General features: G+C 44.2%; 1 pseudogene across 1 annotated transcript; it reads right to left on the reverse strand.

Annotated features, from left to right (window-relative positions):
* Positions 1-46,010: 46,010 nt before the first annotated feature.
* Positions 46,011-204,246, reverse strand: LOC144764023 (protein LEG1 homolog; annotated as a pseudogene). Its single transcript, XR_013596297.1, has 6 exons — positions 203,935-204,246; positions 187,213-187,299; positions 134,375-134,559; positions 110,370-110,488; positions 86,774-87,009; positions 46,011-46,743 (listed from the first exon to the last, which is right to left on the reverse strand). The product of XR_013596297.1 is annotated as a protein LEG1 homolog (transcript).
* Between the last annotated feature and the right edge of the window lie 84,112 nt (positions 204,247-288,358).

The raw sequence follows: 288,358 nt of genomic DNA on the forward strand, positions 1-288,358 counted from the left end.
AGTGGGATGGATGGGGGTTGGCTTGGGCACATGGTTGTCCAACACCCAGTCCGAGGGCCCTGTTAGTTCCATGAGTGAGCACCAGTAGGGTGGCCTAGTCAATATTTGGGTTGCCATCCTTTGAGGGGGATCCCATAGAGTCAGGAGAGCTGATGGGTGCAGCTGTTGTAAGTGTCCTACCAGTCCTGCTGTCTGTAGGGTGGGAGGGTGCAGAAGTCCAATGAAAAGGGTGAGAGAGAGGCAGTTGCCAGTGGGAGGATCAGTGGGTCACGGGTTGCCAGCAGTGAGGTCAGAGCTCTCCAGGACTGACCCTGGTGAGGCCACTTCTGTCCTGGGGGGTCTTCATGCACTGTCTGTTGGATAGGTGGCTGGAGGCCTGAGCCAGGAAGACTGTCACACAACACATAAGGAGGGTGTTTCCCTTTGGGGGTGAGTGTACTCCCGGAAGTCCTCGGTTGCCAAGCACAGGTCCAACATCAGGGAACAGATCCTGGATGGCAGGGCTAGGTTCAGGGTGCCTCCACGGACCTGGAGGGAGGATAAACTGCTAGCAGTGTCCCTATCATGTTGTCTTCTTGGAGTTCCACTCCAGATGGGAGGGGAATAATCCCAGGAGGGAGAGCAGGGGGAGGCAACCCGCGCCACTGACTCCTGCCTGGCCCAACGGTACAGACCCTAGGCTGGAAGACTAGTTGCAGGATACCACCCCTGTACATATGGGAGAATTGTGCATGAAACCTGTCAGAGGTGCTCTGGCAGTTCTGGAATCTGGGGGTACTCTTCCACAGAGGATGGTACAGCACCCTAGGGAGGGGGACAGGGTGTGGGACAGTCTACTCCAGTCTCCTGTCCAGCCTCAGGGTATAGACAGCGGGCTGGTGGGCCTGTGTCAGGATGCCATCAATTACCTTTTGGGAGGGAGAGTGGACAAAAGTTACCGGGCAGCTGAGGCTACCACCTCTACTCCTCAATGTCACAGAGGTTAGACAGCCCTGAGAGGCCTGAGGCTTGGCTCTCATCCCTGACAGAGTTGCCCTTGGTTGTGTAGGAGTTAGACCCCAAGGTGGACTGGGCGAATATACTGTATCAGACATGTGGGTACTCTCTTCCTACTGGGAGACATCTCTGAGCAATGTAGGGTTAGGTGCTGCACAGATGGGATCGGCAGGTGAGGAAAAGGGTTCCTCATGGGTTAGGTTAGTGCACCCTGAGAGTATGAACAGAGGGATTTAACTGAGTTCAGAACGGCATAGAACTGGAATGTGTCCCAGCTGTTGAGGGTCAGAGTCTATGATCTATCACCCAAATTTGGGAACTCAGTCAAGGTATTGATTGGTCTCCCCTGGCTTTATACCACTAGTTGTGTTGTACATAATCCTTTCTATCCCCTGACTTTTTGCCTTTTGCCTCCTATTGTCTGACCTGATTCTGTTGGCTTTAGGACTATGAGCACTTTACTGCTGCTGATCAGTGCAAAGGTGTATATGCTCACTGTGTAAATAGTGATTCTGATTGGTTATCCGTGATTGCATACTTGATTTACTAGTAAGTCCCTAGTAAACTGCACTATGCATGCCCAGGGCCTGTAAATCAAATGCTACCAGTGGATCTGTTATTAAAGACAAAGGTCCTTAGCTTTCCAGAATCAAACAAAAGAATAAAATATAGGCCATAATAGGAGACTATATTCAATCACTGCCCAGCCGGACAGGATATTTATTTTCAACAATGTAAGAAATGTAGGGCCAGATGTAGGTGGCCAATTACCGGTCGGTAACGGCCGAATTTGGCCGTTACCGACCGGTAATTGGATTTTGAGATGTAGGGCAAATAATTTTACAGAATCGGTAAATTTACCGATCGGTAAATTTACCGATTCTGTAAAATACCGAATCAGTATTTTTACCGATTCGGTAAATTTGAGATGTAGGTGGGACTCTTCTGAGTCCCACAGGCCTTACCAAATCGGTATTTTACCATCAAATCCAATTTGATGGTAAAATACCGATTCCGGTGTGCATGCACATGTGTGCATGCACACCTCTGCCATGTGACAGGCAGACCTGCCCTTGGGGCATGTATGCCTGCCACATGGCACCCAAGCCTGTTTTGGGGGGGCCAGAGGGTGTCAAAGTGACACCCCCTGCACCGTTGTGAAAATCGGTATTTACCGATTCGGTAAATACCGAATCGGTAATCCCCATTCATTCCTATGGGCTTCAAAGCCCATAGGAATGAATGGGCATTACCGGTCGGTATTTACCGATTCGGTAAATACCGAATTTTACCGATTCAGAAAAAAAACATCTGGATTTTCCTACATCTCCCCCCCTCTATTTTACCACTTCTTAAATACCGAATCGGTATGATTCGGTATTTAAGAAGTGGTAAAATAAAATTACCTACATCTGGCCCTTAGTTCCAAAATAATAACAAGGCACAGTCCTGTACCAAAATTTGAAAAGAACAAACAAAGGTTCAAACGGAAATTCAGAGGAGTTAAACAGGCAAAAAAATGAGCATATATTGGCCACTTTTCAATCAGTGTCACATTAAAGTTATGCCAAATAAGTGCCAGACACAACAGGATTCAACGTGATAGTTAGGTTGTGAAAGCACTATACATAGTCGACGTTTCGATCCCTTATGCTCAATTATACGGGACCATCATCAGGACTGACATATTTACAGCATTTGCCTGCCAGATTAAGTTATTACAATTGAACAACCGCCCTAATTTATGATTCAAGGGCCCTTAAAGGTGAGGGTGGTCGAGTGTTAGGCGCCCACCTGTGAAGACTTCTTTTGAATAATGATACAGTCTTCACATAACAATGGATATCGGGGGACCGCTTGGGATACCGGATAGTCTTCACTTTGGGCGGGGTGGCCTCACGGTGCATCAATCTGCGTTACGGGAGCCGAGGGAACGATGTCCATCTGTGGGTAGCCCACAGATGCCTCCCCGCCCAAAGGTCCCGTATAATTGAGCGTAAGGGATCGAAACGTCGACTATGTATAGTGCTTTCACAACCTAACTATCACGTTGAATCCTGTTGTGTCTGGCACTTATTTGGCATAACTTTAATGTGACATTGATTGAAAAGTGGCCAATATATGCTCATTTTTTTGCCTGTTTAACTCCTCTGAATTTCCGTTTGAACCTTTGTTTGTTCTTTTCAAATTTTGGTACAGGACTGTGCCTTGTTATTATTTTGGAACTACATTTCTTACATTGTTGAAAATAAATATCCTGTCCGGCTGGGCAGTGATTGAATATAGTCTCCTATTATGGTCTATATTTTATTCTTTTGTTTGATTCTGGAAAGCTAAGGACCTCTGTCTTCAATAGCAGTACTCACCCACGGTCCTCAGCAAACTGGTTGGGTTCCCTTGTTGTATAAAAAAAACAGTGGATCTGTAGCACATGTTGTGCCACCGACATAAGCAGCCCTGTAGACTTGTTTTAGGTCATTAGGTCTGCCATTGCAGTATCTGTAAGTGCAGTTTTTAACTGCCATGTTGCCCTGGCAAGGGCATCCACTTGCCAGGTCCTGACCTTCCCTTTTCTTACATGTAAGTCACCCCTAAGGTAGGCCTGAGGTACCACTGTTGGCAGGGTGCAGGGTGTGTAAAAGGTAGGACATGTGTTACTATGGTTTATATGTCCAGATAGTGAAATACTGCAAATTTCGTTTTAGGCCATCATTGAAGCGTCTTTGTAACATCTTACTAGTGCAGGGGTACTCATAATACGGCCCGCGGGCCAGGGGCGGCCCGGCAAGCCTTCCCTGGCGGCCCGCGGACCCCCGAGACATCATACCTGTGTTTCCCGAGTTTTTTTTAAAGTGTCTGCAGCAGCGAGAGAGACTTTGCTGCTCTGTGGGGGCTGCCGGCGGGCGATCCTAGGAATGGCCAGAGTAAAGCTGCAGGGGTCTAAGAAGAGGTGAAATACAAAGGCCTCATTAACATGCAAATGGTCTTTTAATGACCTGTGAAGTGCTCGGGTGCGGCTGTGAGTGTGTGTGTGTGCCCCGGCTGGCACACAGGCAGGGTAAGATGACAGAGGGTGACAGAGGGAGTGGAAGGGAAAGGGAGGGGGATGGAGAGTGAGTGAGAGTGAGAGGGAGTGAGAGGGAGTGAGTGAGTGAGTGAGTGGGAGGGAGGGAGGGAGGGAAGGAGTGAGAGGGAGGGAGTGAGTGAGTGAGAGGGAGGGAGTGAGAGGGAGTGAGTGAGTGATTGAGAGGGAGTGAGTGAGTGAGAGGGAGTGAGTGAGAGGGAGTGAGTGGGAGGAAGGGAGTGAGTGGGAGGGAGTGAAAGGGAGGGAGTGAGTGAGAGGGAGGGAGTGGGAGTGAGAGAGGGAGTGGGACGGAGGGAGTGAGAGGGAGGGAGAGAGTGATAGGGAAGGGAGTGAGAGTGAGAGGGAGGGAGTGAGAATGAGATTGAGAGGGAGGGAGGGAGTGAGTGAGAGTGAGAGTGACTGAGTGAGTGAGAGTGAGAGTGAGAGGGAGTGAGGGAGAGGGAGTGAGAGGGAGTGAGTGAGGGAGTGAGAGGTTGTGAGAGGGAGTGAGTGAGGGAGAGGGAGTGAGTGAGGGCGAGGGAATGAGTGACTGAGTGAGAGTGAGAGGGAGTGAGTGAGAGGGAGTGAGTGAGAGGGAGGGAGTGAGTGAGTGAGAGGGAGTGAGTGAGAGAGAATGAGTAAATGAGTGGGAGTGTGAGTGAGAGGGAGGGAGTGAGTGAGTGAGAGTGAGAGGGGGAGAGAGGGAGTGAGTGAGGGAGAGGGAGTGAGGGAGAGGGAGTGAGTGGGGGAGAGGGAGTGAGTGGGTGTGAGAGGGAGTGAGTAAATGAGTTGGAGTGAGTGAGCGAGAGGGAGTGAGTGAGTGGGAGGGAGTGAGTGAGAGGGATGGAGTGAGTGAGAGGGATGGAGTGATTGAGAGGGATGGAGTGGTGAGAGAGATGGAGTGAGTGAGAGGGATGGAGTGAGTGGGAGGGAGGGAGTGAGTGGGAGGGAGGGAGTGAGAGGGAGTGAGTGAGAGTGAGAGGGAGTGAGTGAGAGGGAGTGAGTGAGAGGGAGTGAGTGAGAGTGAGAGGGAGTGAGTGAGAGGGAGGGAGGGAGTGAGAGTGAGTGAGTGAGTGGGAGTGAGTGAGTGGGGGAGAGGGAGTGAGTGGGAGTGAGAGGGAGTGAGTAAATGAGTTGGAGTGAGTGAGCGAGAGGGAGTGAGTGAGTGGGAGGGAGTGAGTGAGAGGGATGGAGTGAGTGAGAGGGATGGAGTGAGTGAGAGTGATGGAGTGAATGAGAGGGATGGAGTGAGTGAGAGAGATGGAGTGAGTGAGAGGGATGGAGTGAGTGGGAGGGAGGGAGTGAGTGAGAGGGAGTGAGTGGGAGGGAGTGAGAGGGAGGGAGTGAGAGTGAGAGGGAGTGAGTGAGAGGGAGTGAGTGAGAGGGAGTGAGTGAGAGTGAGAGGGAGTGAGTGAGAGGGAGGGAGGGAGTTAGAGGGAGTGAGTGAGTGGGAGTGAGTGAGTGGGAGTGAGTGAGTGAGTGGGAGTGAGTGAGAGTGAGTGAGTGGGAGGGAGGGAGTGGGAGGGAGTGAGTGAGAGTGAGTGAGTGAGAGTGAGGGAGTGAGTGAGGGAGTGAGAGGGAGGGAGTGAGAGTGAGGGAGTGAGAGGGAGTGAGCGAGTGAGAATGAGTGAGGGAGTGACTGAGAGGGAGAGAGTGAGAGTGAATGAGTGAGTGGGAGTGAGTGGGAGAGGGAGGGAGAGGGAGTGAGTGAGACGGAGAGGGAGTGAGACGGACAGGGAAGGAGAGGGAGTGAGACGGAGACAGAGAGCGAGGGATAGGGAGGGATAAGGAGGGAGACGGAGAGGGAGGGAAAGTGAAGGAGAGGGAGGAAAAGGGAGGGAGATGGAAAGGGAGGGAGTCGGAGAGGGAGTGAGAGGGAGGGAAAGGGAGGGAAAGGGAGGGAGACTGATAGGGAGTGAGATGGAGGGAAAGGGAGGGGAAGGGAAGGATACTGATGGGGAATGACATGGAGGGAAAGGGAGGGAGACTGATGGGGAGTGAGATGGAGGGAAAGGGAGGGAGACTGATGGGGAGTGAGATGGAGGGAAAGGGAGGGAGACTGATGGGGCGTTAGATGGAGGGAAAGGGAGGGAAATGGAGGGAGAGGGAGGGAAAGGGAGTGAGAGGGAGGGAAAGGGAGGGAGATGTAGAGGGAGGGAGGGAGACGGAGAGGGAGTGAAAGGGAGGGAGAGGGAGTGAGAGGGAGGGAAAGGGAAGGAGACGGAAAGGGAGTGAGAGGGAGGGAGAGGTAGGGAAAGAAAGGGAAATGGAGGGAGAGGGAGGGAAAGGGAGTGAAAGGAGGTGAGACAGAGAGTGAGTGAGAGGGAGGGAAAGGGAGGGAGACGAAGAGGGAGGGAAGGAAAGGGAGGGAGACGAAGAGGGAGTGAAAGGGAGGGAGACAGAGAGGGAGTGAGAGGGAGGGAAAGGGAAGGAGATGGAGAGGGAGTGAGAGGGAGTGAGAGGGAGGGAGAGGGAGGGAAAGGAAGGGAAATGGAGGGAGAGGGAGGGAAAGGGGGTGAGACAGAGAGGGAGTGAAAGGGAGGGAGACGGAGAGGGAGTGAGAGGGAGGGAGAGGGAGGGAAAGGGAAGGAGAGGGAGAGGGAGTGAGAGGGAGGGAGAGGGAGGGAAAGGAAGGGAAATGGAGGGAGAGGGAGGGAAAGGGAGTGAAAGAGGGTGAGGCAGAGAGTGAGTGAGAGGGAGGGAAAGGAAGGGAGACGAAGAGGGAGGGAGGGAAAGGGAGGGAGACGGAGAGGGAGTGAAAGGGAGGGAGACAGAGAGGGAGTGAGAGGGAGGGAGAGGGAGGGAAAGGGAAGGAGATGGAGAGGGAGTGAGAGGGAGGGAAAGGAAGGGAAATGGAGGGAGAGGGAGGGAAAGGGAGTGAAAGGGGGTGAGACAGAGAGTGAGTGAGAGCGAGGGAAAGGGAGGGAGACGGAGAGGGAGGGAGACGCAGAGGGAGTGAGAGAGAGAGAGGGAGTGAGAGAGAGGGAGTGAGAGAGAGGGAGTGAGACAGTCAGAGTGAGACAGAGGAAGACAGGAGAGAGGGAGGGTGAGAGGGAGAGAGAGCTAGAGAGAGGGAGGGAGACCGAGAGACAAAGAGAGAGAGAGATGTGTGTATGCCGAGATGGCTCAGTGGACGAAGGCGTCCGCTGCAGGGACCTATGATCAACCTCATGGGTCAGTTTTATGTTGTTGCTCTAGCCCCTCCCCCTCCCCCACTGACCCCGCCCCCCCCCCCCACCGATGCGGCCCTCGGACACAAACCAAACTGTAAATTTGGCCCCCGAGAGAAAGTTTGTGAGTACCCATGTACTAGTGTAACCTTCAGCTAGGAACAGCTAGAGATTTAGAGTTTCGGTTCCCTTTTAGTGTATATATTTCTTAAATTATGTGTTTGAAAACAGCACATTTAGAAGGTGGGCATTTTCTCGCTTTACCAATCTGTGTGCCTCTGCCTGCTTGTTTATTCACTATCTGGTGTTAGACTGACAGGGGCTTGGTTGTGCATTCCCTCCAGATGCTTATACAAAGGGAGCTGAGGTGTTCCCTGCATATGATGATGCGTTATCCTAGTCTAGAGTGGTGCGAGGAGTGTCCCCTAACACCTAATAGATTGTGGCTGCCTTGCAGAATGCTGTCTCCACACCCTGTAGTGTGGCTGGAGCAGGAAGGACAGACCTGCTTTTTACTGAGCAAGAGAGACTTCGAAAGAGAAAGGGGGAATAAGTATTTGACCTAATCCGCTTGAACTTTAAATCACTGCTGGACTAAGAAACCTTCAAGGAAGAAGGGCGGAAAAAGCTGTCAGAAGGAATTGCCACGTTGATGTGTGCTTTGCTGTGTTGCCCTGCTGATTTTGTCTCAGGGTATAAGAGGACTGGACTTTACTTTTATCATACTGCTCTCTAAGTATCTCAAAGGGCTTGAAGTAGAGCTTGGCTCCTGTTGGAAATCTCAGGCACACGGAAGACTTCACCATCCTCTGAGTACCTGCACCTACAACTGCTTGTTTCACCTTTCACAGTAGAAAAAAGTAACACAACACCATCCATGATCCCACTACCAGCTCCGTGACCTGTTGGCAGATCAACAAGCCCTGCTGCACTTCACACAGCAGTCCTCATCTCACTGATGCCATCCAACACTGCTACCGAGCCGCTGCTTGCTCCGTGACCTATGGGCACCACAGGCAGCACCATCCTTGCTTCACATGGCTGCCTTGATCTCACACACGCTGGAAAATATGTGATGCGATTTAGCTGATGCAAGACGATGCCCTGGGAGAGGGCCATAACTATATCCAGATCTTCTTCTTTGATTGTGCCTGTGGGCATCCCCAATTCCTTATTTCCTACCCCTCTGCCCCTATGCCCCCTAGAGAACATGGACAATATGGTCAGAACTGGACTTCTCAAGAGGGACAGATGGACTTGAGGCTTCTTCCGTCGGATAGTTTTTAACAATTTTGGGGAGCTGATGTTAGTAGCTATGGAATCGGCTGAGCTGAAGTAAGCAAGTAAACAACCAGAAGGGAGGTACATAGAAGGCATCTTCAAAACCACCCTAAAGAAAAAAGCGATTAACCACAGATATCCACAGGTGTCCACGTGTCTGCTTGACCACAGATGCCACAAATGCCTGATGCCTGTTTCCCTCTTCCCTCTATCCTTCTCTCGACCTTCTCTTCCTAGAGGGTGGAGCAGAGGATCATGAGGGACACAAAGAGGGGTATATAACTTATTGGTGAAGAATGGATGTGCATACTGGGAGCAGACCCCCCCACTATCAATCAATCAATCAATCACGAGAATTTGTATAGCGCGCTATTCACCCGTAAGGGTCTCAAGGCGCTTAGGGAGGGGAGGGGGGAGTCGCTATTGCTCGAACAGCCAGGTCTTGAGTTGTTTCCTGAAGGAGAGGTGATCCAGGGTCAGCCGTAGGTGAGTGGGAAGGGAGTTCCAAGTCTTGGCTGCCAGGTAGGAGAAGGATCTTCCTCCGACGGTGGATTTCCGAATTCGTGGGACGGTGGCGAGGGCGAGGCTGGTGGATCGGAGCTGGCGGGTGGGTGTGTAGAATGTGAGGCGTCTGTTGAGGTACTTCGGGCCCGTGTCGTGGAGATCCTTGTGTGCGTGGGTGAGGGGTCTGAACGTGATCCTCTTGTTGACGGGGAGCCAGTGCAGGTCTTTCAGGTGGGCAGAGATGTGGCTGCGGCGAGGGATGTCCAGGATGAGTCGTGCTGCGGCGTTCTGAATGCGCTGGAGTCTTTTCTAGAGTTTGGCTGTGGTTCCAGCGTAGAGGGTGTTTCCGTAGTCCAGACGGCTGGTGACGAGGGCCTGGGTGACCGTCTTCCTGGTTTCTGTGGGGATCCATCGGAAGATCTTTCGGAGCATGCGCAGTGTGTTGAAGCAGGATGATGAGACTGCGTTCACTTGCTTGGTCATCGTGAGGGAGGAGCCTATGAGGCAGAAACCAAATTTGACACCACCTGGGAGGGGCTGCAGCCTTGCTCGCTCCCCCAGCACACAATGCACTGTGTCAACAGGTCCCCCTCTTGATTGCTGGCTATTTGCTGCTTGATGCTTATCGCTTAATCTTATGTGCTGCTTGTGAGCTACTTAAGTGAAGGAATGAAATAGTTTTTATAAAGCGCGCATTACCAGAGGGTGTCTTATCGCTAGGCAGATTCAGGCCAAGAGAAGGAGCCACAGGTTTAGGGAGAAATGAAAGCAAACCAGTATGACCCCACCAATTAAAGTGGAAACAGCCAAGTCTTAAGTGTTGCTTATGTATTGCTAGTGCCTCTGCTCCTGCTGCACCTTGAATGCACCTTCGAATGCACCTCACGGTATCGGTCTCAACCTCTCATTTCTCTTCCTTGTGCCAGCCCCAGTTTCACCCCAATTCCCCAGAGCAATCGAGCCAGAGCAGTCACCAATAGAGCAGGCGTGGTGCGTCCATTGGGGTGTGGGGGCGTAGCCCCCCGCCTGCAGCCCGCCCGCAGCTTCCCCGGCGTCTTTGAACTTAAGTAAACTCTCAGTTTACTTAAGTTCAAAGACGCTGAGAGAGAACTGACAATCATGTCAGTCAGCATGACGTTGGACCGCCCACCCCTTCAGAGTCTGAAGGGGTGGGCGGTCTGGCGTCATGTTGACTGACATGATTGTCAGACCAGTGGGGGGCAACAGGCAGCAGCACAACACAAGTGCGCATGAGTGGGGATGGAGGGCGAATTTTTGCACCGTGCCCACTCATGCGCACTTGTATTTTGACTTGTTTGCGCATGCCCATTAGGGCGTGCTGCAGGCGAAGAATAGCCGTGCCCTAAGGCAATCCTGGCGCTGCTGGATTGGCTGAGAGGGGCTGTAGGCGCCAACGGACCCAGGGCAGCGCAGACCTGCTCAGGACCTCACTACAGATAGGATTTTAATTTTTTTTTAATGTATTTCAATAACCCCCCCCCCCCCCGCCCGCGTGACATCCCCTCCCCGCGCGACACGCCCCCCCCGCCCCCACGACTCCCTCTCTCCCTCTCCCCACGAGCCTCAGTACAGTTCTGACGTCAGATTGGTAGGATAAATTGCTTTCACTCTGATGTTGAAATGCTCCTTTTACAAAGCTTTCCGACATGACAATACTGTATATTATCTCCTTGCCCTTCGTCCTACGTGCTCCTTTCAGATATGTAAAAACACGGGTGTAATTTCCAGGGTGAGCAAACGTGAGAGACTCCTGCGTTATAAACTAGCCGTACACACACCTTTCAACAGAGTAACAAGCAAGCCGAGCAAAAGCGGTTCCTGGCACGGTGCACGACATCCTGCTTTTTAACGCCTTATTCTGTTTAATCAGCTGCAATCAGGTTTAGTAACTGCTTTGTGTTTGCTTCTTCAACAGTCCATGTCAATTTTCAAAGAAATAATCCGATATATACATATTTCCATGTTTAACGTACCGTCTTCAGTGCCACACACAAGCCACATCCAACCAACATACAAGGTTTTTTAATGAGGACGTATATTACTAATCCGGTGTGCAAGTCAATTCATGCATAGTTCCAACAGTCAAGACTTGGGTCTGTAGACCTGAGCCATCTTTTCCATGTGTGACTCAAGAGCAGTATGCCCATAACTGCGATCACCCCCCTCAGCTTGGATGACTCACACTCGCTGATTTTGTTGAAAACCAGAAACGTTTTTAGGCTCCACTTTGAATTTTCACCAGCCTTCAAAGCCAATGGTTCCATGCCACTGCACCCCCACCCTTTGACATAGTCTATTCCTACACCAAAGATGCTGACCCCAGTGCATAAATGATCATTAAATGATATTGAATAAACCAATGCAACGTTTGATATGGATACTAACGTTGATTCCACGGTCAAACATGTACAAAACAGGAAATGGCACTGAAGAAGAGGCATGGCGATGAAGGCAGGAAAGGGCGGAAAAATGAAGGTTGAAAAAACCTGAAGACTCTAAGAAAGAGAAAGAGAATCTGCATCCTTAGGATAAGGAAAAGTAGAGAAAGGAAGAAAAAAACTCGGGGGCAGATTTACAATTACACATAATTTCCCATAATTGTGCGCCGCAGCTCCGCCACCCATGGTGCGCCGCATTTACAATGCGGCGCACCATGGGGCGCACCATGGTGCCAAAACGGCACAGATTCAAGCAGGCGCAGGGTTTTGATGCAGCATGGGCCTAAAAGTGAAGATTTCACTCAGCCACTTTTGGGAGGCGTTCCTGCGCAGGAACGCCCCTTGTGCAGGAACGCCTCCTTATGGCGCAGGGCTTTTAATACCCCGCACCATGGCGCATCTTTTGCAATGGCGGCGCAAATCAGGCGCAAGGGGCTTGTACATCTGCCCCTCAGTCTTTAGAATAAGAAATCGCTTTCTAGTACAGACACTTGAACAATATATCTGGCTTGATATACATTGCTTATGCGGCAGGTGGTATTTCTCTGCAAGGTATGTAGGAGGCGCAAAGCCAGCAGGGGGGGAACAACGCCTTTTTATGTCGGAGTCACAGCAGTGCTCTGCACTCGGCACATGAAGAGACTTTTGATTAAGTAAATAGGGCCAAGATGGCACTGCTCGTCAGCCTGAGCACAGAGGGTGTGGGGAGCAGGTCAGAACCGTTACCAGGGGTACCAGTGCAGGGAGGGGTGCAGTGACCGGCCGGAGCCCTTGCGTCATGGAAGCCTGGTCAGTGAGAGGGTACATGAAGAACCGAGATCTGCCGAACAAGAGCGCAGGAGCATCTTCCAGGTTCTACTAAAGAGGTAGTCACCTTGCAGAGGACATTTTATTCAGTCAGGCGAAGCAATTACTGTTTCATTTGCGACTGGTAGGTTTTCCTGGGTCTCCATTTAACAGGGACGTGGGGAGCCGTCAGTCGGCAAATCAGAAAACATTCAGAATCTATAAACAGATCCTGCCATTTCCACCTGTACTTTGCAATCAAATGCTACACGCGGCATGAAAAAAATCCAAAGAATCCATAATCCCTGATGAATGGGTTTTACACCAAATAAAATGTGAACAGCCTGGAGACACCAGACACTGAACAGTAGCTGCCTGCTCCGTTGGCTGGCAGGGAAATACATATATTCGCAAAATACCCACAATGTCTTTGTTAGAACAGATTCACAATTGCTTTATTAACCTTCCTGCTTTCTCAAATATGCTTGAAAATGCACCATTTACCCACTTTTTTTCCAAAATTTTCTCGAGGGAGAACCACCCCAAACCCCCATAGGTGGTTCCAACTCGCTCGCTCGCCGCAGTGCAGTACGGTCATTGTTTTACGCCCTACCACTTTCAAATGTCACCAGCCGGATGGGGCGGATGGTGCAAACACTCCACTTCCTGGTGGGGCAATGAATCCTGGAATCGCGTCCAGAATAACTCAAAATGGCTCGAAAGAGAGTGCAAACTCCAATGCACCCGGAGGACACTTCCTTGCAGCAAAGAGGGTCAAATGCACAACGTTAACTCTTGACCTCTCTCCAGAGACACAATAGCAGCAGACGGGGAGGGCAGCTCTGAGACTCACTGGGACGGGGCAGGACCAAATCAAGCAGAACAGGGCTCAGGCGTGGGAGGTATGGTGGCGGCGGCGGTGGCGGCAGCGGTACTCCCGATGCTCAAGCTGCACCAGGCTCCAGCCAGCCTCATGCCGGATGCCTCAACGCAGCCGGAAGGAGCCGCTGTTCTAACCTCCCCCGCCAGCTCACTCGTCCCATCCACACTCTTAAATCCCGCAAATGCCTGAACAGCCTCAGCCGTCTTCCAGAGGTGCTCTGCTCTATTCTGCTTTCAGCCCCACAGCGAGCCTCAGCTTCACAGTCACGCATCTGCCTCCCTGCCCCACTCTGCTCTGCCTACCACATCCATTAAAACCCTATTAAAAGTGGCGCAATAGTGTTGCAAGGGGCTTGTAAATCTGCCCCATAGAACTTGAAAAACGTCATTCTTTCAATGATTGTATATGTGCAGAAAGGGAACCCTTCATGTACATTAACAATCATTAGAGGTGGTTTTCTCTTTCTATGTGTGCATGATGAATGCTGCACGCATAGAAAGAGGAAAAGAAAACACAAATGAATGAATGAAATGAAATGAAATGAATACATTTACCCTTGTTGCTCCTCCCTACGCCTCCTCTGGGGAAGCGTAGCATTCACACGCATTTCCAAATTTACGATTCCTCGTACATCTGGAAATGAGTCTGGTTCGATGGGTGTTGCATGGGAACACCCACTGCAACACCCATGGAACACCCCTTTAACACAAAGTGCTGCGTGCAAAGGGGCCATATTTACAAGGATTGGAAAAGTCATGCAGGGTGGCTATTTCTGTCCTTGTAAATATGGAGCAGTAAAATGCTCCACCGGTACGACACAAAAAGTGACGCACCAGTGGCGCAAGGAGCTTGTAAATCTGACCCCCTGACTCCAACTAAGCATTGCATAAGATGTTATTACTTGTTAACTTCATAAACCAGTGTCTGCCCGATCCTGCCATGGACTGTACAGAGATTGGATAGTTCAACCTTACAATATTTTATATATATGTGGGACAAATCTTTGTATCTCCTACTCACACCTCAAACCTACAGCTGCTTTTTATAAATGAGTGATTATCGCAGTAGAAAGGACGCTTGAGGAGTATGACACAGTTTTCACAGTGCTGAATCTACCACATTGAAATTGAAAATTAAACTTATATAGCGCGTAACTACCCTGAGGCCTCGCAGCGCTTTCTCTGGGCAGACTTCACAGCCCTGAATAGTGACGAGGAGGCTGTCACACCTCTCTGGGCAGTCTTCACAGCCCTGCCCAGTGACGTGGAGGGTGAGGAGGCTGTCACACCTCTCTGAGCAGACTTCACAGCCCTGCCCAGTGACAAGGAGGGTGAGGAGGCTGTCACACCTCTCTGAGCAGACTTTACAGCCCTGACCAGTGACGAGGAGGGTGAGGAGGCTGTCATACCTCCCTGAGCAGACTTCACAGCCCTGCCCAGTGACGAGGAGGGTGAGGAGGCTGTCACACCTCTCTGAGCAGACTTCACAGCCCTGACCAGTGACGAGGAGGGTGAGGAGGCTGTCACACCTATCTGAGCAGACTTCACAGCCCTGACCAGTGACGAGGAGGGTGAGGACGCTGTCACACCTCTCTGGGCAGTCTTCTCAGCCCTGAATAGTGACGAGGAGGGTGAGGACGCTGTCACACCTCCCTGAGCAGACTTCACAGCCCTGACCAGTGACGAGGAGGGTGAGGACGCTGTCATACCTCCCTGAGCAGACTTCACAGCCCTGAATAGTGACGAGGAGGGTGAGGAGGCTGTCACACCTCTCTGGGAAGACTTTACAGCCCTGACCAGGGACGAGGAGGGTGAGGAGGCTGTCACACCTCTCTGGGCAGTCTTCTCAGCCCACCAGTGACGAGGAGGGTGAGGACGCTGTCACACCTCTCTGGGCAGACTTTACAGCCCTGACCAGTGACGAGGAGGGTGAGGAGGCTGTCACACCTCTCTGGGCAGTCTTCTCAGCCCTGACCAGTGACGAGGAGGGAGAGGAGACTGTCATACCTCCCTGAGCAGACTTCACAGCCCTGCCCAGTGACGAGGAGGGTGAGGAGGCTGTCACACCTCCCTGGGCAGACTTTACAGCCCTGACCAGTGACGAGGAGGGTGAGGACGCTGTCACACCTCCCTGAGCAGACTTTACAGCCCTGACCAGGGACGAGGAGGGTGAGGAGGCTGTCACACCTCTCTGGGCAGTCTTCTCAGCCCTGACCAGTGACGAGGAGGGTGAGGAGGCTGTCACACCTCTCTGGGCAGTCTTCTCAGCCCTGACCACGGAAGAGGAGGGTGAGGAGGCTGTCACACCTCCCTGAGCAGACTTTACAGCCCTGACCAGTGACGAGGAGGGAGAGGAGGCTGTCATACCTCCCTGAGCAGACTTCACAGCCCTGACCAGTGACGAGGAGGGTGAGGACGCTGTCACACCTCTCTGAGCAGACTTTACAGCCCTGACCAGTGAAGAGGAGGGTGAGGAGGCTGTCACACCTCCCTGAGCAGACTTTACAGCCCTGACCAGTGACGAGGAGGGAGAGGAGGCTGTCACACCTCTCTGGGCAGTCTTCTCAGCCCACCAGTGACGAGGAGGGTGAGGAGGCTGTCACACCTATCTGAGCAGACTTCACAGCCCTGACCAGTGACGAGGAGGGTGAGGAGGCTGTCACACCTCCCTGAGCAGACTTTACAGCCCTGACCAGTGACGAGGAGGGTGAGGAGGCTGTCACACCTCCCTGAGCAGACTTTACAGCCCTGACCAGTGACGAGGAGGGAGAGGAGGCTGTCATACCTCCCTGAGCAGACTTCACAGCCCTGACCAGTGACGAGGAGGGTGAGGGCGCTGTCACACCTCTCTGAGCAGACTTTACAGCCCTGACCAGTGAAGAGGAGGGTGAGGAGGCTGTCACACCTCCCTGAGCAGACTTTACAGCCCTGACCAGTGACGAGGAGGGAGAGGAGGCTGTCACACCTCTCTGGGCAGTCTTCTCAGCCCACCAGTGACGAGGAGGGTGAGGAGGCTGTCACACCTATCTGAGCAGACTTCACAGCCCTGACCAGTGACGAGGAGGGTGAGGAGGCTGTCACACCTATCTGAGCAGACTTCTCAGCCCTGACCAGTGACGAGGAGGGTGAGGGCGCTGTCACACCTCCCTGAGCAGACTTTACAGCCCTGACCAGTGACGAGGAGGGTGAGGAGGCTGTCACACCTCCCTGGGCAGACTTTACAGCCCTGACCAGTGACAAGGAGGGTGAGGACGCTGTCACACCTCCCTGAGCAGACTTTACAGCCCTGACCAGGGACGAGGAGGGTGAGGAGGCTGTCACACCTCTCTGGGCAGTCTTCTCAGCCCTGACCAGTGAAGAGGAGGGTGAGGAGGCTGTCACACCTCCCTGAGCAGACTTTACAGCCCTGACCAGGGACGAGGAGGGTGAGGACGCTGTCACACCTCTCTGAGCAGACTTTACAGCCCTGACCAGTGAAGAGGAGGGTGAGGAGGCTGTCACACCTCCCTGAGCAGACTTTACAGCCCTGACCAGTGACGAGGAGGGAGAGGAGGCTGTCACACCTCTCTGGGCAGTCTTCTCAGCCCACCAGTGACGAGGAGGGTGAGGAGGCTGTCACACCTCCCTGAGCAGACTTTACAGCCCTGCCCAGTGACGAGGAGGGTGAGGAGGCTGTCACACCTCCCTGAGCAGACTTTACAGCCCTGCCCAGTGATGAGGAGGGTGAGGAGGCTGTCACACCTCTCTGAGCAGACTTTACAGCCCTGACCAGTGACGAGGAGGGTGAGGACGCTGTCACACCTCCCTGAGCAGACTTCACAGCCCTGCCCAGTGACGAGGAGGGTGAGGAGGCTGTCACACCTCTCTGAGCAGACTTCACAGCCCTGACCAGTGACGAGGAGGCTGTCACACCTCCCTGGGCAGACTTCACAGCCCTGACCAGTGACGAGGAGAGTGAGGAGGCTGGCACACCTCTCTGGGCAGACTTCACAGCCCTGACCAGTGACGAGGAGGCTGTCACACCTCCCTGGGCGGACTTCACAGCACCAACCATGAGCTGTAACACCTCTATGGGCAGGCTTCACAGTGCTGTACACTTACTATGGGGCTGTAAGACGTCTCTGGGTAGTTTTCACAGCACAGACCACAAGGCTGTATCACCTCTCTGTGCAGTTTTCACAGTGCTGTACACTGAAAATGCGGCTATAAGATGTCTCTGGACAGCTTTCACAGCACCAAACACGAAGCTTTAAAAAATCTCTCGGCAATCTTTACAGTGTCGACCACATGGCTGTGTCACCTCCCTGGACAGTCTTTACAGTGCCGACCATGAGGCTCTTTGTACAAAAAAATGAGTGCCTGGGCTCGGATTTAGATAAGACTGCTCTTTATTTAAAAGCAGCCATTGAGTTTCGTTTTTTGAATTGCGAAGACTCTTGTATTTAATTCATACATTTCATTTCAGTTTTAATTCATTTACACATTCAAAGTAAGGCTGAGGTTTTCACACGCCTATAACATAAAACAGCTCCTACAAAAATCAGCATAGCAAATCATACACTCAATTATATGTGAGTACTTAAATGACAACATTTACTGACTTCTAAAAATATTGATTAAACAAAAATAGATTACAAAAATCGGTACACCAGAGTGTGTTTTCGATATAGTCCTAACTTTTTGGTGTTCAAAGCTTGTAAGACTAGTCACACTGGGCTTATTACGTTTCTGGTTCCTAAAGATTAACTTTGGTAGCCCTATATGTGAGCTTAGGTATTCAATTCCTGAGACAGCCAAGGTATAGGTTTCCTTGGAACAGCCAAACAGCCGACGCGTTTCCAAATCCTTATCTAAGTTAACCGGGTTCTTCCTCAGGGCTGAGCTGGGTACCTAAGGTGCAAAGAATAATAGGGATTTTTAGCTTCTCCTTTTCCCTGAATTACTTAAAGGTAAATTCAGCATTTTGCGTAAAAGATTACCTTAATTTTCAGAGCGATCGCTCTCTGTGGTTCTCATGCGCAAGGCGTCTTTATTTCCTTCAATTACGACGCCTAGGCAAAAAAGGGGAGAGGGCATGCTGATGTCTTTCTATTTATGTGTCAAAAACATTCTGCATTTAGAAACAGTTAAATAACACGTTGTTTTATGGGGGTGCCGGAACTTACTTGTCACTGGTTCAGTAGCTCCCTGTTGGTTACGTTTTCGGGATGTGGCTCTTTTTCTTCACAGGTGCCTATTGCTGTTTAGAATTAATTGAGATTGTAATCAACAGCTGGCTACGTTTTTAAGGCAGTTTGTCTGTAAGGTCGATGCTTACTTGTGGACGAGGAGCGAATTCTCCCTCAGTGCAAGTCCGCCTCACTGTTCTGTCTTTATTTTATCGGGCGCCTGTGAAGTAAAAGTGTGGGTTTTATTTTGGCCCTTCATTACAAAAACGGAGGTGATGCTCAGTACGGTACATTGGTTTCTTACCTCGTATTCCCCCTGACGGGTCTGCGAATAATTCTTCCGTTCTACCGCATTACCGGCTTGCTGATTTCCGCGATTCAACTGATGTTGTTCACGGTCACCCGGAAGTGTTTTGCCAATTCAGCGGGATGCTAGGGATGATGGGACTTGTAGTGTTGGGTGCATTCTGGTCGAATCTGGTAGTTGATAGTAACGACTAGATTGTGTTATTCTAGAACACAGTCATGTTTACAATAATGGATGGTACCCCTTATTATTACGAGACAGTGGTGAGGACAGGGGACTCAGTGGATAGTTCTTTGTAGTTCAGACATTTCATTCATCCCATCCACCACACAGTTGAATTTAAGGATTAAGTATGCCTCTTTTTTTAGCAGCATGGCCTCGACGTTTCCTCCGCGAGAGGGAATTTTAATTGCGGATAGCACTGTCCATTTAAAATCTTTTTCAGTGTGTTTGTACTCCATGAAGTGTTGCACCATGGGGGCAGTCAACACCTTATGTCTAATCCTTGATCGGTGTTGTGCCACTCATTGATTTACTCGTTGAGTAGTTTTCCCAATATACAATTTGGGACACGGGCACATAATAGCATATACTACGTTACAAGTTTTGCAATTGGTGAATTCTTTGTGGGACCATTTCAATGCATTAAATTGAAAGTCAACCCCTTCTATCGTGTTGGCACAAGATACACAAGAGCCACACTTGTGGTGGCCTTCAACGGGTTTGAGTTTCCACAAAGTACGTAGATCTGATTTTGCCTGGCTTATTCCCATGTCCGCTCGGACAATGTGTTGTCCTATACTTTTATTTTTTTTAAGTGCGAACAATGGTTTTGGCATTGGAACTTCTAAGTTAGAAATCAAATGCCAGTTTTTTAGGATAATTCCCTTAAATTTGTTTGTATATGGGCGGAATGTTGTTACACACACCGGCCTTTCAAGTGGCTTTTTCTATTTTTTCGTTGATAGTTCTTCTCGCGGTGTATACCAGGCGCGTTTCATTGAGTGTTTCAGCATCTTGCTTGGATAACCTCTCATTCTCAACTGGTCGCTTAATATTTGGGAGTGTGCCATAAAGTCTTCTTTCCTGGAGCAGTTTCTTCTAATTCTTAGCATTTGGCTGTAGGGGATGTTGGCTTTAAAACTTTTGGGGTGATGACTTTTATAGTGGAGGGTGGTGTTTTTGTCCGTGATTTTTCGGTGTAGGGTGGTGGTTAATTTGCTGTCTTGTGGGAACACTACTACATCTAAAAAGGTGAGACTTGTTGTGCTATACGTCAATGTGAACTTTATATCTGGATGTCTGGTGTTAAGCCACTGGTGGAATTGGACAAGCATTTCTTCAGAGCCATTCCATTGACACCAGATGTCATCAATGTAGCGATGCCATGCTGTTATGTTTTGTCTGTATGGATTATTCCGGTAAACGAAGCGCTCCTCATACAGGGCCATGAAAAGGACCGCCATTTCCGGGGCATAAGGACTCCCCATGGCGGTCCCCTTCACCTGCACGTAGAACGCGTCCATAAACCGGAAATAATTCCTTTTTAGGGCTATCTTGGCTAAGTCAAGTATGTAATCAGTGGAGACTCTTTGTGGTTTGGGTCGGGTTTCCAAAAAATATTCCATGGCTTCTAGTCCTTCCCCTTGAGGAATTTGGGTATATAGGGAAGTGACATCGAAGGATACCATGAGATTGTGACTGTCATCAAATGGGACCCCTTCGATTTTATTAATGAAGTCCGTGGTGTCTTTTAGGTATGATGTCACTTCGGGCATGAACGGTTTCAGAAAAACATCCACGTATTTTGCTAATGGTTCCAATAATGAGTCACACCCGGAGACAATAGGTCTTCCGGGTGGCTCTGTCAAGTTCTTATGTATTTTCGGCAAAAAATAAATTACAGGAATACGGGGTCTTTCGTTTAGCAAATATTGAAATTCCTTTGGTCCTAATATTCCTTTGTCAAGTCCCTCTTTCAGTTGGATCAGGATTTCTTTTTGTATTTGTGGAGTTGGATCTTCTTTTAATTCTCTGTACCACTCTGTATTTTTTATTTGACTATTAGCTTCTGAAATGTATTTCTCTCTGGCCCAAATGACCAAGGCGGCTTCACGACTATCGTATCATCGTTACTGAGGTCATTTAAAGCTGTTTGTTGTTCCCTAGTAATGTTTCTTTTCAGAAACACTTTTTGTTTGCCCAACTGTGTGATGGATGAAAGAACCGTCTGTTCAAAGGCTATTATTTCTTATGGTGTTGTGTACGTGGGAGGGATGAATGTAGATTTGTTGGAGAGGTTTGAGGGTTCCATTACTCTAGTGTCTTCTTTGTTGTGGAAGAATGCCTTCAACCTTAGTTTGCAAACACAACAGTGATGGACAGAATGTGGATCAATGTCACACATTCACCCCAGTCCAAAGATCTGGGCCCAAATCCATCGTTTTTCCACTCCACACCACCCTGGGTTAGACAATGGCGATATGCAAATCAGCGCTGACCCTGTGCCCCATGGGAACAGTCCAGTCCGAACTACAAAAGCCATGTCCTTCCCAGAACGGAATCAAGCATCCGAGGACCGGCCCGGTTTCGAGGTAACACCTCTCATCAGCCCGGCTAGCTTGACTCCAGTGGTGTGGCGTGCCTGGGACTCACGTCTGAGCATCCCCAGTACACTTAGAGCGGTAATTGCAAACACAACAGTGATGGACAGAATGTGGATCAATGTCACACATTCACCCCAGTCCAAAGATCTGGGCCCAAATCCATCGTTTTTCCACTCCACACCACCCTGGGTTAGACAATGGCGATATGCAAATCAGCGCTGACCCTGTGCCCCATGGGAACAGTCCAGTCCGAACTACAAAAGCCATGTCCTTCCCAGAACGGAATCAAGCATCCGAGGACCGACCCGGTTTCGAGGTAACACCTCTCATCAGCCCGGCTAGCTTGACTCCAGTGGTGTGGAGTGCCTGGGACTCACGTCTGAGCATCCCCAGTGCACTTAGAGCGGTAATTGCAAACACAACAGTGATGGACAGAATGTGGATCAATGTCACACATTCACCCCAGTCCAAAGATCTGGGCCCAAATCCATCATTTTTCCACTCCACACCACCCTGGGTTAGACAATGGCGATATGCAAATCAGCGCTGACCCTGTGCCCCATGGGAACAGTCCAGTCCGAACTACAAAAGCCATGTCCTTCCCAGAACGGAATCAAGCCTCCGAGGACCGGCCCGGTTTCGAGGTAACACCTCTCATCAGCCCGGCTAGCTTGACTCCAGTGGTGTGGAGTGCCTGGGACTCACGTCTGAGCATCCCCATCAACCTTAGTTTGCGGCAGAATTCCAAAGCTTCAATTTTAAGGTTCGTCAAGTCTGTATTCGTTGCTGGCACAAATTTCAAGCCTAACTCTAAAACTGATTTTTCATGTGGGGTTAATTCTTTGTTTGAAAGATTTACAATAGATGTTGGATTTAAGTCTTGTACTGAGTTCTTCGTGTTCTCATTTCCCATGGTTGCGGCTGGGGTTTGAACCTGACTCTGCCTCTGCCTTCGCCTTTCTCTAAAAAAGAGTTGCTGCGTTTTGATGGGCCCTCTCTGGGGTCCGAATCACTCGCTGACTCTGATAAGGAACTTTCTGAAAATGTTAAGAACCTGTTTTTAGACCACCCCTGATATTGGGATAGAGCTCGCCTCGATTCAATTTGTGTATAGTAATCTTCTTTTAAGTAAGGATAAACTGTCTCAATCTTGAAACACTTGACGTCTTTGTCAAATTTATTTGACCTAAAGTTTATGGTGTTGTCCCTGAAAGTTGCAATTTCTTTTTCAATTTTGTCTAGTAGCGCTTTCGCTTCAGTCACTGTGTGATTGTCTTCAATAGCTTCGATTAAGGCCTCGATTTCCTCCTGCTCTTTCTGACATAGTCTTTTGGCTGTTTCCACTGTATGGACCATGAGTTCTCTGCTACATTTGGTTGCTATGTAGCTAAAACCTTTTTTGTACACTGGGTCCTCTGTGAACACAACCGGCACGTTTTTGACTTGTAGGCCCCAGGGTATGGTGCCTGCTATAAGATGTTCGAATAAAAAATGCCCATGTAATTCTGTACGAATATGTTTTTTGTTGAGCCTTAAAAGTTTATCAGTTTCATTCTGTTCTTGTGCATTCGCACTAAGTTTGATTGAGGAAAAAGGAGATGGTCCCAAAATTAAATTTTTAATGTGGTCTTCTGTAAAGGACAGTGTTTCCTCCTCTGATATAGTTAACAGGTTATGCTCTATAACCCGTTGAGCAGTTATTGAAAACAACTTATTGGTTTGTCAGAGTTATCTTGAACCCTCGCAGGCTTAGCCTGCTCTAGTCACTTTTTAAACTAAAGGGGTTTTGTCCTACGGTCCCCGGCTGGAAAATCAATCATTGTACAAAAAAATGAGTGCCTGGGCTCGGATTTAGATAAGACTGCTCTTTATTTAAAAGCAGCCATTGAGTTTCGTTTTTTGAATTGCGAAGACTCTTGTATTTAATTCATACATTTCATTTCAGTTTTAATTCATTTACACATTCAAAGTAAGTCTGAGGTTTTCACACGCCTATAACATAAAACAGCTACTACAAAAATCAGTATAGCAAATCATACAGGTAATTATATGTGAGTACATAAATGACAACATTTACTGACTTCTAAAAATATTGATTAAACAAAAATAGATTACAAAAATCGGTACACCAGAGTGTGTTTTCGATATAGTCCTAACTTTTTGGTGTTCAAAGCTTGTAGGACTAGTCACACTGGGCTTATTACGTTTCTGGTTCCTAAAGATTAACTTTGGTAGCCCTATATGTGAGCTTAGGTATTCAATTACTGAGACAGCCAAGGTATAGGTTTCCTTGGAACAGCCAAACAGCCGACGCGTTTCCAAACGCTCTGGGTAGACTTCACAGTGCTGGGTGTAAATGGTATACACCCGTTACAACGGATCTTTTACTCCGCACTACCATTACAACGCGACCATTACTCCGCATACCATTACAACGCATTGCGCTGGGGGGCGCTCTAGGATAGGGAATAAGTATAATTTACTATCCAACACCTTCCCTAGGGTCCACGGGGACTGGAGTTAGAATAGTAAATTATACTTACCACTATCCAGCGCCCCAAGGCGCTATGCGTTGTAACGGTATGCGGAGTAAAAGTCGCGTTGTAATGGTCTGCGGAGTAAAAGTATGCGTTATAACGTCATACATCCGGTGTAAATGTTTGACATTGTTCAGCATTCCGACCATCAGTTGTTCTTTTTGCATTTATCAATCCGAGTGGGACAGATATGCCCAGACGTGAGTCCAGTGAAGGCAGGGATTAACACTAACCTTCAGAAAACATATAAAATGCATTAAATATTTAACATTTAAATCACATTTTGTTTCATTTATTATTAGCCCAGGCCTCTTGACTCATGGTGAGTGGTTTAAATGTCTCCGAACTCTGTTCATCATCTTGTTGTGTTTCTTATGTATGCCCTAAGTGGCCAGGGGTATGCCCAGACTTGGGTCCTGTGCTCATAGTGTCACTGGCTTCGAGCTTTCCTGGTTGATATAGGGTGACACTATGAAAATGGTCACAGGATGCTTGGTTCTGGCCCAGGGAGGACCAAGCCTGGCAGTTCAGACTGGACTGTTCCCATGGGGAGCATGGTCAAGACGGATTTGCAAATGGCTGAGTTTAAAATGGAATGGCATGGGTGGCAATAAACAATGGTTTTAGGCCAATATCCCTGTACTGGATGCAAATGTTTGACATTGTTAAGCATCCCCTCCATCAATTGCTCTTTTTGCATTTGCCACTCCAAGTGGGACAGGTATGCCTAGAATTGGGTCCTTTGTTCACCATGCCACTGTATTCAAGCTAGTGTGGCTGATGAGGGGGTGATACCCCAAGAAGAGTCCCAGGGAGGACCAGGCCTGGCAGCTCGGGCTGGACATTTTTCACAAGGAGACGGGTTAAGAATTATTTGCATATGCTAGGGTTTCAACTGGAATGGCATGGTGGGCAACAAAACAATGGATTTAGGCCCAGATCTCTGGAATGGAGTTGAATGGTTGACATTGTTCTGCATTCCCTCCTTCAATTGTTCTTTTAGCATGTGTTTTATTTTAGTGCATTTGTTGTTTCTTGTCATTGCGGTAGTCCTAGGTGATGAAGGCCATTCTTGCAAGTTGGCTCTCACTTTCCTTGGGACGGGTAACAGAAGTTAACATCCCCACCAGAAATATAAGATCCACAGTAAGATAGCAGATCTCTTTTTTTCGCCTGGAGATTTTGGCTGGTAAAAGCAGCGAACTATTCTCGATCGCAGATTGACCCCTAATGAGGAACTAGTATGTCCAAGCATTATTGACCCCCCAGGAAAATCTTAATTCCTTAGTGGATCCTTATTGTCCAACTCGTAACTGGGTTTGATTTTTCTAATTTCCAGAGTTACCAGTCACCTCGGTGTCTTTAAGTCAAGGGGTAGGGAAAATTGAACCTATGTACCAGGCCAGCCATAATGGGATCCTAGGATTTAGGGGAATCATTTTTAATTTTTTTTAATTAATAAATAGTATATGTGTTCATTATTTCAAAATTGAATTACTTTCTATTGGGTGAAGATATCAACAAGCAGGCATAAAATTGTTAACAGTAACTTTACACTCATAAATTAAGTCATTGGGTGCAATTCATGAGTCTACATGGAAATAGAGAATTTCATTCATGTGGAGATTTTCATGTATGTTTAGAACAACACATGAGTAGATCTGCTCATGCAATCTTACGTTTGTTAACTAGGGCTCTAAGATCATGTTCATAGAAGAGAAAGTGCTGCTGCACTCATCTGGATAATTTCTAAGCAAACTCACATTCAATTGAGGCTCTACCTCCTCTAACCAGTGAGCCACACTTCTCCAAGTGAGCCACACTTCTAGATATGTATAATATGTCTCAAAGGACTTCAAAATACTGTAATCTGATGCTAAAACTGCACAATCATCATCAATGGCACCCTTAATTAATATTAGACTCCTTCCTCTAAGCTTCAGGGAATTAGTTTATTAATGAAAAAAAAGAATATAATATATATAACCTATTTTGATTTAAAGAAATTATAAAATACATTATTCTTTTTTATTAAATATTTATGATTAAAAGATACACGTGCTATTTTTACAATATATTTCTTTAATGTTAGTTTATATTTATTTATGTTTTGAACTATTTTAATTAGTACAATTTTCCTGACTGCCTAATCAGTATGCAATTGCACATGGTGCTGCCGCATACTCTCATTCCTCCATATGAGCTTATGTTGCAGCCATAAACCGGCCATAACACAAGCTCCCATAGAGGGTTACGGCCATAAAACAAATTCCCATAGAGGGATGGAAATCTGTGTTCATCCTTGCACTCCATGACAGGCCCCTCAAGGTGCATGGATCAACAAGGGAGCATTTATAGTGCCCCCTCTGCCCCCCTCCGGAGGCAAAAAAACAGAAGAGGCCTGCTAGGTGCCCCTAAACATGCTTTCCATGTCAGAAAGGCCACCATGGAACCAGTGCATCATAATACAGAAGGCGTAAACGCCATCCATTTGGATTAAGGTCCGGTCTCCAACTGACAGACGGGCTCCTGGCACCTGTCAGAAACCAGCCGGAATGACTTGCCAGTTTCAATTCTGACCAGCTGAATTGTAATCAGCCGGTCGGAATTGAAACTGATTATCTTGGTCATAAGGCCTGAGGATTTATGACTGAGATATTAATCTGCCCTTAAGTTGTTGTAAAAGGAGCTGCTGTATTGAAATCTTTCTCTATGGACATTTGTCTTGTAAATTAATAAAATGAAATGTTTCATTCTGTCATGAAAATTATGGACAATATTCTCGAAAGTTAAAATAAGACTCACTTTTCATAAATTCTTAAATATCTTCCTCATCGACGTAAGTAGAAAACCTTTTTGGCGTGCTGTGGGAGGGAGACAACCTTTACAACGCAACTTTTACTACGCAGTGCCATTACGACGCAACTTTTACAACGCATACCATTACAACGCATTGTGCTGGGGAGCGCTCTAGGATAGGGAATAGGTTTAATTTACTATCCAACACCTTCCCTACTATCCACGGGGACTGGAGTTGGAATAGTAAATTAAACTATTCACTATCCAGCGCCCCAAAGCACTATGCGTTGTAATGGTATGCGTTGTAAAAGTTGCGTCGTAATGGCATGCGTTGTGAAAGTATGCGTTGTGATGTCATACATCCGCTGTGGGAAATATGTACTTTCAACACCAGAAGCAGTCTGTCCACAGACTCCAATGTGTTTTACAGTAGCTTGACCACTACACTCTAAGGAACAACTAGAGCGGCCATATTGCTGCACAAGGGCCTGTTGAATGTAAAGCCTTTCCAAAGGAGTATGCTAAAGTAATGAGGAAGGAAGCGTTAATGAAGATATGAAATCAAGTGGTTTAAAAAACTGTGAAGGGAAGTACATTTTTTGGGTGATTTATGGGTAAAAACAGTTAATAAAAAAGATATCTACCTAACTTCAGAACACTTGTACACTTCTGTTTACTGAATCAGGCTACCCACCCTCTCCATCACATAATAAGGCCTCAGTTTTAGTATCTTATTAAAAGTTGTTTTATATCTACCATTTATATGTATGGGAGTAGTTTTTTGGAGGTGTGGGAAGCTATTTTAATCAAAATTATTTTTCTTCAATGTGTAGGGAGACCCTCCAATTTAAAAGCAATATAGGGTCAAATATATTTATAAAGTGCACAATTGCCTAAAAGATGTGAACAGTGAATTCCCAGAAACAATAAAGATAAAAAACTGCAAGTTTTTTCAAGCTTTCCCAAAAAATATCAGCACACACTCCATGGGAGCAGCCACGTTGAGAGCGATAACATTTGGGACTGCTATAAAATGGGTTCTTGAGGACCTAAGCGTGTCAACTTGATAATAACGATGAAACCTTTCCAGAAGATGCTGCGAACCGAAGCCACGAAAGGCATGAAAAGCTAATTATTGTCCCTTATGACTTGGGAACTGGCTGCCAGACCATGCTATTCAAGAAGTGTGAAGAAGAAGAGAGCTGTGGCAGCTAAAGAGGCAGCCAGGAGGATCCAGTTTGATGATGCTGCAGATGCTTCTTCACTCCAATTGGTGATCACTAGAACAAGGGATTACAGGATTCGAAGACTGGTTGTCTGCACCATTAAAAAGCATGTGTGGAGCAGAAATGGAAGGAGTTTGCATACAAGTAACTTAAATATGACACAGGTGAACAACTGAATATTTAGAGATAAATCTGGAGCACAATCTGATGTCCTGAAGAAACCAGAGTTAGGGCCTGTCCTAATTGCGGGTACCAAAAACCTGTAGGTAGAGACAATGAAAACTGTCCTGGACTACACAATCTTCACAGACTCCAAAAAATAAATATTTAGTACAAACCATTGGAAAGTAATGTCTTTGCAGACATGTTAATTCTAGGAACTTATAGTGGTTGAGATGACAAACATTTCTATGTAGATATTCAGCAATGAGCAAAGGAAAGAGAATCATTCTAATCTGTCTCCTTTGAGAGTTTTTTTTTTTTTTTGCAAGTGTTCTCTTATGTTGTGCTGTGGGCTGTTGTCTGCTGATGGTACTGGAGAGAATTAAACCTGTGTAGCGTGCAGTGTTGAAAGACGCGTGCATTGCAGGGAGTCACTACTGATTCAGCAACAGTTGACCAGGAATGTTCTATACAGAGCATCTCATCTCAGGTGGCATCGTGGTATGGGAATCTTCAATGTCTACTACTCTCTCTCTGTTCATCAAGGAACATCTGTTCTGGCTGCCTCTTGATACCCTGTCCTTGAAACTTACTCTTCAAAAATGTGTCCTCCTCTGCTACAGCTTGAAGGAATGAAAATTGATGATGAAGGACCAAGGTTCTGTTCTGATCTGCTATGTTATGTTATGTCATTTTATGTGACAATTATGTTGTGCCATCCAACCATTTTAATAGATAGCACGCAATGCAAAACTGTTTTCACCCCTGGAGCAGACAAATAACCTATGAAGTCGCAAATTGTTCTATGTTTTATAGTATGTTTTATGGTTGATAGATTGTTGTGACCTAGTGGCTGATCTTGTTAAGGTGCATATGTAGCAGAATCATCCCAATCTATCTGTAATGATTTAGAACGACTTATGTTTTGAAAAGAATAAAGCTCATGTATTTAGTGATGCTATAAAGTATACAAAAAAGAGAGGGATGGAATGCTTGAATTAATCTCAGCCACTGCCAATTATTCTGGGCCGTATCCCACCCAGCCCATTGTTATTCTGCACCCCAATACCATCCCATTTGGACATAGTCCAAATTAGGACCAGCAGTTCTTGGGCTTAAAATGCTAATCATTTTTCATTTGCAGGTGTGATTTTTAAATATCGTAGGAAATGGTCAAATTTTGGATGGTGTACCGCAAGCGTTTTGGCCAATCTGGTATGACTGGCTATGGAACTCTATGCACTTTATCCATCTAACCAGTAGTAAAATGTCTGTGCTCCGGCTTTTCAAATGGTTGAATTGGCATTTTCCTAATTGGCATATTTAATTTACCTATAAATCCCTAGTGCATGGTAGAGGGTCTACCCATGGCATGTAAAGTAAATGCAGTTATGGGACTGCAAAGCCTATTATGCCATCCACTACTATGGTAGTGCAGATGTAGCTTCACGGTTACCATTACACCCTGACAGTAGCGGTGTAAAAACTACAATTCTACACACAAAGGTTCAATGAGAGAAGTGCTTGCAAATGGTCTAACTACTGGCAATCACTTGGTGTACACTTTCCCACCGTGGCAACCTCAGTTTGGAGCCAGCCATAATCAAATCAGTCTTAATCCTGCTCCTGTAGGGACACTCAATCCCTACCTGCGGGGCTTGATCCTCATTGAACTGGAACACGAGCCACCTATGACCCGTTCTACCAGGATTGAACCTCTCCAACGGTATAGCTTAGTTCCAGTGGCACAGTGAGCATGGAACCCCATCTGGGCACATCCTTGCCACTTTCAGCTTTATATCAAACCCACACACCATGATCAGAGAAGTTCTTGCATTAAGTGTAATCACTGGAAATTGCTGTGTAACATTCCAATCCATCATTCTTTTGTACACCATGCCAGCTCAGTCAAGACTCAGCCATATACAAATCACTCTTGATTCTGTTCCAATAGGGGCAGTCCAGCATGAACTGCCAGGCCATGTCCTCCCTGAATTGTAACACCAGCAAACTAGGACCAGGTGTGCCCTGATTGGGGATCTTCTGTTGGATGTAGCTTGTTTCCAGTGGCACATTGAGCAACAGCCCTGGGCTATGATAGGATGAATGGGTAGGTAACTTCTTGGAATGTTCTTTTATTTCATTGTTTAAGGAGAAACCAAAAACCACTCCCACTCTCAAGCTGATGCAAGCATACACGTGTCATCCCCCAATACCCTCCTTGGGGTACTTTCTGGACCTAAGGAAGAACACAATGGTAAAACTGCTGTCTGTGATCTTTGAAAAGTCATAAAAAACTAGAACTGGTTGAAAGTTGCTTTGTTAGTTGCTGTAATAAATACATACATGTGTACTGGCTGTTGCTGTGCTAGCTTTCACACAGGCTAGTATGGCACTAAATAATCACACCAACACATCCCAGTAACATAACAGTGGGATACATGGGCAAAGGGAAAAGAAACATTGGAACATAGATCTTGCATGCACTTCTTTTTTTAAACTTTTTATTACACTCCCAAGAGGAAATATGTAAGTCCAACATTATTGACACAGGGTCATTGCAATTATAAATCAGTAGTTTTGCACTTGCATCTGATGAGGTCCTCTTTGATTATGTATGCAGTACCTTCATTCGTATCTGTGTCAGTTATGTTTAGATTTGCTATTGTGGTGTAATGCATGAACATGATCTTTGTTTAGTTTAGTTATTGCACTCCTTAATGAAATGGCCAGGAGCACTGTTGGAAATGTCTCTGTCTGCAGGGTTCCCCTCAGATCGTTTGCCTTCCTCCTCCCCTTTTTGCTGAATGTATTTTAGTTGGCTTTAGAACTTTGGGCACTTTACCACTGCTTACCAGTGCTAATATGCATGAGCTCTGATTAAAACATGGTAACATTGGCGTATCCACAACTCAGATTCTCGCGCACTTTTGTTCTTAAAGAGATATACAGAGAATACACAATGGGATGTTTTGAATATATTTTTTGAACCAATGTTATGCTTGCATAGAATGCATGTGCTGTGATAATCAGTAGGCAGATGAAAGTGATTACTGGTACCAAAAGATTTTTGTTCCACCATGCTGCTAAGACAGTGTTGGTACAGTAGTGAAAAATGAATTTGGGAGTTTTTCACTACCAGGACAAGTAAAACATGAAAGTGCCTGTCCTTCTTTTTACTTAAACAGCACACTGCCACGTAGGCTACCCAGGACCAGCTTTGAATTGACACATATGTACTAAAACCTGAGTTTAAAGCTTGGCAAGGAGTTTAAATGCCAATTCGATGTAGCAGTGTATGGCAAGGAGTTTAAATGCCAAGTCGATGTGGAAGTGTACACTATACAGATAGACTCTGCAATGGATGGCCTGAGACATGTTTCAAGTGCTACTTAAGTGGGTGTCACAATCAGTATTGCTGGCCTACTAGTAGCATTTAATTTACAATCCCTGGGCACATTTATTGCAAGTTAATAATGACACATAAGTAAATTGAATATGCCAAGTGTGTATATATGCAGGCATATAAAAACAGGTAGTAATCAGGCATACTCCCACTATGCAATCCCTACACTGTGCATGTCTAGAGTGTGTATAGCTGTAGACCCAAGAATCCCCATGAGATGATCCAACCCCATAACATGGTGGGAGAGAATGTAGGACCCCGTCTTGAACACCCCTCACAAAGATACCAAACAACTGCTTGGCGAAGCCTCAGCATGCAGGAACCCCTCGTTTCAGCTGAAGTGTTTCATCTGATAACTTCTAAAAATGCTTCTTTATTTATAATAAAAGGCATCTTTGCGATGCACACACAGATTTGCATTGATGTGGATATATAGAATAACATTGGGAATTCCTTGTCATATTTATTAAACTGTATTTCATAATTGAGAGGGGATGGACCTTTTATGTTAGGTACCTATGGAATTAAAATGAAAAATTCTCTTCTTGGTAAAGAAGGACTGCTGTACTGCTACAAGTACTGGCAATCCTAAGAAGGGTTTTACTCTTTCTATGTGTGCTTCAGGATGCAGAAAAAGGAGAATAAATATTGATATTTCTCATCGCTACATCTCACCTCCAAAGGCATAAAGATTTGGCACTTCCCAAGGTTTATATGATTTTTTAAAATCTAGGGCAGCGTCAAATCCATGGGTGTTGCATGGAAACACCCATCACTAGGCCCATGGACCACCTCCTGAGAACAGAGTAAGGCAACGCTGAGATTTGCACTGCTTCTCCTTATTCAAGATCTATAATGTCATTCAAAGCCAGACAGGGTGGCTTTGTGTTGCTTCATAAATCTGTTTCAGAGCTCTGCATCATGCCTGCATCACTTTACATGGTACAAAAGTGATGCAAGCTTCTCATAAATATATATCCCCTTTGTATCTTACAATTTGTAACCAATGTACTTTGGCTGAGCATAGAAAAAGAGCATGAGGAAAGATATAAGTTATCAAATACTATTTGAATGTAGAGAGAGACCTCACGGTATGTAACACTGTTAGAAGGATCACTAATTACGCTGCCAAAAGAATTATACTGCCCCTCTCTCTGAACCTCTTATAGGCCCTGGGGAACCCTTTCTCCAGGACCAAATTTAGATTCAGGGTAGGGGTTGCGGCCCCTCCTGAGCCTCATAGAGGTCCAAGGGACATCACACATGGGACTACATTTTCAATTTTGGGGACGGGCCATTGGACCCCTTCCCAAGCCTTTGACGGGCTACGGGGGCCACATCCACCAGGGCTTGATGAGTACAGTGTACTACAGATTATACATCCCCGGCCACTAGTTTTCTCTCCCTGCTCACGTCCAAGTGGGAGCTAAGGAATGAAGCTGGTTCCTGCCTTACCCGCAATGGAGACTGATTGTGGCGCCACAAGGCTCATAGGGGCCTTGGGACTCCCACTGCTGCCCCCAATGTACCAAACAGCTGCTTGGCGAAGTGTCAGCATGCATGAACCCCTCGATTACAGCTGAAGTGTTTCATCTGATAACTTCTGAAAATGCTTTTTTATTTATAATAAAAGGCATCCTTGCGATGCCCTGTTTCTGTTACCCCAAACAAGATGCAAAAGTTATTTTGCCAATTTTCTCACTTGCCTGTTCATTTTTCATGACTAACCAATCTACATACAATACTCTACTGTAGGAAAGCAGGATCTGCTTTCATGGTTATCCCCACTTTTTGCTAGAGTCATAACTGTTTTCTGACTAGTCTGACTAGGGTCCTTCTAATTAGGTCCCCAGTCACTGTGCATCCTCCTCTCAATTGCCTATGGTGTGTAACTTGTACATTCCTATTTGGCTACTGGGGCATCCTCATGAGGTCCTAGTATATGGTAATATGGTACCCAGGGCATTGGTCCCTTAGGGTTCCCCTGTGGGCTGCAGCATCTATTATGCCACCCACTAGAGACCCTTCAAACTGTGACTACAGGTCTGCCATTGCAGTATGTGTGAGTTGGTGCGTGCACCACTCACAAAAGATATAAGCCGACCCCAATATTATTCTGCCCTCCTGCTGCGGGGTCAAGTCCGAACAGGGGAAGCTAGGACAATAGGTTTCCTGTCACAGGGAGGTGTGACCACCTCCCAGTCAGGATTTAGTGTATAAGGCCGGGGGGCGCTTGCCAGCACCACATAGTCTGCTGGCAGGGCACATTTGGTACCCTCCTTTCATACTCCAGTTCAAACCAGATCATGGAGAAATTGGCTCCCCGCTCTGGTGCGAAACTGGAAAAAGGACATGGGGGTATCCTCCCCACTGTTCTTCACCTCCTCTGGGAGGGGCTCCTGATTCGCCCCAACCCTCATCTTAGGGTACTTAAGGGCTTACATGTGGGTGGGTCCCTGGATTCATCATGGGATTCAATTCAGATTCAACACCACTTCTACTTTGACCATCTGTGCACTCTGGACTCTGCTGAACTTAGCCTTGGGCACCGAGACCACACCTGGGAAGATCCCTGCTACTGTGGCCTCCTCGTCCTGCAAGCTTACTGAAACATCCTTGCCTGTGCTCCATAAAGGTCGGTCCAAGGACTGGGAACATCAAAGACAACTGAAGAAATCTCCCTTGGGATGAAGGAGTCACTCCCCTGCATCCACAGGCACTGCAACACAGCTGACCGGTATGCCTATCCTGGTTTCCCACAGACTCAACAAGGCTCAGCAACACAGGTGGTGGTCTGGCATTCCCTCAAGACTTGAACTGTCCTCTCCTCAAAGCTTGAGGCCAGTATTCCTTGTCAGGGCTCCTACAACCGAACCCCTGTGCACCACGTTGCTGCATCGCTTCATCGCACGGTACCGCATAGGTTGGCACGACGGACTCGTGCAAACAGAGTTGATAGCATTGAAAGGTTCTGTCAATGAGTCTGTCACAGCTATAACTGACCCACGATGATGCGGTTATTTGGAACTGATGGACTTGGTCAGCTTCAACATCATGGTAGCTCGGGCAGAGCTACCGACCTGGTGCAACAGTGTCTGAAGCCCCTCATCATTTCTTTCTTCTCCTGCATCCTTGAACTTGAGAGACCTTCGTCTTCCATGCCTCCTGGCATAGACTCTGTCCCCTCTGCTTGCAGGTACTCTTTGACTCAAACTCGCTTCTGGGTTCCAACCAACTCTTTTGTCCATCTGTGGCAAGACTGCAACTGTGACGTACCCACTGATCTGTATTTGAGTATGTGGTTGTGTATCCTCTTTGCACATTACTGTTGTGGGATTCCTGGACTATCTCCTGGGGTGGTTCCTTGGGTCCTTGACTGTCTGACGTTTCCTGGGTCCAGTCTCAACTTAGGACTTGGGTTGTATCCTCTTTGATATATGGTCTGGTCTCCCTTTTGGGACCACTGTGTATTGGTGGTATTGACTGTTCTATGACCAAAGTATTTTGTGCATTGTGTATATTTCCGGGTGGGAGATATCGTAAAGTGTTAGTGAGTGATTGCAATAAATATCAATTTTTATAAATATACTGTGTGGTCCTTTTTCAGTGAGCCTATACTATGGAATTAGATACAGGCAATCCAAGCTGCTGTCACTCCTCCTAGACTAAGCCTCAAGGTTGCTCTCCACAGCTGCTACTTAGAGAACTTTCTATGGTTATCTAAGCCACTAAAATTATCATAAGGGTCACCTGGATGAATGCAGGGTACTATACTTACATAGGTGAACACCATATACTAATCCAGCATCTCACATCTACTCAGAGACATGTTTCCCTACTTAACTTGATGTTGTACTGGTCTCCTCAACTCAAACTATTGAGGGCACAAGTTACACCATACCAAGTGTGTACCTCAAATATTTGTAAGGTATTAAGATAATTCAAAGAAGTCATGGGTGACCCATTGACCCTGCACTGCTCACATGATGACTAATACATAGACTTGAAGCATGTCAAGCGGAATTTTATGAGAACAATTCATTATATACAATATTTAGGTGCTCAATACATTTCTGTATGTATTATGTGCACATTACTGTTACAGACATATGTAAAGACTGCAATGGGGATTTTAGGTGTATGTTGGACAGTAGACAACTATGTAGATTATGTGTAATGCTTTCTGAAGCAGTTATGTTTTGTCAACATTTGTTTGGCTTACTCTTCATATATGTTCCTCTAGACACTGTGACCAATATTCAAAATTGTTTTCACCGTACACATTGGTACCCTTGAAGAGGGAGGAGATGACAACCTCCAGTTTACTGATGATTTCCAGACCTTCAGACCATGGAAGAAAGGGATGCCATCAAAGATTTATTTGAATAGGCGAGGATTTATGTGATCAGCTGGAGCCTGATCTCCCTCCTTCTTTCAATACACTGTGCTTATATCGGGTGGTATGTCACAACTAATGTTCAGTGGTGTACTACAAGATGTGCTTTCAGCAATTATGAGAAACATTGACAGATACATCCAGTTTCCCAGATGTAAAGATTTAGCCAATATGAAGGTTGACTTCCATGGATTTTATTGCATCCCACATGTGGTTGGAGCCATTGATGTCACCCATATTGCCTTTGTACTATCGCAAGCTCGGAAAATACGTTAACCGTAAAAAGAAACACTTCCATTCTATTAATGCAAGTTGTCTGCTTACTGGATTTATAGATCTCAAACGTCTGTGCCCAGTTGCCATTATCAAACTATGATTGCTTTATACTGAGGAATAGCACACTATCCCAGCTGATATCACAACTACTACAGGAGAGGGTCTGCCTTGTTGGTAACTTTGATCTGTCCTGACTGTGTGTGGGTGAAGTTAGGTAGTATGATCAGAAAGTGTGAAACTTATTGTTGCACTTATGCCTGTCTTCCATCTAGGAAACCCATGTAATGATCTATTTAAATGCCATTTCAGTAGCATCCGAGGCAAGTGGAAAAGAAAGGGCCAACATCGGTGGGGAAGCAACTGGCCACAGTGGCTCTGGTTGTGACATGACAGACACAGAGGGAGCCAGTAGAAAGAGGGTGAAGGGAGTGCCATGGAAGACACAGACTCAACATCATCACCTTCAGAGTCAACCTCCCATGTACACTCCCTAGTGGTCGCGGAACTCACAGGACCTGTACCTATACCATCCCTACACACCACCCCCCTTCCATCTCGACCCTTCCTTTTGCTCCCCACCCAGTTGGCCTGTCCTGTTTCCCTAAGATGGCAGCAGTCTCCACTCCAGGCACCTCAGCCCCTGCCCCTGTCCCCCGCTGCCCTGAGTGAGGAGGCTATTGATCTCCAGCAAAACATCTCTGTGGGTTAGATTGCACTACTGAATGCCATCCATGGGCTTGGCAGCCAAATGGAACAAATGGTAGCCTACCTGGAAGGCAACCACAGTGCTATGTCTGGCCTACAGAGATATTTTCAGGCTCTGGCCTCCTCCTCTCTCACAGCAGCCTTCCACCCATCCCAAACTTCTACCCCACATCCTGGCTCTTCCCCATACAAATTCCCAATTCCCATGCCAGTCCCAAGCACGTTCACATATATATGCACACACTTCAACAGCCCCAAGTAGGAAATGCAAAGAGAAGCATCACAAAACACTCAAGCATGCAACCACTCACCTGATACTCACCCTCCTCATCACCACCAGTCACAGCATATCCCCAGACGCGAAACAACCATTACAACGCAGTTATCACAAAACTCTACATTTACAACGCAGTCATTACAATGCAACATCCTTCACATCACATGCCTTTACAACGCAGCCATTACAACGCATGTCACTAAAATTCATGCCATTACAGCAGACGCCACTACAATGCATGTCATTACAATGCATTATAAGGTAAGTAATGGCAAATAGAAATGTTTACTCATACACTATCCAACACTTACCCTACTGTTGCACTCACTGGAGTGGGAATAATAATTTCTACCCCTATGCTATCCAACACTTACCCTACTGTTGCACTCACTGGAGTGGAAATAGTAATTTTTACCCCTACACTATCCATCACTTACCCTACTGTTGCACTCACTGGAGTGGGAATAGTATTTTTTGCCGCTACACTATCCAACACTTACCCTAGTGTTGCACTCACTGGAGTGGGAATAGTAACTTTTACCCCAACACTATCCAACACTTACACTACTGTTGCCCTAAAAGTATTATCCATTGTAATGGGATGTGTTGTAATGGTATGTGTTGTAATGGAATGGTTTGTATGTGTAGTTTCTAAAAATGCGTTGTGATGGCATGCAATGTAAAATCATGCATTGTAATGGATGTTGCGATGTAAAAATTGCTTTGCAAAGGCATGTGTTGTAAAAGTTTGCATTGTAACATGTCCTATTCTCCCCAGACACCACACTCACATCTACGGACACACCCAGCACTGCCAGTATTCCCTCAGATACCACATTTTTACCAGTTTTACCACAAGACCCATCCAACACCACCAGCATATCCCCAGATACCACACCTGCACCCAGAAAGCAAAGCATCAACCCCAGCTTTCCCCAGACATGACACCCATACTCACAGACCCATCCACCACCACAGGCATTTCCCCAGACACCACACCCATACCCACATACCCAACCACCACCTCCATCATTCCCCTATATACCACACCCGCACCACCAGACCCATCAACAACACCCAACATTCCCACAGACACCACACCTGCCCCACCAGACCCATCCACAACACCCATCATACGTAGCACCTCAACATCACACACCTCCAAAATAGGCAAGCACCCAAACTCACCCACACAACAGACTACTACAAAACACCCCCAAATGTGCACAAGATACATCAGACATAACATCTCCTACACCAACAGCACAGCCACCCTCACCTCCTCTACCTCCCACCCCCTATCCCTCCCGAACCTGATAACTATTTTTCCTATAAGAGTTTGTTATTTGCCCTTCGCCGTATCAAACATGACCCCTCTCCCAAAGCCAAAAGAAACTCTTCCACACCTCAACCCAGCCCTTCCACATGCCAATTCCCCCTCTCTAAACCGAGCCGTACCCCTAAGAAGACAAAAGCCCCTTCCAAAATCAAAGACCCCCTCCCAAAGTGAGGAACACCCCTCCCAAAACCAAACACACCCCTCCCAAATCTGAGTCCACCCTTTCCAATTAATATAACTGAGGTACCTAAACTTCCCATTAGATGCCCCCTCATGTGGAGGTTCCCATGGCAGTATGTGTTGGAGGCAAGCGTGCCACAGCAACACAGTCCAGAGGACTTGTATTATTTCAGTGGACTGCCATTTGTCTTTGTTTTGTTGTTTTTCTTTTACTAATTGAGAACTATATCTCAATTGTGAGAATAAATCGCTATTTGGATTTTCACCAACGAAGTGCTGGCATTATTTTAACTTTGCAATTGTTTAAAGATGTATAGTACATATGATTGTTTAGCACGATAACAGGAATTACTGCTTACTTTTTACATGTTTAATATGTTAAGAGTGTACACTATTTAACATGATATGTGATTGTCATTTGAATGTTGGTGCAGACATTCAACATAGTAGTGGAGATTTACTCCAAAACGTTGTGATTGACAATTGCTTTAAGGATAGTTTACTACAGATGTGTTTGATTCAGCTTCTTTACTAATAGGTACGTACACATATGCATTGCACCTTGTTTTATGATGTGACCATTGAAGTAGTGTACAATATAGAACTTGCCATAGAGAAGAGGAATAGTTACATGGATAATGTAGGATAGTAGGACTCATAATTGTAATTGGTACTGCCAATTTTTTAAAGGTAATGTATGGCTGATAATTACTCTTTGTGTAGAGACATTTCTACACCCTCTTACATTGCAATTAGCCCAATGATTTGTGATGCATATTTTTTAATTGTGAAAATTTTCAGAATTATTTTGAACACACCAACATGGGGTGTTTAGCTTTAAGTTTATTTAGTATTGCTTTGTTAATAATAAAGCAGTTCAAATGGCGGTTTCACAGTACAGTATAACAGAATTAAAATCGGCAACTGTTCCTATTTAATTGAAATGCACGATAGCCTGGCATATATTTAAAGTGCATTTAAGTCTTGGGGTCCGACTCCAATGTGGTCGGAAACAGCTCCGACCATCAGTCAGAGGCATTCCGAGCGCATCGTTCAGATTCCTTTCCAACTGACCATTTTGATGGGGTCGGTCGGAAATCATTTTAAACTCGATTTCCAAAGGGCTTGCGAAAGGCTCGGAGAGCACGGCTGCCGTTCAAAAATCCTCCATCAATCCCTTGGGCGACTCTTCCCAGCTGAGATATTATAAGGGAGGATTCCCACAGCCTTTATGATACAGAAAGGCCATGGAAATCCCACTTTGGGCCCCCCAGCAGTGTTCCCATAGGTGCAGGGCATCCGGATGGCGCCCCCTCATTGATCCCTGCACCCGGTGGCAGGCACCTTGAGCTGCCAGCCAAGGGGTGCGGGGATGAACTGCAGCTCAGCTCTTTACCATGAGAGCATGCATTACGTTCGGAATGCATGCTGCCATGGTAAATGATAGGAGTGTGAGCAAACAGTGTTCGGTTGCATCCTACTTCCTGGGTTCAGACCGACGACAGGAGGTTATTTGGTCCCAGTTCCCAAAAATGTCAGATGGACTCTGGTCCGTCCGACATCGGAAACACCCCCTAAAAGTAGATAAAAAGCAGGCTGTTGAAGGTAAAACATTTGGACATATTGGAACATCAAAAAAGGAGTTTAAAAGCTTAATGTGGAATCTAGGTGGTCATCAATGCAGAGTACTTTTCTAAATGGGAAGCAGAGTTCTTTAATATACCTATGTGTTAAGTCAGCAATTTTCAAATATACTTGAAGATCCATGACAGCCTCCCAAATCTTAGAGTGCATTTAAGACTTGGAGTGCAAAAAGCAAAAAACTGATCAGTGAGGGTAGTGCTTTAGGCATAATGCAACATCAAGGAGGGCGTTTAGAATCTTCGGGTGCAATTTATGCGGAAATGCTGTTCTTACTAGAAAATCCCTTAAAAATAATTAAAAGTAGCACATAGAGCTGCTTTGCATTACTTAGTGCCAAGGCGGCATTCCATGGGTGTGCCCATTCAATCACTCAAGGTTTTTGACATTAAACCCCACTTACTTCAAAAAGGTAGACATGGTTATTGTCAGAAATAGTGCCTATTTCAGGTAGACACTATGAAGGAGAATAGCTTTTTTTCTCCTTTATTTTCTGACTCTCCATGTGTGCTGCACTGTAATGGACACATACAATGTGGGGAAGGTTTTACAGTTAGTATAAGCCTAGTAGTTTCTACTGAAAGGGACTGAACACTTCCAGTACATAATCTATGCTAGACTCACAGAGACACCCATGCACTCTGGTGAAAAGATGAGTCCATGGCGCACAGATGCACATATCTTCACAGGGGTTAGGGAGAGGGGAGGAGTGTAAATATGGTGCTCTCCTGCTCACTGCATAGCACACCATTTACAGCTGTGGCACTGTGCTGCATACAAACTGGTAAATTTGGCCATTTGAGTATGAAGAAGAGGGCATGCTCTGAGCACCCTAAAACGGCTAATACACTATCAGAAATATCCAACATTCACCTCTCAATACTAGGCAGTATACAATGCTGGTCCCAACACCTTTTTACTGCAACTGAGACTCAGCATAAAAGACAAATGGATTTAAAGTTTTCTTTTTTTAGGTTTACTGTTGCTCCCCTGCACATCAGCCTGACCGGCATCGCCCATACAGCTGAGTGTGTGGTGATTCTAGGATAAAACAAACTACAAATTGGGTCCTTGGGAGGCCCACGCTGCTAGCTTGGTACCTGTGATCGTGTGGGGACTTATGCAATGAAGGTCCCTTCATTCATTTTGGGCTTGGCTTTGTGAGGAACACACACCCAAGATGGCAGAAAGTAACACAGGACTACATACTTGCAGTACCACAAAAACTAAATTAGGACTCAATCCTCCTTTTAACTCCATTAGGGGGCAATCATCTTGAAATGGTCTATTTTGTGGGTTTTTCTCTTCAAAGCCTGTACAGACTACACCTACCTACGAGCGGAGTCATAGACTTGAAGCTGTCTGCCTCTCTCTTCAATTTCATCCACAATCCACCCCAAACACTTGAAGAATTAACATTAAAAGAAGAAGGAACCTGCTGACCCAGCTATCCCTGATAGGGCATTCTTACTTCAAACAATGCCATAATCCCTGAACGGGAGCTCGACCTAGCGACCAATTGACAAACTATTTGCTAATTAAACTTAGGAGCCACCAAACACTAATTCTCCCCTATCCTGGATGGCCCACTGCTTTAGGATCTTCCCCTGCCCAATGCATAGCGCTTCAACATCCTAGTTGATAACCATCACTCAAGAATCTCTACATGAAGGCTCCCTCCACGCGAACACCTGAGCAAGGAAGATGTAAAACAAATACAAGACAACACCCCCACACAGCCACAGAAGCCCCCAACCCGACGCATCACATGATAAACACACTCCCAGCAATCTGCCTATGGAAGACACTTGGGTCACCACTACCCGCAGTCCAACGACCCCACAACCCACCAGCCCCGGCCAACACCTCCAAACTAACCTGCTCCTTATTTCTCCCTCTTTCAGCATTATGAACCCTGTGCAGGCAGTCATATTAACCAAACACCTTGCACATATAGAAAAATAACTCTAGACTCTCTGCTCACAGATCCCTATGCCCAATATATCCAATAACTGAAAACCTAACCTGTCTTCAAAGCTTACTTGACTTAATCACTCAGGTCATAAACAAAATCCTTATCAACTCAAAAACCTTCTCCATCCCCACACAACACTCACAACTCTCCCCCCAAAAAAAATCAATGAACCCTCACAGCTATCCAAATCCCAACTGTACAGCTGGTGCACCACCCTTCTCAACTACCAAAATCACAGACCAAAAAGACTGAGATGTGTTTGAGAGAGGCAATTAATCTTGCCAAAACATACAGCCTTAGGACAGCCCAGGCTCCCCCGTCTCTGACATTCAGGTGATCACCAGAATTGGCAGAGACATCAACCCACCAAGGATCACAAGATTACCTTTAATATGCACATCAATACTTTTGGGGACCCCCAAAAATCACACCACCAGCTGCAAGATAAACTTCATGCTAGTAAACTGTAGGTCAGGAATCAAGCATACAAAGGAGTTGGCTGATGCCATCCAGAACTACATCCTTGACACTGCATTTGTTACCAAAACCTGGCTCAAGGAATCACCCTATCTGATCATCGAGGTGGTGGCATAGTCATCATACATAAGTACAGCATCAAAATAGCTGAAAGTAAAACCTTCTCCTATTCAACATTCGAATAACTTCGCACCAACTTAGCATGAAAGGGCAACAAAGCAATGAAATGCCATCTCACCAGAAAATACTCCCACATGCATGGGAAAACTATCTGACCTATTAACACACTACTCCCTCTCAAACTCCAACAACATCATCCTATGTGACTTTAGTCTCCACTGGAATAATGATATAGACACATTAATACAGTCACTAAATAAACTCCTACTCATTAAAGATCTCACCCAACAATGCAGGGGACAAACTCACAACAAAGTCTCTATCTTAGATGCTATCATAGCCAAAAATGATATATTAAGCACCAAAAACATTCTCCCAATTGACTGGTAAGACCACCACATCATACTATTTAATATTAACCAAGCTGTTGTGCCACCTAACTGAGCTCAGAAGACCCATCAATGGTGCAGAAAACTCAATCCTATCCCTCTTTCTGACTTGGAAGGAAAAATATCACCCCTACTCCCGCCTAGCATAGAAAACCTCAATACGGATGAGCTCACTTCCCTCTACAACTCGAAAATGAAAACTGCCCTTGACCAACTGGCACCCTGAGACACAAAAGGATTCGAGATACCCTGTTGGGAGCCTAGTTCAACAAAGACCTCAACTTTGAAAAAAGACAAGTAAGAGCCACTGAATGGCTCTGGACAGCAAACTCATTCACAACCAACCTCTTCCAGCTCAGAAAAGAAAGTATGAACAACAAAAAAACACATCCTCAAAGGAAAAAAAAACACCTTCTTCCGGAACACTCTAGACAAAGCTAAAAACCACCCCAAAGGGCTCTTCAACATCCTCCGAAATCAATCCTCCAAACCTGCCTCTAAATTACAGTACAACAACCAAGACAAGTTCTTCAATGAGAAAATCACCAAAATGAAGCTCTCCCTAGACTATCGCCCACAAACTCAACCCAGCAAATCTCACCAACACAACCATAGCTCACGCCACAAGCTCTAAAACCGAGAATCCTCCTCATTAACCACAAAACTAATCCAATTCCCAAAACCTTCCTCAACACCCAAGAATTCGAAGGACTTCATACCTCTCACAGAAGAGCATATCTCCATTGTGATTGCCAAATCCAAACGCTCCCCCACTACGCACACCCACTACCTGCCTCCCTGGCTAAAAACCTTAACCTCACACATCTATGAAGTATGATCATTACCAGCTCACTGAACAATGGGCTGGTGCCTTATTACCTTAAACAAGGCCAAGTCACCCCCTGCTGATAAAACTTGATGCAGACCTGAAAGATCCTAACAACATTAGACCCATCACCAACCTTTCATTCCTAACAGAAATCCTAGAGAAATGCGTTCTCTCCCAAATCAACCAACACCTCGACTCCAACAACCTACTCGACTTCCACTAGTTAGGTCCCAGGAAGGGATGCAGCATTGAAACAGCTATACTGAATATAACATATGACTTCCACAACTCTCTTAACATAAAGAGATACTGCCTGCTCGTCCTTTTTGACCTTTCGGCCCCTTTTCATATGGTTGATCACGAGTTACTCCTAGATGTCTTACAAAAGCGTATTGAAGCTGATGCCACTGTTCTGAAATGGTTCTCTTAATTTCTTCATAACCAATTCCAGTTCATAAAAACAAACAACTCGATGTCCGACATCTTCCCCATAACCCAAGTTATCGCGCAAGGTACAGTCCTTTTGCTCACACTCTTCAAAATTTACATGGAACCCCCATTACCATTCTAAAACAAGCAAATATCTCTTATCACCAATATGCCAACGACACTCAGCCCTACCTAGAAATATCCTCTATTGACAGCATTCACATCTTAACTCCAAACTCACAAAACTGGCTATCATACAACTAACTCAAACTCAAAGAAAAAAATACTGAAATTCTTGTCTTCTCCAATCACAACTACCCCCCACAGATCCAAGAATGGGCAAGTAATATGGACCCCCTAAACTGCAAGCTTACTTTAGCCGACTCAGCTAAATCTTTAGGGATCTCTCTGGAGTTCAGACTAAACATGAGCTCTCACATAAGCTCCACTGAAAAGGGTGCTTTCTACAGCTTAAAACTCCTCAACGAAATGAAGCCTTTCCTGTCACTTAAAGATCTCAAAACCACAACGCAAGCTCTAGTTCTGTCCAGAATAGACTATGGAAATGCCACACCCGCTGGAGCACCCAAAGATCACGTAGCTCCATGAGAGTCACCCTAACTGCAGCATCAAGAATGGTCATAGGACCAAAGAAACACAACCACATCACCCCAGTGCTACAAAACTTAAAGTTGTTTCCAATCGAAGTGCGTTGTTGTTTCAAAACAGCCTGTTTACCACCCAGCTAAAATCACAAAAGAAGGAAAGCCAAGAAACCTAGGAAGTTCTCATACACTCCTCTCATCCTCCCCACAAGACACAAACTAAAACCCTCTACTGCTCCGTTTCTGGCAATGTCCCAGACATCTGGAATTCTCTCCCAGTACATATCAGAACTAACCCCGCCATCACGAGCTTCAAGAGAAAATTAAAAGAAATTCTCCACAACGGTCGTCTCTATTCCTCTAGACAATAGCCGCTCTACGTCACCTCTTAATCCCCCACTAATGATGGCTTAGCATTGCTGCAAAGCTTCTCGCTGTTCCAATCCCCAACTCCTCAATCGAAATTCACAACTCTGCCTGAACTGAACGTTTACTACATTATATCAAATTGGGAACTATCTAGCATCTCTGTTTATTAGTGTACCATGATTGTTTATGATTTTGTTGTGTTTGTTGTTCTCTCTCTCACACCCCTCGGGTCATGTCAGTGCTATATAAAACTCCTAAAATAAATAAATACATAAAAAAGTAAAGTAGCAAAAGTGGAGTCTGATCCGGTCTGTAAAGAAAGCATCACTCATGATTAACCAGAATGAAGCAGATTTAGTCACTACAGCTTTGTTTCAGCACTAGTTTACCCGTCGCGCGTTGCTGCGATCTCAGAAGAAAGGGAATTTAAGAAAACTTGTTATGATAACATTCAAAACATACATTGTGTCATTTTTATTCATTTTACTATGGAAAACATTTTAAAGTGTTGTTTTAATTCTGTTTATTTATTCGAGTGCTTGTGGATACACGGTATTTTTAGTTTTTCCGTCTGGTGCGTACACGAATAAATCAGAAGGTTTTCCGACGCGTGAGCTGGCCACATACAGTTGTCCATGTGAGAAGCATGGATTCTCCAAATCTAGTCCACACACTTGCAGCGATTGTCCTTGTGCTTTGTTGATGGTCATTGCAAAAGCGAGTCGCACCGGAAACTGTAAACGTTCAGTATTGGAAAGATTATGTGGGCCCTGGGGGGCCAGGGGCCGATATTTAACAAGTTTGAAAAAAAATAAAATTGCCAGAAACCTTTATGGGAGTGTACTCAACAACTTTGAACAATTTTTTTTACATTTTTTATTTTTTCTTATTTTTATTTTTTTTGCCAGAAACCTTCACGTTAGTGTACTCAACAAATTCCCAAAGTTTCATGCCGATCGGATGAATGGTGTAGTAATGCATAAAGGACAAACAGACAGACATACATTCGTTTTTATATATATACATTACCAGATTTTTAGATCGTAGTAAAATGCTTATTTATTTCAAGAAAAAATAAGTTGAATGCAGCAAGCAGAATCACACAGGAGCACTTAACAGAAATGACCCCAGACAATAAGCAGATGGAAATGATTCATGGACAGCATTCTGATCTCACTCATCCTTCTCCATCTTTAAAGTATGAACTTTACTTTTATGGGCTGGGGATGCAATTATTTGTGCCAGCAAGGGGTGACAAAATTCCAATTAAATCAGAGAGAGTATATATTTTGCCTGCAAACATGCTTTCAAGAAGTGCTCTGCAAATTTGGCGGCCTTTAGGTGAACACATGGCCTGCTTCCACATCACCAAAAGGGATCCTCCTGGAGGGTGGGGAGTGGAGAAGGACAAAATTACAATCTTAAGTAAATATATATGTGCCTCAGTACAGGTTAAGCTCAAGCGAAACAAAACAATAACATGCATTCTAATGGACAGATACAGTACACATTGAACAAGTTGCATTTTACATGTGTGCTTTTACACAGTATTTACAAAGTCACAAGACATGCACTGGTGTGTAACAGACATGAGCATAATACAGTCATTAATATATTAAAACCATCTACTGTTATGTCTCCTTTACATTTGTGGGAGGAAGAGTGCAATATTTTGAGTATTTATAAAGTTTATAGAATATCTAAGTTATACTCTTAAGAAGCAGGTAGTATCCCTTGAAAATTTCATAAGACTCCAAGGGAGGAGTTACCATTGTAACCATGTTTTTAATCAGGAAACAACCTTTACATCGCAATCATTAGACTGCTATGCCTTTACAATGTAATGCTGCTAGTACGCGTTATTAAATTGACTTGCAGTAGATGGCGGGCTAACATAAGAAATAGTATAAGTTACTATTTCACCACCGCTCGCAGCCTTTGGGGATAATTCTGTGGAACTTTGCATTTTTTAAAACGCTTTTAACTTGCTGCCTTGCTCCCTGCTTCCTGATCGACGAGGACCCAGGACACAAGCGGACGCTGCCGGGGCCGGGACTGCGAGACCCAGGGTGCCCAGCGCTTGAAGATCTTAGCGCACCTGGTGTCTCTTCCCGCCCCCAACCCTCCTATTTTTACGCAGTGGTGAGCGCGCACGCGGGACGCGCGCGGGACATAGCCCGGGGCTAAGCCCGGGCAAAGGGCGGGCCCTCTGAGGCCCTCCGAGGACCGAAAGGACTGGACTGGCCGCAACCCCTTGCAAGTGTCATAAGATTGTTGTTGTTGTCACTGATGAGCTACATTTTATATGGGATGTCATTGTTTAGTTTTTAGTATTACTGAGTGTACTAGTTTTATTGTAGTAATATTTAGCATTACAGGGGTTGTTAATTAAGTATCGGTCCTTTTACCAGCTGACTAGAGTCCCTCTTGATAGTTACTTGCTGGTGTAATACAATGTCATCACGTAAAACCAGAAGCCAGGCGGTGGCGGGGATAAAAAATATAAAAACCAAAAAACTTACTAATACCTTGGATAGTTTTATCCTTCGCACTAACACTCTAATTGATGAGGGTATTATATTGATGGAACGGAGGGTTTCTCAAGATTTGCTCCAGGCCAAAAGATCGTCATTGGGTAATATAGCCCTGGCTTGTACTCCGAATAAACATTTGCGTTTATCGGATACGCCCCATTCATCAACCACTCTTGTGACCCCTGCATTGACTATGGCCCAGCCTCAATGTATAAATGCATCTCCGGTATCTATATTACCAGTACCCACAATTGAGTCTGTCACCCTCACTACTCCCATGGTTACCTCAGCTATTATACATACAGACCCTCCAGAGTTAGAAGGGCTCCCTGTAGTAGGTACAATATCCTCCCTAAAATCTTCTGTCATAGAGGTGCTTTGTGATACCGTAGTCAATCAAAATACTTTACCTTGTATGGGGAATACAGTTGGTGTGGGAAATGGTTCACAGGAGGGAGGGATAAGTGTGAATGCCCCAGTTAATTCTGCTAGGCCACATCGAGTATCCCACCCCCTGCCCCTAGAGTTACCTGACGTAACTGCATCTGACACTAGCTTGGCTAGTATTCTTGATAATGGTAGTCCTGATGAATCTGTCGAGAGTGAAGAGGATGAGGATGCGCCCTTTTTTGATTCTCTAGCGGCCCTTATTAGGTCCTTGCTCTCGCCCCTGGAAGCTAGACTCCAGGGTATAGAACACCAACTCGGAATTATATCAAAGGAGCTGAATTGTAAGGGGGTAAAAGCAACCCAAGTAATCCAGAAGAATACACCCGGTACATCAGGAACCCCATTGCCATTGGTCAAGAATCCCTCAATAGCACCCATCCAACAAACTAAGACCTGTCCATCCGTTACTACTGTACAGAAGGTTGGTAAAGTGGTCACTAAACAAGCTTCTGCAGATGTTAACAAACCTCCGGAAAAAGCTAGTTCTACCGCTCCAAACGCTAACCCGCACCCACCCCCTGTGAAGACACCAAGGGTACGGCAGAATATTAGCTTACCGTCCGATGCCTGCCCATTTGTGATAGTGTTAACGGGTGTCCCTGAGCTTACCCCAGATATCTCTGAAACATTCTGGGGCCTTAAAAACAAAGTTTGTCACTGGTTGGATAGGAATTTCCCACCCCCTCCCAATATTAATAAAAATATCCTTATGGTAGAGAGAGCTCCATGGGTGGGAGAGAAAAAGAAACACCTCAAAGGAGATTGTGTGGTGATTACATTTGAAGACCCTTGTATTGTAGAGTTTATCTGCTCTGGGCATTGCCGTAACAATGACTCTGAGATCCTTGTCAAACCCTTGTCATACTTTTATATGCCCGCGGGGAAGCATGATAATAGATTGAGTTGGTTAAGGGCTACCCCACATGAAAATGGTTGGAGGAGATTTGAAATCCAAGGGAACCAATGTTCCAACAATTGGGGAGGTGCTGGAAACGGTGATTGGCAAGAAGTCCGAAGAGGAAGAGGTAGAACATATAATGGTGGAAATAGGCTTAAGGAGGGATGGTTGGGCCCACAGCTGGATTACCCCATTCAATGTTATAATCATTTCAATGGCCTGGAGGAAGTCGATTGACTTACTAACCAGCACATCGAGCGATTGGGTAGTCGGGTGGCGCATGTTTTACCTGGAGATCAAGTAAAACTTCCTGTAGATAGAGTGGCTATTGTAGACTCCATCAGTAAAGGTACAGTTATTATTGAACCCTTGGTTGTAGCCGGTAATTGTATGCAGGATATAGTTTCTACAGGTCAAATGGAACCTAAGGCCCCGGGTCCTCTTATTAATATTTTATCATGGAATATTGCAGGTTAAAAGAAAAATTTAGCAAATCCTGATTGGAACACTTTCATTAACAATTTTGATATTTGCATGTTTCAAGAAACGTGGTGCCTATCCCCCGAATACATGAATGGTTATTCTACCTTTTATGTTCCAGCTGTTTCATTGGGAAGAGGGCGCCCTTCTGGTGGGTTACATATCTGGGTGAAAACATCTTTGAACTGTAGTGTTACCCTTAATAAGTATGTTTCTAATGACATCTTGCACATTACTTTAAAGAACAGTGTAGGGGGCTATAGTTATGAAATCTTCTGTATTTACGCTAGAGGTCTCCAGGGAGGGCTCGCTTCCCCAATATTGGAATTGTTGGACGTGGAGTTATCAAACCTCCCGCCAAGATCTAAAATACTGGTCGGGGGAGATTTTAACTGCACGTTCGAACCTCTAGATGTAGAAGAAGTATTGGGTCCCAACGTAGTGGAAGGTAGACAAAGCATACCCCCGCTAAATCTTAGCCCAATTAAGAAATGGTCATCGAGAGTTATCCAGTTGAATGCCCTGGTGTTAGATTATAATCTTTGGGCTCTTAATGGCCGTACAGAGTCAGATCGCGCAGGAGCGATGACCTTTAATAGGTTGGGGTGCCCCTCTCGTATCGACTACATCCTCTTAGATGAATATTCCTGGCCCGATCTAATTGACATGGTGGTTAGGGAGTCCTCCTATAGCGACCACAACCCCTTATGTATGAAGCTTAAGTGGGTACGTGGCCGAGATCCCAGTCGGGTAACTGAGATGATAACTAAAGAAGTCTTCCTTGTAAATAACAATCGGAAGCTAAAATGGAATGTCGTCAAATGTGATGAGGGGAAGCTTCAAAATATTAAGGATTTAGTATCTCAAGAAACTAGTAGATTGACAGCTCTAGCCTTCTCCTCAGTTAATGTAGTTGGTCCCAGTTTGTCGGTCTCCTATAGTAATTTAATAAGTAAATTAGGAGCCCACTTTTGTAAGAAGCCAATGGCAAAACCCCGATTTAATGGTATTAAACCCATAAGTAATCCATGGTACACGAGTAATTGTAGAACCAAAAGGAAAGCAATTACTAAAGCTATACGAAGCAAGGATCCTGTGGCCGTACGGGCGCCCAGGAAAGATTACTCAAGTAGTATAAAATCTGCAAAAAGAGATTGGGAGGAAGAGCATTGGCAACAGCTGAAGGAAGCAGCATGTGGGAAAAATGCTGTTATTTTTTGGAAATTAATTAACGCTCTAGATAGCAAGGGAGCAGGACCCATTTTAAATCATATTACGGATCAGGAATGGTATTCCCATTTTTTAAAATTGTACTGCGAGGATAGCTTGGATAGCTCTATATCAACATCAGCTACTATCCCCGAAAGTATGCCTTGTGGGAATTTGACTCACAATATAGACTCATTTTCCCAGAGAGAAGTATTAGATGCTATCTCTAAATTATTGCACGGGAAGGCCCCAGGCCAAGATGGCCTCCCAGGGGACATGTTAAAATACGAACCAAATGTGTGGGCTAAGTATATATCGTGCCTGATGAATCTGATCCAGGCCGGTCACCCTGTTCCTGATTCCTGGAAAGGTGCCGAGGTGATAACTATTTATAAAAAGGGCGAAAGGGATGACCCCTCCAATTACAGACCGATAAGTCTGATAGACATTATTCAGAAGGTGGTTGGTAGGGTGATCATAAACCGCACAGAATCTTGGCTTGTGGATAAAGGCCTTTTGTCCCATTTCCAGACCGGGTTCAGAAGCAATATAGGTGCAATAGATCAGGTCTTCAGATTCTGTGCAGTCTGTTGGAAGTCAGTGTTAATTACTAAGGGCAGTCTATACCTGGCTTTTATAGACTTGGAGACAGCATTTGACGTCATTCCACGGACTAAGCTCTGGTCGGTCCTTTCCGATATGGGTTTTCCTAGTTACCTCCTACAATTTATTATTAAACTCCATGAGGGGAACTATGCTAGGATCCGTTGGGGATCCCAGGGCCAACTGACTGAGAAGATTCCGGTAAATAGGGGAGTGAGACAAGGGTGTGTGATGGCCCCAACCTTGTTCTCCCTCTTTATCAATGGGGTGGTAGATCATTTGAGGGAGGACCCTGCTGATGCCCCCGTCCTTGCAGGAGAGAAAACACCCACTCTCCTCTTTGCCGATGATACCCTTCTCATGTCTAAATCCCCCATGGGTTTGCAAAAACTGCTCGATCGTTTTTGGAGCTTTTGTAAAGATAGGGGGTTGTCAATAAATACTTCGAAAACAAAGTTGATGGTGCTAACCTCTAAAAAGAAACACAGGAAGGTAAAACTCTTGTTGAATGGCACCTCGCTGGAGGTGGTAGAAGAATTTGATTACCTCGGAGCAAGACTTTGTAATAAGCTGAGTTGGTCTGCCCATATCGCTAAAATGGTTTTAAACCTCAAAAGGGTTGCAGGAGTAATTCTTAAGAACCAGCGACGATCCATTAGTAGACCCATAGCCCCTACCCTGGCAGTTTATGAAGGGAAAGCATTGGCAGCGGCAGTTTATGGTTCAGAACTTTGGGGGGCGGAAAATACAAAAGCCTTAGTAGTGGCGGAAAATAAGTTCATTAGAGACATGGTTTCGCTACCTTTATCGTCCCCCTTGAAACCTTTATTTCTAGACCTGGGTAAAAAATCGATAGTTGATCTGGTGCAAATTCGCCCCCTGTTATTTTGGGTTCGTCTTAGAAGGACCCCAGAACTTTTTAACTATGCCAAGGTTTTGGATGAGCTGATTAGTTTGAATATATCCAATAAAATTAAATGGCTGAACAATTTAAAGAGGCTTGTGAAATCTATAGGTCTGGAGGAGAGTTGGATTTCACAAATGCCACCCCCAAAATCAATTGTTAAAAAACTTTATTGGGATTGGGTTGTTGCAAAAGAACTCAGGAATCCAAACTGGGGCCATATAACTAGTACCTTCCTTGACCACAAGCCTCTTAGAAAGTTAGAGCCTTTTTTGGACTATATCCAGGTCCCTCACGATAGATCACTGTTTCTGAAATTCAGATATGGTATTTTACCCCTTAACACATTCAAAGAAGGCTGGAAGGGATATAGAGGAACAGCGATTAAATGCCCAGGTTGTCCCTGCCCGAAAGAATCATTGGGCCACTTCCTATTTGCATGTGTAGCTTACAAAAAACCAAGAGATAGGTGGTTGAAACCTGTTTGTAGGAATTTAGGGGTGAGGGAACATAGATTAGCCATGCGTATCATTCAAACCAATGTCATTTCAATGTATATGGTCTGCGGGGTGGCTAAATATGTGGCGAATGCTTGGTTCATCAGGTCAAAACTTTTGCCCATTGTCTGAATTATTTTTATGTATAGCTTATTTGGATACTGTATATTGTACTTTTATGAAACTTGTTTCGAATAAAGTAATTTCAATTCATAAGTTACTATTTCACCACCTTCCCTGCTGTTGCGTAGGCTAGAGTTGGAATAGTAAATTTACAACGCCATCTACTGGACATCGATGTAATGACTTGCATAGTAATGGCATTGCGTTGTTATGGAACGCAATGTATTTGCATGCGTTGTAGCATGATATATTCGTTTGATCGTCAGAATAACATTGACAAAGATATTGTCCAAACAGCACATTGCCTCTTAAATGTCATATACAAAATACCATCTCATTAATTGCATAGCTTCTATTACATTAGAGTAGGGAAATTTCTGTTCTGGTTCCGTATGGTTTGTCCGAAGAGGTTTAGAAAAATGTTCAAGCTAAAGCTGAATAAAGCATTTTTGTTCACTCACAGCCTCATCTATACTTTGCTGTGGTGCTGTAGAAAAAGGGAAAACATGGGAATAGAGTGACTTGACGCTCTCTCCTATTGTTTAAAACTTTTACCCACCAGCTTAACAAAGGTGGATGAATCTGTATTTAAAACGTAGGACTTCAGTGGAATGTTGGGAAAAACTGGGGTAAAAATAAGGTTTATTATGCTGCTTTCTTAATTATACCTTTTTGTCTGAACAAACGTTTAGGGAGTCCTCCTTTTGTGATAGGAAAAGGTGTGGGGAGCAATTGCAACTCCATCAGGACTGAGTTGCATAGCTGCCAAGGTTTCAGACTGCTATGTGTGACATTTTCATAATTTCAGTGTAATTATGAGTGACATTTCAACGACTATGAGTGACACTTTCCCGCAAGAAAACTCAAGCAGTAAAGACGAGAAAACATATAAATATCAGCAATTACACCCATTAAAACTGCTGCAACTCAACAGAAATGGAAGGGCACTAACCTAGTGCTTTTGTAAACTGATTGTAGTTTTGGGAATATGCAGTGCATCATTAGGACAGTCATGTGCTTTCAACAGGGATATTGAACCCCTCCGGAGAAGCGGTAATTTAATAATACTACGGGGCAGATTTACTACTTCTGGCGCATCTCTGCTAATCAGCAGGGATGCGCCAGAAGAGTTGCAACGCAATTTCCCACCCGTGCGCCACCACTGATGCACCGTATTTACAATACGGTGCACCGTGGTGCACGGATGGGCAGATGCGTGTCGCATCCCCCCGCGGAAAGGCGGCGCATTGCTGGAATTGTGATGCAAGCGCGACGCAGCTCCAGCAAGGTTCGGGGTGCCCCTATCCCTAACATGCTTTGTCAATCCTTACACCTGCTTCGAACAGGCGCAGGGTTTTCACGCAGCATGGCCGTAAAAGTGGCTGAGTGAAATCTTGTAGATTTCACTCAGCCACTTTTCGGAGGCATTTGCTGTGCTGGAACGCCCGTGTGCAGGAGCGCCTGATGGAGCGAGATAGAAAACAGAAATCTGTTTAAACTTGTGAAGTCACACTTCCATAAATAAATTAATAATACTAACAATTTGTGCTGTGTGTGTGCTAAATCAATCTAGTTTAAAGTTGCATTTTCACAGAACACGCGGGAAATTAACATGTGTGCTCATAAATGTGCATTATGTTGCATTCTTATGTATGTGGAAAATAATAAATTAATCTTGTCTATTGTCATGTCATAACTAATAGCAGCTGTTTTTAAAATAATGGCATGTGCTTATTTTGCTTTCCTTGTCTATGTGATGTCATTTCTACTATTCTAGGTGCACATAAGGTTTTATGGATTCATGAAGACTGGTAGATATAAAATGCTGCTTTATTTGTGCTTTACTGCTAGGTAATTTAGACTAATGGGTTAATTATTAGCAATGATGGGAGGCAACAGAACAAACTGTATTTCTTTCATTAATTATTCTTTTTGTTTGTTTATATAATAGTTTTACAAGTGAAGCTTAGAGATGGCTGCAGAAAAATAGTACACTTTTAAAAGTGGCGCAGGAGAGGTGGCGCAGAAAATTGATGCTCTTTGAAAAGAGGCCTATCGATGAAAATGGCTCAAGTGAAAATAATTCTGAAAGGATGGAAAAAGCCTCTGAGCTTTTATTTTGAAAGGTTTTGGAATGAACTGCTAAAAAGATGACTCTTTGGAGAAATTTGCTAACGTTTGCTAACGTGCCACGGGAGTTCAGAGCTGACAGGCTCAAGGTTGAAAGGAAGAATCGTGCTTTCGCTACAAAATGTAGCAGCCTAAGGAAGAGCTGCCAAGACTTCTACATGAACAATGAACTAGTGAATTTGCCCGGGCATGTAAGAAGGAGGTGTCACAGTTTACTGTGGCACGAGGTGGCTCAGCCAATGGAGAACTAGAATTCGTCTGCTGGAATGTGAAAAATAGTTAGCTCAGCTTAATTTAGGGTACAAGAATGGGTTCAGAGAACAGATAGTTGGCTTACGCTCGAGAAATTCTGGAGGACGTGTTATGCTGATGGACTTTACACGTGAGGAAAGGAGTTTTTTATTAATTACTTTATTACTAGGTGATGAGGGTAGAGACAGAGAGATAGTTAGGATTTTGGAAATGCTTAAATTTACTTATTCCTGCTAATGAATAATGATTCTTGATTTATGCTCTTTTTATTAATTCTGAATGAATCTTTCTTTATGGCATTTTCTAATGCTTGCTTAATAAAATACCAAAACCTAAGTTTTTCTAGATGTGTTTAAATAAACTTTCTGAAATGACAAGCTGGTCTTGATTATTGTAGATAGTTTTAAACAACATATTTAGATCTTATCGCCTCATGATTCAGTCGCTCTATTGTTGATATGGGCCTAGTGTTGTAGTGTAAGTTGTGTGGTAGTAGATAGTGTCATTTGTGCAATATTTTGGTAAGAGCGCTGGATCAATTTCATGGTAGCCATCGGACGGTTTATATATGTTGTTTTTGACATACATGTTACATGCATGAGACATATATGTTGGTAAATTCATAGGATTAAATTTTAACACTTTTTGAGTTTGTTTTGTTTTGTGCTATATGTGAGTTGTACCGGTACAGTTTGTGTGATGAGAAGGCAGTCACACAAGATGTTTGTTCTGCTTCAGAAGTGATATCGCCGTGTATCACAAGTGGTATCGCCGTGTACCACGAGTGTTGTCGCCGTGCAACACAGTGTTGTCGCCGTGCAACACAGTTTTAGGGCTAGGTGTGAATCTTGTATAGTGAGGATTTTCTAAGAAATTAGAGCAGCATGAGAATAGGGACAAAGCGCCTGTTGTAAAACTCACTGTGATAAGAGTATTAGTTATATTCGAGCTTGAGTGAAGGGTAGGGTAATGTCGGTGCATGATTATCTATAAACAGGTGAGAGTCCTGTAGGGGTACATGTTTTATATCTATAAACAGGTGAGAGTCCTGTACGGATAACGTCGTTATTTTGCTAACGGTGCATGATATCTATAAACAGGTGAGAGTCCTGTAGGCGTTTCATGTGTGTTTGAATTTAGGGATTTTTCCGTGTGAAAGTGCGCGATTGTTTTGTAAGGTATGTTCAAGTGGAACTTTCGAACAGTCACTTAGTTGTGCGTTCAGAGGGAAATGAGTTCATATTTTACTTGTTAGAAGGGTAGAGTAAAAAGATTACTGTACGGGCAAATGAAAAATATTCTATGGGAATAGCGCCTTATATTCCGAGAATGAGAATACTTGAATGCATGTAAAACTATCCTAATTAGAAGAAGCAGGCAGATGAGTTTGTTTTATGTATTCACTAAATTGTACCAAAAGTAAGGTACTTAGGAAAGTTCAGGATAAAGTCTGTACCATTCTAAGACTTTTTAAGATGTTGTGCAGTGTTTAAATACACTTAAAAGCATTGCACGCTATTTAAATCAATTTAAAAAGTGCCCTGATCGAAAATTGTAAGGGAGGGGCTGTTTTAGGAGTGAGAGCGTGTGGGGAGAGCCTGCAGCTGCAGCTGCTGCATACGTCATAGCCCTGCCGCGCTCTGGTTGGTAGAACTGTCTGGAGCGTCATCATTGAGTAGTGCTCTGATTGGTTCAGGTTTCCCGGAGTGTCAGAGCAATACAGAGCTTTTATTTGCTGAGGCGTGATTAATGCTCGAAATTTTGTTTATTTTACAAGTGTTCCCTTTTTATTTCTATCCTCCTCTCGTAGATCGCGCTATTGATTGTATATCACAGCTGATTTATGCTAGCGAGCGTTGTACTATCTTAAAGTAAAGCATAGCGTTGTGGGCTCATTGGGTTATAACTATAAATATCCCTGTCTTTCAAATTCGGTTGCTAGATGCGCGCAAAAGTCTAAAAACAAAGTTAATGTGTGCCGAGTATTTTGTGAAGGAGGGGGGCTGCTAAGGAACGAGGGAGAGAGAGCAGCTGCAGCGGCTGCCGCCGCGCTCCTATTGGATTAGGACGCCGTCGCGTCATAGGCAGAGCCGCGCTCTGATTGGGCGAGGCTCCGTGACATTGGGGCAAAGTAAGCGCTCTATTGGCTGGGAGCTCCGGCGAGTCACAGCGAGGCTGCGCTGTGATTAACTGAGGCATTGCTGCTAGTACTGTTTGCTGAGTTATTACTGAAATATTTTAACTTATCTCTGCTTTGGTTCCCTTCGCCGCGCTATCGTTTTTGTGTCACAGCTGATGTGTGACGAGCGCGAGAGAGACTGCACTAGCAGCAGCGTACGTTTCAGCTACAGCAGCGCTGAAATTAACTGAATAACGCGAAAGCTGCGTTCTGATTGGCCGAGGTGTTTGTGATGTCACAGCAAAGTCGCGCTGTGATTGGCTGAAGCGCAATTGTGGTTTTTACATTTTGTGAGTGTTCCCAAAATGATTTCTGTCCTAGTTTCAGTCGCGCAAATTAGTTTATAAAAGAAAAGAAGTGTGTCACAGCTGAATTGTTGCATGACACAGCTGATTTGTGTATAGCCACCGGCGAGTGTTGCATGCTATGTTAGAGCTGGTGCCTCATTGATGTGAATCGATGTGCTCCTCATTTCAAGTTTGGTGAGCTAATTTCATAAAGGAGAGACTGCAAGTGTGCTAGTGCCCTTCGTTTTAAAATAAAATTGAAAGAACACGTCCCTCTTATAATAATAAGACTGAGCCTTAAAGCCTGTGACTGTCTCAGTTTCTGATGTAGCGCTCGCGTTCTGAGAGCTTAGTGCCTGGCAAAATTTCAGTCCTGAGGCAATTATTTCGGGAACAGGGTAGTGTTTGGTTCAATTAGACAGGTGTTACCAGATGCCCTGTCAGTGAAGCTCATGTGCGCAACAAAGCTTATCTGAAATCTGTCATCGTGCTGTGTAGAAAAAGAACAAGCCTGGTGTTACATTAATTAATTGAAATAAATGCTGTGTTATTGTGCGCAGCCAAGCGTTTAAACATTGTATTCAGCCGAGTGTGGAGAGAGGCTCGTGCTGAAATATATGCTTAAGGAAAGCTTTGATGAAACATCTTCTGAGCTATAATTAGAAAATATAGATCGCATGGTTTCTTTATCTTTTAAAAGTGCTTGTTACAGCTGACTCGTTTTGCAGCAGCCAGCAAGTGTTGTGACATAATTGGAATTAGTGATTTATGGGGTTTAAAGGGTGTGTGGGTTAGAAGAAAGCAGATTTAAGCTAAAATTATTGTTAAAAGGGTCTAAAGGTTTTTGTAGCAAAACATTTTATTTAAATTAAAAGCAATTAGATTAGGTTTTCTTTTTTTCACAGGTGTTGATGCAGAAGGTGTGTAAGTGCAAATAAATACAATTTAAAAATAGCTAATTACATTTAGGTGTTTTGTTGTTGCAAATTAAATATTATATTGTGTTTTTGCAAATTCATGTTTTCTTTCCAGGTTTATAAAAAATTAGTGATACAGGTAAATTAGGAGATATATTAAATTGACCAAATTATAAGATTATTCTACACCTGATAGTGTTAAATTAATTAATTAATTGATCAGCAAATACTGCAAGGCAAATTTAGAGAGTACATTTACCAAATTAATTAAAGAAAATGTCTTACTTGTATAAGAAAATGAAAAGGGTTGTTGCTAAATGTGAGAGTAAATTGATGATTCCCAAATTAGCGAAAATAAACAATAAAGGTATCAGAGTAGAAAATATTGATCAGTGTAAAATTGATGTTGTAAATATGGATCAGAACAGAAATTCAAGAAGACCCCCAGAGCAGATTGATGTAACGCCAAAAGTCCAAGATCAGATTGACATAATGTCAGCTCAAACTTCTTCTAAAAGTGATGTAACAGAAAAGCATGATGAAATGCCTAGTACTTCTGGAATTAATATTCCTGATTATGTAAATTCATCAAATGATTTGATACAGTCCATGAAATATATGGAAACAGTGACAGTCCATGTGCTTGAAGAAGATGAAATTAGTTCCACAGTTTTAAACGTCCCAATTAATTCTGAAATTCAAAAATTTAGTGAAAAAGTTTATTCTATTGTACTTGAAATTGAACTAGTAGGGATTACAACTCAGCAAGAAACAGAGGTGACTTCAGTTCTGGTAAGTGAGAAGTCTGACATTGACCTAATTGAATTGACACAGCCTGATGAGTCAAAATTATGGTCAAAGAGAAAGGAGATTGAAATAAATGAGCTGAATGAACAGCTACAAATACAGCGACAGGTAATGATTCAGCAGAATGACAAGGCTTCATTGCCATTGCAAATTTTTGTTAATGAACAGACAGAGAAAACAGATACAGGATTAAATATAGAACAAGAAAACAGTCCACAAAGAATAGATGTACTTCCAGTATTTTGGAATGAAAATGATGTTCTTTTGAGTGAAGACATCAAAGTAAAGGACGCAATTGATCAACAGATTAAAACATTGACTTCTGCAAGTTCACTTATCAGAAATGCAAATTTAATTAAAAGGTTGATTGATGATATTCAATTGGCAGAAAGGTTTGCTGTTGTGATATGTGCAGCATACAAAATGAATGATGAACATGCTTTGAGTTCACTAATACTAACAGCTGTAGTTGAAACATGGCAGGTAGTCAAAGATTTACAAGATGAAGTAACTCATGAGGAGAATAACATATGGTTGAGAAACACATGGTTGAGAACAGATTTTAGACAGCGAGATGAGGATGAGATTGGGATACACAAAGATGACAGAGTAGTTTTGCTAAATAGCATGATTACTGACATGGACAGAATGTACCATAAAATTGCAGAATTTCTTTACCAGAGGTGTCTGACTTACCAGCAAGTGAACACAATTAAGAGAACAATTGTGAGATTGGAAACAGAATTACAGGAGAGTGGTTCATTGACCAGATTACAAATGGATTTCTGTGAGATGGCACTGCATGACAAACTGTGTTACATTTTTGTGATTTTCTGTTTGATTACAAAATGGGTTGAAACATTTCAGATGCGACATAATGATGAAATTACTGCTGAAAAGTTATCAGATGGCAAAAGACATATTGAAAACAGATTGCTCCATTGTACAGATAGAACAGAAATTTCAGATGTTGAGGAACATGAGAATGTTACTATAAAAGACAGAGATGCAAAAATGTGCCTAGCTGCAGGTATAAAGTGGACAGATGTCCTTCCACTTGTTTTGATGTTTCTGAGAAACACTACTGATAAAAAGACAGATTTAAGTCCACGTAATATTGTGATGGACAAGGTCATGAGACAGATATTCATACCAGAGAAAAGAATGATGACTATCAATGATAGCATCAATTTGGAGAACTGCAGGAATTTATCAGATGAAATGATCTCTGTGTTTGATGAAGATGAAACTGAAGTACAAACAAGAGAAAAAGAGCAAGTACTTGATCTGTTACCAGGAAAAAGGATCAGGAAAAAGGTTCGTCTAAAAAGAAATTCTCTAGTGCCAAGGTGGCAGAAAAGGAGGTCAGTCAGTCTTGTCACAACAAATGCAGTGAAGTGCAAAATACTGAAGAGGTGGATTGACACTGGCCATACTTTTTGTGTATCTACACCTGAAAATCCTGATGAGAATAGTGTCACAACTGCTGATTCAGACTCTGAAGAAGAGCCTGAAGAGAATCCAGATCTTGAAGATCGACAGGTTGGTCGATATCTGGAGAACATGAAAAGAAAACAAGCCTTGATTGAAGAAGACTTGAAAGTTGTAACTGAAGACTCAGAAAATGATGAAAATCTGCCAGAAAAAGAAGCAGAAGAAGAATGTGATCAGATTGTGATTCAAGACCAGGAGAGTATTGAAAAGCAGAAAAGAAGCTCTAAAAGCAGGAACAGGAATTCTGAAACTGGGAAGCTGAAGGTAATGGAAGAAGAAGATGAATTGCCAAGTACCAGCTATAAAGATGATGTTCCGAACGGAGTGAAGCTGCTGAGTAAAGAAGTACCTGAGTCCAGAATGAAAATGTCTGACACTGAAACTGATGAGAGTGATGAGGATTCTCAAATAAGAAAATTCAGAAAAGGAGCTTGGAGAACAGAATGTAATGTGACCAAGCAAAAGAAGAAATTACCAAGAAAAAGTGATAACTGGCCAGAAGAAAATGAAGGCCTAAAATTCAAATTGAGATACAGACCAAAGGAACAGATTGATGAGATATCAAGTCAAAAAGATTCTGAAAAGAAAAGTGAGGCAGGAAAGAAAATAGAAGTGATACCTGTAATGGAGGTAAATAGTCACAGTCAGAAAGAGATTGAAAACAAAAGTGACAATGATTGAAGTACATACCTGTTAAATTTTTAGGTTTTCTGTTTTTGGCATAAGGCTGAAGAAAATGTGTTAGGTGACACAAGGTTGAAGAAATTCTGTTAGCTGAAAAAAATTAATTTGTGACATTAGGTCGAAGAAAAAGTGTTAGAAGGTTTAAAGAGTATATAAAAAAAAAAAAAAAATGAAAAAGGGGGGTGTTAGAAATTTTTAGAAAATTTAGACAAAATTTTAAAATTTTTGTTTTATTTTTCTTTGCAAGCTTAATGAAAATACATTTAACAAGCTCAAGATGCTTAATTTTAAATAAATGTTGTAAGATGTTCCTGATATATATGCTCCTAATAATTCTGCTTTGGTTAATATAGGTTATTGTTCTTTTAGAAATTAACAAGGAGAAGTTGAAGGTTAATATGACAAGCAAGATACTGACACTTTATTAGTTATAGTTTTTGCAACACTTTTATTGAAGCTCAGTTGTATGTTACACAAGAGAAAGAAATAGAACTAGAGGGGTTTCTTAATACTCAATATGAGAATTGTAGATAAACTGATGAGATAAGTCTTTAGAAATACTAACACAGGTGAAATTGAATCATGTTCATCTTAGATAAAATTTTTGCTAAAATTTTGGGTGGTGGTGTGGTGATTTGTTAATCACCAGATGAGGGAGTTGATGGAGCGAGATAGAAAACAGAAATCTGTTTAAACTTGTGAAGTCACACTTCCATAAATAAATTAATAATACTAACAATTTGTGCTGTGTGTGTGCTAAATCAATCTAGTTTAAAGTTGCATTTTCACAGAACACGCGGGAAATTAACATGTGTGCTCATAAATGTGCATTATGTTGCATTCTTATGTATGTGGAAAATAATAAATTAATCTTGTCTATTGTCATGTCATAACTAATAGCAGCTGTTTTTAAAATAATGGCATGTGCTTATTTTGCTTTCCTTGTCTATGTGATGTCATTTCTACTATTCTAGGTGCACATAAGGTTTTATGGATTCATGAAGACTGGTAGATATAAAATGCCGCTTTATTTGTGCTTTACTGCTAGGTAATTTAGACTAATGGGTTAATTATTAGCAATGATGGGAGGCAACAGAACAAACTGTATTTCTTTCATTAATTATTCTTTTTGTTTGTTTATATAATAGTTTTACAAGTGAAGCTTAGAGATAGCTGCAGAAAAATAGTACACTTTTAAAAGTGGCGCAGGAGAGGTGGCGCAGAAAATTGACGCTCTTTGAAAAGAGGCCTATTGATGAAAATGGCTCAAGTGAAAATAATTCTGAAAGGATGGAAAAAGCCTCTGAGCTTTTATTTTGAAAGGTTTTGGAATGAACTGCTAAAAAGATGACTCTTTGGAGAAATTTGCTAACGTTTGCTAACGTGCCACGGGAGTTCAGAGCTGACAGGCTCAAGGTTGAAAGGAAGAATCGTGCTTTCGCTACAAAATGTAGCAGCCTAAGGAAGAGCTGCCAAGACTTCTACATGAACAATGAACTAGTGAATTTGCCCGGGCATGTAAGAAGGAGGTGTCACAGTTTACTGTGGCACGAGGTGGCTCAGCCAATGGAGAACTAGAATTCGTCTGCTGGAATGTGAAAAATAGTTAGCTCAGCTTAATTTAGGGTATAAGAATGGGTTCAGAGAACAGATAGTTGGCTTACGCTCGAGAAATTCTGGAGGACGTGTTATGCTGATGGACTTTACACGTGAGGAAAGGAGTTTTTTATTAATTACTTTATTACTAGGTGATGAGGGTAGAGACAGAGAGATAGTTAGGATTTTGGAAATGCTTAAATTTACTTATTCCTGCTAATGAATAATGATTCTTGACTTATGCTCTTTTTATTAATTCTGAATGAATCTTTCTTTATGACATTTTCTAATGCTTGCTTAATAAAATACCAAAACCTAAGTTTTTCTAGATGTGTTTAAATAAACTTTCTGAAATGACAAGCTGGTCTTGATTATTGTAGATAGTTTTAAACAACATATTTAGATCTTATCGCCTCATGATTCAGTCGCTCTATTGTTGATATGGGCCTAGTGTTGTAGTGTAAGTTGTGTGGTAGTAGATAGTGTCATTTGTGCAATATTTTGGTGAGAGCGCTGGATCACGCCCACATGTGGCGCAGGGCTTTACAATGTGACGCATCTCCGTAGATGCGTCACGTTGTAAACAGCCCGGAGCATGGCGCTGGCTTTGCGCTGCTACTGAGTCACAAACGTGATGCAACGGTGGTGCAAATCTAGCGTAAGGCTCTTGTAAATTTGCCGCATCGTCTCTAATGAAGTCACAACACTACACTGTTGGCCCTAGGTGGGGATTTATTTTTTAAATGCATCTGCCAATGTCTTCGAGAAGCGTCCCTATGAGTCTGTCTGTCACATTCAATGACTCAGCCCACTGCATACACTCAGCTGCTGTACAGTAGCAAAGTCAGTCTGTCCCCAGTCACGACCATGGAGATTCCTGGCATGTGTTCGTGGGGGTACTAGCATTGCCAGGCCATAGCAACAATTACTGGGGGCCAGGGCTGGGGCACATGCTGAGGGAGGCAGATATCCTGTGCATTTTTGTGATGCCCCAGAGTGCCTTTCAAGTTCAACAGCATGCTATTATGTCTGTGTAGCTGTGAGCAGTGTGTACAACCAAAGTATGCAATATTATATATTAATTCATTCAAGCATGCATAAGTTCTACCACTTATCTCATCATCATTTGTACAACACTGTGTTCGATGATGAGCAGAATGGCTTAGAAACATGAAGCTTTTTTAAACACAAGCCCATGAACAGCAACAACGTACATAGGGAAGCAAGAAACTATGAAATTGTAATACATACTATCTTATCGGGGAAGCGAACAGCTACTTCATAACAGCCAGAAAGCGACCTGCTCTCATGTAAGGACGTCCTTCTCTTTCCTGCTCATCATCATCAAAATCCCACCGGAAGAGGAGAGACACACAGGCCCTGACTGGCCATAGCGGTCCTGTACCAAAATCGGACGAAAACCGGCCCCGGCAAAGAGCTCGGCCGCACCCCGAACCCCTGGTTCCCAGTCATGCTCTGGAGACACACCCGACAGGACAGAGGGCCAGAGCATCACTTAGGGGGAGCTTCTTGGCACAGCGCCCCATCATATTTTAATGCTGAAGTCACACCGAGTCACAGCAAATTGAGTGTAAATCTGCCCCGGCATTTGTAACTAGTAAATGATGTAGTTTTTTTCAGGTATGTACTACAAAAAGAATAACTGTGGGTCTACAATAAATCTATGTGTGTCTAGATGACTCTATGTGTACTTTAAGTGTGTTAGTAGAGCACACAACAGGATATCGCACAATGTGAAGAAATATCCATCAGTTACCTTTCCTGTGCCGCCCTTTCATCATTTGGACCACTTCTCAGAGTGGAGAGTCCTTGTTGTTGCCACCTCACTTAATCTTAAATGGAAATGGCTAATCCTGTTGAATAGAGGACTCGAAGAGCTAGTGGCTGGTATATGTTAGTAACTGAAAGCAGTGCATAAAGAAGTTGTGAAAAAGAATAAGTGCTCTATTTAAAATTGGAGAGTGAACGCAAACGACATTTTATTCTGGTGCCGTTCACTTCCAACAGGATAAAAACAAATCAGTGCAAAGGGCCAGTAGATTCAACAAATAGCTACTGGCTGGATGTTCTGGTCGACATGTTTCTGCGGTTATTTAAAGATCCTAAAGGTATAGACCTCTTCATCAGGACCTAAATATTTGCTACTGCTTTAAAGTGATTAAAGAAAAATTGATACAGATATCACCTGTTCAATCCGGATAGTCCTCCTGTATGTGAAGGAGATATCCCAGTATTCAAATCATCAAGACACAAACAACATAGATAAAAAGACATACAGACATAGAAATAAGACAACAGTACTGTAGTTAGTATAAGTCATCTTATGTCATAAATTTTATGCGAAACAGTTGCTCATTATGTGGGTTCTATTCGCCCATCTTAATGTCCTCTAGCTCACCTTGGATACAAGAGGAACGTGCTTCTCCTCACCTGGAAACAGCTCAGGAAGATGGTGCACCGCTCTATAATGTAGAGAGATCAACATATAAAGTCATAATAAAAACCTTCGCGAATGCTAGACAGGAAAGTGCTCTGTATAGGACATAAAAAACCTCTCTTCCTTCAAAAGGAATTTTACGGTGAATTATATTCTTTCTTACTTATCATCCCAAACTCAACGGTTAGCTCACCATGTTTATTAAGAGGCATTGTGATCTCATAATGTCTCATAAAATTCCTGGTTAAGGGAACGATGCTCTCTCTCCCCCCTCTCTATGTAGATCTATACCAAGAAGCTGGGACCTGGCATGTGAACCTGTCTCTTCTGTTGTTGGCTGAAATGTGTGTCATCTATCGTGTTTTGTTCTTTAGTCAAAGTACCCAAGCACTGTAATCACTGTTAAACGTGGGCGGTATATCCTCGAGTACCAACTTGTCTCACTGTTTTTATATTATATCTCTGTGGCACGTAGGTTGCCGATTTTTTATGTTAAGATGCTTAATAAGGAAACTTAATCAGGGTATCTCGGTATCGCCGTAGTTCTGAGATTAAGTTTCCATGATTGTATTAATTTTAGAGAGCCCGGAGACTCTGCGGGTAGAAGCCCCTCCTTTATTTATTGTTCAGGCACCTTTTCTTTACGTTACGGTTTTCTTCGGTGTATAATGTTGCCAGCAATCATGACGTGACCATTTTATTCTGTAGCGCGCATTTCTCCCATGTCTTAGAGATATATTTATTACAGGGAGCGTGCACTTACCTGCCCGTCGGTACACCTTGCAGCCATCTGGGCTGTATGGGGAGGTGCCGGGGCCGCGTAACTGGAAATTTTTTGATTCTTCCTTACTGTCGTGGGATTGGTTCTACAGAGCGTCATCCCTTCGCGACTGAGGATCATGGGGGTTGTAGTCTGCTTGTCCTTAATCCTCGATTGCAGGCACGTCATTGTGAGAAGACAATCTGGGCCTCATGGGAAATATAGTTTTCCAATCTTGAGATATACGATCTCCAATTTTTAACGTCCCCCGTTCTATTGCACATTATTTTTGGTTATATGGAAGGGGCATATAGGATGTGTTCACAGCAAATAGTCCTAATTATGTTTATTTTCATAGAGAATTCGTGTGACACTTCATGTGGCAATTCCTCACGCCGTCTATATTAGTAATCTAGGACGGATCTTCAAATTCTGCAAATGGTAATATTGCCTGTGTGTAGTGCACTATCTATGCTCCCAATGTGACTGGCATTTTATTGAGTTAGTTAGGCAGGTAGTCTTTAAGTCTTTTCAGGGAATCTTTGGCTACACTTAACTCAGAGAGTAGCTTAATCATTTGTGATTGTGGTCATATGGTGGGTATTTTAGGAGAGAGAAATATACCTCCTACTGGCATCATGGTGTATATTCGATAGCTGGCATATGTGCCCGTTCTCTCCCTCACAGACAGTGGGTATTTAACACTGATAGACTGACAACAAACGTGACTGACAACAGGGGTTACTGACTATGGATGGACAATACAGAAGAACATATCATCGAAAAAAAAATGTATTCAAAATTATATTTATTAGAATTTGGTTTTAAACATTTATTGCTGATCAAGCATTGATTATCATGGTGTGCATTTAATGCTTATTATGCATCACAGTACATTTCAGTGTGAATATACAAATATGGTTACTGAAATGCGAATTCAAACTTAGGGGCCGATTAGGATGGCGGACGGAAATGGGTACTGTCCGCCATGGTGGGGGAAATTTTACTCCCGGCTGCGCCGCGGAGAAACCGCGGTTGGGATTAGGATATTCATGTCACGAAACTCCGACCGCGGCGGACGGATCACAACCAACACCGTCCGCGGTGGACGGAACACAACCAAGTCCGTCCGCGGCGGACGGAGTCCAATGAACAACCACTGCCGCGGACGGAAATGACCGCGGAAAATAAAACATGTACCGCCATACCTGAGAATACTCCCTGGCCGCAATTAGGATAAATCCGCCCGTACCACGGAACTCACAGCCATCCACGTCCGCGGCGGAAACAATGCTACGAGAACCACAGCATCACTGCGGAAGGCCAACACGCACAACATCCCTAGCGCCTAACAAATGTCAGAAAGTGCACCGCAAGTCCTAAGCAAACATACGAACATTGACAAGGCCCCCCCCCCCACCAAGCACAAGCCACCATGACACGTCCCAATTATCCAATAATGCACACAAGTCAACACGCCCACCTACTACCTGACTCGCAACAACCATTGAGACACGACTACAAAAAGACACCCACACACAACCACAATCCTTTGCACCACAGCATTGCTGCCAGCAAGAGGGCCATTCGAGACACTGCTAACTCACATAAAATCACATAGAAGACACCCACCCACCACCCTACCACACCCACCACACAAACACCCACCACACAAATCCTACACATCACACACCACACACCTGCACCTCCCAACTCACTCAACTCACACACTGAGCACCACACACCATGGCACCCAAAAAAAAAACGAAATTCATGGAGACAGAGTTGCGGGTAATGGTAGATGAAATAATCCGTGTTGAGCCCAACATCTTCGGGGCCCAAGTCCAGCAGACGACCGTGGCGCAAAAGAACCACATGTGGGACAGGATCGTCATTCGGGTGAATGCGTCGGGGACTGTGCCGAGGACGAAGCATGACATTCAGAGGCGGTGGCATGACCTGAAGACCAGGGTCAAGGGCATCCGAGCGAAAAACTTCGCCAGAGCCAATCTTACTGGCGGTGGCACACCCCCGGAGCCCATACCCTACACCGATTGGGAGGAGAAGGTGCTGGTGATACTACACCCAGAGAGCCTAGACGGACTTGACGAAGGAGAAGAGACTGGTGAGTACAAACCAAGCACCACGATCAGCACGACATGGTCAGGCTCACACAACTGAGAAGAAACATCCCCCACGCCCCAACCCATGCACGTTGGACACCAACACACTAACATGTCCATGGCTCCCAACAGGCCCCCATGTTCACGGGGAGGGTGGTGGTGGTGGTGGTGGTGGAGGGTGGGGTGTGTGAGAGGCCCAAACTACAACTCCCAACAGGCCCCCATGTTCACGGGGAGGGTGGTGGTGGTGGTGGTGGAGGGTGGGGTGTGTGAGAGGCCCAAACTACAACTCCCAACAGGCCCCCATGTTCACGGGGAGGTTGGTGGTGGTGGTGGAGGGTGGGGTGTGTGAGAGGCCCAAACTACAACTCCCAACAGGCCCCCATGTTCACGGGGAGGGTGGTGGTGGTGGTGGTGGTGGAGGATGGGGTGTGTGAGAGGCCCAAACTACAACTCCCAACAGGCCCCCATGTTCACGGGGAGGGTGGTGGTGGTGGTGGTGGTGGAGGGTGGGGTGTGTGAGAGGCCCAAACTACAACTCCCAACAGGCCCCCATGTTCACGGGGAGGGTGGTGGTGGTGGTGGGGGTGGAGGGTGGGGTGTGTGAGAGGCCCAAACTACAACTCCCAACAGGCCCCCATGTTCACGGGGAGGGTGGTGGTGGTGGTGGTGGTGGAGGGTGGGGTGTGTGAGAGGCCCAAACTACAACTCCCAACAGGCCCCCATGTTCACGGGGAGGGCGGTGGTGGTGGTGGTGGAGGGTGGGGTGTGTGAGAGGCCCAAACTACAACTCCCAACAGGCCCCCATGTTCACGGGGAGGGTGGTGGTGGTGGTGGTGGTGGAGGGTGGGGTGTGTGCGACAGGAAACAGAAATGTCTACAAATCAATGTAACCATGTACTGTCCAAATTACTGACCAGCTCGATCTTGTCCCTCAGGTGATCGTCAACTGACTGGGGAAAGCAGTACCCGGCCGCCAGCCTCGCCTCCCACACCTACAGGACTCTCTGGTGACGAGGACACAGTCAGCTCCGGGGCGGAGGATGGAGCGGGACCAAGCACGCAGCCAGGGCCATCTGGCTCACAGGGACTCCCGGGACCGACCAACGTCGCATGTGTGACTCCAGCGGCACCTGTCTCTGTGATCTGCACAGTCCCCACCACCACCAGTACCACCAGTACCACCAGTACCACCAGTACCACCACTACCACCAGCACCACGACTCCTGCCGGTGCCACCCAGCATAACCCAGCGCGCAACGCTGGTCCAACGGCCCCACACACAAGCAGGGTGAGTGGGCCACAAACACAGGCAACGGGACAACAGCCAATCAGGCGAGCCACACACCGCCGTGCAGAGGAAGGACAGCTACCCGAGCCAGTGGCACAGTCCCTACAAGCTCTTGCCAGGTGCCAGGTGACATACGACCGGTCCCAGGCAAACGCTGATCGTGTTCACCAGGACTCAGTGGACAACACCAACGTCCAGCGCGAAATCTCTGGCATCCTTGGCCAGATGTTGGTGATCATGGGCCAGCAGGCAACGATGTGGAGGGAATGGGTTGCCCGGAACACCCCCCCCCCCCTCCACCAAGTGTGTTAGCGCCACCGCCACCGTCACCTCCGCCTCCCCCGTCACCTCCGCCTCCCCCGCCACCTCCGCCTCCGCCTCCACCACCGCCACCACCACCTGAGCCCCTGGCGACGGATGTGGCCCATCACCAACCTGCCCTCCCAGCTGACTCTGTACCACCTCAGAGACGGAGGGGCGGCCGAGGCAGGAAGTGGCTGAGAGCAGTGTTGGAGCGCCAGGCACACGCTCCAAGAGGGGACGACCATGACAATGCCAATGCCTGTGCCAGACATTCACCCTGCAAAGCATCCTGTCCCACATAGACAATCATTGCCACTGGTCTGCTGGACTAGCCTGACACCCCCCAATGTGGTGTCAGCACGGACATTTCATCTGCCATTACCTTCAACTCCAACTCCCTCCCCCCCACTTACTTGTAAATATTCACCAGCACAAAAGCACAACCTGTCAATAAATTGCATTTACTCACACAATGATGTTTTGCCTCCATGTTTATTCACATGATTGCCATCAGATACAGACGTAAACAGGTACAGGGATCATAGTCGCACATGATCATGGCGCTGCCGGAGTGACCTAGCGAAAACCAGAGACAGCAAACACACGTCAGTAAAGAGATTCACACACATCACAACACAATGCACAGCAACATTACACAAACGACAACCATCACACAAGCATGGGATGGGAGCACACACATCATGGACACTCCTATGTCCAAAGACATGAAGACACACATGTGCAACCATCACAAACCACACCCAGCTGATTAACCCCATATCCACACAACACCAGCAAACATACATGAGGCATTGTCAACCGCCACTAGAGGTAGATACTCACATTCAAGGGAAGTAGCGATCTATGAGCTGGCGCCTCTGGCCCACACCTTCCTCCTCACCACTATCCTCATCAGTCGACATGGGTGGGATGGGAGGCCGAGGAACTCCTTCGTCTTCAGGGTCCAACAGCAGTTCAATGTCATTGCGTACTGCCAGGTTGTGGAGTATGCAGCAGGCAATCACGATCTTGCATACTTTTCCTGGTGAGTAAGGCAGGGCCCCTCCGGTCTTATCGAGGCACCGAAACCTAGACTTGAGCAGTCCAAAAGTACGTTCGATGACTCTCCGTGTCCTTCCATGTGCCTCATTGTACCGCATTTCACCCGCCGTCCTCGGATTACGTAGGGGACTGAGGAGCCAGGGCCGGTTTGGGTAAGCCGAGTCGCCTATGTAGGGGGATGACAGAGACAAACATCAGAACAAGATATGGTGGGTACCCCATGCAACACAGAGATCACAAGAGTCCCCACTGCACACTCACCAACAAGCCACGCCTGACCGGGTGGCAGATTTGCCATGAGTCGTGGGACATTGCTGGTCCGCATGATGTGGGCGTCATGTGCGGATCCAGGAAATCTTGCATACACATGGGAGATGATGTTGCTCGCCAGGCACACCACCTGCACGTTCAGCGAATGAAAGTGTTTGCGATTCCTGAACACTTGTTCGCGTGCCCGTGGTGGAATGAGCGCGATGTGCGTGCCATCAATTGAGCCCACAACGTGAGGTATGTGGCCCAGTGCATAGAAACCAGCTTTGACAGCTGGCAACTCTTCCGGCCGTGGGAAATGTATGTACTCATCCTTGTACAGCATCATAGCTGTTAACACATCCCGAAGAACCGTGCTGAACATGGCCTGTGACATCCCCCCGGCACCTCCAACTGTATACTGAAATGTGCCAGTAGCGAAGAAATGTAGTACCGCCATGACCTTTGCAGTGGGTGTAAACGAGCCAGGATACGTTCTACGTGGCTGCAGATGAGGAGACAATTGAGCCACAAGCTCCAGCAACCGACGTCGATCCAGCCTGAATTTCCGAATCACCTCCTCGTCTACCATATCCTCCAGCACAGTGTATGGCCGAAGCACATTTGGAGCCCTCCTGTGTGGGAGAGAGATGTTACTTTGGCCAACTAACAAACGACGCATACGTGTACAACTCCATCACATGTGTACCTTACTGACAAAACTTCAGTCTTCACCCTAATGTATCGTAGACACATCACAGACACTCATGCAACTGCATGCACACAAACGATAAGTTTACACACGCCATGTCATCAAGCACAAATGCCACCACCAATAATGATGTGCATACGGTAATGACATGCATGGTGACACAACGTAGAAATCACATACACGGAATGCATGTGTACCACCACCACTGTAGTCACCTCGACACAACAAGAAACTGACAACAGATGCATTAATTGGCCACACAGCCGTGATGTACTGTGTAGTTGTGAAGATGTAACAACGTCTGTAGGGTCAAACCCGACGTCAACACGTACAAATGCACATCTGTTGCCCATTGTGTGCCGACCGATGGCCATTGTATGGACACACATGCTATATTGTATGACATATGACCTTTCCCAATCACGCTCACATCCCTCATGACGCAACTGCACACAACACATCACGGTGCAGCGTCTGACAAGATCACATATTTGGCGCCGCCTTGGCGGTGCTCAACTTCCGCTACTTCCCAAAGGCCATATGCGGCCTGCGTCCCTCTTCCCATTGGCTGCATGTGCAGGGACCGTCACGGGCACACATCGGCAACCGCACGTGCAAGCCTCAGGCACGGGTGCTTCAGTTGCAACAATGTACTATCACTGGCGCCTCCATGGCGGTGCACGTACACAGCGGGGGAGGTGCAGGCCTATACACCCTGCAGATGTACTCAATGGACATGCCAGTTCATGACCCCCCTTACAGTCACCTTGCATCATCCACCGTACACCGGCCGGAGCGGCCGGGCCATGAGCAACCGCCGTGCCCGGCCATGAGCTACCGCCGTGCCCGGCCATGAACAACCGCCGTGCCCGGCCATGAGCAACCGCCGTGCTCGGCCATGAACAACCGCCGTGCCCGGCCATGAGCAACCGCCGTGCCCGGCCATGAGCAACCGCCGTGCCCGGCCATGAACAACCGCCGTGCCCGGCCATGAGCAACCGCCGTGCCCGGCCATGAGCAACCGCCGTGCCCGGCCATGAGCAACCGCCGTGCCCGGCCATGAGCAACCGCCGTGCCCGGCCATGAACATCCGCCGTGCCCGGCCATGAGCAACCGCCGTGCCCGGCCATGAACAACCGCCGTGCCCGGCCATGAACAACCGCCGTGCCCGGCCATGAACAACCGCCGTGCCCGGCCATGGCGGTTGTGTTCTTGGCCGGGCACGGCGGTTGCTCATGGCCGGGCACGGCGGTAGCTCATGGCCGGGCACGGCGGTTGCTCATGGCCCGGCCGCACCGGCCGGTGTACGGTGGATGATGCAAGGTGACTGTAAGGGGGGTCATGAACTGGCATGTCCATTGAGTACATCTGCAGGGTGTATAGTCCTGCACCTCCCCCGCTGTGTACGTGCACCGCCATGGAGGCGCCAGTGATAGTACATTGTTGCAACTGAAGCATCCGTGCCTGAGGCTTGCACGTGCGGTTGCCGATGTGTGCCCGTGACGGTCCCTGCACATGCAGCCAATGGGAAGAGGGACGCTGGCCGCATACGGCCAATGGCAAGTAGCGGAAGCTGTGCACCGCAACAACAGGGCCAGTCATTGGCCCATTTCACGATCACGCTTCCAGGGCTGACCAATTGCTGGCGACGTATGCCACTGACACGTGCTGAGGGCCCTATATATGTGTGTTGGCCAAAATGAAACTTCCTACCCTGGGGACCAGTGCTGCCTGTGACCATCACCTCGACCTGCTGCTGCTGCTGCTGAGCTGACCACCGACTGCTGCCTGTGACCATCACCTCGACCTGCTGCTGCTGCTGCTGAGCTGACCACCGACTGCTGCCTGTGACCATCACCTCGACCTGCTGCTGCTGCTGCTGAGCTGACACCGACTGCTGCTCTAGTGCCATACTCCGTGATCTTGCCATGTCGAGTGGCAAAGAGATCCGGTCTCGACCCTTCACCGCCGCGGAGCTTGATGTCCTCGTGGACGGTGTACTCCGCAACTATGGACGCCTCTACGGCGCACCGGGACGGGTGGTAAGTGCAGTGTGGGACATGTTGGTGTGCATGAGGGGGCCAAATGATCAGGCCTATTTCTATCTTAGCTGTGTAGTGTGGGCTAGACATATGTTCCTGATTGTGCATGGCTGCTGACAGTAACGTCTTGCCCCTATGTGTGTGACAGGCCACCTGTCCACTGACTTAAACCCTTTTGTCTCCCATCATGCTAGGTCAAGCTGCACCTTCGCAAGGACCTGTGGAGGAGCATAGCACGGGAAGTACGGGCATTGGGGGTGTGCAACAGACGACATACACACTGCCACAAACGCTGGGACGACATTTCCAGGCTGAGCAAGAATGTAGCGGAAGTAACACTGGGCCTGATTCCAAGGACGCCCCGTCTGGCCCGACGCTCCATGACCCCTCTCATGCACCGTATCATTGCAGTGACGCATCCTGAACTGGCCGAACGTCTGAGTGCCGATCAACAGCAAACTAGCGGTGAGCATACTGTCTGTGTAGGAAACTTGTGAGTGCTATGCATGTATTGGTGCACAGACACACTATTGAGTTCCGTGTTGCGTATGTATGCCTGTGATGCCATTTTGGTCCCATTGGGTGGTACTCATTTGACATCCAGGTCCGCCATGTTGACACGCCACTTGCTTAGTAGTTGAGTGTTAAAGCACATCCCCTAGTGGTCCATGGCCCCATGGCAGAAAATGTGAGGATGACTGGTAGGGGTGGGCCATGTGCAGGATGAGGGCTCCTAAACCTTTGTCTGCTATGTGATTTGGCTATCCTGTTCCTTCTGTACGTGAGTGTGCCCATGACTCACACATCTTTTCTGTGCATTTCAGCTTTGACAGAGGACACTCAGCCACAGACGGTGGAGAGTAGCTGAGGAAATGAGTCCGGCTCAGACTTCGCACACACGCAGACTGACACGGAGGAGGCCAGCGCCGGAGAGGGGGACAGGACCGTCCCTGAGGACTCGCATGTGGAGACACCATCGTCCTCCTCGTCGGACACTCTTGGTGAGCCTGCACTGTTGTCACAGACTGGGAGTGGGCACTCATCACCTACTGTCGGAAGACAGCACACAGGGCCCACACTTCCGCCAACTGCACCATGTACTTGTACTATAGTGGTAACAGTTAATATGGAGCGCACAGTGTGTGTAAGCAAGTAGACACAGGTTCAAGTCCAATTGGTGCTCTAAGTGGAGAGAGTAGGTTACCACTACTCAATAAATGTCAAAATGACTAAACATTAGCAGTTATCCACCAAGCACTCGTCTTCAAATATAGTCTGTTAGATCCCAATGTTCAAAAATCGTTTATTCCATCAGTTCTTCATCAGATTTCTTCATCCAATTTATGACGAAATACCAGCCAACACGTGTTTCGTCTGATCAGTATATGATATACAGACTTCTTCAGGGCATTACTCCTAATGCAAATAATTGTAGTTCGTAATCCTCACGGTTCAATCTAACTCTTCAATCCAATCCAAACGAAGTAACAGTCTTAATGTATAAGTAGAATCACCTTCCAATTTATCGCTTCTTAGTTTGCTTCGTTTCAAAGTTGCAAAACCGGCATAGTCATAATCAGACCCTCGTAAATATTCCGCAATATCTCGCTATCCTCGTATCTATAGGCTTAATCTTTGAGTAGAATCTCAATCCAATTTATAGCTTCCCGGCTTGCTTCGTTTCTAGTCAGAAGTCAGAGACTCTCAAAAGTATTCCAAAACATCTCGCTATCCTCATAACAGTGGGCGCGTATCAGCTCCTCAATCATCCATAGACGGTCGCGTTCGTTGAAGAGTTAGATTGAACCGTGAGGATTACGAACTACAATTATTTGCATTAGGAGTAATGCCCTGAAGAAGTCTGTATATCATATACTGATCAGACGAAACACGTGTTGGCTGGTATTTTGTCATAAATTGGATGAAGAAATCTGATGAAGAACTGATGGAATAAACGATTTTTGAACATTGGGATCTAACAGACTATATTTGAAGACGAGTGCTTGGTGGATAACTGCTAATGCACCATGTACTGTTCGTGGCCGGAGGAGTAGGGGGAGCAGAGTGGCGTTCGGTGCAGGCACCGCTGCCCCTGCCACGGTGAGCCAAAATGCACTGTGTGCTGAGGCCGTTGATCTGCTGCGACAGCTGTGTGTGGGGCAGACCAATATGACAAATGCTTTCCAGGACCATGATAGGAAGTTGGGGCAGGTGGTGGCATTCATGGAAGGGATGCATGGCGATCTTGCAGGTCTACATAGGACAGTGCAGTCATTGGCAAGCAGTGTGTTGTCTGCAATAGTACAGTCGAATGAACAGGGTGCTACTTCTGTTTCCCCATCTACACCGCTGGATGTCTCAGGGGGTAGTGATTATTCTGAACAGGACTCAAATACAGGTTATTGCACTAGAAGCAGCGTCAGACAGCACGTCAGGGCATGCAGGGCACAGACCCCATCCCCTAGATCAGCTAAATCTGTTCACGTAGACGACGTCAGATGCACTGGAGTACACACACAGGATCCACAAGTGTTGTTGGGGGACATGCCTTCCGGAGCTACACAGGCATTCAACACGAAAGGTACTCCCAAGGCAAGGGATACTCACATGTCCATGGACTGTTCCTTGGACAAGGCCAGTCAGAAGACAAAGGCACCTACTAAGAGCAGGGAGACTCCCAAGAGCAGGCCCACAGCAGAGGTAAGGGACACTCCCAAGGACAGTGAGAAGACTAAGGCACCTACTAAGAGCAGGGAGACTCCCAAGAGCAGGCCCACAGCAGAGGTAAGGGACACTCCCAAGGACAGTGAGAAGACTAAGGCACCTACTAAGAGCAGGGAGACTCCCAAGAGCAGGCCCACAGCAGAGGTAAGGGACACTCCCAAGGACAGTGAGAAGACTAAGGCACCTACTGAGAGCAGGGAGACTCCCAAGAGCAGGCCCACAGCAGAGGTAAGGGACACTCCCAAGGACAGTGAGAAGACTAAGGCACCTACTAAGAGCAGGGAGACTCCCAAGAGCAGGACCACAGCAGAGGTAAGGGACACTCCCAAGGACAGTGAGAAGACTAAGGCACCTACTAAGAGCAGGGAGACTCCCAAGAGCAGGCCCACAGCAGTGGATAGGACCACTCCCAAGGGCAGGGACACACACAGAGAGCAGGTGTCTGCTGGAGACAGGTGCACCACAGACGACAAGCCTGCTGGCAGGAACAGGGCGGCGAGCAGGGCACAGGCTACATCCAGAGACAACACTCCACCTAAGGATAAGGCACATCCTACGGACAAGGCATCTAGCATGGACAATGGCGCTATCAAGGACAGGCACTCTTCACCCCTGGCTGCACTGAGGCTGATGTTTTCTACTAAACGCCAAACTGATGTCTCCGCGGCGGACTCCCCCAATACCTCCACTCCCATCCAGGCCAGTCAGAAGCAGAGGAGGGCGTCCCCTGTTGTTGCATCCCCCATTACACATCATTCCGAGTCCAGGCGGCAGGCACAGAGCAAACGACAAGCAGGCTCCAGCACATCCCCCGAAACCAGATCACCGGCAGCAGTTGCTCCACCTATGCTGGGTGGTGATTCTTTGGAGTCCCCACCACTTGGCAGTCCAGTCCTGTCCAGGGTGCACTCACACCTCCCTAAGAAACGCAGACACACACCATTGACACCTGCCAACCCCGATTTGGCTCTAGGTGAGCTATCCCCAGCTCCCAGGCCCACCCTGCCTCCTGGCCCATACAGCCCTGTGGCTCATCATTTCAGTTGTCCCAGTGGCGCTGGTGCAGTTGACTCTCATGTATCAGATGGTGGCACAGTGTCAGTTGTGCCCTCTCCTGTTGCAGATCCTGGCAGGGTATGTGGGTCTATGGCTCACGTGTCAGTTAGGAGATCTGTGGCTGTGTTGCACACTCCTGTTTCTGGTGCTGGCAGTCTGTCTGGGTCAGTGGCTCACGTGTCAGTGACTACATCTGTGGCTGTGTCTCACACTCCTGTTGCTGGTGCTGCCAGTGTGTCTGGGTCCGTGGCCCATGTGTGTGTCACTCGGGCTGTGGCTGTGTCTCACACTCCTGTTGCTGGTGCTGCCAGTGTGTCTGGGTCCGTGGCCCATGTGTGTGTCACTCGGGCTGTGGCTGTGTCTCACACTCCTGTTGCTGGTGCTGCCAGTGTGTCTGGGTCCGTGGCCCATGTGTGTGTCACTCGGGCTGTGGCTGTGTCTCACACTCCTGTTGCTGGTGCTGCCAGTGTGTCTGGGTCCGTGGCCCATGTGTGTGTCACTCGGGCTGTGGCTGTGTCTCACACTCCTGTTGCTGGTGCTGCCAGTGTGTCCGAGGCAGGTAGTTCACGCAGTCCCCCTGATTCTGTGATGTGAGGTGCTGTACACTTCACTCAAATGTTACTTCACATGGTGTGTCCATTGAGAACTGCGTGGCACTCTTGTGGTCCCTGTGACGGGTTGGTAGGGACACGTAGTTGTGCAGCCTCTGATGTACCTGCTCTGTACTGCACAATGCCCTGTTGATGCTCTGATACTGCATACTGCCCTCTCGTTACCTGCTCTGATGTACCTGCTCTGTACTCCACAGTGCCCTGTTGATGCTCTGATACTGCATTCTGCCCTCTCGTTTACTGCCTATGATGTACCTGCTCTGTACTCCACAATGCCCTGTTGATGCTCTGATACTGCATGCTGCCCTCTCGTTACCTGCTATGATGTACCTGCACTGTACTGCACAATGCCCTGTTGATGCTCTGATGCTGCATGCTGCCCTCTCGTTACCTGCTCTGATGTACCTGCTCTGTACTGCACAATGCCCTGTTGATGCTCTGATACTGCATACTGCCCTCTCGTTACCTGCTCTGATGTACCTGCTCTGTACTGCACAATGCCCTGTTGTTGCTCTGATACTGCATACTGCCCCTCTCACGTGCTGCCTCTGATGGGCCTGTTCTGTGCAATGGACTGTTGATGCACTTAGCCCCTCTCACGTGCTGCCTCTGATGGGCCTGTTCTGTGCAATGGACTGTTGATGCACTTAGCCCCTCTCACGTGCTGCCTCTGATGGATCTGTTCTGTGCAATGGACTGTTGATGCACTTGGCCCCTCTCACGTGCTGCCTCTGATGGGCCTGTTCTGTGCAATGGACTGTTGATGCACTTAGCCCCTCTCACGTGCTGCCTCTGATGGATCTGTTCTGTGCAATGGACTGTTGATGCACTTAGCCCCTGTCACGTGCTGCCTCTGATGGGCCTGCTCTGTACTGCACAATGCCCTGTTGATGCTCTGATACTGCATGCTGCCCTCTCGTTACCTGCTCTGATGTACCTGCTCTGTACTGCACAATGCCCTGTTGATGCTCTGATACTGCATACTGCCCTCTCGTTACCTGCTCTGATGTACCTGCTCTGTACTGCACAATGCCCTGTTGATGCTCTGATACTGCATACTGCCCTCTCGTTACCTGCTCTGATGTACCTGCTCTGTACTGCACAATGCCCTGTTGATGCTCTGATACTGCATGCTGCCCTCTCGTTACCTGCTATGATGTACCTGCACTGTACTGCACAATGCCCTGTTGATGCTCTGATGCTGCATGCTGCCCTCTCGTTACCTGCTCTGATGTACCTGCTCTGTACTGCACAATGCCCTGTTGATGCTCTGATACTGCATACTGCCCTCTCGTTACCTGCTCTGATGTACCTGCTCTGTACTGCACAATGCCCTGTTGATGCTCTGATACTGCATACTGCCCTCTCGTTACCTGCTCTGATGTACCTGCTCTGTACTGCACAATGCCCTGTTGATGCTCTGATACTGCATACTGCCCTCTCGTTACCTGCTATGTTGTACCTGCTCTGGTGCCCACTTTGCCCATGCTCACGCATACACTGTGATTTGACCCCTATTTTGGACAATAAAGGTAGTCTATCAAGTCTCGTGGTCTGTCGTTGTCATTCCTGCTTGCGTACTACAAATGTGTATTCGTATTTGCTTCTCATCAGTGGTTTCGGTAACATGACACTCCCCCTCCCTACGTCACGTCCCTTGCTGGTATTCACCTCCAGCCAGCCAATGGTTTGTGCCTTACCTGCGTCGTCGTCCATAGTAGGCCATGACTAGGACGTGGTGGATCGCGAAGAGCATCGGGAAAGCGTGTAGCGCCGGGTCCATGGTGGTGGTCAGCTTGCGGTGGGTATCTCGGCTGTGTCACCTATGTTCGCTGTGGGGATTCCGCCGTGTTCAGACAGGTTGTTTTTCCGCTGCGGTTTTATGTGTGTTTTCCGCCATCTTGATTGGGGGGACGGTCTTAGACGTCAGTGCGTATGGCGGAGCGTCCGGATGTGTTCCGTCCGCCGCGTGGTCGTGTGTAGTTGGCCGGCGGAGCGTGCTTTTCCGTCGCGGACGGAAATTTGACACGTTTTCCTATCCTGATATGGCGGACGGAGTATCCGCGGCAGGCGGACACGGAAAAGGCTTTTTCCGCCTACTCACGGGCCGCGGTGGCTCTTCCGTCCGCCATCCTAATCGACCCCTTAGTTTGTACGTTTAAAGCGTGAGTCAGTTCAAGCTGCTGACTGCTGTCGAGACGCTGTTACACCGGACTCCACCATCGGAGGATATCTTTAATTTAAGCTTAAGTGCTGCAGCATTTTCCCTTTCTACCATCGAAGTTAAGAAATATACACTCATGAAGACCATATTACCTGGCTTCTAAGCGACATCTCCACTTTTCTTTCTTCATCCAGATTGGATAGCTCTCACGCTTTAAACTAAGTTCGAATTCGCATTTCAGTAACCATATTTGTATCCCTTTATATGACGCAGTGCCGTCCTCATATTCAGTAATCTTTAAACGTCCTTTTTGAACATACGGGAACTGCCGGTGTAGTTGTCTGTACACCATTAAACTGCAGGATAGCAACATGCATATCCACCGCACCATCCTTACTTGCAGTATAAAGTAACACCCTTGTGGCTTTACCTGGAATTCAAGTGACCACACAAGTAGATCTAGAGTGCACCATCAGCCATCGCGGTTATACTTTAAATACTGGTACATTCAGAACATATATCATGGCTTCCTGATGAAGGCTCAAGGCCGAAACGCGCGTAGCAATGTCAAAATATCTTTAGCCATGCTTTTGTGATTATAACACCCACTTTTGTATATATATTATCTTTTGTATTCACCTATATTTATTTTATGAAATGTATATTCACACTGAAATGTAATGTGATGCATAGTAAGCATTAAATGCACACCATGATAATCAATGCTTGATCAGCAATAAATGTTTAAAACCAAATTCTAATAAATATAATTTTGAATAAAACATTTTTTCGATGATATGTTCTTCTGCATTGTCCATCCATAGTCAGTAACCCCTGTTGTCAGTCACGTTTGTTGTCAGTCTATCAGTGTTAAATACCAAATGTCTGTGAGGGAGAGAACGGGCACATATGCCAGCTATCTAATATACACCATGATGCCAGTAGGAGGTATATTTCTCTCTCCTAAAATACCCATCATATGAGCACAATCACAAATGATTAAGCTAGTCTCTGAGTTAAGCGTAGCCAAAGATTCCCTGAAAAGTCTTAAAGACTACCTGCCTAACTAACTCAATAAAATGCCAGTCACATTGGGAGCATAGATAGGGCACTACACACAGGCAATATTACCATTTGCAGAATTTCAAGACCCGTCCTAGATTACTAATATAGACGGCGTAAGGAATTGCCACATGAAATGTCGCACGAATTCTCCATGAAAATAAACATAATTAGGACTATTCGCTGTGAACACATCCTATATGCCCCTTCCATATAACCAAAAATAATGTGCAATAGAACGGGGGACGTTAAAAATCGGAGATCGTATATCTCAATATTGGAAAACTATATTTCCCATGAGGCCCAGACTGTCTCCTCACAATGACGCGCCTGCAATCGAGGATTAAGGACAAGCAGACTACAACCCCCATGATCCTCAGTCGCGAAGGGATGACGCTCTGTAGAACCAATCCCACGACAGTAAGGAAGAAACAAAAAATGTCCACTTACGCGGCCCCGGCACCTCCCCATACAGCCCAGATGGCTGCAAGGTGTACCGACGGGCAGGTAAGTGCACGCTGCCTGTAATAAATATGTCTCTAAGACATGGGAGAAATGCGCGCTACAGAATAAAATGGTCACGTCATGATTGCTGGCAACATTGTACACCAAAGAAAACCGTAACGTAAAGAAAAGGTGCCTGAACAATAAAGAAAGGAGGGGCTTCTACCCGCAGAGTCTCCGGGCTCTCTAAAATTAATACAATCATGGTAACTTAATCTCAGAACTACGGTGGTACCGAGATACCCTGATTAAGTATCCTTAATAAGCATCTTAACATAAAAAATCGGCAACCTACGCGGCACAGAGATATAATAAAAAAACAGTGAGACAAGTTGGTACTAGAGGATATACCGCCCACGTTTAACAGTGATTACAGTGCTTGGGTACTTTGACTAAATAACAAAACATGATAGATGACACACATTTCAGCCAATAACAGAAGAGACAGGTTCACATGCCAGGTCCAAGCCTCTTCGTATAGATCTACAGAGAGAGGGGGGAGAGAGAGCATAGTTCCCTTAACCAGGAATTTTATGAGACATTATGAGATCACAGAGATAACAATGCCTCTTAATAAACATGGTGAGGTAACTGTTGAGTTTAGGATGATAAGTAAGAAAGAACATAATTCACCGTAAAATTCCTTTTGAAGGAAGAGAGGTTTTTTATGTCCTATACAGAGCACTTTCCTGTCTAGCATTCGCGAAGGTTTTTATTATGACTTTATATGTTGATCTCTCTACATTATAGAGCGGTGCACCATCTTCCTGAGCTGTTGCCAGGTGAGGAGAAGCACGTTCCTCTTGTATCCAAGGTGAGCTAGAGGACTGTTATAAATGAAAGACGATGTCGTACAACGATGTTAGCTCAGTAAGGGAATTTATTTATGTTAGAGCGTAGAAAACCCGACCAACCAGACCGAGACCAAACGGGCAATAACGGCCGTTAGGACCGAACATTGGTCATGTAGTGGAAGCGGCAGCTCGAGCTCAGCACGAGATGCAAGCTGAGGACAAGGAGAATATAACACATCTCCTTTCCTTAAACAGTGGAAAAGGAAAGCATATTAGAGCAAATTAAGCAAGAATGCACAGCAGAATATAAAATGAAGACATTGCTTAGAATACGCAATTTTCACTTTAAGAACAAAAAAACAAGTGACATAGGATCATGTAAATGGCTTTTTTGCTTAGCAAACCTTGTATATAATCTAAACAAAGCATCTTTATATACATCATCAATATCTAAGGGTGGGCTCGGTAAATATTTGAAAATTCTTTGTCCCTCCTTCCCTAAGGCACCTAGTAATAAAGCCTTTTTCCTGATGGCAGAAAATGTTGTGCCATTTAGGGCTACGATGTAGTTCTCGAATGCTTCACACTAGTTATCCCATTCCATGGATGGCTCACCCGGGGCACTCAAGAAAGGGACAGGGGCTTGGATGGTATTGTTTACATTCATGGTGTAAATACTGAGCTAAAGTTACAGCAAGATAAACAATTTAAATATTAAATAGCAAATGCTAAATCAGGATGTGATCTCTCGTATAAGTGTGTGTCACTGCAGTCTTTGTTTGTATGACACACTGTATTTTAAAGTGAGTGTGTCACTGTTGTCTGCATTTCGTGTGACCCTCCGTATAAGTGTGTGTGTCACTGCTGTTTTAATTGACAATTGTATGACACACTGTATTTTAAAGTGAGTGTGTCACTGTTGTCTGTATTTTGACAAACGTCGTTTCAAATCGATGCTTGTGTTGGTTTTAAATGCACTTCACCTCGAGTGCGCTATCTTTTTTAATTTATCAAAGTTCTTCACTCCCTTGAGCGCGTTGCTCTTTTAAATAGTCTTTCCCAGTGGTGGGGCTCACCAATGTTGCCTTTCGGTTCAGAGAGTGATTTCCCTTTTTACCACGATGGCACCGAGGCGCTGTTGCCTGCGTTGACGGGCTGAGGGCTTTCAGTTACTGCTCCGTCACGCTTCACCCACAGCTATATCCTTCCCCGGTGAGTTATTTTAAACGTACCTTCGGTTGAGGCTTACGATATTTTCAATTCTTTGAGCGATCTTTCTCACTAGACCGCAAGAGTTCTCCTTTGGTCGGGTCTTCCGCTTTATTTCTTTGACATGTTGTTCGTCATTTTCCGCTTTTCTCTGTCTTCGGCTATCTCCCGCCTTCGTCCTTGACCGCAAGTCGCCAAAATGTTATAAATGAAAGACGATGTCGTACAACGATGTTAGCTCAGTAAGGGAATTTATTTATGTTAGAGCGTAGAAAACCCGACCAACCAGACCGGGACCAAACGGGCAATAACGGCCGTTAGGACCGAACATTGGTCATGTAGTGGAAGCGGCAGCTCGAGCTCAGCACGAGATGCAAGCTGAGGACAAGGAGAATATAACAAGGACATTAAGATGGACCGAATAGAACCCACATATTGAGCAACTGTTTCGCATAAAATTTATGACATAAGATCACTTATACTAACTACAGTACTGTTGTCTTATTTCTATATGTCTTTTTATCTATGTTGTGTGTGTCTTGATGACTTGAATACTGGGATATCTCCTTTACATACAGGTGGACTATCCGGATTGAACAGGTGATATCTGTATCAATTTTTCTTTAATTACTTTAAAGCAGTAGCAAATATTTAGGTCCTGATGAAGCGGTAGATACCTTTAGGATCTTTAAATAACCGCAGAAACATGTCGACCAGAACATCCAGCCAGTAGCTATTTGTTGAATCTACTGGCCCTTTGCACTGATTTGTTTTTATCCTGTTGGAAGTGAACGACACCAGAATAAAATGTTGTTTGCGTTCACTCTCCAATTTTAAATAGAGCACTTATTCTTTTTCACAACTTCTTTATGCACTGCTTTCAGTTACTAACATATACCAGCCACTAGCTCTTCGAGTCCTCTATTCAACAGAATTAGCCATTTCTATTTAAGATTAAGTGAGGTGGCAACAACAAGGACACTCCACTCTGAGAAGTGGTCCAAATGATGAAAGGGCGGCACAGGAAAGGTAACTGATGGATATTTCTTCACATTGTGCGATATCCTGTTGTGTGCTCTACTAACACACTTAAAGTACACATAGAGTCATCTAGGCACACATAGATTTATTGTAGACCCACAGTTATTCTTTTTGTAGTACATATTGTGCTTAGGGGGCTGTAACTGTGTGGTCGTTAAATATTCCCTTGGACCTTCAACCCACCCGTTTTTAGTTATTGTTTTTTTCAGGTAAGCAGCATTTAAGCAAATAGACCATCAGTTTTCATGTCAAGAGTCCCATGTTAATTATTGTTCGTCTCCTATTTGAACTTTATCATGGTATCCTGGAGCTCTGGGTGAACTTAATGTATAGGCGTTTTCTCTTCACAAGGATTCAAACAAGTATAGCCGGAAAGTAGCACAGAACACAATATTACGAGTGGGGAAATAAATCAGCTTGTGAAATTGTACACTTTTGTTTTTCTTTTTCTCTGCATGGGAGGCATCTCTCCTCATGAAGAAAAACCATTGCCTACATTCCCCCCTGCTGTGGTGGGTGGTCTGTTCCTATGCACAATCTGGAAGCTCTCTGATGGAGTTAGATTATGAGCATTTCCAGCAGGGCCGGACTGGGAACCAAAACCGGCCCTGGCAAAGTGCTCGGCTACCCCCCCTCGGGGGGTTGGGGGTGCCGCCGAGCTCTTTGCCAGGGCCGGTTTTCGGCCGATTTTGGTATGCTGCAAAACCGGCCCTGTAACAAAATCAGCCCCCAGGGGCCCAAAGCTGGCCCCCACCCGTGCGGCGCACCGGAGGATTACCCGGTGCCCGCTATAGCCAGTCCGGCCCTGATTTCCAGAGTGGAATAGGATAGAATTGCAGACTGTGACCGTACACAAATAGACATGCTATTGAGGGGTTCCCAACTTACAACACAAACATGCCTTGAGACACTCTCTTCCCATCCATTGAGCGGAATTTCCAACTTCATACTTCCTGGTGTTGGTAGAGGAGGAATCTGAAGTTGTGAATGCATTTACACCTGCCAGGGATCCTTGTGTGAATTCCTTGGAAGCATAACTGGAGTTATTTTCAGCCCTAAATACCCTGAGGAATAGAGCCCTCCCAGGCTTTTTCTATCAATAAGTGAAAAATCTAATCAAAGAAACATTTAGGATGCTTGATTATATTCAACTCCCTATATATATTAAACACTTCAAAACATATGCATGAAAACACATACATACCACTTAACGTATTCAAGGCTCTCAGCATCTTTAAGGTCGCGCAGACTGCATTTTGTTTCAGTGTGAAATCAAGGATGAGGGGGCATTTATCGCCATTCCCAACATGTGGGGTGGTAAATTCGCCTGAAATGTTTGTATATTTTGATAGTTGGTACTAAAGTGAGTAGCCAATGAAGTGCACCGCTGCTGCCCAGTCCTCATCAAACCCCGCCTCGGGGGTTGGCAGGAACTGTAAGCTAAAATAAATGAAAAAAACAAAGAAAAAGGAGTCAGAGATGAAAAGTACCCTTAAACTAAACAAACAATACAACTGCAGATCATGAAACCTGACTACATTCAGTAGAATATGCACCAGTGATCTGGTCACTAGGTGGAAAAACAGGAAAAATATAATAGCATTATGTGAGGAAGAGTGAAATGTAGGTCTGTTCCATGTACTATTGTTCCACAGCCAGACATCCTCTAAACCTGGAAGAATATTATTCCTCACTGTACTCATCCCAAAGCGATACAGTCATCAGTCATCAGTGGTACCTAACAGTGGGCTGAGAAGAACATTAAAATAGGTCTGCCCTTGGAAGCAAGATAAGGAACTAATTTCTAAAAAAGTAAGGATGTTGACAGTAGGGTTAGAAAAGACACATAGAATATAGCAACCCAAGGCTTTGCCTAGAGCGTGACATCTCCTGAATGTGAACGATTGGATCTACAATCAGAAATGTTGATGATTGTGATGTTAAAATCACTACTTGTAAATCTTGCTGTGAAAGGAGCTACCTTTATTAAAAAATATTGTGTGTTTCCTGAAGACATGATATTTCAGGGGGTACAGAGTGCTTTTCGTGATGGACAAGACTGTCTTTTTGCACTCCTAAGCTCTCTGATGTTCTATGTTTTATTGTATGCTTGTTAGAAGACATTTATGCCCAATGTCACAATTGCAATCTCTTTTTGATCTTTTTTCTTATTATATCTGACCAACCATCCATGAGACAGTTCTCTCACCATCTAACACATTTCTTTTTTTCTCTGCTCATTCACAATAATGTTGCAACTCTAAGGAGCTTAGCCACTCTATGTAGCTAGGCCAAGGTAATTTCACAAAGTCATGAAGAAGACAATTGAATAAAGAATCAACACAACCATATGCAGCAGGGGATGCAAAGAACATTAATGTGATGGTCGTACCTTTGCTTTTACACCTGGAATAAGCAAAGGAAGACAATTAGGATTCAACTTTGTATAACCCATGCTTCATTAGTCATTTGGAATCATCCTAACCAAGAGTAGATGTGAGAAAATGCATTGCAGGTTCATGGGATGGGTGGTGGTGTGAGCCTTTCACAAGCAAGTTACAAAATCCTTATCGGGGTGAACCACAAAAGACACCAAATTAACCTGTGCCGGCCCCTCCAGGACCTTGTCAAAAAAGCAGTAAGGCTCAAATTAGAGGCAATGTGTGAAGTGTTTACCCACACTTAATAAGAAAAAAAAGGAAGTAGAATTCAATCATTTATTTGACACTAAAATGACAAACATTTAATAGGTAGAACAGGAGATAAGCCATTCCAAAGATTTAGGTAAGTACAGAGCTTAAAACCACAAAGCACCGATCGCTGGTAAATGAACATGCTAGTCTGGGTGAAAGCCACATATTTAGGCTGACTGCGAGCAGCATGGCCTGGATACAGAGACCAGTTAGTCCCACTGAAAAAGTTAAGTTCTCAAACTCCAGAGTGCAGAGTCCAGTTTGTGGTGGTGGTCATGAGGAGCAGGGAAAGCGTTGCAAATGGTCATTGCTGTAGCTTGAAGAGCAGCACTGGCATCGATGTAGCATGAAGATCTTGTTGTGGGTCATGGACAGTCTTTGAGGGAAGGAAAGAGGTGTGAGGTAGCGGCTAGGGCACCTGACTCCAGACCAGAGGGTTCACGGTTCTATCCACGGTGCAGGCGGCAGGTTAGTCCAGCACCGTGTGACTCTGTGCAATGGCTCGTTTTATGTATTGGTTTAAAGATTACGATCTAAATAAACTCACCCTTTTGACTTGACTTGGCTCATTTAATCTTCCCAACGGCCTCCAGCGCCTTGACACCCTCGGGTAATTGTGCACTTAACAAATACTGGATTTAATTTAAGTTTATTTCAAATCAAATCAAAGCAAAACAGCTTTATTCGGTGACAAGGCAAACACCATAAAAGCATACTAACGCACATGTATCTAAAGAAAAATACATTCTGACTATTATTCATCAGCAAAAATTAATTGTAATAAAATATGTACGGATTTGACTTCATCGGAAAAATAACACAATAAAATAACAAATCCCTTTTCCAAAAATTCATAAAATGCAATCTGCCACTAGTTCATGCGATAAAGTGCGAGTGCGATCAGTGCAAAAGAATACAATTAAGGAATGGTATTAATTATCATCTTTTTCATACAGCAAAGCGTCCAAGAGTGCATAATCTTTTCTTTTTCTAATTGATTGTTAAATGAAGCAGATTACAGACCTAATCATTTTCATAGTGTCCAAGCTGCACATAGAATTAAACGCATCCTTGTAGTTAAAATGCATATTTAAAAAAAAAAGTGGTTTCAATAAAGTTTTCGAATATCCATATAAAAAGGACAAAAATGAATAAAATGCAGAGTAGATCGTAAAGTGTTACCATCGCATGGGCAATGGGGCAGAGTTCTGTGCCATTTCTCTGTTCTTGCTCATCCTTAGCCTGGCCAGATAAAATCTGTGCTGAACGTTCTGGACCAAGATAAAATATAACTGATATAACTGAGTACCCCTCATGTAGACTGCCACTGTCTGTCTTCGCGTAATTGTCCTATCCTATCGTGTTCTGCGGCAGTAATATATCTCCATTTCAGGTCGCTTTTACTATATTCGTGTATGCTTATGGAGTCGTCTGTGCCTATTTCACATTTTATCAAAAGTTTAAAAATGTGACACAGCCATGGTATTTTCATACCATGGTCTAATGCTAGGCAATCTGTAATTAGATCCTTGGAGAATTTTGTTTCTTCCTTTGACCACAAACCATGCCAGACTGTAAGGGCAGCTATATTGAAGGTATCACTTAAATATGGGACAAACAATTCCTTGTGTACAGTCATGTTTGCAGTTGCAGTAGGGACTGCCAATAGTCTTTTTAGGAACTTATTTTTGTTAATTTGAAGGACTGTCGGGTTTGCTCTCCCGCATATGGCGGCTCCGTAATTAACTGCTGGGACACACTTACTCCTACACAGGTTTAAAATTTCTCGTAGGAGTTTGTTCCCAAGTTTTTCCGCAAACCTAAAAATTCCCTCAGTCGTTTTTAAAAATGTCATTTTACATAATTCAATATGTGAGTTCCATGTGCCATTATTGCAAAATAGCAACCCTAAATATGAAAAAGTCGGAGCTCCGCTTATAAAAACCCCACCCACATAGTGCTGTCTACACTTTTATCTCTTGCCTCCACATGACATTACAAATGTTTTTTTTTTAAGTTCAGCTGTAAGTCTATGTTAGTCATGTATTGCAAAAAATATTCTATTTGGCATTGTAGGCCGTTTGCAGTTCTGGACATTTGGACGGCATATAATAACACGGGGTGGGGCGTATTCCAACTTTTGGGGTATCTACAGACAATTTTTGTAAAAAGGAGTCCACATCATTTATATACAAGGAAAATAAAAGGGGAGCCAATACGCATCCCTGTCTGATACCACGCTTTACTACAAAGTCAGGCGTGTATTCCCCCAGTTTTCCGTACCGTACCCTTGAGGTTAAATAGGTGTAAATTTGTGATAAAAAAAGGATTATTTCTATGGGAGCACCAGCCCTCTTAACGTTTGTCATAGTTTTTGATGATTAACTAAATTGAAGGCACTAGTCAAGTCTACAAAACATAAGTGAAGTGTACCTTCCTTAGCTAACGTGTACTTCCCAATTAACAGGTCTAGATTTAAGCATTGCTCCACAGTCCCAATACCCCTTCTGAAACCATACTGTGCCTCTGTTAAGATGTCGTTTTCGCTGTTGGCCCAGGCTTCAAGCCTTTCCAGCATAATTCGGCCCATTATCTTAGAAGAGGAATCAAGAAGGGATATTGGGCGGAAGCAATTTGCCTTTTCCCTGTCCCCTTTTTTAAAGATGGGTACAAGAATACTTTCGGCCCACATGACTGGCAAAGCTCCTCCCAAAGCAGCATTAAAAGCTGACACTAATATTGGTGCCAGAAATCCAGATCACACTTAAAAGCATCTATCGGCACCCCATCTGGACCTGCCACTTTCCCACTTGCACTTTTCTGAATCAGATAGGGGGCAAATCTATTTTTACAGCTTAGATTATAAACCATGGGTGAACCTCTGGGGACCGCCCTGGTCTGTCTCCCCCGACATCAAGCATGGTCGAATGGTCCCTGATAATTTTAAGGGGAATGGTCTGTAGAAGAATACCAAAGGTGGCACTATGATCTTGTTGGAATTTCTATCAAGGTCAGTACCCAGAATGTCCAATAACATTTTTACAATTAAACCATTGTTAAAATGTAGGACCACACAGTCTCCCCCCTTTTCCTTCCTTGTGGGCCCTATCCAGGTAACTCTCCTAGCTGTGATCAAATGGCCTGGTATAGCCCCGTCCCACGCTCTTGCCTCCCTCATCTTTTGGTCCACCCAATGCATAGCTTTAGTAATTAATTGGGCTATAGTTTCTGCCTGGCCCTTCCTCAGTAATGGCACGTTTCCCAGTACCACCACCAAGGGTGCGGCTGCCAGTGGAAGATGCAGGGTCAGGGTCTGAATGCCAGTCCTTTTTATATCTTGGTCAGATTTTTCAATCCTCCTGTTAACGCCTGCGCTTCCTTGTTTTAACAGTATTGTACCCTGCCCCGTAGGTGCATTAACAACATTGGTCGTTGATGAATTATTTATGTCATCCATATTATTTAGGTTATTGCCACCAGTTGGGTTTTTTATGCCTTGGGCAAATTCTCAGGGTGTATCCACTAAAATGTTGGATTTGTCCATGTTCTTAGCTACGTTGGTATGAAATGGGAGTGCCGAGCTATGGGGTACAGGCTTCTTCCTTTTAGGTGCTGTTGAATTTGCGACAAGCATCCATTTACTCATCTCTTGGCCGATACTTTCAGGGATATGAGCATTTTCGTTTAACAGGGATAAATACCTATTTCTAGTAATTAAAGCCTCTGTAGTACGGAAATTTGATTCAGATTGTGATTCAAGGCCATTTAACTTGTCTTTAATATGGGCCAGTCTCAAGATGATTTGATTGAGCAAGGTAAACATCAGGGTTTCCAGCCTCTGCCATGAGGCTTCATCTTGGGGTAGGCAAGCTGTTTGGGGGGGTATCAATATTTGATATATCCGCAGGATTTGAGGCTCTTATAGTTGTAACGTATCTCCCTTTTTTTGAAAGCTTAGCAAGTTTTGCAGGTTTAAGTCTCTGCAGGCCCTCACCCCTCTTCCTCTTCACGACCGGCTCTGGAATTATTACCGGGCTCATAGTTTTAGTCAGTCTTGATGCCCAGGTGGATGGTCTTTGGGAAGTACTGATCGACTCTAACTCTGGTACAGGGTCATCACAGTGTGTCGGGCCAGTAGCTATATCAAGGACTATTTCAGCGACTGCATCAGGGGCTATTTCACTTGCTAGGTCAATGCTGGATCCACAGTCCTAAAATGGTATAGCGGCTGTATCCCCTAATGAGGATCTTTTACTAACTAAAGGTTCCAGTGATAGTGGCCGTTCCCCCCTCACAATCTCGTGTTCAAAACGAGGTGCGCGGCGTGTGCGCCGCTAAGGATGATGGGGAATGTAGTCCTCTGTTAGCGTCGATGATCCTTCGAAGGTCGGGCGTAGATGCGGCCCCAGCTGCGGTCTTGTGTGCCCCAGTAACAGCAGCAGGTAAGGCAGTAATAAGGATTATGGGCTGGGATTTCATTTTGATGGAGCTTTGCATTGGTGGTCACTGGGGGTAGGTACTGCTGTAGCACAATTACAGATCCTGCATCGCCGGCAGTCACTGTAGCGTGAAGAGTCACTGGAGGTTTTCATTGTCGGGTAACAAGATCTTGATGTGAATAGGCCTGCTCGCAGTCTTGAAGAACCCAAGACTTAAAGATTTCTCCTTTGTGGACAGAGAAGTGCACTCGGATTCGAACCAACGGGCTAGGACCTGGGAAGACTCCTCTCAATAAATCACTCTTGCCGAAGCCAGCAGGGCTCAGGCAGGTCCAGTTATGGTTCCAGACAGGTGCAATGCAGTAGGTCAACTGGGCAGTAGCGGGGTAGACTCAGGAGCGTGTTATGTCACTGTAGCTTTGAATAGGATGTCAGTCAGCTGACTCTTGGGGTCACTCAGATAGCTTGGGATGAGGGGAATAGGCATAGTATTCCTACTAAGACAGCAGAACAGGCACCCAGCTGCTAGGCAGTCCTCTTGCAGTAGGGAAGTCTTTCTTCTATAGCACCCACAGGATCAGAGTGGGCCTGGGGTCCTATATTTCTATATGGTGCTAGTTTTAAGTAGAAGATATGTCTGGAGCTTTCCCTCACAGAATTTTCCTGAATTACCTACCTCCTTGACCTTGTCCCAGGATGTCTGAAGTCACAAAGGGCTAGTGCAAAGTTCCTTGTGTGTGTCCTGAGGCAGTGTGACTGCTCTCCCCTGTGCAGCTCCACCACTTAGTGTTGATCCCTGAGGCCCCTGAGCTCTGTCACAGGATGTATGAGGCCCTCCTCCACCCGCAGACTCTTGCCTGCACCTCATCCCTGGTGGTCTAATAGGAGAGCACTCAGCTCCTCTGCTGCTCTGCCCCTTTTGCCTCTTTTTCTCTTTTCTATCTTTTTTTGTCTTCCTTCTCTTTTTTGCCCTTCCTTCTGTTTCTCTCTGTTTCTCTCTGCTTCCTCCTTTTCCTCTATTCCTGTGCTGATTTCCCCCCATGCTTTACCCCCACTGCTGCTGCTCCCATGGGCCCTCCAGTGTGTCCTTCCCGCCTCCCAGCTGACCCGCCCTCCCCTGATCCTTTCTTAGTGGTGGGCACTGTATGGCAAGAAGAGCCAGACTACTGACCTGGTCAGTGTGACTGCTCTCCCTCACGCGACTCCAACACTAAGTGTTGACCCCTGAGCTCCATTGCAGGGTTTTTAAAGCCCTCCTCCACACCAGGCTCCTGCCTGCACTTCACCCCTGTTGGTCTAGTGGGAGAGCACTCTGCTCTATCCCTCTTGCCTCTTTTTTTCTCCTCCTTCTCTCTCTGTTGCCTTTCCTTCTATTTCTCTCTCTTTCCTATTCCTGTGCCGCTTTTTTCACCATGCTTTTACCTCGCTGCTGCAGCCTCACGCCCCCCCATCCAGTGTGGTTTTGCCACCTTGCAGCCGACCTGCCCTCCCATGATCTGTACTTAATTGCGGCCGCTGTGCGGCTGTGCTTCCTGCGTGCCACTGGTGTGCCAATGGCAAGCCTGTCTGCGCTTGTCTATGACCCAACCACAACCAGCACCGGGGACTCTGGTCCTCCAACCTGCCTCTGCTACAACTCCAGCACCCTCCACACTCTCAGCCCCAAGCGAGGTACCAACTGTCAGCTTTCAACACCGAGCAACACCCAAGGCCCGTTCTCCTGTCTACACTGCTGCTGCACCGTCACCCACCTCCGGACCCCAGCAGCAGCCCCCAGCATTCCAGACTTCACCGCTCACAAACCGCTCAACTGCATCCTCCTCTACGTGCACTCCCTGTACAAGAACACAATAGAAAACGGGACCCCCATATTTCACCTTCCTCACAGAAACTTGGCTCAATGCCAATTCCATGACTGACATTGCCACCGCCATTCCTGACAAATACAAGATCCTGCAGAATGACCTCCCTATTGACCCAGAAAGAGGCATCGCTATCGTTCACAAAAGCACCCACTACATGACCCCGACTTAGCATAACGAAACATCGTCTTCTACAGCCACACTATAGAACTCCTCTGGACAGAACACCACTGCATCCACTTCTCCTTAAAAAAAAACACTGTACACAACCACGCCCACTGCCTCCCCCATAGAAGCTGGAACAAAGTCATCGAAGACCAGCTCACCTCTGCCCTCATCAGCACCCCACCACTGACTACACGATACGCTAATACCGCAGCACACAACCTCCACTACTGAATCACGTACTGCACTGACAAACTTGCGCCCCTCAAGAAAGCCACAAGACGACATCAAAAAAGCAAGCTGGTGTGCCTCTGCACTCCAAGAATCCCAACGCTTCTGCCAACGACTCAAAAAGACATGGAGGAACAACAAAACCTCAGAAACACGCACCGCCTACAGAGCAGCGACCACAGCACACCACCAACTCATCAAATCCACAAAGAAGAAATTCCTCCAATACAGAATCCTCACCAGTGCTCGTAACACCAAAGAACTCTTCTCCGTCATCAAGGAGTTTCCCATACACTGTAGCAAAATAACAGACGTCCGACTCTCCAAAGTCCTCTGCAACAGACCGCACCTTTTTTACATCAAGATTAAGATGATCTATGACAACTTTAATAACCAAGACCTCTGTACTGCTCCAGCTCCTCCCCAGACACACCACCCAACAGACCCTGCTCACTTGGACCCCATTCACGAAGGAAGATACCTTAAAGACCATGAAGAGCATCCACTTCGGAGCACCCATAGACCCCTGCTGACCTCACATCTTCGACAGAGATACCACAGCAATCGCATCCAAATTATGCTGGACGATCAACTGCTCCCTCCAAACCTGCACATTCCCCGATGACTGGAAACATGCATAAGTCAACCCCCTCCTGAAGAAATCCTCTGCAGACCGGGCAAACCTCAAAATCTTCAGGCCCATTCCCCTTCTTCCATTCGCAGCCAAGGTCATCATCAACACCTAGCTAGGAAATTTCACCAAAACTAACAACGTCCTGGACATCTCCAAATCTGGATTCCGCAGAAACCACAGCACTGACCCCACCCTACTTGCCGCCACTGATGACATTCGCCCCCTCCTCGACCATGGTGAAATGGCAGCCAACATCCTCCTGGACCTCTTGGCTGCCTTTCACACCGTCTCCCTCTGCACACTAGCCACCAAACTCCACAACACGGGCATCTACGGAAAGGCCATCAACTGGATATGCTCATTTCTCACCAGCAGAACTCAGAGAGTCAGACTCCTTCACTACCTCTCGGAACCAACAGAGACCAAATGTGGAGGGACCCAGGAATCCTTCCTCAGCCCCACCCTCTTCAACATATACATGGCCCCCTGGCAACCATTGTTAGAAACCATGGGCTAAACATTGTCTCATATGCCGATGACACCCAGCTTATCCTCTCCATCACCAACAAACCCACAATCACTAGATACAACTTCTAAGAAGGGATGAAAGCCATTGCCATCTGGATGAAGAAGAGCTGCCTGAAACTCAATTAAAAGAAAATAGAAGTCCTCATCCTTGGCTCCACCCCTTCCTCATGGAACAACTCCTGGTGGCCCCCACCCTCCAAACCCCCACACCCTGACGGACCACGCACAAAGCCTCGGCATCATACTACACTCATCACTCATAATGAACCACCATAGCAACGCCATATGCTCCGCCTGCTTCAACACCCTGTCATACTGACCTAGGGCATCTCATTCCACTCCTGAGGCGGAAGCCGGGAGTTAGATCGTTGCTCCTTTTAACTTCACTCTTTGCACGTTTTAAATCCACTCTGTGATTTTAATAAAAACTGTGATTATTCCCCTGTTAATTTCAGAGCAGGCGTTTATTATTATTTGTGCCGCTTATTTGGTACCAGACTGCCCCTTCTCAGCCGATTAGGTTGCTGAGTGGTTCCTGGGACTCGGAGGCGGCCGGCAACACACAGCGGCCATCTTGGGGTGGAGGCAGGTAGGCGCTCTAGGTGGGGGAAGAAAGTAGGCCCTCGCGCTGAAGCGCATAAATTGAGCCTCCCAGAAGGCTCGGGTCAGACTTAGGGCGTTTCATTCCACTCCTGAGGCAGAAGCCGGGAGTTAGATCGTTGCTACTTTTAACTTCACTCTTTGCACGTTTTAAATCCACTCTGTGATTTTAATAAAAACTGTGATTATTCCCCTGTTAATTCCAGAGCAAGCGTTTATTATTATTTGCGCCGCTTATTTGGTACCGGATTGCCCCATCTCAGCCGAATACGTTGCTGAGTGGTTCCTGGGGCTCGGAGGCGGCCGGCAACACACAGCGGCTATCTTGGGGTGGAGGCAGGTTGGCGCTCTAGGTGTGGGGAAGAAGGAAGGCCCTCCCGCTGAAGCGCATAAATTAAGATGGTCACTTGTCCGCGCAGCGGACGCGATCATCGGGCGCGCTATTCCTGCGCCAAAGGAGCGCCTAAGGAAAGCCCGTCTGTGCCCGTCTGTGACAGGACGGGACCAGGGGCTGGGAGGATGGGAGCCAGTGTAGCAGGTAAATTGATTTACAGTGCGGAACAGCTTCGGAGCTTGAGGGGTGATCTTGATGTGCCTTGCCCCCACCTTACATCACCTGGGGAGGTAATGACTCCCTGTTCTCACTGTAAACTTACGTTGGGTCCCTAGGAAACATGTTCTTTGATAACTGTAAAACCAAAATCATATTCTTTATCGCGTTTGAACTGTCGTTCTCTTCCGAAACATGCGTATGAAATTTGCATGTTGCTGGAAGAACGAGACCCTGATGTCCTTTTCCTTACGGAAACCTGGCTATCAGAGGCCTCTGGCCCAGATATAGTCTGTGCCCTGCCTCCCTGCTATGTGATTAGCAGGCATGACCGTCAAACTGGACGGGGAGGAGGGATCGCAATTATTTATAGAAATTCTTTCGTGTGTCGATTCTCTGATAGCCCGCTTTCTGAGTGTGAGAGTCTAGAGTACGGCATTTCTTTCTCCCCTACATGCACCCTCTAGGGAAATTTGGTGTATAGACCTCCTGGAGCACACACTAGTTTCTGTAGTAATCTCCACGATAAGATCACCCATATTATAAGTAGTACCCCTAATTTCTCCATCTTAGGTGATTTTAACATACATCTCGATGAACAAGAGGCTCCTCCTTCGCAAGACCTTCTGGAAGGATTGGGGATGCCACAACTTAAACAAATTGTAGCTGGACCCACACATTCAGCGGGTCACTTGATTGACCACTTTTTCACTAATCTGGATGACATGAGTTGGGATGAGTCACTTTTTGTTCCATGGTCAGATCATGCGCTGCTCTTATTTACGTGGACTCCGGCTGACCCCACCCATCCGGTCAAAAAAGAAGATGAGTCGGATTTGGTCCAGACTCTCCGTGGATGACTGGGTAGCTTCCATGAAGAAGTCTCCACCCCACTCTGTGATAATCTTGTCAGAGCTAATAAGTGGCTAGAGGCCTCCTTAGACCTTATACTCCCTAAAACAGAAGTACGTCATCACTCCGGTCCTAATAAAATGCCCTGGTACTCCACGGAATTGAAAAGTCTTAAGCGAAGCTGCAAGAGGGCCAAAAGAAAATGGAGAAAGAATTTCTCCCATGAGTACAAAAACGAATATAGATTGGCACTTAGGGCATACAAGAACCAAATAAAAATTGCAGAATCATCCTAATACCAAGTTAAGATCTTTGAGGCTGCTAATTCCCCTAGGGAAATTTTTAAAATTTTTAAATCCTTGGTCACCCCCCCCCCTGTCCCTCGAATGAATCTTCAGACCCCCAGAAACGCTGCGATGAACTGGCCAATTTTTTTGCCACAAAGGTTGCCAATATCTACTCAGCCTTCTGCACTGCTGACAATACTGACACCGCCCCCTCTCCTACCGTGCCTGTACCGCTCACAACTCTTGAGGCCCTCCCTTTGATGGATCTTCCGATGGTAGAAAGACTCCTTGGCAATCTTAAATCTGAGTCCCCCTCAGACACTGCTCCTCCATCTGTAGTTAAACAGGTCTCAGCGACCGTCGCTCCAGTCATTAGGGACGTCATCAACTCCTCCCTGGCTGCAGGTGTGGTTCCACTTTTATGGAAGCAGGCCAGAGTTAAGGCCATTTAAAAAAAAAAAACAGCCTTGACCCGGAAGAGTGGGCCAACTATCGTCCCATCTCTCTGCTGCTGGTGCTTAGTAAAATTGCAGAGAACCATGTCAACCTTGCACTATCATCCTTCATTGAGAACGAGGGAGCCCTTAACCCCACTCAAACGGGGTTTAGAACTAAGCAAGGTACAGAGACCGCTTTGGTTGCGGTGGTGGAGGAAACAAGGAAAATTGTGGATGCAGGAGGCTGCGCTGCGGTGGTCCTGTTGGACCTCAGCTCAGCCTTCGATACGGTAAATCACATCCTCTTGATTTGCCGCTTGCGGGAGGTTGCTATCTCAGGGGTGGCCCTTAAAAGGCTCGAGTCCTTTCTTTCAGAGAGAACCTTTTCAGTCTTTGAAGAGGAATAAGCATCTAAACAACTTCCACTGCATTACAGCGTTCCCCAGGGATCCTCATTGAGCCCAAATAGTTTAATATCTACATGAGGCCTTTGGCTGATGTGGTTCTTCCCTGGGGAATTCAGTTGGTCACATACGCCGATGACACGCAGCTGGTTGTCTCCCTTGCAAGGGCAGATGCTGTGGATTTTGGGACAAAAAATCTGTCCCCTTGTCTTACCAAGGTTCTTGAATGGATGGACTCCTTTTTAAAACTTAATGGTTCAATAACCGAGATTATGCTGTTGGGATACAAGGCCCCTAGGTGTCTGGGTCCCTCCCCATTCCTAAGAACAAAATCAAGAGTTTGGGGGTCTGGCTCGATCCCACTCTGGGTTTTCAAGTTCAGGCTCGAAAGGTTGCCTCGACATGTTATGGTCTGCTTAGGCTGCTAAGGAAGGTTTTGACCCTTCCTCCATTTGAGGCCAGAGGGCTCCTTGTCCAGTCCCTTATTCTTTCCTGACTGGACTAGGCAAATGTGGTCTATCTCGGTGCACCCTTAGGCACTATTAAAATACTACAGTCGGTCCAGAACTGCGCAGCTCATCTGCTATTGAAGGTACCAAGACATTGCTCCGCGAAGGCTGCTGTGCGCTCTCTTCACTGGCAACCGGTGCAGGAAAGGGTCCGGTTTAAAGCCATGTGTGTGGCTCATAAGTCAAGAACTAACAATGGCCCGGTTATCCTACGCCCTCTGTTTTGCCACTACCAATCTACCAGAGTCCTGAGGTCTAACCATCTCAATCTTCTGACAGTCCCGAGGTTTAAGAGGTGACGTATGGGTGGCAGATGGTTCTCTTTTCACGCAGCTAAATGTTGGAACCAACTCCCGAGAACATTCGGCTTGAATCCAACCATCTTGCTTTTAGGAAACGGTTTAAGACCTTCTTGTTCTGCTGAGTTGTGGTGTCCTGCTCTGGGTCTAAAAGCGCTGGGATGCCTCCGGGTAGCCATGCGCTATATAAGTCTGTACTCATTTATTCATTCATTCATACTCGGAAAAGCGTTCAGATGGATCCCATCCGAATCTAGGCATTTTACAGACAAAATACAGACTTAATTAATTGGCCCGTCAAAGGGGGTTGAGAATGATTGCGAATGAGATTAAAGAACTTAGAAGCAAACATCATTTGTTGCAAGTTATTCCAAAGTCTTTGGAACAGGCAAGCTAGGAAGGTCTAGGAAATGTAGAATAAAGTTAGGACAGTCCAGGACCTCGATACTAATCTCGACTACTAGTCAATCCATTTTGGTTAAGGTCAATGTTATTGCAATTGCCATTTCCTGTCAAAAAATCTTTTTAGAGGGATTATTTAATATTTATTTACCACCAATCATTGTTTGTCTCTTTAACCACATTGGTGCTAAGGCAATTCCCGCTGGGTGTTGATATTTTTCAATTCCCATCGTTCATGACAAGGTCAGCTCGTCATTAGCACAGCTCCAGTGTGCCTCATGACGAGCTGACCTTGTCATGATCATGGAAGGGGTTAATTATGTCTTATGTCAGCATCCAGAGGCAAGAAGAGGTCATCTGTGGCAGGCATGGGAGCTGGAGGTGCTCCTAAGAGTGATCCTAGTCCGATGGCTCTTCTGGCCCCAATAAGTCCTCCTATTGTTAATATTAGTATTCATTTCCCTAACTTTTACCACCCCTTATTTTGAACTATTTATTTCTACCCATTTCCTAATTGTATTTTTTTCCAAATCCTTTTCAATCTATCCATTTCTAAATTCTGGTTATCATTGCATTATCCTTTTTACTTACTTTATGTTTCTGCTGTCTGTATATTACCTCAAACTGTCTCTGTCTGTACTAGTTTGTCTCTAGCTTCCTTTCTTCTGGGTTTTCAGTCAGCTTTCATTCTCCCCTTAAATATTTTATGGACTGCCTAGTGGTTGTACTGTAAGACTCAGAGTACCTATTGGTCATGGTCACTTACTAGTACTCGTACTACTACACAGCCGTGCAGATTGCATGCCCAAGTAAGGTATTATACACATGTTTGTTGAGATGAGAAGGCTTTCTTGTACTTTCTCATGTCGTCATTGCTCAGTCAGTTAAACGAGAGAGTGGCCATTATCATTTTGGACACCCCAAAGTTGTAGCTTCTTCTTATCTTGGCCTACTATTATTAGCAGCAATTGCTGCTGAACTGATTACTGTGCACCATGGCTGGAAGGAAGTATGAGGAGGAGGAGGAGGATGGCCCAATTGCATTTGCCAACCGAGAAGACCTTATGACCTTAGGCCAATCTTATTTATTTTTGATGATTCAGATTCATCAGTAGCTCTAGCCACTCCAGTTCTTTACAGGTAGCCTTCTTGAGAGACTTTTCAAAAATTGCCACCAACAAAATGCCCAACCTGATATTTTTGATAGAAGATACTTAAGATACTGTCTGTATCTGAAATGTAGTGATATGTGTGGTGTATTTTTAATTTTGCTCTAAAAAATATGGTGGGAGAGGCGTGTCTGGAATCTAAAAAATGTCTAATGTTTTTCCAAGCCGCACCGAACAAGTGCTGGGGAAAGAGGGGATGGAAGCTCTATCCAGGAAGCAAATGCGACAGCTGCAGAGAGTGAGCCAGCTGCAGTGGAGGAGTGGTAAGTTGTATTTCTTGCTAATTGACAATTTATATACTTGCGGCAAGTGTCTACAATGTACTGTTAAGACTTGTGAACAGTCGAAGACACCCCTCTTTACTGAGCAGATACAGTGGGAGTTGAGTAACTAATGGCCTTTTTTACCTTCAACTCAGCAGAGAAAGTTTTGTGAAGAGTCAGATCTTGATAGGTTGATGGGAAAGTGAAAAAAGATGGAAGAAGGAAGGACATGTGAAATGTAATATTACTGGAAGAGAAGGATGAGTAGGTGAAAGGAGGCATATACTACAGGTGGCTGATAGGATACATGGGTGGGTTAAGGATAGATGAAAGGGTAAAGGATGCCTGCCTGGGTGGGTGAAAGTGTATTGGAGAACGGATTCCTCGGGGGGTTTGATAGCTCAAAGCGACAATATTTGTTGCTGAAAGGTTTGTTGAGAGTGGGATCCATGTTTGGATGGATGGATATAGGGATGGATGGTATTCATAGGTGAAGACTGAATGGAGTGAATATTAAACTTAAACAGTGACTGAGTAGCAAAGCCAAGGGTGAAGAATAAAAAATACAAGAAGAACAATGCAATGATGAATGGGAAAATCCTTTGGAAGAAGAGTAAACAAGGAATGTTATGTTTTTTTTATCAAGGTTTGTGATTCAAAGGGTTGAGGTTGTCATCATCATTATCGCCTCCCTCCAAGTCCCTACCCATGGCATTTCTCCAGTGACTGCCATGGGTGACCTATGGGTGACCTATCCGCTGTATGATCACATCGGCCGCTTGCATAGCTGGCTGTGCAATGCACCTCTGCCTCACTTAATTAGTAGGCCTTAATGAGTGACCTGACCTGACCTGGTCAGTGCTGGTTGCTCCACCCGCCACGTGGCCCACCTGCGTGTGCCCAGTCCCCGTTGCTGCCGCCACTGCCGCCACGGCCAGTAACTTTTGTTTGCTTTGCCTGTATTCTGTGATAGTATTCTGTTCTCTCCGTGCTTGTGCCCCTGACTGTTGCCCCTGATTGTATTCTGCTCTCTCCGTGCCCTTGATTGTACTCTGCTCTCTCCGTGCCGTTGTGCCCCTGTTCCCCCCCTGGTTTCACTACTGTGCCTGATTGTAATTCTGCTCCCTCCGTGCTGTTGCCCCTGATTGTATTTTGCTCTCTCCGTGCTGTTGTGCCCCCTGTTCACTGTTGTGCCCTTGATTGGATTCCGGTCCTCTCCTCTCCGTGCTCCCGCTGACCCACCCCGCTCCCCGCTCCCTTCCGCTGCTCCCCCGCGGCCCCACCCCCGCTCCTTCAGCCTCTCCTCGCATCGCTCCCCTCCCCACTCGCCACCCCGCTCCCGCCTCCCAGCTGCTCCTCCTCCCACTGAGTACTTAGGTGGGGTCTGCGAGGCGAGGAGCTGTGACCTGACCTGACCTGGTCGGTGCCGGTCGCTCCACCCGCCACGTGGCCCACCTGTGTGTGCCCAGTCCCCGTTGCCGCCGCCACTGCCGCCACTGCCAGTAACTTTTGTTTGCTTTGCCTGTATTCTGGGATAGTATTCTGTTCACTCCCTGCTTGTGCCCCTGACTGTTGCCCCTGATTGTATTCTGCTCTCTCCGTGACCTTGATTGTACTCAGCTCTCTCTGTGCCATTGTGACACTGTCCCCCCCCCCTGGTTTCACTACTGTGCCTGATTGTAATTCTGCTCTCTCCGTGCTGTTGCCCCTGATTGTATTTTGCTCTCTCCGTGCTGTTGTGTCCCCTGTTCACTGTTGTGCCCTTGATTGGATTCCGGTCCTCTCCTCTCCGTGCTCCTGCTGACCCACCCCGCTCCCCGCTCCCCTGCGGCCCCACCCCCGCTCCTTCAGCCTCTCCTCGCATCGCTCCCCTCCCCACTCGCCACCCCGCTCCCGCCTCCCAGCTGCTCCTCCCTCCCACTGAGTACTTAGGTGGGGTCCGCGAGGCGGGGAGCTGTGACCTGACCTGACCTGGTCAGTGCCGGTCGCACCACCTGCCACGTGGCCCACCTGTGTGTGCCCAGTCCCCGTTGCCGCCGCCACTGCCGCCACTGCCGCCACTGCCAGTAACTTTTGTTTGCTTTGCCTGTATTCTGGGATAGTATTCTGTTCTCTCCCTGCTTGTGCCCCTGACTGTTGCCCCTGATTGTATTCTGCTCTCTCCGTGACCTTGATTGTACTCTGCTCTCTCTGTGCCATTGTGACCCTGTCCCCCCCACCCCCCTGGTTTCACTACTGTGCCTGATTGTAATTCTGCTCTCTCCGTGCTGTTGCCCCTGATTGTATTTTGATCTCTCCGTGCTGTTGTGCCTCCTGTTCACTGTTGTGCCCTTGATTGGATTCCGGTCCTCTCCTCTCCGTGCTCCTGCTGACCCACCCCGCTCCCCGCTCCCCCATGGCCCCACCCCCGCTCCTTCAGCCTCTCCTCGCATCGCTCCCCTCCCCACTCGCCACCCCGCTCCCGCCTCCCAGCTGCTCCTCCCTCCCACTGAGTACTTAGGTGGGGTCCGCGAGGCGGGGAGCTGTGACCTGACCTGACCTGGTCAGTGCCAGTCGCTCCACCCGCCACGTGGCCCACCTGCGTGTGCCAAGTCCCCATTGCCGCCGCCACTGCCGCCACTGCCGCCACTGCCAGTAACTTTTGTTTGCTTTGCCTGCATTCTGTGATAGTATTCTGTTCTCTCCATGCTTGTGCCCCTGACTGTTGCCCCTGATTGTATTCTGCTCTCTCCGTGCCCTTGATTGTATTCTGCTCTCTCCATGCCACTGTGCCCCTTTTTCCCCCCCTGGTTTCACGACTGTGCCTGATTGTAATTCTGCTCCCTCCGTGCTGTTGCCCCTGATTGTATTTTGCTCTCTCCGTGCTGTTGTGCCCCCTGTTCACTGTTGTGCCCTTGATTGGATTCCGGTCCTCTCCTCTCCGTGCTCCTGCTGACCCACCCCGCTCCCTGCTCCCCCACTGCCCCAACCCCGCTCCTTCAGCCTATCCTCGCATCGCTCCCCTCCCCACTCGCCACCCCGCTGAGTACTTAGGTGGGGTCCGTGAGGCGGGGAGCTGTGACCTGACCTGACCTGGTCAGTGCCGGTCGCTCCACCCGCCACGTGGCCCACCTGCGTGTGCCCAGTCCCCGTTGCCGCCGCCACTGCCGCCACGGCCAGTAACTTTTGTTTGCTTTGCCTGTATTCTGTGATAGTATTCTGTTCTCTCCATGCTTGTGCCCCTGACTGTTGCCCCTGATTGTATTCTGCTCTCTCCGTGCCCTTGATTGTACTCTGCTCTCTCAGTGCCGTTGTGCCCCTGTTCCCCCCCCTGGTTTCACTACTGTGCCTGATTGTAATTCTGCTCTCTCCGTGCTGTTGCCCCAGATTGTATTTTGCTCTTTCCGTGCTGTTGTACCCCCTGTTCACTGTTTTGCTCTTGATTGGATTCCGGTCCTCTCCTCTCTGTGCTCCCGCTGACCCACCCCGCTCCCCGCTCACTGCCGCTGCTCCCCCACGGCCCCACCCCCGCTCCTTCAGCCTCTCCTCGCATCGCTCCCCTCCCCACTCGCCACCCCGCTCCCGCCTCCCAGCTGCTCCTCCCTCGCTCCGCCCCCCCCCACTCTCCATTTATGGCAGAGTCCATGCGTGCGCGCAGCGGGCGCGCCCTATGCGCGCCAAAGGCGCGCCAAAGGTAAGCCCATCTGCGCCTGTCCGCGCCTGGACCGCTCCCAGCGCCAGTACCCCTGGCCCCCGCCGATGCAAGACCACCCGACAGACCTACGACGCCGCCACCCTCATCGCACTCAATGCCGGCCGGAACCCCGCCTGCTGCCGAGCCACCCCGAAACGCACCCACGGACCCTTCACCTGCAAAGCCTGCAAGTTCACCTGCCTCCGAACCTGCACCGCACCCGCCAAGCCAAGCACCAGCAAGAACCACCTCAAGTGCATCCTGCTCAACACCCGCTCCGTCCACAGACACGCCGTGGTACTCTGGAGCCTCCTCGACACAACATCACCAGACGTCGCCTTCCTCACGGAAACCTGGATGAACGCCTTCTCAGCCCCCGACATCGCCATTGCCATCCCGGACGGGTACAAGATCATCAGGAGGGACCGCATCAACCAGATCGGAGGAGGCATTGCCATCGTACACAAGAACACCATCCGTATCAATCACGACCAACTCCGACGACACCCTCACCACCACTGAACACCTCCACTTCCAGATACACATCGACCCCAAGACGACCCTCAGAGGAACCCTCATCTACAAACCCCCGGGACCACGCACACAATTCAGCGAAGACATCGCAGACTTCATCAGCCCGCACGCCCTCCCCTCTGATGACTACATCCTCCTAGGGGACTTCAACTTCCACTTGGAGAACATCAACAACAACAACACCACCACCCTGCTGGACAACCTCAGACTCAAGCAACTGGTGAACACCCCCACCCACTATGCCGGACACACGCTTGACCCCGTCTTCTCCTCCAGCAAGCACATCTCCTTCAGCCACTCCACCGGACTCCACTGGACTGACCACAGATGCATCCACTTCAGCTTCAGAAGAACCACGACCCACCACCACCCACAACAGGCTCCTCGCAGGAGCTAGAACAAGATCACCGACGACCAGCTCACCGCCTGCCTCAGCCAGAACTCACCCAAAGGCACAACAGACCCCAACGTAGCAGCCCGCAACCTCACACAGTGGATCACCACCTGCGCAGACTACCTCGCACCACTGAAGACCCCTCCCAGCAGACCAGGCAGCAAGAAAGCCTTCTGGGTCACCGAGGAACTCAAGAACTCCAAGAAAAACTGCCGCACCCTCAAGAAAGCATGGAGCAACGACCGGACCACAGACAACATGACTGCCCTCAAGCACGCCATCCGCAAACACCACCAGCTGATCCGCACCACCAAGAAGACAGCATTCAAGGACCGACTGGACAACAATGCCCACAACAGCAAGGAACTCTTCAACATCGTCAAAGAGCTCTCTAACCCCAACGCCGGAAACAACGACATCACTCCCTCGCAAGACCTCTACGACTCCCTCGCCTTGTTCTTCCACAGCAAGATCAGCATTATACACAACAGCTTCGACGCACAGACCATGCTCCCCACCACCGAGTCAACGCCCCCCACCACCACCCTCCGCGCCTGGACTCCGATCAGCACCAAGGACACCCACCAGCTACGCTCCACCAGCCTCGCCCTCGCCGCCGTCCCACGCATCTGCAGAGCTACCACCGGAGGAAGATCCTTCTCCTACCTGGCAGCCAAGACTTGGAACTCCCTCCCCACCCACCTTCGACTGACCCAGGACCACCTTTCCTTCAGGAAGCAACTCAAGACCTGGCTCTTCGAGCAGTAGCAGACCCCCCCCCCCCCAAGCGCCTTGAGACCCCTCCGGGTGAGTAGCGCGCTATACAAATGCTATGATTGATTAGGCCGCTTTACAAATTTAATGACAATGTAAAAAATAAATAGTTGTGTTTCTCTTCACTCCAAGTGCCCACTCATTCACTTCCTAGTACATAAATAAGTTGAGTCCTTTCCTAACTTCCTTGTTTTGTCCCAGCCTTCCATAAAATTAAAAAAAATACATTATTTTCATGCGCCACTTTCCTCTGGCCAAGTGATCTATTTTATTATTGCTTCCATAACGTATTATGTCAGTTCAAGTTTTTCCCTTTCAACAATTGTCTAACAAAGTGACTCACGACTAACAAAAGCTTAGGTACTTGATGAAATTATCAGTGAGCCATCTACCTATACGGCCTATTCCATCTAACTTACCTGCTGTTGATCAAGTTAATAAATATTTTCCTTACTGCCAAGCAAATTGTTTTTGTTGGGAACAAGTAATGTCAAATGTGGTGATGGAGGGTGAATCTAGGGAGTAAAGTGGGGATAAAGAGTTGGTGACTTTGCATTTTGTGGATGGGATAATCTGTAATGAAGGTGTTAAATACAATATCATGGTTCTTAATCCTTTCCCTGTACTGTAGTGCATAGCTTTTCCCTTGTGCAGACATGATGATGTCTGTCTGCATAATTGACTTCTTTATAATCAGTTAGTAGTACCTCACATGACGTATATCATTCATACTAACTATTCATCTGCCTTGTTGTAGTGAGGGTAAAATTGGGGCATTTAATTGAGCATGGCCATGATAAGAAAAGAGATAATCGTCTTGGACAGCTGCCCCACCTACAGATAGTAACAAAGTAATGAAACACTAGTATGTCTATCTAGGGTGCAAGCTGAGCTGGCCTGCCTACAGTAATTGAGCTCAAAATGAGAGAGAAGAATACTTGTATACTCCATAGTTCTTAATGCCTGAAACTGTAATCACATTAAAATTGAACATCCCTAGGAATCAGGGATACCAGGAAAAGTTATGTACTGCTAGTGCTACCGTGCCACTATATACTTTTATGTGTTACTGTTTTGCTAAGAGTATTGGTTACAATTTGTCTTTTTTCTTCCTTGACATAGCTACTACTGCCAATCAAGCATCACAACAACCCAACAGGCAGGAGATAGTAGCCAGGATCCAGCAAAGGACGCTGGAAGCCATGAGGGCCAAATACAATAGGATGGTGGCAGAGGAGGAGGATGCGGCAGCAGCTACAGCGTCAAATGCCCTGGGCCTCAGCTAGGTCCCAGTGCCTCTGGTAGTCAGTTGCCATGGTCAGGAAGTCGCTCACCGCCATTCCACCACTGCTGCCCCCCCATAATGACTCTATAGAGCCTTCCAGCGCCATAAGCTCCAGAGGATGGTTTGCTTGGAAGCCAAGATGGAGGAGTGTTTCAACATATTGGAGAGAAATCTCCTAGCCCTGCGCTAGGCCTCTCTTGCCCCTTTTTAATCTTTTGTTTGGTAGGTGGGACTTGTTGGGGAAAAGGTGGGAATGTGGAAGTTTGAGCATTTTGGAGGTTTTCTTGTTTATTTCTTCATTAAGCTTACTTTGTACATTGGTTAGGGCTAGGGAGACGGGTGGGCCAGGTGTAGTTGGTTTACTTGTTTTGATTTGAACGCACACACACTGGCGAGACAAAGGAGGTATGGTAAAACAGAGAACACATCATTACTTCAGCAATGCTAAAACAAAAATGAACAGGGCTCCCCCACCTAGCCCTATACACTGTTTTCAGGGGAAAAAATATGAAATACCACAAAAAAATAACACATTTTGTATTTCAATCCAAATCCATCCATGGCCTAAATGCTATTTCAAATTCAACAGACACCACAGAAACAGATGTTTCATGCACCCATGACAAGCACTGGGCCTACTGGCTAAAAGGTCAATTGGCAGACTAGGCCACATAGTGAATTGAATCAATGTTGCAAATGTATTGAAAAAACATTGAGAAAATATAGTAAACTGTGCAACATTTTTTCTTTACAAAAGAAGAAAAATGAAACACAAATAAATCACTAGACCTTACTGAAACAAGCCATCCACTACAATACATTTTTATAAATCCATTAAAAGTTCAAATAAATCCAGATGCATGGCCCCAATCAAACAAACAACACCTGTATTCAACTTACTTGCGAAATGTCAAACACAAAGTCCTTAAATCCAATGGTATATGCAGCAGACACAAAGAGTGACCCTTCCAGCACTAAATCTAAATGTGAAGTGACCAGGAGATGGACAACGCACTATGAGGAGGCTGCTGTACAGGAGCAGGAAGTCGGAGAATCTGGGGTACTTCCTTCCAGTTGGAAAAAAGGTTATAAAAAAGGATTCCTTGCGCAAAAAAAACCTCCAAATGTCAATTATAGGCGATTTTTTACTCCAAATCATCAGTTCGGGACGAAGTTGATGCTTCTCGAGGAGAGAAACATAAGCCGAAAGTCGCTGGCGTGACAGAATGACATGTTGGTGGCTGCAAAATCTTGCTCAAGCATGCAGCTAGCTAGGAAATCTTTTGGCGCCTGCAAATGGCTTTGAAAATCTCGTGGTCAATCGCGAACGCCTGGCAAGTCAGTCCTGCACGCGGGAAAAACCATTTCAAGGGCCCCAATCCCAAAAAAACACCACTCCATTGCAGAATGCTTAATTTAACGGTGACTCTTCTTTCTCCCCGGAACATGGACTTGCTGAAGTCTGCAAACTCCACGAACAGAGTGGAGTTTTATGCCCGGGTTTAATTATGACACTATTGGTAGTTACTTAACAGTTGCATTTGGTGTTTTCCTGGCCTCACCCCTTTCATTTTGATGGTTGTGGAGATGTAAAACTACAGATGTTAGTGCCTTTATCCCTGGAAATGGTGACTAGCAAAAGTAGTAAAGTTGCTCAGAATTGTAGGAGTAAACTTATACATGTAGAGTTACTATTGTGTAAGCTTACCTTTGTGAATAGTCCCATATGTGGCCTCTTGTCTCATGCCGTGTTTGATAATAGGTTATTTATGACATGGAGCATATAGGTGGTTTGTACAAATGAACTACATATTACCTGTTCTTGCATCTTGGAAGTGCAGAGTCAACTGATGCCTCATGTGCATCCCACATGTAGGACAGCAATTTGTCAATAGCAGATGGAACATCAGATTCTGGTTTGGTTGCCATCAATTTCTGAAGCAAGATATATAATTCATATTGTTACACTAAATGTAGCATGCATGGTAAACACGGTATCACATTCCTCCCATAGAGAACATAAGAGATTTGCAATATATTGTAATTTGGACACAGGGACATATGTAAATGTAGTATACTTGTAAAGCGCACAGCTGCCCCAGCAACGGGGCGTCCCGGCGCTGTATAACTCTGGGGAACCCGTCCTGGCTTTCCCTGTGGGATGGTCCCTTGCTGGGAGTCCCCAAGGTGGAGCCAGGCATCCCCGGAATTGGTGGGGCCGTTGTGGAGATTAGGCAAGCTAATGCCCAGAGTTGCCGAGTGGAACCCCTGATTAGAGTAAGCACCGAAGCGAGAATTATCGAGTCCGCTGACCAAGGTCCACGACCCTGCCGCGTCGGGAATTGAACCCTGGTCCCGGGCTGACTTCTGCTCTCAGGCCTGCAGCCTCTAACCAGTGAGCCACACTACTCCACATATAATCATATAGTGGTTTTATAAAGGTGTTAGAAGCACTAGCCTTGCTGTGCACTGTTGTTTAAGAGGCCAATGGGATGAACAGTGTTTGGTTTATGTATTCTCTCTAGTTTCTATGTATTGGAATGCATGATGTCTTCTAATACAAGTGAGTGTTTTGTGCTTTAAATTGAATATGTCTTCTATGGAGCATCATGTTCTTAAAATAGGACAGGACCTCTAATGCTGGCCAACAATGGCCAAAGCTGCAAATAATGGAGAGAGAAAACAAAGTACAGAATTGACTACAGCGTAAGTGCACAAATTGAAAGTTTACATTTAATCTGAAATGGATGATGGAACCATCTAGGTTTTAGGTGTGTACCATATTTTACGGTTCTAGTATAACACCCAAAGATATTTCATATGCATTACAGGAAAAGTCCCAATGGAGGTGGTGTTACTATTTCTCAAACATACAGACCACATCCATCAATACACCTCACGCCCAGTGCCCCACTGCCAGGAATTGGTCTTTTACAATGACTTGCATTCATCATATTTCCATTGTCATTAGTCCGGTTGCCTCGCCTTTATTTCCTCATAAACACGTTACTGCCATGCGTGATTCTTCCCCCCTCATATCCTTAGAATATAAACCTGGGCTAGAGCTGGTTTCACAATATAAAACACTTTCTCACACATGCCATCAACACATAAATGACCCTAACATGTTCTTCATTGATCAGTCTCTTATATGAGTAATCCTGGAGAAAAAAGCACATTGGGCTATAAAGTGCCTCAGTGTATCAGAGCTTGGCATCTGAGGAAACACCCTCTGCCTGTCTGCATCTTCAGATCTTCAGTTTTTCCTACACGTAAATCAAGCATTGTGTAAATTCGCAAAAACGTGGTTTGGGGAAAAATTAAGGAATAATGGGTGACGGGAATGACAGAACTACATCTTGAATGCTACACAGAATCTGATGGACAAGATGAGTCAATGTAGTTTATTTCATAAAAATAATTAACAACTCATTACTAGTTTCAAATAATTGGCTTCACTGCTGACCTTTGACTCTTATGATAACCGAGCCTCATCTGGTCATCTCCATTTTCTTGACTAAAATTTGGGGAGCAAAGAATTTCCCCTAAGTGCACTCATGGAGTGAGCAAGGAGTGAGGACTACACGTGTGGAGATGATGCACCCTCCAGCTCCAAAGGAAATCATTTTCTGTAGAGATTTTTATTTAATTTTATTTTTTTTAAATATATTTTTATTGTATTTTCATAGACATGGTACACACAAAAATAAAAACACATATAGTATTTCTGGCGCATAGATCACTGCGCCTGTACATTGTATACCATAGACAAATTAATAATCTATGTGTTGTTTTCCTCTGTTTGGCGGTTGGTTCCAAGTCCCCTTGGACTGATAGGACAGTGTACACACTACGATGGACTTTCTTTGTTGGCTCTAAGCTAGTTCGTAGACATATAAAATGAAACATGTAACATATAGCTGTTGGCAGGTGGTTGAAGATCGGCGTACAACATCTTGTTTCTATCTCGTAGTTTATTTTGACTACGGTGGTTTGAATGGTTCTAGCGCCTTGTCTAGTGATGACCACATCTGTCCGTTGGGTTTCTTCCAGGGCGAATATCTTTGTACTGTGTTGTCGGCACCTCTTAAGAATATAACCCAGTTTTTCCACCGTTTAAAGGTGGCCTTGGAGGTGTTTTTCCATTTGGCCAGTATAATGTTTGTGGCACTAGTTAGGAGGAAGTCGAGAAGGTTTCTGTCTTGTTGTGTGTTGATGTCGGTGTTGAGGTGTGCTGTTGTTAGGATGCAGAACTCCCTCTTGAGGGTGCAGCCTAGTGTCTGGTTGGTGAAGTTAAACACTTTGTCCCAGAATTTCTTGACCTTGCTACAACTTAGATGGGCTATGTCCCCTGTTGCCATGTTGCAGTTCCAGCACTGGCTATTCTCTCTTAGGCTCAGTTTGGCCAGCTTTGCTGGGGTCCAGTGTGCTTGGTGTAGTAACCAAAGTTTAGTTTGCGCTAGTACTGGTGAAATTATATTTTGCGTGGGGGAGGCTCACATGGTCATTAGTTCCTCCTCTGTGAGGGTGCGGCCTATCTGGTTTCCCCAGTACCGTTTAGGTCGTTGGGCGGAGGAATTCATATATGTGTGATATGTAGTGCCCCATTTTGTTTAGGTTTTCCATGAGTTGGAAAATTGATGGGGTAAGACTGCTTAGGTTCGCTTTTGTGATCGCTGTTTTAATGGTCAGGAAGTTGTATAGCTTCACCTCTGGGAGGCCGAACCTACCCTTTATGGTGTTAAAAGTGAGCGGTTTGCCTTTCTCTTCTAGGTGTGCTGGATGTGAGAGGCCTGGTGGACTCCACGTGTTTATTTCTAGGGGTTTCCCTCTGTATCTTATTTTCGGGTTAGCCCATAGTGCCACCCACTTCGAGTTTTTTAGGCTTACCTCTAGTTTCTGATCTACCTTAAGGAGGGCAGTTCTTGTTATCTTGAAAATTGGGTTCCCTTTTAGTGACTGTTTGTTGGCTGTGAGGAGGGTTAGGGGGTCTGAATTGTCTAGGATGGCTACGTCGCAAACAAAGACAACACAACATCACAACAATCACAGACACCACAAGCCAATCACACGCCCGGCACGAAGACATTGTACGCTCCTTCAGGGATTTCTATGTGGAGCTTTACAAAAAAGATGAGAGACTAGACATAAAGTGAACGAAAGCCTACCTAGAGAACTTAAAACTGCCAAAAATCACAGAAGAAGAAGCAAAAGCGTTAGGCCAAGACTTCAAGCCGCTTGAGGTTAGGACAGCCATCAAGGCACTAAAAGATAAGAAGGCCCCAGGACCAGATGGTTACACAGCACCATTCTACAAATCATTCCAAGAACAACTAATACATACTCTAACGAAAGCCTTCAACTATTGCGGAATGGCTGGTGAAGTGACCGCAACAATGGCACAAGCCAACATTATAGTTATTCCGAAGGAGGGTAAAGACCCACAATGGCCAAAAAACTACCGACCAATATCACTCATTAACCTAGACTGTAAATTATACGCCAAAATATTAGCAACAAGGCTGAGCAGTGTGCTCCCACAGCTGATTAGCAATCCACAAGTAGGATACAGGAAAGGCCGGATGTCTAGCGACAACACCAGACTCCTCTGCCAAGTCATAGAACACTGCTCACATGCACAAAATCCATCAGTCACAATCGCACTTGACGCAGCCACAGTGGTGTGTATTTCTGGTTTTGGATTACCCAGTGCAACCCTTGTCTGGCTATGCAGGCTGTCTGAAATGTTCTTAGATCTGCTACGTTAAGGCCTCCTAGTTCTTTCTGCAGTCTAACTTTTTGGAGGGCTATTCTGGGTTTTTTGTCCCTCCAGATGAATTTGTTCAGTGCCTGGTCTATTCTCTTGTGGAAGTCGTTGGTTAGTGCTAGGGGGAGCATACTGGCCAGGTAGTTAACTATAGGTATAGCCATCATTTTGACTGTTTCTATTCTTCCCCACCAGCTGATAAATTTGAGTGACAATTTTTCCAGCAGGCCTCTTATCTTTGTCAGTGTCCTCTTTTTGTTTAGGTTCAAGGTGGTTCTTAAATCCTTACCAAAGTTTATTCCTACGTATGTGATCGATTGTGTTTGCCACACCTGCCCTAAGTCCCCTAGTACTTCTCTGGTCGTGTAAACGTTCATGGGCATGCACTCTGAATGTCTTTGATCAGGGATACTAGTACTGTTAAGAACAGCAGTGGGGATAGCGGACAGCCCTGTCTAGTCCCTCTTTGGAGGTCGAATGGAACTGAGGTTGTGCCGTTAATGGCAATCTGCGCTTTCGGGATTTTGTACATGCCCATGACTCTCCTGGCAAACGTATCCCCCAGGTTGTATGCTTGCAGGCATTCTTTTAGGAAGTGCCAAGACACACTGTGAAAGGCCTTTTCTGCGTCAAGTGCGATTGTGACTGATGGATTTTGTGCGTGTGAGCAGTGTTCTATGACTTGGCAGAGGAGTCTGGTGTTGTCGCTAGACATCCGGCCTTTCATGTGTCCGACTTGTGTATTGCTTATCAGCTGTGGGAGCACACTGCTCAGCCTTGTTGCTAATATTTTGGCGTATAGTTTACAGTCTAGGTTAATGAGTGATATTGGTCGGTAGTTTTTTGGCCATTGTGGGTCTTTACCCTCCTTCGGAATAACTATAATGTTGGCTTGTGCCATTGTTGCGGTCACTTCACCAGCCATTCCGCAATAGTTGAAGGCTTTCGTTAGAGTAGGTATTAGTTGTTCTTGGAATGATTTGTAGAATGGTGCTGTGTAACCATCTGGTCCTGGGGCTTTGTTATCTTTTAGTGCCTTGATGGCCTTCCTAACCTCTAGCGGCTTGAAGTCTTGGCCTAACGCTTTTGCTTCTTCTTCTGTGATTTTTGGCAGTTTTTAGTTCTCTAGGTACGCTTTCGTTCGCTTTATGTCTAGTCCCTCATCTTTTTTGTAAAGCTCCACATAGAAATCCTTGAAGGTGCGTACAATGTCTTCGTACCGGGCGTGTGATTTGCTTGCGGTGTCTGTGATTGTTGTGATGTTGTGTTGTCTTTGTTTGCGCTTGAGGTATGATGCCAGTGATTTACCTGCTCTGTTTGCTTCACACAGATTGATCTCTTTGTACTTTTTTATCCAGAGGCCCACACGTTCGCTGAGTATTCTATTGAATGTGTATTTCTTTTTTGTGAGTTCTGTTAGTGCGTTTTGGTTGTTGGTTTCTCCTATGTGTTGAGTTTCTTGCCTTTTGATGTCTATTTCTAGCTGAGCTAGCAGTGCTCTTGTCGCTTTGTCTCTTCTCGCCTTCATTTCTATAAGTACTCCTCTGATGGTTGAATTGAGTGCCTCCCACAGCATGCCTGGGTCTGTATCTGTTGTCTCATTTTCTGCGATGTATTCTGTGAAGGCTTTCTGAATCTTGGCTCTGTCTTCTTGCTTAGCTAGGGCTGTTGGGTTAAGTCGCCATCTGCGTGTTAAGTGTTCATTATGTCTTCCTACTAAGTGTAGGCTGATGCAGGCGTGGTTTGATATTGTCTGTTTGTTCAGTTAGGTGAGTGTGGGTTGCGGATATGTGGATGTAATCTATTCTGCTGTAGGAGTTGTGTGGGTGTGAATAGAAGGTGTAGTCTCTAGTATCGGGGTGTTGCAAGCGCCATGGGTCTGCTATGTCTAGTTTGTTGCATAGGTTCAATAGTGCCTTGTGCGAGGTCGGCGTTCGTGTCTTGTTTTTGGCCTGTCTGTCTAGCGTTTGGTCTATTGCCATGTTGAAATCTCCCGCCACTACCATCATGCTGTGTGAAGCGCTGGTTTCTAGGTCTTTGGTTACCTTCTCCCAGAATGGAGTGTCGTCTGTGTTGGGTGCATAGATGTTTGCCACTAGTATTGTCTCTTCTCCCCTTTTCATCTGCGTGATCAGTAATCTGCCCTCTTCGTCTTGCTTTACATTCTCTATGGTTATGTTGAATTTGCTACTAACCAGAGTGATGACTCCTCTTTTTTTCCCCACTGCTGGTGAGCAGGCTACTTGGCCTATCCACCTGGCTCTGAGTTTGTCTGCTTCTTCTGTGGATAGTTTTGTCTCTTGCAATAGTATAATGTCTCCCTTTGTTTTGGCTAGGTAGTCTAGTGTTTTTTTCCTTTTGACTGGATGGTTAAGACCCTTTACATTAAGTGAGATGACTTTGAGGTCTGTTTGTAGTGAGTTGCTACTCGACTGTGTCATCATTGGGAGTGCATTGGGTTAGATGTATTATGGCACCGGATGACCGGTGTGTGGCTATGTAGTGTTGTACGCTAACACTATGGTTAAGGGTTGATTGTACTGATGCCGCCGGCGATCTGTTTAGGGTGTTGGCTACTCTACTGACAAAGACATGAACAAGACGAACGCGACAAACAAGACAAACAAGACTTACCAGACGCACTAATCTACTCCCTGCTATCCCCCTTTTCCCTCCTCTCTCTCCCCCTTCCCTTTGTCCATTGTTCCTTCGTGCTGTGGGCGTACGACAGCAAGATCCTCCTGCTTCCGCCCCCTCCCCGGAAATTGAACCATATTTCTCTAGCTAGCTTATAAATTATGCACTACATTTATAAAGGATATTGGGTTATAACAGGTGCGTCTCTGAGGTAGAATTGTTGTTGTAGAGTTCCTATCTTGCTTCCAACAATCTTTCTTTAAGTTGGCTTCACTTTTTCTTTCACAGTGAGGTATAGTCGTTGTGGTTAAGTAGTCATATGAGTCTCTGATGTTGAATTGTTGTTGTAGAGTTCCTATCTTGCTTCCAACAGTCTTTCTTTAAGTTGGCTTTGCTTTTTCTTTCATAGTGAGGTAGAATCGTTGTGGTTAAGTAGTCTCTGAGGTAGAATTGCTTTCTCTTGCGTGTGACTAATTTCCATTGTATAGTCTATGTGATCGATAGTTGGACCATTGAGCTGTCCTGCACTTAGCCACTATCGGTTGCGTTGCTGGGTGAGGAGTTTCTTTTTCCCGTCTGTGTCGAATCTTCCATTTCTTGCATTGGTGGTACTTGTAGAAGGCGTGAGAGTTCGGCTGGGACTTAGAATGTCATGGCAATACCTTTGTTGTGTATCCTGAATCTTGCGGGCCCGTGAATGAGAAGGTAATGTTTTCTTTCCTTAGCCTGTCTCTTAGGGCTAGAAACCCCTTTCTTATGTCGACCCTCGGCTTTGAGTAGTCTTGCGTGAGGATGATTCTGTGACCGTTCCATACCAGGTTAGGGTTTTTCCTCGCTACCCCGAATATGGCGTCTGTTAGGTACGAACGTAGTGGCCTGCATATTATTGGTCTGGGGTTTGTTCTGCCCGATTGTCTGCTCGCTGGTACTCTGTATGCCTTATCTAGTTCAAAAGGGCCTTCGAACTTAAGGTTGGTTAGCTTTGGGATGAGGCTTTGTATAAGCGACACACACAAGCCGGCCTTATCTTCTTCTCCTTCCGGGACGCCTAAGATCCTTATGTTGCCTTTTCTGTTTCTGTCTTCGAATTCTGCTGCTTGTCTCCGTAGTTCTGTGGTAGCTTTGGCGATATTTCCTATGGCTTTGCCTGTGAGGTGAGATCTGTCCTCAATGTCGCTGACTCGTTGTTCCACTGCTTCGAATTTTGTTTTTGTAGCGTGAATGTCTGCTCTCATAGCTGCCAGTTCTAGTTCTATCTTGTCTGTTGTTTTTTTCATTGCTATAGCTAGATCGTGTACATCAGCCAGATTTTTTAGTATACTGTCTAGTGTGCCGAAAATATCTGATCTGTTTTTAATTGGGGACTCCATATTGTTCTCGAGTCTGTTTTTCTTTTGCTGTTGTGACATTCTGCTTTTACTGCTGGCAGTTGTTACCGTTGTCTTCGGTGGGACTATTTCTTTGGTGGTGCACTTAGGTCCTTTATGTTGTAGCGCTCCTCTCTTCTTTGTGCTCTCTTTGAGCAGGCTACACTAATTTGGCCTTGCTTTGTTGCACTTTTCCTCCTCACCTAGTTGTTTGCATCAGTCCCTAGTGTAAAACGCACTCCATACAGGAATACATTGAAGTGTTTACAAACCCAAAATACAGCCACACTTTCCTTCTCAGGCTGTGATTAAGCACGTTCTGTTTGAGATAAACGTCTACTAGCAGAGGCCACAATATGTCATCATGCATTTGGGTATCCACTATGCTGTGCAAGTATAGCACCTAACCCAACAGGGCTAGCATCAACTACAATCTTGGTATTGAGCGTTGCATTGAAGTACCCCATTTCTGTAGCATATACAATGGCATGTTTGATTCTTTTATAACTCTTTTCACATTCTTGTGACCATTTAATATATTTTATTGTATTTGTTAGCTCTAGTAATGGAGCATTGAAACATCTTGTGGGGGTTCAGCATTTGTCAGGGCATGACATTTTGCCAGATCAGGCATCCTTCCCCCATCAGAAAAGATATGTTCAAAGGATTTCAGTCTGTTTTATGGAACTCACACTTAAAGTTAACCCTGCATAATTGAGTAACTGAAATACTTGTGTGACGGCTTTATCACACTCCTTCTGTGTAGCTTCAAAAACTAATATGTCCTCGCTATAATTAAATGCTTTCACAACAGGTTGTATGATGCATCGTATGATATCTTGGAAAAGTTCTGCAGAAGAAGACACACCAAACCTAAGTCTCTTATATCTAAACAAACCAGCATGTGAAAAATATATCTGAAGCTTTCTTGAAGTTCTAATTGATGCTTATCTTTATTCAGATCAAGTCGAGAGAAGACTTTGGCACCATTCAATTGCGTGATCATGTCAGTTGATGGAGCGAGATTTTAAAATAAATTAGTTTTTGGCTTGCAAAGTTAAACTTCCATAATAAAAAAATTGTATTAACGTGAATGGAGTGAATATTACTAAACCAACCTAGATTAAATTTCAAAACATTACATAAGGGACTAATATGTATGCTCAAATATGTGCTTTATGTTGCAAATGCTTGTAAAAAAAATAATAAACTAACTTTGTCTATTGTCTTTGTCATAATTAAAAGTGGCTGTTTTATTAATGGCATGTGCTTATTTGCGTGTGCTCATGGTTTGTCTTTTTGTCTTCATGTTGCAAAATTCTGTTTGTTGATGAAATGCTTTGGCTAGGTAACATTTATTAATGGGTTAATAATTAGCAAAGGTGGGTGGGTGACAGTGTGGAACTCTATTTCTTTCATTAATTGATGTTTTGTGTTTGTTTATACATTAGTTTTACGAATGGGCCTAAAGAAAATGGCTGGCAGTGCAGCAGTTTATGAAACTTGACCAGAGTGAACCCTTCACTCATTTGCAGAGTATTTTGCTGAGCTGACAACGTTTTGTGCAGAAATAATTATGGTCGAGTCGGATGTGTTCTTGGAGTCATAGCCAAGGACAGGATGCTGAATGGCCTGCCAAGATTAGGTAGTGAAAAGTTTCTCCCCGGGAAAAGTATCTTTTTAAGGAAGCAAAAAGGATGGTGAAACTAAGAACAATAAGGGCTATGGTGAGGCCCCGGACTTGGTCAGGAGAGCATGACCTAATAGTGGACTGACATGGCTCAGCCAATTGGAAGTTTGGATTCTCATAAAAAATAGGCGATAAAGATACTTTAGTTAGTTAGAAAAGGTATAAAAACTGTCCCCATGGGAGGGAGGGGGCTCTTGCTGCTCATCTTCTCCCGATTCCTGTTAGGCGTGACGTGCTGACGGACTCTTTGGAGCACGTAAGGATCAATAGGGTTAAATGACGTTTACCATTATTCCTTTAAGTGAAGTGAGTTTTAGACAGGGAAAATAGGGCTTAGGTGATGGAAAACTGTTTATTTTCCATTTAACATGTTATTTGATTTTGCTTGGAACTGTCAGTCTAATTTGCTATTCCTCTAATAAAATGCACTTTCTTTGAATAAATAGTTATTAAATAAGATGTTTTGAAAAGACAAGCTGGTCTTGTTATTTCATGGTCATTACCATCAGTAGATCCATTTGCCTAAGTGACTTAATTAAATGCAAAACTTTACAAAAAACCATGGTGAAATCATTATACTGCGGTTGTATATAAATGTGAATATAATTTGTGCATAGGTTTTATTAATTAGGTCACATGATTCAGTTGCTCAAAATATGTCACATTAGTTTATGGGCCTTGTGAGTGTTTTATGATTAATGGTGAATATTTTGGAGTTGGGTAGCGTTGCTATGACATATTTTCTATAGGGGCGCTGGATCAATTGTCTGGTAGCAGAGTTACGGTTACTATGGTAACTGACATGCTACATGGTAGTTACATAGGATCGATGTTTAACATATGTTGAGTTTGTTCATTTGTTACATGTAGTCGAAAGGTTTTTTCCTGCAGTGTGAAAAATCCTAGTTGTGCCGGCATATGAGTGGTGTGACAAATGAAGTTACACAGTGCATTTGTTCAGTTTCAAAATCGTATTATCATATATCACTAGTGTTGTGGACGTACAACACGAATTTAGGGATTTTAGGTGTGCTAGGTAGAATGTATAGTGAGGATTGTCTATAACATTGTAGCTTTGAGTATAGGGACTTAGAGCCTGTTTTAAAACTCACTGCGAAAAGAGTAGTAGAATTTTATCCGAGCTTGTGTGAAGGGTAAGGAAGCGTCGTCTATTCTTACTGGCAAATGTGGATTGCTATGGTTGGCTAAAGTCCTACCAAGATTTCATGTATGTTTGGTTAGGGAAACTTTCCGTTTGAAAGTGCCTAAATGATTTTGTAAATTTGTTCGAATCAAACTTTGAATTGCTACTTTATGTGCATTCAGAGGGAAACGAGTTAGTTATTACTTGTTAGAAGGGTAGTTATATATTCTGTGAGAGTAGCGTCGTCTTTTCCACGCAAAAGAATACTTGAATGACTGTATAAACTATCACCTTATTTTAGCGAAACAGACAAATGGTTTGTTTATTTGTTATTATTAATAAAAAAATAATTGAAAGAGTTTTCTTAAAATGGCGCTGTGAAAATATTTTGTGAAGGAGGGGTGAGCGCTAGGAGTAAGAGACAAGAAGCTGCAGCGGCTGTGTACGTCACAGGGTTCACGCTGTGATTGGCTAACATACGTCACAGCTAGCGCGCTGATTGGCTCACGTGATTCTGACGAGCTGTAAGCTGATTGGCTCTTCCTGAATACAGCAATTCTATTGGTTTAGCAAGGTGGTGACGTGGCTTAACCTGATTGTCTTGTTGGTGAGTTTCGCGCACGGATTGGCTGGTTTTGCGGAACAACCAGGAAACATTTACGATCAAAAATTGATGGCTGGTAACCACGCAGATCAGGGCGCTCAAAACTATCTACAGGGATATTATTAACAAAATGGTATGAGTAATAGATGGTGCAGCTAGGCGAGAAAAAGGGAGGTTACCAGACTACCCTAAAGAACCATACCTAGGTTGTACATATATTGGAGCGCAGGTGAGATATCCCATATAACATTTACGATCATTTTAAATTAAATGGATTTGATTAAAAACATGAGTTATTATTACAGAAAAGAGGAAAAGAAGCTTACATGGCTTCAGAAATTGAAAAATATATTTTTACCCGATAAGAAAATTGAAACGTGAGGTGGAAAAATACTTCATAAATACAAAACACCTGCAGCCTATTTGGAAGGTGAATATGGTTATCATACTTGCCTTTGGTTTGATAATTGGATGGATTATACCAAGAATGATGGTGTTTTAGCTTGGCCAGAGGATGGCTCATTTAATATGAGAATTTTGAAAAATTTAAGAGAAAAAATTATGGCTCTTGTGCCGAAGCCTAGACCAACACAATTTGAGGCTTTAGTTGAATGGGAGGATGAGATGTTTGAACTTCAACGGGAAAGCAGTGGTATAATAAGAAGTCCAAAATCAAATTTTAAAAGAGAAACTCATGAGGATAGAATGCGTCGATGGAGACAAGCGGACATGTGTGATGGTTTATACCCAGTAAGAGTAATGGTTACTGAAAGACCAGGTCAAAAGAATACCCAAAAGAAAAATAATAATGAAAGAAAATGAATTGGAAGATCCAGTTTTAGAAGAAATATATCTTACAAATAAGAAACAGACTCCTTTAAAACCAGCTTGTTCATGGTCCATCCCGATGGTTTCTCCAGGAACCACTCTGAGGGCACCTCCACTTAATGAGGAATCACCCAGATTTTACCCGAATAATACAGAAACTCCTGAAAGAATAGAAACGAGAACTAATTCTAGTGCATATGGTGAAAGTAGAAATTTTCCGGAAACTCAAGTTTCAAGAAATGAGACTCCTTCCAGAGGTCTAATGAGTGCTGGAAGAGATGAGGAAACTCCAAGTACTTCAGAATATTTACGATCAAAAAAAGAATTAATTCGGCAATTAACTAAAGGAATGGAAGCAGTAACAGTTCCAGTAACGATTGGTCCTGTTCAACCTGTATTCGATCAGGGAGAAATTTGACTATTCCATTAAATGCAGAAATTCAGAAAGTGGCTGAAAAATTTTACTCGGAATTAACTGAGATACATCGAGAGAAAACAATGATGCCTGATTTAACTTTTAATCCAGGTTCAATATGTAGAACACCAATAGGTGCAGAGTCAGATACTAAATCTCCAGAAAAGAGTGTTGAGAAAACAGATTCAACCTCAAAGCTTGATGTCGCAAGACTTAAAGCAGATTTGGAGGAATTAATCATTGGCACAATTGGTCCTGACAGTTTAAAGCATTATCAAGATGATGAATTGTTATTCATTTGCAAAAGCGTACAATGTAAAACAAAAAATAAATATGAACAGCTAGAAGAATTAGCTACAGAATTAGGAATTGACTTGAGCAAACAGAAAAATTTGGGAAAACATTACAAATTAGAATTTTCTGAAAAAGACATTGGAAATTTTTATGCAATGGGAAGAATACTGCATATAAAAGATTTGATTGTGTATATAAAAAAATTGGGTGATTTAAGCAAATGGAGAGTGAAATGGATAAAGAAAAGAGAGGAAGAAAGGAGAGAAAGGGCATGGTGGCTAATCAATACCCAATGAGAGAAATAGCAGGAGGTGGTTATGTGCATGTTCCCTGGTCTAGACAGGACATCTTGTTATTCACAAATGATTTTCCTCGGTTGAGAGAAAAGCCAGTAGAATGGTATCGACAGGTTGACAGATTCATAAAGGTTTCGAAAGTTCTGTGGATTGATCTGGATGGATTCTTTGACATTGTTGTTCCATCAGATCTTTGGACAGAATGTAAAGTCTCTGTGAATTGGCCAAAAGAAGAACCTGCTCGAGATGAAGTAACAGGTGTTCCATCATCAGAAGTTATCGGACTGTATGATTAAGTGATTTATTGGTTGAAAAATAAGATTCCCCCAAAAGAAGTTGATTCGGTCAAAATTGACAGAACAAATCAGGAGCCAAAAGAATCAGTGCATTCATTCTATGAAAGACTACTGTTGGTTTTTAAACAGTACAGCGGCTATGAAAAATTAAGTGAAAAGGACATGAGCCACTTTATATACAGATTTGTTTATGGCCTGAGACCTGAAATTGGTGATATGATCAGAAATGGTATTGTCGGATGGCAATCACTCTCAGTTGATGATATACTGAGAAAAGCAAAATATTGTAGTGATGAGATAGACGCGAAGCAGAAAAAGCTTAAGGAAAAGGCAATGTGGGCACAGGTGAAAGTAGCTGAACAGCAGATTGCAAGTTTGGAAAACAAAAATGTCAATGTTAATCAGAATCAGGGTCAAGGAAATTTAAGGGCAATTTTAATAAACCGAAATTTAATGTTAATATTGAAGAGCTAAAACAAAAGTTGCCTTGTTTTAATTGCGGCGAAATTGGACACTGGAAGCATGAATGTAAAAATCCGCCCAGAAATGTTTAAAATGCATCATTAAATCCACAGATGCAGAATGATGTAAATCTGCAGCAACAGCTACAGCGACAGTTAAATGAGCTAAATCTTCAGCAACAGCTACAGCGACAGTAGTGAATCAGCAGAGTCAGATTCCACAACCTCCTCTTCCAAACTGTGTGAATGGTCAGAGGTATAATTTGGAAACAGGATTCAGCGGAGGTGATCAGGTAATTAGACGGCAAAGAGTGAATGTGCCAAATGTTTCTCGACAATTTTTGATGACAGAAAATGGTGGAAGTGATTCTGAGGATTACTTATGACGGTGCCTAAGAGAGGGGGAAGAGTGTGTGCTTGGAGCCACTCTTGAGGTAGATCAATCAGGTCCATTTATAAATGGTAAAGTGAATGATGTAGAAATCACTTTTCTTATGGACACTAGGGCTACCCGTTCTACTGTTAGATCAGTGGAAATAGAAAACCTGCCTCTCTCTGGGGACTCAATCCAAGTACTAGGTGTAGCTAACCAACAAATTAAAACAGATTTGACAGAGCCTGTCAAAGTCGAAATTGGCAAATTCAAAGACAAACACAGATTTGTAGTTTGTAACAGCAGTCCTGTAAACTTGTTAGGAAGGGACATACTCTGCAAAATGAACTGTAAAATATATTGCTCCCCGGAGGGTATTGAGCTTCAAACACTGGAGGAAGATGGGCTTTACAGATTAACAATGTTAATGGTTGAAGCAGAGGAAAGTAAATTATTTCCTGCATTTGATAAAGACACTTTACCTTAAGAACTGAAAAAGACAGTCAAAGCTGAAATTTGGGATTTGTCAGGAAATGAGATGGGCTTGATGAAAAATGTAGACCCAGTTAAAATTACAGTGAAGCAGGGAATAGATTTTCCAAATATTCCACAGTATAAAATGAAAGCAGATACCATTGAAGGTGTCATCCCAGTAATTGACAAATTCATTAAACAAGGTGTACTGAAAGAAATTGAAAGCAGGCCTTGTAATTCACCGATCATGGGGATCAAAAAGCCAAATGGAACGTACAGGATAGTTCAAGACCTGAGAAAGGTTAACCAAATAGTTGTTCCATGTGGCCCAGTTGTTCCAAACCCAGCAGTGATTCTTTACCAAATTCCGCATGATGCAGAATGGTATACAGTCATTGACCTTTGCAATGCGTTCTTTACTGTTCCATTGCATCCAGATAGCCAGAAAATTTTGCGTTCCAGTTCCAAGACCGCATATTAGCATGGTGTCGTATCCCGCAAGGGTATGCAGAGAGTCCATCTATCTTTAATCAGTTGTTAAAAAAGTCTTTGGAGAATCTAAAATTACCTGGAAAATCGACATTAGTTCAGTACATTGATGATCTCCTTGTAGCAGCAAAAACCCGAGATAACTGTGTCACAGATACAATTACTCTTTTGAATCATCTGGCAGATGAGGGCCATAAAGTGTCACCTGCAAAATTACAGTTTTGCAAACAAGAAGTAAAATACCTTGGTCACAGAATTGCAAAGGGAATCAGACAAGTGACAATAGAAAGAATACAAATGATTCAGGGAATGCAACCTCCAAAAACACAGAGACAGGTCAGAATGTTTCTAGGAATGGTTGGCTATTGTCGCCAACGGATTAGTGGATTTTCAGTAATTGCAAAACCACTGCAGAGATTAACAAAATCAGATATAAAAGATCCAATTGTTCTCACAGAAATTGAGATACAAGCTTTTGAAAAGCTAAAAAGAAGTTTGTGTGAAGCTCCAGCTTTAGGCATGCCCGATTATGAGAAGGATTTTGAGTTGTATTGCAGTGAAAGAGAAGGATGTGCATTGTCTGTTCTAATTCAGAGACATGGGAAACTGAGAAAGCCAATAGCATATTTCTCAGCAGTACTTGATCCTGTTGCAAAAGCATTACCAGGATGCTTAAAAGCGGTAACTGCAACAAGTGTGAGCCTTGAGCAAAGTGAGAGAATTATAATGGGATTTCCTGTAAAAGTTTATGTACCCCATTCTGTTGAAATTCTCCTTACCAGAAGCAAAACTCAGCATTTAACAAGTAACAGACTTACAAAATATGAGAAAGTTATTCTGGTATCAGATAACATCTCGATAGCAAGGTGTGTGAATTTAAATCCTTCCACATTATTGCCTGATGGTACTGTAACAGAAATCAGGAATGAAAACGACATTGACCATGAGTGCTTGGATGTTTTGGAATATTGCACCAAGCCTAGGCAGGATATTAAAGATGTTCCCTTGCCTGTGTCAGATTTTGTTTACTTTGTTGATGGTTCTTGCCTGAGAACAGAGGAGGGTTTTCTGAGAGCAGCATATTCTGTCTGCACAGTTGCTACTGTAATCGAAGCATCATGTCTCGAAGGAATTCGTTCAGCTCAAGTAGCAGAATTGATTGCTTTGATTCGTGCTTGTGAAAGAGCAAAATAATTAAAAATCACCATAGTGACTGACAGCCAATATGGATACGGAGTTGTGCAAGATTATGGACAGCTCTGGTCTCAAAGAGGTTACTTGACCTCTGCAGGTACTCCTATCAGAAATGCAAAACTGATCAAGAGATTGATCGATGGCATTCAGCTACCAGAAAAGATTGCTGTCGTGAAATGTACAGCTCATAAAAAAGGTGAAGATTTTATTACAAAAGGAAATGCCTATGCAGATGAGATAGCGAGGTACTGTGCGAAAAACAATTGTTCAATTAATCGGGAAAAGAATGATGAACATGTCTTGAGTTCACTTATGCTAACATCTGTAGTTGAAACATGGCAGGGAGTGAAAGATTTACAAGATGAGGCAAATGATGATGAAAAAGACACATGGTTAAAATCAGGTTGCAGACAGCGAGAGGAAGACGGGATTTGGGTATACAAAGATGACAGACCAGTTTTACCAAATAGCATGATTGCTGACATGGCTAGGATGTATCATGGTCAGGGACATATAGGAAGAGATTCCATGATTAGGCTTTTCAGACAGACTTGGTATAACCCAAAGTTCAGAATTATTGCAGAATCCCTTTGCCAAAGATGCTTGATTTGCCAACAAATGAACCCCAACAGAAAAACAGTTGTGAACATGGGAACCATAGGACGGGAGGGGGGTCATTTCACCAGGTTACAAATGGATTTCATTGAAATGCCACCACACAACAAGTTGCATTATGTCCTCGTGATAATCTGTTTGTTTTCAAGGTGGGTTGAAGCGTTTACTACACGCCACAATGATTCTGTTACTGTTGCAAAATTACTTTTAAGGGAAATCATACCTAGGTACGGATTTCCGGTGACTTTGGAAAGTGATCGTGGATCACATTTTGAAAACAGATTGTTAGAATTGATTTGTGAAGCTTTAAATATAGAACAGAAGCTACATTGTGGAGAAGTGCGGCTCACTGGTTAGAGGAGGCAGACCCTGATGCAGAGGTCAGACCCGGGACCAGGGTTCAATTCCCGATGCGGCAGGGTCTTGAGCCCAAATGTCCACGGACTCGATAATTCTCTCCTCGGTGCCTACTCGAATCATGGGTTCACACTCTGCAGCTCTGGGCAATAGCTTGCTTAATCTCCACTACGCCCCCCCCCGCGGCGGGATGCCTGGTCTTCACCTTGGGGATGCCCAGTAGGGGTAATCTCGCAGGGAACGCCAGGATGGGTTCCCAAAGCAAGCGCTAAGAGACCTGTCGGTGATTTGGCGCTATATAAATCGAAATTAACATAACATAACATAACATTGTGCATACAGACCAGAAGCATCAGGTGTTGTTGAGCAAGTGAACGGAACTATTAAAAATAGGATTGGGAAAATGTGTTTAGCTACAGGTATGAAGTGGACTGACGCACTTCCACTTGTTTTGATGTCTTTGAGAAGTACTCCTGATAAAAAGACAGGTTTAAGTCCACATGACATTCTCATGGGCAGGGTCATGAGACAGGCATTTATACCAGTAGGAAAACTGATGACTATTAATGATAGCGTCATTTTGGAATACTGCAGGAACCTGTCTGACATTGTGACTTCTGTGTTCCATCAGGTGGGAACTGAAGTGCTAACTAGAGAAAAAGAGCAAGCACGTGATCTGTTACCAGGTGACTGGATGAGGACAAAAGTTCACCGGAGAAGAAATTGTCTGGTACCCAGGTGGCAGAAAGCAAGACAAGTCATTCTTGTCACAACAAATGTAGTGAAGTGCAAGGGTTTGAAGAGATGGATCCACGCAAGCCATACCGTTCGTGTACCTCCACCTTAAAATTCTGATGACAGTGACAGTGACACCACAAATGATTCAGATTCCGAAGAAGAACCTGAGAGAAATCCAGATCCTGAAGCTCGACAGGAAAGTCGACATCTGGAAAGTTCAAATGTAAATCAAGCATCGAATATAAAGATTTGGAAATTGTGATACTAGACTCTGAAAATGATGAAGATGTGCTAGAAAAAGAAGCAGAAAAAGAGTCTGATCAAGTTGTGATTAAAGACCAGGAGAGTATTGAAAAGCAGAACAGAAGCTCTGAAAGCAGGAACGGAAATTCTGAAACTGGGAAGTTGAAGGTAATTGAAGAAGAAGAAGACAAATTACCAAGTACCAGCTATAAAGATAGAGTTCCTAACGGAGTGAAATTGCTGAGTAAAGAAGTACCTGAGTCCAGAATTCAAATTTCTGACAGTGAAACTGAAGAGAGTGATGAAGATATTGAAATAAGAAATTTCAGAAAAAGGGCTTGGAGAACAGAGTGTAATGTGACTGAGCCAAAGAAGAAATTACAGAGAAAAGGTGATAACTGGCCAAGGGAAAATGAAGGCCTAAAATTTAAATTGGTGAAAAAATCAAAAGAACAGGTGAAGGAAGTGTCAAGTCAAAAAGGTGACACTGGAGGGAAAAGTGAAGCAGGGAAGAAAATAGAAGTCATTAGTGGTAGGGAAAAGAGAATTGTGAAACCAAACCAAAAATACAAGTCCCCTGAGTGGACTTACATTATCATCCCACCTGTGGTGGAGGTGAACAGTAGTAGTCAGGAAGAGATAGATGACAATAGTGACAAGGATTGAAATATCTCTGAAAATTTTGAGGTTTTGTTTTGGCATAAAGCTGAAGAAATGGTGTTAGGTGACACAAGGTCGAAGATATTGTGTTAGCTCGAAAACAAATTGTGACGCAAGGTCGAAGAAAAACTGTTAGAAAGTAGGGTTTTAATTAAAAAAAAATTAAATAGGGGGGTATTAGAAATTTAGAAAATTTAGACATTTTTAATTTTTGATTTTGTTTTCTTTGCAAGACTTTTGTTAGAAGAGGGAAAATGCCTTACATTTTTACTAATAACAATTCAAGGTGTTCCATTTTTAGGAGATGCTGTAAAATGTCTTTGATTTGTGTGGTCCTAATAATCCTGCTTTGGTTAGTTTTAGCTGTCATTTTTTCTTTTGGAATTGACAAGGAAGTTTACAAGGCTAATATGACGTGTAAGGCTTCAGATAAAGATAAACATGGTGCAACAAGCAAAACTAATAGAGTTATAGACCACAGACCAGAGATCCATCAAGATAGATCTGTTGGTGATTTTTCTAGCAATACTGTGTGAAATTGCCTGCTTCTGTTTCGGAGGGAGTTACCTATAACATGCTTCCTCTTACTTATGGCATAACCTGTAGTGTGATAGCTAGCTTATTTTATCAAACTGGCCGTTTGGAATATTACTATTCTAAACATGACAAGATTTTTGCAAACCTGAAAATTGAGAAAAGCCGAAATAGGCACAAACAAGCCAAACAGATGAGGGAATTTTTCATCGTGACAAATGAACTCACCTATGAGTATGCTTTTAAAAATAATTTGACTTGTAAGTTGAGATCTGAGGAAAAATCTTTCCTGAATTTAGTTGAGGAGAGAAGAGCAATTTATAAAAGAAATGTGATGCTCAAACAGACCAAATCTAAATTTTGGCAGTTAGAGGACGAAAAACTTAATGGTAAATCTTTTGCAAATGTTGCTATTCACATTGACAAACCAATTAGTGGAAATGTTGTATTAGGAGAGACAATACATTGTTCGACAATTATTTTGTAGGTGCAAGTCATTGTGAGGACACTTTTCAAATCATGGGGGGTTGGGGATTCAAAGGTGGCAAGGATCCAATTTTTCCTGGAATTTATTTTGTATGTGGAGACAAAGCTTATTATAACCACCCAGATCACTGGTATGGGACGTGTTTTGTTGGACTTGTTTTTCCAAAAATATTCCATGTTGACAGAAAGGCAGAAGGTTCATTTGAAATCAGCAATCATCTGAATAGATTTAAAAGAGAACGTTTTTCAGAAATAGTGGGAAACATTTTTGAAGCAGTAATACCTTTAGTGGGTATAACCCCGAATGCTGGTAGAATTAGAAAATTGTCCACAATTGTTGACAGGTTGTCAACTGACACAGCTAGTGGCTTTCAATTGATGGATACTGAGCTCATTGCTATACGGTCCATTGTAATGCAGAATCGTCTTGCTTTAGATATGCTGCTAGCAAAAGAGGGAGGAGTTTGTGGCATTTTGCATGTCCAACACTGCTGTACCTATATTCCTGATATGAGTCAGAGTATTAGGATGTATATCAAAAATATCACTGAGTTGCAATCAGAAATTGTACCCTTAGAAGAGGATGATTTTTTAGAACGTTTGAGCAAAAGATTTGCAGCAATCAAAACCTGGTTTCAAGAGATTGGTGGTTCAATTCTTGGCAAAATACTGACACCTTTATTAGTTATAGTCTTCGTGATACTGTTGTTAAAGATTAGTTGCATGTTACACAAGAGAAAGAAATACCAGAGGGAAAAGAAGAGAATATACAAACTCAGAAAGGAACAGGAGAGAGAGAAAGAATTGGAAGAGTTTCGTAGAACTCAATTTGAGAGTTGCAGACAAACAGCTGAGACAAGACTTTAGAAATACTAACAGAGTGAAAATCAAAACATGTTCTTCTTTGGGATAAAAAAAATGTTGCAAAATTTTTGGGTGTAGTTTGGTGATTTTGAAATCACCAGATGAGGGAGTTGATGGTGCGAGATTTTAAAATAAATTAGTTTTTGACTCGCAAAGTTAAACTTCCATAATAAAATAATTGTATTAACGTGAATATAGTGAATATTACTAAACCAACCTAGATTAAATTGCAAAACATTACATAAGGGACTAATATGTGTGCTCATATATGTGCTTTATTTTGCAAATGCTTGTTTGTAAAAAAAATAATAAACTAACTTTGTCTATTGTCTTTGTCCTAATTAAAAGCGGCTGTTTTATTAATGGCATGTGCTTATTTGCGTGTGCTCATGTTTTGTCTTTTTGTCTTCATGTTGCAAAATTCTATTTGTTGCTGAAATGCTTTGGCTAGGTAACATTTATTAATGGGTTAATAATTAGCAAAGGTGGGTGGGTGACAGAACGAACTCTATTTCTTTCATTAATTGATGTTTTGTGTTTGTTTATACATTAGTTTTACGAATGAGCCTAAAGAAAATGGCTGGCAGTGCTGTACTTTATGAAACTTGACCAGAGTGAAGCCTTCACTCTTGTGCAGAGTATTTTGCTGAGCTGACAACGTTTTGTGCAGAAATAATTATGGTCGAGTCGGTTGTGTTCTTGGAGTCATAGCCAAGGACAGGATGCTGAATGGCCTGCCAAGATTAGGAAGTGAAAAGTTTCTCCCCGGGAAAAGTATCTTTTTGAGGAAGCAAAAAGGATGGTGAAACTAAGAACAATAAGGGCTATGATGAGGCCCCGGACTTGGTCAGGAGAGCATGACCTAATAGTGGACTGACATAGCTCAGCCAATTGGAAGTTTGGATTCTCAGAAAAAATGTGCGATAAAGATACTTTAGTTAGTTAGAAAAGGTATAAAAACTGTCCCCATGGGAGGGAGGGGGCTCTTGCTGCTCATCTTCTCCCGATTCCTGTTAGGCGTGACGTGCTGACGGACTCTTTGGAGCACGTAAGGATCAATAGGGTTAAATAACTTTTACCATTATTCCTTTAAGTGATGTGAGTTTTAGACAGGGAAAATAGGGCTTAGGTGATGGAAAACTGTTTATTTTTCACTTAACATGTTATTTGATTTTGCTTGGAACTGTCAGTCTAATTTGCTATTCCTCTAATAAAATGCACTTTCTTTGAATAAATAGTTAATAAATAAGATTTTTTGAAAAGACAAGCTGGTCTTGTTATTTCATGGTCATTACCATCAGTAGATCCATTTGCCTAAGTGACTTAATTAAATGCAAAACTTTACAAAAAACCATGGTGAAATCATTATACTGCGGTTTTATATAAATGTGAATATAATTTGTGAATAGGTTTTATTAATTAGGTCACATCATTCAGTTGCTCAACATATGTCACATTAGTTTATGGGCCTTGTGAGTTTTTCATGATTAATGGTGAATATTGTGGAGTTGGGTAGCGTTGCTATGACATATTTTCTATAGGGGCGCTGGATCACAGCAATGGATGTGGTTCTTGATCAATCACTTTGTTTGCTTGGTGCATGTCAACGCATATGCACACATCTCCTTGATGGCCCTTTTTAGGTGGTACTACTATTGGCATTGGACCAGCAGAACATTGAATAATGTCATGCTTAAGTAATGATTTAAGTTCTTTTCCAACACCTTCTTGTAAATGAAAAGCAACTGATCTGGGTCTCTGAGCAGGGCCAACATTCTCACCAATATGCAGGTTTACTTTCATAGTCTTTAACTTTCCTAAACCATGTGTTACTGGAGGGGTTTGACTTTCTATTTTGTTAAGAGCACTCAAGTTGAAATTCATATTCACTGTCAGCAGCTGAGTTGAAACTGAGCAAGCAGGCGCTAGCCCCTGTATCTTGAAACACATGGATCAGTGCTTGTATTTTTATTTTCTTATGTTTCACTGTCACTATAAATGAACCTTGACTGTTCATGTGTGTATATGCAGCCCAAGTGTACACTTGGGTCTTTGACGGCATAAAAAGGGAAATTGGAGACAGTTCATTGTACTATTCTTCAGACATTATATTTATCAAGACACCACTATAAATAATAAAATGTATTAAACATTAATTTATTGTCAATGTAATCTTTGGACAGTGTTTTTATGATTTCATTGCTTTGACAGGATGATTTTTCCAGGACTGACATTTCTCCTCATAGGTGACTAGTCCGATATCTGCATGTTTTTCTGATGTAAACATTGACATGGTACCATCACTTTCTTTACTGTCACTTATTATTGAGGTGAAAGAAGTATCTACTTGTTGCAAGTTGCTTCTGGGACATTCTGGCAGCCATTTTGCCTTCACACCAAGGCCTTTATGTTAAATAATAGGCAGGCTATTCATGCTAACTTCAAATCAGAAGGAGCCTGCAGCTACACACTCTCTGTACATCAACAGTTCAGGTTCCATCCAGGTTTAAGCTCAGATGGTGCTCCGTGAACTGAAGGACAACTACAGCTTATATTCCAAAAACTGGGCTCTTTGGCAGCAGCATATTCCCAAACAGGGCCCCAGTAATACAAATCTAAACTCTAGTCAACTTGGGTTAAGCACAGTTACTATCTTTAGATAGGTGTATTGGAATACCCTCATCTTTTCCCCACTATAATTGTATTTTTGCGCAATCAAACAATATGTAAATTCAACTAAAAAAAGTCAGTTGTTAGCATGTTCAATTTCTTCTCCTTGGCTAATAAAAATACATGGAACTGGTAAAATAGAAATACAATATAAAGTTATCTGGTTTAAACATTTTTGGCAGTGTCTGTTGTTGGGCATATTTCATGATGTTGCCAATGTTTTCAAATACACTACCTAGTGCTTCATAGTTATACATGTGAACAACAAAAGCATACCAATTCTCTATTTAATGCCTTACCAAATACCAAAAGTAAAATATTTTACCTCAAAATATAATTTCCATTTGTCCATTAGAAGTGAAAGGGATGAATAGCAACCTGTGTAAGTGTAACAAAAGTTATCAGAGAATTCCTTTGGAGGTAATATTAGTGTTTCCTTTTGCCAATTCTCAAAAATGCCAGCCTCAGCAGCTGCAAGGAATGGCACAGCTGCCAAAAAGTAATTCATGCCTGTAAGAAAGAGAGAAACACTAAGAATCATATTAGCATACACACAGTCGGAGTGCACTGGAGAAACAAATTACTTATTCAAAATAAAATAAAAAATACCACATAAATCTATGCTGTTTTGTTATGGAACACTCTGCATTGGAACACTCTGTGTGATTCATTTATTGAACCCTGCCCTGTCTAGGCATGTGAAACTATAACAATTTCTCTTGGTATAGTTTTACATTTCATATTGCTTAATTAAAAAACACCTAGGTACAGGTGACCAAAATTATTCTTAAGAGCCCACCTCCACCTTTCACTCTGCACTACCCAATTTCACCCTGGCAATGGCCACTCCTACCCCTAGCTTCAACCAGTGACAGCAGGGGCGGTGCTCACAGGGGATTGCAGCAAGCATGTGAAGTGTACAAACCTGGCTTCTTCAATGAAGGGTTTTGGGGGATGTATTATACTTTCTCCTAGAGTAAAACTGGCCATTTAAAAGTCCAATTATCACTTACATGTGCTTATAAGACTGTCAAAGACCCTCTAAAAGGGGCTCTTATGAAGTATTCCAGTACTTTTATGTTCCTGTTTTCTGGGTGACACAAGCTGCAGAATGAGTTAGGCTATTTCGAAAAAAGATTTAACAGACTCATTGATTATGTGACCAAATGAAAAAAGGAGTTTAAAATTACACTCTGAACAATTAAAGTTATCAAATTTAGATGTTAAACTTGGAAGCAAACATTTGTCCATGATAGTGGGGGATGGCGGTTCGGTGGAAGACAGGTGGAGCAACCATAATTTGATTCACTTGCGAGCCACAGAGCCAGCTCTATTATTTGGGTAGAGATTGAAACAGCACAACCAACTCATCCCTTTACCGCACACCAGCGTGTGTAAGGCAGCATAGTTGGTTTCCTTGCATCTTTTAAAAGAACCTTCCTAATCCCCATTTGTAAAGTGCTCAGTAATCTGGAGATTGGCCCATTGACCGAATTATGAGAGAACAGAGGAAAATGTTTTGTTAGAAGAGAAAATGTTGTTTAGAGAAAAGCTCAACCATTGTAGAACACTGGAAGCTGCATTCTAACCCCAACTCCTTCTGAATCGAAATTTGTGGGGTTTGCGAAAGGAGTCTCCCCTTCTATTTAAGACTAACAATGAGATGTATCCAGGGTACCATTACATGCTCACCTAGATATCTTGCAAAATGAGAACATTTTCATTTTTTGAGGCTGCTTTAAAAAGATGTTTCCCTCTAGGGAATGCAAATGCAGGGATGGTTTTCTGCTGCTCCTTGATGGTCTCCAGTCCTGTGATTGTAGAAAATTACATGGGGTCTTAAAAGGCAACCTGCCTAATTGATATCCATTAGGGACTTTGGAGTATATTTACTATGTTTTAGCGCCTTATTTGTTTAACAAACATGATGGAAATCACAGCTAAATCTTTCTTTACTAATTTACCTCTCAGCGCTAAATGTGACCAATGATCTACACTGGAAAATTACTTGAAAGTAGCATAAAGCAGCACAAGGGGGTATATCATAATTGGTGCATGCGTGTTCCCATGCAACCATCCAAGATGTTTGACTCTAAGCCCTATTTACTTAAAATAGTAGACAAAGTTTAGCTTCAGAAAATATAGCCCAGTTCAACCATGTGCTATCTCTGAGAAATGCTTTTATTTCCGACCCCCATATGCGACCCCCAAGGCATGTCCCTATGGAGTTCCTGAGAAATGTGCTCCAGCTGAACTGTAGTGACCCAGTGAAGGCCTTTGAAAAGGCAAATAAATACAGACACAATTTGAACTGGTAAGGCTTATCAGTGGGTTTGTGCAGCAGCTACAGAGGTCTTGTACCTATCCAACCTACAGGCAAAATGATTTGGTCCTGGTGGGGCAGAAATGGTTTAATTTCAATAGTAAAAGTACTGTTGAGTAATAACTTGTGATATAGAAACTTGCCAAGCACAGTAGTGGTTAACAGCATTGTGTTTTACTTAGTGGTGTGTACCAGAAACCTCTGCTAAGCAGCCTAGGTGGATTTTTTGCCAAATTCCACTCTCCAAGCGGAGTGCAGAGTGACAAAAATTCCATGAACTCCACCAGCAGAGTTGAGTTTACTGCCCACCCCTAATGTAAGCCCAGAGTCAGCACTTGGCCTTGTTCCAGTCTTGTCCAAGCATTGTCCCTGCACTCACCTCCTGAGTCACAGAGAAACTCTAGGAACTCTAGTCTCTAGTTTTCCGATCCTTCCTGATGATTCTATCTTGGGGGCACAACTGGTAATAGGCCTCTTCCTCCCACTGAAAAGAATTACTCTGTCTTACATGATTTTTGATGCGTCTTAGCTGAACACACTTTTGTTCAGGCTAGCTATAATGAGCTATTGAACTTCAGGGTAGTAAGGTCCTTGTGACTTAAATTATAACATTTTTTAGACTTATTAAGAAAGCACAATGTCCAGAAGAGAAGAGAACCTCCCTCTGTTAAACGGGTCTGAGAGATGACTTGAAAGAATCTTTATCACACCTTGTGGATCTTCTATCAGAATGTCTGAGTTCATTGATTTAATTGTCCGGTTAGATCACAGGTTAATTGAACACGAAGGAGAACGCCCTTGAGGGGAACCTTAATTATTAGTGGTATGTCCAGCGGGGAGGTAGATAAATCAAGATTAAGAATCAAGATAATGCAGAACCTACGCATATAAGGATTTTACATGGTCCTTTAACTATAAAGCAAAAAGATTGAAGATAAAGTATAAATATATGCTTGTATTGTGATATTGCATGGCACTTTCGACCATAAGGGATATGAAAGAATGGTGCTGTAATGTCTTGTTCAATGCAGTCAAATAGAGAGCCATGCTGGCGTCGAGGAAAAACCAGTTGGGTAAGGTCTGCATGCAGACGCCACCATTTTTAGCCAGCATTCACAGAAGGTCCCACAAACTTTTTCAATAACAGTTACTTTAATACTTTGAAATCAATAGAAGAAGGTGTTACTCATACTCTTTGATTTCGGGCCTAAGGGAAATGTTTTTGATCTAGCTTTGGCCAGTTCTTTGCATATACCTTGTGTTAAGAAAAGTAACAAGGAACTAGTTAGTGCTGTGGATGGCTCCGAGGACTCTTCAGGAATGATTCAATATCAAGCTGTTCTATTATTCTAATATGTGAAAATGGGTATACAGAGGACCCTTGATCTGATTAACACATCTCCATTTGGTGCTATTTTAGGGGCACCCTGACTTCAGCTTCACAAGCCACTCATCAATTGGTCAAAATACCTTGTCAACCTGAGTTCCCGCTTTGGTTAGTCACCGCAAGTTTTATCTCCGTTGAAGTGTGCAGCTCTGAAACTAGGATGTACTACACAAAATCCAGTAGAATATCAAGATATTTTAGATGTTTTTCATGAGCAAAAATCTCTCCAATTACCTCCCCATATAAAATATGATTACCCCAAATATTTTATTCTGGGTATAGCACTTCCTTGCAGTCACCTCAAGGTTTTCTCAGAACCTGAGACACATCACTTGAAAGCTTATTTGGATGAGTTCTTAGCCATGGGATTCATTTGCCATTCCACCTCCTCTGCATCTTCATCACTCTTTCTCTTAATGAAGAAAAATGGCGAGTTAAGGGCATGCATAGACTCTGGTGCCTTGAATAAGGCGGCAATCGAGAATGCATATCCTCTAAGCATGAGCGTAAAATCCGTTACGCTCGCGGATTTTGCGAATTTTAGGTAAATTCGCGATCCGCCAACTCCCGCGAATTTACCGTGAATTCGCAAATCCGCGAGCGGCGGATTCCGGGGGCAAAAGTTCAAGCCTTGCTGGCCTGTTTTAACTATTTTACGATGGCGCCGGCAAGCTGCCAGCGCCATCCTAAAATAGTTACTAAATTAGCTTCAACAGGAAGCTCTAATAGATAAAATAAAGCAGGTGCTCGAGCACCTGCTTTATTTTATCTATTAGAGCTTCCTGTTGAAGCTAATTTAGTAACTATTTTAGGATGGCGCTGGCAGCTTGCCGGCGCCATCGTAAAATAGTTACAACAGGCCAGGCAGGTGTGCCTTCTTCCCAAATATACCATCGAAAATCAGCTGTGATGCTGGACAGAGGCCTTTGCATCCTTGACTTTCACGAGCGCAATCCTCGTGCTGTTCCTGTGGCCAGGAGCTTCTGTATCTTCATCTGCTGCTCTGATCGGTCTCTGACCTTTTATACACACAAGAGGCATGTGTACTCGCATGGAAGCACCGTCCGTTTGGCCCCGCCCACACACTCGCGGTGTGCACCATCTTCCCGCCATTTACCCACTATGATAGCTCACTCAAGGGACCCCTGCGCCCTTCGGCGCGATTGCATAGTACCACACACCTGGTCGCTGTAGACAACTCTCTGGCACTTTAGGCAGCTGTAGTGTAGTAAAAGCACTATACATTTACCCAACGAGGTAGCACTTACTGATTATCCTGTATAAAGTACTCCAGTTGAGTAGAGGTATGGCACAAAACGGTGGCGTCTTCTTGAATAAATATGAAGGGCAGGGTTCATTCTGGCACGATGGTCCTGGCACAAAAATTAAACCTCAACCGGAAGCACTTACAGATATCAATTAAGCATGTGCCCTAGTTGAAGCTTAAATTCAGTGACTCATTCATCGGCCCAAAAAACAATCGTGAGCGTTGTCAAGGCTGGGCAGATGTGCCTTCTTCCCAAATATACCATCGAAAATCAGCTGTGATGCTGGACAGAGGCCTTTGCATCCTTGACTTTCACGAGCGCAATCCTCGTGCTGTTCCTGTGGCCAGGAGCTTCTGTATCTTCATCTGCTTCTCTGATCGGTCTCTGACCTTTTATACACACAAGAGGCATGTGCACTCGCATGGAAGCCCCGCCTCAAATCCGCAGATCCGCAAATCCGCAAAATCCGCGGATTTTGCGGATCCACGATCCGTGAATCCGCAAATCCGCGAATCGTGGATCCGCAAAATCCGCCCATGCTTAATATCCTCTTCCCCTGATTTTATCAGGTTAAGAAGTCCACTGTGAACACAAAACTATACCTGCGAGGTGCATATCATTTAATTTGTGTAAAAGAAGGTGATGGATAGGATCAGCTTTCCAAACGAAATCTGGGTTATCTATACTACTATTATAAAGAGAGAACTGGGGACCTTTGAGGCGGGTAAGCTCAAGAAGTACAGCACCAATCAGAATACCCAATACAGTGCTGGAAAGGTGAGTATAAGCAGATGGACATAGGCTATATAGCAGCCCAACATATACTTTGTAAGGGTAAAAAACGTTCTGGGACAATGTAGTCCGTTGGAAGTAGTTCCAGCTCTGAGGAGCGTCCTAGCCTGCAGCCTGGGAATAGCGTCCTATGGTGTGTGAGAATAGCGCCCATGACAATAGCGTCCTATCAGCGTCCTATGGGGTGTGAGAATAGCATCCATGAGAATAGCGTCCTATCACGAGATAGCATCCATGACAATAGCGTCCTATCAGCGTCCTATGGTGTGGGAGAATAGCATCCATGAGAATAACGTCCTATCACGTGATAGCGTCCTATCACGTACACGTCCACGTAATGAGGCACCCGGGCACATTGTGAGGCCAGGACGGCTGCGGTGCGTGTGCACACTGAGGCATTGGGGGTGAAATTCGGCCCACGCACACCATCGGCAACAGCACAGCATCGCGATGACACGGAGAAGCCACACACGCTGAACGTTGGTGCCCTCATTATCGGGTGCAGAGGCTGAGGCGCGTGTGCACACTCTGTCATTGGGGGACAAATTCGGGGCACGCACAGCATCGCGCAGGCCAGGACGGGTGAGGCGCGTTTCAGCAATGTGTCACTAGGGCAAATTCCGGACACTCACAGCATCGGCATCAGCACACCACACCATCACCTGCACGCACAGACAACGAAGGAAGTAAACATAACGCACATTCACGCCACACTAAATATTTGAAAGCATCAAGCACACACAAACAAAGGAGTAAATAACCGGACAACGCGCAGGCACTCAAACTACTAAATAAACGATCACGCACACACAACAAAAACAACTACACTTCACCATTACACACATACCTTTTCTACCCCGGAAAACGACGGCGACGGGCTGCTAGTTTGAGTATACACGCATGCCATTGGATTTTGTAATGCCCCAGCAGCATTTCTGTATTTTATAAATGAGGTCTTGCAAGATTTACTGGATGTTTGCATAGTTGAGTGTATCGTTGACATCATTATTTACTCTCAAAACATGGCAGAACACATAGAACATTAGAAAGGTGTTGCAAATAAACAAGCCCTTTTTGTTAAAATGTACAAATGTACTTTTTACACTCAATCTGTGATATTCCTGGGATATTTTATATCCCTGGAATGTGTTACAATGGATCAGGAAAGGGTACAAGTGATACCAGATTAGCCAGCATCGACCACAGTCAAGGAGGCATGAATTCATGGGATTTACAAACTTCTTTAGATGCTTTATCTCTCATTTCTCAGACATTGTAAGGCTAATTACCACCAGTTGTTTATGAAAGAAGGTGCTGATTACTTGGACTCAAAAGGCCAATGACTAATTTAAAATATTTAAGTAGAAATTCACCACAGCTGTGGCACTCAGACACCCGGATCCCACTTTACAGTATTTTGTAGAGGTGGATTCCTTTCAGGTTGCAACAGGTGGTATTCTTTTGCAACGTGACAGTACGACAGGACATATGCATCCGGTAGCATTTCTTTCTACAAATGTGTTGCCAGCTGAACAGAAGTATACCGTTGATGAAGAGAAACTATTGACAAACACATTTGTTTCCAAGAGTGGTGGAAATACCTGTTAGGAATGCAGCTGTCATTACAAAATAAAACAATCATAAGAATATCCAGTTTGTGCGACCACTGAGAGCATTGACTCCTAGACAAGAGAGGTGGTCATTATTCTTCATCTAGTACAATGGCATCATTACTTACCTTCCAGGCACACAACAGACATAGGCAAACTTGCTATCTATGTGGGATTACTCTCATCAGGTTCCTCAAGAACAGGCACTACAGAACATCATAGTACCTGAACATATAGTAGGTCTTTGCAAACAAGAGTCAATTTTTTAACTGAGTTAGTTGAAGCATGTGTCAGGAGGCCATAGAATTTTGGGTAACTAGTAAAGGTAATCATGTCTATAATAAACTACCATACCAAGAAACCACTTTAATTATTCCCACAAAAAAATTAAGACAATACACATTTAATTGGTGTCATGACACTCCCCTGGCTGGTCCTCCTGGTATTCACAAGACTCTATCTAATTGTCAGTGATGGCTATGGTGACAACCACTGCTCAAGTATGTGCATGATGATGTCCAGACTTGTCCCATCCATTTTCAGAACAAAACTTCTCATACACTAATCAAGGTTCATCTGAATCTTGTATGTATGGAGTGTCCGAAATCTCTAGTTGATTCTTGATACTATCTCCTGTTCGTTCTTTTATGCAACATGTTTGTGAAGATCTGTATGTGTACATAATCATGCAAACTACTGCGAAAGCATTTTGATTTAAGAACAAGAGGGCAATGTTATTTTTGTTGTTTAAAGTGCTTCGCCCATGTATAGGATGATGAGGTCCAGGGAGTCCCAATCCCATTAGGTAGTGCGCAAGACAGCAGAGCAGTTTTCCCTGTGACACAAAACTACCTTCTCTTGTGTATTCTATTTCCCTCTTCCTCCTGTGGGCAGGTATTGAGCAAAGGTTGACTTTACTGTTGGTCAGTCTCTGCCTTAGGTAGGTTTGGAGGTCCAGCATTGTCTTCACGGTTGTAACAAGGTGAGTGCTTGGTAAACTGCAAATCTATCTTGCAACTGTGACTTGATGGCCTATATGCAGGCGTGATGATCCTCAACCTACTCTGTTCGATCAAGCTAAGGCCATGACACTAGTGGTCATCAGCAATTGTCTATGAAGTTCTTCTCTCAACAAAACTTACAGAGCAAATGTTTTACACACTTCTTTCAAAGGCCTTGAAGCCATGTTGAAGGAACTGGTTTCACTCCATTTGTGACAGCGTCTAGACCTAGTAAATGTTTCATCTACTGTAATTTTGGCTTCAATACCCAGGAAGTAAATTTAATGGTGAAGGCGTATCAATGCTCAGGGAGCAAGTCTGCTTCGCGTGCACATTTTTAGAATTGAACGCATCTGACGTTACATAATTCAATAGTGATAATGGGTTTTTAACAGTCTGGTAAAATTAAAAAGTGATCGCCATAATGGCCATCTATTAAGCGTCCCTTGGATTATCACCAGGTTCATCAATGTGTCCACTGCCTACGTCCACACATACTAAATCTGTTCAGTTTTCCCTAATTTACATTAGGCTTTTGTAGACTAGCATATTTTAAGAACCTGTTTAAACTGCTAACTTATGAGAGCAAAGTTGTCGTACTTCTAAAACAGCAAATATTATGCGAAAAAAGTGCTTCAAATTTCTAAGATGGAAATTGTAAGGACTGTACAGAACTAAACTGCATAAACTAAAAAGGGTCACTTTGGCCTCAATTAGGATTATACGTGAGAAGGATTTAAATACCATGTGGCTGAAAACAACACTTCTGACTGATGTTCATGCATCTATTCAGGCTATTCTAAGTTAATTCTCATGGATTGAAAATAACCATGCAGACACATTTCCATGAACATTAATGCACCTCTTTACTGCCTGCCATGAGTAAGTGGGTATGTGAGTGGGTATGAGGCAAGAGGTGGGTAGTGTGTCAAAGGACAAGACAGGCTGTGGGCTGGCTGGTGGTTTTCTAAATTCGTCCCACTCTGTAGGAGAGGTTTAGGCATGGCAAAGGTCAAGGAGGGGAGTTGTGGTTGAGACATATAGATGTATCAGCTCAATGTGCCTGGCTGGTTAGACCAAGTGTTCTAGCATCTGGTAAATGTGGATGTTGGAATACCAGACCAAATTTAATTAGGCATTGCAGTAACCCATCCAGGGAGTCCACCCCACTAGATGAATTTATGGAACCAAAGTATTTTCCAATCTAGGTGCTCTACATTCAAAAGAACAGTGTTGCTTACTGCGGAGAATCTGAGATTTTACCCAATGTAGCAAAAATGTGTTGGTTTGTCTCCAATGCTTCCTAAGTCAACCAATTATCCTTAGTTCCCTAGACAACCATGAAGTATCAGTATGGCACCTGCACCCCAATACAGAATAAGGGATGGAAGGGTGTACCATTGTGAATGAAGGGGCCAAGGGGTGTAGTGCCTGTTACAATGGTGGACTACTTCACTTGTGTTCATATGTTTAGATATATGGCAAGATTCAGCTTGATGGACCCAGTTACCAGCTACAGGGAGCCACTCTAAACGAACCCAAATCACTCAACTCTACATTTTTTTAGAAAATCAACTAATGAAAGGGTTGCAACTTTATTGCTGGAGTTTAGCACCTCAATAAGGAACATGCAGTATAGCCATTGTTTGGTTTGTGCTACTATGAAAGGCTCACAAAGTATTACTGCGATCAAAGTTTGGTTATTTATAATACTTGAGTGCCCTATTAGAAAAATGCATGGCTGGTGTATAAGATTACAATTTATTTATACTGAAAACATTAGTTGTAGTCAGTAATAAAATACCAACACAAACATCTAAAATTCCTCTACCTATATTAATTTGACTACACCATGATACAGTAAAGTATGGCCTTTCAGTATTCTTATTACTTTCATATATTTCCATTTTCACTCATTTGCTGAGCAAACAATGAACAGATTATATTGTTTGAAGGTCTGGTGCATGTTCACGTTTTAAAACCTGCAGGTAAGTTGATGGGCTTCCTACGGAGGCTGGGTACAAAAGAAAGACATGTTTCAATGCAATATGCTCTTCCTTTCTCCTTCCTACATTTCATTGGGCAGAAATGAAACATCAGATTATTATTAAACTCGCCAGCACCACATTGTACAACACACCGCATGCAGTAAAACGTTAGTTTAACTTGTCATGATGAAAATGTTGACATTTGGTAGGGGCGTTGAAAGGCATTGTGGTCAATGGAGTGAGAAAGGAGACTTGTAGAAAGATCAAAAACAAAAATGAAAGAAAACCAAAAAAGTCAAACTGAGTTAAAGAAATAAATAAAAATGGAATTAATAACAACTCTAAATATTATGAAATTGTTTGTTGTACATTCCCGAGATTTTTGGTTCCTTTGATAGAGTTCAAGCACCTTTTCTCTGTTTTTGAGAAAAAGAGACGGGTTTATTTATGAAGTTTCTCCTCCTTTCCCTTCATAAGGAATGGTATTAAAGACTTTGGGTACTTCTACCTGCTGCTAAGCAGAGAGATGATGGGTTGTATACCTACTTTCCATATTCTTTTTCTTTGTTTGTGGTTATTGGCGCCAATGGGCCCTCGTTTGTGGCAGATTGACCAGCAAGATCTTCTAAGTGGCACTCAAATTCCCAAAAAGAATAACTTAGGGATGGTAGTACACACTGCAGAACTGATTCTGAAATTTCTTTGATGTCTGAAAAACAGATTCATTATGTGTTACTTCTTTTACAGAAACCTTGGGGTGAATTTTAGGTGGGTATGCAGGATAATCCTCTGAGGTTTACGTTCACTCCTCCGTCTTTCATTTAATCTTGTGATATTTGTCCCCTTCAGTGTCATTACTGCTTCCCTGGAATATGAGCTAACGGATCCTGATCTGTTGTCTCCTAGAGGGAAATATGACCAAGGGAAGACAAAATACCCAGTGCAACTTGAGGCAATATCCTTCAATTACAGGTTAACCCTGCATGATACCTTATTGTTAAGAAACTGGAAGTGCACAGAAAAAGCTCAGATCCTAAAATAGCTTACCAAATGATGACTTTAGGCAAAGGTGGTTTGGATCTTTCTGTTTCAGGCATTGTACATACCTTATTAGCAATTTTCTGGACCATTTTCTGTTATGACAAATGACATCTTGTGGAAGATGCATGATTAAAAGCGTTGAATCAGCCCTCAACAAAAGCTTTGGGTTTAAGAATAGGGGCATGAGTGCTGGTATTTATGCTGTCTAATCCTCTTAGTCCCTTGTTAATATTATACTATTGTAGCCATGACTCAAACTGGTGAAGATTGTGTTAGTGTGCAGTATGGAACTATAAGTGAAGTTCATGTTAACTGAAACGTGTGATGTTCTGAAGCTACTGCCTTTGTCAGTGTGACCAATGTTGTAGCCAGGCATCAGTTGACAGGTATTCAGAAGGTAAGTCTATCAGTTAGTCTCTCTTGGGATTCAACTTGAGACCATGCTGTGAAAGGCTTTTACGAATCAGCAGCTTGCATAGAGTTAAAGCAGCAGTTTAAACCTGTTTGAGCTTCCATTTATCTACCACAAAACATCATTTGAGACATTCCAATGATCCAACTGGCCAACGTCATTACAACTCAAACAATCAATCACTCAGCATTTGAGTAGCGCAGCACTATCACCCTTAGTGGTACTTGGGCGCCGGAGGTGCTGCATCCCCAGTGAAAAGCTGGGACTTTAGTTTCTTTCTGAAGTCTGCCAGGAAAAGGAGGTGGAGGTGCAGGGATTTCCAAGTCTTGGCAGTGATGTATGAGAAGAATCATGTGGGGGGGTGAGGGCGAGTAAGGCAGAGCGCAGGTGTCTTGTAGGCAGGTGGAAGTCCTGTAGATGGTTGATGTAGGATGGTCCTTGGTTGTGTAGAACCTTGTATGCATGTGTGAGGACCTTGAACTTGCATCTCTTCTGGATGGGTAGCCAGTGGAGGGTTCTGAGATAGAGAGTGATGTGGGATCCTTCAACCTAATTTTGAGGTCAAATATTCCAATGTTAATCCTTCACTTCAATAAAGCTACAAAGCACACACAGGAGCTCTGCTTATGCAGCTCAGTAGCTTAGTGTTCAAACGGACACCTCTTCTACTTCTTTCAGGTCTGAGCAAATTCAATACAAACTGCTCGTGAACCTTGAAGTGTTTTTGTCAAAGATGCCAACTGGACTTTATAAAAAGTCCTCCAGATTCAGGGGTTGTTTTCACTCCCGGGCTCAGTGATTATGTTCAACAGAAATCCTTGTTGCAAAGAACCTCAGATATGGTTCCGAAACAGCTATTATCCCTGGTTCCATAGGTACCAAACATGATATATCTTTCTACTCCGAATGAGGAATTACAGCTTAATAAATGTAAGACTTAAATGTACAGGTCTAAATTTTGAAGGTACACAGTACCCTGCCTCATGGGCTACCTAGGGCCTACCTACAGGATGTTAACAAAAGAGAGAAGACCCCACTTGGTCTAGGGAACAGGGTACTACAGACAATCAAAGTCAATGGGAATTTCCCTGGATTAACTCTTAGAAATTAATTATGTATCCTAAATAGCATCTGACACAGACATATTATTTAAGAAATTTTTGCCACGAACTAAAATGTAACGTTTACACGTTTTCTTTATTTAAAAATAAAATAAAAATTCTCACTTAGCAAGGTATTTTCCTTAACATAGGGAACCCAAAATCAATATTAAAATTTCAGAGAAAACAGTTTTCCTGAAAAACAATTAATATAAACATTTCTTAATATACAGTACAGATTAGTAAAACATTCATCAATAAAAAAAGCTATTACAATGTGCATGAAGAACATATATCACAGAATAATTGCATATGACTAGTTAAAAAAACAGACAAGTAAACCCCTTATTTTCAATGGATCAACAAATGTTGGTCCCAGATAGTCAGATCCAATAGCCTTTATGTTACTCGTGTGAGGCTTCCAATATCCAAAATTGGCGTATTTATGATAACCACTTGGCTTTACTTGGATTCTATGAACATTATGCGTCGACGCGTTTCGGTGTTTAAGCCGTGGATATGGTTACACCTTCTTCAGGACTGAATTAATTGGGGTCGTCAACACCAAGATGGTGGGTTTTTAACGACTTCAAGTAATCATACCATAAATAAGTTCATTAATGCCTTCCTTTTATACTAATCGAATATAAATGGCAATCAGTTGGGTAGTCTATTATAATGTGGATGAAAACCATGTGATTGCCTAAAGGAAGAAATGTAATTACTAAATTGGGAACATCAAGGTAATACATATAGGGGATGCATTGTGAGGGAGTGTAAAAAAAACTTCAGTGATTCATGTAGTCAGGTTATGTTCAAAGATTTGCTTCTGAGTTGTGAACGAAGAATTTGTATGTGTAAATGTGTATGTATGTGTGTATCCATGTATGGTGTATATCTATAGGGCAAACCAACCCAAAAGGCAGCAAAGGACTGTGTAGGATCAAAGACAACAAAGCAGTAAAGAAGCAGATGACTAGATGGAAGAGAAAAACACGCTCCCTAACTTAAAACAGCAACTATAATACCCTAGAGGCAGCTAAAAGGCATGAGCCTACCAAGTTGACATTGCATTTGCTTGAGATACTTCCATATTTTCATTGGGTCAAGCAACATATATACTTAGTTTGCAAGTATTTATTGAACGTAATGAAGGTAAAACTGATTACTTCGCTTGCATATGGGTCAATAATTATCCATGGCAAAGACAGTGAACTTTTAGACAAATTACAAATAAAGGTTTTGAAATCAATTTTCAGGGTTCTAAGACACGTTGGCCATGTTAGATTAGAGTTTGGTTTATTAAACCAAACGTTGGAGAGGCAAACTGCTTTTCTAAAATGTATATTTACATTCTATTTATCGGACCATGAATCCCTTGCATGTATGTGCTGGCAAGAAATAAATAAGAAAGTGTATACCAGGGCATGGAGATCATACCTAACTGAGAGTTTGAATACCTGCAAGCTCCCACTCTTTGACAATTTGGAAAGAAATAAGACTGTTTTAAAACAGATTGTGAAACAATCAACTAATTTTGCATTGTTTTTGCTCTGCTGTGTTCTGTGCTGCGCCGACACTGGTAGCCCCACCCGTGCAGGGTTCGAGACTGCTCTGTGCCTCGCGCCCTCAGGGCTGATTCTGGCATTGCTCAGTCACCTTGTGTGACCTTATTGTTGCTCGGTGGTGTCTTTTTTGTCTGTTTACTGTGCCTTACTGTACCTTGTTGTCACCGTAGCACTGTTCTTTTGTTTTCCCATTACTGTGAGTAGTTATCCCCCTCTTGTGATTCCATCCTTGCATTCTTCTGGCCGTTCTAGCCACTGTCTTGCCCCGTGACCCCTCCCACTGACTGCCCCGCTCCTGCCTCCAAGCTGCAAGTCCCTCTCTCCTCCCCTACATAATGGTGGTCTCTGCGCAGACGTGCCGCTGGTGCGCCTAAGGCAAACCCTTCTGCGTCCGTCTGCGATCCGACTGTGGCCCGCGCCAGGAACCCTGGATCTCCAGGACCCCACTGATACAACTCTGCCGCCCTCCATGCACTCAACCCCGGAAGACACGCCGGCTGCGAAAGATCCACTCCCAACACCACCCACGGACAATTCTCCTGCAGACACTGTTTAGGATCCTTCACAATCAACAATACTCCCACAACCACTGAAGGCTCGATGGCGACCTGCACCACCAAAGCCCTGACAGGCATCCTCCTCAATGTGTGCTCCCTACACAGATAGGCCTTAGAGATCTGGGACCTGCTCGACACCCTCTCGCCCGATGTCACCTTATTCAAAGAAACCTGGACCAATGCCACCTCCGGCCCTGACATTGCAACTGCCATCCCCGACGGGTGCAAGATCCAGAGTAAGGACTGCCCCCACCGCCCAGGGGGAGGACTCACCATTGCACACAAGACCCCCCTCAGGCTCTCCACATCCAATACGAGTGACCCCCACTCCAACACAGAACACCCCAACTTCCAGATCCAAACCAGCCCCAAGTCAACGCTGCATGGCACCCTCGACTACAGAACCCCTGAACCCCGCACTCAGTCCGGAACCTACATTGCTGACATCGTCGCACACCACAACATCACCTCAACGGACTACATCCTACTCAGAGACCTGAACTTCCACCTCGACAACCACAGCGACTCCGATTCCACCACCCTCCTCAACAATCTCTCCAACCTCAGACTGAAGCAGTTCATCACCACCCTCACCCACAGAGCAGATCACACCCTTCACCCCATCTTTGCAGGAGGGACAAACATCCATTTCAGCTATTCCATGCAGCCCCTCTGGACTGACTACCACTGAGTACATTTCGCCTTCAACACCACCACTGCACCCAAACCCGCACCTCACCTGCCTTGAAGGAACTGTAACAAGATCATGGAGGAACTCCTCAACACCTTCCTCCTCCTAGAACCCTCATGCCCAAAACCGACACCAATGGCGCAGCCAAAGAACACCTCTGCTGAATCTCCAGCAGCACCGATAAGCTTGTGCCACTCTGATACCCCACCAAGCAACACCCCCTGAAGGTCGCCTGGTTTACCACCGAACTCCAAGAAGCCAGGCACACCTGCAGACGCCTCTAGAAAACCTGGCAAAACCAGAAAACAACAGCAGACCTGAACAACCACAGGATCGCCCTGAAGGACTACCACAAGTGCATACGAGACACCAAGCATTCCTTCATCGAGAACAAAATCGGCTCCAACACTACAAACGCCAAAGAATTGATAAATGTCATCCAGCAATTCACTAAACCTGCCAGCGAAGCCACGGACCTCACGCCTTCGCAGGAACTCTGCGATAAGCTCAGCTCATACTTCCATCTAAAAATCAAGGCCCTCTACTACAACTTTACCGAACAGATGCCTGACACCCCCCACCCCCCACGCTGCTGACAACAAGCCAAAAATCACAACCTGGAACCCAGCCACTGTTGAACTCACAACCGAGATAATGAAGATCACTAACTCAGGAACCCTCATGGACCCCTGCCCACCAGACATCTACCACAGAGCCACCGCTGTCATCGCACCTGAATTAGGACGGACCATCAACACGGTTAGAAATGGGATCTCTGGTTGGCTAAGGCTTGCGCCAAAGCCAGGCAGAGACCACCAATCTAGTCAGGACAAGGGAGTTACACGCCAAAGATAACCCTTGATCACCATCTTGGTAGCTTGGCACGAGCAGTCAGGATTATCCCGGAGGCAATGTGTAAATTATTTCCGTAACACACACACACAGCAGCAACACACTAGGCACACCACAAAAGGAACTACACATAAGGTTATATCAAAAATAGCATTTGTATTATCACAACACACATTAGATGGTAATCAAACAATATACACTGTGCCAACTGGCACTGGGCAATATTTACAGGGTATATATATATATATACTAGCTTACCCATTGCGCGTTTCTGCGATCTCGGAAGAAAGGAAATTCAAGGAAATTCATTATGATAACATTCAAATTATATTGTGTCATTATTATTGAAACTTATTCATTTTAATATGGGAAACATTTCAAAGTGTCGTTTTAATTCTTTGTATTTATTTGTGTGCTTGTGGATACACGATTTTTTGTTTTTCCCTCTGGTGCGTACATTAGTATTGTAAAGATTATGAGGGCCCTGGGGGGGCAGTATTTTAAAAAATGTTATACCAGAAACCTTTGCAGGAGTGTACTCAACACCTTCCCAAAGTTTCATGGCGATCGGAGGAATGTTGTTTTAATTCTATTTATTTATTCGAGTGCTTGTGGATACACGATTTCTTGCTTTTTCCGTCTGGTGCGTACATCAGTATTCGAAAGATTATGAGGGCCCTGGGGGGCCGATATGTAAAAAAAATGTATGCCAGAAACCTTCGCGGGAGTGTACTCAACAACTTCCTAAAGTTTCATGGCGACTGGATGAATGGTGTAGTAATGCATAAAGGACAAACAGAGAGACAGATAGACAGACATACTTTCATTTTTATATATATAGACTAGCTTACCCGTCGCGCGTTGCTGCGATCTCAGAAGAAAGGAAATTCAAGTAAACTCGTTATGATAACATTCAATTTACATTGTGTCATTTTTATTGAAACTTATTCATTTTAATATGGAAAACATTTCAAAGTGTCGTTGTAATTCTATTTATTTATTCGAGTGCTTGTGGATCCACGATATTTTTTGTTTTTCCGTCTGGTGCGTACACAAATAAATCAGAATGTTTTCCAACGCCTGAGCTGGCCACATACAGTTGTCCATGTGAGAAGCACGGATTCTCCAAATGTAGTCCACACACTTGCAGCGATTGTCCTTGTGCTTTGCTGATGGTCATTGCAAAAGCAAGTCGCACCGGAAACTGTAAACATTTGAATTCAAATGGCATAACTGTTGGGATCATTGGAATACGTGCCAACTCCTTCCCCCTTGAATCTCCCAGTCAAAGTTGCAGCTTCGATGACATTGTTCATCATCTTTTTAAGCAAAAGTCTTGTACCGTTGCAAAGTCGTGGTTGTAAATTCAGTATTTGAAAGATTATGAGGGCCCTGGAGGGCCGATCTATAAAAAAATATTATACCAAAAACCTTCGCGGGAGTGTACTCAACAACTTCCCAAAGTTTCATGGCGATAGGATCAATGGTGTAATTTCAGCGAAAGTCTTGTACCGTTGCAAAGTCGTGGTTGGAAATTCAGTATTCGAAAGATTATGAAGGCCATGGAGGCCGATCTTTAACCGCATGCGTGCGGCGGTAATTTTGCGCTGTGCGGCTTTTTTCAAAATACCGCGTTACATGACGAGCTGAGCTCGTCATGAGCATGCGAGCGGCGCAACTCATGACGAGCTCAGCTCGTCATGAGCATGGAAGGGGTTAAAAAAATGTTATGCCAGAAACCTTTGCCGGAGTGTACTCAACAATTTCTCATTCAAAATTGTAGCTTCGATGACATTGTTCATCATCTTTTTCAACAAAAGTCTTGTACCGTTGCAAAGTCGTGGTTGCAAATTCAGTATTTGAAAGATTATGAGGACCCTGGGGGTCCGATCTTTAAAAAAAATGTATGCCAGAAACCTTCGCGGGACTGTTCTCAACAACTTCCCAAAGTTTCATGGCGATCGGATCAATGGTGTAATTTCAGCGAAAGTCTTGTACCGTTGCAAAGTCGTGGTTGCGAATTCAGTATTCGAAAGATTATGAGGGCCCTGGGGGGGCCGATCTTTAAAAAAAAATTATGCCAGAAACCTTCGCGGGAGTGTACTCAACAATTTCCCATTCAAAATTGTAGCTTTGATGATATTGTTCATCATCTTTTTCACCGAAAGTCTTGTACCGTTGCAAAGTCGTGGTTGCAAATTCAGTATTCGAAAGGTTATGAGGGCCCTGGGGCGCCAATCTTTAAATAAAATGAATGCCATGAACCTTTTGCGGGAGTGTACTCAACAACTTCCCAAAGTTTCATGGTGATCGGATGAATGGTGCAGTAATGCATGAAGGACAAACAGACAGACAGACATACATTTGTTTTTATATATATAGTTGACAGGGCCACATGGACCACTGTCAGAATCATCACTAATTACAAATAGTAAAAGTAGGATTTATCATAAACATAGGGCACAACTAGTAACTACTGGTGAAATACTGAACTGAGACCTAGATCCTGCAATGTAAAGCAGAGGATGCCTAAATCACCTTGCGCATGAATCACATTAGGCATACACCTACATTAGCATCACACATTATGCACTAACGTTGTACATAAAAGCGCATTTATGCAAGAATCATGGGCCATAAACACATTAGGTACTGACCCCAGGCCAACTGGCCTTCCGTGGGGCTCAAATGCCCTATGTCAAAAACAGTGAGGGCATAAGCTGCCAAGCCAGTAAAAGCAAAAGTATGCAAAGTACTGGCCTAAACGTGGCAGCTGCCCACTAATTGCTGGGCAGCTGTGCAAATGAAAAGGACGGGCACTGTGAACATTGGAGTCCCGCTCTGGGACTCTGAAAATCAACTATGCCCCAAAGTGTTGCAGCTGCTTGTGCTCTCGCAGGACAGCTGGGGAAACCGTAAAGCAAGCACTGGCACTACACATGCTAAAGGAGCCCCAATGCGGGCCTTGAATTCAGCCCCCAAAAGAAATCGGCGTGGGCACCACTGTGCCTGGGGGAGTCCAACTCGAGGGACTCTTAGAAACAAATGCCCCCAACGTTGGAAGAGAGTGGGGCTGGCACTGCGGTGCTTCCGGAACCCCCACTGGGTCGGCTAAGAAACTATGGCTCCACGTGCAGTGGCCCGCTACTGCAACGCCGCTGTGAAAATCAGCAAACCCTGGCACTGGCACTCACTAGGGCTCTATAACAACAAGGGTGTCTCTCTGTGGCATCTGCCCGCGTTCCTGCAAGGGCAGTTCTGAAGAGCAGCAAGGGCACTGGCACTGATTCCCTATAGGAGTTCCACTCACCAGGGTTTCTCTTCACGTAGCCCGATGCAGGCTCACGTCGTGGAGGCTCACATCAGAGCATTCCTTGCTTCCCCAGGCCTCCGTCTCCAGCCGCCGGGAGCGGCTGGCCTGGAGCACGCACCGCTTCAGCTTCTGTGTAACTGCAGGGCTCTCTCTCTGATTCACGAGAGCCCAGCTCAGGCCGGCACCCCTTCCGGCTCCTTTCTCATGCGGCTGCGCTGGGATAGGCGGCCTCAACCTACTTCCGCTACTGCCCCACCCCGCCCCGAGTCAGGCAGTGGGCGCCTGGTTTTCTTGTTGCACCAGGCTGTAGCGGTGATTTCTACGTGCGGGCACAATACGGGGTAGGCTCCCGTTGTACACCAAGACACTTGCGAAAATCAGCATGACCACGCGGAGGGGGCACCCACTGGTTCAATACGAGCACCAGAGGCTGAAAAAACATGGGATGGGCTCCCGCAAAATAAAGGGCAGTATGGGGGGATCCCACATGTTGCAGTTTCGTGCTGCAAGCCACCAGCGCTTATTTCAATCAAAGTCAACAGCACTCAGAGATACAAATGGTATAGAGCTGTGCAGGCGCTTTGCCCAAAGTCCAGGGGGGCAAAGTCTTGGCCCAGGTAGGCCAGCACACAGGGCCCTCCAGCAGGGAGGCAGTCCCTATTGGTGGTTCCTCCTGGAGCCCAGCATCAGCAGATCCCCCTCAAGTCAGGAACAGCACAACAGAGCACACCTTCATGGGGTCTCAGCCCCTTCATTTATACACCCTTCTCCCATTTGTCGTTAAGCACGGGCTGGGGAAACCAGATGCAACTGGTTTGGGGGAGCTTTGGAGCACTTTGTTTTGCTCAGCTCCTCTCCTTTGTCAGGTAGAGGCTCAGGGATCAGACACACCACGGGGCAGCGCCAGCATTGTGGAGGGAAGACACAGTCCTATTCAGGTCCCAGGTGCAAATCCTCCCTCCCATCTGCATGCAGATCTCTCTATTCACCACTGGGCTGACTCCCCCTGGGCTCCTGGAGCCACCCAATCCTTTCAGCTCCTGTCAATGACAAGCTAGACAATGCAAATCACGTAAGGCAGGCAGACACACATGACACAGAAATGCCAACTTCTAAAAGTGGCATTTGTCCACCATTCACCATAACTCTGAGAACACCATTGCACAGCATTTATTCTCACGAGTTCATACATACTAAACTCACCCCTGCACTCCTCCCATACCAGGAATTACCAAGGACACACATATCCCCCATGTATTCATATGGGAGGGCAGGCTAATCTCACCACACGCACTCAGAGCGCGCACGCACTTTGCACTGGGCCACAGTGCTTAAGGGCGCAGAGGCCTAAAAACACTGCCACCATGTCATAGCTTAAAGCAAAATGTTTAGGGGTGAACCTGCCAAAAGGGCCAAGTCCAACAAACACCTCCTTTGAATCTGGCATCTTTCCAGATGACTGGAAATAGGCGGAAGTCAAACGCCTCCTCAAGAAACCCACGTCCGACCCGTCTGACCTGAGAAACTAATGTCCCATCTCTCTCCTCTACTTCACTGCCAAAGTCACCGAGAGTCTAGTAAACGCACAGCCGACTGCCTTCATCGAAGATAACTCCATCCTAGACCCCTCCCAGTCCATATTCTGCAGCAACCACAGTACTGAGCCCACCCTACTCGCCGCCACTGATGACATCCGCATGATACTTGACCAGGTACACACTGCAGCCCTCATCCTACTAGACCTCTCTGCAGCCTTCGACACGTCTCATCTCGCCCTCTCATAGCCAGGGTCCATGATGCTGGGATAAGAGGAACCACCCTCAACTGGATCCAATCCTTTCTCCCTCCTGCAGAATCCATAGGATCAGACTCCATCCTTTCCTCTCCGAACCCACAAAGATCAACTGCGGAGTACCCCAATGATCATCGCTCAGCCCCAAGCTTTTCAACGTCTACATGGCCCCCTTCGCCGCCATCGTCAGACAACATGGGCTCAGCATAGTATCATATGCTGACTACACCTAGCTCATCCTCTCCCTCATGAAGGACCGCGAAAACACCAGACTCTGCTTCCAACTCCAAGCTGGCATGAAGGACGTCGCAGACAGGATGAAGAATAGCTGCCTGAAGCTCAACTCGGAGAAGACTGAGGTCCTCATCCTCGGACCCTCCACCTCCACCTGGGACAACACCTGGTGGGCCGCTGCCCTTGGGAGCCCACCCACTCCCACAAACCTTGCATGGAACCTCAGCATCATCCTCGACTCCTCCCTCAACATGACCTGCAAAATCAGCTTCAACTGCCTTTGCATCCTGTAGCAAAACCTTCAAGTGGATACCCCCCGCATGCAGAAAGACTGTCACCCACTCCTCCATAACCAGCAGAATGGACCACGGCAATGCCCTCTAAGCTAGAATCAACAGACCTCTGCTACACAAGCTCCAAACCACCCAGAACGCCAGATTTGTCCTCTGGACCCCACGACACAAACACATGACCCAACACCTACGAGACCTTCACTGGCTCGTCAAAAGAGAGTAACCTTCAAACTCCTCACCCACGCCTACAAAGCCCTCCACAACATTGGACCCAAATACCTCAATGGGAGAGTCTCCTTCCACGCACCCAAAAGAACCTCTGCTCCGCCGACCTTGCCCTAACAGAGACCCCCCACATCCACAGAAACAGAGCTGGTGGACGAGCCTTCTCCTACAACGCAGCCAAAACTTGGAACGAGCTCCCTGTCGACATCAAATGCTCCCCGACCCTGCACATCTTCAGGAAGAACCTCCAGACCTGGCTCTTCAAATGAACCAGAGCTGCCCCACTCTCCCCTCAACGCCTTGAGACGCTCACGGGTGAGTAGCACACTTTAAAAAATCCTGATTGATTGGGTGATTGCAAACACAAAAGCATGCCTGGTTGGCTATTAACTTGTATAATAAAAACAAACCCCAAACCTATTTAACCTTATATTTAAAACCGGAGTTAAGCAATAGACTTCTTGAGTTAAGATTTGGCCACCATTTAACAGAGGATTGCATCAAGAGAGGCTTACACTGTTAAAACCGCTATTTAAGGAATTAGGAGTGAGAATGTGCCGGTGCATTATCGGAGTTGCAGTCTTGTTTTACATCAAAGGAAAGGAAAATCCAGGTCTGGGAGCTAAGTGTATCAGGCAATGCTGCTAAATAGGCTTTCAAAGACCAATATTGGGAGCAAAAAGGTGGCAGGGACTGTTACGTGAGTTAAACACTAGCTGCAGCTGCTGACTTTTGCGCGTGATCTGCTGGTTGCATGCTGAAGTTTAGGCAGGGCCAACAAAACCTTTTATTCTTCTGATGTGGTGTAATGAATGCCATTAACTTAGGTTGTTTAGATTCTAATAACGAAAAAAACACTTGTAAAATTATATCATTATCTTTACATACAGTCATTATATTGAAGTTTCCAGCAGTGGGGCATGGTTAAGGGCACAAACGAATTGGAAAATATTAAGTTGTTTTAAGTAGTTGGTTGTCAATGTATGTATTGAAGTTCACGAAGAAAGCTTAGTTTATCAATCACATTGTGCAATGCAAATTAGTTTTCAGCAGGCTCCATGCCGCAGCGCTGCTTTCCACTTCAAATTCCTCCAAATTAATTAAAGGGGACGCCTCGGTGTCAATTTCTTAAGGCAGCGGGAAATGTCTGGACGGTTTACTTGGTGGACGTGTGGCTACTGGGAGTATTTTTTGCCTGCAACGGGAGTCTGTTGCTGTGGTTGCATCCCCCTCCCCCGCCTCCTCGCCCACAGCGCGGCTCAGCGGGGGACTAGAAATGACTTACAAAGAGTGCAGCAGCACGGTAGCCACGGAACCCGCCCTGTCGCCCCGGCTACCATGAGAGCTCTGTGTCTCCTGGCCATGGGCGTCATGTGCTGGCCACAGCTGCGGAGCTCAGTGGCACGTAAGAGGGGCCTGTGGGGTGCGGTGTGCACCAGCTCAAACTGAAATCTCACTATCTCTTAGACATCTGGCTATTAATGTATGAATAGGCCAGACATGGGCAAAAATAGCTAATGCAGGGGGCGTGGCTAGCGGCCGAGAACGATGGCTGCTGCTTAGAAGAGCTCCGGGAGGGCAGTAGCCTTCTGTAACAATCCGATCAGTTATCCGTGTCATCACGACACCCCGGAGGCTCTCGCTGGTGTCTGGAGGCGGGCGGTGGCGGCCTACAGAACCCTCTGAAGCCGGGGACTTGCCTGAGGAGCGTGCCCGGCACAGGACAGCACGGCAGCGGAGACGAGCGGGCTGATGTGGGCGGAGCTAGTGGGGCCCTCACACTCGCGAAGGCATGTGCGGGCACACGACTGACCTGAGTGCAGGAGAGGCAGCCGTTGACTGGAGGCTGACAAGAGCGCACCCAGAAGTGGCGGACCCGAGATGAGGCCTGCCCACAGCAGAGAAGACGAGACCTCGCCTACCCAGGCCCAAAGCAGAGAAGCCGAGACCTCTCCTACCCAGGAGCCCCGGACTCCTCACAGTGCAAGCAACGCGGGAGCCCGCGTAAATATTGAGCGGAGCAAGGGACCCAGTGCGACCTTCTCACCCCCCCACACCCATTCGTGCAGATAACTGGTGATCTTAGCCGAATACACGGGAGTGGTAGGGCCCGGCTACCCCGGTGGGGATGGACCTGTGTTGACGATGGCTAGATGGGCAGCCACATGCACGCTGCACGGCGACCTGTGGTAACAATCCTAAATAAACGGATGCCCTCCGCACGTATTGATTTGCAGGTGGTGAAAAGGTGTGAGGGCGCAGACCCTGAAATACGCCACTGGCCAAGCAGAGTGCGGAATACTGTGCGCAACAGTGAGCAGACTCAGGTACCCCGGCAACCCACGAAGTCGCAATGGCGGGCAGAGGCCCACGGAACCAGGCCACACAGTCCAAGCTGGACAAATATGCATAGGAAAGGAATTTCCGCCACTTCCAGAATGAAAGGACCAGTCAGAAAAGACCCAAGGGGACAGAGGTACTGCAAAAGTAACGTTGGAAGACATAATGGCGGCCCATACTACGTGCAAGCAACAGTGGGGTCCATATCAACCGATGTACCTCTCTTAAGGGTGGACTTTCAAAAAATGGCGACCAGGATCACTGAGGTCGAACAAGTCACCAAAACTTTAATAACGGACACGACGGCCCTGCAGAAAACAGTATTTCGTCTCGAGGCGGAGAACAAACTAATATCGGCAAAACTGGATGACCAAGAAGGGCGTTCCCGAAGAAATAACACTCGAATTCTTGGAATTCCTGAAAGTGAAGGGAACCCAGCAATGGACCAATATGTAGAGGAACTTATAAAGACATGGCTACAACTCAGGGGACTGTCAACTTTTTTCTCGGTTGAAAGAGCCCATAGAGTTCCTGGGGTGAGACCTAAACCTGGGGCCCCCCCAGGCCGGTACTGGCCCATCTGTTCAATTTCCACGACAGGGACGCCATGCTGCAGGCTGCCAGAGAGGCCCCACCGATCCGAGTGTTGAACTCCTTTCCTGACTACACAGCAGCGGTCTCTAGGCGCCGCCGAAGTTTCATGGAGGTCAAAAAAGAGCTGAGGGCCAAGGAACTTCCCCACTCAATGTTATTCCCGGCAAAACTTAGGGTTGTGGCAGAGGGTAAGACTTAGTTTTTTGAGACGCCGGAGGAGGCCAATGACTGGCTCGAGGGCTGGCGACAAACCAGAAGGCATAGACGCAGGGATGGGAACCGACACCATCAGGGCGAGGCTGGAAATGCGGACGTTCAGGATCAGCATCAAGATGAAGATATGCACTCACAGCGCAGTGAAAGGGAGGACCCTGAGTTCGGTTGAGCCTGACAGATAGGAGCTGATTGAAAAGCTGTGGTGCAGTCACGCCTGTTCTGGATGCTAAGCTAATGTAGTCTCTGGGGGGCAGGGAAGGACTACGTGCTTCTCTGACTTCTTACCCCCTTCACGCAAGTACTTTTTCGGGGTTGGGATTGAGGACTCTGCTAAGTTAGGGAGGCGGGCAGTTCTGAGTCCGTTGGGCAGGGAGGCATTGAGGGGGGGATTACAGGGAAAGATCTAGGGTGTTTAAAGTTTATGGTTTTAGTTTGTAATGGCATTGTCAGGCTGGCTACGTATCCATTGGCTGTTATGCGTGCACATCACACGGACAAATTGGTGCTTCCACTCCTTCAACACCAACCCCAGTTAAATTCACGTCAGAACTGCCCAATAGTGCTCCAGTAACCCCCCTAACGCTACTTTCCTGTAACGTACATGGCTTGGGAGATAAGATAAAGAGGGGCCTGGTACTGCAGGTCCTCAAGCGTCAGGCCCCAACGCTGGCCGTCTTACAGGAAACGCACCTAATTGGCGCCGCATGTAAGGCGCTAGATAGGTGGGGATACCAGATGGTGGTGCATTCTGAGTTCTCATCTGGCTCCAGGTGGACGGCATATTGATACGGAAAAATGCCTCCTTCATAATACATCACACGAAAAGGGATGATCAGGGGAGGTTTGCAGCCCTACATGGTCAATGGGAGGGCAAGCCTGTAAATGTGGTGTATGTCTATATTAATAACGGACACGACGGCCCTGCAGAAATCAGTATTTCGGCTCGAGGCGGAGTACAAACTAATATCGGTGAAACTGGATGACCAAGAAGGGCGTTCCCGAAGAAATAACATTCGAATTCTCGGAATTCCTGAAAGTGAAGGGAACCCTGCAATGGATTTATATTTATATAATTTTTAAAATATATATATATTATATATAATATATATAATCTATATCCCCCCGGCTCTACATGCGGTGGCATTACCGGCCCTTGGAGATTTTCTGCTTGCTCTGCTGGGGGGCGATCTTATAATTGGGGGCGATTTTAATGCCACAATGGATAGTAACTTGGACAGACACCCAGTGAGGACACACACACCAGGCACCTCTCGCCTGCAGGGTTTCACGACAATACACCTTTCACTCAAATGCACACAATAGCCTATCCAGAATAGATTATTTCCTGACCTCCGCAAATAGCCTGCAGAGTGTCGACGACATATTGATAAAACCCAGAGGCATCTCAGATCACTAGCCAATTCTGTTGACCTTCTCGCACCATCATGAGGCCCGTAGATGGTACTACCGTATACGCCCGGGCTACCTACAGGTCCCGAAAATCCGAAAAGAGCTTCGCAAAACCACAAAGTATTTTTTTGAGGAAAACACCCGATCTGTTAGCTTCCCCACTAATCTATGGGAAGCTTATAAGACCGTACTAAGGGGACAAGCAATAGTCACGATTGTGAGGCACAAACGAGAGAAGCAGTGAGAACTGTTAGATTTGGAATTAGAACAGCATGAAGCCGAGACATGCCACGTGGCAGACCCCATGCCAACATCTTCGCTTACACTGCGCCTTAAGCAACAACAATATAGGGACCATTTAGGGTATATGACATGGGGGATAAGGCTGGGAAACTCCTCGCCTGGCTAGATAGACAGGAACAGGGTACTAAGGGAATAGCACAAATACGGACGGCAGAAGGGCGGCTAACAACAGACCCACGAGACATAATATATACAATGGCAGGGCATTTCCGGACAATTTACACACCTACATCAAACATTACAGAGGAGGAAGCTGCAGCCACCATTAAAGATATAGTTATGACCAAGCTAACCCCAGAGGCTGCCCTGGAACTGGAGGCCGACCTCATGGAGGAGGAACTGCAAACCGCGATTCGATCACTGCAGTCGGGCACAGCAATGGGACCGAATGGGGTCCCGATCGAATTGTATAAACATATGACAGGCATTGTTACTCCGCACGTATTGCGAATGTACATGGACAGCTTAGATAGGGGAGAATTGCCGCTTGACCAGCGATTGGCCACAATAGTGGCGAACCCAAAACCTGGGAAACCTCCGACTGACTGCACCTCATATCGCCCAATTTCACTACTCAATGCGGAAGTTAAAATACCTGCTGAGGTACTGGCCAGCAGGCTAACACTTCACCTCCCACATCTAATTCACTCAGACCAATCCGGCTTTATGCCGGACAGAAACACTGCCTTAAACCTCAGCCGCCTGCATGGGGTACTAGCTAGAATCCCACCCCTACAGGAGCTGGCTGTAGTGATCTCCCTGGACGCGTAGATGGCCTTCGATATGGTTGAATGGAATTTCTTCTTCGTGGTCCTTCACCATTTGGGTTTTGGACCCAATTTCTGTGCATGGATCCGCCTCTTATATACCAGACCCTTGGCGTGCGTGACGGCCATCTCCCCGATAACATATCACTCGCTAGAGGGACGTGCCAGGGGTGCCCCCTATCACCGATACTTTTTGCATTGGCACTGGAACCCCTGGCGGCATGGATTAGGGGAGAACCACTGATGAGAGGCATTCAATGGGCGGACGTGTGGGAATGTTGTGTTTCTATCTAGGACCCTAATTAGATATTCTCGATTTATGCCCTTGTATGGTTATAATAAATAATATCCTTATAAAGGCATAAGAATCATATCCATATTTAGTAATAGCCCATGCAGTCCAAATACGGCAAGGCTACTCCCCTCGACTCCTAGAAAGTACAACGCGTTCTTTAACAAACCAAGCCTCCAGCAGCCCGGGAAATCCCCCTGCTCTTGTCTTGATTTGCACAAGAACTCCTAGAGTCCAGAATGAACTGTTAGTTCTTAGTGACGTCTTATGTCCAACCTTACGTCAAACTCGGCACCTTTCAGGTATAAATATACCAACATTGCCTTAAGCAAACACACGGTGGTTTGGACCAGAGCGGCTATCTACTTGCCCGGAAGCCCAGCTGATGCGAGAGCCGAAGGACGCCGCCCCTCCCCTTTTGACGCACTGAGAAAGACGCTGTCTTTTTCTCCAGCCGAGAAAATTACAGCTCCGGTTGAGGAGCAATGAGCTCCATTACGATTAATAGGTGTACGCATTTTCGATACGCTACTTAGAAGGGTTCGTCTTATTTACAGGTTTCTTCGTTTTTACCCTCGGGTTCCATTTTAGATACGGCATCCATTTTGTTTCTTGCCCTCACGTAGTCAGCGAACAGGCAAATGTCCGCCTCATGACCCTGTGATTCCCAAGACTGGGGGATGACACGGCAGAGACAGATGGCTCCGCAGCTGGGTAATCTTCCCACGTTGGCCTATTGTTTCAGCCTTGCATGCGCTCGGCTCGAATCCTTTGATCCTGGGATTTGCGCTTCCGATATTACCTCCACACTCCTTCTCCTTCTGTTGTCTGACTTCCTTGCACCTGTTCCTGTCTCTTACTCTCGTCCTTTTACAACTAGAGTGGAATGTGCATAACAGCAGGATAATGTGCTTTTACAGTTGGGAACCGACAAATGTTACTGTGATTATGTTCCGGGTTTCCGACACCATGAATGAAGCCCTTTTAAGTTTATTGAGGGAACTGAGTTGTAACCTTTTGTTCGTTACGTTATTGAATGCTGAAAACGTGTATAAAAGGAGCGATCCACATTTACAATTTGAAGCAGGCTCTTGGAACCTAAACTCTGTTGTACTTCCTATGACTTTTGCATCCCTGCAGTAATAAACGCTGATCTTTGACGCCGAAGGAAGTGTCCCGTGTCTCTGTCACTTGTGCGCCGAACAGGTATCCTACAAAGGTTTCAGGTGTTGTTCCCTGGCACCGCTGGATCTTAAAGATTCCAGTCCTTCAGTTGGCGCCCAACGTGGGGCGACATCAGCGATACCGGTCCAAATCCTGACGATTGCGAGGAACTTCGTGTGAAATCTCCGAGGAAAAGGTGCACCCCGCTTCATCGACCATGTTGTCGAAATAAGTGGTCCGAAGATTTTTTCCGTGAAGATTCCCGCCTCCTGACGGCTGCAACGGATCGATGCTCTGACTGTCGACCTGTTTTGGTGCCTGGCGTAGTCCTTTGTATGGCGAGACGATAGACGGGCCTTCCTGGTGACGCCATCGAGCTCTCAGTTAAGTATTTGTGGGTTGCTCCCAGTCCTTAGTTGTTGGTGCTTAGTTGTTTGCATGGTTCCATTGCATTTGTGGTGCTTAGTTGTTGGTCTTTAGTTGTTATTTGACAGTTGCAATTGCCAAAAACCGAGGGTTTTGTCTTTCACGAAGATTTAGTACTTTGGTAACCCTTGAAGTTTGATACTTGGTTAGTGTGCATGATGCCTAGCCGTAGTGGTTTCATTGGTTTCTTCAAATGTTGCAACAAGGACTCCCGGTTGGAGGACTCGTGTCCGATACCTCCAGTTGGAACTCCGATATATGAGCTGTATAGTCGACATCGTGTGGGCCCCATTATATATAGTGACTATTGGGTCCGTTATACGAGAAAGGATGGTGTCCTTAGTTGGCCACCACACGGAAGTTTTGAAATGGAGATTTTAGATAATCTAGAAACTAAATTATTTAAGAAAAAAGCTAGGCCAGCTATGTTTGATTCCCTTCGGTTGTGGCGTAAAGAGGCCAAACAGAAAGAAATCAAACAGCTTAAAAAGAATCGTAAAGAAGGTATCGTCCCGATAATGCAAGTTGTACAACAATGTCAGCGAGATAAAGAAGAAAAAGAAATAGAAGTTTCTGCTAGACTACATCACATGAGAATAGACAAATGTTATCCGGTATTACCAACTAGTCTTGATAAGACAGAAGAGGACTCGAAGGAGGATCCTCTGTTAGCGTATTTGATGAAATCACCACCTCCTTATGCACAGGGTGCTACAGCCCCGGTAGCTCCTCTTGTAGTTCCTCTTGTAGTTCCTCCTGTAGTTCCTCCTGTAGTTCCAGCGGCTGCTGGTCAGCCTGTTGTTGGTCCTGCGTTTGTCCTACCACCTGGTCCTATTCCTAATGCTCCTTTTCCTGTACCTCCTCAGTCAATTGTTCCTGCTATCTCAGCCGTTCCGGCTACCTCTGCTGTCCCTACGTTCACTTCTAATGTAGTCGCTCCTGTTCTTTTTTCTCCTTCTGTTCGTAATCGTATCCCTAATACTGTCGCTACCCCGTTAACTACCCGCCGCGCGTGGTCTTTGATACGTTTTCTCAGTTTAATGAGCCCACTCAGAGATTTGTTTTTGAAGAAATGTGTAACTTTTTGAGAGAAGAATGGTACAATGATGATTTAGATAATGTACCGCCCGATATGACTGAACTTCAGAGTCAATTTTCGAACGGCATGATTGTAGGTGGAGATGTACGACGTGCATTAGAGCGATTATTAGCCTTACGGTGCACAGTGTTTTCTCGAGTGTCGTTTGATGACGATTCCGATACTCAGAGAACGAACTCTGGTCAGTATCCTATGAGAGAGGTTCCGCCAGTATACATGCCAGGTGACCCGCAAGCTAATCCTGTGATTCTGCCATACTTTCAGAGAGTTTGGATACACCTCCCATGGAAACGATCAGAAGTTTTGCAGGTAAAACAATCTTTACCTGATCCACGCAAGAATCCGGCAGGTTATTATAAGGAGTTGTCTCAACTGGTAGACGCTACTATTATGAATCTTGCGGACATCGACATGCTGTTTGGCAATGTCGTACCACAACCGATTTGGGCGAAAATTCGCCAAGAGAATCATTTAGTTGAGTTAGGTGGTGACTGGGCTACACTAATAGCGGCAGATGGACGACAAGTTGGTGGGGCTAAGCCTGAGCAGTTAATTACGGATCTGCCTCAGAAAATTATTACACTTATGAAAACGCTCATGCCAGCGATGAAGGTAAATTGGGATAAATTAGCCGCTTGTAAGCAAAAGAAGGACGAGAGTGTCTCCGATTTCTTTACCAGATTCGAAGAGGCATTTGTCGATCATAGTGGTCAGGATATGGGCACAGAGGGAGGCCAACGGTTATTTGTTGATAAATTTGTATTGAATTTGTTGCCCGAACTATGCAACAAATTGAAAAATTCAGAGAGTGCTTGGGCGGTTTCAACTACTGCTCAAATATTAGCGACAGCTCAATACTATGAGAATAGGGAAAAGGAAGAAAGTGATCGTTCAGACAAGAAAACGAAGGAGCTTAAAACGAAGGTTTTGTTACAGCAAGCATATCCTCCGCGATCAAATCAAAATGATTCTCAACAGCAATATCGACCACAATTACAATCTTCCAGGATGCAGTCACGATCTGACTTCTCCGACTTTAGATCTACGCTTGGGTATAATCAGTGTGCATATTGTAGAAGAGAGGGCCATATAAAATATGATTGCCCAGCTTTGCGTGACCGGCTTAACGGTGTGTCAGCACGAGGGGGTCATGGTGGTCCTCAACAAGCACCCCGAGGTAGAGGCCGCGGTGCCCCTCAAAATCAAAATCATGAGCGCCCTCATACCCCATCAGACGCGAATAATTATTTTGATCAACGAAATGTGAGGTCCGATAAATCAGCACAGTATCATGTGGACGATTATTACGTCGAACATGAGATTGATGCAGGTAACCGCTACTAGGACAGCCATCGACAGAGAGAGGGAGTAGTATCAGTTCCGGTTGATCAGAGTGGGCCTTACGTCGCAGTTGCTACATCTGGCATAGTTGAGCCTTTTCTGTTAGACACTGGTGCGACGAAAAGTTCCATCATGCACTCGAAACTCCCTGGCGCACCTTTGTCCGGCTTAACAAATGTTTCCATTGGATTCTCTGGCGCCCCTGTTAGCAATCCTGTCTCTAGCCCTTTGTCCCTTACGATTGGTCCTCATGAGTTAGAGGCCCCATTGATTTTATCTACTGGTTGTGGTGAGAATCTTTTGGGCTTGGATTTGTTAAAACGGTTATATGCGACTTTGTACTGCTCTCCTGCGGGAGTGGAGCTTACATTAGGTCAGAGAGTGATCTCTCCTATGTACTTATCAATTGATAAGTTCCCACCGGAATTGAGTTCCCTTCCTGCGTCGTTATGGGCTACGGGTCCCAATGATGTAGGCTTATTGGACATCCCACCTTATGTGGTCCAGTTGAAATCGAACGTGCGTTTCCCACGTATACCACAGTATCGTATCTCTTTTGATGGTGAGCGAGCACTATTAGCGATCATTTATGACCTGATCGAAAAGGATGTCATTGAAGAAACTCGAGGCAATGTGTGTAATAGTCCTGTGTTACCGATTTTGAAACGCACAGATCCAACTAAACCTCCTGTGTACCGCTTTGTAATTGATTTACGAGAAGTGAATAAAATCGTGATTCCCCAGTTTCCTGTGGTGCCTGACATCACGGCTTTGTTGACCCTGATTCCGGCTTCTGCCTCCTGGTTCACGGTAATCGATCTAAAGAATGCTTTCTTTAGTATTCCGATCGCTGAGGAAAGCAGAGACCTATTCGGATTTTCACTGGGTGGTCGCAGTTTTAGATTTAAACGCGCACCTCAGGGATACTGTGAAAGTCCGTCGATCTATAGCCAAGCACTTAAAAGTCAGCTTGATGCATTTGCGTTGCCGACAGGCGCAGCCTTAGTTCAATACGTTGACGACCTATTAGTGGCAGCTGATACAGAGGCTATTTGCAGAACCGCTACAGTATCATTGTTGCAGCACCTATGTGACTTACATCACAAGGTGTCACCTTCTAAGCTACAATATTGTTGTCAAGAAGTAACCTACTTAGGTCACTTACTGTCAAAGGATGGGAGATGGTTGACCCCAGAGAGAATTGCAGCGATTGCTCGAATGACTGTGCCAAAGACTCAGAGAGATGTACGTGCCTTTCTAGGTATTACGTCATACTGCAGACAATGGATTCCACATTTTTCATTGTCGGCGAAACCATTGATAGCCCTTACGTGCAAGGATGTTTCATCTCCTTTGCCATGGACTGAAGTTTTTCTGAATTGCGTGATGCGTTGTGTTCGGCTCCTGTGTTGGGTACTCCTGATTACAATAAGCCGTTCACACTCTATGTTCACGAGAGGGACGGTTGTGCGTTGAGTGTTCTGACACAACAATTTGGCGACAAACAGCGTCCATGCGCATATTTTTCGACCTTAGACCCAGTAGCTAGAGCCTTGCCGAGTTGTTTGAGAGCAACCGCGGCAGCTGCGGCGTCCATTCGACAGTCCGCAGGTCTGGTCATGGATAATATGCTCACGGTGATGGTCCCGCATGCAGTCGACACTCTCTTGAACCGAACGAAAACTCAACATTTGACGAGCGCAAGGTTGTCTGGATATGAGTTGACGTTATTGGCAAGTCACATACGGATAAAACGGTGTAATGTGTTGAATCCAGCAACATTGTTGCCGATCGAAATGGAATTAAGTGATGTAACACCACATGATTGCTATTTGAGAACTGAAGAGGAGACGAAGGGTCGTATTGACCTGAAAAACACTCCATTGGTAGATCCCGATGGTACTTTGTATGTGGATGGTTCATGTTTTAAGTTACCAAATGGTGATGTGACGACTGCGTATGCTGTAGTAACATTGAGTACGGTTGTGGAATCTGCGAGATTGAGTCAGAATTCGGCCCAAGCGGCTGAGTTGATCGCCTTGACGAGAGCGTGTGTGTTATCCAGAGGGAAGCGGGTGAATGTGTTTACAGACAGCCAGTATGCTTTTGGTGTGGCGCATAGTTTTGGTCGATTGTGGAGAGAAAGAGGATTTTTGACGTCGCATGGTACGAAGATTCAGCACGGACAGCTTGTGAATGACCTTTTGGACGCACTTACATTGCCTAAAGAGGTGGCAATAATCAAATGTAGTGCGCATCGGAAGGTGACGGATGATGTTGGCCGCGGTAATGCGTTTGCGGATGAGATTGCGAAGGAGACGGCCAGAGATCTGACAAATCGAATGTACGTTGCGAATTCAGTAAGATGGCCAGCGGAGACTAGTATGTGTGAGGACACAGTTGAGAGTGTGAAGAAGATACAGGATGAAGCTACTGAAATGGAAAAGACTCAGTGGAAAGAAAGTACGGGAAAGTTAGACGAGAATGGATGTTGGGTTGATTTGTCGGAAAAACAGAGATGGATGTTACCAGATGCATACGTGCTTGCTGTTGTTACTATGGCTCATGGTACATCACACATTAATACGAAAGGCATATGTAAATTGCTGTCGCCCGTATGGAAGAATGATGGAATTATTAAATGTGCGGAGAGAGTGGTTAAGAATTGCATGGTATGTTTGATGTATAATCCTGGCAAGGGCACCCCCACTCCACGTGGTCATTTTGCTCCTCCCACATGTCCCTTTGAAATTATTCAGTTAGACTTTATCCACATGGAGAGATGCAATAATTTAAAGTTCGTCTTGGTTGTAGTTTGTGCGTTCTCCAGATGGATTGAGGCTTACCCCCTAAAGGATAATACTGCCCTGTCCACAGCAAAGGTCCTACTCAAAGAGTATTTCCCCAGGTATGGAATGCCACGGATTGTATGGTCAGATAACGGAAGTGAGTTTGTGGGAAGTGTAATGAAGAGTGTATGTCGTGGTCTTGGCATAAATCAGAAATTTCATAGTGCTAATCATCCTCAGTCTGCGGGTTTAGTGGAAAGATATAATGGCACTCTGAAACTGAAACTTGCCAAAATCCAGGCAACGACTGGTCTATCATGGCCCGACGCTTTGCCTTTAGCTCTCCTATCGACCAGAGCGACTGTGCACTCTCGAGTAGGGCTCAGCCCATATGAGATTGTGTTCGGCCGTCCTGCGAACATTTGGGGAGTTCCGAGGCCTAAAGAATTTGACAGACTTGAATATCCAATGTTAATTGACTACCTCTATGATCTGACTGCTAAATTGAGTTTGATTCATCAACAGGTCTTTGAGGCTCTACCGACACAAACAGAGGGTCCTGGTCATCGGCTCCAACCAGGTGATTGGGTTCTTACCCGCAACTTTGGACGAAAACGAAATCTTGAGCCAAGGTTCGTGGGACCTTACCAGGTGTTGCTGGCAACGAGGACTGCGGTTCGGCTGGAAGGGAGAAAACACTGGGTGCATGCCACCCACACCAAGAAAATTCCGCTCCCATTGCCAGCAGATAGTTGGATCAGAAAAGGATTCGGCTCGTCTGAAACTGACGTCCCTCTAAATTACGTGCCGTTTAGTGACGCACAGGTTGTAGGAAATAACACAGTAAGACCCGACACCCCAGTTGAACCATCCGAAGTTAACCCTCTTTCAGCAACATTGGAGAATTCAAGTTCTGAACAATTGCGTGGACAATCGAACACTCCTTTGCCGTCTGATCCACTGTTTGAAGAGCAGACTCGCCCCGGAAGAAGTCGATACTTTCTTCGACCGCGCTAACAGACTAATAAATAATTTTTTATTTTTTTCGAATTTTACATCACCTCTATTGTTGCCATAAAAATTGTGGACGTATATATATATATATTGTGTACCTTTTTCCTTACAGCTAGGAGGCGTATATTGAACTCAATGAACGCTTGATTAAAAACCTTTTCATCTGGGTTAACCGTAGGGCCGTGCGGGTACTTCCTCCTGTTTAGCAGGTATCTGACACTAGGTCGATTACTTTTGTCGATTTCTGGGAACTCCTGGGGATTGATAATCGCTACTCAGAACGAAGTGCGTCAAGAACGTCACGGACGGTTTTTAGAAGATGGAGTCTTCTAAGCTGTTGGAAATTGAGAAAATGGTGGCGCAAAGATCCAAACTGCACAAGACATTTCGGAAAAAATGTTTTTTGTTACAGGTTTTTATGTTGTTCCTAACTGTTTCTATGCTGCTGGTGGGTGGAGTATATTTTGGTTTTCAATCATTGCTGCCTTCTACTTTACCTACTCCTCCTTCTCTTGATTTAAATTCTGTTTCCACTATGTCTCCACATTCCTTTCATCTTCTGCCCCAACATGAACAGGTCAGACGTGCGGAATTTATGAACAATTCTTTTGTTCAACTTCTACATCAGCATCAGTTGGTGATGAACACTACCAATTGTTGGATATGTGGGTTAATGCCACATACCATGGATAAGGGTATCCCGTATTTTGTTCTTCCTTATAGCCCCCAAGGGTCAGCTCGAGCATTCCAGACCATGTTCCGTAGTGCACTAGACTCCTACCCCCATCGAGAGCCTCGCTCTGCAAACCTTGGTCCTGGCCCGTTCCACAAGTCCTTGGCAATAGCAATTGCAGATTTAAATAGAGATATTTTTGACGCAACACTTATCCCAGAGGAAGAGGTGCGAGCTTATAAGGATCTGAGTGAGGTCGAGTATAGTACATCAGTGAATGATAGGCAGTTTAAAAGCTCATCTCCAATCTGGATCGTACCTCATCTCGGTCATTTCTGTCTGCAAGGTCTTGGTCGAAATCCGAGAGCTCAGCTTGGGAAGAGTGCTTGTGTTGATACTTACGTTTTACCAATGCTCTCGTCCCCTGTCTTTCTGACTGCCAAGGGTACCTATTTTGTATGTTATGATCGCGCATATACTTGGTTACCTCATGACTTCTCGGGTACCTGCTATATCGCGAATCTTTTGCCTCCAACTTTCACTGTTGCCTCAGATTATCACAAAACCAGAGTTGTGAGAGGTTTCATTAGTAAAGAAGATACTGCCGGTCAAGAAGCAGGAGATTTCTTTAAGGGTTTCCTACCGTTTTGGGGCCCTATGGTCAATAGCAGGAATCTGAGACAGTTAACTCGTGTAGTGGAAGCAACTGCTAACATAACTGCAAGCGCCCTTGGTAATCTGACAGCAGAGCTTCAAGCGGATAGGCTTATGACGCTACAGAACCGTATGGTTCTAGATGTAGTACTAGCAGAGAGAGGTGGTGTGTGTAAGGTCATCCATTCGAGCTGCTGCATTTTCATACCTGATAACGCTCCAACGGTTTACCAAGCCATCTCGAAGTTGCATAAAATCTCGGAGTCCATACACGTGGACGAGGGAGATTGGACGCTTCTAGGATGGTTTTGGGGTCTGATGTCAACTTGGGGTTGGAAAATTCTGATGATTATAGGGGTTGTTGTGACGTTTCTGTTCACGTGTTGTCTCTGTGTGCAGTGTGGTCCTGCCTTATGTGGCCTTTGTGCTACAACGTGTATAAGAAGGCCATCTGTTACCGGCGAGACATTGATGAATAAGATGATGTTCCAGCAACACTTGAATGATCTGATGAATATCGAAATTGATTATGATTCCGACTAGTGCTTGCCTACATGAGGGCAAAAGGAGCGTCTGAGGAGCAATGAGCTCCATTACGATGCTAGCGAGGGTGGTATCTATGAACCGTAAATGACGAGATTAATAGGTGTACGCATTTTCGATACGCTACTTAGAAGGGTTCGTCTTATTTACAGGTTTCTTTGTTTTTACCCTCCGGTTCCATTTTAGATACGGCATCCATTTTGTTTCTTGCCCTCACGTAGTCAGCGAACAGGCAAATGTCCGCCTCATGACCCTGTGATTCCCAAGACTGGGGGATGACACGGCAGAGACAGATGGCTCCGCAGCTGGGTAATCTTCCCACGTTGGCCTATTGTTTCAGCCTTGCATGCGCTCGGCTCGAATCCTTTGATCCTGGGATTTGCGCTTCCGATATTACCTCCACACTCCTTCTCCTTCTGTTGTCTGACTTCCTTGCACCTGTTCCTGTCTCTTACTCTCGTCCTTTTACAACTAGAGTGGAATGTGCATAACAGCAGGATAATGTGCTTTTACAGTTGGGAACCGACAAATGTTACTGTGATTATGTTCCGGGTTTCCGACACCATGAATGAAGCCCTTTTAAGTTTATTGTGGGAACTGAGTTGTAACCTTTTGTTCGTTACGTTATTGGATGCTGAAAACGTGTATAAAAGGAGCGATCCACATTTACAATTTGAAGCAGGCTCTTGGAACCTACACTCTGTTGTACTTCCTATGACTTTTGCATCCCTGCAGTAATAAACGCTGATCTTTGACGCCGAAGGAAGTGTCCCGTGTCTCTGTCACTTGTGCGCCGAACAGGTATCCTACGAAGGTTTCAGGTGTTGTTCCCTGGCACCGCTGGATCTTAAAGATTCCAGTCCTTCACTGTGTTTCCAGTCACCCTTACGGGTTGCTGAGAGATCGAGTCCTGAGAAAGAGATACAAGACCTCCTTCATTCTATTACCAAGGTACGGAGATAACTAACCCGTAAGAGAATTCTTGATTCAGATTCCTTGGCAAAAAACCAACTTAACTTAAACTGCAACTTATTTACTCCTTCCCGCGTATTAGGCTTAGGTCAGGTACACCGGGGTAGGCGTATCTTAGAAGCACCAGTTGAGTACGTTAGTCAATGTTTTTATGTATGTATATATTTTATCCATTTTATAGTATCATATGGCTAAGAAACCATATGAATGCTTTTACAGTATTACTTCATAATACTCCTTTTACTGTACGCACTTTACTTCATGATAAGTTTTGCAATTGTGGCAATTCATTTCTCTTGCATGAGAAAGAAGACTGCTCAATAAATAACACCTTTTATTGAAAACGCCCATCTCTCTATTTCTCTGCACTCTGGTGAAACTAAGTATGCAAGATTGACTGAGTGAAATAACCGTCTATTGTTTTCACACGACTCTAGAGATACACTCTTTATTCTGAGGGAGAATAGTTGTCATGTTTATGCGGTTGTCAGAAACTAATCCCTTCTTGTCTAAATCAGAAGAGTTAACTCTTTCCTGGACATTCGAGAACATTTCTAGTGACCTCTGAGCTAGCTGGCAAAACTAATTAAGTCTAATATAGTCAGTAGAGACCTAGTCGACCTCAGTCCTACGTCTACACTGCTGTTTATATTATTCCAATGCGCAGAGCCTATTGGGAATATAGGACCTACACTACATGGCGCCCAACATTTGGTAAGGCGATAATCTAATGCAAGACATTAGAGTAACTCAGTCGTGATTTTTCACACAGAACCCTTTTTTCCCGTAAAAACTCCAATAGACGTCTGGAGCGGGTAAAAGGTTAAAATCCGCCGGAACTTAGTAGGAAGAGATTCCTATGTATAGTTTTTGGTTTAGTCAACGTTGAAGGATACAGTGTTCCAAAATATTGTGCAACTATTATTTGTTTCCTTGGAAACCCGTTCTGAAAACTTTCATTAAAACAATGTCAACTAACAGCAACAGCAACGAAACTGGTGAAGCTGCAGTAGATGCGAATCAACCGGGTTTCGATGTTACAGGGTTTAATGAAAATGAACCGGGTGAAATTATCATCCCGGCAAATGTAAGAAGAACTATAACTAAAAAACGTATAGAAAATGGAGTATCATCACGAGGTGGTACAGTCATATTCGTGGTAGAGGCCCATGAATATCGGCAGACAGAGGTATTCTATTCATGGATAAACTTCCCAGCAGCAAACGCTGCAACACACGAATTCCACTATTACAAAATAAAGGAACCTCCGGATGAATACACTCCTTTCGAGGACGTTGAAATCCCACTAACTTACCAAGAGCACCTGCTCTGGTTTAAAGGCACCCTAAAACATCAAAATCACATCACAAGGCTAGGTCCACTAGATAGACCAGGAGCCACATGGCCGGTTCTAGCCAGCTACACACCAGAATCCGACATTGAAAAAATGTCAAGCGAAGAACTCTTAGTTAAACTAAAGGAATTAACAAAGGCATATAGAGAGTTAGTTCAATTGGCAATGGACGACATAACATACCTGCAGAAATTGAAAGAAACAGATATAGCAGAACAACCATTTGACCTTGCCAGAATCATAGAAAAATCCTATGAAGAACTAGGAAGAGATAGTTTGGGTGGGAAACCAGTAAAACCCCAACTAACTGAAAATCCTGAAAAAACATTTATTAAAAATAATCTAAACACTCCAAAAAAGAGTTGGGATGGAAATAAACAATCCACTCCTAGAGATTCCAGTTCAGAGGAAGGTCTACTCAATGGAGAGAAAGATCTCCGGACCGAGGAAACAAGTCTCCCCAGAGGGAGCCCTCTGAGAAAAGATACAACCTTAGAGATAGGGATAAATTGAGAAAACCTGATAAATATCAAGATATTGATACACGTCCCTCTCGATCTTTTCAGACTTCCTCACAGAAATCGTAAAGAGGAGGACGGTCAGAACACAAGGAAGAGCACGTCAAGTCCAAAGACAAGGAACCTGATCATCAAAGTAAAAAAATACAATTTCCAAAAAAGAAGGTAGCAAGTATTAAAATAAAACATGCCGAGGATACTGAGGACACAACTGAAAAACGGAAAGTGGGCCCAGACAATGCTAGACAGCGCAGCAGAAGAGACAATAGCTCGCAAGATCCTGATGAATCTTCTGGAGACAAAGGACACGAATGAATGCATTCAAGTGGAAACTGCAGACACCAGAGTTAGCAAACCCCATAAATTATACAAAATAACATTGCGTATAGAGGGGACAAGACTAGGAAAGTTAGGGGTCTCTTTTGGGATAACCTTTCGAAAGGCTATGACATCCTCTTAGCTGAGAAAGACTGGCCACCAGAGCTTGTCAGGGAGTGCCCTCATGGCGAAGAAATGATTATGCCTGCCTTCTCAAATCATATTCCAATTCATAAAAAATAGACATTTGCAAGAAAATGGGCAGTGGCCCAAACCCCTGCATTATATAAAAATCATGTAGGATGGGATGAGCATTCTCCTCCTCACAACATCCAGCTAAAAAGTCAACCCACTGCACAAAGGCAGTACCCAGTTAAACAAGAAGCTAAAAAGCAAGTCAGGGAGATCTTAGATCAACTTGAATACCAGGGGGTGATTAAAACATGCACCTCACAAATGAACAATCCTTTGTTTCCTGTCTCCAAGCCAGACGATTCATATCGTCTAGTTTTGGACTACAGACACTTAAACTCCTGTTGCAAAACATTTGCAGTACAAAACTCACACAGTGCAGCACTAATGAATAACATTGTGCGCAAAAAATATAAAACAACATTAGATATCTCTAATGGATTCTTTTGTCAAAAAGTTGCACCTGAAAGCAGGTATTTGACCGCTTTCTCAATAATGGGGTCACAAAAACACTTCTGTCGACTCCCACAGGGATTCAAGAATAGCCCAGGATTATTCTCAGCAAGGGTAACAGAGTTACTACAAATATATGAAGATGAGGCATTATCTTATGTCGATGACATCTATCTAACAGATGATGACCTGGAGACACACTTGAAAAGAGTGAACACCATAATACTTGGGTTCGCAGCTGAAGGGTACAAATTCAACTTTAAAAAATCACGAATTGCCCATCTAACTGTCCTGTTTTTAGGATATGAATTATCAAGTGAAGGCAACAGCCTAGCAGACAACTTCTTAGAGAAGTGTGCTGTACTCCAAGCACCTAAAACGCTGAAGAACTTACAATCAATACTAGGTTTCCTGAATTTCGGAAGAACATACATTCTAAATTATGCAGAGAGGGTTAAACCTCTCTATGAATTAATAAAATCAGGATTTCAAACCAAACAATTGGACTCAGAAACACACAGAAATTTTAAGATCATTGCAAACAGACATGTTAGTTAAAACAAAATTGCAAACTCGGGAAAACATACGCAACCTTGTAATCCGAGTCATCCCAGGAAGATGCGGATTCACGTACCTAACCTCTAATGAGGGAGAAACGGTACCAATATCTTACAAGTCACACTTGTACACACAAGCTGAAATGAAATTCAGTTCTACTGAAAAAATTCGAACTGCGGTTCAAACTGCTGTAGCAAAAGAAAGAGCCCTAGCACGAGGTAAACGAATAAGAATCGTTACACCAGTACCTGCCCTAGAAGCAGTAACAAAAGCTAGCATTCCAAATGCTAAAGCTCTACATCCGAGATGGATACAATTGGTTAATTCTCTTGCTGCAACAGACGTAGTATATGAATTTGATCCTAATTTAAAAACACAAGAATTTCTCCAATATGAATATGAATGTCCTCTGCCGACCGAAATCCTGCCTCTAGAACATTACGGTTGTATAATATATACAGACGGATCAGCACAACCCACAGTTGGGAGTAAACAAGCTTACAGTGCTGCGTGCGTGATTGTTAAAGGTCGTTGGCACGAAGGAAAATTTAGACCACTGGTCACTAAAACCCAATCTCTAGGAGATTGTACAGCTCAGCAAGCTGAACTACTAACATTTAAGATGGCGCTTGAAAATACCGATTGCGAATTCCCCACACTAATAGTGTGCAATTCATATTACTGCGTTCAGTCTTATAATGAATACTTGCAGAACTGGGTTCAAAACGGCTTCAAAGAGGCAAAAGGTGGCACAATCAAGCATAAAACGCTTTGGGAACAAGTAGTTCTTTTACAAAAAGAACTACAAAAGACTCACGTGATACATACACTGAGTCATCAACGTGATGGCGTTCACGTTGTGGGGAATTCATTGGCTGATGAAGCCGCGAAGGCAGCTGTGCAAACGGCTTCCGTAGCTGCTATCACCCGGTCAAAAACAAAAATAGACAACGATATAATGCAAGCTGTCAGTGCTTCAGTAAAAGATGATAGAAAAACACTCCCGAAAGGCTTTCCAGTAAAGTACTCATACATGACTGATGCGAATAATGTTCCTTTTGCTCGAATCCCTGGAGTGGGGGATAGAGCAATTCCAAACATGGAACACAGGTTAGGTCTAATTTCAGCGGCACACGAAGGGCTCGCTTCTGCACACGCTGGTGTTTCTGCCAAAATACCATTATTAAAACAGAGATATTGGTGGCCGCGCATGAGAAAACAAACTAGGAACTATGTTCTAGACTGTGAAATATGCCAAAGAATGAAAGTATCAACAGTGAAACGACCAGCACAGACGCCCCTTCTAATCTCAGATAAACCATTAGCGTGTGTTTACCTGGACCACTGCGGTCCCTTACAAAGGGATGGCAACTATAAATACATCATGGTCGCAGTGGATTCCTGCACGAGATTCATTTGGATGTGGCTCAGGCGCTCGGCTGACGCCAGAACTGTTATAAAAGATTTGCGAGTCTTTATCGGCACATACACAATTGGCATGCTACATTCTGACCAGGGTCCTGCGTTTAGCTCTCGGGCTTACAAGGAGGCCATGGCCAGCATGGGCATTGCATTGCGGTACTCTTCTCCATTCCATCCTGAGGGAAATGCGGTAGTGGAAAGAAAAAAACGGGACATAAAGCAATCTATAACGGCGAGGGTATTAGGTTCGGGTGATGGGTGGGTCAAACATTTAACAAGTGTCCAACGTAGTCTTAACAATCTGCCAAGAAATTCTCTAAAAGGTCTCACTTCCTACGAACTATTGTTCGGTACTAAAATGCACATTTAGGAATTAGATTGTCACACTTCAGTGGTAGAAGAAAAAGCCTTTGATATCAAAGACCGTTTGGCTGTTTTACAGGACTTAAATGAAACAAGAAGAAGTCTGAGTAATATAAAGTTAAAGCCAACAGCCACTGAAGAAAAACCACCTGTCCCAGCAAGACCTGTCTGGATTCCAAAGATTGGGGAGTTGGTCAGAGAAAAGATCGCGGTGAAGAAGGAATTTGGGCCTTCTTACAGAAAAGCAGTACCTGTCTTAGCTGTCAGCGGAACAAGATCAGTAGTACTACCGCCCCTTGCTGGAAAAAGAAGAACCGAGTGTATCCATCGACCTGGTAAAACCACAATCATGTGGCCAATAATAAGTAGTAGGCCCAGTGGACTCCCAAGAAATAGCAGAAGACCAAATTTTGCTACAATCCAAGAGGTTCAAACTGAAAGACTAATCACATTTGATAAACCTGCAGTGAATAAAAAAGGACTATGTAACAAAACCATGGAACGTGTGCCTCTTGAAACCCAAATTGCAACAGTTCGTCAAGAAACACCTGTCTACAACGATGTAGCCTCAGACTATGCTAATGAAACAAAGAAAGATCCAAAAGCAAATGAAAATCCGGAAGCAATTCCAACAATTGACAGAACTGCATCTGGCTACTTCATCAATTTCGATGACTTTTCTGAAGATCCAAGCGAGCATGAAGAAACGCCAGCAACAAAAACTTTCAAAGACAAAGTGACTGAACTTTTTCACCAACTAAAAGAAACATATCTGATTTCACCATGGATTGAATTTTGGATTGTGTTAGGTGTACTTTTCCTCCTGCTTTGGCTCATCATGGTTTTATGCTTGGGTAGATTTATTCATGGACAATATAGTACAATGGACACAGCAAGTCAGAACATCAACTTGGTCCTAAAGCCTCACACATCCTCTCACATCGAGAAAAGAGAACTGTCATCAGTGAACATCACAGCCAATCCAATACCCGGTGGGGTAGCATGGGACAGAACGGATTATGAAATCTATGGCTCGATTGAGCTCTTGAAATATCTACACCTGTTTAAGGTTTCCTTAAGTGACTTTGTGACACCAAGTACTTTCTCTGATGATTGGGACTTTGAAAACATTAATACTATGATGTCAGATTTAGTAATGTCAGCAAAATTTACAGAACATGATTATTTACAGGGTTCATCAAATTATGAAGAGTTATATTGTTATAATCATTTTGGTGATCACTATTTGCATAAAACTGCTCAGCCTAGAAATGTTTTTACTTATAACCAATGGGAACATTGTCCAACTCCGCCAAAAGGCAGCTCGAAAACATTTTTTGAGAAATTCCAATACTTCTCAGGGTTTAACAACAGTGATCCAGAAACGTTTTATTTCAAAATGTTAAATAGAACAGGAATGAAAACAATGTTGACAAATACTAAACTGATTTATTCTGAAAGATTTTATGACAAGATGTCTACATTTGGTTTTGAATTTTGGAAAAACAATATTGAAACAAAAACCATCTGGGGTTCAAAAGAATGGCAAGTGCAAGGTCTAGAAGCATTATTTAGGGCCTGCATGATCCCAGAACAAATAATATTTCTGAATGGACACAATTCAACAAACTACTTGTCTTGGCCTAGCTAAGATAAAAGACTTAAATAAACCGTCTATTCCAAAGCCCATACCTGATAGTAATAGCACTACAGATGTGGAGATAGACGTATCCCATAATTTATACCAAATCAGAACACATCCTGATTGGGAAAAATGGTTGATCTGGCCCACAGACACAAATAACTGTCAAGATAGATTCCTGAACAAAACACAGGGGTTCAAACAGAACAGGCCAGACCCTAGATACTCCCAGAGACAACATCCAGAGATAGTTACAACATACAGTGTAGGGAAACTATGCCTTAAATGGCTACAGAAATCCACACTGGCTGAAATTAAGCAACACTTGACTTTACTTAAAGACGGTGCTGACTTGCGAGATTTTATACTGGGACCTCCCAAACAGCGTCAAAAATGTTTCATAGCGGCCGGTATATACGCTGCATACAACAAAGCTTGGAAAGAAACACAAATTGTAACAGCTGAAAAAACACAAGAAATTGATCGTATTAATTTGGAAAAATCACTTTCTGTAGTGGACAATGGGTTAATGACTCTGTCGTCCAGAATTTATTCACTGGACAGCATTGTATCATCTGCTATTGATATAATAGAGCAGGACTTACTAATGTTACAACATGGACAGTCCCAATTGCGTTCTATTGTACAGCTTGGCTGGACGTTGCAAAATCTGCGTTCAGGCTACGTGCCATGGCGTTTAATCAACACAACGTCATTATTCTCTATCTTTAACCTTACTGATAAACAAATCAGTTTTGCACAAAAAGGAGCAGACTATACGATTCTGAGAATTGAAAAACTTGAGGGATTACCCCTGACAATGTCAGAAAGACCTGTCATTGAATGGATAATACACGGAACAATTCCAATTCCGATAACAACTTTCCAGTTTAAATATTGCCAAAAATATATACCAGCAGGCCAGTATGAAAGGTTGGGTAAAGGATACATCAAATCAACCTGGGATTTACCTTACACACACAAATGTTATAGTGAAGGAAAAAAGGAAGTATTCCTTAGTGGTAGCAATTGTAAAAAATCACTAAGTGGTACACTTCTGTGTCAAGGTATTAACTTGCATGGAGCCTGCGAAGGGTCTTCAAATAACCTTTCATGTCACCAGCATGGCACTCCTGCAAAACAGATAGAGCCATTTTTCAGACAGCTTTCCAACGGCAGTTATGTTCTAATAAGTGACCACAGCTGTTGTGGCATGGTGCCAGGAAGACCCTATCTCGTAACCGTCACTTCCAGGGTCATTTGCTGTATGCAAGTATTGTATCCACACAGCAATCCAGACCTGGAGGCTGCATTAAGCAGAATGATTTCCATTCTTTTACAGACAACTGTGCCTTTAACCTCGTCCAAAGAGACGTATGATCTGCAAGTTGCAAGGACAGCGGAGAGATACATTCCCTATTATCAACAAATTGCCCTGTCCATTTGGTAGAAATGTTAAGTCAAATCTTAAACATGTCTGATACCAGTGGCATCGCACATGTATTTAAGACAGTTTTTTCGGGACTGTTAGCACCCTTTGAAACAGTTCTGGGCATTTTCCTGAATTTTGTCCATTCGTTATTTGGCGGTCTGCCTCTACTTTTGGGACTCGTAGCAGGAATTTTATTTTTGATCCTTCTGCTCCGATATGGCAAGAAACGATCCATCGTAGCTATACACTACCGGGACAGAATCACTAAAGTCCTCAGATTAGCCCGGCTAATAGATCTAAGTGCAACCTGGTTTCTTCATTCAGACCAATCTGGCAAGATTGCATTTTACCTGTGCTTCGATGTCTGCTATGCGGAGAAGAATGCGTGTTGGACGTCTGTCTTACACTACCATCAGCAGTACCAATGGATATAGATACCTTGCTAGGTCCGGTAACGACTCATGCAACGTATTGTCCCCAGCGGCTACTTATTCTGATGACGGCATTCGTTGAGACTTCACCACTACGAGTAGGTGGCGGTGGAGTACGAGATGAAAGCAGTACCACACAGGTACAACCTTGTGTGAGCATTGCTGATCCCAACATCGATGATGGCAATGATTCTCACATATGCACTGTTTCGGCATTTTCGAACTTGGTCGAACTTTCACCTGAAGTTGTAGACCAATTTTTTGCAAGCCTGTCTGATATGATGTTCTCCCCTGAACAACGAGAATAATTTTTAAAAAACAACAAGCACACAGCGTTCCCTGAACTCTGAATTCGGCCTTCAGTTTCGATAAACAAAAGCTACTGAAAACATTTGGAACTATTTTTCCCCTGAAAGCGAAATTATTTTTTTTTCACTTCCAAAATATTTACCCTTTTTCTGGCACAAGATAGTCTGCTTAAACTAGAACTATTCTTAGAGAACAGAGCTTCTATTTTAGACAATATTTTACCTCAGCCTCTAGCACATGTACAGCATTTGTAAATATGTGATGGAATGGTCTCGACCTTCTTTTCTGTATTCAGAGCCATTTCATGTGTAATTTTCGCAATTCATTTAGCTGATATATATATGCATTTAACTGAATGATAACACTGCTTAATAAGCGTACAGTACCAATACTCATTTTCGTGTATTTACCATATACCATTTCAAATGCGAATCATGTATTTTGGGGTGGGTGGGAAAACACACATGCATCGTTATATGTTTAATATTGCTTCGTTTTTAGTAATGATGGACATTAATACGTGGAGTGGGTGTTGTGTTTCTATCTCGGACCCTAATTAGATATTCCCGATTTATGCCCTTGTATGGTTATAATAAATAATATCCTTATAAAGGCATAAGAATCATATCCATATTTAGTAATAGCCCATGCAGTCCAAATACGGCAAGGCTACTCCCCTAGAGTCCTAGAAAGTACAACGCGTTCTTTAAACAAACCAAGCCTCCAGCAGCCCGGGAAATCCCCCTGCTCTTGTTTTGATTTGCGCAAGAACTCCTAGAGTCCAGAAAGAATTGTTAGTTCTTAGTGACGTCTTATGTCCAACCTTATGTCAAAGCCGGCACCTTTCAGGTATAAATATACCAACGTTGCCTTAAGCAAACACACAGTGGTTTGGAGCAGAGCGGCTATCTACTTGCCCGGAAGCCCAGCTGATGCGAGAGCCGAAGGATGCCGCCACTCCCCTTTTGACGCACTGATAATAGACCTCCTTCATTCTATTACCAAGGTACGGAGCTGACTAAACCCTTAAGAGAATTCTTGATTCAGATTCCTTGGCAAAAAACCAACTTAACTTAAACTGCAACTTATTTACTCCTTCCCACGTATTAGGCTTAGGTCAGGTACACCGGGGTAGGCGTATCTTAGAAGCACCAGTTGAGTATGTTAGTCAATGTTTTTATGTATGTATATATTTTATCCATTTTAAAGTATCATATGGCTAAGAAACCATATCAATGCTTTTACAGTATTATTTCATAATACTCCTTTTACTGTACGCACTTTACTTCATGATAAGTATTGCAATTGTGGCAATTCATTTCTCTTGCATGAGAAAGAAGACTGCTCAATAAATAACACCTTTTATTGAAAACGCCCGTCTCTCTATTTCTCTGCACTCTGGTGAAACTAAGTATGCACGATTGACTGAGTGAAATAACCGTCTATTGTTTTCACACGACTCTAGAGATACACTCTTTATTCTGAGAGAGCAAAGTTGTCATGTTTATGCAGTTGTCAGAAACTAATCCCTTCTTGTCTAAATCAGGAGAGTTAACTCTTTCCTGAACATTCAAGAAAGTTTCTAGTGACCTCTGAGCTAGCTGGCAAAACTAATTAAGTCTAATATAGTCAGTAGAGACCTAGTCGACCTCAGTCCTACGTCTACACTGCTGTTTATATTATTCCAATGCGCAGAGCCTATTGGGAATATAGGAACTACACTACAGGAAGACCGTATCTCCCTCTACGCATACAACATTTTGGTGTACTTGACCTATCCTGACCACTCCCTGCAAGTCCTCCTTAAGATTTGTGTAGTTTCGGAATGGTATCAGGTTACACCATTAACTGATCCAAATCCATTATGTATGTATTCCGTGGCCCCGCACCACGTCTTCCAGTAGATTGCCCACTTCTTGTTGCGCAGGACTCGTTTAAATATCTTGGCATTCATGTCACACCTATCCCTACGGACTTTTTTCCCAAAAATTTGGCGCCTCCACTGGTGCATTTGAAGAGAGACGTTACACATTGGGAATCGCTCCCCTTAACATTGCTGGGGAAGGCGGCATTGTTTAAAATGATGGCCTTGCCTTGATTTTTATTTGTCCTTGAGAACACGCCACTTCCAGTGCCTCTGAAATATTTTAAGAAAATAGCGGCTCAGGTGTCCACGCTGCTATGGGGCAATAAGCCAGCACGAATTGCACAGGCGAAGCTACACAGGGGGTGGTACGATGGAGGAATGGCGCTCCCTAATATCCAATTGTATTATTGGTTAGCGCATCTCAAAGTTATTAATCAATGGATACACGCCTCCCAGGGTGATCCAGCATATCAGGCAGACAGGTTCCAGCTGGGTCCGGGGAATGTACTGGCGGCTTTCTACAACAAAGGCCAGACTTTAAAGCTAATTGGTCCCACACAACACACAGTCATGATATGGCACACAGCGCAGACACGGTTGGGATGGAAGGGAGTCATTACACGGCTCACCCCGCTTTGGGATACTAAACGACTAGGGCACCTGAGAAATAGCAAGGGCTTTGACCAATGGGACAACATAAGCATCTCTACGGTGGGCGACCTATGGGACAAAGGGACAGTAATCCCGTTTGCACAACTCAGGCAGCAATATGAACTTGCACCTTTTGAAGCTTTTCGTTATACACAGATTAGACACGCACTATAACTGTGCTAACACCGGACACTGACGTACCTGAGGCCTCTCCGTTAGAGGACAGGCTTCTCACAGAATACATGCAAAAGCGAACCACATCCTTCACATATCGTAAACTGATTAATAATCTACCGGCCCGACAGTCGCCCTCCGAGAGAAATGGGTAACGGACGTGGGGGAGTTGGACGATACAGAGTGGCAGGAGGCATTATCCTCCCCCAAAGAGGTGGGCATACCCTCACGGCTTAGGCTGGTACAGCTCAAAATACTACAACGCACATATCATACCAGGTACAATCTATATACAATGGAGAGAGCACAGGATCCATATTGTCTGAGAAGGTGGGGGGAGGAGGGTTCCTTCTTTCACACATTGTGGGACTGTCCCAAGATAGCCGACTATTGAAAAAAGATCTTGAGAACAGTGTCACAGATGGTGGGGATATCACTGGTCCCAGAACCACGCAGATGTCTGCTAAATGTGTGGGAAACCAATGATCTAACGCGCCCTACGCAAACGTGGGCCACTATGGGCTTAATGTTGGGTAAGCGCAATATAGCGCAGAAATGGGAAGCAGTGGAGGGACCATCACTGGCGAATTGGTGTAAGGACATGGACATGGCTATGCTGGCCGAAAAAAACAGTATTCATGAATCGGAGATGCCCCCGGAGATGGAGCAAAATATGCGGACCATGGAACAAATATCAGGGGGATATTTGTGAGCCGCCACCAGAGTGGGAAGATGACAGTTCTGAAGATGAGGATTAATGTAAATATGGGGAAAGGTTTTACAAGATGGTCCGATGTGTTGGCCGCAATCAACCAAATTTGTCCAGGTGTTAAAAGTGCATTGCTATGGTGGTTATATATACTCAATGTATTATATGATATTATTCAACCTGACTTTATTGCCGAAGTTGTTGAAAAAAATAAAAACAGATTTAAAAATAAATAAATTGCTAATGCAGTATACTTGTTTATTAAAAATTACAGAAACAATATATTGACATTTTCGTTGCTTATCTTGATAGTAAAGTTAACAGCGAATACTAAACACAGTATATCAACATATTTATAATAGCAACTACACCAGTAAACTCATTAATATTCCGAGACCAATTGGGATTGCCAATGCTTGTTTTGTCTTTCTAGATAGATTTGCTAAATACAATAGGTATACATATTTATTTCCGAATCTTGAGAAAATTACAGACCCAAATTCACAAAGTTATTTTTGGCCAGCAGGAATTCACAAAGGGATTCACAGTAGGCGTAACTAGATTCACTAGTGTGTATTCATCTTCCATGAGTGCAGAGAAATCCACAGTAGCAGATCCCAGTCAAGGTGTGGAAAGTGAGCATTCCCAGGGGCTCCCTGCACTCTTTCCACTCTAGAAATGGATGCAGATTTACCCAGCAAAGGACATACGTAAATCTGTTCCTGGATGGGAAGGGGGATGGAGTATCCCCATGCTGAAGTCAGAAGACCCTTTTCCATGGAGAAAATATATTCTAAATAGAGAAAAAGTGCAAAGGAGGCTTCTATTTGTCCTTTTCAGAAATATCCTCTGTGAATAACTCTGTACAGGTGGATTAAGAGCCTTTAAGAAAAGTAACATGACAATCCGAAAAGTGCACTTTTATTCCATTTTCCAAGTTTACTTCTGGGAATGTTGGTGAAGACGGAATAAAATGTAAAAATGCATTTAGGCAATGCAGCGAGCTCAAGGAAAATAGTTTTATATATTTCAACCTGCCGTTGTGTGTCTGAATCCACTACCCCCCACCCAATTCCCCGCCCCCATCGCACCGCCCGCAGCACTCCCTCTGCAAGCCGCCACCCACTGCCTCTGCTAGCCGCCACTGGTAAAAAGGGTACAATAATCTAATGAGCAGTGCATTGGATAGTTTCCAAGCAAGTGAGAATAAAGAAAAAACTTATTTTATTTGAGACATTTTCCAGATTTGCTGCCAAGTGAAACAAGGCGACAAACACTAGAATCCTGGAAAACATTCTAAGGATAGATATTGAACAAACCAAGGTATTTGGTACAGACAGCTATGTAAACACAATATATATCACAAATGGAGAACAGAGAAAGAACAATTCCAACAAAGCCATTTATGAAGTTATATGGATGTTAATTTTCCAAGTACTGTTTTTTCATCTAAAGTAGTACTGTAGTTTTCAGTAGCAACAATTAAAACACGCCTCCTATGATGAAGGCAGAAAGAGTACTAAGGGTCTGATTTAAACTAATACCAAAATTCAATGACAGTACATCCCATGGAGAGAGACAAAAAGTAAACAATTGGAAAGCAATGCACCAAAGGTGATGTAAAGAATGTATTATCAGCAATGTTACTGGGATAGGTCATGCAAGAAACATGGTTCCACAGTGTTCACCTCAGTCTGTTCCTTATCTTATTTCAGAAAATACTTACAAGCCCACCAGCTGGAAGGAGAGATGCAGTACAGGTCTCCAGATTGGTCGCCACAGGTTGTGCTCTTTGAAGGATCAGCCAATCTCCCTGAAACACAAACCAGAAAACAAGTGTTGAAAGGAGAAAATGCATTTGCTTTCATGAAGAATACAGTGATGCACTGTGCTAGGGGTATCGCGTAGGGCTTTAGAAATGGCCTGGGTCGATGTTGATGGTTTGGTTCCATGCTCTTCTGCTTCACAGGCTTTGGCTGCTGCTCTGTTCATCAGCAGGGCTCCTGCCAGATTTGCTAGTTCCGGGACCAAAGTTGCTCTCTGTGCCAGGCAGTCTCTGGTGCATGTGGTGCTCTATGTGCCAAACCATCTGATGAACTAACCCAGCTCTGTGCAGCCTAGGTGGTCTTTGGTGCCTGGGGAATATGTGGTCCTATCCTATCAGATGAACTAACCCTGCTCTAGGTGCCAGGAAGTTACCAGGGCATGGGACATTCTATGTGCCACACCATCTGATGTACTAAACACTCTACATGTGCCCGGCAGTCTCCGGTTCCTGTGGCCCTCTATGTCCCATACCATCTGATGAACAAGCCCTCCTCTACATGCCAGCTCTGCTCTCCATCTAGAGATGCTTTGAATCACAGGGACCCTTGGCCTTCTGGTTCCTCATTCATCTGGAGTCATCCTATGCCGGGGCCGTACTGTGCGCATCACTGTTCTAACTGCACAAACATCTCTTGTGCCAAGACTGCTCTACTGGCCAGGATGCTGAATGTTATTGGTCATTTCATGCCAGGACCCATTTTCTACTAAGTCTGCTAAATGAGCAGGTATTGTTTTTGTTATAGGGTACGTTTTCTAAAACACTTTTTTAAAACATTGGGGAACATGGAGATTTTTTTAAAGCAGTTTAAACCGAATAAATTAGAGCAGGCTAAAAAAGTTGAGCTGAAGTAGGTCAAGCATTCTTAGTGGGGGTGATGTTGTATCCTCAACACCCATGGGCCGCCTAACCCCAAACGCCTCTGCCCGCATATCGCTCGCAGTGGTGCTGCTTTATTTCCAGAGCTTGGGAGCCGCCATCAGTGTTTGACTCTGAAGTGATGAGGATTGTGAACAATTCAAGTATCGCACAAGGAATAAGCATAGGAAGTGAGCCATGCCCATCCAGTGGGAGAGCAGGAAGGGATTGTGGTATGTACTCAGTGGTGCAGTTTGAAGCACACTGTCACAAATATATTACTAAAGCATGGTGTGGTAAACACTGTCCATTACAGACAGCACATTTTCATTGAAATGTCCCCTACATTTTCACACAAATGTAGCTTTACTGATAAATAAAGGAAACAAATGATAAAGTGTAGAAATTAGGCCTGGGCGGTAATTTCCGTTCCGCTCGCAGAGAATGCAAAATTGCCCAAAATTCAGCATTCCGCAAATTCGCGAAATTCTTTGCTTGTTCGCGTTCTCAAATGGGTGTTCACGAGATATTTCCCCCAAGCATGCAAACAGTGATTGCGAACAGTAAAAGAGCATCGCGAACAAACATTTCCGTGTGTTTGCGGAATTTCTGTGTGTTCGCGGAGATTTTTTACCGTTTCGCAGAGATTTGCATAACGTGATTACGCAAATTCTGCCCACCCCTAACTAAGCATGGGTGGAAAATTCGTTCCGCTCGCGGAATTTGCGGATTTTTGACAATTTCGTGGTCCACGAATCGCGCAAAATTGCCCAAAAATCCGCAATTTGCGAGTTGCTTGGTCGCGCTTCAAAAATACAATCTCGCGCCCGTGGCATTGACTTACCGTGATTCTGAGTTCGCCGAGTTGTTTTCCTTCTGGTTTGCGTGTGCTGCGCCATTTTGGGTCTGGCTGCGTGATCGCGCAAGACTTTGAGAACGCGAATACGTCATAAGGGCCCGCGATCATGCATTGCGAGAGTAAACAATAGCAAATATGTCGATGGGACGCGCAGCTCACATCCTGCGGGAGATTTGAACAGCTCGCTTTCCCGAAGTCGCAAAAATTCGAAGTTGCGGTGAAAAAAATCTTGCGAGCCTGCAAAAATAAAAAATTCGGGCATCTCCCAAAAGTTCGCAAAGTTTGCGAACCGCTAGTATGCTTTCGTACAGCGAATTCGCAAAATTCGCAAAATTCGCCCATACTTAATAAACACCAGGCCTTTTTCTCCATGCTGAACTGCAGCAGCTTTGACCTGTTAAAATGTAACTAAAAGTGTGATCTACATACTAGATGCAATCAAGATCCAACCACTTGCTACTGCAATCGTTGTGCACTTGGCTGTTTTTGTAGGGATCACTATTTATTTAGCTACTTGTAATCAGGCTCTAGAGCTAGTTGAGTTAGCTGTGAATCAGGCTAGAAGCTTAATGAATGAGATTAGAAATATAACTGTGGAAGAGCAGATATTTGTATTTTCAATAGTCTTGATGTACAGTCCCGATGCAAAAATACTGATTTTCCAGCTGTAGAGAGTCGTAAATGGTGAGTTCCTGACTGAGTTGAAATTTGTTATGAAAGTTCTTTCATAGCAACTTAGAGGCTTTTGGGTCTTGTACTTGACTTTTAACTTGCCAGCGCCTCAACATTTTTGACAATTATAAATTATAATACCGGACAGAGCTGTGTACTGTGAAAGCACAGCTGTGCAGTACATCTGGGAGACCCTTGGAAGCATTGCAGCAGGGATACCATTATAGTAAGAGCTGGCATGCAAGAACGGAAGTTTGTAGCATGATTTCGAATTTTGTAACGAGGAGAAATATCTTTATTTTGCCTTGTTACTTCCTCTTTCTGCAGCACAAATCGAAAGAGGGACATGCCTCCCAGGGCTGCTTTGTGCAGCAATGTGTCAATCCCGCAGGCACCCTCACACCATTGTTAGGCATGCAGTATTTTCTGGCTGGGCCCAAACTGGGGTGGCAAGTAAGCAAACAAACAATGGATTAAACCTCTTGACTGGGGTGAATGGTTCAAATGTTTTAGCGATCCGTCCATCATCTACTTGTGTTTGCTTTGTTTGCCCTAAGTGGCCATGGGAATGCCCAGACCTAGGTCCCTTGCTCACTGTGCCACTAGATTCGATCTAGCCTGACTGATGAGAGGTGTTACCCCAAAACTGGTCCCAGGATGCAAGTTTCTGGTTCTGGGAGGACCTGGTCTGGTGGTTTGGGCTGGACTGTTCCCCGATTCCCTGAAGCCAATGTGGTCCAAAAACCAGTTTCACCTCCAGTGCAGGAACCCTCACTGGCACCACCGAAACACAAGTCCCTACCTTTTCTGCAGATCTGAACTAGGGCATCGGACAGTGAAGACCATCATCTGGAAGAGGGAGAAATACAAGTGGACACTGATGTCCATGGCGAGTGGCTGGATTACGCAGGGCATACACTGCCTTCTCCCAGGCTGCCAGTGGTTGACTCTCCCCCTGCAGATATCGGCGGCTTCCATGATCTGCTTGATAGAGCATCAAAACGTTTCAACCTTCCTATGCCCTTCAAGCAAGCGGAATGCTTCTTGTATGATTTTAAGGCTTCCACTCGGCGTTCGGTTAGGGCAATCCCTATTATCGACTTCATGTGGCAGGAAGGTATCAAGCTAATGAAGAATCCAGCGCCTGTGCCAGCATCCATTTCAAAGCTGGAGAAGAAGTACCGGGAGCCAGAAGACTCTCCGACATGTCTCATTGGCCATCTGAAGCCTGATTCAGTAATAATGCAACTGCTCAGAGAAGAGCAAAAAACCCTGCTTCTCCATGTTCCACCCCGCCAGACAAAGAGGAGCATAGGTTGGACAATATTGGTAAGAGATTCTCCACTCTGGCTGCTACAGCCATCAGAGCCTCCAATGCAAATGCTATCCTTGGAAGGTATGATAGGCAGATGGGGTCAGACATTGCGTCTTTTTTGGAATTCCTGCCGGAAGAAAAGAAAAAGGAGATCCTTTCAGAAGGTGAGAGAGCTTCATCGGAAGCCATTGATGTGGCTGTGGACATTGCCTCCACCACCTTTAGGCAGATGGTGGGTGTCGCAGTATTGCACAGGGGTGGCTGGCTGAAAGTCCAAGCCTAGAAGTCCAAGCGAAGGTGCTGGCCATGCCATTTGATGGAGAGAATCTGTTCGGTAAACATGTTGATGAAACACTCCAGGCTATCAAATCCAACACGGATATGGAAAAATCTGTAGCCAATTTAGAACAGAGAAGGTTCTCTTCCTTTCAGGGAAGAGGAAGAGGGCAGTTTACAGCTCTGACCCAGCCTCAACAGCGTTTTCAACCTTATTACCAGCAAGGTTTCCGTCCTCAGTACTCCGCTCAGTCCTTTTGGCAGATCCCTGCATCAACTTACTCCAGGCCTCCAGCTCAAAGACGTCCCGCTTCGGGAGGTAACTCTCTTGACACAGGCAGAAGACAATGAGACTCATCAGGCACCTGCAACCCCAATCCCACTTCATTCGGCTCAAGACTGCTCCAAATTCTTTCTGCAATGGAACTCCATTTCGTCCGACAGATGGGTGTTAGATGTTTTCAATCATGGTCACACCCTAGAATTCAACAACCTCTAGATTATACCCCAAGAAAGACAGCTCACCGCCATCTGGTGCTTCTCAAAAGGGAATTAAAACTCCTTCTCGAAAAGCAGGCAATCGAGATAGTGGCGCACAGTCATTGCAACTTGGAATTCTAGTCCCACTTTGTTCTCATAAAGAAAAGAACTGGAAAATGGAGGCATATCATGGACCTCAGATTGTGGAACAAGTTCGTCAAAATCCAACCGCTCGAGGAGATTGTCCTTCTCTTGGTCAGGGGAGTACATCAATCAATCAATCAATCAATCAGGGAATTTGTAGAGCGCATGCTATGGTCACTGTCTCTTTAATAGAACACTGCCTGTCCTACATCATTGATGGAGTGTTTACATTCCTAAGACTGTGTCAGTTACTGAAGCCTGCTGTTGATGGTTGTGTTAATAAACCAGCTCTTCCTACTAAACTTGATTCAAGAGCTTTTATCACTGGCGGCGAGGGTCAAGGCTTGATTGGGGACAAGCACCTACAACCATCAACTCCCCTACTATTGGAATTTGGATTTGGACTTGGATTTGGACAAACTTCGATTTTGGTCACTGAATGCTGGGCACTGAATTGCACATTGGACACTGGATACTGAGTACTAGATTCCACATTGGACACTGGATAATCGATTTGGACTTGGCTTGGACAGACTTGGATTTATGTTTTTAATATTACACTCAAGACCCTAAGTTACACATTGGACTCTGGATACTGTGTAACTTTCATTCCTTGGATTGCCCTAAAGATGGAATATATGAAATTGGGCTGACCTTAAACTGCTTTACATTGGGAAGCACTAACCTTCCGCTGTCATCGCGCTATTTTTCGGAAAACAGGTAGTATATGGGCTCATCTGTTCAAAGATTGCCGTTGTGTTTTGTTTTTCTTTAAATCCTCTCGAGCGGAGCACCGCGTGTAGTCCAGGCCGCGTGTGCAGTCGCGTGAGCAGAGCACCGCGTGTAACCCAAGCCATCGTGTGTGTGGCATTGTTGCGCGTTTGCTCTTCTCCTAACATTCGCCTTCCTACGCGATGACTAAGGAGGAACTTTGACCTTGACGCACGTCACGCACAGCGTCATCACGCCAAGACGCAAACAGCGGCCATCTTGATTTCTTTTAGGTGTTTGGCAATACAATACAATCACCATGGTAACGCTGATGCGCACGGCAGCACACTTTGATTAACTTAACGCTGATGCACACAGCAGTCTATCGTCTGATACCATAGTAACGCCGATGTGCACGGCAGCGCATTTTGACTAACAACGCTGATACACACAGCAGTGTATCTTTAGATACCATATTCACGACGTCGATGTGCATGACAGCACATAAAAAAAAAATAATCTATTGTGAATTATAAAGGAAAAGAAGAAGGGGCCTTTTATTTAAATTTTTTGTTTTTTCTTTCCACTTCAGTTGATTGTTTTCACTTCTGACAACATGACTACTGCTTCCAGTATGTCACAGCCTCCACCATTTCTCTCTGAAGAGGGAGAACCTATTCTCCCTTGGAAAAGGTGGCGGAATCTTTTTGATTCCTATTTGGTAGCAATTGGTGGAGAAAAGTTTTCAGCTGCCAGAAAACAGGCGATTTTATTACATAATTTAGGAGTTGAGGGTAGACACACCTATGATAGCATGGACACTATACCTGTAGGTAGTACTGACGGTGAACCTTCTGACATTTTTGAGATGTCTATGTCCATGCTAGAGAGTTATTTTGGTCCTAGAATTAATGTTACCTTAGAACGCCACAGATTTTTCACTCGTGTTCAAGGTCCTGTTGAACGTGTTGGTACATTTGTAGCTGTTCTAAAGACTCTTGCTCGCACTTGTGATTTTGGGGATTTAGCTGAATCACTGGTAAGAGATCAGCTTGTGAGATGTACAAACAGTGCAAGAGTCCAAGAGAAGTTGTTATCAAAGAACCCTTCTTTAAAAGAGGCTATGGATATTGTAGAAGGCATGGAGAATACCTCTACGTGGGTCAAAGAGATAAGGAAAAACAAAGAGGAAACAAGTCACACTATTGTTGAGGCTAAAAAAACAAACCAAGATGTAGTGCACAGATTAGAAGAAGATGAATTTTTTGAAGATTCACCAGATTCTATTGCTAAAGTTTCAGTTAACGTAAGAAAACTGCCCCAAAAGAATATGTCATCTCAAAAGACTTCTCAAGAGAATCGTTCCTTATTTAATAAAGAGACTTCATTATCCAAAGAACGTGATGTTCGACAACAACGTTCATTCTCTAATCAAAGGTTGCTTCAGATGTGGTAGTTTTTCTCACACTTCTAATTATCCAAACTGTTTTGCAAGAGATAGTATTTGTAACAACTGTGGGGGTAAGGGTCACTATGCTCGTGTTTGTAAATCCAACAAAAAGAAAGAATCTAATGAAAATTTATCTGATGTTGTACGCACTGTAGTTATTTCAAATGTAAAAGATATTGGAGAGGATGTAGATTCTGAAAAGATTATTATGCCTTTTTGTGATATAGGAATTGACAAATATATGTTCAAGCTTATGGCAGATTCAGGATCTCCCTATACCTTGATAGGTAACAAAATTTGGGATGAGGTTGTTGGTCTAGAAAATGTTCAACTATTACCTCCAGATATTGCTCCTTTGAGTTATAATCGCTCAAAAATAGACATATTGGGGTATACAGTGGCTAAGATTTCTTTCAGAGGGAAAGAAATCACCGGGAAAGTTTACGTAGCTGTGAGAGGAGACAATCTTCTTGGCTGGAAACATCAACATGATTTTGGTATAATCCTTAATCCCTGTGCTAAAAATCCACATGATCAAGTGGTTTTCATAGAAGATTTGATTTCATCTTTTCTTTCTCAAGGAGTTAACATTGTTTCTGATTCCAATGATATTTTCTCTGAATTTCCTAAAGTGTTCTCAGATACATTGGGTTGTTTAAAAGGATTTGAACACAAGATTGTTCTCAAAAAATCTGCTAAACCGTGTGTGCATAAAGTTCGAAAAGTTCCTTATATGATGGTGGAACCCTTGAGATTGGAGATTGAGAAGCTTTTGAAATTGGGAGTAATTGAAGAAATTGAGTCTTCAGAGTGGTTGAGTCCTATAGTTTTGGTACCCAAGGATGGTGGAAAGGCGGTAAGAATGTGTGTGGATTTGCGTGGGTTGAATGAATGTATTTGGGTTGATCGACAACCTTTACCGAATATATCTGAGTCTATTAGTATTTTGAAAGGAGCGAACATGTTCAGTGTTCTTGATCTCTCTTCTGCGTACCACCAAATTGTTTTACATCGAGAATCTAGACACTTAACATCTTTTGTTACACCTCTTGGTGCTTATTGGTTCTTGAGAATGCCCTTTGGGTTAGCCTCGGCTGCTGCTTGCTTTCAAAGGGTGATGAAAATGGTTCTAGGGGATTTACATAATGTTATGTTCTTCCAGGATGACATCTTGATGTATGGAGTGAATGCCAAGGAACATGATGCTGTCTTAAGGTCAGTGTTGAAAAGACTATCTGATAAGGGTCTCACAGTCAAGAAAGAGAAATGCAAAATTGGCTTGGACTCAGTTACTTATCTAGGACATGTAATCTCTGGGAAAGGGATACAACCTAAGTTAGAATTGGCTGAAAGTATTGTTAAAGCACCAGCTCCTGGGGATAAAGATCAGGTTAAGTCTTTCTTGGGCATGGCAGAATTTTATTCCAAATTTGTCAAAGGTTTCGCTAGTATTACTGAGCCTATAAGATCTCTTCTAAAAAAGGGTGCACGGTTCACTTGGTCAAGTGATTGTGAAGAGGCATTTTGTTTGATAAAGAATGAAATTGGCAAAATGCCCACTCTGGGTCACTTTGATTCAAAACAGAAAACCATTGTCACTACTGATGCCAGCCTTAAAGGTCTTGGCGCTGTACTTTCTCAAATTGTGAACGGGGAGGAAGTTGTGGTGGCTTTTGCTTCAAGGGCTTTGAGAGACGCAGAATTGAATTATTCATGCATTGAAAGAGAGGCATTGGCTGTATATTGGTCTATATACCATATTAAGTTATTTTTATGGGGCATTCCGTTTCTGGTAAGATCGGATCATCGGCCTCTTGTTCAGATATTCTCTTGTCACCAAAGTGATCATATGACGCCCAGGTTGAAGAGATGGAGTGAAGGCCTACAGGAATTTAACTTTAGGGTACAGTATATTGCTGGTCAGAACAACAGGCCCGCAGACTGTTTATCAAGGTTGCCGATTGAAGGGAATTGTTTTTCTGGTAATCTAGAATGCATAAACTGGGTACTGGAATCTTCTTTGTCTAAGGATGAATGGTCAAGATGTGTTGATAATGACGTTGTTTTTCAATCTTTGAGAGATATCATCAGAGTAGGGTGGCCTAGGTATGATCAACTGGATAGTGAAATGAAACCTTATTGGACGGTTAGAAATGACTTGTCATTCTGTCAAGGTAACTTGTTGAGAGGTGACAGACTAGTTCCTCCTAGTGATTTGCGTGAGAAAGTTGTCAATCTGGCTCATGAAGGGCATCTGGGGAGGAATCTCACCAAGGCTCGCATCAGAGAGAGATACTGGTGGCCTAGTATGGATCGGATGGTGGAAGCTGTTGTGAAAGATTGCCATTTGTGTGCTGCCAATGACAAATCACACACCACTAGTCATGCTCCTCTTTCTCCTGTAGAAGTTCCTTTTGCGGTTTGGACAAAGGTAGGGCTAGATATAGCGGGTCCTTTTGAGCTCATGCCCTCACATGAGAGGTTTGTGGTATTGCTAGTGGATTACACTTCGAAATGGGTGATTTCAAAATGCATGGGTATGGTGAATTCTAGAGCTATTATTGAGTTTCTCAAGGATGTATTTGTGTCAGAAGGGGTGCCTAAGTATGTACTTACTGACAATGGGGTGCAATTTACCTCCAATTAAATGGACTGTTTTCTTAAGGATCTTGGAATTGTTCACCAAAAGACAGCTCTTTATTCACCTCAGGCGAATGGTCTTACTGAGCGTATGAATAGAGTTGTCAAAAGTTGTGCGCAGAGGGCTTTGCAATCTAAAGTTTCTTTCAGTAGTGTGTTGAGGGAGACTTGGTGGGCACATCGCACTGTTCCCAATGCTATCATGCAAAAATCTCCTTTTGAAGCATTGAAGGGGAGGTTAGCTAATTCCAAACTCAATCCAGCTTGGCTTCCGCAAAGGGTTTGTGATGATAGTGTTGAGGACAAATTGAGGAGAAGAGATGCGTTGGCTGAATACCAATGGAAGTATAAACAACATTATGATGATAAGATGGCTGTCAAACATAAGAAATGGAATATTGGAGATAGTGTTCTTGTGAAGAAGCCAGGTTATGGACACAAGGGTACTTCCAAATTCACTGGTCCTTTCATCATTACTGCTATAAGGAAAAATGTTGTGACTTTAGACAATGGATGCACTTGGAACATGTCTAGATTAACAAAGTGTACCGAGTCTAATAGTCATTCCGATAGTAGTTCTGTGCCTATTGGTAATCCCAGTCTTACTTGCACTCCTCCTAGCCAGAGACATAATGGTGTTCTTAATAGTTCAAGAATGGTTCCTAGGATGAGACAAGTTCCCAGGAAATTTAAAGATTATGTTCTGTATTAATTCTTCTAATACAGTTTCTTGTATACTGTTTATATCCAGGAAATTTAAAGATTTAGTTCTGTTTAAAATGAGGTTCTGTATTGAATCATTTAGCACAGTTTTTTGTATATTGTTTATCCTTATGCATTTGTTATTAAGTTTTTATACTATTGCCTTTAAGTTGTTTTGTTCTAGATCTTATTTATCGTTTCCTTTATATTGGTAAGGGGATGTGTTATGGTCACTGTCTCTTTAATAGAACACTGCCTGTCCTACATCATTGATGGAGTGTTTACATTCCTAAGACTGTGTCAGTTACTGAAGCCTGCTGTTGATGGTTGTATTAATAAACCAGCTCTTCCTACTAAACTTGATTCAAGAGCTTTTATCAGCGCACTACTTACCCGCTAGGGTCTTAAGGCGCTGGGGGGAGTCGGGCAGCTGCAGCTAGTGGTCGAAGAGCCAGGTCTTGAGCAGTCTTCTGAAGGCCGGGAGGTCTGTGGTCTGTCGTAGGTGGAGGGGGAGGGCATTCCAGGACTTGGCGGCACGGTGGGAGAAGGATCTGCTCCCGGAAGTGGTTCTGTGAATGCACGGGATGGCGGGCAGGGACAGGTCGGCGGAACGGAGTTTCCTGTTGGGTACACGGAAGGCGAGTCTTTTGTTGAGATAGGCAGGGCTGGTCTTGTGGAGTGCTTTGTGTGCATGAATCATGAGTTTGAATGTGATTTTTTTTGTCGACGGGGAGGCAGTGCAGGTCTCTCGGGTGCGGGGTGATGTGGTCCATGCGCGGGACGTCAAGGATCAGCCGAGCTGAGGCGTTCTGTATTCTTTGGAGTCTGTTGATGAGCTTGGACGGGGCTCCGGCGTAAAGGGCGTTTCCGTAGTCAAGTCGGCTGCTGACGAGAGCATGGGTGACGGTTTTCCGTGTGTCCGTCGGGCTCCATCTGTAGATCTTGCGGAGCATGCGGAGGGTGTGGAAGGAGGAGGAGGAGACTGCGTTGACTTGGTTAGTCATGCTGAGCTTGAAGTCGAGGATAACTCCTAGGTTGCGTGCGTGGTTGGTTGGTGCCGGGGGGGGGGGTTGCCAGTGATGCTGGCCACCAGGAGTCGTCCAGCGCTGAGGGGTTGGGCCCGAGGATGAGGATCTCAGTCTTGTCCATATTCAGCTTGAGCCTGCTTGCCTCCATCCTATCAGCGATGGCCTTCATGCCCTGGTGTAGGTTGGCTTTGGCGGTGAGGGGGTCCTTGGTGAGGGAGAGGATCAGCTGGGTGTCGTCGGCGTAGGAGATTATGTTGAGGTCATGAAGTCTGGCGATGCGAGCGAGGGGGGCCATGTAGACGTTGAACAGCGTCGGGCTGAGGGAGGATCCCTGGGGGACGCCGCAGTTGGTTTTGGTGGTTCCGGAATGGAACGGGGGGAGGAGGACTCTCTGGGTCCTGTCGGTGAGGAAGGAGGTGGTCCAGTCCAGGGCCTTGTCTTGGATTCCTGCATCGTAGAGGCGTGTGCGTAGTGTGTGGTGGCAGACGGTGTCGAAGGCGGCAGAGAGGTCCAGGAGAATGAGGGCCGCTGTCTCGCCATTGTCGAGTAGGATTCTGATGTCGTCTGTGGCGGCGATGAGGGCGGTCTCGGTACTGTGATTGCTGCGGAAGCCTGACTGGGAAGGGTCCAGGATGCTGTTGTCTTCTAGGTAGCGGGTGAGCTGGGTGTTTACGATCTTTTCCATGACTTTTGCTTGGAACGGAAGCAGGGAGATGGGCCGGAAGTTCTTGAGGTCGCTCGGGTCAACCTTGGGTTTCTTCAGGAGGGCGTTGATCTCGGCGTGCTTCCAGCTCTCCGGGAAGGTCGCTGTTTCGAAGGAGAGATTGATGATGTTACGCAGGTGGGGTACGATGAGGCTGTCAGTTTTGTTGGCGATGTGGTTGGGGAGAGGGTCAGACAGGGAGCCTGAGTGGATGGTGCTCATGGTCTTAGTAATGTCTTCGGTGCTCACGTTGGTCCAAGTGGTCAGAGGGTGGTGGTCTATGGGGCTTGGGGAGTTCATCGTGGCGGGGTCCGTAGGGTGCGTCCGGGGGGTTGAAGCTGTTGTGGATGTCGGTGATCTTGCGGAGGAAGAAGGCCGCGAGGGTGTCGCACAGGGCTTGCGATGGCGAGATGTCGTTGGTGCTGGAGCTAAGAGTGGAGAGTTCTTTCACGATATTGAATAGCTCTTTGCTGCTGTGGGCGTTGTTGTCGAGGCGGACTTTGAATGAGGCTCTTTTGGTGGTCCTGATGAGGTGGTGGTGGTTGCGGATGGTGTCTTTGTGGACTGTGCGGGTGGCAGGAGTTCTATCGTTGAGCCAGATGACCTCGAGTTTCTGGCAGGTTCGCTTGGAGGCTAGGAGCTCCGGGGTGAACCAGCTGGCTCTCTGGCTGGTGTCTCTGTCGGTGGGTTGTTTCATAGGTGCTATGGTTTTGGCGCAGTCCTCCATCCAGAGCCTGAGGGTTCGGGCCCTCTCCTCGGGGTCGATGGGGCTGGTTGGTGGGTTGAGTGAGAGGTGAGTTTCCAGTTGCTCCTTGGTGACTTTGCCCCAGCGACGGCAGGGGATCTGTGGAGTGCGGTGGTGGGTGATGGGTTTCTGGAGGGTGAAGTGGACGCAGCGGTGGTCGGTCTAGGTGAGCTCGCAGGGGTGGCTGAAGGTGACGTGGGGGCTGGCGGTGAAGATGGCATTGAGCGTGTGGCCGGCAATGTGGGTCGGGGTTGTGACGATCTGTTTCAGTCCGAGGGTGGCGAGGTTGTCAACCAGGGTGGAGGAATTGCTGTCGTTGTTGTTTTCTAGATGGTAGTTCAGGTCACCGAGCAGGATGTAATTGGTGGAGGTCAGCGCGTGCGCGCTGATGAAGTCGGCGATGGAGTTGCAGAATTGGGGATGTGGGCCAGGTGGTCTGTAGACGAGGGTGCCTCTGAGGGTGGTCTTGGGGTCCATGTTGATCTTGAAGTGCATGTGTTCGGCGGTGGTGAGGGTGTCGTCGGTGTTTGTCGAGACCTTGATGGTGTTCTTGTGGATGATGGCGAGGCCTCCTCCCACTCCATTGGTGCGGTCTCTGCGCGAGATTTTGTATCCATCGGGAATGGCCACTGCATTGTCTGGGGCGGAGGCTTCGTTTATCCAGGTCTCGGTCAAGAAGGCGACGTCTGGTGAAGTGGTGGTGAGCAGGTCCCAGAGCTCGACTTCGTGCTTGCGTGCGGAGAGGGTGTTGAGCAGGATGTATCGCAGTTGGTTGGGTTCCGTTGCTGTGGTTGTCTCGGCGTCGCTGTTGCAGGAGAAGTTGCAGTTCTGGCAGGTGAAGGGGCCGTGGGTGCGCTTGGGGGTGGCCTTGTAGCAGTTGGTGGTACGTCCGTGGTTGAGTGTGATGAGGGTGCTGGCGTTGTAGCGGTAGCTGGTGTCATGGGTAGTGTGAGGGCCAGGGTTTATGGCGCTGGGCGCGGTCCAGGCGCGGGCGGGCGCAGACTGGCTTGCCTTTGGCGCGCCAGCGGCGCGGCCGCACAGAGGCTACCATTTAGGGGGAGGTGGGTAGGGAGGATCAGCTGGGAGGCAGGAGGAGGGGTGCCAGGCAGCGAATGGGCACAGGGAGGCGGGCCGCAGTGGAGGCAGCAGCAGGAAAAATCGGCAAAAACCTGGACAGGGAGAGAGGCAAAGGAGTCTCACAGCAGGGTACAGGGAGAAAAAACGAGCAGGGCACAGGCACACAGGGTACAGAAAAAACGGGCAGGGGCACAGGGTACAGAAAAAACGGGCCGGGGCACAGGCACAAAGGCTGCAGGAAGCGACAGCAACGGCGATCGGGTGCAGGGCACCAGGAGCACGAGGAGGCAGCAGAAGGGTGGCCCGAGCACTGGTGGCGCTGCAGCGGAGGGGGAGCGACCTACCTGGGAGGTCAAGGGTCCTCTCTGGATCTTGATCTTCTGGATGCGTACTTTCACATTCCTATTCATCCACCGTCATTATCTCAGGTTCCAAGTGGAAGGGTACCACTACCAGTTCAAGGTGCTGCCTTTCAGGCTAAAGTCTGCGCTCAGAGTATTCACCAAATGCTTGGCGCCAGTAGCAGCCTTTCTCTGGCGTTCCGGTCACCAGGTCTTTCCCTACCTGGACGATTGGTTAATCAAGGATCCGAAATTTGACATTTCATGGTGCAAAAAAGTCCACGAATGCCTGCCTTCACCTTTTTTGCTCTCTGGGTCTTAATCTCAACGAAGGGAAGTCTTCGCTACTTCCTTCTAGGTCTCTGGTCTTTCTGGCTGCAAAATTAGACACCGACCTCTTGATGGCCTTTCCCACTGAAAAAAGTATTTCTTGTCTTCTAAAGATGACTCAGTCCCTTTCTTCATAAACATGTAAAAGAATTATGTTGTTGAGAGAAAGAATAATAATAATAATAAATAAATAAAAATCATCTTTGGTCTACAAGTACATACTTCCATTGTGCATCTATGTACCTTCCATGTACTTGGATCTGTGTGTCTGTTACTTATCTCCTAAAAAAGCATATCCAATGCACTACCCTATTTCTCATCCTGTGCCTCTATCAATATCTTTAATCTACATATACTTACCTCCTTTATGTATCTATATACTTTCAATGTAATTATGGATCTATATATTTATCACTTTCTTCTAATTTAGCATTTCCAATGCCCTACCCTATTTCTCAGCCTATACTTCGCTCAATATATCTTCTAGCCCAACCTTCTGACTCATCTCAAACTTCTTCTACTACTCCTTCCAATGCACTACCCTATCTCTCACCCTATACATCTATCAATATATCCTCTACATCCACTCTCTCATTTATCCCAAACCCCTACCACTACTATGATTTCCAAAATAACCCTTTCTAGACTCTCCTAATCTACCCTTCCTTGCATCATCTGACACCTCTTTTACAATACCGATCCCCTAAAACAAACCTTTCTAAACTCTTTCCTCTGAGTCCTCCCCTTCAAAACTCCTTTTTACTCATCCAAAATCCTCCTCCTATTGCTAAGACCTAAAAAAAAAAAAAAAAATAATCGTTCACTCTTTTATCCCTCCACTATCCTTTTCAATCGAAATTAACAGACTAACATGTTCACTTCTCAAATTCCATAATAAACTATACCAATATACTACCCAAATAACTGAATAACATATCCACTACTCAAATTACTTCATATTTTTTTACCATACTAATTTTCAACAGTAATCCTTTCTGGGTTCCGGAGTGGCGTACTACTCGCCAGAAAAGCGATTCAGGGGTAACAAGTGCTATTTGAATGACAATCTTTCTTCCCCTTTTATCCCTCCGCTATCCTTCTCACTCCAAGTAACTGACTAATATCCACCACTGAAATTACTTCATATTTTACCATATTAATTCACCACTAATCCTTCATAGGCTTCCTGAATAGCGTGCGTCAACAAGCGCTATATAAATACAAACCTTTGTCCTCCTCTATCCTTCTGTTATTATTCCAAATCCAAATAACTGACTAACCTATCCACCACTTAAAATGTACTTGCATGTTTCACTATACTAACTCAACACTAATCCTCTATGGGTCCCGGAGTAGCGTGCTACTCGCCGAAAAAGCGCTTTGATGCCTCGTCAGGGGTAGTAAGCGCTATATAAATGAAATTACATTACAATACAATATGGGGCAGGTTCAAGACTGGTGTGCATAGGGCTGGGTCATAACTGGGGTGGCACGGTGAGCTAAAGAATGATGGATTCAACCCAGATCTCTTGAGTGGGGGTGAGGGCTTGAAAAGTTTCAGCTCTCCCTCCATCTTCTGGTTGCGTTTGGTATTTTCTCCGTTTTCATGCAAGACTAAACAGATGCCAGAATATAAAGCAACAATATATCAGACATTGACCAGTTACTTGTGCGCGGCACTGTACAAAACAAGCGCAGTTTACAGGTCAATATTCTATTGAGAAAGGAAATAGAACGTCATAAAAATCTAAGTCAACATATCATAACGTATTACACAAGCATCTATGCACACATCCACAGCCCGATGTAGCTGCAAGAAGCCCCGTGACGTGTGCTGACCTCGGCCCGCCCGCATTTGGGTTCTAGGGCTGTCGGATCAATGCTCACAACGGGGAAGGCTAAGCTCTCACTTCCGGGATGCAGAATTCAGGCTCTCTGAAACCAGAGCCTGCTGAAGGCAAGAACGAGCCATTGGCGCGCGCCAGCGGTGCCCAGGAATGAATGGGAATGAAGAAAACACGCTTTCGAATTCATATGGTTAAAAGGAGAGAGATACAGAAATGACACGTGAAAGCATAACGAAGACTAGAACGAGCTGACGAAGTTGTGGACAGGTGTGGATTGGCTCTGCGTACGTCACATCCTGAAATAATAAGGAACATTCTTGCTAGTTCAGAATATTCAACGTTGTTTCAAACAATCGGACAATACGTCTGTTATGCAATCCGGGGAAACATTATTTAACAAAACAGCGACTTTCCCCCAGATATTTCCTATGTTCTGGATGCTTACCTGTTTCAAACTGCCACCCCAGCTGCAGGGGGAGACCCCATAACAGGTTGTCAGTTTCATTCAATCCCAAAATGGCGAAATATTGATGAGTGTGATTCAGCAGAGTTCTGTACATCCCCATTCTGTCCCGATAGCTCCACGGATCGATCACCGAGTGATTGCCTTCTTTTCCGAAAGAGTCGAGGTCCCCCGGGGCCTGCGCCCAGTGCGGGGGGAAGTGATTCTCTAAGGCCGGGTCTGCGGCCTCTGCAGCGCTCATGGAAACCAAAGCACCGAGCAGAGCCAGCCCCAGCCCCGGCGGTGCCATCCTGATGCCAGTCTCGGCGGCACTGCCAGGGCCGCGGCGGCAGACGCTTTTATTGGCTGCACCCTGGCTGGGCCTCAGAAACGTCATCATGTACAGTGTTTACAGAGGTGGATGTGACATCAGACCTGCCAACTCATACAGTGCCAGGTGTGACGTAAGGCCCCTTTGCACCAGGCCCGGCTCCAGGATTTTTTATTTGGGTGGGCCACTGCGGGATTGATTTGTTGTATATATGTCTAGACAGGCCTGCTTCAGGGCCCTTCTTCATCTCTTCTTAGTCTTACAAGGCCCAGTAAAACTCACTCTTTTCCAAATCTCTTTTTAATGTTCTCACTCTCAAAAAGTGTTTTTCCATGTAATGTTACTTTGATGGGAAGAGGTTTCTGATGTGGGAGTATCAGGCAAGTGACACTCCTCGGACTCGAGCCTTCAGGGAGAATTCCTCCACATTACTACCTCCACCTAACCACGGACTCACTCCCTTACAGGCTTGATTATCCACTACTGCTCTCCAGTGCACCTTACCTCACAGATGACCTTGGACCCAGCCCCATATCAGGCACCATCTGGCTCCACTTTCATTTTTCCCGGTAAAAACATTAGTAAAATCACCTTCATACTTAAAACATTGAATATAGCAGTAAGTATAAATAGCAGGCACTTTAAGGTATGTTCCGCAGTAGCCCTTATAGCCCGACTGCTATTTAAATAAACAAAAACAGAAAGGCCATGACAGGGCTGGCTTCAGCGCTGATGCAAAAGTCTTTATTGGTGCCGCACCAATAACCTCTTTCTCAGCAAATACCTTTACTACCACCTTCCAACAGTGCCCCTCATCCCTCCATGGACCCCCTATTGACCTCTTCCTCGGATTCCCTCACTGACTCACGCCACAAGTGCCCCTCATCTCTCTGTAGCCCCTCCCCTTTATGACCTCCTCCTCGGATTCCCTCAGTGCCACCCTCCACCAGTGTCCCTCATCTCTCTGTAGCCCCTCCCCCTCATGACCTCCTCCTCAGACTCCCTCACTAATACCCTCCATCAGTGCCCCTCATCTCTCCCTAGCTCCTCCCTCCACGTTCCTTGGATTTCCCTCACTACCACCCTCTGCCAGTGCCCCTCATCTCTCTGCAGCTCCCCCCTCAGGACCTCTTCCTCAGACCCCCTCACTACCACCCTCCCTCAGTGCCCCTCATCTCTCCCTAGCTCCTCCCTCTACCCTATGACCTCTTCCTTGGATTTCCCTCACTACCACCCTCCAACGGTGCCCCTCATCTTTACGTAGCTCCTCTCTCATATGCATGTCATTTGTTGTATAGCGCTACTCATATCAGTGTAGTGTGTGTCAGTACTTTACATCCCACACACATTGTACAGAGACAATGAATCATACAAGTGTGTAAATCAGTCTACAGGGAATGTCACATAAGCCAATGAGGATTGCAAGGTGTAGGAATCACATGTCATCCATACTGGTGGGCAGTATATTTTAAGAGGGTTTCACCTGGGGAACACAACCTTAGGATTTAAAGAGTATTCCATGGGGGGTCAGCTTTACTGATACACATGTATATCTGCCCAAACACACTCATTTTAGCAACATTAGAATGATGAAAGACTGGGGAAGTTCCAACTATATTACAAAACAAAAAAAGCAAAGTTCTAACTATACCATTATTGTTTGTATGCAGCTCTTTGGTGACAGTTCATTGGTCACTGTCCTATGTTAGGATTGTAACTTCTGAACTGCAAGTAACACAAGGATATCTGTGACAGAGGTAGTAACCCACTGAGCTATCCACATAAAATACAGCTCATCTGCCTTTAAAAACTATCAACAGACAAATGATTGCTCTCCAGTAGGATCATTAATCACCAGCGTTATCTGGGCATTTTGTATCGTCTTATTGCTGTCCTGCATCGGCCATGATAATGATAAAAACTGTTTAAATTAAGCACACATGAAGTATGTGTCCTGCTGGGCCTGTGCAGATTTTAAAAAGAAAAAAATTTAGTAACACATTCTCTTACTTACTAAATTACTCACCTTTGCGTCACAACCTGATGTGATAAGCTGCTACAGGGGTCGGGAAAGGTTACTAGGAATAAACAAACTTCTTTTCTCCTGTGCTGCATAATAAAAGAAATATCAACGCAGCAGGACAGTAGACAAAGGTTACCAAAGGTTACCCTTGTCAAAGAAAGGAGTGGTCGACTTTCACCATGCAGAGATGAAGGGGTGAAAAAATAAACAAAGCCTCATTAACATAAATGGTCTTTGAAGACCTGTGAAGTACTCGGGTGCGGCTGCAATCATCTCTAAAACGGTCTCTGTGTGTGTGCGCCCGCCCAGGAATCTGTCTCGGCCCGGGCTGACACACACGACCTGTGCGTTGGTTGCACGCCTGCCTTCCAGCCTTCACTGCTGAGGGCCAAGATTTCTCTTTGGGTGGGCCAGGCTCAAGTTTGGGTGGGCCTGGCCCACCCGGCCCACCCGCTAGAACCGGGCCTGCTTTGCACGCTCTCCCGGATGTGACATCAGACCTGCCAACTCATACCGTGCCAGGTGTGACGTAAGGCCCCTTTGCACGCTCTCCCGGATGTGACATCAGACCCAACTCATACCGTGCCAGGTGTGACGTAAGGCCCCTTTGCACGCTCTCCCGGATGTGACATCAGACCTGCAAACTCATACCGTGCCAGGCGTGGACAGAGGTGCACGGAGAGTACGAGTTGTCCAGAATCAAACAGTTTGTTAAAGCAATACATCTGAGTCAGCAGTGCTGGTTATGTTCGATCTGTCAGTGGCCTTTGACTTGGTCGCCCAGACCACACTTTACGCCCGGCTTCAATCCATCAAATTGGGAGTCATGCGCTGAGCTGGCCGGCTTCTCCGTGGAGGCCGAGGTCGAGAGGTTTGGATTCCTTCCTTCTGGTCTGGATCGTGTGAGTTGCGAGTGTGAGTGCTACAGGCTCAGCTTTGAGCCCCACGCTATTCAATATCTATCTTACACATCTCGCGTTACTCGCTGAGGCTCTGGGAACATACTGCCAGATTCATCAAAAACCCGTTTTACGAGTCTTTAATAGCGATTCATAAGGAATCGCTATTAAGGACTTGCAAAACGGGATTCATGTAGGAATTGAAAAAAATATTGCGATTCCTACATGTTCCTTATTTGCGATTAGCAAATTGCTAATCGCAAATAAGGAATAACTCCCCATGCATTCCTATGGGCCTACAGGCCCATAGGAATGCATGGGGAGGTATTCCTTATTTGCGATTAGCAATTAGCTAATCGCAAATAAGGATGCGATTTCAAGGGTGCAAGGGTGTCCAAAGGACAACCTGTAGCAATATACCGGTCTGTAAAATTACCGAAAATGCATGTTTGGTATGTAGGTGCCAATTTTAACATTGACACAGGGCTTTGAAAATCGGTATTTTACCATGCAATACAATTGCATGGTAAAATACCGATTCAGGTGTACATGCACATCTGTGAATGTACACCTGTGCCATGTGGCACACATACATGCCCTTAGGGCCTGTATGTGTGCCACATGGCACACAAGCCTAAAACAGGGGTGCCAGAGGGTGTCAAAGTGACACCCCCTGCACCCTTGCAAAATTCAGTATTTACCGATTCGGTAAATACCGAATCGGTATTTGATATTGAATCCTATGGGCTTCAAGGCCCATAGGATTCAATATCAAATACCGATTCGGTATTTACCGAATCGGTAAATACCGATTTTTACCGATTCGGTAAAATTTACCGAATTGGTACCTACATTAGAAATACCTACTCTTAATTACCGAATCGGTAAAATTCTTTAATTAAGAGTCGGTATTTCTGATTTTGCTACATCCGGCCCAAAGTTCTGTAGCAGCTTCCCTACCCCTCATCAACTCAAACTGGGATTTCCCAGTTAAATAATGCGGAGTGGTGCTTGGGGGATGTACGTTGTTATAACACATGCTTTTACCACGCATGCCTTTACGACGCAACTTTTACAACGCAAACCATTACAACGCATAGTGCTTAAGGGTGCTGGATAGTAAATAGTGTAATTTACTATTCCAACTCCAGTCCCCGTGGACACTAGGGAAGGTGTTGGACAGTAAATGAAATCTATTCCCTATCCTAGAGCGCCCCCCAGCGCAATGCGTTGTAATGGTTTTCGTTGTAATAGTTGCGTTGTAAAGGCACTGCGTTGTAAAAGTTGCGTTGTAAAGGATGTTTCCCATGCTTTGGACCAGACCAAGTCTTGTGTAGATTTGGCAACACACATATTGCTTTTGATAGAAGCTTCTAAACACTCTTCTAAAACTTTTTTTGAATCATTCAACTTTCCCTTTGCTTTGAGGGTGTTATAGGGGCATTCTGAGATGTTTTATTTATGGCACATTTGTTTAGGGATGAAGACATTTCTGTGAAAGTGAACCGAACTCTAATGTCAGTGAGGATCTCTTCTGGTGAACCTTCTCTTGAAAGAAATTTCTGAAAGCACTTGATTACTTTCTGGGTGGTAGATTCAGAGACTGGTTCAACCTCAACCCACCTTGAGAGATGATCCACCATGACAATGAAGTATCTCATACAATTGGGTAGGATTTGATATGGACTCAAAAAGTCTACACCAATGCGTTTCCAAGCTCTCTTTGTACAATAACTTACTGATTCCACCTGACATTCAGTTATTAAAACTTTGTCACTCAATTAGCATTTGACACAATCAGACACAAATTCTTCATCTTCAGTGTCCATTAGTGGCCACTAGAACCTCTCCCTGATCTTTCTTTTAGTTAAAGTGGAACCTAGATGGCCACAGTGTGCTAATTCTATTATTCGATGCTGAAACAGGAGGATGCTACAAGCTTGTCCCCATGTACTAAGTCATCATTTTCTAAAGATAATTCATCTAAAACTTTCCAAAAACATTTGTAATGAATACAGCAATTGAGTCTCTTTGGGCCAGCCAGATTTCACAAAAGCAATTACTTTACTGAGAAACTCCAAATGCATGCTAAGAGTCCTTTTCAATCATTGAATATTTACGTTCTGCTGATCAAAACCTACAGTGAACTCACCTCCCTTGCCACAATTCAAATAAACTTTATTCGACAATTAAGTCATAAACGTGAAACATAAAATCACATTTTCCAATGATTTAAAAATATCATTAAAAAGATTATACAATAAATATATTTGAGAGAATTAAACACCAAAAGACTATTGCCGAATATTACATAGCTAAAAACACATCCTTAAAATTTATAAAACTCATCAGTTGTGTGGGTCGGATGCTATATTGCAAGGCTCATGTCCCAGCTACATCCCGGCGTATACAATGCAAATAAACAGTTTAGATGGTATTCTCAATCTAATTTGATAGAGCTCTTGCCCGGATTATCCATGCCCATTTTAAAATTTTTGCCACTGCTATGGCTATTGGGGGATTGGGGTCTGTACACAAGATTCGTAGCGCCTCCTCATGTCTGCGGATACCTATTAATTCACATATTGGTTTAATCCACATCTTTCTAGGGGCCACATAGAGAGGACAGAAAAGAAGGAGATGACTTATCGTCTCTTGTTCTTCTCTACACCTAGGGCATTCATCATGATGATTTTCGCCTACCCAATTAACTGTGAATGACCTTGTTGGAAGGGAGCCTACTCTAGTTTGAAAGTAGAGTTTACGGTCCAGCTGCTTTTCGATGGCATCCCAATACGATTCCAGCTTAGGGTATCCCTTGAATTTCAGGAAGCGACCTGTAAGGTGCAGGTAGAGGCCCTTCGTTCTTGCATTTAGTGTAACCATCTCCCAATATTTTATCTTCAAATCTTTTTTAGAGAGAAAAAACGCATTTATCGGGTCATCCCAAAGTTCCCTCATCCCCAGGCTAATTAGCAGAGACTTTATGGCCTTTAGCCAACGTATTTATTGGGAGGAATCTTTAGCTATTATTTCTTTTAGGCCCTCTGCATAGTGCTGAAGCTCTTCTGTGGTCCATATCCTGCGCCAATACAGAAGCAGCCGCAGGAAGGCAAGATCTTGGACAGATTTTTTTCCCTAGATCCCACATTAAAGGTAACAGCGAGGTACTTATCGGGACACTAGTCGCTTTTCTTAGGAATTCATTTTCTGCTAGTGTCAGGCTCCCCAGTTTTTCAAAACCCCATAGTTCAGCTCCATAGAGAGCCGAACTAAGTACCTTCATCCCATATATTTCCAGCAGTGGGCTAATGGGTTTTGATTCAGAAGATTTAAACCTTTTAAGAAGGATACCTGCCTGCTGGCGATGCTTAAGGACTGTTAGTTCTAATTGGCTAGTCCTACCCAGATCTTTCTGAAGGGTGACCCTCAGGTAGGTAAAAGCTTCAACCTGTTCAAGCGGGGAATTGTTCATGTATATCCTCCCTCTATAGGGTTTGGAACACCTAGTAGCTTTACGGTCAGTAAGGACCATATACTTGGTTTTGGCTATATTTATTTCCAAACCCCGTTCTAGGCAAAAGTCCTCAAATCAGAGCACGCTGTAGGCCACTGGGAGTTTTTGAAATTAATAAGGTGTCGTCCGCGAACATGAGGATCGGGACTCGCTCACCGCACATCACAGGGGCATCGGTTGGGACCAGGGAGAGAAAACTCGCTACCCCGTTCACAAAGAGAGAGAACAGGGTAGACGCCAAGACGCAGCCCTGCCTCACCCCTCGTCCAACAGGGAGGGGTTCCGTAACATCTCCCTGGCCCCCCCACCGTACCCGAGCAAACGTACCCTCATGTAACCGGACGACCAAACACAACAGCTCAGGGGGCATCCCTAATTCCTCCAGCACTTGCCACAATTTGTTGCGGGGCACGAAGTCAAAAGCCGCCCTTAAATCTACAAAGACGGCATAGAGGGTACCTATGTCCAAAACCACAGTGCGCCAAAATAAAATAATAAATCGGAAGACCTGGTCTTGGGTCTAAACCCAGCCTGGAGGTGACTCAAGATGTTATTATCATCCATCCACGTCTGGATTTTTCCCAAAACCAGCTGTCCCATGATTTTTTGGACAGAGGCGATCAGGCTGATGAGCCTGTAATTGCCTGCTAACGACTTGTCCCCTTTTTTAAACACCGGAACTATTTCCGCGCATTTCCATGAAAGGGGGACTTCCATCCCCTGGGCGATGGCATTTGCCAAATGCATGATATACAACCGCCATCTTCCCTTATTGTATAAAAACAAGTCGGCGGGGAAACAATCCATTCCTGGTGCGCGGTCCATGGTCACCAGATCTAACGCTCTGTCCACAACTCCTACTGTGAATACTACTTCATTATAGAAAACGTGGACCCGTGTTCCCTCTGTACCTCCTGCTTCATTAGCGGCATATTGTGGTTTAAAGTACTCAACCCATGCACTTTGAGCTACATTATTTTGTGGTGTCTCATGTTGTCCATCCCTACCCCATTTAAAAAAGTCCCAAAAAGCTTTTGTGTTTTTAGTTTTACAAGCTTCTTTAAGGTCCTGCCAACTAGACTCTTCCCATGCTTTTTTAGCAATAAACTGTTTGTGCCTATAGTTGGCTCTAGCCTCCTTTACTTCACTTGGGTCCTTTGATTTTAATGCTTTAGATAGCTCCCACCTAGCTTTACGACAGGAGCCATCATACCAACTCTCTGCTCTTCGAATTTGCACACTTTTTCCTTTACGAGTCTTACAGAAGTAGCTTTTCAGACTAGTAAAATAAATATCGTGGGCCTCCATAAAAGCTCTATACGGGAGCCCATCATTAGGTTCACCCTCCATAATCGCCAGGACACCTTCCAAACCCTCCTCAATTTCTGTAATGATATCCTGATGTTCTACCACCTGACATCACTTTAAGCGTCGCTCATCATTAGCTAGAGCTAGGTTCGACTTAATGGGACCCCTAGACGTTTCATCCACCATCTTTAAACCCAAATTAAACGCCGCGGAGATGGGGTTATGGTCACTCTCGATGCGGTCCACTACCTCCATGTCAAGAAGGGTGTACCACAACTTGAGAGGAACAAGTAGATAGTCTATGTGACTTGCTCTAATACCATTGTCAAACGTTGCTTTGCCCATTCTATCCGAAGGTGTACGGCCATTAGCTGCCCTCAACTGATGCCCCATACAGAGGCCCTTCATTTGGATTGCAGCCTCGGTCCACTTACTTATAGGGTTAGTGTCTAGCTGGGGAACTCCCCATCTGCTATCCTCTTCATCCGTCAGGTGCATATCATCGGGGCCCAATGGCTCGAAAGTGGTATTAAAATCACCTGCTATTATTGGTAGTACATTTACAGGGGTTGCCTGAAGCATTGCGTCCAGGGCTACTACCACCTCGGATTTTGTGCCTCCTGGGAGACCCCTAGCATAGACATTAAAAATGTCTATTTTCAAATTCTGAGGGAAGGAAAGCCTTACGGTAAGAATATCGCAATTTGACCCAGGGAGTAAATGGCTATGGCAGTTAAGACATTGCCTAACCCAAATAATTAGGCCCCCCATAGGGCGACCTGGGTGGCTTTTAACTGCAGGGACATCAAAATTTAGATAACCCTCTTTAAACACTGGATCGGTCGCCCAAGTCTCCTGGAGCAGACAAATGTCAAATTTATCAATAAATTCCATTCAGGCGGGTGAGTTAAGTTTGGTCCCCACACCCGCCACATTCCATGAAATGAACGATGTTTGGCATACCACCCCAGCATGGTCACAAACTAAATTTCCTGATACTGGAGAACTCACGGGTGCTTGGAATTCCTCGTTCTGCATAGACAATCCTCCCACTCCTAATGTCTCAACTATATTTCCAGTACCTGTCATGACTGAGCTGCAGGCACCTTTCTCTATGCGACTGCAATCATTGGCGGTCACTTCAGCTACCCACTTAATGCTGTATTTTGGGGCACATAGCGTCAGTCACACTCGCCCAACCCCGACAAAGCCTCAAACCTATTGAACAGCCTTAAATTACCCAAAAGGCATGTATTAGTTTGCTCTACCGATTCAAAAGCATTCCTTCCAATGGGTACCCTGGGGCCATAGAAATATGATAGGGGGAAAGTTTGTATCTGGGGGGACCGATCAGATCGTGGCCAGCTACAAATGTAGTTTACACTTCTCCAGTCTTTGAAGTTAATAATGACACAGTCCCCTTCAGAAGACTTAGGGCTCCTTCCCAACCAGTTCACTCTCCTTGCAAACAGAATTTCTGTAAGAATGTTCGGTGGTAATGGGCGATGCTTGTTGAGCCAAAAGACACACTTATTTTTCAGCTCCCCATAAGTTTCTCGGTTGCCCTGGGCTACTGGAGGTACTCCCACTAGTATTACCACATACGGTGCTGATTCAGGTGGGAGATCAATAGTCGGTAGGGTAGCCACAGATCTTGTTACAGACCCCACGGTACTTGTTACAGGCCCCAAAGATGGGTTTGATGAAGGTACTGCTGGTCTCTTCTCTGTAACATGAGGCCCTTGCTCCGTCCCCACTGTATTCCCAGTATCTGGCAGTGTAGATGGCAGTGGTGCCAGAGAAGTCACCACGTTAACTGCCTCAGAGACTCTGGCCCCCACACTGGTTAACCCAGAATTAGAAGAGTCCGGTGGGTTTTGAGGTATTGGTGATATTCGTTGCAGGTTTGGAACACTACGTCGTGGTCCAACCTGCTTCTGGACTGTTGATAATGAAAGTTCCAGACACACTAGTCTATTTTCAATAGACTCCAACCGATCATATATTGGGTTGCATAGCTTTTTAATGGTTCCCTCCAGTTTTTTCCATAATGGTTGGCCCAGATCAAGATTTGACTCGTTCCTTACAGGTACCTGTAACCCTCCATGACCTTCAATAATAGGTGGTACAGTCTGAGTTTGGCTACCGGATGACGTTACTACTGCGACCTCCTTTGGAGCAGTCTTCTTTGGGCACTTTGCTTTGCTACCCTCACCTTGTATCGATGGACCGGGACGTTTTCTTTTAGCTAACAACCCCCCCTCTATCTGTGCCGGGCCTGATTTTGAATTACAGGCTGAGCGGGTTTTGATGTTAGGTGAGGGAACTCTTCGAACACCAGGATGGGGGAGTAAAGACATAGATGAAGACATGCTTAGCTCGTCCGTAAGATCCAGGTGGGGAGAAGAAATAATCTCCACCACCCCCGAGGGAGGGAGTGTTCCCTGGATATCTTCCTGCCGAGGTAACGGCGATCTAGCTGTTGCCAAATTCCCCAAGGATGATCGCTTATCAAACAGGGTGTCCAAGGATAGTCTTTTTTCCGTTAGTTCTATATCCTTGGCAAGGGCTGACGATACCCTAATCAAGAAATTATCCAGTGTTCCCAATTAAGAGCCTCCTGTAGACCTTCTACCATTAAGGGCTGCCTCCGGTGGAGTCGCCATGCTCAATGTTGTAAGATTACTAGTCCTCCCAACCATATGGACCACACAAAAGATGATCTAATTTAACACTAGCCTTTAACTAACCTTGTGCCTGTACTGGAGATGTTAGTGGTCTGGCCCTTCCCGTCCTTGCTGGGTCTTGAATGGGCTTAAACGGGCCCGCCCTTGGCCCGGGCTTAGCCCGGCGTAACCCGCACGCGGACCCGCACGCGGACCCGCATCGCGGGGCCGTCTTCCGCTTAAGTGCACCTCCGGGGAAAGAAGTTTGCAGGCAAGCCCCCAAAGTAAATTTTCAAAAGTCCGATCTGCCAGGGCCGTCTTCCGCTTAAGTGCGCCTCCGGGCGCGGGAATGGTGTTTGCGTCGCTGGGGAGTCTGGGGGTTGTAGTCCCCCACCTCCACTCGGCGGCCGCAAGAGATGGAACTGCGGCGTGACCCGCACGCGGACCCGCGTCGCAGGGCCGCCTTCCGCTTAAGTGCACCTCCGGGGAAAGAAGTTTGCAGGAAAGCCCCCAAAGTCAATTTTCAAACGCCGGCTCTGCCGGGGCCGTCTTCCGCTTAAGTGCGCCTCCGGGCGCGGGAATGGTGTTTGCGTCGCTGGGGAGTCTGGGGGTTGTAGGCCCCCACCTCCACTCGGCGGCCGCAAGAGATGGAACTGCGGCGGCGGGAGGGGGGACCAAGTAGCCCAGCAGCCAAGTTTCCAGGGGAAAGAAGTTTGCAGGCAAGCCCCGAAAGTCAATTTTCAAATGCCCCAAAAAAATTACAATTGTTCAATGCGCTACATATGTATAAAACCACAGATTGCCTATTGCTGAATATACCGTGTAGCTGCTCACCGAGGGCTTACCGCTGCTTCTTATATTTCTCATTACAACTCTGGTGGTAGTCCGAGGTCATGGTGAGACCAGAATGCATCTGTGATCCATCAGAAGCTGTCCTGATGCACCTACTCCACTTGGTGTGTTTTTTGCCCTGATCAGCCGATATCCTGCACCGCAACGTTGCCCTCTGCCCGTCCTCAGGCTAGAAGTGCTCCGCAGCTTCCTCCAGGACAGACACGATCCCCTTTGCAAAGTTCGCACACCAGGGTCTCCACCGGTTGCCTGAGCCGCGATCTCTCTACAGCTGCGATCCACCCACGCAGCTCAGTCCTCGCTTCTCTGCCGATCAATGGCTCCGTCCGCTGCACACAACGACCGCCCTGCACGAATGCAAGACCAAACCACGGTAGGAGATTAGCTTTCTTTTCCTCCACCTCCCTTGCCAACTTGAGTGAAAACTACGCCAAGACCATTATCACTAGGGGTGGGCGGTATTTGCGTAGTCGCGCTACGCAAAGCTCTGCGAAACGGTAAAAAATTTCTGCGAGCACGCAAAAGTTCAGCGAACACGCAGAATTTCTTGTTCCGCCCATTTGCGATTTGCGCTGTGTGCGTGCTAGGGAGAAATATCTTGCAAACACGCATTTTGAAAGCACGAACAATCAAAAAATTCTGCCACGCCACGGATAGTGGAATTTTGGGCAATTTCACATTCTCCGCGGGACACAAAATTACCCAAATCCTGCAAATTCCACAAGCGGAATGGAATTTACTGCCCAGGCCTAATTATCACATACATCAACTGTTACCACATTGGTTCCACCTTCGAGGAATGGTTGTAGGGCAGGAGCATTAAAAATGTTGTCCTTGATGATTTTAAATATACAACAAGAATCTGACCAGATAAACTCAGAATTCTTTTTTAACAGCACCCGGAATCACTTTGACAAATTTGCAAAATACTTTAAAAACTTACCTTAAAATTCACACAGGCCTAAAAATTAAAGTAATTATCCTTATTTGTTGGGGCTGGTGTATCTACAAAGCTTTTTACAAGGCATGGCTTTGGTTTTACTCCTTGAGCAGAAAAGACATGAACTAAATACTCAATTGCCTTGTTCTTGAAAATGCATTTGTTTTTCTGCAAGGTAGCACCTCTAGACTCAAGTATGCTCTGGACTTTACTAAGTATGTCATCGTGTTCAGACTTATTTTTAGTAATCTTGACATATAGCTACTTGAGTGATACCATGAAACATTTCATTATCAGTCTTTGAAAAACTGCTGCTGCTGAAGCTATGCCGAAAGGCATCCTGCAAAATTGGAAAGTGCCCTCTGGGGTGACAAAAGCAGTAAGACGACGGGAGGCTCTGTCTAATTCGACTTGATGGTATGCCGACCTAATATCCAGTTTGGGGAACCAACTGGAATGACCATTCTTTGTGATCAGGTCTTCTAATCTGGGTAAGAAAAAAAGATGTGTCCATCTATATGACCTCATTGACACTTTTGAAATCTACACATATCCTGAGTTTGCCTGTCTTTTTCTTAGCTAAAACTATGGGAGATAACCATAAAGTGCCCTCAACTTTTTCAATGATGCCTTGCTCTCACATGCTAGATAACATATCTGATCATTCTTTTCTGACACTCAAATGGATATTGTGTAGTTTGTGTTTCACAGGTACAACATCTCGCTTTACTGTTATGAATGAACAAAGTCAGTTATTTCTCCCAACTTATCTTGAAAGACGTTTTGATATTTGCTTTCCCAGTTGTTGTCAACATTTGTGACAAATGTAATATCATGTTTTCCATTGGTAATAGGATTACTAGAACCAGGACTATTGGTTAAGTTGAATTCAGCTTGGTGAATGAGACCTAAAACATTAATGCCTTTGCGTGCAACATACACTTTCCCATTGATAGAGGAATGTCAAAGTTTGATAGATGACCAAAAGTAACCAATCAGATACCACTTTACTAACTTCAAAAGCTATAGTCATTAGATTTAGAGGTGGTAAAGGTTGATTACTCCATAGCTGGGTGTATTTTGTGTGATCTACAATGGTGATGCAAGCACTGGTATCTACCAAGAGTTTAATTGGAGATTCATTAATCCACTCTTCAATTTCTGCTACTAAGGTAGATGTATCTTCTTTTATACATCTCACACCTAACACCAATTCTTCATGTGTCATAAACCTCATGGTCATCACTGATTACACAACAAACAAGATTGTTGTATTTACCCCTTTTACACACATTCAAGAAATGGCCCAGTTTACCTAATTTCTTGCACTGTTGCCGATGTGTGGGACAGTGTTTGGAAGTCAAAACATGATCCTCACCCACGCACACAAAGCCCTCCACAACACCGGACCAGCATACCTTAACAGCCAACGCGAAATCTATGCCCCCCAAAGTACACAACAACCAGCCCAGCTCTCCTACGCTGTGGTCCCTGCATCAGGAAATTTAGTTTGGGAGGCCGCTCATTCTCCTTCCTAGCAGCCAGAACCTGGAACGCCCTACCGCTCCACCTCAGACAGATGACATCACTCCCCACCTTCACGAGAAACCTCAAAACATGGCTCTTCGATGGACCTCCTCCTTGATGGACTGGGGACTGGAACCTGCACTTTCCCTCCTCCCCAGTGCCTTGAAACCCTCACGGGTGAGTAGTCACGCTCAAAAAGCCCATGATTAATTGGGTGGCCCACATCTAAAACAACAAACTCTCCGTGATTGGAAGGTTTGGGGGTTAGGTTTGAATATATTCTTATTCCTTTTGTTTTCTACAGTTAATGACTGCACCTGAAATGGACACTTTATTAAGAGATTCTTCTAAAAATTTCACATGCTGACATGAACCCTCAGTACTTTTGGTTGTGTCAACATCTTTGTCTAAAGATGGATTTTACAAGTAAAAAAAGTTCCTGGATTTTCTTGGAGCTTAATTTACTACCATTTGATCTCTGATTAATTTTGGATGTGAACGCTTCAAATTCACAAGTGGCAGCTAATTATTTTAGAGCAGTAACATAGGTGTCAAAACTTCCTGAAGGTTTTTGTACCCTAGTAAAGAATTAAAATCTATGAAAGACTAGATTTTTTGGCTCAGAAAAGTATTTATCGAGTTGAGCAATGGCAGTGTCAAATTCATCAAGGTCTGTGTCATCTAAGTCTTCATATTCAGGAAAATGGTCAAATATGTTTTGACATTCAACTGAATTTTGTGGCCTCAATAGCCGCTAAATATGCCTTGAAAGAATGAATCCATAGTTTCCATTCTAAAGGTGGTTCCCCTGGTTCTTGTAAGAACGGTGCAGGTGGTGAAATACTTTGCATAGTTTCTTATTAGTTGTAAAATTTTAAAATTTTAAAATTGTAAAGTGTACAAAGTACAGGTTACTGATGAGTTGTACAAAGCATGCAAATTGCTGAAATATAAACTTGCCCAAAGCGCGCAAATCGCTGATAAATTTGCACAGGGTATGTGGATCTGTTCAAAACATGCAAATCGTTGATAAACTTGCACATGCATTTAAATCACAAGGGTATATGTTGAAAGTAAGCATGCAAATCACAGACTTACAGATTTGCACAAATATAATTCAACAATGGTGTGTGTGCACATAGCAGCAAAAAAAATATTGCAGTGCTTTTGAGAACCGCTGGGGGCAGTGTAGCGAGATTGCCCTCTATCATGTACTTGGAGAAAAAATGTAACCGGATGAAGAACAGCAGCTCCGGGACTAGATGAATAACAGCAGCTCCGGGTTACTCGCAAGATGTAGGCATGGCTTGCAGTTTAATGTAAGTTTGAGCTTAAAGTTTGACACGTCGTGGGTTCTCTGTTCTGGCAAGGAAAATCAGCCTAGGTTGGATTATGAGTTTTACTACACATGAGCTAGAGGCCGTGTTCTTTGTTCCGCCATGAGCTTAGCTCAAGCTAGGGAATAGACATCACGAGGAGATTGTTTTTTTAAAAGAAGCGGTAGCTAATTAACAATCACGACGATCAAATAATTAGTAAATTAAAGTTATTGTAACTTTGTTTTTGTTCTTCAGGAAGTCTTTAATAAACAAAACACATAATGTTTTGTAATTTAGAAGAAACAGTAACATTTGAATGGATGCTAGGTGACCGGTGGAGTAGAGGGTATCATAATATGTTCCAGATTTCTCTTGAACATCTCCAACGTAAAGTAGCAGGAAAGGGAGTCTCACCTTGCGTGTTCACTTAAGAGTGACACCAACCGTTGGTATTTGTAAGGATGGTACACCTTCCTGTACATAAACAATCTTTGAAGCCGATTTGCAGCACATATAGGAAGAGCAAAATAGAGATAAATAAAAGTGTTTCTCCTTGTTGCACTAAACTCACGCCTGCTATTAAGTGGCGTTAGTTTTTGGTGCTGCCTCAGATTTACAAATCTCTGTAAATCTGAGGCGGCATCAAAAAGCAATGGATGTTGCGGTGGAACGCCCTCAGCAGCACCGTTTGCATGCACCTTTCACATAGGTGGTGTCTCTGTTACCTGGGAAGGAAGATGGAGTAGCCATGCAATTTCAGGAATGTATGTTGGCAGTGGGTAGGTGGATGGCTGATAATTGCCTCAAACTGAATACAGCAAAAACGGAAGTTATTGTGTTTGGCTCAAAGGAGTACTTCTGGAGTCCCCGCTGGTGGCCGGAGGAGATGGTAACTCCTCCCTTACCGGTCGCTAAGGTGAAGAACCTGGGTGTCTTAATTGACGGACAACTTACCTTCAGGCCCCAAGTCAACGCCGTAGCATCTTCAGTATATTGTATACTTAAAATGATTCGGAAGATACTCCCTTTCCGCCCGGAGAGCAGTAAAAAAACAGTTATTACGGCCTTAGTGTTGTCCCGTCTAGAATACCCCAACAGCCTGCTTTTGAATGCCCAACAGGGGCTTCTCAATAAAATGCAGGTGTTGCAAAATGCAGCAGCTAGACTTCTGACGGGCATACCAAAGTATGCCTCCATCTCGTCCGAAATCACAAAAGTACACTGGTTGCCAGTGCGGAAGCGGATCTCTTTTAATGCCTTGTGTTTGGTCTTTAAGGCCCTGCAAGGTCTGGGGCCTGCGTGCCTGAAGGAGTATTTTTAATGGTACATCCCTCCCAGACAACTAAGGTCATCTGGGCTGTGGTTGGTCAAAGTCCCTCGCATAAAAGAAACCCTCGGGTAACAGCGCGATGTATAAATGTTAAAAAAAAAAAAGATACCCGTGTGAAAGGGGATGATATTTACATAGCAGCATTAAGCCACACAAAGTGGCTTAATGCCATTTTGTAAATATGGAGCTGTACATTGCACCACTGGAACCTCAGAATAAGCAACGTTTAGTGGTGCAAGGCCCTTGTAAATATGCACCCATGTGTCTCTCCAAAAACAGAATAAAAAAAATAAGTACACAATGTGACTGTCCAGGATCACTCAATTTGGCAAAATGTTATGGTGCAAATAAAAACAGTCTATCTTGTGCCTATGTTTCCAGGTGGACCACAACTGGAATGGTAGTGATTCTGCTGGCAAGGTCAAGGTGCTGCCCTTTCCAGTTAAACATCAATGTATTGTGGCCTTGACAACCTTTAGAATAAAGTGTTTATTTCAACCATAATTCTATTTCTTTCATGAAAATCTCTTGACAATTATTCCTGTGAAGATTTTATGATCACTATTCAGCAATGAGGTGAGTCTATAGGAATCTGCCTTCCTGTGAACTTTACCTGGTATCAGAATTGTGAAAAGTGTAGCTTTGTGCCGAGGGGAGGGGGAATATCTTTGTTAAGCACATATATGGTGTGAAACAAGATTTTCCATAATGGGATCAATTCACTAATTATATGTTTACACAATTATGTGGGGATCCCATTCTGGCCTGCCACTTTCCCATTCTTTATCCTATTGACCTGATCCCTGATTTCTTCCTAAGTGGTCTCTTTCCAAAGGAAAGTTCCTTTTCCCTCAGAAAGAGAAGTTAATTCCTTATCTGATAGCCATTCTTTACTTTTACATAGATTAGGTTCAATATTTTCTCTATCACCCACACTAAAGTGTTGTGAACGTATCTAGGACCCTATTTAAATATTCCCAATTTATGTCCTTATGTGGTTATAACAAATCATATCCTTATAAAGACATAAGAATCATATGCATATTTAGTCATAGCCAATGCAGTCCAAATGCGGCAACGCTACTCCCATAGACTCCTAGAAAGTACAACGCGTTCTTAAAAAAACCAAGCCTTCAGCAGCCCGAGAAATCCCCCTGCTTCTGTTTAGTTTGTCCAAGAACTCCTGGAGTCCTGAAAGAACTGCGAGTTCTTAGTGACGTCTTATGTCCAACCTTACGTCAAACTCTGCACCTTCCAGGTATAAATATTCCAGTATCTGCCTTAGCAAACACACGGTGGTTTGGAGCAGATCGGCTATCTACTTACCCAACGCCCGATGCTGAAACGAGTGCCGAAGGAAGCCGACCCTCCCATTGACGCACTGAGAGAGACGCTGTCTTTTCTCCTGCCGAGAAATCTAGCTCCAGTGTTTCCCGGTCACCCTTGCGGGTTGCTGGGAGATCGAGTCCTGAGAAAGAGATACAAGACCTCCTTCATTCTATAACCAAGGTACGGAGCTGATTAGACCCTTAGAGAATTCTTGATTCAGATTCTTGCAAAAACAATCTTAACTCAAACTTCATCTCACTTGCTCCTTTCCACGTACTAGTCTTAGGTTAGGTACACCGGGGTAGGCGTATTTTAGAAACACCAGTTGAGTACGTTTAGTCAACTTTTATCATTGTATGTATTTTATCCGTTTTAAGTATCTTATGGTTTAGAAACCATACCAACGCTTTTACAGTATTATTTCATAATACTCCTTTTACTGTACGCACTTTACTTTATGACACGTATTGCAATTGTAGCAATTCACTTCTCTTGCATGAGAAAGAAGACTGCTCAATAAATATCCACTTTTATTGAAAACGCCTGTCTCTCTATTTCTCTGCATTCCTTGTGAAACTAAGCATGCACGATTGACTGAGTGAAATAGCTATCTATTGTTTCCGCGACTCTGGAGATTTACTCCTTATTCTGGAGGGAGCAAAGTTGTCATGTTTATGCGGTTGTCAGAAACGAATCCCTTCTTGTCTATTCAGGAAAGTTAACACCTTCTTGTTTACTCGAGAAAGTTTCTAGTGACCTCTGAGCTAGCTGGCATACCTAATTAAGTCTAACATATTCAATAGAGACGTAGTCGACCTCAGTCCTACGTCTAAACTATCGTTTATGTTATTCCAATGCGCAGAGCCTATTGGGAATATAGGAACTACACTACAAAAGTGTTTAACAATTCTGCTTCTATTTCCTGATTTGCATTCAGGATCCTTCCTGTACATGATTGTATCAATAAATTGGTATGATTTCAGGTTATATCTACCTGAGTGTTCCAGGATAGAGAACCCCACTGTTCTCCCCATATTCAAAGTGGTGCAACTTACTAGCATTCTACTTTGCTTGTATTCTTTGCTCCAAGATGGCCTTGTACTCGCTCTGCATATCATTGAACTCTGACCTAAAAATTGAGTCAGCCCGTGACAGGTGATAGCCTGCCTGTACTTTCCTTCTTTCTGAATAATTCTAAGAACAACGAACTTCCCAAGACTTACGCCTCACGACTGACTGTTCCGCTTTTGGGAAAAAACTTAAGACCCATCTATATCCTAAAGGCCTAACCCCCAATAGAGTATGTGATCAAACTGGCAGCCCATCCACAAACTCTCGCTACATAGCACCGTGATATTGTCCAGGATGAGGGTTGCGCTCAATAAATAAATAAATTAATTGCTCTCTTCGGTGACGAGCTTCTCTATCAATGTTGTCTTTGGGATGCACCCCCATCAAAATTGCCTCATAATCATACCAAACAACCTCACACCTAGGACTGCCTACATTGATTTGAAACTAAAATGCATAGTTTTCTGCTTCAAGTCCTCAATGAAGTGCTAGTCTGGAAGTAGAGCAGTATTTTGAGTCAAAGGTTTTTGGGGTTTAACCACAGGCATATATATGGAAAGCATCACTGCAGAATGGTCTGAAATTATTGAAATTTAACAAGAGGTCTGCCTAGTAGGAAATAGCCTATTAGAGAGTAATGCCCATATTTTTAACTATAAAAGATGTAACTTCACTGATCACTTCTCTTGCCATATATAAAGAAATCCTGTATCTACATTCATATCATTTACATTGGTTGTATAGTTACGCTTGGATGTTCTGTCCCTCTCATTCAGTACTACATTAAAATCACACGCATCAAAAATGGAAAGGGGGATTCCATGAATGCTGTGCTAAGATATTCAGGTAATGGAGACCATCACAATTAGCAATATCCTGCCCAAGTGCATTCAAAGATGCCTATTCCCAAAATGCCAACTATTCAACTGCCTAGAACCACCTAATTTAGTAGCTTATTACTCTGATCCCACAATTCCTTTTTATAAATATGGCAACCTTCTTTATGATTGATTGATTGATTGATGCTTTATTTCGATATGCACATATCATAAAAGCAGTACAAAAAGATAAAAACAGCATGTCGAAATAAGTAAGACTGTACAAATGGAATGAAAATTAAAACACGTTGTGTCAGCATAAATTAGATAAAAAGGAATTAAATTGTTATGGTCAGTCTTCTAAGTCTAATCAACCAAGCCCATTTTAAAAACTTAGCAACAGCACAAACAATAGGAGGGGCTGTATTAGTTAAAAGAATCCGAAGGGCAACAGAGTACTGACGAGTCCCCAGTTCTCTGCAAATGGGACCAAGCCAACGTGATCTGGGGCGACCATAGTCCGGGCATTCAAAAAGGAAGTGTGGCACCGTCTCTGGTTTATCCTGGCAAAAGGCACAAAAGCGTGATGTGGGCTGGGCTTTATTCCACCTTGAACAGAGGTCGGCCAAGGGCAAGGTTCCTAGCCGAAATTTAATGTACAAGGACCTATCCATAGCAACTGATATAATATCCATATATGGCTCATACAAGACAGCGTCTTTGAACAGCAGGAAAGCTGCGGTGGTTTTGCAGTGCTGCTGGCTTCTAGAGCGCTTCACACTAACCCACTCCCAGAAAAGTTTTTTTAGAATCTTCTTTGGAGGAGCGGAGTGACTATGCCAGCAAGAGTCCAAACCAAGTTCCCCTAAAAGATGTTTTATGTCCTTCAGCCATTTGATGCTACTCCAACCATCAGCATGCATCACTTCTGCCAGCCCATTGGCATAAGATTGTAGCTCCGGGACCCTCCACAAGCGTGCCCAGAGCAGAAGGGGACGAAGCCGAGCCTGGTCCCTTATGGCTTTACAGCCAGTGTCCATGAGCACTGGGATGGTCGGGCTGCTCGATGGAATGGCAAGAAGATCCTTGATAAATTTGTTTTCGGCCTTACTCAATGAGTCGACTTTGCCCAAGCCCCACAGTTCCGATCCATAGAGTGAAGCTGGGACCGCACGAGCTTTGTAGATCTCAAGTATAGGAGCAACACAATGTTTTGTGGAGTTATTGTACTCCTTAAGAAGGGCGCCCCCCACCCTTTTGTGGGCCAGAGTCATTTTATCAATATGGGCAGTCCAGCTCATTGCATCATTCAGTCGGATTCCCAGATAATCAAATTCCGCCACTCTTTCTAGGGGTATAGAGTTCAGAATTGGAGGGCGGCCAAGTTTGCGAGGTGGATGCATGACTAGGTACTTGGTCTTGTCTATGTTAATGACGAGGCCTTTAGTGGTACAGAAGTCCTGGAAGCGGTTCAGCAATGTCTGTAGACCTTGGGGGGTTTTAGAAATAAGGAGGGTGTCGTCGGCGAACAACAGAGTTGGAATTTTTACTCCACCCAGGCTGGGAGCGTCTGATGGTTCGCCCAGTAGATGATCTACCACCCCGTTAATATAGAGGGAGAATAAGGTAGGGGCCAAGACACAGCCCTGTCTTACTCCCCTCTCGACCCTGATCTTATCGGTCTTTTCCCCATTCAGCCCCCATCTAACCTGGGCATAGGTGTTGATGTGCAGGTTAATAAGGAGGTCCAATAGGTACGGGGGCATCCCTAAACCATGAAGCACCCTCCAAAGTTCCTCCCTTGGTACCAGGTCAAAGGCAGTCTTAAGGTCAATAAAGGCCAAGTAAAGACTGCCTTTGCCCAGCACCACCACCTTCCAGTGTAACAACAAAAGCCTAAAGGCCTGTTCAATAGTTCCTGTACCCGAACGGAACCCAGCCTGCATGTCGGACAGAATGTGATTGTCGTCCACCCATTGAGTGATTCTCCCCAAGATGGTTTTCCCGGCCAATTTCTGGCTGGAGTCTATTAGGCTTATAGGCCTATAGTTCCCGGGTAAGTCCCGACTGCCCTTTTTAAAAATGGGGACCACCTCCGCACCTCTCCAGGAGTCAGGCACAGGCCCTCCCCCCATGATTGCATTGAGGAGTGCAGAGATTAGTACCCCCCATTCTTCCGGGTAAGCACGGAGGATGTCCCCCGGTAGGCCATCCGGACCAGCTGCTTTCAAAGGGACCAAGGTTTTGATATGCTTTGTTACATCCAGGGGAGAAAACAGTTCCAGGTCACGAACTAGAGTAAAGGGTGGGATTTTAAAGGAATCATTAAGTGGGCCTTAGACAGCAGAATAAAGATTTTGGAAATGGGAGAACCAAGTCTGGGCGTTAATGGCACAAGTCCTCCGGGAATCGTCAGGACGATTCCTTTTGCCCACCATGTCCCAAAAACCTTTGGCATCTTTCCCACGACTGGCAGCCAGGAGGTCCTGCCAGAAATTAACCTCCCACTCCATCCTTGCATTTTTCTGGCAGAGTGCATAGTGTCTCCTGGCCTCCCTAGTCCTAGACGGTAATTTGGACTTGACTGCCTCGATAAGGAGTGATTTCGCCTCCCTACACTTCTGGTTGTACCAGCCCTGACCCGATCGTAGGCTTGGTTTCCTTCCGCTCGGGTGAGCTGGAACTACAAAGAGGTCGCCAATGGCCTGAATTATGACACAAAACCTGGGTGCCACCTCCATCAGCCCTTCCTCTTGGCAGTCAAGATTGGCTAGGGCTGAGACCAGAAGCTGCCTAATCGCAGAGGTTTTCTCCTCCGAAAGAGCTAGCTTCGCCCACTTTAGCCTTCGTCCACAGTTCGTGACCACTGACAGGTCCGGAGCGGGGTTACAAGGAGAACTACTCACGGTGCTATTGACACACCTGTGGGACAGGGTGAGGGACAGGAGATTGTGGTCACTCTCCACAGAAGGTACAACTACCATGTCCTCCACCAGGCTCCACAGGTGTATGTCAAGGAGGAAATAATCAATCCGTGACGTGTGTCCTGGCCTGTTGTAGGTGTGCGCCCCTACTTTGTCGGACCTGGTCCTGCCATTGGCAGCTCTAAGACCAAACTCCATAACTAATGAGTTAATCTGGAGGGCCACTTCTGTCCACTTTTTAACAGGACTAAGCTCGAGGGGCGGAATCCCCCACCCATTGTCAAGTACCTCTTGATCTGCTAGGATGTCCAGGTCCAGGGGCTCGAAAGTGCAGTTCAGGTCACCTGCCAACAAGGTACAGGACCTGTGTGGAGATGAGCGGAGTTGCGCTTCCAGGCAAGCTATAACTGGGGATTCTCTTCCCCCCTTAGTGCCACGGGCATAGATGTTAAAAATATTTAGAATGACTCTGCCCTGGGAATTTCTAAGCAAAATATTTAGGAGGTCAGGGCAATTAGTGTCCCTCTCCTCCACCCTACAGTTGAGTTCAGTGGCTACCCAGATTAACAGGCCACCAGAGGGGCGGCCCCTGCCAGTTGCACTTTCTACTGCCGGCAAAAAGTGGGAGGAATAGCCCGCCTTGTGTAGGGGCACCCGACTCCAGGTTTCCTGGAACAGGCATATGGAGTATTGCTCCACACGCTCGCTCCAGTCCGGCAACGCCAGCTTCCTCTCGAGGCCCGCCACATTCCAGCTGAAAACCCTAATCTGGGGATCCGTTACAGCTGCAATGCTACAATCCTCGACAGGGGGTGATAAGACCACAGAACCCACATCAAGGGGACCAGCCAGAAAATTATAGGATGCCCCAGTCTCCCCCTTCCCCTCTACAGACTCGGCCGTAGCCTGAGTCTGCGGTGGGGAGGAGGAGCCATTGGATTTGGGGTATGATGTTGACTCAGCGACAAAGCCTGGGGCCACAGCGTCCTCCCCCGGATCATAACTGAGTCAACAGCTCCAAGGTCCCCAATTTGGTATCACTGGAGCTAGGCATGGCTGCTGGGAAAAAACTCCCGGGGTCGAAAGGCCGTGGGCAGTGTTCTCCACAGAAAATTGGCCCCCAGGGCTGCTAATATAGGTGGGTTGTCCAAGGTGGATGGTGGGGGTGGTCATAATAGACCGTGGGTAAAAAAATGTCAAATCGACTATGTCGATACCCGATCCAACCGTGGGTTGACCTTGAGAGCATATTAGATGGGCAACCCTAGCATCTTGGAAATTTACCACCACGCAATCCCCTTCGAGCGATTTTTTCCCGTGTCCAATCCATCCCACCCTGCGTACACCAAGAATAATACCATCCACTCCCGCAGGCAGGGGCCTGTTGGCTTTCAGCCAGTGGATGACCTTATTCTTGAGTGCCTGATGGTTTTCCCGCTGGGTACTCCCAATAGGAGGGACTTTCGTAAGGATGACAACATACGGGTGGCACTCAGGGGGGAGGTTAACTGGGGGGCACTTTCGTCTACTGTTCTGAGGAGGACCTAAAGGGGGACGATTTGTAGGTGGGACGGGAATAGATGCAACCTTAGAAGTTGATGCAACACCGCCAGTTGCATCAGATATAACAGCCCCAGGTTGCGAAGTAGGGCCCGTCCCTCCCTTCTGGTGTTGCCTTAGGTCCTGGGTAGCCACCGGGGTTATTGCTACTGGGGGAGGGGTAGCATGCACGTGAGCAGCATGAGTGGGAGCCTTCGGCTTTATCTGTCTAGGACCAACCTTAGGAGCAGCCAAGATAGTATTCCCAGGGGCTGGATGCTTGGGCGGCTGCATCAGCTCATCTCCCAAGGGGGGTCTCACTTGAACCTCTATCCTATTGGACTTATCTAACCTATCTGTCCTATCCTCACTGAGCTTTGGCTGGTGCTTGAGAAGGGTCTTTAGGGCAAAAAAATTGTCCCTAGTAACCTGCTCAAAGCAGTCAAGCCTGTCCCCCAACCTCTTGACCTGGTCTATAAGTGGCAACACAAGAGACTTGACCAGCTTCTCAATCGCCTCCATGGAGTGACCCACGTTGGCCTGGTCAGGCGTTGGTGGGGCCAACAAGGAAGGTGGTACTATATCAATAACAGCTGGAGCGCAAATAGGTGTCCCTGAGGATACAGGTCCTGCGGCGCTCAGGGGGGAAGGACCCCTCAGGGGCGGGTACCTGGGATGGTTAGTAATCTTGGATGAGCAGCCCTTTCGAGTGTAAATAGCCCTTTTCCCCTTCCTTTTGATAGGCTCCTGGTTAGGTCGCTTTTTAGTCGGAGCTTGTGGGACGGGAGCAGGAACCTCAGGGCAGTGTTGGGACTGAATGCCAGGTGAGCCTGCTAAGGAGAGCTCATTGCATGGATCTATAAGCACGGCACAAGGACTAGTACCGTGGTTACCGGTCAGTGAGCTTTCTAACCCTTCTATACCACCCACTGATGGTGCAATAAAAGAATCCCCAGGTAGATCCCCAAGCAAGGGTGCAGGGGAAGTAGGATTTAAAGGGGACAACACTATTGCTGGAGATGGACTTTTAGCAGGAGGAAAGTCAAGAGAAAGGCGCCGTTCAGATATGGCAAGTTCATTGTCGATGACAGCCGCCACCCTTGTCAGGAATTTGTCCATAGAGCCGAACATAGCACCCCCGGGGGCACTCTCCCCGCAACCCCTCAAGGCCTTACCGGAGCGAGTTGACATGCTGAGTTGCGGCACCACAAGTTGAAACCGGTACGGTAGATGAAAATGGGGTGGCCCTGCCCTGCCTCCTCCTGCCCCGGACGGCCACAGACGGTCCCGCCCTTGTCCCGGGCTTCTCCCGGCGCGCTCCCGCACGCTCCCGCGTAGCGGCTACTGCGCAGGCCTAAGTACACAGGACCGATTTGTTGGTTGGCTGATAGGCAGGGGGGCGTGGCCAGCGGGGAGAGCAGCCCAGGTGTTACTAATTGGGCGCGCAGGGGCTCCTGGATACTGGAGTCCCTGCTTGACACTCGCAACCCCGCTGGTCCCAACGCCTCTCTCGCTCTCCTCCCGCAGTCCTCAGCAGCCTGTGCCCAACCGCCTCCTCTGCCACAGGCGCGCTGCGGGACCCGCGCAGCGGGTCCGGCGAGCTGTTCACGGAAGCCGCCTCCGCCCAGCAGACACAGCAAAGCAGGGTGCACGACGTAGATCCTCACAGGAAAAACAGCAAGTCGCAAGGGTCCCGGGTGGGAAGGGGAGGATGCCGGTTTTCACTTCCTCGGCGGGGGGGCGTGGCCAGCGGGGAGAGCAGCCCAGGTGTTACTAATTGGGCGCGCAGGGGCTCCTGGATACTGGAGTCCCTGCTTGATACTCGCAACCCCGCTGGTCCCAACGCCTCTCTCGCTCTCCTCCCGCAGTCCTCAGCAGCCTGTGCCCAACCGCCTCCTCTGCCACAGGCGCGCTGCGGGACCCGCGCAGCGGGTCCGGCGAGCTGTTCACGGAAGCCGCCTCCGCCCAGCAGACACACCAAAGCAGGGTGCACGACGTAGATCCTCACAGGAAAAACAGCAAGTCGCAAGGGTCCCGGGTGGGAAGGGGAGGATGCCGGTTTTCACTTCCTCGGCGGGGGGGCGTGGCCAGCGGGGAGAGCAGCCCAGGTGTTACTAATTGGGCGCGCAGGGGCTCCTGGATACTGGAGTCCCTGCTTGACACTCGCAACCCCGCTGGTCCCAATGCCTCTCTCGCTCTCCTCCCGCAGTCCTCAGCAGCCTGTGCCCAACCGCCTCCTCTGCCACAGGCGCGCTGCGGGACCCGCGCAGCGGGTCCGGCGAGCTGTTCACGGAAGCCGCCTCCGCCCCAGCAGACACACCAAAGCAGGGTGCACGACGTAGATCCTCACAGGAAAAACAGCAAGTCGCAAGGGTCCCCTTCTTTATAGTGCCCCACTGATCAGAACAGATTACATCCTGCACCCAGGAACACTTTTCAAAACACCATACTATCTCTGATCTTTCTAAATGTGTTTCCTGAAGTATGATAACTTGGAATTCCTTCCCCTTAACAAATTCAAGTACCAATATTTCCTTCTTCCTGACTCTTGAACTGTTTACATTTCACACAACTACTTCTACAAAAGATGGCTTCTCCCAAAACCTCACTCGCCTCCACACGCAGTCATCCTCCAGCAATCAACAGCATGCTCTGAGGATTACATTTTTTTATTTTTCCCCACTTGCTCCCCACCAAAGTGTAACCACCTTTATGGAATCCGCTCAACCTTATATAGTGAGAAAGCAAGAGATGCACAATGATGGACGGACTTTGGACCAAACCAAAAATGTACCCTTAGTCGAGACATATGGGTTAAATCCATCGATCTTTTGCTCACCATGCCACCCCAGTCTAGAACCAGCCATACCCAAAGCAGTCTTAACCCTACTCCTCATGAGAACAGTCCATACTAAACTAACTGTGGCGGCATAGAGATTTAACCCAGATCTCTTGACTGGGGATGAATGTACGATTTACTCAGTATTCCGCCCATCATTTGTTGCTGTAGCACTTCCTGCCCTAAGTGAGATGGATATGTCCAGATGTGGGCCCCTTGCTCGCCACTGAATTCAAACAAGCCTGGCTGATGAGGGGTAGGACCCCAAAACTGATCCCAGGATGCGTGTGTCCAGTCCAGTGAGGACTCTGCTTGGGAGTGTAGTGAGCAAAAGAACTATGGATTTAACCCAGATGTATTGACTGGGGGTGAATGTTTGGTTTACTCAGCATTCCGTCCACAACTTGTGTCTCTTGCTCGCTGTGGCACTGGATTAAAGCTGGCCTGGCTGATGAGTGGTGCTATCTCGAAACCGGTCCCAGGATGTTTGCTTTCCGGTCCAGGGAGGACCTGGCTTGACAGTTCGAACTGGACTGTTCCCAAGACTGATTTGCATACTGGTGAGCTCAAACTGGAATGGCATGGGGAGCAAAAAAAACGATGAATTTAGGCCCAGATCTCTATACTGGGTTGAGTGTATGACATTGTTCTGCATTCTGTCCATCAATTGTTCTTTTTGAATTTGTCAGCCCGAGTGAGACGGGTGCTCCAACCACTACTAGCTATAGTTCTGCCCAGAATCAGAAAATATAAATTGTTCTCCACCGCCCACCTACCTCCATTTTCCTGGCTTATTCAGCTGCTAGGACCTGTCAACAATTTGATTTTCTTTGTTAAAACTGGCTTCCTTACCCCCACTAAAGTTGTGCATTGTGTTGCTCCTTAAGGCTTTCATTGTGTGAGGAAACCTAAACTGAACAGAAACTCCCAAGTTCCTTGGCTCCCACAGTTTTTCCCCCAGCTCCTGTTGTGCTGATATTCGGGCAATGTCTTATATGATCTGATGTATTTAGGCTCGAAAGCAGCTGAGAGAATCTGCTCCTTCGGGGTGTAGGTCTGAAAATTCACCAGAATCTTCCTTGGTAACTTGTGGCTTGAACTTTGCCTGAAAGGGTCTCTGTGGACCCTCTGAATTTCCACCTTGAGGTTGACTTCTGACCTGTCTTTAAAAAAGTCCTTCTTTCAAAATAAAAGAAGCCTTGAGGTCAGAGCCTTCTGGGACATTCAGTATTCTCAGACTGTTCTTTCTAGTGTGAATCTCTAACCTTTCAACATCCTCTCTCAGCTGTCTATTCTGCTTTTGTAGAGCTTTGACTTCCTGGGTGATTTTACTGAGCCCCTGATTTACCTGGTTCTTCCTTTTCTTTTACCTTGAATAGGTTAGTATGCTGCTCTGGTTTGTCCAGTTTGTCCCCTAATGCATGCCATCCGCCCGCATTTCTAGATCTCACATTTATGCATTATCTCAGATTTAATGATCAGAAGAAGTTCTACTATAGATGGACATTCACCTCTATGAATCTCAGCAGTCTCAGCAAATATAGGAGAGGACAATCTTCCCTCATTACAGTCAGAAGACTGATTAAAATACTGCAAAACTCCAGATCTAATGAATACTAAAGTGGAGACATTCTCAAGCTCTGGAAGAGGTATATCAGTTGAGGCGTTATATTTGTTCATCAAATTAACCAACTCAGATGGCAAGGCTTGCAGTGGGGGACCTGTTACAGCTCTAGTTAACTAAATATTCATCCCTCCCTGCCAATTCTCTTGATGTTAAGGAGGCAACACATCTTTGCATTTTCCTTAAACCCGGTGGAGAAGTGTGGCTCAAGTGGTTGGACGGCAGACCCTGATGCAGAGGTCTGGTCCGGACCAGGGTTCAATTCCCCGCCTCAGCGGGTCTTGTGCTCAAATTTCCCCGGACCTGACAATTCTTGCCTTGGTGCCTATTCCAATCATGGAGTCCCACTCTGCAACTCTGGGCAATAGCTTGCTTTTCTCCACGACGGCCCCTCGCAGCGGGATGCCTGGCATTCACCTTGGGGATGCCCAGTAATGGGTTATCTCACAGGGGAAAACCAGGACGGGTTCCCAAAGCAAGCGCTTAGAAACCGGTCGGTGATACAGCGCTATATAAATTAACTATATTTACATTTACACTTGTCTCCTGTATCCTTCTTCATGATTTTTATAAAGTTAGGGGAGGGGAGGATCTTCTTTGGGGTGTTTTAACCCCACCTCTTGTACTGTGGTTTCATTTCCTCATGTCTTAATATGCACAATTATAGAGGATCCATTCCCTATTGAAGCTGTGGTTATGGCACTCTTCCCCCTGCCTCCCTCGAATACACTACAGACCCTTCAACCTTGAGGACCTAAGTGAATATCTGTTTTATGTTGCCTCCTGAACAGAAGCAACTTCTTTTATTGGGGACCATACATAGAGACAGTGGTAGAAGCAAAACCTGTGGATGCCTTTTCCCTTCCCCCAAACAGGCGTCCTGCTGAGTTATCACCCTACATCTCTGTCTCCATGCCAATATTGGTACCTGTATATTGGTAATAGTAGGAGTCCATGGCACCTTCCTCAGACAATCTGGACTGCCTCCCTGTGAACATAGATCTGTATCTAGGTCAAACGCAGCTTTCAGGCTTTTGCTTTCCCTATACGCCACCTAGACCAGAATGACACGTACACCTGAACTAGCGCTGTCACTGCCTACTATTCCCTGGAGGGAGACCGGAGCTGCATCGGCTCAAAGAGGCACAGCACCAACAAAAAGGTGAGGTTCAAGTCATGGGATTAGCTACAAGCATTGCATACGACCACCCATAGAGCTCCCTGGGTCTGGCACCAGCCTGCCTCCATGTTCCTCTCTCATCCTGCTACACACTAAATTAGCCTTATAATACATGTCTCAGGCCTGCTACTGCTGCATGTAGTGCAGTTTTAAACTGCTATTTCGACCTGGTAAAAAACATGCAGCCAGGCCTAGACCTTCCTTTTATAAAAAGTATGTCATTCCTAATGAAGGCCCTACGGGCTCATGGGGCAGGGTGCATGGTATTTAAAAAGTAGGACATGAGCACTTACATTTCACAAGTAATTATTTTTCACAACTGTGAGGCTACCTTCAGCAACCTTATTTCAATTAAAACACTGCTAACTTACGTTTCAGGCTAGATAGAGAAATGCAGTTTTCACTCAAATAAATTGTAATTCAAAATCTTATTTATTGGTATAGTCAAATTTTAAGATAATGTCACTAACATTTTTTTGATTTTTGTACCCAAACCAACGGTGCCTGTTTGATGGTGTGCAGGATGACATGACTGTGAAATGTTCTCCTGTTGTGGGTTGTGCATTGCTTCCAGACAAAGGAACAAAGCAGGCCTAGGTGTGTGTGGATTTGGTGTTCCTGACAGGATGGCTGGGCAGCAGCTGTATCATGAGCACAAGTCAAAGGGCCCAGAATTGACTCCAAGGGTCAGTTGGCTGAACAATGTTTTTAGCTTCAAGTGCGCAACAAGCTTGCAGAGGTCTGCCTGCACTTGCCTAGCTGTACAGCACCAACTGGACCTGCCAAGACCTGCCAGAGCCCTGCTGTGGGCCTCTGATGGTCTAAGTCATGATTACCAAGAGCTGCCTCACAGGTCCTGGACCCTTGGCTGGCATCAGGGTTTGCTCCTCCTGAAGAAAAGGTGTACATATGGAATTTTTTGGATCCTCTGGACAGCAAAGTGCACTTTTTTTCACCGAGAAGCTACATTAGGACCTGCTCTTCACACTGACAGAGACATCACGTGTCGATCACCAGTTACTTCAACTTCAGCTCCTTACCAGGTATAAAAATTGGACCAGAAAATGAAGGGAGGGACAAGGAACAGATTAGGCACATCCAGCACGAAAGCTTGTAATTGAACAATCTAGCACAAAGAAGGATGCAGTTCCTCATTGGAGGGGAAGGGCACTCAGGCCCATTTTGCAGGTCACTCCTGGAACTTCCAGAGGTCACTTAGATGGCCTGGCCTGTTCAGAGGAGTTGGTCCCAAAGAACTGCCCTGCTGCTTGAAGCCTGCCTTGAACCCTCAGAGGACTGCCTTTCTGCTTGATTACTACCTTGCTGCCGGGTCCCAGGAATAAAAGAGTAGCTCCAAGGACTAGATCGCTGGCCTCCTGTTCTGAACTACAGGGACACAAAAAGCTCCAACAGCATCAACAACTTGAGCCCTGCACCTGGACCCCGCATGAAGTGAGTCCTACCCTCCAAGTAGTGCCCTCCTAGTTCTGGCCCTTAGAAGTGGTGCTAAAGGTGCCCAAACAGTAAAAATCCCAAAGTTGGGGCACAGGAAAATTTAAGACAAAACGTGCTCTAAAAGCCAACAGGAGACTAGGATCTACCTGCTTGCTGCTCCACCCGAGGTGCATCACCTGTCATCCAGATTTGTGGTAGTTTCCGCTACGTTCTACTCCACAACAGCAAATCCTGTTCAGCAGCTCCTCAAAGAAAGGGAATCCAGCCCTGCGGAAATCTTATCAGCTGCGTCCTGCAACTTCATCCCACTGGAGCTTTTCAACTTCCTAAAAAGTGACAAAGCCCAAAATTAGCAATCTCCGATGCAAATTCATCTAGCTGCTCCCCAAGAATGACACCTCGTTTCTGCACACCTCCAGCTTCCTTGTCCTGCTAAACTTTCCCTTCGCAGGCATTTTTCTTTAAAATTTCTTCTACTTCCGAAGGTAATCCGTAACTGGACCCAATCCACCTTCTATATCCAAACTATGCTCCATTTCAGCCAGCCATAACATTTGACTTTGCCCCGTTCTCGTTCCACTAGATGTCCTTATTTGGCATTTTGAACTTTTAGGTACTATTTTTCACTGAAAACTGTAGAAATTCATAACACTGGTTCTGCGTATAGGATTTCTATTACTTTGGTCTCAAATTAGTTAATCAAAATTACTCGATCTTTCTAATTTGTGTGGGTGTTTTTTTTCTTGTGTTGCCTTTGCACTTAATTATTGTTTCACTGCTGCATACATACTTTTCATATTGCCTTTAAGTTAAGCCGGACTGGCTTGTGCCTAGCTACTAGAAGATTAATCACAGGGGAATTTAGGGACTTTTGTGGTTCACCCAGACAAGCACAGTGATTGCTACTCCCGTGGAGAGTCTATGTCTCTCAGTTAACAACACAATTGCTTAAACTGTCTGTCTTTCTATGTATTGAGCGTACTCATGGTAGCATAGAGTCAATGCAAGCGTTCTCGTGCCATGGTGCAAAGGTGCGTGCTTTGTAGGCAGCATTGTTTTTGTGCAGGAAGGAATATCTTCCTGCACAATTAACCTCAGAGGCATTTTCCATCAGAATACATGGATGGATGTGTGGGAACTCCCACACTCCAACCATGTAATGGCGCTACAAAGCAGTGTATTGAAAGGAAGCAACTTGCGCTGCCTTGCGTTACATCAGATTTGACAAGTAAAAATGTAAATTGATACTTGTATAGCGCACTACTCACCCGCAAGGGTCTCAAGGCGCTTGTACGAATACCGATGTGGAACCCATCCTGGCTTTCCCTGTGAGGTGTCCACTCCTGGGCACCCCCAAGGTGGAGGCAAGGCATCCTTAGCATTGAGGGGGCTGTTGTGGGGATTAGGCATGCTATTGCCCAGAGTTGCAGAGTGGGACTCCATGATTGGAATAGGCACCGAGGCGAGAATTATCAGGTCCGTGGATTTTTGAGCACAAGACCCGCCGAGGCGGGGAATTGAACCCTGGTCCTGGGCCAGACCTTTGCATCAGGGTCTGCTGCTCTAACCATTGAGCCACACTTCTCCACAAGTAATGCAGGGCAATGCAGTGTAGCATTGCATGGTTTGGCAAATCTGAATATAGTTTTTGCATCACCTGCATCATCTTGCATGGTGCAAGTGTGATGCAAAACACTGATAAATCTGCCCCATAATCTCTGGAATCTTGACAGACAAATATTACATGACAATCTCCTTCGCCCTTTCCCAGGCTCCATGCGTCCACTGGTGCCACAGTGGATGCTGCACCTTTTCACACCTTGCTGCCAAGTCCTGGAAAGCCCTCCCTCTTCACCGCTGAACATCGCCCTCACTGATGGACTTCAGAAAAAGACTCAAGACCTGACCTTTTTGACCAAGTCTAGCAACCTAGTGACTGGATACCCTCACGGGTGATAAGCTGTGCTCTACGAGTACTAATTGATTAATTAATCTAAACTACCTGTTTTAGTCTGGATGATTCTGTGATGACCCTGCAGAGGTATGATTGCAATGCAGCATACATAAAATAACAATATGGTGGTAATGGCAAATGGAAAGTTGGATGTTGCCAAACTGTAAATAATTATCAGTAAGACTATATAATGTTCATCTGAGCACTATTCCTTGGGCAGTGTAAACAACCAACATTTTCTCAACTACCCAAGTGAAGTGGGATTCAACTGAAATGTCATGAGGTGCCAGTGTGCCCTCCTGCTCTCTCAGGCTTTGTTCAGCACTCAGATTTCATTGGTGCACAAATTCCTCAATTAACTCACCATCCACACAAATATGCACATAATCAAAGGCCAAAAATTTGCAGAATTGATGTAATACTTTCTGAGTGTGTAGAGAGGGTGTGGCTGAAATCTATTTAAGAAGTGTCAAACGAGCAGCCATCCTGTGCCTTGCCTGGGATCTGCTAGATCTCTGCTTTAAGCTAAACTCTACTGCCACAGACTTTGCTGTGATGCATGACCAAAACAATTAATAAAGCAATGTCGCTGTGCTAAAACCTGACACACTGAGCATCTCCATTTCAGTCACAGCTTATATTAAATCAGGATGGAAACACACTAGGGCAGCCCTTTAGCATTAGCTGAATTTTCAAACACAGCCACTGTAGCTCTGATTAGTAAGTGCTTAGAACACTTTCATTTTCCCTGTGCTCTGTAAGCTGCCTGGCTTGTTTTATTTTCAAATTTTCCACATTAAACCCCCAAAACAGCATTGCCATCCAATACCACTGCCTTCCTGTAAAATCTAAGACCACCCTTACCACCCTGTGCCACCATACATCCCAAATACTGAAAACACCTTACCACCCAATACACTTACTCACATCTAAAGCCCTAAACACACCCATATCACTCAATACCCTTAGCCTCCCCTAAACCCAAAAAACATCCTGACAACTTTATACCCCTACCAACACCTAAACTCTAAAAACACCTTTAGCACCCAATACCCCCTCCCCACCCCTAAACCCTAGACATACCCTTACCACCTTGTGTCCTTACCTATTCCAAAACCCTAAAAACACCCTTACCACGCAATACCCTTATTCATCCCTAAAGCCTAAATAAACCCTCAGCACCCTATACCAGAACCCACCCTAAACGCTAAAAATATTCTTATAACCCAATACCATAACACACCCTTTAAACCCTATCAATAAATCAATCAGTCAATATTTGTGTAGCGTAGCACTGTCAACTCTAGGTGTATCTGGACACTGAGGGTGTTGTTTCTCCGTCGAAAAGCCAGGTCTTAAGTTTCTTCCTGAGGTCCACTTGGGAGGGTGCTGTTCGGAGGTTGAGGGCCAGGTTGTTCTAGGTATTGACAGGGATGTAGGAAAAGGAGTACCCCCTCTGCACACGACTGTAACAGGTGGGGGAATGTGTGCGAAGGTGAGTAAAGAGGAGCACAGGTGTCTTGTGGGCAAATAGAAGTTCAGTTGAGGGCTGATGTAAGACAGTTCTTGAATGTGTTGAGCTTGTAGGTTTATGTGAGGATCCTGAACTTGCATCTCTTCTGGATAGGGAGCCAGATGAGGTTTCTGAGATGGGGGTGATGTGTGCCCATATGGGGAGGTCCAGGATGATGTTGGCTCCTATGTTCTGTATTCTCTTGAGTCTTCTGAGGAGATGGATGGATATTTCGGTGTAGAGAGTGTATCTGTAGTCAAGGCAGCTGGTGATGAGGGCCTGTGTGACAGTCTTTCTGGTGTTCATCGGGATCCATTTTAAGATTCGGCAGCGCATGAAAATGATGTGGAAGCAGAAGGAGGAGACTGCAATGGCTTATTGTTTCATGGTCAGTTGGCTGTCAAGAATTATGCCAAGGTTGCTTGCATGGTCTGTTAGTGTGGGTGTTAGAGTTCCGCTGGCCACCTGCTGTGGTTCCATACAGAGGAGCTTTTCTCAAAGTTCAGTACTTCTGTTTTGTTGGAGTAGAGTTTGAGCTAGTTGTCTCTCATCTGTTTGACTATGTTGGTCATGCCACTGCGGAAGCTGTTTTGGGGAATGCAGTGGCCCTACAGTAAGAGAGAGGAAAAGTTGAGTGTCATCTGCTTAGGAGATTATGTTGTGTCCATGATTTCTGATGTCATCTGCAAGTGGGTCATGTGGATGTTAAACGGGGAGGACTGAGGAATGATCTTTGGGCTACGCTGCATATGATGTCCTTGGGTGCAGAGAAGAAGGGAGGTAGTCAGATGATCTGTGTGCATCATGTAAGGAAAGAGGCAATCCACTGCAGGAAGTTTTGTTGTATCCTGACATTGTAAAGTCTGTCAATGAGCGGGTAGTGGAAGATAGTGTTGAAAGCAACGGAGAGGTTGAGGAGGATCAGGGCCTCAGTTTCTCCATCATCGAGGCAAGTTCTGATGTTGTCTGTGGCAGCAATCAGCCTGAACTCAGTGCTATGTTTGGCATGGAATCCTTATTGTGAGCTGTTGAATACATGGTTTTGTTCCAGGTATTTAGAGAACTGGTGGTTGATAGCTTTCTTGTGTACTTTGGCTGAGAAGGGTAGCATGGAGTCCAGTCAGTAATTGTTAAGATCACTGAGGTCACTCAAGGTTTTTTTTAGGAGGGGTCTGATGTCTGTATGATTCAAATGTCAGGGTATACCCTTACCACCCTATACCCAAAAAAACCACATATATATATATATATATATTCACTGAAAAAACCATAGGTTATACACCATATATAGTTAGGAATTAGCATTTAAAAAACCTTATTTTACTCACACAAAACCATTGAAATTCCATATATAGTTAGTTGTACTAACTATATATCGCGCACCCGCAATCCACTGCTGATCATGTCACATATTACATCATTCATGACATGGTCAGTGACATCACTGATGACATCACTGATGACATCTCAAATGACATCACTGATGACAACATCCAGTGACTGTATGTTTCTGTAAAGTTAAAATATGTCTTACATATTGAAGAATGAGTGGATGTAGAAGTGTCTGAACAAAGGATTTAGTAGGTGCATGACTGACTGTATGAGTGAGTGATTAAATGTGTCTCACTGAGTGCATGGGTTAGTGACTAAACTGTCTTAATTTGTGCATCATTATGTCTGTTGTTCTGTAAACTGCTGCATGTGTTGATCAGTAGCTATATGATTAACTATATGGGTTATTGATTGGTTGCCCAAGTATTTGTATGGGAGACTGAGAGTGTGTATGGGTGGCTGGGAGGTGTATGACTCTCTGCATAGATGTATGGGTTCAAAAGTGCATGTGGAAACAGCTGTATGGGTGGTTGACTGTGTGCATGACTGTATTGGTGAGTGAATAGATATCTCAGTGCTACATGTCAAAGTAAGTACATATATAAAATACAGTACATGTGAGAGTTGACATATATAAATAACTGTGCATAAGAGCCAGTGAATGTGTGAGTGGCTGTATGGATCATTGTGAACTTGTATCCAGGATTGTATAAGTGAGTAAATATGTTTTAGTATATGTTTGAATAAGTAAGGTGTGTTTAACTGTATAGTTAAGGAAATGGAGGTGTGATTGATTGTTTGCATGACTGACTAGGTGTGTGTGTAACTTCATGGATGAGTGACAATCTGCGAGTCTGTGTTTACACTGAGTGTATCTAAGGTTATATTAGAGTCTGAAGAGGTTCATCGTATTATCACATGAATGATGTCATCAGTGATGTGATCAGTAATGTCAAATGAGATGTCATCAGTGATGTCATTTGAGATGTCATTTGAGATGTTATCAGTGATGTCATCAGTGATGTCATTAGTGATGTCATCAATGATGTCATTTGAGATGTCATCAGTGATGTCATCAGTGATGTCATTTGAGATGTCATCAGTGATGTTATTTGAGATGTCATCAGTGATGTCATCAGTGATGTCATCAGTGATGTCATTTGAGATGTCATCAGTGATGTCATCAGTGATGTCATTTGAGATGTCATCAGTGATGTCATCAGTGATGTCACTGACCATGTCATGAATGATGTAATATGTGACATGATCAGCAGTGGATTGCGGGTGCGCGATATATAGTTAGTACAACTAACTATATATGGAATTTCAATGGTTTTGTGTGAGTAAAATAAGGTTTTTTAAATGCTAATTCCTAACTATATATGGTGTATAACCTATGGTTTTTTCAGTGAATTTTCAAGGTTTTGTAAATGCTAATTCCTAACTATATATGGTCTATAACCTATGGTTTTTTCAGTGAATTTCATTGGTTTTTTAAAAGCTAATATCTATAGCTGTAAAATGTATTCTTCTTTAAATCCAAAAATATATTTTATATGTTTATTAATAATTTTTTTTAAATATTTTTTTTGTTTCGCTCCCGGTCCGCGAACCGGGAAGCTTCCCGTTAGCTCAATTTAATGCCGCAACCCGGTCCGCGAACCGGTAAGAAATCAACATAGTGACGGTATCGCGTTGCCGCGTAATGCGTCTTATGACGTACTGCGTTAGCGCACCCGGAAGTGCCCCGGGGCGCGGACCGAGGCGCGAAGCGCAGCGACCCGGAAGCTATCCGGGGCGCGGACCGGAGCGCGTAACGTAAGCATAACAGGTCATGTGACTTGTTAATAACACTTTTCATTGGTTCATTTCACTTTTGGTTTCATAATGATGTAAGGCTAGGTCAGGTGACCTAAAAATAACACTTTTCATTGGTTGAGAAGTATTGTTTTTCCCAAATGATGAAAACCCCTCCTTCTTTCCTCACTCTGACTTTCATCATTGTGAGAGGAAGACCTTTACTACTATATGAGAAATGGCTTCATTGGTAGCTTCAGCTGGTGGACCCCCACCACCACCTCCACCTCCTCATGGGAAGAGAGGACCACCTCCCCAGGTCATTACCAACACTGAGGAGGAAGATGAAGAAATGGATGAGGAGGGAGAAGAACCACAGTTCTTAGAAGAGGTGCCCCGGGTTTCCAGAAAGAAAGCCAGTTTCATCTGGCAGTTTTATTCGATCCCTCGTGGCCAAAAAAAAGTCAATGCGAGGTATGTCACCTGCCGCATATGCAAAGAACAATTATCAAGAGGGACGGACAAGAAATATAGTTACGGAAATCACACAATGCACAGGCACATGACAAGGAAGCATCCACTAAATTACAGCCGGGCGGAAATAAGGGATATGCAGGACAATCCAAGACCAACTCCTGTGGCCAGACCAAGATTACCAATTTCATTAACACCAGAAGAGGCACGGGAAACTGTGCCAAATATACAAGAAAATTTTGACCACATGATACACTCTTGTATGCACTGTCGTGCGTTGTTAGCGTGTGGCAACATGAGCATCAATGCTATAAACCTGGCGTATGAACACCATGATTGCCCTAACCGCCCCCAGTAATTTTTTTTTTGCTCCTGTTGAGCCCTTTTCAACGCCTGTTTTTTGTTGTTTCCCCCCCCCCCAAAAAAAACCAAAAAAAATATAAAATCGTTCAAAAAATACAAAAAAAACAAGAAATGTTCAAAAAATAAAAAAAAATATAAAACAACAAAAATATATAAAAAAAAGTTATTTTCAGAACTATCTTCCCTTTCAAAAAAAATTGCTAGAATGTTTAGCACTCTGGCAAGCTCTATTTCTTTTGGTTCGCTCCCGGGTTAGCTTCCCGGTACGCGGACCGGGAGCTAACCCAAAAAAATAAAAAAAATAAAAAAGAGTAAGTATAAGGAAAGTAAACAGAGAGTGATGTTAAAAGAAAGACAGCTATAGGGAGTAAAGAAGAGATACTGTTTAATAGATCTATTTACCGAAGAAAAGACGGAAGAGGGTATAATTGTGAAAAACAAAATAGATAACGAAGTGAAAGAAAAAAAAAGAGAGTATAACATTAACAAAGAAGAGTTTCTTGGAGAATGTGAGTGAATGTTCAAAATAAGATTAAAACATGAGGAATAACAGAGAGAAAAAATAGAAAACAGAAAACAAAAAATAACAGAAAAAGATTAATTGAAACAGCAAAGAAATGTAAGTAACATAGAGCCATATCATCAACATAGGCAATAACAGTTTTGCAGCTTTTATTGGCAGAAATGTGTCGCTAAAGCTGCTTTTGCGGCAGAAAACTGCCGCTAAAACCACTTTTGCACCAGTTTTCTGCCAATAAAAAGAGCAATAATTTTATTGGCTGTATTCATAATATGCCCCTTAGTGTGCTTCAACTACACAGAGAAAGCATTATGAACAAGTAGTGATAGAGTGATCAGTCAAAGACACTAAGAGTAATAGAGACGGAGTGAGTGAGCAAGAGTGAGGAACTATGAGAAGAGAGGGACTGAGAAAAAGAGTGGAAGGAGTTGAGTAAGTAGGTAATAGAGAAAGGAATGAGGGAAGTAGCAAAGGCAGGAAACTGAGGGTTAAAGAAATGAAGCAGTGGAACTAATAGTAGGTGAATGTGATAGAAATGTAACGAAAAGAGTACAAAGCATTTACCTTATAATTGTCGTTAAATTACTCACTTTTTGTTTTTATACTTTCAATCTGTGAAAGAGAGAACAAACATTTCAAAAATATTAAAACATGTATTTAAAAATTACAAAAGACAAGGGAAAAGATTGAAGGACAAACAGTTTTTCAACAACTTTGACACTTACAGAAGCTTCTGCTTCTCCAGGCCCCCTACACAGTCCTAAAGATATACATTTTAAACTAACAGTATCTTGATGCAGATGAAGTGAGGCCTATCTTAAAACATGGTGCATCTTTTGCATTGCTGTTGTCTCAGAAAAGTGTCGCAAGACACTAAAATTTTAAATAATTGCTTCAGGATGCCAATAAGATGTGTCCTATCCAGAGGTTTGTTTGAGGTGAGGCCTACTCAGGGTTGCAGATAAAATTTCGAGTTGTTGAAGAGAATAGAGGACATAATACATGTGAAGGTCTACCAATGAAGTGAGTCATGTCCACTGCACTCTTGAACAAAGTCCAAACCTCCTATGTTTCCCTGGACAGACCTGAACTTGATCTGCACAATGTGATTCGTAATGATAGGAAACACAGGTGATGTAATTGAAATACGTGCAATTTATTTTGCTCATTTCACAATCACATCACTTGTGTTTCCTTTGCTTAGGTATCTCATTGTGCAGATGTAGTCTAGCATATGAAAGAATACGCAGAAGTGCAGCACTGCATGCAACAACTTTGACACTTACAGAAGCCTCACCTTCTCCATGCCTCCTACACAGTTCTACATATACATCATAAATGCAAACAGTACAGAATTAATTATACATGTTAAATGGTTTATTTTTGCTGTTCTCAGAATGTATCAAAATTCACTAAAAACAGTGACTTGAAGGTATTCATCATATAACAGCGGGGAAAAAAAAACACAATCAAAATTATTGTGTTTAAAAAACCCATACAACATAAGAAATCAGAATTCAGAACTCCTTAAAGTTAACTTACTTTCCATGACGTCAAAGGATGTCCTATGAACAGCTTACACTCTTTTGTGCTGTTATTACTTTCAGCCCGCCACTTTCTGAAAGAAAATCTCCATCGTTTTTAAAAACATGTTACATGCAATAAATGACTTCTTGCTCTCTACCACAAGTTTCCACAAGGCCAAATCTTGTCAGACCCATTTATAACTCTTGGATTTCTTGTAAGCCAATCCCGTCATTTGGCATTTCCGCAACTTTCAGAATTAAAATGTTGAAGATCATTTTCACAATCCTGGAATAGTAATATCTTCCCCTTCTTGCTCAGTCATGTTCTACATTTCCTATGACACTGATACTGCTTACTATGAAGCAGACTTACACTAACTCTATGACTACTACAATTATTTAATTCTCTACATCACTTTCAATCACAAAGCAATGTAAAACAGTAGACAGCGTTGCAGACTTACATTCCCTCTACTCTATGTTTTGATTGGCTGCTTCAATTAGCTTATAAAAAGAAATAGTTTTTCTGAACTCATTCAAAGTGCATGTATTTCTCCATGACGTCCAGTGTTATGGTAAAAAGTTATGTCTCTGTACTACACTTATCCTCAAGGCCAAATAGTGTAGGAGCCATGAGAACTTCTTGAAATTCCTCAGAGCACATCCCGAGATTCTTTCCCTAAAATTTTGGTTTTAAAAACACCAGGTAAGAGTTTTTAAGGTCATATGGCAATTTTTTTTTTTAAATTAAAACAGAATCATTGCAGAATGACCAGCCATTTCTACACTTTAAATAAGCTGTATAATGTCCTGATGTTATTGAAGGGCCGTCATGATATATAATTGCTGCAGTTACAAAAGTCCTTCCTGATATTGACAACTGCGAAGCTACAAAATTTTTAATTAAAGTTGTCAATTTTGTTCCATCAGGCCTACATCGTTGGAACATTAAAATGACATACTGGCCATATGTTCGTATAAATAATGTGGACATCATTTCAGATTTACATTGGCTACACTCCATGTTGTGATCAGCTGCTTTTACTAGCTTATTAAAGGAGACTGATTTACTGTCTGGCAAAGTTAAATATATAAATCTTTCTGAGTCTACACTAGTAGTACTTGATACCATACAGTTCTCGCAGTCATGCTGCCATTGATAAGAAAGCCCAAACAGCTGATCTACATCTACACCTTCAGCATGCAATACATCAAGCATATACATTAAAAACTCCTGACAATCTTGCTGAATATTTTGAGAGAATTGTGTTTGGCCTGAACATCTGTCTAACAGATTTCGAATTTCAGACACACTTTCTATGTTTCTTCTATCAGTGCTACATTTCTCTAACACAGAATTTAACAAACTGCAAAATCTTTGATCAGAATTGACCACAATCTCTTCTTTTACATTTTCTAGAGAAAACAAAACATTAACCACTACATTAGCATAGCAGGTGACACCAGAACTGTTTTCAAATTGAAAACCAACAACATCTTCAACAGAATCCTTTTTGTTTCTGCTTATAATTTCAGGTTCATCGACTTTTCGTCTTTTTGCTACAACCTCCCCAGTATTGGTCACATTTCTTCGTTTCCGGCCTACCACACGTTTCTCAAACAAAGGATACTGAGGCAAATGTGACGCATACTCTCTTCTTAACCTATTGTATTCCTTAACACAATCTAGATCCGCACAAATGTTTGTGACATCACACTCAATCAAGTACAATCCCGATAAAGTTCTAACTCGTGACAATGCCACGTATGCCATACCCTCCTTGAACACAGAACTGCCAATATTCACCAATGCACAGTCTACACTTAAACCTTGCGATTTATGGATTGTCACCGCATATGCCAAGCAAACAGGAAACTGCTTACGGCGAACATATAAGTTTTTTACAAGCAAAAATCTAGCAGAGCAACGACCAATTAGCTGTACTTCCTCAATGACTTCAAATTTAATTTTTAAAAATTCAATTCCATCTCTATTTCTGTATTTTACAAAATCAACAACATTACCCATTGATCCATTTACCAGACCTCTTTCAACATGTAAATTCCTTCTTAAAATTATACGGCAGTTCAAGCACACATTCAGAGTCTTTTCAAAACCTGCAGTTTTAGATATACTCTTCTCTAATGAATCCAATTTTGTTTTCAGATTCTCAGACAAAATAATTGTTGATCCCATATGCTCTACTCTGTCAATAGCTTCCAGTTTCACAATCTCTTGCTTTTCTAAATGCAACATTTTGTTGTTGAATTTGGCACATTCTGCAAGAGTTGGCATCAAACATATTCCAGATTTCTTATCAGTAATTTTCTGAAAAATATTCTCAGGCACAACATCTTGTTCTGGATATAAATTTGACAGTAATCGTGCATGTAAAGCTTCTTTCCCATGCTCGGTCACTTTTCCAATTCTAACATCTTGTAGAATAGTCTTGTAAACTTCATCCTTCGCCTGACGCATATTTTCATGCAGTTCAGCATAATTGAAGTTTAACCATATATTGACGTTGCCAATGCTGCCTAGGCACTTCCTGGTATCTTCATGCGTGAGCATTTTGAACACAGGTTGCCCTTTCACTGGTGTCAGCTGCAGAAGATCTCCGAAAACAATGATGTGTTTGCCACCAAATAACACATCATACTCTGTTTTGAGAACTTCTTGCATTCTCAAATGCACAAAGGCAAGCATGACATTGGAAACCATGCTTACTTCGTCAATGATAAGAAGTTTCATTTTCCTCAAGATTCTTGAAACTTCAAAACAAGCATCTCCAGATAGCTTGTGATATTGTAATTTGTTGTCATGCTCCACTGGCAGCATCAGTAAACGATGTAAAGTAATCCCTTTAATGTTATGTGCTGCCAGTCCAGTTGGAGCGGTGACAACACAAGACAGCGATGACTCTGTCCTTTCCTGCAAATAGCATGAAATTGCTTTAATGAGTAAACTTTTTCCAGTTCCCGCTTCTCCACTCACGTACAGTCGGACAGGCTTCAACGACGTACATGAGCACTCTTTCTTGTCATGACTTAATCCATGATCAATTTGCATGGTAACTTCGTCATATATTTTCCTCTGCTCAACGTTGAGTTGTCTTTCCAACTCTTCTAAGTTAACCGCATCCTCCTGAGCATGTGCCATGGCTCTTTCCACTTCATTCATGGCAGTGGCAGCTTCATTTTCGATAACAGGTCCTCCTAGTGGATCCTGACTCAATGAAGCAGAACTCTGACTGTCCTGAGAACTGTCTCTGGCAATCTCGGCTGCAATCGTTGCTTCCTGCTCAATTTCCGCATTCAACATTTCTACATATTTGGGAAAAGCAGGACATTCTATGGTCTCCTTGGCGGCATTGAAAGAGTCTTCGTAACAGAGGAAATCTCCAAGCAGTTCCTCTTCTGCACGCCAAGGCTTGAAAAGTTGCAAAAGTGCTAAATAGAAAAACTCCTTTTTTTCAGGAGATTCGCCACTCAATTTTCGATGGTTTACCAAGTGGCATTTTCTTTGCTTGACCAGACATCCCTCACTTCCTATTACAGCATACACTCCTTTCTCAGTATCTTCTTTGATGTTCCTCTTGAATATGTAATTTTGAAGAACCTCATACAGACAAACATTGTCGAGGTGACTGCTTCTATTTGGATAATATGTATCCAACATGTTGGTCTTCAAAATGTCGGTACTGTTTGGCTCCTTTTCCGCCAAATACTCAATTTCCCGCACAGGTTTCAGAACTCGATTACGCGTTGCAGCAAGACCAAGACTCGCCCAAACGATACTCCTGGACTTGGCATAGAGACTTGCTGAAGACAACCGGTCAGAGCATTCGTAAGCTCCAATTTCTCGATGCGACAACATCTTCAGACTGAAACTGTACAACTTCTTGCTGAGGCTCTTTTCATGGGAAATGTCCTCCCACATATCCTTCAATTCTGTCTTCTCTTTTTTGGTGATGTAAGACGTCACATACCGAGCCACAGCCATACAGTTATCAGCCACAAACTGTATATCCATGTTAGCATTCCACATGGACAAAATCACCGGGTTGTAGTCGTTGATGTACTTGGACTCTTCGTTCCTCTTCAAATTGTATGTGTTTTTAGGTGATTTCTTCATGACATTATGTCGCAGCGAAGACATCAAACTGTTTACTCTTCCTTTAGAAATCACCGGTCGTGGAAAGCCGAAACGACATTTGGTGTAGAACTTGTCCTTGTTTCGGAATTTACGACGGCAGTACTTTCCACATCGATGGCTTTGGAAACGCAGAACTTTTTCTCTTAGGCTTTTCTTCTCCTTTGCGTTTGGAACAGCACACGTAGAATACTGTTGGATGAAACTCATCACTGAGTCTTCTGGATCCGTTCCAAATTTAGGTGCATCCTTGATCCACAGCAACATATGTATATGAGGAGCACCTCTTGCTTGGTACTCCTTTCTCCAGAAGAAATCCAACACCTCTCCAAGAGGTGGATTCTTCTTATTCATGATGAAAGACATCATAGCTTCAAATCTATGATTGAAGTACCTACATACATTGACTGGATCCAAAGAGCACAGTTCTCCGTGTGTCTTGAATTCGATGTTATCTACGTTAGCATTTGCCTCTCGTAGAAATTCAAGTAAGTCTTCCCAGCCTTACTCGGCACAGCTCAGAGTGAGGAACCATGTGGGAGTACCTAAGTTCCTCAGCATACATTTTAAATCACCATGACGACGGTACCAGTACTCATTAGTACCACGCTGACACGCCATGAGATTAATCAGGTGAGAATCCAAAATACTGTCTTGGACATTGACTTTATCCATAAAGTCACTTGCCGAGATGTTTTGCATGTGTATACCACTTTTCAAGATGTGGTTCACTGCATATGACAGTCCAGACAGATCGCTTTCAAACAGGAGATGAAACAAATAGGGAATGCATTGTCGAAACCTAGCATCTCCTGCATACAATCGCAAAGTCCGGTATTCAGAAGCAGGAATTTGATGAGGTCGCTCATCATATCTTCCTCCCTGACCTGTTGGAAAAAGCTGTGGGAAACACCGAGCTTCCAAACTTTCCTCCCAAACACTAATGGGACTCCCTTTGGCTTGTTTCATTTGAAACAACTCAATAGCATTCCCCATGACTTCCTTGGAATGCAAAGGATGAACACTATAATGTTCATATATTTCTTCACTAGTAGAGGGTTCTACTTTCTCAATTTGACCAGCACACAAATCGCTATCCTCTTCCTCACTTACTTCCTCTTCTGCAACATATACATTCTTATAGTATTTATTATTTTTTTTCAAATACAATGTTGCCTTTTTAACTTTCCTAACATCTACTAAATCTTGCCATATTTTCTTATTCTTTGTCGGAACCCCATTAACTAAGATAACCAGAGGTTCCTCTTCCACTTTTTCTACTCCAATTGTGTTAATGTTTTTCTTCAAATCTAGAGGCAAATAAACAACTCTTCCCTTTAATCCTCTCTGTAAATCTGATGGAGGCAATTTCCCTGTCTTTGGCTCCATTCTTACAATAGCCTGAAAGGGATGGATACTTTGAATCAAAATAGATTCATAAGTATTTAAATCCTTCAATTCAGAAGGAATCTCAACCAATTCCAGATTATTATGAACTGCTCTAGCAGGCATCTGGTTTTGATTTAATTTGCAACAACAATAAGTACACACACGTTGATCAAATCCCAAATCAAAACAATTTTCTACCATCAAGTATGTTGCAAAATCCTTCCATTCACTATTATTTTCCCTTTCACTTTTTGCATATAAATCCACTAACTTAGTCTGATTCTTATAATAAGTGCGTCGACAACACACACAAGTGAAATTAGGCCTCTCACTTGATTTCACCTGAAATGTCGCAATTTCCCTCTGGAAATTATCTGTACTGGAAACCTGTACACTATCTTCCACATTACCCTCTTCTTCTGGGTCAATTTCAACATTCTCCTCTTTACTTCCAAAGTAACAAAACTCAATTTCTTCACATATGTTCTTCACATCTGTTTCAGAACCATGCAAAAGAGCAGCGCATAATTGTTTAAGCATAATTGCTGGACTCTTAGCATAATACAACATTCTAACTAATTTCCTCACTTTATTATGATGCACTGCTAGCATCCTGAAATGATGAAAAACACTCTGGCATACTCTCCTGGAAAGACAAGCCAGTGAATGACCATACAAACCTGTCACTTCTCTCACTCTGCAAGGATCTAATTCTTGCAACAACCTTATTTTCTGCTTCAAACTTTTCTTATTAAATGACCGTACAAAATCACAAAGCAAATTGATGGAATCCTGTCGCACACTGCAAATACTACTACACTTCCAGGTGTACACAGGACCCTTAGCACGTCTTCCTAAAACCTCATTACCTAACACCTCTTCTGTCTCTGTTGTCACAAGTTTTTCTTTTTCAACTGGACAACCATCTTTCACTTCATAAGCACGACCACTGGTGTCAACTGCATGCACCAAATCATTATCCTGGAAATAACTCTCCTCATTAAAAAATGCCTCACAGCTTGAACTATGCATCCATTCTCCAGAAAAAACTTCACAAAAATTACTACGATTAACTATTCTCTTCCATCTACTATTTCTTTTGAAATCATAAATTGCCTTGTTTAGCTTCCTAATTCTATTGATTATCAAAATAAATAACTTACGTTTAATTTCAAATGCCTGATCAATAACTTTCTCAACTTTTTTTTTTCTCTTATAAAAAACCAGTTTCTGTTGACCTTTCTTAATATTTTTTAACAAATTGCCAATTATCCTGTTGCGGAACATTCGTTTACGAATGTCCCTAAACTGTTGTTTCCTTCTACTATCATGCACAGACTTATCTCTTGCTCTAGCAGTAACATTTTTGATTGGCCTTTCCTTTCCATTTGATTTGCTTCTCTTTTTATGGACTGAAACATTTTCTGTAGTAATATTTTTTTTACTACACATATTTCTTATGAAATATTTTGTGCTCTTACCCGGTGCTTTCTTCGTGACTTGACAAATATTTTTGTTAGAGGACTGCTGCTTATTTTGTTTCACCTGCTGTCTTTGACGTTTTGCAGCCTTTCTCTGTCTTTCTATTGTTGGCATGGTGAAATCTTGAAATGATCTGCAGTTGAATCTGTGGTAAAATATAATAAAAAATGTTATTAACCATTATTACCAAACAGTAAATCAATAACAATGATCAAAAACTTAACACACTACTTGACATTTTAAATAGAAGATTTTTTAGTCCTTGGCAAATTTACAATACAGAAATAGCAGAAAAGAAATGACATTTATATTTATGTTACCTGTGCTATTTTATATGTGAATCTGATCTAATTTTATGAGCATATTTTAATATTTTATTGAAGACACTACACATAACCTGTTTTTGAAGGTGTCTTTATTTTTAAATTAAACGGTTTACATTTTTACTTTTCATTAATTATACATTTTAAAAATAAATGTTTATATTTCCATAGGCTCAAGCAGGTCAGCTTCCCACCCTATGTCATATAATTCGGACAAATCTGCATCCTCATCACGCTCTTCTTCATCCTCAGGATTTAAATCATCCAATGGATCAACATCCACTGATGTTTCAATTACAAGTTCAATGATGAGGTCAAAATCAACTGATTGCAGATTGTCACTCATGTTGATGTTGTCTTTATCTTTAAAGAAAGATAACAACAATGAGATGTTGCAGAGTAAGAGACAAATCTCAGAGATTATAATAGTAAAATTGTTTAACAAGAGTAATATTTTGCAGCTATTATTTAGCCATGTCCAGCAATGCTGATCAGGTGAAGACTATGTCTAATTTTTCAGTGAACAGGACTCATCTCTTCTTAACCTTGGATAAGCCTCACCGACTCTGTGTGTCCTGCACATACTTAAATGTAAAGGGGCAGATTTATGTTAAATGGCACATCCCCAGACATGCACCAGTTAACGTGCACCGCTGCTCTGCCACCCATGGTGTGCCGTATTTACAATCAGATAGGAGAAAGCTGCGTCAAAACCCTGCGCCTGCTTTAAGCAGGCATAGGTCTTGACGCAACATTGTGGAGATGGGGCACCCCTGAGCCTTGCTTGAGCTGCATCGCACTTGCGATACAACTCCAGCAATCACTACCTTTACAGCACAGATACATCACGCATCTGTGCCATTTTTGCCCCATGAGGCCCCGCATTGTAAATGCAGCACACCATGGGTGGCGGAACAGCGGCGCAGGATGACTGACACATCCCTGGTGATGCACCAGTCATCATAAATCTATCCCTAATCTTCTTATCTTGTTACAGATGAACCGCCATATGTACCATCAAACTATTTTGCATTTCCTAAATAGCGAATTTTAAGGAATAAATAGCAATTCTTTACCATTCCTAATTTGCAATGAGCAAATTGCTAATTGCAAGTTACCCATTCATTTCCATGGGCTAGGAGCCTCATAGGAATGAAGGTTTAATTTGCGATTAGCAATTTGCTCATCACAAATTAGGAATTTTTCCAAGGGTGCAGGGGTGTCTCAAGAACACCCTGCTGCACCCCTGAAAAAGAAATTTGAGGGCATATGGCACACATACATGCCCTAAGGGCATGTGTTGGCGTCATATGGGACCTTTTGTTTTTTTGAAAAAAAGCTTTTTGAAAAGAATTCACAAATTACCACCAATTTACCACAATAGTTTCCAAATCCTTAATGTCATTTTTTACATATTTTTTGTTTGATACATTGCATTTAAGTAATCGCAAAATTTGCAAATGCTTCAGTGCAATCGCAAAATAAGGAATAGCAAATTTTGCTACTCCTTATTTTGCATCAAACTTGTTTGATACATACCATTTGTCTAATTAACATTCGCAAAGGCCGAAATTCGCAGAATTTTGATCTTTGCGAATGCTAATTAGCTTGATACATATGGCCCCAAGTGAGGCCTGTCTTGCAACATGGTGCATGTTTTGCATCACTGCTGCATCGGTTTCATGTGGTACGTTTTTTTTACACCATGACATATCTGCCTAAATGCATCAATTTGTAATTTTGTCGCCTCATAGCAAATCTTTTGCACCGCCGCTGCATCATAAAAGTGACGCACAGTGGCGCAAAAGAGGCATACACCTATCATAAATCTGTCCCTAGCATTTTAAATGATTAATCCAGGATGACGATAAGGTGTGGCCTACCCAAAGGTTTGTTTAAGGTGAGGCCTACTCAGGATTGCAGATTAAAGTTACGCTTGATGAAGAATACAGAGGAGATAATACATGTAAAGGCCTACCAATGAAGTAAGTGATTTGCACTTTATTTCGCCAGTCATCATAAATGTATCCCTAAGCTTCTTATCTTGTTACAGATGAACCACCATATGTACCATCAAACTATTTTGCATTTCCTAAATAGCGAATTTTAAGGAATAAATAGCAATTCTTTACCATTCCTAATTTGCAATGAGCAATTTGCTAATTGCAAATTACCCATTCATTTCCATGGGCTAGGAGGCTCATAGGAATGAAGGTGCAATTTGCGATTAGCAATTAGCTCATCACAAAATAGGAATTTTTCCAAGGGTGCAGGGGTGTCTCAAGAACACCCTGCTGCACCCCCTGAAAAAGAAATTTGGGGGCATATGGCGCACATACATGCCCTAAGGGCATGTATGGGCGTCATATGGCACCTTTTGTTTTTTGGAAAAACAGCTTTTTGAAAAGAATTCACAAATTACCACCAACTAGAAGTTTGTGGTAGTTTCCAAATCCTTAATGTCATTTTTTTACATATTTTTTGTTTGATACATTGCATTTAAGTAATCGCAAAATTTGCAAATCCTTCAGTACAATCGCAAAATAAGGAATACCAAATTTTGCTACTCCTTATTTTGCATCAAACTTGTTTGATACATACCATTTGTCTAATTAGCATTCGCAAAGGCCGAAATTCGCAGAATTTTGATCTTTGCGAATGCCAAATAGCTTGATACATATGGCCCCAAGTGAGGCCTGTCTTGCAACATGGTGCATCTTTTGCATCACTGCTGCATCGGTTTCATGTGGTACGTTTTTTTTACACCATGACATATCTGCCTAAAAGCATCAATTTGTAATTTTGTCGCCTCATAGCAAATCTTTTGCACCGCCGCTGCATCATATAAGTGACGCACAGTGGCGCAAAAGAGGCATACACCTATCATAAATCTGTCCCTAGCATTTTAAATGATTAATCCAGGATGACGATAAGGTGTGGCCTATCCAGAGGTTTGTTTAAGGTGAGGCCTACTCAGGATTGCAGATTAAAGTTACGCTTGATGAAGAATACAGAAGAGATAATACATGTAAAGGCCTACCAATGAAGTAAGTGATTTGCACTTTATTTTGCCAGTCATCATAAATGTATCCCTAAGCTTCTTATCTTGTTACAGATGAACCACCATATGTACCATCAAACTATTTTGCATTTCCCAAATAGCGAATTTTAAGGAATACATAGCAATTCTTTACCATTCCTAATTTGCAATGAGCAAATTGCTAATTGCAAATTACCCATTCATTTCCATGGGCTAGGAGGCTCATAGGAATGAAGGTTGCAATTTGCGATTAGCAATTACCTCATCACAAAATAGGAATTTTTTCAAGGGTGCAGGGGTATCTCAAGAACACCCTGCTGCACCCCTGAAAAAGAAATTTGGGGGCATATGGCGCACATACATGCCCTAAGGGCATGTATGGGCGTCATATGGCACCTTTTGTTTTTTGGAAAAAAATGCTTTTTGAAAAGAATTCGCAAATTACCACAAACTAGAAGTTGGTGGTAGTTTCCAAATCCTTAATGTCATTTTTTACATATTTTTTGTTTGATACATTGCATTTAAGGAATCGCAAAATTTGCAAATCCTTCAGTTTAATCGCAAAATAAGGAATAGCAAATTTTGAATTAAGGACATTTTAAGTCATTTCCACATGTGCAGTGTTTTCAAATTATGATTTGAAAATCGTTTTTGGGGAAAAGTAATGGTTTGCAAATTTATGACAAGGACATAATGGTGTATGCTTCTCTATAAGGCATTTCAGTGTCTCTGATGTCATTTTTCCCATATTACATTATAAGACCTTTCCCCATGGAGCACATTCCTTGTAAATATGCTCCCACCTGTGCATGGTGAATTTAGATTTTGACTGTTTGAGTCACATAGCCATGTTAAAAGTGACCCAAAAAAATTGCAAATGCTTTAAAAAACACATTCATGTGTCTTAAGGACATTTTAAGTCATTTCCCCATGGACAGTGTTTTGTAAGTGGCGCAAAAGAGGCATACACCTATCATAAATCTGTCCCTAGCATTTTAAATGATTAATTCAGGATGACGATAAGATGTGGCCTATCCAGAGGTTTGTTTAAGGTGAGGCCTACTCAGGATTGCAGATTAAAGTTACGCTTGATGAAGAATACAGAGGACATAATACATGTAAAGCTCTACCAATGAAGTAAGTGATGTCCACTTCATTGCGCCAGTCATCATAAATGTATCCCTAAGCTTCTTATCTTGTTAGACATCAACCGCCATATGTATCATATAACTATTTTGCATTTCCAAAATAGCGAATTTTAAGGAATAAATAGCGATTCTTTACCATTCCAAATTTGCGATGAGCAAATTGCTAATTGCAAATTACCCATTCATTTCCATGCGCCAGGATGCCCATATGAAAGAAGGTGCAATTTGCAATTAGCAATTAGCTAATCGCAAATTAGGAATTTTTCCAAAGGTGTAGGGGTGTCTCAATAACACCCTGCTGCACCCCTGAAAAAGAAATTTGGGGGCATATGGCGCACATAAATTTTAACAACATTCCTTTACCTCAAAAACGATTTTCAATTCATAATTTGAAAACACTGCCCACAGGGAAATTACTTAAAATGTCCTTAAGACACATGAAAGTGTTTTTTTATTGCCTTTCCAGCATGGTTGGGTCACTTTTAACATGGCTATGTAACACAAACATTTAAAATCTAAATTTGCCATGCACAGGTGGGAGCATATTTACAAGCAATTTGCGCCACAGAGAAAGGTCTTACATTAAAATGGGGAAAATAACATCAGGGACAGTCAATTGCCTTATAAAGAAGCATACACCATTATGTCCTTGTCATAAATTTAAAAACAATTCCTTTTCCCCAAAAACGATTTTCAAATCATAATTTCAAAACACTGCACATGGGAAAATTACTTAAAATGTCCTTAAGACACATAAAAGCGTTTTTTAATTGCCTTTGCAGCATGTTTGTATCACTTTTAACATGGCTATGTAACACAAACATTAAAAATCTAAATTTTCCTTGCACAGGTGGGAGCATATTTACAAGCAATTTGCGCCACATAATTCATAATTTTCTCCTTAAAGCACACTATTCTCTATCTAAATTAAAGAAATATTTTCTCACCTTAGCAAATACTTTGAGTTTGAAAACAGTCTCAGAAACACACCAATTTGTCTTCAGCAGAGCAAAAGGTATGCACTCCAGAGTCTGCAGCTATCAAAAGCACAGAAATGCTGTAATTCTTCACACATATCTCTCATGTCACCCAATCAAAACTCTTCCCTCACTTTTTTTCAAATGAAAACCCTTCCCCCCTCTACCCTTTCTGCCTTTTCTGCATGGCAACCACCTCTTGGAAGACTTCTGGTGTTTGCAAGTTCACACAACAATGTTGCAATTGAACTCTGAACTCTCAGTGCACCTGCATATCCAGTGCATTCTTTCATTTAATGATTTTTTATTGACCATTCAAAATACATCTTTCAAATAACTCATCCGTGCACCCTAACTTTCTGTTTTCAGCAATCAAAATCCACCAATCACTGTTACTGCTTCATGAACACAGAAACTCCACAGTTTTTTTCATTTTAAACTCTCATTTTTTCAACTGCCATTTCATTGCCACACTTCATCTGACTGCAGGAGAACCTTCTCTCACCATGTTTTCTGTCTGGATTGTTGGACATAGTTATATTCACTGGGCTCAAAGGTACACTGAAAACAGGAATTTACCTAACCTCAATTTACAAGATGTGGAAATTAAGTGGTTTGGCCACAGAGGATTAAAATGTCACCAATTGATACCATTGGTGAAAACCTTTATGCATTTGCCCAAACCTGACCTGTTAATTGTGCACTGTGGAGGTAATGACTTGGGCACTTTGACTGGTGTAGGTCTGGAAATGCTTTTAAAGGACACCTTTGAGCAATTAATGGCACTTTTTCCTCAGACTGCCTTGGTATATTCAAATATATGCCAAAGACAGAAATGGAGGTGGTCAAACCAATTTTGTCCACAAATTGAGAAGTCGAGGAAGCATGTAAACAAATCTGTTTCAGCTTACATGAGAGACCATGGAATGGGCTCCCTGTACAACAATAACTTGTGTTACTACATGCAAGATATCTACAGAGGAGATGGAGTTCACTTCTCAGATGAGGGCAACAGAATTTTCACTCTGAATTTAAGAATGTGCATTGGTACCTACTTATAAGTACCTAAATGTACCATAAACCCAAAAGCTCTTCTCAGAGCTACCCTACATCTGATCACTCACAATTATTATTTTACTCTAACATTTTTCACTAATTTTCAACAAAGTACGCTCCCTGGGGCGCTACCCGGTACGCGAACCGGGAGCTAACCTCGCGAAATTTTTAAAACATTTTTTTTTTTTTCGCACATATGGGCCTCCTCAGCCACCCTCACAAAACCTAGGGGGTCAAGATAAGTCTACCGTGCCCCCTTCTACCCATTCTGAACATTATTTGCCCTCCATCTTGTATCTTAATTCGACCGAAACACAAAATGGTGGACTCCCGTTACGCTTAAGGTTCGCGAACCGGGGCGCTCAACGGTTCGCGTACCGGGTCGCTCCCTGGGAAGCGCACCATCAAAAAAGGTGGGAAAGTAGTTCACAGAAAAGCCACTGGAGACAATTTCACCAAATATAGACTAGCTCATACTACATACCAATCCCTACCATTTTCACAAATTTGATTGGAATTCCATTTAGCCATTTAGCCTGTAGACCTCTCTAAATACCGTGAGGTAAATTACTTCACAAAACACATCTGAAGTGTTGGAATTGACAACCAATTAAAATGTTACTTTCATTTTCTACTTTTTTTACCTGACATTTGATTGGTTATATACCTGAATATATATAAAGGAAGAGAAGAAAACACAGCCATTTTGACTACTACTTCTTGGTGTACATTTCAATAGGATTTTCACTAATTCCTTCAACTTCTTTCTAAAGGTAAGTTTTTATTTTTAAAACTGAAGTATATTGTGCACTATAAGTTAATATGGTAAACTTTTTCTGGAGTTAGGCTTCTCTTGTATAATTATGAATTTACTTACGTTAAATCACATACACTTTTTTATATTCCTACTTCCACTCTGATACTATACACTGCCCAAAATTAATCCCAACAGTGCCCTATCTCTACTAATATATATTTTTTTAATCTAAATTTCAGGCAAAATGGAAGGCGAACAGAAAGTTGAATTTCAAGTTGTCCTGCAAGAGAGCAGCCAAGAAATCAATGATGAAAATGATATTGAATTTTTCGATGAAACTTTAGACAAAGAACTACTGCAATGTGTACAAGCAGTAGATAACCTCCTTGAAAATGAGGACATTTTACACCCTCAGAGACTACAATGTATATTCAATGATAATTATGAAATTTCTGACAATGAAATGTTAGAAAGTTTAATAAATTATGAAACACACGGTTCGCGGACCGGGCGCTCCCCACGCAAAAAAAAACAAAAACAATTTTTTGGTTTTTTTGCCCCGCGGGGCCCTTTTAAAACCTCCACATTAAACCTAGGGGGTCAGGGAGGATCTAGTATGCCCCCTTATGGTTATTTCCCCCTTTGTTTTGGCCTCCTCTTGTCTCTCAATCCTACCGAGAGACAAGATGGCGGCCGCTCCGGACTGTTTAGAATGTTGACAGACACCGGAGAGCCAATCAGCTTAGCTACGCGAAGTTCCGGTACGCTTAAGGTCCGCGGACCGGAGCGCTGCCCAGAGCGCGCTTACAGATATATATCTTTTTTTAAACGTTAATTTCTCAAAATCCACTGGAGCACATATATTGAGACCTACAAAAGGCACATCGGGCTACCAGTCCCTACAATTTTGCCAAGTTTCATGCAAATCCATTCAGCCGTTCGGGCTAAAAGTGAGGCCAACCGCCCTATGGAAAACTCAATGTTAAAAACACGTTTTGGGACCCCCCTTTTTTCTCGACCCCCCCTGGACGAACCCCCCCCAAATTTCCAGGGGCTGCTCAGAAACAAAATGTGCCATTTTCCAGAAAATTTCAGCCAATTCCGTTCCGTTCCGTTCTGTTTCTGAGCAGCCCCTGAAAAATTTGGGGGGTTTCGTCAAGGGGGGGCCGAGAAAAAAGGGGGGTCCCAAAACGCATTTTTCCATGTTAATTTCCATAGGGCGGTTGGCCTCACTTTTAGCCCGAACGGCTGAATGGATTTGCACGAAACTTGGCAAAATTGTAGGGACTGGTAGCCCGATGTGCCTTTTGTAGGTCTCAATATATGTGCTCCAGTGGATTTTGAGAAATTAACGTTTAAAAAAAGATATATATCTGTAACAGCGGACCTGGCAGCGTCCCAGGACGCGTACTTTTCGCGCAACGGAGCTTTGTGAAGCGAAGCTGATTGGTTCTCCGGCGTCTGTCAACATTCCAAACAGTCCGTAGCGGCCGCCATCTTGTCTCTCGGTAGGATCGAGAGACAAGAGGAGGCGAAAGCGAAGGGGCAAATGACCATAAGGGGAAATAGTAGATCCTCGCTGACCCCCTAGGTTTGATGTGGAGGTTTTAAAAGGGCCCCGCGGGGCAAAAATAAATAAATAATAATAATCGAACGGCTGAATGGATTTGCACGAAACTTGGCAAAATTGTAGGGACTGGTAGCCCGATGTGCCTTTGCTAGGTCTCAATATATGTGCTCCAGTGGATTTTGAGAAATTAACGTTCAAAAAAAGATATATATCTGTAACAGCGCTCTGCTTCGCGTACTTTTCGCGTTACGGAGGTTTGCGAAGCTGATTGGTTTTTCGGCGTCTGTAAACATTCCAAACAGTCCGTAGCGGCCGCCATCTTGTCTCTCGGTAGGATCGAGAGACAAGAGGAGGCCAAAGCGAAGGGGCAAATGACCATAAGGGGGCATAGTAGATCGTCCCTGACCCCCTAGGTTTGATGTGGAGGCTTTGAAGGGGTCTCGCAGGGCAAAAAAAAAAATACAGTTTTTTTAGTTTTTTTGCGTGGAGTGCGCCCGGTTCGCGAACCAGGAAGCGTTCTGGGGAGCGTACTTTCTTGAAAATTAGTGGAAAAAGTTAGAGTAAAATAATAATTGTGAGTGATCAGATGTAGGGTAGCTCTAAGAAGAGCTTTTGGGTTTATGGTACATTTAGGTACTTATAAGTAGGTACCAATGCACATTCTTAAATTCAGAGTGAAAACTCTGTTGCCCTCATCTGAGAAGTGAACTCCATCTCCTCTGTAGATATCTTGCATGTAGTAACGCAAGTTATTGTTGTACAGGGAGCCCATTCCATGGTCTCTCATGTAAGCTGAAACAGATTTGTTTACATGCTTCCTCGACTTCTCAATTTGTGGACAAAATTGGTTCGACCACCTCCATTTCTGTCTTTGGCATATATTTGAATATACCAAGGCAGTCTGAGGAAAAAGTGCCATCAATTGCTCAAAGGTGTCCTTTAAAAGCATTTCCAGACCTACCCCAGTCAAAGTGCCCAAATCATTACCTCCACAGTGCACAATTAACAGGTCAGGTTTTGGCAAATGCATAAAGGTTTTCACCAATGGTATCAATTGGTGACATTTTAATCCTCTGTGGCCAAACCACATCTTGTAAATTGAGGTTAGGTAAATTCCTGTTTTCAGCGTACGTTTGAGCCCAATAGATGTAACTATGTCCAACAATCCAGACAGAAAACATGGTGAGAGAAGGTTCTGCTGCAGTCAGATGAAGTGTGGCAATGAAATGGCAGTTGAAAAAATGAGAGTGTAAAATGAAAAAAACTGAGGAGTTTCTGTGTTAATGAAGCAGTAAGAGTGATTGGTGGATTTTGATTGCTGAAAACAGAAAGTTAGTGTGCATGGATGAGTTCGTTGAAAGATGTATTTTGAGTGGCGAAGAAAAAATCATTAAATGAAAGAATGCTCTGGATATGCAGGTGCACTGAGAGTTCAGAGTTCAATTGCAACATTGTTGTGTGAGAGGTCTTGCAAGAGGTGGTTGCTATGCAGAAAAAGCAGAGAGGGGGCAGAGGGGGGAAGGGTTTTGCTTTGAAAAAAAGTGAGGGAAGAGTTTTGATTGGGTGACATGAGAGATATGTGTGAGGAATTACAGCATTTCTGTGCTTTTGATAGCTGCAGACTCTGGAGTGCATACCTTTTGCTCTGCTGAAGACAAATTGGTGTGTTTCTGAGACTGTTTTGAAACTCAAAGTATTTGCTAAGGTGAGAAAAGATTTCTTTAATTTAGATAGAAAATAGTGTGCTTTAAGGAGAAAATTATGAAGAAAGTTGTGTTTTTCAAATGTTGCTTTGTCTCAAGTGTTTCACAAATAGATTTTGTTTCTTTGAGAAATTGTAATTGGAGAAAATGTGAAGTATTAGTACTGACAGGGCTTTTATGTGCATAGGAGCTGTGGAGTGTTTTCAAATTATGACTTGTAAATCGTTTTTGAGAAAAAGCAATGGTTTTAATATTGATGAGAAGGACATAATGGTGTCTGCTTCTTTATAAGGTAATTGAGAGTCTCTGATGTTATTTTTCCCATTTCAATGTAAGAAGTTTGTCTGTGGAGCCAATTGCTTGTAAATATGCTCCCACCTGTGCATGGCAAATTTAGATTTTGAATGTTTCCGTTACATAGGCATGTTAAAGGTGACTGAAACATGCTGCAAAGGCAATCAAAAAATGCTTTTATGTGTCTTAAGGACATTTTAAGTCATTTCCCCATGTGCAGTGTTTTCAAATTATGAGTTGAAAATCGTTTTTGAGGTAAAGGAATGTTTTCAAAATTTATGTGCGCCATATGACCCCAAATTTCTTTTTCAGGGGTGCAGCAGGGTGTTCTTGAGACACCCCTGCACCGTCGGAAAAATTCGTAATTTGCGATGAGGTAATTGCTAATCGCAAATTGCACCTTCATTCCTATGGGCCTCCTGCTGCATGGAAATGAATGGGTAATTTGTAATTAGCAAATAGGTCATCGCAAACTAGGAATGGTAAAGAATCGCTATTTATTCCTTAAAGTTCGCTATTTAGGAAATGCAAAAAACTTTGATGATACATATGGCGGTTTATCTCTAACAAGATAAGAAGCATAGGGATAGATTTATGATGACTGGCGCATCACCAGGGATGTGTTAGTCATTCTGTGCCGCTGTTCCGTCACCTATGGTGTGCTGCATTTACAATGCGGCGCATCATGGGGCAAAAACAGCACAGATGCAAGACGTATTTGTGCCGTAAAGTTGGCGCATTGCTGGAGTTGTATCGCAAGTGTGATGAAGCTCCAGTAAGGTTGAGGGGTGCCCCTGTCGCAGGGTTTCTGTTCTGACACAGAACTGTGGACAGAGGATTGGAACCTCGGCGAATTAGGGTGTCCCAAAACTCACCTTAGTAATCAAAACCCCTTAGCAAGCTAGGTACAGTGTCACATTGGATATAACAAACTCTCAATGTTTAGACAATCCAGAATATGAACTTATAGTACCTCAGGATACGTGGAACTCATGAACAGTCGGTCGTTATATATTTCTTAGAAACGAGAACATGGAGTTAAGAAGAACACATGTGTATTTGAAATGTTTATTTACTAATGCCGTCTTCTCAGGCGTAGTATCTTAGATTATACAAGTACACATATTATCAGTAGCAAAATTACCAGCATAGTCAATAGTACATAAAAAGCGAATGGTGACAGTATGTTAACATGCTGTAAATGAATAAGAGTTAGCAACACTTATAAGCAGCCGCGGGCCGTGGAGGGAGTTACGGTGGGCAGGGAGGCGGGGAGGGGGAGGGGCAGGGTGGAGAGGGCTCCACCCTGCCCCTCCCCCTCCCCGCATCCCTGCCCCACCGTAACTCCCTCCACGGCCCGCGGCTGCTTATATCTCACCCTCCCTAATACACATAATATATTATTTGCTAAGAAGGTCTCTTTGTGTTGGTTTAGGGCGTGCCGATACTTTAGTGTCTTAGATTTGAAGGAATCACATCAGCATAGAAAAGATAATCCATATGCCGTGCTTAATATCGCCAACGGCATTGTGCCATAATATTCTAGCATGCGATTGCGGAACAGTGTCAGCAGCTGCAGGGCGGGAGCTTGCACAGGAGGGACATCCATATTTAAAAATGTAAAAAAGCAAAAGAGCGTCCGCTGGTAATGCAAGTAAAAATGGGAATCCACGAAGCAGAGTGGAAAAAATAGAATGTAAGAAAGCAGGGATGACTCCAAAGATTTTCTCAAATGAAGTCACGAGACCACTGGTAACAATTTTAAAAAAGTGCGCCAGGCCCTTTGTGGAGGACGCGTTAGAGATAGTCCGAACCATCTTGCTGAAATGGAAAGGCGAATCTGTATTTAAAAGGGTCTGCACCTCTGTACGGGTGTTCGCTGTGTGAAGCACGAAAGTTTCACGGGCCGAACTCAAGGCCACCTCTCTCTGAGACAAAATAGCTCTTATTCTTGCCATGCCGTTGAAATGTGCTGCCAAGGTTGGTATTTGTGGCCAGATTGAAAACTCCCTATGTTCATGTGTGGGAGGAAATAGAACATTTCTGCAGCAAATAACCCGTTCATTTACTGTTACGATAAAATGAATACTTTTAATTAACCCAGAACAATCTTCATTATTGAGCATCAAATAACTACCATTTTCCAAGAACTTGAACGTGGGGATGATAGCAGGAACTGGTGTGCCTTGCAACACTCAAGCCATATTTGGTCGGTGTTTGTTGCATGAACCGTGTAACTGTATGTGCCTACACATTAGTGAATGATCTGGCGTCTCAGTGCATTCCTCTCCATTCAGATAAAGTTCTTGATCATCTTTGAAAATCTGTATGTGTATGGAAGCGACCAGACTTCATGAAGAAAACCACTACCTAAAGGTTAATAACGACCTATTGGTATATATTTCATACAATTTGAAAACTTATATAAAGCAAAAGGCAGCGTTATTAAACCGTGGATAAGGCACGTTGCCAAAGCAGTCAACCTTTTGGATTTATACTGGAAATGTTAAAGGAAGAATTACGGAGTAGGGCCTGTAAATCTTTAATAGACAACGAGTAAAATTACTCCAACCATCATATTCCTCTAACTCCGGGATAGTAGGGGTGTTTAATTTTTTAGAAGTAGCCAATCCAAAGCATTTGGTCTGGGAAATTGTTTCATTCACAAACCACATATGTTTTGGGATGAGACATGCACGGTCGAAAGCCTCAGTGCCTTGTACCTGCCAGGTTCGTGAACCCCAAACTGATGTAGATCCTGGATATTTTTACTCTGTATTACGTTAGCATGGTCTCATTACTGGTTTAAACGCCATTTTTCCTTTTTTGTAACTTCTGCACACAACACTTAGTTGTTGCTTTAGCTTTCAGCCTAACTGCGTCAAGATCTATGCCTGCTTCAAGCAGGCGCAGGGTTTTGATGTAGCTTTGTCCTATCTGATTGTAAATGCGGCACACCGTGGGTGGCAGAGCAGCGGTGCACGTTAACTGGTGCATCCCTGGGGATGTGCTAGTTAATATAAATCTGCCCCTTTACATTTAATTATGTGCAGGGGACACAGAGTTGGTGAGGTTTATCCAAGGTTAAGAAGAGATGAGTCCTGTTCAGTGAAAAATTGGAGATAGGCTTCAGTATATTATATACTTAAGTAGTGTGTTAAGTTTTTGATGACTGTTATTAATTTACTGTTGGGTAATAGTGGTTAATAACATTTTTTATTATATTTTACCACAGATTCAACTTCAGATTATTTCAAGATTTTAGGATGCCTAGCAAAGAAAGAGTAAGAAAGGCTGCAAAACGTCAAAGACAGCAGGACCATGGAATAATGCAGCAGTCCTCTAACAAAAAGATTTGTCAAGTCACCAAGAAAGCACCGGGTAAGAGTCGAAAAACAGTCATAAGAAATATGTGTAGTAAAAAAAATATTACTACAGAAAATGTTTCAGTCCAGAAAAGGAGAAAGAATTCAAATGGTAAGGAAAGGCCAATGAGAAATGTTACTGCTAGAGTAAGAGATAACTCTATGCATGAAAGTAGAAGGAAACAACAGTTTAGGGATATTCGTAAACGAATGTTCCGCAACAGGATAATTGGGAATTTGTTAAAAAATATTAAGAAAGGTCAGCAGAAAGTGGTTTTTTATAAGAGAAAAAAAATAGTTGAGAAAGTTATTGATCAGGCATTTGAAATTAAACGTAAGTTATTTATTTTGACAATCAATAGAATTAGGAAGCTAAACAAGGTAATTTATGATTTCAAAAGAAATAGTAGATGGAAGAGAATAGTTAATCGTAGTAATTTTTGTGAAGTTTTTTCTGGAGAATGGATGCATAGTTCAAGCTCTGAGGCATTTTTTAATGAGGAGAGTTATTTCCAGGATAATGATTTGGTGCATGCAGTTGACACCAGTGGTCGAGCTTATGAAGTGAAAGATGGTTGTCCAGTTGAAAAAGAAAAACTTGTGAGAACAGAGATAGAAGAGGTGTTAGGTAATGAGGTTTTAGGGAGACGTCCTAAGGGTCCTGTGTACACCTGGAAGTGTAGTAGTATTTGCAGTGTACGACAGGATTCCATCAATTTGCTTTGTGATTTCATACGGTCATTTAGTAAGAAAAGTTTGAAGCAGAAAATGAAGTTGTTGCAAGAATTAGATCCTTGCAGAGTGAGAGAAGTGATAGGTTTGCATGGTCATTCACTGGCTTGTCTTTCCAGGAGAGTATGCCAGAGTGTTTTCCATCATTTCAGGATGCTAGCAGTGCATCATAATAAAGTGAGGAAATTAGTTAGAATGTTGTATTATGCTAAGAGTCCAGCAATTATGCTTAAACAATTATGCGCTGCTCTTTTGCATGGTTCTGAAATAGATGTGAAGAATATATGTGAAGAAATTGAGTTTTGTTACTTTGGAAGTAAAGAGGAAAATGTTGAAATTGACCAAGAAGAAGAGAGTAATGTGGAAGATAGTGTACAGGTTTCCAGTACAGATAATTTCCAGAGGGAAATTGCGACGTTTGAGGTGAAATCAAGTGAGAGGCCAAATTTCACTTGTGTGTGTTGTCGACGCACTTATTATAAGAATCAGACTAAGTTAGTGGATTTATATGGAAAAAGTGAAAGGGAAAATAATAGTGAATGGAAGGATTTTACAACATACTTGATGGTAGAAAATTGTTTTGATTTGGGATTGGATCAACGTGTGTGTACTTATTGTTGTAACAAATTAATTCAAAACCAGATGCCTGCTAGAGCAGTTCATAATAATCTGGAATTGGTTGAGATTCCTTCTGAATTGAAGGATTTAAATACTTATGAATCTATTTTGATTCAAAGTATCCATCCCTTTCAGGCTATTGTAAGAATGGAGCCTAAGACAGGGAAACTGCCTCCATCAGATTTACAGAGAGGATTAAAGGGAAGAGTTGTTTATTTGCCTCTAGATTTGAAGAAAAACATTAACACAATTGGAGTAGAAAAAGTGGAAGAGGAACCTCTTGTTATCTTAGTTAATGGGGTTCCGACAAAGAATAAGAAAATATGGCAAGATTTAGTAGATGTTAGGAAAGTCAAAAGGGCAACATTGTATTTGAAAAAATATAATAAATACTATAAAAATGTATATGTTGCAGAAGAGGAAGTAAGTAAGGAAGAGGATAGCGATTTGTGTGCTGGTCAAATTGAGAAAGTAGAACCCTGTACTAGTGAAGAAATATATGAACATTATAGTGTTCATCCTTTGCATTCCAAGGAAGTCATGGGGAATGCTATTGAGTTGTTTCAAATGAAACAAGCGAAATGGAGTCCCATTAGTGTTTGGGAGGAAAGTTTGGAAGCTCGGTGTTTCCCACAGCTTTTTCCAACAGGTCAGGGAGGAAGATATGATGAGCGACCTCATCAAATTCCTGCTTCTGAATACCGGACTTTGCGATTGTATGCAGGAGATCCTAGGTTTCGACAATGCATTCCTTATTTGTTTCATCTCCTGTTTGAAAGCGATCTGTCTGGACTGTCATATGCAGTGAACCACATCTTGAAAAGTGGTATACACATGCAAAACATCTCGGCAAGTGACTTTATGGATAAAGTCAATGTCCAAGACAGTATTTTGGATTCTCACCTGATTAATCTCATGGCGTGTCAGCGTGGTACTAATGAGTACTGGTACCGTCGTCATGGTGATTTAAAATGTATGCTGAGGAACTTAGGAACTCCCACATGGTTCCTCACTTTGAGCTGTGCTGAGTATGGCTGGGAAGACTTACTTGAATTTCTACGAGAGGCAAATGCTAACGTAGAAAACATCGAATTCAAGACACCCGGAGAACTGTGCTCTTTGGATCCAGTCAATGTATGTAGGTACTTCAATCATAGATTTGAAGGTATGATGTCTTTCATCATGAATAAGAAGAATCCACCTCTTGGAGAGGTGTTGGATTTCTTCTGGAGGAAGGAGTACCAAGCAAGAGGTGCTCCTCATATACATATGTTGCTGTGGATCAAGGATGCACCTAAATTTGGAACGGATGCAGACGACTCAGTGATGAGTTTCATAGAACAGTATTCTACGTGTGCTGTTCCAAACGCAAAGGAGAAAAAAAGCCTAAGAGAAAAAGTTCTACGTTTCCAAAGCCATCGATGTGGAAAGTACTGTCGTCGTAAATTCCGGAACAAAGACAAGTTCTACACCAAATGTCGTTTCGGCTTTCCACGATCGGTGATTTCTAAAGGAAGAGTGAACAGTTTGATGTCTTCGCTGCGACATAATGTGATGAAGAAATCACCTAAAAACACATACAATTTGAAGAGGAACGAAGAGTCTAAGTACATCAACGACTACAACCCGGTGATTTTGTCCATGTGGAATGCTAACATGGATATACAGTTTGTGGCTGATAACTGTATGGCTGTGGCTCGGTATGTGACATCTTACATCACCAAAAAAGAGAAAACAGAATTGAAGGATATGTGGGAGGACATTTCCCATGAAAAGAGCCTCAGCAAGAAGTTGTACAGTTTCAGTCTGAAGATGTTGTCGCATCGAGAAATCGGAGCTTACGAATGTTCTGACCGGTTGTCTTCAGCAAGTCTCTATGCCAAGTCCAGGAGTATCGTTTGGGCGAGTGTTGGTCTTGCTGCAACGCGTAATCGAGTTCTGAAACCTGTGCGGGAAATTGAGTATTTGGCGGAAAAGGAGCCAAACAGTACCGACATTTTGAAGAGCAACATGTTGGATACATATTATCCAAATCGAAGCAGTCACCTCGAGAATGTTTGTCTGTATGAGGTTCTGCAAAATTACATATTCAAGAGGAACATCAAAGAAGATACTGAGAAAGGAGTGTATGCTGTAATAGGAAGTGAGGGATGTCTGGTCAAGCAAAGAAAATGCCACTTGATAAACCATCGAAAATTGAGTGGCGAATCTCCTGAAAAAAAGGAGTTTTTCTATTTAGCACTTTTGCAACTTTTTAAGCCTTGGCGTGCAGAAGAGGAACTGCTTGGAGATTTCCTTTGTTACGAAGACTCATTCAATGCTGCCAAGGAGACCATAGAATGTCCTGCTTTTCCCAAATATGTAGAAATGTTGAATGTGGAAATTGAGCAGGAAGCAACGATTGCAGCCGAGATTGCCAGAGACAGTTCTCAGGACAGTCAGAGTTCTGCTTCATTGAGTCAGGATCCACTAGGAGGACCTCTTATCGAAAATGAAGCTGCCACTGCTATGAATGAAGTGGAAAGAGCCATGGCACATGCTCAGGAGGATGTGGTTAACTTAGAAGAGTTGGAAAGACAACTCAACGTTGAGCAGAGGAAAATATATGACGAACTTACCATGCAAATTGATCATGGATTAAGTCATGACAAGAAAGAGTGCTCATGTACGTCGTTGAAGCCTGTCCGACTGTACGTGAGTGGAGAAGCGGGAACTGGAAAAAGTTTCCTTATTAAAGCAATTTCATGTTATTTGCAGGAAAGGACAGAGTCATCGCTGTCTTGTGTTGTCACCGCTCCAACTGGACTGGCAGCACATAACATTAAAGGGATTACTTTACATCGTTTACTGATGCTGCCAGTGGAGCATGACAACAAATTAGAATAGCACAAGCTATCTGGAGATGCTTGTTTTGAAGTTTCAAGAGTCTTGAGGAAAATGAAACTTCTTATCATTGACGAAGTAAGCATGGTTTCCAATGTCATGCTTGCCTTTGTGCATTTGAGAATGCAAGAAGTTCTCAAAACAGAGTATGATGTGTTATTTGGTGGCAAACACATCATTGTTTTCGGAGATCTTCTGCAGCTGACACCAGCGAAAGGGCAACCTGTGTTCAAAATGCTCACGCATGAAGATACCAGGAAGTGCTTAGGGAGTATTGGCAACGTCAATATATGGTTAAACTTCAATTATGCTGAACTGCATGAAAATATGCGTCAGGCAACGGATGAAGTTTACAAGACTATTCTACAAGATGTTAGAATTGGAAAAGTGACCGAGCATGGGAAAGAAGCTTTACATGCACGATTACTGACAAATTTATATCCAGACGAAGATGTTGTGCCTGAGAATATTTTTCAGAAAGTTACTGAGAAAAAATCTGGAATATGTTTGATGCCAACTCTTGCAGAATGTGCCAAATTCAACAACAAAATGTTGCATTTAGAAAAGCAAGAGATTGTGAAATTGGAAGCTATTGACAGAGTAGAGCATATGGGATCAACAATTATTTTGTCTGAGAATCTGAAAACAAAATTGGATTCATTAGAGAAGAGTATATCTAAAACTGCGGGTTTTGAAAAGACTCTGAATGTGTGCTTGAACTGCCGTATAATTTTAAGAAGGAATTTACATGTTGAAAGAGGTCTGGTAAATGGATCAATGGGTAATGTTGTTGATTTTGTGAAATACAGAAATAGAGATGGAATTGAATTTTTAAAAATTAAATTTGATGGCATTGAGGAAGTACAGCTAATTGCTCGTTGTTCTGCTAGATTTTTGCTTGTAAAAGACTTATATGTTCGTCGTAAGCAGTTTCCTGTTTGCTTGGCATATGCGGTGACAATCCATAAATCGCAAGGTTTAAGTGTAGACTGTGCATTGGTGAATATTGGCAGTTCTGTGTTCAAGGAGGGTATGGCATATGTGGCATTGTCACGAGTTAGGACTTTATCGGGATTGTACTTGATTGAGTGTGATGTCACAAACATTTGTGCGGATCTAGATTGTGTTAAGGAATACAATAGGTTGAGAAGAGAGTATGCGCCACATTTGCCTCAGTATCCTTTGTTTGAGAAACGTGTGGTAGGCCGGAAACGAAGAAATGTGACCAATACTGGGGAGGTTGTAGCAAAAAGACGAAAAGTCGATGAACCTGAAATTATAAGCAGAAACAAAAAGGATTCTGTTGAAGATGTTGTTGGTTTTCAATTTGAAAACAGTTCTGGTGTCAACTGCTATGCTAATGTAGTGGTTAATGTTTTGTTTTCTCTACAAAATGTAAAAGAAGAGATTGTGGTCAATTCTGATCAAAGATTTTGCAGTTTGTTAAATTCTGTGTTAGAGAAATGTAGCACTGATAGAACAAACATGGAAAGTGTGTCTGAAATTCGAAATCTGTTAGACAGATGTTCAGGCCAAACACAATTCTCTCAAAATAGTCAGCAAGATTGTCAGGAGTTTTTAATGTATATGCTTGATGTATTGTATGCTGAAGGTGTAGATGTAGATCATCTGTTTGGGCTTTCTTATCAATGGCAGCATGACTGCGAGAACTGTGGGGTATCAAGTAGTACTAGTGTAGACTCAGAAAGATTTATATATTTAACTTTGCCAGACAGTAAATCAGTCTCTTTTAATAAGCTAGTAAAAGCAGCTGATCACAATATGGAGTGTAGGCAATGTAAATCTGAAATGATGTCCACATTATTTATACGAACATATGGCCAGTATGTCATTTTAATGTTCCAACGATGTAGGCCTGATGGAACAAAATTGACAACTTTAATTAAAAATTTTGTGGCTTCACAGTTGTCAATATCAGGAAGGACTTTTGTAACTGTAGCAATTATATATCATGATGGTTCTTCAATAACATCAGGACATTATACAGCTTATTTAAAGTGTAGAAATGGCTGGTCATTCTGCAATGATTCTGTTTTAATTTTCAAAAAAAAATTGCCATATGACCTTAAAAACTGTTACCTGGTGTTTTTAAAACCAAAATTTTAGGGAAAGAATCTCGGGATGTGCTCTGAGGAATTTCAAGAAGTTCTCATGGCTCCTACACTATTTGGCCTTGAAGATAAGTGTAGTACAGAGACATAACTTTTTACCATAACACTGGACGTTATTGAGAAATACGTGCACTTTGAATGAGTTCAGAAAAACTATTTCTTTTTATAAGCTAATTGAAGCAGCGAATCAAAACATGGAGTAGAGGGAATGTAAGTCTGCAATGCTGTCTACTGTTTTACATTGCTTTGTGATTAAAAGTGATGTAGAGAATTAAATAATTGTACTAGTCATAAAGGTAGTGTAAGTCTGCTTCATAGTAAGCAGTATCAGTGTGATAGGAAATGTAGAACATGATTGAGCAATAAGGGGAAGATATTACTAGTCCAGGATTGTGTAAATGATCTTCAACATTTTAATTCTGAAAGTTGCGGAAATGCGAAAAGACGGGATTGGCTAACAAGAATTCCAAGAGTTATACATGGCTCTGACAAGATTTGGCCTTGTGGAATCTTGTGGTAGAGAGCAAGAAGTCATTTATTGTATGTAACATGTTTTTGAAAACGACGGAGGTTTTCTTTCAGAAAGTGGCGGGTTGAAAGTAATAACAGCACAACAGAGTGTAAGCTGTTCATAGGACATCCTTGGCCGTCATGGAAAGTAAGTTAACTTTAAGGAGTTCTGAATTCTGATTTGTAATGTTGTATGGGTTTTTTAAACACAATCATTTTGATTGTGTTTTTTTTTCCCCGCTGTTATATGATGAATACCTTCAAGTCACTGTTTTAGTGAAATTTGATACATTCTGAGAACAGCAAAAATAAACCATTTAACATGTATAATTAATTCTGTTCTGTTTGCATTTATGATGTACATGTAGAACTGTGTAGGAGGCATGGAGAAGGTGAGGCTTCTGTAAGTGTCAAAGTTGTTGCATACAGTGCTCATATTCTACGTAGTCTTTTATATTTCATTACTTTCACTGTTTCTGACTGATCTAAAAATTTTTTTTTAAAAAGAACAGTAAGTATAAGGGAAGGAAACAGACAGTTATGTTAAAAGAAACACAGCTATAGGGAATAAACTAGGGATACTGTTACCCGCAATCCTCTGCTGATGATGTCACTGAGCATGTCATGAATGATGTAATATGTGACATCATCAGCAGTGGATTACGGGTAATAGTATCTCTAGTTTACTCCCCTATAGCTGTCTTTCTTTTAACATAACTGTCTGTTTCCTTCCCTTATACTTACTGTTCTTTTTTTAAAAAAACATTTTTTGGTTCGCTTCCGGTTCGCGTACCGGGGAGCGAACTGGGAAGCGAACTAAGAGAAATAGAGGTTGGCACAGTTGCAAATATTGTACCAATTTTTTAATAACGGGGAGGTAGTTCTGAAAAGAACTTTTTTTTAAATTGTTTTTGTTGTTTTATATTTTTTTTATTATTTTTCTGAACATTTTTTTACTTTTTTTGAATTTTTCTGAACAGTTTTATATTTTTTTTGGTTTTTTTTCGGAGGGGGCAACGAAAACGATTCATTGTAAAGGGCTCAACAGGAGCAAGAAAACAAAAAAAAAGAATTTATTGTTTGGGGAGTTTCGGACAAACATGAGCATGATTGTCAATAGCTCTGTTGATCAGAGTGATGCTACTTTCTCCGTAGCAAATGAATCCACTGCAATGTACGCAGACTTGTTTTACTTCACGAAATCTCGTTTGTATATTTGGCACCATCTCCCTGCCCTCTGGTCCCGTTACTTCCGGTACAACAGATCTTCTGGCCATAATAGGGAGATTATCTAGGTCGTCCTGCTCCTCTTCTTCCTCTTCTTGCTGAATTATAACTTTAGCAGGTGGTCCACTCTTCCTTGGATGTGGTGGAGGTGGTGGGGAAGCACCAGCTGAAGCTAGTAAAGAAGCCATTGCTCACTGGTAACAAAGGGTCTTTCTCTCACAATGATGAAAGTCAGAGTGAGGAAAGAAGGAGGGATTTTCACCATTTGGGAAAAAAAATAGTTCTCAACCAATGAAAAGTGTTCATTTTAGATCATATGACCTAGTCTTACATCATTAGGAAACCGAAAGTGAAATGAACCAATGAAAAGTGTTATTACCAAGTCACATGACCTGCTGTGTTTACGTTACGCGCTTTGCAGGGCCTCCCGGTTTGCTTCCAGAAACCTGTGCTTTGCGACTCGGTAAGCGTACGAGTTCGCTAACGTAGCACGTCATATGACGTATCACGCGACAACGCGAAACGTCATGCGGACGGGACGCGTCACGATGTTGTTTTCTAACGCGGCAGTTGCGGTAAAGAAACGTTTACCGGCTCGCGGTCTATTTCGCGGCATCAAGGTCAGCTAACGGGAAGCTTCCCGATTCGCGAAGCGGGAACGAAGAAAAAAAAATATTAAAAAAAAAAGTTATTAATAAACATATAAAATATATTTTGGGATTTAAAGAAGAATACATTTTACAGCTACAGATATTAGCTGTTAAAAAACCAATGAAATTCACTGAAAAAACCATAGGTTATAGACCATATATAGTTAGGAATTAGCATTTACAAAACCTTGAAAATTCACTGACCATGTCATGAATGATGTAATATGTGACATCATCAGCAGTGGATTGCGGGTGCGCGATATATAGTTAGTGCAACTAACTATATATGGAATTTCAATGGTTTTGTGTGAGTAAAATAAGGTTTTTTAAATGCTAATTCCTAACTATATATGGTCTATAACCTATGGTTTTTTCAGTGAATTTTCAAGGTTTTGTAAATGCTAATTCCTAACTATATATGGTCTATAACCTATGGTTTTTTCAGTGAATATATATATATATATATATATTACCTACTGGCGGTCACCAGTAGGTATATATAGTTAGGATTTTTTCTCTATGGGATTTTTGAAAATTCTATGTCTAATAACTTTGGCGTTTGTGGACGGAATTGGCTGAAATTTTCAGGAAAATTGCACATTTTGTTTATATATATATATATATATATATATATTACCTACTGGCGGTCGCCAGTAGGTATATATAGTTAGGATTTTTTCTCTATGGGATTTTTGAAAATTCTATGTCTAATAACTTTGGCGTTTGTGGACGGAATTGGCTGAAATTTTCAGGAAAATTGCACATTTTGTTTCTGAGCAGCCCCTGAAAATTGGGGGGGGGGGGTTCGTCCAGGGGGGGTCGAGAAAAAAGGGGGGTCCCAAAACGTGTTTTTAACATTGAGTTTTCCATAGGGCGGTTGGCCTCACTTTTAGCCCGAACGGCTGAATGGATTTGCACGAAACTTGGCAAAATTGTAGGGACTGGTAGCCCGATGTGCCTTTTGTAGGTCTCAATATATGTGCTACAGTGGATTTTGAGAAATTAACGTTTAAAAAAAGATATATATCTGTAACAGCGGACCGGGCAGCGCTCCAGTTCGCGTACTTTTCGCGCAACGGAGCTTTGTGAAGCGAAGCTGATTGGTTCTCCGGCGTCTGTCAACATTACAAACAGTCCGTAGCGGCCGCCATCTTGTCTCTCGGTAGGATCGAGAGACAAGAGGAGGCCAAAGCGAAGGGGCAAATGACCATTAGGGGGCATAGTAGATCCTTCCTGACCTCTTAGGTTTGATGTACCATTTTGCCAAGTTTGGTGTAATTCCGTTCAGCCATTCAGGCTGTAGACGTATGTAAATGTCCTATGGAAAATTGCATGGGGAAAACACATTTGAAAGTGTTGAAATTTAGAACCAATTAAAATGTTACTTTGGTTTTGTATTTGTGTGTGATGAAAGTTAATTGGTTATGTATATATCTCAAATGAGAGGAAACCACAGCCATTTTGTGATACTACTGTCTGAGGTACATTTGTGAGGAATTTTTGGTGGTGAATTTCTGGTGTTTGATTTACACAGTACTAACACTTCTCCTACTTTTAAAAAGGTGAGTTGTTAATTTGTAAGGGGAACTATGTTGTACACTTGAAGATAATTTGAAAAATGTTTTCTGTTATTTATTTGCAGTCCTTCTGTTATACTAAATACTTGATAAAGTTAGTTTTATATTATGTATTACTAAAAACGATAAATGAAAGTGATTATTTTTTTCTGCAATTTACAGCAAGCAATTTCAAAATAAAATGGCTCACAATGAAGAGACCGTGGCAATTTCTTTTGCATTGTCCACTACATTGATTGAAATTGAGAGCACCAATAATGAAATATTGTCACAAGGAGGAGATGACTTGTATGATTTCATTAGATTGATTGAAATTGACAGCACCAATAATGAAATATTGTCACAAGGAGGAGATGACTTGAATGATTCCACTACATTGATTGAAATTGAGAGCACCAATAATGAAATATTGTCACGAGGAGATGACTTGAATGATTCCACTACATTGATTGAAATTGACAGCACCAATAATGAAATATTGTCACAAGGAGGAGATGACTTGAATGATTCCACTACATTGATTGAAATTGACAGCACCAATAATGAAATATTGTCACAAGGAGGAGATGACTTGAATGATTTTTTTGATCAATCTGTTGATGGCGAATTTATCGAATGTTTGGAGACCATAGAGTTACAAGAATCATCATTGCAGACTTTTAATGAGGAGATTCCAGATGAGATGATTGAAGAGAAAATTGCTGATGAGGACATGTTACTAGTTCTTTCAAATTTAGAAAATTCTGAAGAATAAATTTATATTTAGAAATCAAAAATTGTTTGAGACATTATTCATTTTTATTTTTAATTTATGAGGTTGTAGCGAAGTGATTGTAGTATAAAATGAGACTTATAGTATAGAGTGCAACATTTTTATGTTACATGGTACGTTTACTCATATTTACTTCCCTTCTCCCACTATATTATCTCCAATGTGTATTTGACATCTCTTCTTCATCTCCGGCCTCCTTTCTCTCACTGTGTGTCTCTGATGCATCTTATCGCTGCTATTTTGTGTAATTACAGAAGAGAGTAAAATAAAATAGTTCGGAACGTGAAAAGGGGGCAAAGTAGAGTACCCCTCACCCCCTAGGCCTTCTCAGGCGGTCCCAAAAGGATCAGTTTCTGCTTTCCTGAGAGATTATGGTATGAGTTCCATATACCACAATAATTTGTATTACAACATGCAAGATATATATCTCCTATTACCAACTTTTGGAGATATTCGCGCTAAGCGCGAATATCTCCAAAAAGTAACACCTGCCCTGAGCAGTTCTTAGCCATGTTATCCAATGGGAGGTGGATAACATGGCTAAGAGCATTAGCACGGTAATGCATGAATATCGCTGACTTTTTAGCGATATTCATGCATTGCGGCCGTTTTTTATCGCATTTGCGATAAACCTTGATAATAGCAAGATTTATCTTCGATAATTTCTGACGATGCTTAGCGGTAAAAAATTCGTTGGTAAGCATCGTTAGCGATAAATATCGCTTAACTTTGGTAATATGCACCAACGTCTGTTAACGTTCGATTCGAAGGAAATGAGGAAGTGTTGAAAAACGGCAGCCATTTTAGATGCCTTGACCAGACCCACTCTCTGCACGCTGTCGATTCGTAGCATGGCTCCCCACCCTCGCAAGCATCTTCCCCAGGCACTGGTCACCCCCGCTCTCTGTCTTATGCATGGGCAATAAACCTCCCCCCATCTGCGCTGCTCTTCCCTGAGAATCACACTCTGTGCCCGCCCGACACCTCCCTTTCGCCCTATTCACTACCGCACCCTCTGACACTCCTCTTCCTCTGTGTCCGATTGTCCAGGCTATCAGCTAGCCCTGCAGATCTAGTTTATGGCTCCAGCTGTAAAGAATCACCCCTCTTCAAAGGAGTTATAGTAGATCAAGGCCCACACCCGATGAGATCCGTCACACCACACGTGTTCCTACTATCTGAAAACCATCCTGTATTGTGATTGGGGAGGGGACCGAGCCTGAAGCGGAAGATTCTAGGAATGACTCTTTGTACATCAAAGTTTTTACAATTATGTGTCACATTAAAAATATATAGCACTCCAACAAAGTAGTAGGAATATAAAACTTTAATAACATATAAATATATACAACAAAACAAAAACAGTAAAAACATTTAAACAACGAAGAGACCGTGGCAATTTCTTTTGAATTCCTGATGAGGACATGTTACTAGTTCTTTCAAATTATGAAAATTCAGAAGATGTTGCCTGGGGGTGGGTCGTCAGTAGCAGTCTGTTGTGCGAATAGTTCCAAGGCAGCAGAACGCGCTGAAATCTAGATGGCACGAAAGTGATGTCTAGTAAGTTGCCGCCCAGCAAATAACGGCGTGGGGTGCCGCGGGGGTGAGTGAGTCCAGTAGGAACCACAGCTATTCTTACCGGCATTGCAGAATTACTGCTGGGGACAATGCCTGTGCTGTAGCAGGGTCACAGCAGAAACAAAAAGGATTCTGTTGAAGATGTTGTTGGTTTTCAATTTGAAAACAGTTCTGGTGTCAACTGCTATGGTAATGTAGTGGTTAATGTTTTGTTTTCTCTAGAAAATGTAAAAGAGGGGGAGGCAGTCCAAAGTTCCGTTAAAAGGGCAAAGGAAAGGATCGGTGGTTTGAACTATCACTTCAAAAGGGGAGGGGGTGCAACAATTTTTCCTACCGGGTCACACTGTGCTTTCACCGGAACTGAGGTCTGCAGGATTCTAGTAATTCAAAGTGAGGCTGGCGCCAGCATGGGAGCGCCGACGTCCCGCGGATACAGTTTCGTCACTCCACGGGCGATCATGGCAGTCATTCCCCATCGGGGGTCGGAGACTCCCGCGGCTCCTGTAGAATCTTCAAGGTCGTGGAGGACTACGGTGGTGGAGTCAACCAGTGACCGGGCCATTTCTTCATGCTGGGCCCGCTCTTGCCAGGTCGATCGCCATTTTGAGAGTTCGGCAGCTACCGGCGATCGCGGGGTCACATGAGCGGACGGGCTCCACCCTGCCGGGCGAGACGTTGCAGCATCGCCACAGTGGACGAACCCTTTTCGGGGCGCCTGGAGCGCTGAGGGTGCAGCTGGGAAGCCTTCACCTGAGGAGGCGGGAGAGGCCTGTTCGCACCGTCTCTCCCTCCCAGTGCACCCCACGGCGCCCCGCTTGACATTTGTTATGGCCGGTGGCGATGAGGACGGGGGGGGTCGGAGGCATGTGCAAGACATCCCCCCCAGTGTTGTCAAAGCCATTTTTGAAGAAAGAAGTGGTGCCTGGCGTGTTGCCGCTGCTATTACGAAGGAGAAAAGAAAAAATGTCCCGTCCGTCTTTGGGCCGGGCTTCCGGTGGATGTCGGCTGGACGCCCCTGGCTCTGGCCCCATGAATGGGTTCCTTGGTTTATCGGCTGCAGCCGGATCCCGTCGGCCTCGGCCCCCCGACCGTTGGTGGCCGGACCGGAAGAGCATGTGGCGGGACTACCTGAAACTCTCAAGGGCCACCGCGGCCGGACTGGGAGAGAGAGGGGAGGGTCGAGGAGACATTCCCCCCCCTGCAACTCTTCAGCGTTGTAAAGGCAATCCCCTGGCCGGGTCCCGCTGGCCTCGGCCTCTCCTCCGGCTACACCCTACGTTAGGATCTCCTGGCCGAGGCGTAGCAGCAGGACCCGCCTTATATGGGCTGCTCCCGGCTGGGCGTAGCCGCAACCCTGCCCCACCTTGGAAGTTTCCAGAGTGGGGGCGGATGTTCTACTGACTTGCATTTTCCCTAGTCTATCGATTTTTTGGGCGTGGCAGGCGGTGGGACAGCGAGGGGTGATTTGGTTTCTCTTACTGTTTTTCTGGTCTCTCACCACTGGCATATTTCTAACGTTTTCTTGTTTCTAGGACATTAATAGGTTTTATCATTACGTTATGTTATCGTTTCTTTGTTCGTTGTTTAATAAAAGTTCATGTTCATCAGTGGCCTACTGATTTTCGTTTTCCTATTCTTTTCTTTCCAGGTTGTTTCATGCTAACGTTTCTGTTAACAGGATACAGTGATCACTTCGTTATTATTGCATATGTCCTTTTCACTAGGGGTGCTCTCTGGTCGGGCCAGATGACGTATCTCTAGTAAATGGTCCGGGTGAAACAGGTGCATCAATCAGTGGGGAGTAGATAGGCATGACAGATTACAACGGGGGAGAAAGGTCCGCATTACGTACCCTTTCACTATTTGCAAAGATTTTCCTACGTATATTTGCAAACAGGGAATACCTCCAAAAAGAACCAATTCCCAAACAGTCAATGTTTGGGGAAACAATCAATCAATGAGGAACGAAATAGGCACGACGTGTTAAAGGTTTGCGTTACCTACCCTTCACTATCTGCAAAGGGAGAGAGAATATTCCTATTCTTCCTCGTTTGCAGGCAGAGAAGATTCTTAAGAGAACCAACTTCGAACAATTCAATGGTCGATTCAAACAATCAACAAGGCGTACTGTGAACACAAATGAACGCCGCTTATGTACATACACATTGGTATTATCAACAGGTTGTTCCTAATGTTTCTATTTTAGGGAGGTCAAAAAGAGATCCCATTAGTGGCCTACTGATTTTGCTCGATTCCTTTTGTTTTTTTACACGATTTTTCGCTATCTGCAAAGACTAAACAGAGTATTGCGACTCTGTGCTTGTTTGTAAATAGAGAATGAACCAAAGAGAACAATCAATCAAATGGAGAGAGAAGCAGGCACGACGGATTACAAGGGGGGCAAAGGCCTGCGTTAACTACCCTTCACTATCTGCAAAGAGAGAGTACTCCTAATAGAAATGAGGGGTGGGGGGCAGCATTCAAAGCAGATCAGTGTGCATAAACACGAAAATGTTTTTACTTACCACGTACTTGACATTCGACAGCTTATGATATTTGCTATTAAAAAACCATTGAAATTCACTGAAAAAACCATAGGTTATAGACCATATATAGTTAGGAATTAGCATTTACAAAACCTTGAAAATTCACTGAAAAAACCATAGGTTATAGACCATATATAGTTAGGAATTAGCATTTAAAAAACCTTATTTTACTCACACAAAACCATTGAAATTCCATATATAGTTAGTTGCACTAACTATATATCGCGCACCCGCAATCCACTGCTGATCATGTCACATATTACATCATTCATGACATGGTCAGTGACATCACTGATGACATCACTGATGACATCTCAAATGACATCACTGATGACATCACTGATGACGTCTCATTTGACATCATTCTTGTGCTAATACGATAAACCTCTTCAGACTCTAATATAACCTTAGATACACTCAGTGTATACAGACACTCACACACTGCCACTCATCCATGGAGTTACTCACACACCCAGTCAGTCATGCAAAGAAACAATCTCACCTCCATTTCTTCAACTATACAGTTATACACACCTTACTTATTGAAACATATACTAACACATATTTACTCTCTTATACAATCCCTGATACAAGTTCACAATGATCGATACAACCACTCACTCATTCAGTGGCTCTCATGCACAGTTATTTATATATGCCAACTCTCACATGTACTGTGTTTTACATATGTACTTACTATGACATGTAGCATTGAGATATCCATTCACTCATCAATACACTCATGCACACAGTCAACTGCCCATGTAGCTGTTTCCACATGCACTCTTGAACTCATACACCTAGTGAATAAACTGCTCACACATCTATGCACAGAGTCACACACCTTCCAGCCACCCCCACACAAACTCAATCTCCCATAGAAATACTTGGGCAACCAATTAATAACACATATAGCCTCTCGTATAGCTAATGATCAACACATGCAGCAGTTTACATCACAACAGACATAATGATGCACAAATTAAGACAGTTTAGTCACTAACCCATGCATTCAGTGAGACACATTTAATCACTCACTCATACAGTCAGTCACGCACCTACTAAATCCTTCATCCAGACACTTATACATCCACTCATTCTTCAATATGTAAGACATATTTTAACTGTACAGAAACATACAGTCACTGGATGTTGTCATCAGTGATGTCATCAGTGATGTCATTTGAGATGTCATCAGTGATGTCATCAGTGATGTCACTGACCATGTCATGAATGATGTAATATGTGACATGATCAGCAGTGGATGGCGGGTGCGCGATATATAGTTAGTGCAACTAACTATATATGGAATTTCAATGGTTTGTGTGAGTAAAATAAGGTTTTTTAAATGCTAATTCCTAACTATATATGGTCTATAACCTATGGTTTTTTCAGTGAATATATATATATATATATATTCACTGAAAAAACCATAGGTTATAGACCATATATAGTTAGGAATTAGCATTTACAAAACCTTGAAAATTCACTGAAAAAACCATAGGTTATAGACCATATATAGTTAGGAATTAGCATTTAAAAAACCTTATTTTACTCACACAAAACCATTGAAATTCCATATATAGTTAGTTGCACTAACTATATATTGCGCACCCGCAATCCACTGCTGATGATGTCACATATTACATCATTCATGACATGGTCAGTGACATCACTGATGACATCACTGATGACATCTCAAATGACATCACTGATGACATCACTGATGACAACATCCAGTGACTATGTTTCTGTAAAGTTAAAATATGTCTTACATATTGAAGAATGAGTGGATGTATAAGTGTCTGGACGAAGGATTTAGTAGGTGCATGACTGAATGTATGAGTGAGTGATTAAATGTGTCTCACTGAGTGCATGGGTTAGTGACTAAACTGTCTTAATTTGTGCATCATTATGTCTGTTGTTCTGTAAACTGCTGCATGTGTTGATCAGTAGCTATATGAGTAACTATATGGGTTATCGATTGATTGCCCAAGTATTTGCATGGGAGACTGAGTGTGTGTGTGGCTGGCTGGGAGGTGTGTGACTCTGTACAGATCAATGTGTACTTGTATCAATGATTGTATAAGAGAGTAAGTATGTGTTAATATATGGTTGAAAACGTAAGGTGCTCTATGTTTAACTGTATAGAGTAGAAAATGGAAGTGTGATTGATTCTTTACAGGACTGACTAGGTGTGTGAGTAACTCCATGGATGAGTGGCAGAGTGTGAGTGTCTGTATAGGTGTATGAGTGCATATGATTGTGTTGTAAACATGAGTGATTGTATGTATGAATGATTGTATGGGTGAATGAGTGAATGTGTGTGTAGACGTAGGAATCAGTGAGTACGTATGTAGTAACTAGTATTGGTGTGTCAATGGTTTCAAAAATTATACTCTGTTTTTAACACTGGGTGAAACAGAGGTTATATTAAAATGTGAGGAGATGCATTGTATTGTCACATGAATGATATCATCAGTGATGTGGTCATTGATGTCAAATGAGATGTCATCAGTGATGTCATCAGTGATGTCATTTGAGATGTCATCAGTGATGTCATCAGTGATGTCACTGACCATGTCATGAATGATGTAATATGTGACATCATCAGCAGTGGATTGCGGGTGCGCAATATATAGTTAGTGCAACTAACTATATATGGAATTTCAATGGTTTTGTGTGAGTAAAATAAGGTTTTTTAAATGCTAATTCCTAACTATATATGGTCTATAACCTATGGTTTTTTCAGTGAATTTTCAAGGTTTTGTAAATGCTAATTCCTAACTATATATGGTCTATAACCTATGGTTTTTTCAGTGAATTTCAATGGTTTTTTAATAGCAAATATCATAAGCTGTCGAATGTCAAGTACGTGGTAAGAATTTTTTTTTTCGTGTTTATGCACACTGATCTGCTTTGATTGCTGCCCCCCACCCCTCATTTCTATTAGGAGTACTCTCTCTTTGCAGATAGTGAAGGGTAGTTAACGCAGCCCTTTCCCCCTTTGTAATCCGTCGTGCCTGCTTCTCTCTCCATTTGATTGATTGTTCTCTTTGGTTCATTCTCTATTTACAAACAAGCACAGAGTCGCAATACTCTGTTTACTCTTTGCAGATAGCGAAAAATCGTGTAAAAAAACAAAAGGAATCGAGCAAAATCAGTAGGCCACTAATGGGATCTCTTTTGACTTCGCTAAAATAGAAACATTAGGAACAACCTGTTGAAAATAGCAATGCGTATGTATATAAGCGGCGTTCATTTGTGTTCACAGTACCCCTTGTTGATTGTTTCAATCGAGCATTGAATTGTTCGAAGTTAATTCTCTTAACGATCTTCTCTACCTGCAAACGAGGAAGAATAGGAATATTCTATCTCCCTTTGCAGATAGTGAAGGGTAGGTAACGCAAGCCTTTAACACGTCGTACCTATTTCATTCCTCATTGATTGATTGATTGTCCGAACATTGACTGTTTGGGAATTAGTTCTTTTTGGAGGTATTCCCTGTTTGCAAATAAACGTAGGAAAATCTTTGCAAGTAGTGAAAGGGTATGTAATGCGGACCTTTCTCCCCCGTTGTAATCTGTCATGCCTATCTACTCCCCACTGATTGATGCACCTTTTTCACCCGGACCATTTACTAGAGATACGTCATCTGGCCCGACCAGAGAGCACCCCTAGTGAAAAGGACATATGCAATAATAACGAAGTGATCACTGTATCCTGTTAACAGAAACTTTACCATGAAACAACCTGGAAAGAAAAAAATAGGAAAACGAAAATCAGTAGGCCACTGATGAACATGAACTTTTATTAAACAACGAACAAAGAAACGATAACATAACATAATGATAAAACCTATTAATGTCCTAGAAACAAGAAAACGTTAAAATATGCCAGTGGTGAGAGACCAGAAAAACAGTAAGAGAAACCAAATCACCCCTCGCTGTCCCACCGCCTGCCACGCCAAAAAAATCGATAGACTAGGGAAAATGCAAGTCAGTAGAACATCCACCCCCACTCTGGAAACTTCCAAGGTGGGGCAGGGTTCCGGCTACGCCCAGCCGGGAGCAGCCCATATAAGGCAGGTCCTGCTGCCACGCCTCGGCCAGGAGATCCTAACGTAGGGTGTAGCCGGAGGAGAGGCCGAGACCAGCGGGACCCGGCCAGGGGATTGCCTTTACAACGCTGAACAGTTGCAGGGGGGGGGGAATGTCTCCTCGACCCTCCCCTCTCTCTCCCAGTCCGGCCGCGGTGGCCCTTGAGAGTTGCAGGTAGTCCCGCCACATGCTCTTCCGGTCCGACCACCAACGGTCGGGGGGCCGAGGCCGACGGGATCCGGCTGCAGCCGATAAACCAAGAAACCCGTTCATGGGGCCAGAGCCAGGGGCGTCCGGCCGACATCCACCGGAAGCCCGGCCCGAAGACGGACGGGACACTTCTTTCTTTTATAATGGCTGCGACAACACTGGAGGGGGATGTCTTGCACATGCCTCCGACCCCCCCCTCGTCCTCATCGCCTGGTCCGGCCATAACAAATCTCAAGCGAGACGCCGTGGGGTGCACTGGGAGGGAGAGACGGTGCGAACAGGCCTCTCCCGCCTCCCCAGGTGGAGGCTTCCCAGCTGCACCCTCAGCGCTCCAGGCGGTGGCATCCTAACAACTACAGTGCTGCACAGTTTCGGAACGACCTAGATAACGGTTCTTCCACTGTGGCCATGCTGCAACGTCTCGCCCGGCAGGGTGGAGCCCGTCCGCTCATGTGACCCCGCGATCGCCGGTAGCTGCCGAACTCTCAAAATGGCGGTCGACCTGGCAAGAGCGGGCCCAACATAAAGAAATGGCCCGGTCACTGGTTGACTCCACCACCGTAGTCCTCCACGACCTTGAAGATTCTAGAGGAGCCGCGGGAGTCTCCGACCCCCGATGGGGAATGACTGCCATGATCGCCCGTGGAGTGACGAAACTGTATCCGCGGGACGTCGGCGCTCCCATGCTGGCGCCAGCCTCACTTTGAATTACTACAATCCTGCAGACCTCACTTCCGGTGAAAGCACAGTGTGACCCGGTAGGAAAAATTATTGCACCCCCTCCCCTTTTTGACTGATAGTTCAAACCACCGATCCTTTCCTTTGCCCTTTTAACGGAACTTTGGACTGCCTCCCCCTCTTTTACATTTTCTAGAGAAAACAAAACATTAACCACTACATTAGCATAGCAGTTGACACCAGAACTGTTTTCAAATTGAAAACCAACAACATCTTCAACAGAATCCTTTTTGTTTCTGCTGTGACCCTGCTACAGCACAGGCATTGTCCCCAGCAGTAATTCTGCAATGCCGGTAAGAATAGCTGTGGTGCCTACTGGACTCACTCACCCCCGCGGCGCCCCACGCCGTTATTTGCTGGGCGGCAACTTACTAGACATCACTTTCGTGCCATCTAGATTTCAGCGCGTTCTGCTGCCTTGGAACTATTCGCACAACAGACTGCTACTGACGACCCACCCCCAGGCAACATCTTCTGAATTTTCATAATTTGAAAGAACTAGTAACATGTCCTCATCAGGAATTCAAAAGAAATTGCCACGGTCTCTTCGTTGTTTAAATGTTTTTACTGTTTTTGTTTTGTTGTATATATTTATATGTTATTAAAGTTTTATATTCCTACTACTTTGTTGGAGTGCTATATATTTTTAATGTGACACATAATTGTAAAAACTTTGATGTACAAAGAGTCATTCCTAGAATCTTCCGCTTCAGGCTCGGTCCCCTCCCCAATCACAATACAGGATGGTTTTCAGATAGTAGGAACACGTGTGGTGTGACGGATCTCATCGGGTGTGGGCCTTGATCTACTATAACTCCTTTGAAGAGGGGTGATTCTTTACAGCTGGAGCCATAAACTACATCTGCAGGGCTAGCTGATAGCCTGGACAATCGGACACAGAGGAAGAGGAGTGTCAGAGGGTGCGGTAGTGAATAGGGCGAAAGGGAGGTGTCGGGCGGGCACAGAGTGTGATTCTCAGGGAAGAGCAGCGCAGATGGGGGAAGGTTTATTGCCCATGCATAAGACAGAGAGCGGTGGTGACCAGTGCCTGGGGGAGATGCTTACGAGGGTGAGGAGCCATGCTACGAATCGACAGCGTGCAGAGAGTGGGTCTGGTCAAGACATCTAAAATGGCTGCCGTGCACGACAAAAGTGTGGCATTTCAAAAAAGGCAAGATGGCGCAGACAATGTTTTTCAACACTTCCTCATTTCCTTCGAATCGAACGTTAACAGACGTTGGGGCATATTACCAAAGTTAAGCGATATTTATCGCTAACGATGCTTACCAACCAATTTTTTACCACTAAGCATCGTCAGAAATTATCGAAGATAAACCTTACTATTATCAAGGTTTATCGCAAATGCGATAATAAACGGCCGCAATGCATGAATATCGCTAAAAACTCAGCGATATTCATGCATTACCGAGCTAATACTCTTAGCCATGTTATCCACCTCCCATTGGATAACATGGCTAAGAACTGCTCAGGGCAGGTGTTACTTTTTGGAGATATTCGCGCTTAGCGCGAATATCTCAAAGTTGGTAATAGGAGATAGATATCTAATATCTTGCATGTTGTAATGCAAATTATTGTGGTATATGGAACTCATACCATAATCTCTCAGGAAAGCAGAAACTGATCCTTTTGGGACCGCCTAAAAAGGCCTAGGGGGTGAGGGGTACTCTACTTTGCCCCCTTTTCACGTTCCGAACTATTTTATTTTACTCTCTTCTGTAATTACACAAAATAGCAGCGATAAGATGCATCGGAGACACACAGTGAGAGAAAGGAGGCCGGAGATGAAGAAGAGATGTCAAATACACATTGGAGATAATATAGTGGCAGAAGGGAAGTAAATATGAGTAAACTTACCATGTAACATAAAAATGTTGCACTCTATACTATAACTCTCATTTTATACTAC

The sequence above is a fragment of the Lissotriton helveticus genome, chromosome 6, assembly GCF_964261635.1.
Source record: "Lissotriton helveticus chromosome 6, aLisHel1.1, whole genome shotgun sequence".
NCBI classification, from domain to species: domain Eukaryota; kingdom Metazoa; phylum Chordata; class Amphibia; order Caudata; family Salamandridae; genus Lissotriton; species Lissotriton helveticus.